Source organism: Arvicanthis niloticus, chromosome 29 (assembly GCF_011762505.2).
Source record: "Arvicanthis niloticus isolate mArvNil1 chromosome 29, mArvNil1.pat.X, whole genome shotgun sequence".
Taxonomy (NCBI): domain Eukaryota; kingdom Metazoa; phylum Chordata; class Mammalia; order Rodentia; family Muridae; genus Arvicanthis; species Arvicanthis niloticus.
Genome location: NC_133437.1, coordinates 17,984,152 through 18,272,509, shown reverse-complemented (window position 1 = coordinate 18,272,509; position 288,358 = coordinate 17,984,152). Strand labels below are relative to the sequence as shown.

Genomic DNA, 288,358 nt, shown 5'->3' with positions numbered 1-288,358 from the left:
CAGATGGAGCTGCTCATTATCTCAAGGGTCTGAGCCAAAGCAGGGGAGAGGGTGGGGAAAGTTAGCAATGGGACATCCTTCAAAGCCTGCAGAGGCTCAAAGCTTACAACCGGTTACCTCCAGAATGGCCCCTGCCCCCATCCCCGGAAGCACTTTGTAATCAGAGTCTATTCCTAAATGTTCCTAAAAGGCTTTGGAGAAGTGACTTCTAAGACTACTGATGGAGAGCTCTCTGGTTTGGTGCCATTAAAGTTATCAGCCTCTTCATAAGGACAAACGTGTCAAAAAGAGAAAAACAAAAAGCAGACCCACTAGGACAGAACAGCTCTTCACAACCTGGAGGGGAAAGCAGGTGAGGCTGGCCCAAACAAAGCCGGGCTAATAATCAAAGGGTCAGCCTGATTCTAAAGGCCTTTTAGAAGCTTTGTTTACAAAAGCTGCGGATTCTCGGGATCAAATCCAAAACTATAGGTCAGAAGGGGGGTGGAGATTGGGGGGGCCTGGGAATGCAAATAACTAGCCAGCACCCAACAGAGAGCCCAGCAAGTTTCAGAATAAAGTTCCAGAGAAACAATTGGCAACATTTTAAATGCTCTGTGAGCAGTAACCTCAAAGTTACAGGGTGTGTCGGAAAAAAACGCAGGTATAATTGTAGGAAGTTGGAGTCTTCTTTATCTGAAGTATACACAAACAGCATACAATGTGATGTATTTAGCCAGAACCAAGCCACCCCCAACGGCCATGTTGTACCACAAAGACCCCATTAACTCCCCTGCCCTACCTTAAGGACAATTCCCACACAGCTTTTCCCGGCAGCCCCCAGGGCCCCAAAGAAAAGCTTCCAGGCCCTCAATCCCATGCCCGTAAAAGCCAGCTTTAAGAGCAGGCAGTTTCCAGCCAGACTCCACAGGCTCCTGGCAGGCAAGGTTCAGCCTTCAAGGGCTTCAGCTTAGCCCCACCAGGTAAGCAACAGCAGCAGCAATCAAGAAAGCTTGCTAGAAATGCAGAGAATCTCAGGCCCCACTGTGCCTGCTGGGCCATGGTATATTTTAACAAGACTCAGTGACCCCAAGAAGAGCATCATGGGGAGGTTTATACCCCCAGTTTTCCCACCCTCGCCCCTGTGGAATCTCAGCCCATGCAGCCCTCCCAGTTCTTCCAGGCCTCTACTATTCCTCTGCTCTTCCTAAGGCTTGTCAATCCAGCTTTGTCTAGGGCCAAATCACCATCAGCAGGGCCCAAGGACAAGATGGCACTCCAGAGACTGTTAGGGAGTTAAAAAGAGTCAGGAAGTGCCACCCCTGTCATTCACACTCCAATCTGCCTCCCTGAGGAGGCAGGAATACAGGCCCATGTCCATAAATCTGCAGAGACAATCCAAAGTCAAACAATGCCATGGAACGCTGGGTCTCGGTTCCAGTACAGTGTTAATGAGGCTGGGGTCACGGGTATGATTGGCTTCCTCTGTATCTTGGCAGAGACTTCAGCCCTCTGCCCTCAGGCTGCCTGCTCGGGAAAGCTGATGTCCCCTGGGTCACTAAGAGGACTTCAGTGGAATGACAAGGACAGCTCAGCAGCACCAATGAAGGCCTCAAAAGACCTCAGTGACCAATGAGCAAGGCTCACTGAGGAAACACAACAGGCCTGAGGGAGGAAAGACTTGAAAGATGACCAGGTCAGACTAATTATCAGCACAGGCTGGGCAAGCCAGAACCGAGAGAACTCAAGATTTACGAGACGACGAAACGGAAAGTCTTGTGGCAAAGATTTTTAAAACTTCACTTTATTTTTTTGGTAACTTCATTCCACGAATGCAGTGCATTTAGATCATAAGTCACTGGCGGGTTTTTTTTTTTTTTTTTCTGGCGGGGCTTTTTTTTTTTTTTTTTTTTAAATAAAATATATGTATCTGAATTGAAAGGAAGCTAACTTGGTGACAATTCAAAATGTGTTTCTTAATGTTTTCATTCATAGAAACTCTGTTGATAATGGTGCCCGGTGACACCAGGCCAGTGTTTTCTTAGTCTGTGAATCTCCTTGCCAAAGCTGTCCTGCCACAGACAGTAGTGTAGCTCAGACAATCAGTTGTCCTAACCAGCCCTGGTCAGCCAGACACACAAGGTACACACAGAACCCTCACTGCTTCCCACCATCAACAGCACCTGCATTATTTTTTAATAACTGTGGCCTCTCTGCCCATATCGTCTGCAACAACAGTTCTTCTTGGTTACGTATCACAAATTAAGTATTCCACACACCCATTTTGTTTCTTCTGACAATGCTCTTCCTCCACCAACTGAGAGAAAAGGGATGGACCTATGGGTAAACTGGGGAAAACCACATGAACAGACCCTAGGCATACTCACCTAGCCAATAAGGTTCCGATGAAACCTGACTTACAGGCCCCTAAGTAAGTATGTCTGTTGTGCCCCACCACAGTGTGGATCCACATAGCCAGTGAATGAGGCTCTCCACTACAGGGAGGACGGTGAGGAAGGATGAAGTTATCAATGTCCACCGATGTGCCTCACTCGGTGGGATCATCTCCAAGGATGGACTATTGGCCGGTTCAATGAAAAGGACACGATTTGAAATTATTTTCAAAGTCAGGAGCCGTGTTTCTCCAGAGTGTGTGGTGGGTTTAGTATACAGACAACAGGCCTTTATAAATACAAAACATTGCTCTCCTATTCAATGGATTATTATTCGGTTCCTAAATCTTGATCACTATGGGACAGAGGGTGGGAAAAACCCAACTTCTTAAGAAGTTGTTTTGGCCGGCAGGGCAGTGGTGGCGCACGCCTTTAATCCCAGCACTTGGGAGGCATAGGCAGTTGGATTTCTGAGTTCGAGGCCAGCCTGTTCTACAGAGTGAGTTCCAGGACAGCCAGGGCTATACAGAGAAACCCTGTCTCAAACAAACAAACAAACCAAAAAAAAAAAAAAAAAAAAAAAAAAAAAAAAGAAGTTTTTTTGGCCACTTATCTGCAGATAAAGCAGGCTACTGTCAACACAGTCAGGGCCTTCCTCAACCACCTGCCTCGATGCTGCCTCTGCAGTGCTGGAAAACAATTGCATATCAGCCGAATGCAGCCTGCCCAAAAGAAAGGAAGCCTGAACTCCAGGTGCCCCTGACAGGCCAGCTCCGCAGGAAAGAAAGAAAACACTGAACAATACAATCAGCAGAGGAAAAGGAACCCCTCTGAACTTTCCAGGCATGTGGGAAGCTTGTTGCGAAAGCTATTTCAGAACCCTCTGCTGCTTCAGGTTCTGCTGAAAAAAGCAATTCCAACACCACCCCCAAATCCCTAACTTGCCCCAAAAGTACTTACAGCAGGGCTTTTTATCTATTAGACAGAAATACCAAGATAACCAGTTAAAACTCCAGCCTATATCCTTCCAACCCAGTGGAGCGAGGGAAGCGAGGTGCCAAACTGGTTACACAGACCCGACAATGATTCATCAGGCCCGCTGAACTTAGCTTAACTCCAGAGCACTGAGAGCAGCCGCAGTTGTGCGCAGGTCACACGGCATGCCTGCGATCCGGCAAGCAGTCACGGGGGTCAACTTGGCACACTTTCAACGATTCCACAAATGAATGAGATTTAAATTAACAGCAATAACCCCGCCCCCCAAGGCCAGAAAGCAACACTACCCTACTTGGGGGCGGGGCATGGGGGTGGGGTGTTGATACATGCGCTCCCCTCCACAGCATGAGATGTGAAGAACCCTGGCACTGCCAGCAAGGAAAGCAGAAAAGGTTAAGGAGAACAGGTGTACAGAGCAGGTGCAACAGGTGCCTGCACATCTGTAACAGGTGCCTGAGGCAATCCACAGCCATCCCACTGACAGAGGACTAGGACACGCGACTTCCTGTATTAGCCAATCCACAAAGCTGCAGCCTGGTTATGCCTAGCTGAAATTCTCCTTATGAGGAAAGTAGAAGAACTGTTATGTGCTGCTACTATTACCTCAATAATGCTGAATAGTAGTCCTCAGGAGTGATATAAAATACCCAATGCTCTTCATTTAAGGGTTATAACCATAACCCAGTACAAGTATAAACCACATGAAGCTTTTAAAAGTCTTATTAAACCTAATAAGGTCACCCCTAAATAAACAGCTCTGAAATCCTCTTTGTGTTTCACAGAAATATTTTATCAGTGTCAATAAAAACAACCTAATCAGTAAGATGTGGTATCAAATCAAAATCAGAACAAACCCATGTGAAGAATAGTAAAAATACACCAAGGGTCACCTTTCTGGCCAGCCAAACCTCAAAGCAGAACCTGGGTATTTCTCTTGACCCCATGGTTTAAGGTTAAACTAAGAAAACATGCAGATAACACACCTTTTAAATTATGTTCAGGGTAGTGCAGACGTGCACAAAAGTAACTCATCCTCTTAGCTAGTGAAGGTCAGTATGCACACTCACTCTGTGTGTGTGTGTGTGTGTGTGTGTGTAAGACTGTTCAGGCTGCTATTAACGAAATCTATAGACCAGGTGCTCTCACACTACTTCCTCATTGTGTCCTCAGAATAAAAGAGCCCAAGCTCTCATAAGGTTATTTACCAACCTCAGAATGGGGACCCCCCCACTCAGTACCTCAATGAAACCTATGCCCTTCTTCAAGGGTGTCTGGCTTCAACATCCGAATACAGGAAAACACAAACATCTACGACATGCGTGTGCAGGTTCAGCATCCATGTCATTAGCCATACATCCTCTCTCCCAAACATGCTCAAAACCATTCTGTGTAACACATGAATTCCAGTTCAAAGCAACAGACCCTACCAAGTCTGCCGGAAAGCATCTGTATGAGCTGGGCCGCTGAGGCCAAGGGTCAGGAGCTTAATTACTCCCACTTGGGCCTGTTGAAAGGAGACAAAATTTCAAAAGCTTCAGTCACAAGGACACAAATGACTCTCACCTGCAGCACTAAAACAATATTACCTGAAGGACAGGGTGGGTGGATGAATGAATGAATGAATGAATGAGTTGACATACTCCCAAAATTAGAAGGAGCAACACAGGGTATAGTCAACTGATGAAGAAATATTGTTTTGTTAAGAAAGTCTTTGCTTACTCTGCTCTAACTGTCCAGGCAAGGGAGGGAGGTTGCAGCCTGTAGCCATGTGACACTACTGTGTCACACTCTTTCAGCATCTCTTTAGAAATTCAACTTCTCTTCCCGTCTCTGCAGCCAAATACTAGGCTCTCTGGAAGGCCAAAATTCAATTTTTCATTCCAAGTGAACTCAAAACTCAAAAACTGCCTTTTGTCATCTGTCTTCAATTGGGGTCCTCACAAGTGCTCCCTCCCAGAGGGTCCCCAGTCCCCAAGGACTCTGTGTAGGGAAAACCCACCCAGGGAGATAAACAGGTAGCAGGACCATCATCTCCCAGCTTCTCTTCGCCCCTTTGCCCTGCTGCCAGGATTCTTGCACTATAGCACTGGCTGGTTGCCTTGTCCCCCTGCCTTCCCCGGGGGGCCATGGAACTCCTTAAAATCACAATGTGACTTCAGCACCTGTCCCACAGGAGAAGCTTTAAAGACATCTGCTGAATGACAGGATACATGAGTGGGCAGATGAGTAAGCTGGCATTGTCTCTCACACACACACACATACACACACACACACACAGAAGGAAGAACACACAGGCACAGTTCCCCTTTTTAAGAAATACTGTTTTACAGGTCACTTGTATCTTTCTAAGATTAGTGAGCTTTGACTATAACATTGATTTTTAGCATTCTTGAGCAGTGTTTATTAAGCCCACCACTAAAAGGTTTTAAAATTGTGTTTTCTTTCCAAATAGAATGTGGATATTTCTGTTGATGGGATACAGGACCTGAGGATCTGCTACTGCAAAGAATCTGGAAGGATGAGCCCACTTGGCTCCAGCTCTTGAAGATCCACACACACTGCCCTACAAACTCCCTAGAAGAGATGGCCCAGAAAAGGCTTACCACAAGAGGCCAAGGGGTGGGGGCGGAGGCCTGGCGACATGGCTCAGCAGTCAAGAACACCTACTGCTCTTCCAGAGGTTCTGAGTTCAATTCTCAGCAACCACAGGGTGGCTTACAACCATCTGTAATGAGATCTGATATCTGATGCCCTCTTCTGGTGTGTCTGAAGACAGCTACTATATATATATATATATATATATATATATATATATATATATATATATGAAATTTTTTTTAAAAAAAGTGAAATAAATTAAAAAGAGGCCAAAAGGATCTAGCCTGAAAGTTCTAGAAAAAGTGGGTGTTTCTAGATGTGAACTGTCACTCAGCCTGAAAATCGGGTACTCTTGCACCCCCTTTAACCCAGGGACTTAGGAGTGCTGACAAGCCTTAATGTTTTCTGAGCATTTCCCAAACCCGAACAAAAACACCAGTTAACCTTCCAGAGACACTCATGCGAACCCTCACAACCATTACCAATTTTTAAAAAAATATTTTATTATTATTAGCCTTTTAATTTTGTGTACAATTGTGCCAGTGTATGGGTTTGTGCTTATGAAAGTAGTGCCGGCCGAGGCCAGAAGAGGGTATCTGATCCGTAAGAGCCTGGGTTGTAGGCAATTACGATCTACCCAACACGGGTGGTGGCAATCAAACTCAGTCCCCTAGAAGAGAAGCAAGCACTACTGCAGAGCAACCTCTGAGATTTATTTTATTTGTGCGGTGTGCGTGTGTCTAAGTGTATGCACACATGCATGTGCAAGTGGCAGAGGAGGCCAGAAGAGGGCATGAAATCCCTCAGAGCTGGAGTTACAGGCATTTGTAAGCCATCTGATTCGAGTACTGGGCTTAGACCCCCAGTCCTCATGAGAGAGCAACACAAGCTCTTAACACCAGAGCCACGATCCCAGCCCCCACTACCATGAGACAGACACAGAGGCCAGAGCCGAGAACTAGAACAGAGCTTGCTAAATATTCACGTAGGTTATACACAATGGGGACTCAACAGACTCCATCTGAGTCTCCTGAAAACCTTTTTAAGATTTATTTTTAATCATGTCTAGTGTGTGCCGGCATCTGGGTATGTGCACAAGTGCAAGTGCCTGTGGAAGTCAGAGGCATTGGATCCCCAGGAGCCAGATAGAGTAGCAGACAGTTGGGAGCTGCTCTCAACTACTGAATTATCTTTCCAGCCCACATGACTCTCCTAAATTTTAATCCTCCTGGCAATTCTCTGCAGTAAAGATACAGAAAATGAACATTTTTGCAAACAAGCAGGTGCGCGCACACACACACAAAGTTTTCTATCCACTGTTTTGTAACTATCTCCTGCTGTAGGCTTTCCCTGCTCACAACCCTTGCTTGCAACAAAATCTGAGCCCATGTCTCTGGTGTTAGCAGGTGCTATCAATTCTGAGCCATGCACAGGGATAAACAGCTTTTTCCCCCAGAAGGCACTGCTTCCCTCTCATCCACAAAGATCCTTTCTTCCTTCAGACAAATAATTGGTTCATGTATCATGACTCAAATTATATTCACACATGTTCATTTGTAATCAATCATTCTTCCTAACAGGACTGGTTCAAGACAAATGAGCAGCCCCCTCCCCACTGTCTTCTCTTGAAGCTTACGCTGCACCACCTCCCGCCATAAAGTGCTACCCTGTCACAGACCACGAGCCACACTGCTCTGTGTGACCTCTTGGAGGCAACTCTATTATAAAATAAGATGTCTTGTATTGCTTTAAATCTTTCAAATATTATTTCATCAGAATCAGATTTTCCAATACAGGCTAACCCTATTAGCCTGATTGCAGAGAGAGATGTTCATCTTCCCTGTCTTTAAAATATTTAACCATGGCACACGTGTTCTCTATCTCTTAATTTGAAAGGGAGTTTTAAAAATGATTAGGAGAGCATCAGAAGGAGCAAGACAAATGATCCTCCATCCCATCCTCTCTTCAAGCTGGGCGGGAAGAGTGTTCAGAGAATGAAAGTCCCTTCGAAGGAACTCTGGTTTAGTTCCCCCACACCTTGCCGCCCGCCCTCTGGCTCCAACACACACTCGCCGGCAGTGGCTCCACTTTTCCATATGGGTCACCAGCTGTAATCTACAAGCACAAAAACAATCACGGCACAGAATACAGGAAACTGCCCGGGTGGGAGTGAGGTAGGGTGTGAGGATGAAAGTCTTTGCCCTTCACTCACTCCCCACGTACTTCCCGAACCTCCTGAAATAACAGAAAAGTTGAGCCGGCTTGGAGAAAATCTTTTCGCTTTTCTCAGTTCTGAGAGCACGAGACCGCGAAGAGACAGAGAGAGAAGAGCGGCCGGGTGGGGGTAGGGACTGCATACAAACCCATCTCCCCGAGTCCTTCATCCACCCCAGATGTGGTGTTTCCCCCACTCCCCGCCCACCTCCTCTCCAGCCCTCACCCCTCTGCACCGGCCACAAAAATGCAGCTCAGGTCTGAGATGCAGCTGAGCTCTGTGGCCGGTGAGACCCACGCGGCACGGACCGGAGCTGGCGGGGACCTCTACAGCTCCCCGGGAAAACGCGCTTCCAGGCTCAACTTCTTCCACGTCTACGGCCGGACCGCGCTGCAGCGGCTCCTTCCCGCCCCGGCACCCGCCGCCTGTCCCTCCGCGCCCCCCGTGCGCTGTCGGGGACCGGCCCCCTCCCGGTCTCCCCGCGCAGCGCCTACCTGGCCAGGGCAGCAGCCTTCCCTAGCCGGGCTCTCCGTGCCGCCTCCTCGCTGCAGCCTCGGTCTGGCCCCGGCGGACCCGCAGGGGCGAGGGCGGGAGCAGACGAGGGTCGGCGGCGCCGGGGCGGAGGCCGAGGGGCGGGCGCAGCGGGAGGAGGCGGCCGATCCTCGCAGCCCAAGCCGGCCGCTGCCACTCAGCATCCCCGCCTCCGGCCGCCGCGCGGGGAGGGGTCGGCGAAGCCCGGCCTCCGGGGGGGAGGGTCCTGCAGGACCCGGGAGGGTTTGGGCGACGCGAAGTCCCCGCGAAGGGGTCCCGCAGCCCAGCGGGGTCCCCTCCCCACGCACTTTGGAGGAGCTGTCTGAGTGCGGATCGTGGACCGGAGCCGGCGGGACGGGGAAGAACGTCGGTCCGCGGCCCAGGAGAACCGCAAGCTGGAGAGAGGCTGGAAGCACAAGTTTACAGGTCCTGCTGTCTACTTAAGAAACCTGCAAACTTTCACAGAGTATTCCCAGCTTGGATGCTTGGGTCCAGACACCCTCCTGGCACTCCGGATACACTTTCCAATCCATATCATGAATATCGAAGGCGTTTTAGCCCGTGTGAAAGGGATCCAGAGAGACGACCCACCAACTCCTCTCACCACCGCCCCCACGGGTAGGAGCAACGGACAGAGTCAAATAGCCAGGGGCTGAATTGTCTGAATTCATTGTGTTAGGACGGAACCCAGACAAGAACACCTCCCTTTGTCTCCAGCCTCTCCCTCCGGTCAAATTTGCTTCAGCCCCCAAACTCTCAGACATTTGTCTATCCACCGATGCACAGACCCAGTCAATCTGGGTTTCCTCTTCTCCCCCTGGCCCTCCCCCCCCCCCGCCCCCATCCTCACTCCCACCCTTGACATCAGTTTGCATGTGCTCTTTGCTCTTGAAGTCCTTGCACTTGACCTGTCAGCTTCAGTGCCCCCCCCCCTCCTGCTTTTGAAACATCTCTGGATGCTGGCACTGCAGCTATCTGCACAGCTTTACACGGTTGATGGCTCTAGAACACCACTCAGCAGGCCACTTCCTGTATGAGAAGGTATCTGAGGCATTTTACCAGGAATAATAATAATAATAATAATAATAAATCTTGAGTTCTTTGCAATTCCATCATTGAAAACCATATCCCCCAGCTGCCCCATGCACTGTGTTGTAGATAGCATAAGTTAAGTCATCTGCAACTGCAGATCTGTGGAGAAAGCATACAAATAAAATGGCAGTTGGGATGCTTCACCAGCTGCAAGCACAAATGCATCACGTTGCTGGTCCTCAGTCCAGATGGGATCCTACCCATGCCTATATCCACACTGGTTACTGATGCGGTTCCCAGGACATCTCCCACGGTTGAATACCAGTGGCAGGAAAAGCTTTCGGGAAGACGTTCTACAAGAGTGTTAAGTGTTCTTTCTATTTTGCTTAAATCACATGCTAGAATTAACAAGAGGGATTATGAGGTTAAGAATAAATTTAAAAATCTACATAGTATTGCAATCAGAGAATAAAAAAAAACAGCAAACATTCAAAAGAACATACTGAGTTTATAAACTGTGCTAAATTCCTAATAAATATTACAGTAAATACAAGACAATGGAGGTAATTATGGGAGAGTTGTTTGAGGTCAATCAGTTGAGAAGAAACCCAAAACAAATTGTAGAAACAGAAACCTTTGCCTTGAACCCTCTTCCTATGAACCCTCCCAGGTTATCACTCATGTCTGAACCAATCAAAGAACACAGAACAGATAAACACTATACTGTATATTCACAACACCTCCCCAGTCCCAACCCCCACCCTGCTCAGGCAGCTGTTGTCCATTGGTGGTACCAAATGTTCCAGGAACATTTGAATATGAAGCAGCACTGCTACCTCCCTTTTATTAGAAGCCTTCCCTATGTAGAAGCAGTCATGGATGAGGTCATTTGTTATGCTTTGCAGAGACATCCTTGTGAGTCCATGGCCCTATGTGTACAGAGTAGATAGCACTGTGCTCCACATGTCTGTTGAACTGTTATCTATGGCTTATGACAGAGGCTATTGCAAGCACGGAGACACATCAGTGAACGGGAATAAGTGCAAAAATGGATTCCCTTGTGAATTGTGGGTACTTGACGGACACATCGCTAGTTGTTTTGTGTCATTTGGAAGTATCATATGTATTTAGCTTGAGTTGTTGCCTCATCTATGTTTCAATTTCTTTGAAGTGCACAGTCTATAGCTTACAAACTCTTCCCTCACATCTCCTGCAGTGCTGGTGCATAAATACCCACTGGGATGTATAAATTAAGGTGTTTATGCCCAGTTGACTGGGCTATGGTTCAACTCAGAAGAACCACCTGGGAAATAAAATACTGTTTTGTTTTTGTTGTTGTTGTTGTTGTTTGTTTGCTTGCTTTCTCTCACACCCATGTGCTCAGCTCCTTGGGCTAACATCGAAGCCAGTATTTGCAGATAGAATAATATGGGTCTGAATGTCAGATAAAATTATACTTAATGGGAAATTAAGGGAGTGACCACACAATGCAGAGCAACACAAAGTACCCATTAAAGCCATCGGGAAGGACGCAGCAGAGAAAGACACCTGAGTGGAGGAGCCCTGGGATGTGTCAGTGCCGCTCCTGTCACATGCTTGGGTCAAATTAGGAAAAAAGAAAGGAAGGAAGGGAGAGAGAGAGAGAGAGAGAGAGAGAGAAAGAGAGAGAGAGAGAGACTGGAAGGCATGAGTGGGGATAAAATTAAAGAGTATCTACAAAGGCAAATGACAAGGAGGCCTTGCAGGAAGATTATTATGAGCCACTTGGATCGGTCATAAGGTAAATTACAGTGGTGCTGGCTAAAAAACATGATTGCAAACTGCCTTGCCTGTGCAGATGTCTCTACTCTGAACATCTGGACAGACACCCATTGGCAAAGCTGAGAGCCTTTCATGTGCGAACCCTCTTCATCGTTTTCTTTCAGGGGAATCGGGTGGTATCTAAAAGAACTCAATTATCTCGGGAAGGTGGTCTGGTTCCCTAATTATCAGTGTATTGGATATCGATTAACTTCAATTTCCCTGGTTACTGTAAAAACCAACTTCTTAAATGACCCCCCCCCCCACACACACACAACTTTGAAAGATTGATATTTCCCGAAATTATATAATTATAGAGGCACAAATTTGGAATCAATCCCTTTTGAAGATCTTGAACTGAGGAACTCAGTGGATTTAGGCTTCAAATCCCTTCCAAGAATCAGGCAAAGTTACAGGTCTGCTGGGCTCTGCAAGGAGCCAGGCTGAAAACTGATCATTCTGCTCTTTCGTCTCATGGATGTAATTATATAAATAAGCTATCTGAAATTTACACATCTATCATTTTCTTCTACCAATAAGCATTGAGAAAAGACAAGTTTGAACACCAAGACCTAAAGGGCTCTACTTAGGTTAAAAAAAAAAAAAAAAAAAGTCAGCACTTCCTGAGACAGAGGCCACCTTTGTGACCATGGAAAGAGCACATTCAAAGTCACAGAGAGACTAGGAAACACCACATCTGAACTTCAGCTCTGGTGAGGCAGGTTTTAAGACAATGATAAAAATTAATCGTATACATAGAAAAGGAACTTTTCTACTTTTCCAGAAATTGCATCATCAAGGTATACAGCTGCCAGCTAAAGAAAGCTGACAAAAATGTCTCCAGTAGGCAACAAACATCACAAGTGTGGATGGACACATCAAGGTCAGGAAAATAGGGGAACATAAGACAGGAAGGGCTATGGGCTCCTCAGGAAAAAAATTCTCAATGGAGACTGAAATCTGTGTGGCAGACTCCCTTATTCCTGATTGTGTTAAGGACACTGTCCACACTTCAGCCCAGCCAAAGAAAAACCCAAACTTTGGGCAATTGCACTCTTCCTGGAAGAAATGAGGGCTGGCAGGTAAGCTCGTTATGCAGCCACAGCCTCGACGATTTTTTTTTTTCTGAACACAAAATAACTCTCATTTGCTGCTTCACTCTTTCTAATAGGAGTCTGTGTTGCTGACCGCCAATTCCAAAGTGAGACTAAAGTCGACTGACAAAACTCAACCTGGAATGTCTCTATTGATTTCCTCCCAGTAAGTCACCACTGCATGAACACATCCACCTGGCCCTCACCCAGCTGAGGTAACCCTGGAAATACCCACGCTCCGCTCCTCCCCCTCCCCCCTCCCCCTCTGCAGTACTGTAGTATAACTTACATAAAAGCCTGTAGGATTCTTAACTGCTCAATAACATGTCACCAGCAAGCAATTAACCAACTCTTTAGTCAGTCCTAACCTTTACCTTCAGACATTTTCCTGGATTGCAAAACCTTTCTCAGAAGAGTACAAAAATACAAGAAGCCTGTGGGGATTCGCTGTCTAACAGTGCTCATGACAGGCACCCAACCGGTTACCCAGAGATGCAGGTTCTCACCGCTATGACCACACTGTGAGTGTCTGCTCTGTGACTTGTGTTTCCCAGTACATTATCTCAGCTATTATGAATCATGTGCTGCTTTCAAAACTTCTACAAGGGAAAGTTTTGCTCTTCCCCTCACAGGCACCTACAGTAAAATCTGGAAGCATACTACTTAGCATGAGTCAATAGCCAGGCTAAAAAGGAGACATGGGGGAAAACTAATGCTACTTAGTTTTGCAATGCAAAAAGGATATATGTCCTTAATTTGACCCAGGTTGAATATGAATATATATGTATATCTATCTATAATATATATATAATATATATATATGTACTCACATATACAAACAATGTGTGTGTGTGTTTGTGTGTGTCATCTTTTGTGAGAGCTAATAAGGATCACATGGTAACCACGTTAATTTCTTCAGAGGCCAATCTCTCCAGTGACTTGATAACTTTCTTACCAGGTACCATCGTCTCTCACAGTGCCACCCCGAGCTCCAAGCTCCCAACACACAAATCTTTAGGGTACATATTCAAGCCATTTCCAAATCAGAGCCCCAAAGGTACATTCACTTGTATGGTTCCTGTCTCTAGGGAAAAAAAAATGGAAAGGAGAGTAAAAGAAATGATCTCTGCAGATAAGATTTTCAAATTAGAGATTAGCCATATACACATGCATATATATATATATATATATATATATATATCATATATATAATGCATATATATATATATATATATATATATATATATATATATATACTATATGCTCTCTCTCTCTATTTGCTTGTATGCACTTTTCTTGTAAGAAATGATGGCTGGTGGGCACACTCATCATCCAGTCTCTACCATGTTACAAATGAGAAATCCACAAAGCATCTTTCTTCCTGCTCTGACTTCCTGCCTCAACAAGTTATCTGTCCTTCAATATTTTAGGACTGTGTTGCCATTTTCCAGGTGACCCATCCATGGGGACCTACCGCAGAGTGAGCAGAAGTCACATACCTTTCATTTCAGTCCTCTTGAGGCTATATGCCCAGGCTAGGCAACTGCTCTGCCTTTAAACTAATACCCCCAGGGCTATTTTTACTTTTTATTCTGAGACATTGCCCGAGACTAGCCTTGAAGTCATTCTATAGCCAGACAAGCCTTGACCTTGTGACCCCAGCCCTCAGTCTCCACAGTAGCGGGAATAAAGGCCTGTGCCCCAAGACCCAATGGCATCATGCTTTTGGAGTCCTAAACCTGTGAGCTGAATAAATATTTTTGAAAACATTTTATTGATTCTTTGTGACTTTCACATCGAATACCCCAAACCCATTCATCTTCATATCTGCCCTCCACCCTTGCAACCTCTGCCCTCCCCAAAAGAAAAAAAAATAAAAATAGAAAGAAAAAGAAGAAAGAAAAAGAAAAAAAAAAAAACTCATCTCCTCATGGAAGTTGCGGTGTGTCACAGTGTGTCACTTTTTGCAGAAACAGCTTTACTTTCAAATGTTTGTTTCAATGAGTCATTTAAAAAAGTATCCAGGAGTGGATGTTTTGTTATAGCAACAAAAGTAGACTGATATATCTGTAAAATAGGCTGATGCATTTGTAGCAATTACTGGTTTAAACATCTTAGTTTAGTTAGTGCTTACTAACTAAACTACTACATCAGTTAGTTAGATACTACTAACTAACTCACTAACTAACTAACTAACTATCAGAGTTAGGTACTACATCAGTTTCTGTTGATAAGAAGTATACTGAGTCTGGCAGATCGTTGCCTGCATTTTGCATGTTTTCAAATGGACCCAGGTAATCTCCCTTGTACTGGAAATAGCAGAAGAGTATAAGGGTCCTCCTGCCACTGTCCTGGTTTACATTAGATGTCGGGCTGGGTTTTTCAGAGTACAGTATACAATCAACAGGGTAGTTCTTGGGGTCCTGTGAACAGTGCTGACCCTTCCTCGGGTCAGACAAACTTTTCTTAGTGCTGCTTTCAAAAACACAGAGATGCAGAACCGTTAGTCAGGAAAAGCAACAGACTCTTCTTCCTAGAAGTGAAAGTAGAAATTAACCAGGATGACAGAATGGTCTAGACTGCCTTTCTGACCCAGCTGAAAAGGCTGAAGTTACATCATCTAAACTTAACTTCCATCCAGACTCTGGTATCCTCAGAGGAGATAACAGTAATGATGAATCAGCCTTGCGTTGTGCAATTATACAAAATGGTGCTATTCTTCATTTACTTCACAAATGAAGTTCAGGTTTAAATATACAGTTACTCCAGGAACTCAGTCACCAAGCTTGACCTATTCCGCTTCAGAACAGCCTTGGGAGGTGGTAATCAAAGCAAGAACTAAGGAGGAGCCTGGTCTAGTCTTTTGCCCAACAGAACAGAGAATTATACCAGATAGCATTCAGTCCTTTTTGAGGTCCACGGAATGAAACCATGGAATTAAGATCTAGGAGACCAGTGACAGTCTAACATCAAGAAAACAAAACTAAATTTATTGTTGGGATGTTTGCTTTAAATGTCACGTGAAATCTGTTTGGCCAACTCAAAAAAAAAAAAAAAAAGTTACAAATGCCTTCTTCATTTTCTAGAGTGTCATGAGTTAGAGTCACAGATGCTTTCTAGATGTGTTTTCTAGATGGACAGAAAGAAAACATCACTGATAAGAAAAAAAAGTATGGGCTTTGAAGTCTTGGGAATGAATATGAACAAATGTCACTTCTTCTATCAGTTACCAAATGATTTCAAGTTCACTAGTTAACCTATCCAAACCTCAGTTTCCTTAACTTTGATTTGTTTTCAGACAGAGTCTCACTATGTAGACCAAGCTGTCCTTGAATTCACAGAGACCTACCTGCCTCTGTCTCTGAATATTGGGATTAAAGGCATGTGCCGCCATGCCTAGCAGTTTCCTTGCTTTTAAATAAGAATAATGTTACTTTCTGCATGGTATTATTCTCTTGTTATTATTCCAATATGAATGTGCTTATTACAAAGCCTAACACACTTGAGATTTTCTCCCGTGGGAGATGTAATTAATGACTGCCCCTTCTATACAGTCCATCAAAGCTCACCCTGGGGAACCAAAGAGTTTATTAGGCTTACTTGTAGTGAATTAGTGAGGGAGTATAGACAGAAGTTGGGTGGCCCTTAAGCAGTCTCACTGGAGGGTCTATCCCTGGCATAGGTGACAGCTTCCTCAGGGCTGCACAGACCAGACAGAGCCTTTTTCGAGACAGGGTTTCTCTGTGTAGCCCTGGCTGTCCTGGCACTCACTCTGTACACCAGGCTGGCCTCGAACTCAGAAATCCGCCTGCCTCTGCCTCCCAAGTGCTAGGATTAAAGGCATGTGCCACCACCGCCCGGCCCCAGACAGAGCCTTAAATTCCAACCTTTCCAGGGACAGTCCCCATCCAATCATGCAAAGGCCTGGAAGGAGTGGATACTTAGGTAAGGGTCGTAGGACCCTCCCCCAACCCTTATGTCTGTGAGGGAATATCAAGAATCCGCAAGTGCAATGGCAGCTCCCTAGGAGGTGCAGTCAATCATGAAGAGGGGGCAGTTTCGTTTAGAGGGCAACTAGGGCAGCTGGCAGGTTTGTGCTCTCCCTCTGACGCCCCAACTCTCTCCCTACTCTGGGGTCATCCTTCCTGTCTGGCCAGTCCCATGACTTTATGATAGGACTCTTAAAGAAAATGATACTGAAGGAATAGATTCTGTGCCATAGATAATACTAAGGCATCTCCTGCACTCCAGACACTCCTTCTTACCTCCATGGTGGAGAGGCAATCCAATTTCCCCATGGTAACCTGGATCTATCACCCCTTCTAACACAGTTATTCCTCTCTTAGCCTGTTAGTTTAAGGACATTAGAAGCCCAAAGTGACCAGGAGGAAGTCTGAGCTTCCAGTTCAATGGAATGTTTGTTGTGGCTCCTGCTAGGAGCACTCCCCCTCTGGAACCAAAACTTCTAGGTCAGCAGAACCTAGAGTTGTGGGGACAGGAAGCAAAATCTTTCCTAGAGGGTCACTAGGAGTGATAGTGAGTGGAACCATTCCCTTTTCCACTTCTTGATTCCTGGACCCATGGATCCTGGCTATGGGAGAAATCGTACCATATATTGGACACTGATTCAAAGCATATACTGCCTTCTGAAGAACCCTGCCCCAGCCCTCCATGCTGCTGCCACCTAATTGGTGCTGTAATTGCGTCTTCAGAAGGCCATTCCATTTTTCTATCAGACCAGCTGTTTTAGGATGATAGGAAACATGGTAAGACCAGTAGATTCCATGACCATGGTCCCACTGTCACACTTCTCTGACTGTGAAATGAGTTTCTTGGTCAAAAGCAATACTGTGTGGAATACCATGCCATTCTGTAACTCATAAGGCACTCTGTAAGTCCATGGATGGTAGTTTGGGCAGAAGCATTACACGCAGGAAAGGCAAATCCATAACCAGAATAACTATCTACTTCAGTAAAAACAAAATGTTGTCCTTTCCACAGACGAAGTGGTTCAATGTAGTCAACCTGCCACCAGGTTGCTGGCTGGTCACCTTGAGAAATGGTGCCATATCTGGGGCTCAGTGTTGGTCTCTGCTGTTGGCAGATCTGGCATTCAGTAACAGCTGTAGCCAGGTCAGTCTTGGTAAGTGGAAGTCCATGTTTTTGAGCCCAACCATTACCCCCATCTCAGCCACTATGGCCACTTTGTTTATGTACCCATTGGGCAATGTCAGGGATGACTGGGGAAAGAGGCTGACTGTCCACAGAACGAGTCATCTTGTCCATGTGATTACTGAACCTCTCCTTAGCTGAAGTTACCTTTTGGTGAGCATTTATGTGGGACACAAATATCTTCACATTCTTTGCCCATTTGGAGAGATCTATCCACATACTTCTTCTCCAGATGTCTTTCTCACCAATTTTCCAATCACAATCTTTCCAAGTCTTTGACCATCCAGCTAATCCATTGGCTACAGTCAGTGAACAATCGTACATCTGCCCATTTCGTCTTCCAGACAAACTGTAATCCATGTTTACTGCCTGAGTTCTGGCCACTGTGAAGATTTTCCTTTACCTGTATCTTTCAGGGTTGTTCCGGAAAGGGGTTGTAATGTTGCAGCTGTCCACTTCTGGGTGGTGCCTGCATAATGTACAGAGCCATCAGTAAACCAGGTCTTAGTCTTTTCTTCTTCAGTCAGCCGGTTGACCACAGGGAACACCCCATGAGGCTATAGGTGCATGCTTGGCATTGGAACAGGAGTAGAAACCATAGGCATTTGAGTAACTTCTTCATGTAACTTGCTTGTGCCTTCAGGACCTGCTGGGGCCCCATCATGTATATACCACTTCCACATGATAATAGACTGCTACTATCCACATCCTACTTTATGACTTGGAGCATCTGATGACACCCAGCTCATGATGGGTGGTTCAGGTCACATGGTAACTTGGTGTCCTATTGTCAAACATTCAGTTTCCACTATGGCCCAATAGCAGGCCAAGAGCTGTTTTTCAAAGGGAGAATAGTTGTCTGCAGATGATGGTAGAATTTTGCTCCAGAATCCCAAAGGTCCCTTCTATGATTCACCTACCAGAGGCTCCAAATAGCATCTCTATCTGCCACCGACACCTCAAGTACCATTGGATCTGCTGGATCATATGGTCCAAGTGGTAGAGCAGCCTGCTCGGTAGGCTGGACCTGTTGAAGAGCCTTCTCCCAGGTGCCACACAAAACTAGCACCTTTCCAAGTCACTTGGTAAACGGGCCTGAGTAACACACCCAAGTGAAGAATACACTGTCTCTAGAATCCAAATAGACACACTAAACATTGTGCTTTCTTTCTTGGTGGTGGAGGGGCAGGTGCAATAACTTATTTTTCACCTTCGAAGAAATATCTCTGCATGCCCTACACCACTGGACTCCTAAGAATTTCACTGAGGTTGATAGTCCTTGAGTTTTGGTTGAATTTATTTTCCATCCTCTGATGTGTTACCAATGTGTTACCAATGAGTCTAAAGTGGTTGCTACTTCCTGCTCACTTGGTCCAGTCAGCATAATATCATCAATATAATTCACCAATTTGATATTTTGTGAAAGAGACAGGCGATAAAGATTCCTTCTAACTAAGTTATGACACAGGGCAGAAGAGTTCATGTATCCTTGAGGTAAAACTGTAAAGGTATACTGTTGGCCTTGCCAACTGAAAGCAAATTGCTTCTGGTGGTCCTAAGGGACAGGTACTGAGAAGAAGGCACCTGTTAGATCAATAGCTGCATACCAGGTACCAGGAGACATGTCAATCCGCTCAAGTAATGAAACTACATCTGGTACAGCAGCTGCAATCAAGTTACTATCTGATTTAATTTTTGATAGTCAACTGTTGTTCTCCATGATCCATCCATCCGTCTTCTGCACTGGCCAGATAGGAGAGTTAAAGGGAGATGTGGTGGGAACCACCACCACTCCTGCATCTTTCAAGTCCTTCATAGTGGCAGTAATTTCTGCAATTCCTATACGATACAGTTTTTGATTCACTATTTTCTTTGGCAGAGGCAACTCTAAAGGCCTCCATTCTGCCTTTCCAACCATAATAGCCCTCAGTCCACAGGTCAGGAAACCAATGTGAGAATTCTGCCAACTTCTAAGTATATTTATCCCAGTTATACATTTTGGAGCTGGGGAAATGACCACAGAATGTGTTCAGGGACCTACTGGGCCTACTGTGAGTCTGACATCAGCCAAAGCTCCATTAATCACCTCTCCTCCATGAGCCCCTACTTTAACCGGAGGGCCACAGTGTTTCTTGGGATCTCCTGGGATCAGCATCAATTCAGAACCAGTATCCAATAGACCCCAGAAAGTCTGATTATTTTGTTTCCCCCAGTGTATACTTACCCTTGTAAAAGGCTGTAGGTCCCTCTGGTCCTTCTGGTAGGTCTTTCTGGAGAAAGGCTAACAGCAAAACTTTTGGTGTCTGATTGAGATTCTTCCTCAGAGGAACCTGGCCACCCCTTCATTCAAGGGGTTCTGGGTCCGCAAACTGGCTCAGGTCTGGAAATTGATTCACTGGCCGAGATTGCCTTTTGCCACAATCCAGTGTAGCCTTTCTTTCATTTGTTTGAGAATTTTTCTGCTTATACAGATCAAACAAATATGCAATAGGCTTCTTATCCATTTCACTCTTGGAAACACCATGACATTAGCCAGTACCAAAGGTCCATACGAGTCCTGTTATTATAAATTTCACCTCTCCTGTACTGACCATTATGGGCTAAGTCATTGTAAACATTGTTTCGTCTACACTGCCCACTATAATAACTACGATCACCTTGTCTCTGGCTATTCAGTGCTGCTACCTGGCCCTTGCTACCTTGGGGCCCAATTAAACCCACTACATTTAATTCATCCAATTGAGCAGCAGCATCTCCAACCCTAAGGTCTGGCACAAGGAAAAGGGCAAGAACAAAACTCTTCAAATGTGCCGATGCCCCTCTCACTAGTTTATATCTTATAGGATTCATGAAAGGCATATCTTCTGGGCCTTCCCATTGTGGAGGATTAGGTTTTACACAAGGTATCCACTCTAGCATTGCAATTTCCCTGAGCCTTAAAATTCCTTCATTAACACTAAGCCAAGCAATGCCAAGCATCTCCAACTCCTTTTCACTAGGCCATCTTTTGATAAACACTTCAGCCAACCATTCAAACAAACTTCTGACACCTTTTTTTTTTTTTTTTAAACTGTGCAAGTTTCCATATGAAACCTAGAATCTCCACTCAGAGGGCCTATGTCAATAAACTCAGCTTGATCTAGTTTCATGTTCCTTCCACCATCATCCCACACCCTTAAAACCCATTCTCACACATATTCCCCAGACTTCTGCTTGAGTGAATTAGCAAACTCAATAAGCCCCTTAGGAGTGTAGTGCACTTCCTCATGGACCACACTTTCTAACTCCCCTCCAGGGGCCTGCTTTGCCTTGAGTCTGATTCTAGGTCTAGAAGAAACTATTGGGCCTTGAGGAACATCAGTATTGTCTTGCCTGGCATTTTCTTCAGAGAAAGTCACTGCTGGTTTATCAGACTCTGAGGGATTCATTTCCTCATATGAAAGAGGCATTATTTCAAGGGGTGGGGCTGAGGGTATGACTTCCTCAAGTGAGGTAAACCCTTGAGAATCTGAGGATTCAAAATTCTCGGCTTCAACAGGGTCCTCCCACACATCCCCGTCCCAAAATATAGGATCTCATTCTTTAACTACTGATACCCTCTGAGGCTGAGACTTGAATTTTCCCCGTAATTCAGCCAACCTTATAATGGGGGATTCAGTTGGATTTTCTGCGACTCAAGCTCTCTGGCTGCTGGGGAGAAGATCTTCAAGGGCACACTTGGAAACCTTCAGATTGTTTACTTGCATCTGAAGCCGTCAATTTTATCATACAGCTTGTTCTGTTCCTCCATCAATTTGTCCAGAGATATTAAGAACAAGCCAGCAAAATCATTTTCCTATTTTCCCGCCAAATTGTAGAAAATTTTGTATATCGGGTCACCTAATTCATTGCCAGTTACAATGGATGGATCAAGGTAATCAAAGGCATTAGCTTCTTTAAGTTTGAGATATAGTTTCCACCATGGGCATTCAATATTCTATGAGCTCCCAGGAGAGACAGCATCTGGAGAGGTTGCAGTAGTTGAAAGTGCTGGTGAATTAGAGGGTGCTGGTAAACTATTAAGTCAATTCCAGATTCTTAAAAACATTCATCTTTATACTTCTGCTCCTCTAGAACCACCCCACTCCTGGTACCAACTTCTTTATCAGTCAGGGTTCTCTAGAGTCACAGAACTTATGGAATGTCTCTGTATATTAAGGGAATTTATTGTGATTACTTACAGTCTGTAGTCCAACTAACCCAACAATGGGCAGCTATGGATGGGAAGTCCAAGAATCTAGTAGTTGCTCAGACCCACGAGGCTGGCTGTTTGGACTGGTATTCTGTAGAAGTAGGTTCCAACAGATTTGCTGGCAAGTAAGTGTAAGCAGGTGAAAAAGAGTCTTCCTACTTCCAATGTCCTTATGTAGGTCTCCAGCAGAAGGTGTGGCCCAGATTAAAGGTGTGTACCACCATGCCTGGATCTGGAACTTGCTTAGTCCCAGGCTGACCTTGAACTCAGAGATCTCCTTGCCTCAGCCTCCTGGGATTAAAGGTGTGTCCTACATTGCCTGGGCCTTCTCAAGGCCACTATGCTTCAAGATCTCCATGCCAAGATCCAGGATAGAAACTTGTGTCTTCCAGCCTTAAAATCTGGATCACGGGTGTGCCCTCCAATTCTGGATTGTAGTTCATTTCAGATATAGTCAAGTTGATAACCAGGAAAAAGAAAGAATATGAACCCCCACCTCCTACTCCATTCCCAGTTAACTCAAATGTATCTCAGCCCTGAAATGCAGGGGCTGAAACAACTACAAAAGTCACAGAAGAACATACAAAACAAATATTTGTGCCTTGGAGTAAGCCTCAATTTCTTAGATATTGAAGAATACATGCCCAAAGGGGGGAAGATACAGAAGCCTATACAAACCTATTGAAATTGAAAACTCAAAAGCCAAGTCTATTCAAAACTGAAAATTTTGTATAACACCATCAAGAAATTGAAAAGAACCCACTGGTTGAGTGTCAATATTTTTTTAATTATTTCTCTGGCAAAGGACTTGAAACCAGAATAGAGAAAATACTCTTACAAATTAACACTAAAAAGACAAGTCAGTTAAATATGCGTAAAGGATAGAAATAGATATTTCTGCAGGATATGGAAATGACCTACAAGAACATATAAAAATGAATCTCACTAATTGTCAAGGGAATGCAAACCAAGTCTAGAAAGAAACAACATCCTATCAGAACAGAGTGGTTAAATAAAGAAGACAGATAATAACAAGTGTTGGTGAGGCTGTGGACAACCAAAACCCAGGAGTACCACGAGGCTTAGTGGTAGTTTTGTTATTGTTGTTACTTTTCTTTCTTTTGGTTTTTGAGACAGGATTTTACTTCATAGCCCAGGCTGACCTAGAACTCATTTGGAAGAGTGCACTGGCTTCAAACTCACAGCAAGTCTTCAAGGATTCCAGGCAAGAGCTTGGAATCCTGGTTACAAGAAGACATTTGAAGGGAGATTCCATTTTGAGGAACAGCCAAAAGTGTTAAATCGTGGGACTTATTAGGAAGATAATCAGGACCCCGAGACCACCTTCTCAGCACAGAAGAGATTTATTTGCCCCAGAGGGACAGAGGACAGAGAATAAGAGACAAGGGTAGGAGATAGAGGATGAGGGAGAAGGGGAAGGGAACATGGGAGAGGGGAGAAAGTGGAGTAGGGAAAGGCTAAGCGGTATTTGTCCCAAAGAGGAGTGGGACAAAGACTGTTTCTGGATAGAGAGGAGATAGAAGTGAACTATAGGAAAATGGTGGTTTATAAAGAGAAAAGGAGAAACCCCATGTTAAGACAAAATACTTCATTTTAATTGGCATGTTAATTAGGTGAGCCAAAGTGGGCTTTTGATGGCTGAGCCTCGATACTTTGATAGCTGGGCCTTGGTAGTCAGCCTTAGAGAAGGAAGTAGCCAAATAATGGGTTAGACCTTGGTGGCTAGCTTTAGGAATGTAATCTAACAGTGTTTTAGCAAGGCAGAAGGAATGGGGGAGAAATACTCCTTACCCTAGTCTATCTGTTTCAACAGTCTTCAAATCTACTACAGACTGCTTTAGCAACTCCAGTGCCAGTCCCAGTTGTCTCCTTGAAATCTCCACCCTGATCCAGCCTCACAGACTACTCTTCCCTAGCCTCAGACAGTCCCACAGAACCCGGACATCAACTAACACAGCCTCTTCTTCCCAGCCTTGACTAACTAACCAGCTTTCTTGGGTTCCCTAATAACAACACCACGCTGTCAACAGTAATCAGTTAGAGAAAAAGACACCCATTTACCCAACACCCAGGGACCCACTAAGGAAACAAGAAGGTGGAAATGAAGGGATTCTGGCTAGCTCGAGGCCTTGCCCTTCTCCCTAGTTCCCTCTTGCCTTGCAAAAAAAAAAAAAAAAAAAAACCAAAAAAAAAAAAAAAAAAAAAATTAGATTACATTCCTAATACTAGCCCCCAAGGTCTGTTCCCTTATTCGGCCAATCCCTCCTCCTCCCGAGACTGATCACCAAGGTCCAACTATCAAAACATCAAGGCCCAGGAATCAAAATTCATTATTTTGACTAACCTAATTAAAATACCCAATCAGAATTTACCAACATGAACTAGCTCATTTTAACGCAGACCTCCCTCCAAATTAACATTTGCAGAGCTATCTACAGCCACCATCTCGCTGCCTTGAATAATAATGGCTCTCTTTGCATTTGGTGTGTGCTTTGAAATTGATGTCTGGGTGTGGTCTCTGCCTAATCTGGGTCCATCCCACTGTATGTGGTTTCCCCTTCAGGAATGAGTTGAGCTTATACTCTAGCTGCTATGAGAGAGACAGACGGGAGAGAAGACCAGGAATGGAGGCCTTTCTTCCTAAAGCGTGGGGTGAGGCCAAATTGACCAGTAGTGACTATACTATCTGGGTGAGTGTAATGAGGGAAATGTCCAGGGTGATAGCCTCAGGTTTTCAGAACAGGCAATGCATGCATGGCAGGCTGTGTCAGCTACGGGGACAGTAAACATGGACAATGACCCAATTCTTGTGGAGTCTTGACAATTGAGACCTAGTTGTCCCCTAAGTGGAACAGGTTATAGGTGAAACAGGTTATAGGCCCTGGAATATGCGGAACTGAATCTTTTGGAATCTGGCATCAGGTACCAGAGTGGAGAACTGGGCCCAGCTTTTTGCTTTCCTTGCTATCCATGCCAAGGACAAGCCTTCAGTACTAGAAGAAACCAATCACTACCTCAGCATTCCAGCCTGAAGTGATGTCATGTGGTACTGATGTATCTTACTGAATGCTTTACAGTCAAGTGAAGGATGTCAGGTAATCAAAAGAAGGGAAATGTTGTCTCAGGGGTCATCAAAATCCAGGCTCTGATAGAAGCTAGGAGACTTCAAAAATTATTCCAGGCTGGGCTGACTCAAGTTTCATGGCCAAGTGTTATGGAGACACAGATGCACAGGTGGGGTCTAAATCTGCCCTCCTGGTATACACCACCTTGGTCAGCTCTAGAACCAGTAACAGACAGGAAGGAAGGGAGGGAGGAAGGAAGGAAGGGAGGAAGGGAGGAAGGGAGGAAGGGAGGAAGGGAGGAAGGGAGGAAGGGAGGAAGGGAGGAAGGGAGGAAGGGAGGAAGGAAGGAGGGGGAGAGGGAGGGAAGAAGGAAGGGAAGGAGGAAGGAAGGAAGGAAGGAAGGAAGGAAGGAAGGAAGGAAGGAGGAAGCCCCACCCTCTTCCTTTTAAATGACTCTCTTTTTACAGATGTATTTATTGTGTGTACATCATTTGCCTGCATGTATGCAGGTGCCTGGGGAGTTCTGAGGCTGGCTTTGGTGTTCCTAGAACTGGAGTTACATATGATTGTGAGCTGCTATGTGGGTGCTGGAAATGAAACCCCAGTCTTCCGCTCTTACCATAGCTCCAGGCTCCTGAATGACTCTTGCTGTTCTTAGTTTTGAGACAGGGTCTCACTATGTAGCTTTGGCTCTCCTGGAATTTACTCACTGTGAAGAACAGGCTGGTCTCAAACTCACAGAGATCCACCTGCCTCCGCCTCCTGGGTGCTGGGATTAAAGGTGTGCATACACCACCATGCCTGCCTTGAACTAGTCTTTTAAAGATATGTAAAACATTACTTTAAATATTTATTTTACAATTATTTACTCATTTGTATGTGTACACATGGGCACTTGTATGGAGGGTATGTGTGTGTGTGTGTGTGTGTGTGTGTGTGTGTGCGCGCGCGCGCGCGCGCGTGGGTAGGAAGACAACTTAGGGGAGTTGGCTTTCTCCTTCCACCACCTGTGCTTGGGGTATGGAAGTCAGGTCACCAGGCTTGGCCATAAGTCCCTTTACCTGATGATCTCTCTCACTGGCCCCAACGTACTTTAGAAACCTTTGTAGATTTATAAATGAGAAAAGGCCATCAAACCCTATTAGAAGTACCGGTTTCCGTGCCAACTTAAAATTTTAATGCATTTATAGATTGCTGACGAGATAAAATTAAGATTAAAAAAGTAATCAATAAACATACCCTAAAAATAAAGTCACCTCAGAAACTATCTCCAACTTCTAGGGCAGAATTCTGAGTGTTCAGAGCTCCCTTAGAAACCTGAACTTTCTTTGACCTGATAGGCACTTCAGGGATGAGAAACAACATAAAAACAACATGATATGCTGGTCAAAAATAAACAGTTGTTGAAAGGGCCTTTCTACCCCAGAGACCTCACGAGAAAAGGCAGCTTGGAGTTTGCTGATAACACACGAGGAATTCAGGGGAAGTACTGCAAACGCGGAAAACAATTTGTTCAATTTTTTTTGTTCTTTGTTTGACTGTGGCAGTGACCCAGAAGTGTAGCTTCTTTCTCCCAGTCCAGAACACTTTCCAAAGCTCCCAGGCTCACAGAACAGCCAAAGGAGGAAGCTTGCCCGTGCTTTGTGGTACTAACAATGGCAGCTAACAATCTGGCTAACACTGTGAAGGAAGAGACGGTCTGTAAACTGGGCTGTATTTTTCAAGGAACAGGCTCATGAAGTGACTTGGGGAAAATGTATTACTTTCCTTCACTTCCATATAGAACACACTAGGAATCTATCTGTGCAATATCTGTGCACTATCTGTGCAATAGTGCTTGTGAATGCTAATGAATTCAGTGTTGTGCATATTCATGCATGCATATGAGATTAATTCACAATCTTTGCAAAACTAACATTTATATTTATATTTATTTATATTTATATATATTTATATGTTATATTTATATAATTTATATATTATATAAATATAATAAATATATTTATATATATTTATATTTATTTATAACATTTGGGAAAGTACAAGAAGGGGTTCTGCTATGACCTTGAGATTGTGAGACAGAGGGAGAAGCACAGACTTCTTACTTCACAGGCTATTGCTCCTGCTCTGACTTAACGGTAGGCCATCGTTCTAAGAAAGTACCTTTACCAAGTATTCCATGTGCCAAGTATACCAAGAAAGTGTTTCTACTGGGTTTGTTTTAAGACAGTAAGAAAATAGCTCAGTTGATAGCATACTGTCCTGCAAGCAGAAAGACCTGAATTTGAGCCCCAGAAGCTATAAAAATGAGCCAGAAGTGAGGAGACTTCCTTGTAACACTTGTGCTGGGAAGGAAGACACAAGTGGAGCTCCAGGACTTGCTGGCCAGCCAACCTAGCCAAGTGCTTCACCAATGAAAGACCTGCTCTCACAATACAAAGTGATGGTGCCTGAGGAACAAGACCCAAGTTTGATCTCTGGCCACTACATGCCTGAACACATACACATAAACACACACACACACACACACACACACACACACAGAGAGAGAGAGAGAAACAGAGAGAGAGAAACAGAGAGAGAAGAAAGACACAGAGACAGAGAGACAGAGATTCATTTGGTTTTCCCTATTTATAAATAAAGCTTTCTTTATTTATATCTTTAGAAAACATGATTATGAAATAGATTTGCTGAGTAAGAAGTTCCAGCAGAGACTAAGGGATCTGAACCAAGTATTGTTCAGTATCAACCTTGATATTGTTAGTCAATACCTCATAATTAAACTTTTAAAAGTCTCTAAAGATGAAGAGTAAGTTGGATCTGTATATGATACCATGTTAAAAAAAAAAAAATGAACTAAAGCCAGGTATGGTGGTGGATGCCTGTGTTCTGGAGGCAGAAGCAGGTGGCTCTCTGTGAGTTCAAGGCCATCCTAGACAATATAGCAAACTTCGGGAATGTCTGATATGGTGCCTTGAATGAGAATGGCCACTGTTGGCTTATATATTTGAATGTTTAGTCCCTAGTTGGTAGAACTGTTTTGGATTGGGAGGTGTGGCCTTGTTGGAGGAGGTGTCACTGGAGGTGGGCTTTGAGGTTGCAAAGGCTCAAAGCCCACTTTCGCTCTCTCTCTCTCTCTGTCTCTCTCTCTCTCTCTCTCTCTTCACCCCCCACCCCCGTCTCTCCTGTAGATCAGGATGTAAGTTCTCAGCTACTGTGCTGATACCATGGCTGCCTCCCTGTTGACACCAGTACCCTTACCACAATGATCATGGACTCTGACTCTCTGCAATATAGAACCCCAATAAGCTCTTTCTGTTACAACTTGCTTTGGTAATATTGTTTCCTCATAGTAACCGAAAAGCAACTGCAGAGCCAGCTACATGTAGCCCCGGCTGTATGAGGATTGTTTTGGTTTATTTTGTATTTTGAGACAGTATCTTGCTATATAGCCCTGGCTAGTATGAAACTTATGATGTAGCCCAGGCTGGCTTGAATTTGTGCTGTTCCTCCTGCCTCAATCTCCACAGTGCTGGGATTACAAGTGTACATGTCCATGCATGGCCTGTGTCAGTTTTATATGGCATGTCTAGAATGAGCAGTTCTATAGAGACAGAAAGCAAATTATTGGTTAGCAGGGCTGGGGCTGAATGGGTATGAGGTTTTTATTTGGATGCTAAAATAGTCTGAACTTAGATAGTGGTAATGATGACATAGCCCTGTGAATGTCCCAGAAGCCACAGAATTACAAACTAAAATATGGGTAGGCCAGGACTGGTGGTACAGGCCTATAATTCTACTATTAGGGAGGCTGAGACAGGAGGCTTGTAAATTCAAAGCCAGCCTAAACTAGAATGAGTTTATGGTTAGCCTGGGAGAATTAGCCAGAGCTTGTGTCTCAGAATAAAAAGCAAAGTAAATAACAAATACATCAGAAATTAGGAATGTAATTAAATGGCAGAGAACTTGCCTAACGCAAGCAAGGCTCTAGAGTCAACCTTTAGTCCCAAGAAATATAATAAATTAATCAATCACTTAAGATATGGTTAAATTGTGAATTTTATGTTGTGTGAATTTTAATCTCAAGAAAAAGCATTTTTTCAGACCTGGTTGTACAGGCTGTAATTTTGGCACCCTGAAGGCTGAGTAAGGAACATTCATTCATTATACAGTAAATTAGAGGTCAGTCTATGCTACAGAGTGACCCTGTCTTGTACTTACACACACACACACACACACACACACACACACACACACACAAAACTGGTATTCTGTTTTAGCTGTACCAGGATGGAAACTAGGACCTCACACATGATATTCTACCACTGAATTATATCCTCCATCCTGACATATCCCCCCTCATCTTCCCTACTCCCTCCCCCATGTGTATATGCAGGTGAGCTCAGCCATGTGTGCACATGTAAAGGTCAGAGGTCAATGTTGGTGGCTTCCTCTGTTGCTCTTCATCTTATTTGTCGAGGCAGAGTCTCTCTCATTTAGCATCGAGTTGACTGTTTTAGCTATGCTAGCTAGCCTGCAAGCCCTTCCCATCTGCCTACCCCATTCCCACGTCACCAGGCCTAGATGACTAAGTAGGTGGTAGGGCTCAAACCCCAGGTCCTCACACCTGTGTGCACCGTAAGCACTTCACTCACTGAGCTATGACTCAAGCCCCACCCTGACAGTCCTTTAAAAACATGTAAAATATGTAAACAAAAGAAATGTAGCAAAAAAAAAAAAAAAAAATCCTGGCACAGTGGTGCATACCTTTGATCCCAGCACTTGGGAGTCAGAGGCAGATCTCTGGGAGTTTGAGGCCAGCCTGATCTACAGAGAGAGTTCTAGGATAGCCAGGATTACACAGAGAAATCTTGTCTTGATTTAATAAATATATATGACCCAAAAATCATATGTGTGTGTGTTTGTATGTATGTATGTATGTATGTATAGACCCAAATGTGAGTACACAGAACTTCATCCACATAAGTTGGAGGAAAGAAAGTATCTTCAACAAATGGTGCTGGGAAAACTGAGTGTCCACATGCAGAAGAATGAAATTAGATCCTTGCACAAAGACTAATTTCAAATACACAAACCTGAAACCTGAAACAGTGAAACTGCTGGAAGAAACATAGCTTCCTACAGAAAAGGGCTTTTTGAATAGGACTCCACCTGCCCACGAATTAAGATTAACAAATGACAAGTTATTGATCCTCTTTCTTCTGGGTTTTGACCCCCATCACCTACTTAGCAAGCCAGGCATGGTGGCATGGGACAGGAACTTTGTAAAACTGAAATGCTTCTACACAACTTTGTAAACAAGCCTAGAGAATGGGAGGGAATCTTTTCTGACTACACACCGTCCTGGCTAGCTTTATATCAACTTGACACAAGCTAGAGACGTCGGAGAGGAGGGAGCTCTAACCGAGAAGATGCCTCCATAAGACCAGGCTGTAGGCTAGCCTCTGGAGCATTTTCTTTGTGATATCTGGGAAAAGGCCTAGCCCATCGTGAGTGAGGATACCCCTGAGCTTGTGGTCTTGAGTTCTATAAAAAGTCAGGCCTCACAACCATGAAGAACAAACCAATAAGCAGCAGTCCTTCATGGTCTCTGCATCAGCTCCTGCCGCCATGTTCCTGCCTTAACCACTTTTGATGATGACCTGTTACATAGAAGTATGATATAAACCCTTTCTTCCCTAATTTACTTTTGGTCATTGTATGTTGTCACAGCAGTAAAAACCCTAACTAAGACAACATTTGACAGAAGGTTAGTAGCCAGAGTATATAAAGAACTAGAAAACTAAAGAATAAACACACACACACACACACAAACACACACACATGCATACGCAGAGGCAATTCACTTAAAAAAATGGACCAAGGATCATTTTTTTTTTGAGGATTCCCAAAAGAAGAAAAACAAATGTCTAAGAACAACCAACTACAAATTCTGGAGGGGGTGTCAGAAAAAGGGAACCCTCATTCACTGTTGGTGGGATTATAAACGTTCTAGCCAATATGAAAACCATTGTAGAATGTTCTCAAAAAGCTTAAAATAAGTCTACCATGCAATCCAGCTATACAACTCCTTGGCATATATATGCCCAAAGGACTCAGCATCCTCCTCCACATTCCTACTCAGCCATGGTCATCGCTGCTCTGTAGCCAGGAAATAGAAACAACCTAATGATCTTCAACCAATGAATGTTTAACACAAACGTAGTACACATACACTACAGAGTATTCACATATAAAGAAATCATGAACTTTATAGGCAATTAGATGGAACAGAAAGGAGTTTGTTGAGTCAGGTAACCCAGACCCAGAAAGACAATGCCACATCAGAGGTTCCCCAGCTCCAGAAAGACAATGCCACATCAGAGGCCCCCAGCTCTGGATCTTCAGATGGAAGCACATATTTTGGAGTAACTGCAGAACAACAAAGTAAAAAGAGAGCATTGTTGGGGTGCAGGGATGGGGGAGCAATAGAGAGGGGAAGAGTGAGCTGATGGGGAAATGAGGAGGGGGTCCAGTTAGGGAAAGGAGGGGAAGACACATATAGAAAAGAGGAGGGTGAAATGACAGGAAGGATGTCTGGAAGAGTCATTACTCTTAACTACCTACCTGTCTTAGTCAGGGTTTCTATTCTTGCACACAACACCATGACCAAGAAGCAAGTTGGGGAGGAAAGGGTTTATTCAGCTTACACTTCCACACTGCTGTTCATCACCAAAGGAAGTCAGGACAGGAACTCACACAGGGCAGGAACATGGAGGCAGGAGCTGATGCAGAGGTCATGGAGGAAGGGTGCTGCTTACTGGCTTGCTTCCCTTGGCTTGCTCAGCTTGCTTTCTTATAGAACCCAGGACTACCAGCCCAGGGATGGCACCACCCACAATGGGTACTTGATCACTAATTGAGAAAATGCCTTACAGCTGGATCTCATGGAGGCATTTCCTCAGGGGAGGCTCCTTTATCTGTGATAACTCTAGTTGTCTCAAGTTGACACACAAAACCAGCCAGTATACTACCTAAAAAACCAAATATATATGTAAGTCTTGTATAAATATGCATTAAATAGTTTAAATAAGAATTCCTTGCCCAGGCTATCAGTTTTCCCTTCAAGAGCCAAAGATTATCAAACATAAACCTCCACACTAGGCATGAGAAGCTCTCTTTCCAGCTGTTGGATAAGGTTGTCCATGAAACTCCCAAAACATTACAGACTATTGCTATAACCTTGGTCCCTGAGAAGTGGAAAGGTACGTGCCTGTTGCTTAAGATACCCTGCACTTCAGACACAGGGCTTACAGGTGCCTTGAGCTGGAACTGACCTAGGTATCTCCCCCTTGAGGACTAGATCTTATGGCCCCAGAAGGTACCATGCACACTCCCAACTGATGGAAGCAATGAACAATCCTACCCAGCTATAATACCTATGAACCAAAACAATGACCAGTATGGCATGATAACCCTGAGGGTGAAGCAGTGGCACACGTACTTCTGCAGTAACCAACAGCTCTCTAATTGGGCTTAAGACCCACTGAATGAGTGGGAAATCATATGATGTACCTTCCCCCCACCATGAGCAAGCCTGAGAGACCTTGTTTACCACAACAAGGTCAAGTGACAGGATCTAGGTGGAGTTACCCACCTTGGCTGCCCAGAACACTGAAGCAGAACTGCCCCTGGGCTTGCCTTGAGACATCTCCCACCGTGACCTGGAACGGACTATGGATTATCCCACCCATCTGAAACCAGGAGGGGTTGTGGGTTGGGTCTTCCCCTTTAAATTGAGAGCTGAACATTAAAGCTTGGGGCCTTGATCAGAGAACTTTGTCTTGGCCTCATCTCTTCTCGCCCTCCTTCTCCCTTCAATTCCCAGCCCCCCCTTTCAGGTGAACCCAGTTGACTTGTGGCCGCAGGCGGCTACAATATGAGGTACTGGGAAGTTAGCCAGCCACCCAGGCCTACTGAAGTCATGAATCTCATAGGAGAGCCTACAACCACAACTTTACTAAACCAGCATAATCCTTAACCAAATTCTAAATATTTATCCTTATGCCCACAGGTAAGTGTCGTTCTCCCCCTTCATCAAGAAAATTTCTCTTTGCAACAGTTGGAGATCATTACAGAAAACCACAACCAGTTAAAATGCAGAGTTGTGGAACCCAGTCCCAGTGGGTACATCTACAACACAGCTTCTGCACCTAGGCTTGGGGAATGTTGGGGAAGAGGTGGCAGAAAGATTGTAAAAGCCAGAGGATCTGGGAGTTTGCTGGGAGAGCCTGTGGGCAGAAGTATACCTGCAAAGTCTCACGACCTGACTGCACAAACGTGAACGAGTGAGGAAGACAGCAGGGGACACATTAACGTGGAAGGAGAAAAGGTCACAAGGCCTGAAGCCTACACAAGGAGCTGCTGGCAACCAAGGAAGGCTGAGAGCAGGAAATAGTCTCCAGGGAAGAGCACACCTGTTGGTTATCCAAGAACAAATGCTCAGCCCTGAAAACATACACACCAATAACACTTACAGACTGAGCAGGTTATATTTAGGAATGTGTGTGTGTGTGTCTGTCTGTCTGTCTGTCTGTGTATGTTTATGTAACAATTAATGAAAAGAGGAGGCCACGAATTTGAAAGAGAGCAAGGAGGAGTATATGGGAGGGTTTAGAGAGAGAGAAAGAAAAAGGAGAAATGTGATCATTTATATTATAATATCAAAAAATAAAAGTAATGAAATAATAAAATTCTAAAAATTAAAAAATACATATGAGAAGAGTATATATATATATGTATACATATATATACATACATATATACATATGTGTGTGTGTGTGTGTGTGTATACCATACCCCCCCCCCACACACACATGAAACTCTTTGACTGACTGTGTGCCCCAGCTGGCCTCCCACTCTTCTGTCTTCCTGTCCTCTGTCTTCCTGTCCCAGCCTTCTGAGTGCTGGGACATGTCTGCGTTGCTGTAAAACTTTGTGAATTGCCTTCATGTATGACTTAGTAGTTGAGAGCAGTGAGCTCATGTTTGCTGTTTGAGTGCTGTCTGCTTGAAGTACGCCATGGAAACGTGCAGCACACAGTTTTCTACCTGGAGAGGGGAGTGAATTTAACATTTTCTCTAGATAAACACAGACACTGTACATGGTAGTTTTTAGAGGTTGGTTGCAGTGGAGACCAGGAAGCCAAGTCAATCATGAGACTGAGAGGTGACAAAGCTTTGTGTGTGCACACAGTGCTATACACAAAACATGGGAAAGGCCAGGCATCCCAGCATTAGTGCATGGGTAGCAATAGAATTGTTCAGCTTAAGGGGCATCCTGTGCTGAGTGGCACAGAGATTAATTTAGTCCACAAACACTAAGCTTCCTTACACACGATGGAATTTGGCCACGTGAAGGCATACGGTGCCACGAGGAGACCATAGGGGTGGACACAGCACAGACCTCAGCCTGCTTCAAGTGTTTGCCAGCTGGGGCTATGTTTGGGTGGCTTTTCCTGGACTGTGACTGTGGAAGACAGGCAACTTCACAGCAGCCACCAGCCGGATACAGACTTCTGAGGACAATGCTAGGACCATGATGTCACTGAATTCCCAGCATGGAAGATGCCTGAAAATTGTCTTTGGATGGTGAGAGTGTAGAATGTTGCTCAGTATGAGGCCCTTGGTGTGATCCCCCAGCATCCGGTAAAATGGGTGTGGTGGCCCACACCTGTAATCCCAGTATTTAGGAGGCAGAAGCAGGAGGATTGGAGGTTCAAGGTCATCCCGTGCTATAAAGAAGTTTTAAGCGACCTGATCTAAAGATTGTCTCAAAACAAAACCAGAATCAAACTTTGAACTATGCTACATTGGGAAAACACTGCATAAGTATGAGGAATTTTTTTTTCTCTGTTACCTGACTTAAGCCGTTGAAGAGGGGACTGTGGAGATGGCTCAGCCAGGAAAGTGCTGTTTCCCAAGCAGCAAGACCCGAGTTCAAGCTCAGAACCCACAGAAAAAAAAAGTGTGGCAGTGATGCACACTTGTAATTCCAGCACGAGGGAGGCAGAGACAGGGACACTGTTAAGAGCGCCCAGCTCAGCAGCTCTCAACCTCCCTGATGCTGTGACCTTTAATGACGTGGTGACCCTCAACCATAGAATTATTTCATGGCTACTTCACAACTGTAATTTGCTACTGTTATGAATCATGATATAAATATTCATGTTTTGTGATGGTCTTAGGTGACCCCTATAAGAGTCATTTGACCTCCAAGGGGTCATGACCCACAGGTTAAGAACTGCTGGTCTAGAGTCTTCAGTGGTCTCCAAGCCAGTGAGAGAGTCTCAAAATGACAAAACAAAACAAACAAAGGTAGACAGCTACTGAGAAACAACACCCACAATGGCCTCCACATGTAGGGGTACGGACATGCACACCCTACAGTATGTGAACACACACACACACACACACACACACACACACGTACACGTACACATGATAATGTTGAAAAAATTTAAAAGTCCTTTTTAAAGTCTACAATTTCATCTTTTCTTCATCCTTTTCTATCAGTGAGCTCATATGCAGATACAGATGCAAGCTTATTCCTTTAACCCTGACAGCAAAAGTCTTCCTGTTAGCAAAAGTCTGTCTGCTCCACAACCCACATCTTTACCTGGGAGTAAGCAACACAAGATGCAGTCCCCATGGAGATCCCTGCTGTCCGTGCATTTCAAAAGTCCAGTGATCCTGCAAGGATGTTAAAGTATTTCAGTTTGCATCTTGCCACGTGTCTCATCTTGCAATCAAGCACTTTCTCTGCCACCACCTGGGGAAAAGCAAGACACACTGAGTCGAGGGTAGAGAAGCCTGAGGATCAGTGACCCAGCTCCACGACCATCATGGAAGACAGAGCTTCACAACACTAAGGAGTGAGCTGGGCACCACCGCAAGTCAGATTCCAGAACAGTACATGTTCTGAATCACAGCGAAACTTCCACACACGAAGTTTCTGCTCTCATAGAAACATAATGGTTTAATTATGTTTCCTCAGCAGCTCTTTCCCTGTCATGGTTCCTTAGTATGGACCAAATTAGCGTAGCTATGGAGTGTACTGTGTTTGAATGCTGGATTTTTTTAAATTACTGTTTGAATTGCTGAACTGAGTTTCATGAAGAATCTTACAATGAATTTTGGCTTGGGATTAGGATAGAGTTTGCATCATTTTCCGAAACGGCCCTAAATATGCTTTTGTTGTTTTGTCCTGTATACTTCTGAGAAGTGGAATTGTCAAGGTTGACCTTTTTAAAGTCAAAATATCAGTCAAGTCTGAAAACTATCGAGGGTCTGGGAGGATGGCTCAGTCAGTAAAATGCTTGTGAGGAAAGCTCAGGGGCCTGAGTTCATCCCCAGAGTACACACGGAATAGCCAAGCTCGGCCACACACACCTATAATCCCTGCACCAGGGAGGGGCAGGCAGAGGAGCCATGGAGGTTTCTGGCTGGCCAGCCTAGCCCACCCAGTGAGCTCTGGGCCACTAGGTCTCAGGAAAAAACAGCCTGAGGAATGACACTTGATATTGACCTCTGGCTTCCAGAGACACATGCACACATGCATGTACACGCATGCACTCCTGGTTTCCAGTCCATCCATGTCACATTGCACTGTGATCTCAGAGAAAGTACTTCATTCCTTTACTTCCGTTTTCTCATCAGCAAATGCAGGAAACGAGCCACTAGTCTCACCCTGTAGGACGATTGTGGTGAATACATGCAGAGAGTCTCGAACAATGTTTGGCTCACAGGAAACGCTCAGCATCTGTTAGCTGTTATTGATTAAAATCAAACACCCCTGGATCGAAAGCCCTCGTTTTCTATTTGCCTCTGAGTGTTAGTGGGCGCCTCGCTTACTTTTCCTGCTTTGGTACACTCCACTTCAAATTGTCATGACATCTATCTCACAAGGTTGCTACAAGCATTGGCTTTTCTACTTTATCCTATGTTAAACTCAGGACGTGAGCATCCCAGGCTAGAGATTTACCACTGTGCCGTGTTCCCAGCTGAAATTTTAGTTTTGTATTTTGCTTTTTTTTTTTGGTTTTGTTTTGTCTTTGGTTTTTTGAGACAGGGTTTCTCTGTATAGCCGTAGCTGCCCTGGAACTCACTCTGTAGACCAGGCTGGCCTCGAACTCACAGATATCTGGCTGCATCTGCCTACCAAGTGCTGGGATTAAAAGTGTGCACCAACACCGATGGGCTCCTTGTTTTTGGTTTTGAGACAGTCTTGCTATGTAGCTCCAGCTAGGCTCAAATTTGTAATCCTCCTCCCAAGCTCCTCAAGTGCTGGGATTACTGTCACATGTCACCATGCCCAGCAAGGATTGTTTTTGAATGGGCTCTGAGCAGAGTAACTTTAGGGCTTACTTACAACTGGTACATAGGTGTTGCGTCTTAGAATCCTCTTATGGCCCCTAAGCTTGATCTCACAGAGTAACTGTTCAATTAATTGGAAGGAAAGAGCTGGAGGAGATTGAGGGTCTTCAGGGAAGGAAAGAGGGCCAGGTGTTGGGATATCTATGGCTTCTTTCTCAGGGTTCTGGATCCACTGAGTAGAGCGGCTTCCAGGACATACCTAGCACCCTAAGACCCAACAGGAAGAAAGGGACCACACCAGTCAGCAGGATGTTAGAATACTAAGTTTCTTCATTTGTTTCTAATCAAATGTTCTGCCTGGAGGATTCTCCCTGCTGCGGTAGGGTGGGAATGTTTCAGTGAATGTTGTGTCAGAGAGATCTGGTTCCTCTGTTTGCAAAATATTTATCACAGAAACCTGAGAGCTGCTGAGGGAACAGACACCCCAGGTGGCTCCTTTATGGAGTTTCCTTTAGTGAGTCCTGCCTGGTTAGCCCTAACTCAGCCCTGAAATTGTGGGACTTGGAGACCAGATGAGGCGCTGGCAATCAGCCCTACTCTTGTTCTTTTCCTTGCTCCTGAAGCACGGGACTTGACCCTTGTGAAGTGCCTAGTACCCTGGGAATTCAGTAAGGGACTAGAGGTAATTAATTAATATGCAAGCCTAGTATTCAGCTGACTCATGAGTGATTGAAAAATCATTCCAGACGTCCACTGGTCTCAGAGGCTGGCCTGTCTCCTTCCTCTCCATCCCCCTGATCGCTCATCCAACAGCATCGAAGACAGCGCCTTCTCTTTATTTTTGGCCACTTCTGGCACAGCATCTCTGCCTGGAGACTCTTCTTGAGTAATCTCAGTCCCTAGAGACTAGACTTACTGCCTGGACAAAGGGGCAACTTCTTCTGTGGTCAAAGCAATGCCATCAAAAACTTTCGCAGTGCAGTTGGGAGTTGTGGTCCCAGTAAGTGTGTAAGCATGGAGAGTTAGCCACTACTGTCAGTAAAAGGCTACTGCCAACACAAAATGACAAAGACTTCATGCTTTAAATACCAAAACCTTTCCATTTGCATAAGGCCAGGCATTAACCTGTTTTTGATGTTATTCAAGACTGAATACAATTTGGGTTTCAGAAGATGCAGATGAAAATAACCCATTTTTTTTAAAATCTACCGGCCCTAAGGAGTAGGTTTTCATATATATATAATAATATTTATTGAATATATGATCTACCCTAACCCCTGAAAAGTAAAAATCTTTTTTGAGTCATATATATATATAAATATATATGTCACATATAAAATATAAACATCACATATATAAATATATACGTCATATACATTTGTACACACACACACACACACACACACACACACACACACACACGCACACGCACACCATAATATTGCCAACTTGACAGGATGTAGACTTACCTAGGCCTCTGAGCGTGTTTGTGAGGCTCTTTCTAGATCGGGCTAGCTGGGTTGGGAAGACATTAACCTTTAACACTGGCCCTGCCCTCATGTAGCTCCCTTTGCTGGTGGGGCTAAAGGATCATAGAAATCACTGTTGCCCTCGGATCCTGCCTTGGACTACCAGTGGTTTTCTTTCATCAACCACACGCCTTGGGTCAGACTTGCCTCCCTAGCCATGATTATTGGGGGCAACTTGCCGCGGTGGTGAGCTAAGAATGGAGGGCTCGGAGTCTGGCTTCATCCTCCATGAGCGTCTGAGTTAGGGCAGAGCCATAGCAGGTTGTATCTACTGAGAGGATCAAACTGGCATCCAGGAAGGCTGTTCTGTACTGGCGTAGTCAGGCAAGCCTTCCCGGAAGAGATAGGGCTTGAATCAAACAGTAAGGGCAGGCCAGTAGCTAACAGTTCAGTTGGAAGAAATACATGCTACCTAGCCTAGGATGGAGAGTAGTTACAGAACGTTTTCTCCTCTTTTTTTTTTTTTTTTTTCCTTTCGCCTTTTTTTTAGGTATCGTGGGTGACTGAGTTGAGTTATATGATTAGACATTCTGGTCTGGGCGAGGCAGGGAGAACACACGAATTTCAAAAGGAGTAACAGCTACAACCATGGAAGAAAAGCCGGGAAGCAAAGAGCTTTCCTTTGAGGACAGCGAGGACACAGCATAGGTTTCTGTCCTGTATAGTCACACTTGAAAGGCAGCCCACAGCTTACTTGTGTACTTCCAGTGAGGAGCCACGGGTGTTGTTTTGAGGAGGGCAGAAGTTCTGTGAGACATAAAAGCTTTTCCATAGAAATACTAGCTGGCTCTCTTGGGGTTGGAGGAAGGGGCATTGCTTTCCTGTCTAAATTGCTGGTGAAACTCAAAGTTTCGATCACTTTTGAATCCTGTCCCAGAATGGCTGTCAGTGACCACCTCCAATGCTGACCCCCAAACCTCCAAGAGATATCACAGACTTAGTCTTGTATCTTCTATCTCAAGATTTCAACTACTTGATTGTATCAATGGAGAAGGACTTTTCGTGGGTTTGCTTATACTATTGTTGGAACAGAGAGAAGAGAGATAGAGCAAAGGAAAAAAAAAGTAGGAATTTTTGCTCACTTAGAAGGAGAAGCAAACAGCCAAGGAGTATGTAAGGAATCCTTAATTTTCCTATGCTTTATCATTTTAAAATTAACATTGGAACGATAGGCTTAACTATGGCACTTCATACACATACATTATTATACCTTGTTCTTATACACTCTCACGCTACCCCAGTCCTTGGGTTTTGATCTACAAATTGGTGGAACAGGTGCTTTCAGAGACCCAAAGGTCAAGGCATCAGGGTCAAGAATACCCATAATGGTATTCTTCCTCAGGAAGTGAGGGGACATGGGTATTCAGGCTGGTCACAGAGGTGGAGTCACAATATGAGAGGAGTCCCAGTAATCGGAGTTGAGCTTTGGCAATGAGTTATCACCAACCCAGAACACAATAGCAGCACCAGTCAGCATCGACACCTTTCATTTGTATAAGATCAGACAGTGACCTAATGTTGAGTTGCTCAAGACTGACCGTCTTCAACCTAGCCATCCCAATGTTTCCCCCAAATACATAAATGTCATGTGTACAGAGTATAATTTTTATTCACTGAAATATTGAATATTGGAAACTGAAAATCCCCCTTCAGGTCCATTCCATTGTTATTTCGGGTATATGCTGATGCTTCATTCAGTATGGAAGTCTCCTGGAGACGTTTAGTGGTATCCAGGAGACACACTAGGGCTCCTGAAGCATAAACCCTTTAGGGAATAAATGGCTTAATGGGAAAATAGAATAGCTCAACTGGATATCTGTCCACTAAGATACACGTAGAGTTCTCATCGGGGAAAATGCTAAGCAGAAGGCCCCCTTCGTTGCTGAGAGTAGGAGGAAACAATCTCACGTTTAACAAGAACGTCAGGAACCCCTGAGAAGATGTGTTGGGATGTTTTCTGTGTAAGTCTGAGGATAAGGTAAACCTCTTCTTGACAATTATGCCCAACTGGACTTATGCTATACATTAGTTATGTGTCCTGTGGCTCAGACAAACTACTTGACAAGAGTAACTTAAGGAAGGAAGGTTTTGTTTTTGGTTCAGAGTCAAGAGTTCAAGGATGTCATCCATCCTGGTGGGAAATCATGGCAGCAAAAGTTTGAGGCCACTGGCCACATTGTAGCTGTAGGAAGGGGCGGGGCTGGAGAGGCGAGAGAGGGAGAAACAAAGGGAGACCTAGAGAGAGCGGGGAGGAGGGGAAGAGGGAAGAGGGGATAGGTGGTTACATTGTATCTATAGTGGTAGGGGGAGGGGTAGGAGACGGAGGGAGGGACGGAGGGAGGGAGAGAGAGAGACAGAGAGAGAGAGAGACAGAGAGAGAGAGATGTGTCAAGGATCAGCTTCTGTTTGGGTTTCTACTGCTGTGAAGAGATACCATGACCATGGCAACTTTTATAAAGAAAAACATTTAATTGGGACTTGCTTACACTTTCAGAGGTTTAGTCTGTTATCATCATGGCAGGAAGCATGGTGGCGTGCAGGCAGGCATGGTGCTGGAGGAGCTGAGAGTTCTACATATTGATCCACAGGCAGCACAGAGGAGACTGAAAGTCACAATGGGCATAGCTTGAGGGTATGAGACCTTAAAACCCGCCTCCACAGAGACACACTTCCTCCAACAAGGCCACACCCACTCCAACAAGGCCACACCTCCTAATAGTTCCACTCCCTATGGGCTAAGCATTCAAACACGTGCGTCTATGGAGTCCATTCCTATTCTAACCACCACAGCTTCTTTTCACCTTTTGATTCTGTCCAGGACCCAAGCCAATGACTGGTATGGCCTACACTCACAATAGGTCTTCCCACTTATGCTTGATCTGGAAGATCTCTCAGAGGCATGTCTAGTGATTTGTCTCCATGGTGGTTTTTAATTCTGCTAAGTCAACAATCAAGTCAATCATCACACTCTACAATCTGTACACTGTTGTTTTGTTTGGAGACAGGGTCTCACTATATAGCTGTGGTTGATCTCAAATTTTCATTATCCTGCCTCTGTCTCCCAAGTCCTGGGATTATGGGTGCCACTGAGCCTGGCTAGTTAGTAGTTAGATGTCTTGAGGAGACATCTGCTAGACAGTTAGAACTCTGGTGGTGGTCATTATCGAATGTCTGGGATCAAGCCCAATGCCTGCTTTGTTGGAGGCATGCATCCAGCCTTTGATTAAAGGAAAGATAGATGGCTTCCATTACCCATTGCCTGAGAGTATTGCATAGTTGATATCTTATTTATGAAAGTGACGTTGCCAGAGAGAGAGAGAGAGACCACCAGCACTGCCAGGCTCCCCGCTCAGCAAACAGCTTGAAGAGTAAAGACTCTCAGATAACAATTAAGAGTTATGAGGACTGATCACTAGAAATCAAATATGGAGACTTGGAAATGAACCAGAAGTGTTCAGGCAGATCCTGAGCTCAGTCTGTAGAAGATTAGAGCCAGAAATTGAGTTTAGGTTCCAGGTCTCACTTAAATGAGTCACAAATGGGAATCTGCAATAAGTGGATTTTCAGATTCACGTAAACTCTGTATTTCCATAAGGAACTGTCTGCAAACGGCCTCAGGGCTACAGGGTCTTCAAGCTTCCAACACCTTCGCTCTAAGATATGATGGTTTGATATATTGTGATGGTGTGAGAAAACATATCAAAAGCAAGCCACGCAGATGCTGTGTGTATGTGTGTGTATGCATGCATACGTGTATGTATGTGTGTACATGTATGTATGTGCGCACGTGTGTGCGCGCGTATGTGTGTAGGTCAGAGGACAACTTTGCAGAATCAGTTCTCTCCTTCCACCTTTACATGTGTTCTGGGAAACCTGGAGACTCAAGTCTCCAGGTTTGCAAGGGAAGAGCTTTCTCCACTGAGCCATCCTCTGGCCCAGATGTTATGGATAATTAGAATAGCAGTTCTTGAGCTGTGGGTTGAGACCCACTTGGCAAACCTCTATCTGTGGGGAGCCGACAGAAGGCGGATATCATCCTTGCAGCCATCTTGAGCCATATACCCTGAAAAGAGACTTCATTACATCAGCCTACAACAGCTGAGCACACTCTGATAACATCTTGTTTTAGATACCCAGGATCTTCCCTTGGGTGTGTGAGACTTAAAGCTGTAATTTAAAGCTGAGATTTAAGAGTATGACTTAGAGATCAGATTTAGAGATAAGACCTAAGGGTGTGACTTAAGGGCATGAGTTAAGGGCGTGGCTTATAAGTGAGACATATAAAAGGCGAGAGGCAGACAGAAGAGTTCAGAACAACTTGGAGTTAGTTAGTAGGCATTAGGTTAGACGCTAGCAACAGATGATTATTAGACATTAGGCACTTGAACTTAAGAGTAGAAACTTGGAACTTGGAGGCACTAGGGACTAGGAACTAGAGACTAGGAACTCAAGACTTGGGACTTGGACTAGGAAGAGAGACTGAAGAATAAACGGGATTGAATCACACTCAGTCTGGTCTCCATTCTTCGCGTCCATCCTCACTCTCTCTCTTGCTGAACCCTGACTCGTGGACCAGAGCAGCCTGAGGCAGTGTGGGCTCTAATAGTTTAGCCCCCAAGGCTTTTGGCAGTGCACGTCCCAACACTGACAGAACGGTCCGAGACATTTTGGCCCCCAAACGTGGGGCAGCTCAGGCATCTATCCCCAAATATATTTACATTACAATTTATAACGGTAACAAAATCCCAGTTATGAAGTAGCAACAAAAGTAATTTTATGGTTGGGGGTCACCACAGCATGAGGAACTGTATTAAAGGGTCGGAGCAATTGAAGAGTGAGAACCACTGAATTAGAAGTATCTACTCCCTTCTTGAGCCAACAAGGTAACTGAGTGCAGGGTAAAAGCCTGGAATCTGTGCCTTGTCTGTCTGTCTCCTGTACCGTGGACCACCTGCTCACTTTAGCACATAGGCATGTTTGTTGTTCAGGAAGTTCCTGGCTAATCTACTTTTCCCCCATTCAGAGGCTGCAGGCACAGAGATAACTCCTGGTCTAAGACCCTGCAGTCCCCTTGGATTCCTGGAACAGCAGAACCGTGAAAACTAAGCCCCTCCCCACCACCAGATGAGGGCGAGGCTTCACCCTGGAGCAGAAGTAGTCATCCTCTGAGACTGATCCCCTCCCCTAATGGCACCGATCACTGCCCCTAGCAGAATGAGAAGCAAGATGTCTGACCAGACCGGATCATGACCAGGATGCTGAGTCACTCCAACCTTCTGCCATGGCCTAGTTCTTTCTCCTTGTAAACCTAAATCTTATCCATTATCCCAGGGCAGAACTGGGGTAACTGGGCTCCTCCATTTGTTCCCTTTCCCGGTATGACCTCATGGGATACATCTGTGCTTCTCACCATGTACTCATTTACTTAAACAGAATACGGGCAGGTGACAGGAAGGCGTTCTACCCTGAAGGGGCTCCTGGAGCCCAGACATTTGCTCTAAAATCTTCAGTAATAAAGGGATCTTTGAAGTCTCATTTTTGAAGCGTGTGTGTGTGTGTGTGTGTGTGTGTGTGTGTGTGTAGTGACTCACTCCTGTAATCACAACACTGGGAAGCAAAGGTAGGCAGGTCTCAGAGTCTGAAGCCAGACTGGTTGGTAAGTTCTAGGCAGAACTATACGGTGAGACTCTGTTTCAAACAAACAAACAAATGTAAAGCTCTCTCACACCCACATCTTAGAAGGACAGGGTGACATCCAGTTTATATTGTTACAAAGATCTGGCTTTCCTATGAGTCTTTCCTTCTTTGGGGAAATACTGTCTCCAATTGCTTATCCCTCACCTGTGCCAAAGAAAGCTGTGTGTAGGCGAACTGTTGGCCACAGCCAAGTGTGTCACCCGACTCCACTGAAACCCCATGGCTGTCACCTCCTCTATCTCATCTTACACATGGGTTTTTTCCACATTCTTTTTCTTTTCTTTTTTTTTTTTAAGACTTATTTATTTTTTATTTATATGAGTACACTGCAGCTATCTTCAGACACACTAGAAGAGGGCATCGGATCCCATTACAGATGGTTATGAGCCACCATGTGGTTGCTGGGAATTGAACTCAGTACCTCTGGCAGAGCAGTCAGTGCTCTTAACCACTGAGCCATCTCCCACCCCTTCCCATTCTTTTTCTACCACTTACATAACACTGAAATGTATCTTCAGTGACTTATTTTCACATGACCTTTTGAGAGATCCTAAGACATCTGCATCACCCACCTAAAGAACGGACACTGCCCAGAGAGTTTCTCCAGGGAACCAGAGGATGACAGCTGGTTCACTGCCCAAGGCCAGGCATTTGTTTAAGTACACATGGTTGTCTCTTCTACTTGGTTTTCCAGTGTTATCTAAATACAAGGGCACTAATTTCCAACAGTGTCTGTTCCTGTTATATTTCATCTACACTTCACATGAAGTACCCATCCTGAGAGTTGGTCATGGCCCACAGACAGAACCTGGTAACTTCATAGCCTCCTCCCTGAGTCCTTCAAGGGACTGAGGGTCTTCGCCTTGGACATGGGTTCTTGAGGCGTGGTTCAGTGTGGTCTCCTAGCCCAGGTTTCCAAGACCCTTCTCAGTGTCTGTCTAGATTTCTGACAATCCCATAGCCGGCGTGCCATCCATGCCTTTTCTTCTCTGAAGCCAGAAGCCTGAACCACAGTTTCCATCTTTGTCCACCCGGCTATGAGTAGATAGCTGGAAAGGAACATGAGGGTGGAGAGAAAGCAACTGGTCTTCTTCCTACAATTCCTCGGGAACCTCCTGTCTATAGGTACCTATACAGGTGATGGGCAGATTCCTGCTTCTTACTTTCTCAGATTCTAATCACAATAATTGTTAATTAATTAATTAATTAATATCTACCAAACTATTGAGTTTATCCTGTAAGCATTAGTGGCTAATTTTTCCAGACTCTAGTTGTTCATTCTATAAAATAACCTGCTCTGGGGACAGACCATAAGTCCTTTCTGGTTAACACAGAGCCCAGGATCTTGATATAAAGGCCACACTAAGTCCTTACAATCATGTTCACTGTGCAGTTCTCAGGTGACTCACAGAGCAAAACACAACAGGCCCTTTGAGGGCCCTGCCTGTACCCTCCCAGTGAGGCATCATGACTTTCACTCGCACACTGTATTAACAGCTTACCTGCATTTTGATATAAATGGACAAGGACCTCAAAGAAAGTCTTTTCCAGTTGAAATCACTGGGGCTTTTTCAACAAACAGTTATGAAGTTGGGACTAGGTGCCAGGGGCAAAGAAGCCACATTGGTGATCTGTCTTCATGAAGGAGTCCAGAAAACAAAGTATAAACAGCACAAGCTTTAAAGAGCTCATAAAAAGTCACTGGTGGCTGAGGGAGAGCTCTCTGCAGGAGGCGTTGTCTGAATTTTATAGGCTCAGCTTTGCAGATAGCAGGAACTACAGGAAAGACATTCTGACCTCCCAGCCAAGTTTTATTTGGAGTTTTTGTTTGTTTGTTTGTTTGTTTGTTGTTTCCTGCATCTTCTACCCCTGGATTGGGAAAGACAGAATCTAAGTTGTGATGGCTGGCTATTCTTGGTTGTCAATTTGACTATATCCAGATTGAACTAAAACTCAAATGGCTGGGTAGACCAGTTTTTTTCTTTATTAAATCATTTAACATGGGAAGACCCACTCTAATCCAAACCTTTTGAAGTGGGAAGATTCACATCATCTGCTGGCACCCTGTAGAAAGGACATGGGAGAAGGTCTCTTTGCCTGCTTGCCCTCACTCTGGACGGCAAACTTTCACTGGTGTTAGAGCCTACTCTGGGATTCTGGCATATACTGAAGATTGGCTGAGACATCCAGCCTCCTCATGGGCTGAACAACTACTGCATTCTTGGACCTTTTATTTGTAGATAACCATTGTCGGACTAGCTGAACCATAGCCTGCAATAAATTTTTTATGTATATACGTGTGTGTGTTCTCTAAGTTCTGTTCCTCTAGAGAACCCTGATTAGTGCACCAGAAATGCAAAGGCAGTTAATTACCCAGAGCAGTACACAGAGCTCCAGAATTTTCCCCGAGACTAGTTCAGTGTCTCCAAAGGTTTTCCGTTATTTTTGCCTTTGATTTCATTTGCTTTCAGTTGGACACAGTAGAAAATTTAAACTATTTTGCGGGAAGACACACATCACTTTTGTTCATGCACACAGCTTCTTCTAAAAAAACATCTGGGGAGCAAAATGGGTGAGATAAGTGTAAAATAAATTTGAGACTCTGTTCCTAGAAATAGAACAGAACTGCTTTCTTATGTGGACTGAGTGATGGCCAGGGGTCTGCAGGCCGCCCTGGATCTAGGCCTAGGAAGTGACTCAGTTGTGGCAAAGAAACCAGGCTGTGGAAGAACATCTCGGGGCTGGGTGTGGGAATGGGACATACTGGATGATATAAATTCTGCTCTTGTGCACATATTGTTTTGCAAAATCCATGCATGAGATCATTTGGCCTGGATGTTTTCTCTGAGGGTTTCTCACAGACGAACGCAGTTATCCCAATTGAGTTAGAGCAGGAGAAAGGCATTTGGGGGGGATTATCTGATTGTGCATGGGGACAGTTATGCACATCTCTGTTGGGCCAAATGGTTTTCTATTTGTTCCCTAGAGGCACAGCCATGAATATGTGATCATATCACTGTTTCCTGCCAAGTTCCAGAAAAGAGCTTGTGATTCTTTTTCCAAACAGTGGCCAGGAAGCTCAGTGGGTATTGCTTTCCTTTCAGGCTGGTGTTACCAGTTTTCATGATCAGTCACAGGTTTAAAACATGTTACGTCAATGGAAACGCCTCTTTCTAGAAGGGGTGGGCTTGGTGATGTCACGTTTAAAGTGTTTCTGATCACTTGCATGGAAATGTCCCCAGAAAAACCAATTCATTGTGGATATTTCAACCACACTCCTGTCAGCCTTGGTCTTTAGTCTGTGGTTAGGTCAGGAGTCTTGGGGTTTTCGGTGCCCACGACACTTTCCATCTGCAGAACTTTGGTCAGAGTTCTTTGTTCTGTTCCGCTGTCACTTGATTCTGCTTAAAGTTGTCTCCCTAACAGAAGGGTTCCCTACGCTGCAAGTGTCATACCTCAACAGAAAAGTAGGAGGAATTAATGGCTTCTCCAGGAGATAAGTTCTAGAAGGAACCTGGAGTCTACAGGGCATGGAGTCTCTCTTGAGGAGGAAGAGAGGGACAGAGAGAGGAGGGGGAAAGAGAGTGGAGATCCTCCCAACACAAGGCAGCCTGTGGGAGAGTGCAGGAGAACACAGTTGAGCCCTTCTCTCACCTTCAGGCTGTGGTAGGGTCAGTTCCTGCAATCCAAAGGCTGGCTGATGAGGACAGACTGTGACAGACCCAGAAACCAAACACCCTCAATTAAGGAGGATGCTGATATAAAATATTATGAAATCTGCAGGTATGGGAGGGTGAGGTATAGCCTACCGCTGGCATCCAGAAGGGCTGACATTTGAAAGATGTTTTAAGTAAAGGGAGAATGCATCAAGAACTGAATAGAATATCTAGTCACAAACTTAAAGGCCTTCTTATGAAGTCAAGACACTAAGAAACCTAAATATCACACATCCGTTTAGTCGTTGAGAAAGGTGGTGACATCTAGGACACATGACTCACTGGAGGTAGATTTCCTAGGGGGAGAATAGATTATTCCCGCCATTTTCCTGGAGTTCAGAGATCAAAATACACTACAATTGCCATGTCTAAATTCCTTGAGGTATATAGTTCTTGTATTATCGCTGGTGTTCCAAATATCAGTCCATTCTGATGGCTAAAGCACAGATAGGTCTTAGAATGTCACATGGCTGCTGGTTCTATTTTGATCGTTCATTCACATAAGAAACTCTATGACTGCTTGCTGCTTCCACTGATCAGCAACCCTGGGTTGCTGTAGGGCTTGAATTTCAATTCTTTTCCCCTTCTTTCATACATGTGAAAAACATTGATTGGATAAGGTATTTATCATTCTGGGATTTGGTTTCTTTACCCATCCATGTATACATGGATATATGTATACATGTTTATATACGTATATACACACACATATCATGTAGTATATATTTATCCATTATAGATATATTTACCCTATATATAATATATACAGGATGTGTATACATACCTATTTGGGCATATGTGTAAGAACTATATGTATATTTATGATATGTCATACACATCATATGTATATTTAAGATTAAATATGTACACATATACCTGTCATTACCAAGAGAAGGATGAATTATTCCCTTGAAGCTATTAAATTGTTGTAGTGGCTCCAGCCTCTTGATCTAGCACAGTGTGTGAAAAAAACTGTGTGTTTGATCTCTGTGTTGTTTTGTTGTGTGGTCCTGGTGACCTGTCCTAGCTTCTTGCTCTTTCTAGGCACAGGCTAGACTGAGATACAGCTCATTTCTAAGCAACATAACACTGGGTTACATGAGTACTGGGTTAGGAGGGTCTATGCTACAGCTTGATCTTCTTGATTCTACTTCTTTAAACTTCCGTTATTTTAATTACATTCTATATGCATCAATAATAATCTATAAACACATGCTTCTATATGGCAATGGAAGTGACATATAGCTGTGCTTGTGAAAGCGGACATCCTGGAGAAGCGCACCACAAATGTTCTGCACGGTGTCATCCTAGGCTGGATCCTGTTGAGATTTGAGCTCTGTCTGTGTTTCTATATGTGGTGACTTTAGATACACAGTAACTATCGGGATATCTATGCAAAAAAAAAAATGCATGGGGAAAATGGATGAGTACACAGATCCTTCATCAAATGAAACACACAGCCTGACCCCTTTATTTCTAGGTTTTAGAAACAATTTATAACAAATGCTTAGTCTCTGTCCAGTAGAAAAGTGGTTTCTTAGTTGAGGCATGCTAAGTATCTACTTGGAAATCTATATCAGTTGGGTAAGTTGGGAGACAGCTGTGTCAAAGGCTTCTTTCTTTCTTTCTTTCTTTCTTTCTTTCTTTCTTTCATTGTTTCTTTCTTCCTTTCATTGCTTCTTTCTTTCTTTCTTTCTTTCTTTCTTTCTTTCTTTCTTTCTTTCTTTCTTTCTTTCTTTCTTTCATTGTTTCTTTCTTCCTTTCATTGCTTCTTTCTTTCTTTCTTTCTTTCTTTCTTTCTTTTGTGTGTGTGTGTGTGTGTGTGTGTGTGTGTGTGTGTGTGTGCACGGTTCCTGGAGGTACAACAAGCTCCTATTCCAACTCTTAGTTCCAAAAATTCATTTAATATTCTGTTCTCAGATAGAGGATGTATCAGATATTAAACTGGTAAGAACAGATACTACACTTGATCTTAGCCAGAAGGCCAAGAAGGGACAAAGGTCCCTTTCTTGCCTCCTCTTTCCTTGGTGGATGAGGTAGACTAGAGCTGGACCAGATGCTGACATGCCAGGTCTCAAGAAGGGGGAGGAGACTTAGATGCTTAGGCTGACTGCCTGGCATTGCTCATACATTATAGATGGCACAATTAAGTCTTTTCCATTCGGAGTATACATACTCTCTCTGTTCCCAAATGTAACTTAGATTCCATATTTCCTTCTCCCACATGGCTCCGATGGAGGTTAAATAATTTACATTTCTATTAACATCTTCTTAAAATGCAATTATTAGGGTCTCAGAAAGGATTTCAAGGGTTGGGACAGTAGGTCTGTGGAGAGAGCCTACCTACTATGCTCAAGACTCTCGATTTGATTTCCAGCAGTCTGAAGGGAAGCAGGGTTAAGAGAAAGGAAGAGAGAAGAGGGGAGGGGAAAGAGAAGGGAGGGAAGGAGAGGAGAGAAGAGGAGAGGAGTTCCAACTGGTATGTTGAAACTGTGTCATCTAGACAACTAAACGCAGATGTTTGGATGTGTCTGCAGATGAGCCATTCTTCTGAGCCACTAAACTACTGTGTCAGACTCAGCATGTGAGGCTCTGTCACATGTGGAAGTGTCGTGTTCCCTTTGCACTGGCTTGAGATCCATGTGTATGTAGCTCAGCCTTCTTGGTGTCTGTCATCTGTTTCCTGTTGGAAATAACACCATAAGGTAGACTGGATAAATAGGAAAGGGTTGAGGCTTGTGGTTCTGCTCCCAGGTTAGAAGGCTGCACTCAACAATGGCCTTCCTGCTGCTGAGTCCTGAGGCAGAGCAGGGCATCATATGATGAGACTGGAAGTGTAGAAGAGACCTAGCCAAATTGGCTTTTGGGGTAGAGCCTCACTGAAGATAACCTATCAGCTCACGAGTTCATTAATCACAAGGATGGATCAGTCCACCAATGAGGTCAGAGCCCTAATCTCCTCTTACAAGTGTTTCTTCTCACTATCACATAATGGGTTGAGAGGAAACTTAATAGTTTAACCGTCCATTTTGGACAAGACAAACCACATGTAAGCAGGATCCATTTCTTACCGCTTTTATTTTCATAGAACAATTGCAACTTGCTCCTGCTATCAGATTAACTTTTTCCAGGGAGCAAGCTCTTATAATTTCTAATGAACTCATATGTAAGGAAAGACATTGTTCAAACTTTTTACTGGCAATAAGCATTTATATCGCATTGTGCGTTTATATCGCATTGTGCGTTTATGTGCTCATTCTGACCTCTGTGGGAGAGACAGGATGCAATTATTTGTTTTACAAGTTAGGATACAGGCCAGACAGTTTGGAGAGGATTTAAAGGCAACTTTATGCTTGTTCATTTAAATAACTACAGATACCTTCTTGCTATAAGTATCCTGTGGCATTCTAATCATTACCCTAACAAAGCAGAGTCCAGCCAGTGCGAGGGCATACATCTGTAATCCCAGCATTCAAGAAACAGAGGTAGGAGGATTGCTCTAAATTTGACACTGGCTTATTCTACAGAGCAAGTTCCAGGTGAGCTAGGGCCATCTTCTCTCAAGACTTAATCTTTGGAGATTTAGCTCAGCCATTCGGAGTGCTTGCTGCTCTGCAAGAGAACTGGAGGTTGGGTCCCTGCACCCAGGTGGTTCACAATCACCTGTAACTCCAGCACCAAAGGATCCATTGTCTTCTCCTGGCCTTTTTGGGTGTCTGTACTCATGTCATACATGTACACACACACACAGACTCACACACAGACACACACAGACACACACACACAGAAACTATACTTTAAAATGTAGAGTCCCTGGTTTATGTTCTTGTACAAACTCTGATGTTGCCAGGAACACTGTTCTAATGAAAGGAATTAGCAGAAGTGACTCACGCTGACCATCAGTTATGTACCAGGTGCTATTTCAAATGCTTCATGTGTTTGGTCTCCTTGGATCTCTGTGATAGCCCTGAAAAGAGAGGTTCTGTTATTACCTTTATTTTATATATGAGACAGGTGCAGATGGGCTTGGGAAAATATAACCTGTCCAAAGCTGTGGGAGAAAGTTTGCTGACTCTAGTGATGGGCTCAGTTCAACCTGCCTCCTGGTTCCAGACTTACTCTTTTTCTTTTCCCCCATTTCTCCCTCTCTTCTCCCCTCCTCATGCCATCTCTCTTGTAAGAAAGGGACCCTTTGTTCAGGGCAACGAAGACAGTCTTCATCTTGATTATCGGAGTGGCTTTGCAAGAATATACATTTACTGAAATGTACACATTTGATTTTCTCTATTAAAAATTCTTAAAAATATTTTAAAATCATGTGTATGAATGTGTTTATAAGTGGAGTGTATGTATGTATGTATGTATGTATGTATGACTCTGGTAACAGACGAAGGCATCAGACCCTCTGGAGCTGGAGTTACAGGGAGGTGCTGGGAACTGAACTCGGGTTCTCTGGGAGAGTAATATACACTACTCTGACCTGTTGAGCCAACTCTCTGACCCATACAGGTGACTTTAAAGGGTGAATGATCAGTCAGGTGCAGCGGCTCCTGACCATAATCAAAACCCTCAAGAGGCTGCAGAAGGATTGGCACAAACTTAAGAGCAGCCTGGGCCACAAGTGTGAGATCCTATCTCCAGAAACCAAAGACAAAACAGATCTACCCTGTGTAAATTATATCTTATAAACAGGTCCTGGGAGGCCCTACCTGCCTTAGATGGCTCACTAATGTAAATGTTGGTCTCATTCTATACACCCCACAGAAAGCCCCAGGATAGTCTTTGACTATGTATCTGAACAGCATGATCCATACAAACACAGCCACCGCGGTCCTCGCTAGACCCTCTTCATCTTCCCTTTCCTTAGGGGGTAGGAGGTTGGAGGGGTCGGAGTGTGCAGTGGTGGTGGTGATGGTGGTGGTATACACCTGTAAGTCCAGTACCAGAGGGGTAGAGAGAGCAGGAATAGGTAATCAAGGGGCAGCCTAAACTTCATCATAAGACCTTGTCAAAAAAAAACAAACAAACACACAAAAAAAACAAAACAAACAAACAAAAAAAAACCAAACCAAACCTCGAAAATTAACACCTGTTAGAGCCTAGAACTTCAGGCAAGGGGCTCCACAAGTGGAATTTGCCAAACAGGTGATTATGTGACTCTTGAGGCTCATGGAAGGCCTCTCTCTCTCTTTGGATATTCTGACTTAGTAGGAAAGGCCTTTATGGGGTCCAGGACTCTGTAGTTTACATGAACTTGTCTGAGAGTCAATCCAGGAAGATTTGAGCAACAGTATAGAAAAACACAGAGCTCCTTGTAATTGAGGAACTGGCTGTCTCTTTAAGATGTATGTGACATTGACTTTAAGTCAATCCATGATCTGAAGTTGCTTCAACAAGATCTATTTAAATCTCTTTTCCTTAGCTGGGGGCGGTGGTGTCCACCTGTAAGTCCAGCACAAGAGAGGTAGAGAGAAGAAGGCTGGGTGATCTAGAACCAGCCTGAGCTTCATAGTGAGACCTTGTCGGAAAAACAACAAAACAAAACAACAATCCTGAAAAACAATGTCTATCGGCAATTGCCGTGGCCTTGACATTCACCTAGGTCTCCTGCTGATAGAATCCCATTAGCAATGGGGCGACTTTGGTGAAGGTCAAAGAGGGGCAGTGTTGCTAGAGGGCAGGGTCACTGCAAATCCCCACTGCAGGTTCCTGCCTCAGCTTCCTGCATGCCTTCTAGAAGGTTGACTGAGCTTTGAATGGGAGGCGAGCTTAGAAACCAGAGGAAGTGTATACCCAATGCTCCCGAAGCAGATACCCATATTCAGTATTTTTCCCCCTCCAAGAAAGCGTTAGCCTAGGTCAGAATGAACATCAGATAAATATCTTGAAATAGTTGAAGAGTGATCATGTGGAAAAGATGTCTGACTTTTTCCTCCAAGTTCCCAAAGGCCAGAACTAGCCTTAATGGGTGGAGTCTATAGAAGGGGGTTGGGGTTGATGGAATGGCCAAGAGGGTAAACAAAGGGAAAGGAGGAGTCACACCCAGAGCAATATCTGCTGGCCCTGCACTCCACTGGCCAGAGGGCTTTGTCAAGGGATGGTGCTCGCTGAGCTCCCTCCACAGCAGATGAGTGCAAGGCTCCCAGGGCTGTTCTGAGGATGCTCACCATGGCTGTAAGGCTTTAGCAGAGAACTAACCATTGTCAGTGTTCAATAAGCTACAGGACAGGACAAGGTGAAGGTGGCTCTTGTTCCCAAGGGTGAGCAAGCACAACTCACCCTCTGTGAGGGATGGTGGGAGTGGGAGCTCTGAGTGCCCTTGGGATGGGTGGATGGACATTCGAGGTCCTTTCTTCCCGGGCATCTTGCTGGGCTTATAAAAGACTGTTCCTTTGTTCTCAATGAAAACACGTTCTCTCTCTAGGCAGCCAACACTCAGCCTCAGAGTGTAAAATCTTGAGAGCTTATGATCCGGCTTTCTGCTGGGAAGTTATGCTCACTATATTCTACTCTTAATATCAAAGTTTGGAGTATGAATCACAAAAGGAAGTTATGAAAAATGCATATAAAATGCAAAGAAAATAACCAAGCAGGTTTCACTAACATATTCATGCATAAAGAACACCCTGTTACACTGGGAACAGTTAAGAAAATACCACCAGAGCACCGTGGGACTCTGAGACTCGTTTTCCCTAGACATGTCACAAGAATGCCCAAGTAGTCACAAGAACTGGAATAAAGCCAAACAGAAAATGCTACTGTCTTCCTATAAGCCCATCAGAAGCTTGTAGCAGGGTTTCAACCAAACATTCCCCATTAAATACATGCATTTCTATCTTTTGTCTCTGAGAAGCCAGTGGAAAAAATGAAATAGAATAAACACACATAAACACAAGCACACAACCCCCTGATACTCATGCATGCCCCCACATGCATGCACACACATATATACACACATTAATGCACACACACTACACATACTCACAAAGTCACATGCACACTGACACACACAGACATATACATACATACTCATATACATATATACACACATACATATATATATACATGCACATACACACATGTACACACACACTCATAAACACACATATACACATGCACACACATATACATATCCATATATACACATGCGCACACACACATACAACATACACATATTCACAACATAGTTTGATCATAGTTTGTCACAGAAAAATTCATGTACTGGAAGCTTAGTAACAGATGGTCGGATCATCATGCAGTGGGGCCTAGTGTAAAGTGGTTAAATCAGAAGCCTAGCCTCAGACAGGACTAATTAGTGTTTTACAGGAATGGGTGAGGTCTCTCTCTACTCCCTCTGTTTTGATGTTCATGTATATGAGGGTACAGGTGCTTAGAGACCAGGGTTAGCCTTGAGTGCCCTTTGGGGCTATCAACCTTGGAACTGGGGCTCCCCAGGCTAGCCTGGCTATCTGGTAAACCCCAGCAATGCACCTGTCTCTGCCTGTACAATTCTAATTGCTGAAATTACAAGCAGTTGATACTATACATGCTTCATTCATGGGTGCTGGAAATCGAACTCTGGTCCCATGCTTGTGGAGCAAACACTTTATCAACAAACCTGTTTCCTCTGCCCCCTGGGTCACACCTCTTGCTAGCTTTCATACTTTGAGAATGGGATATTATAAAGTGAGTGTGACCTCCTTGGCTTCTCCATTGCTTCGTCCCTCTGTGTCACTCCTGTACACATCTCTGTAATTCTTCATATATTCTTGTCATGTAATCCACACGCAATGTGCCATGCTACTCTTACCAGAAATCAATGCTAGGACCATGCTCTTGGACTCCCAGAACTGTTTCAGCTACATAAATGTCATCTTATAAAGTCCTTTTGCTATGGGTATTTTGTTATAGCAACACAAACCAGACTAGAACACACAGTGGAGCATGATGTGCTTGGAGCAGGCCTACAGTTTAGTCACTTTGCATAGGCCCCACCTGAACAGTCACCACACTCTTAAACCTTGTCAGAAGGTTAAAGAAACACCAAGTGTCTAAAGGAAGCCTCCCACATGAGAGCAAGGGGACAGATCATACAAGGAAAAAAATCTTAAAGAACATGCAGAAATAGAGATAACTTAGAACAGGGGTAACAACAGCCCTTTAATGTCCTCAAAATGAGAAGCTGTAGGATGTCTAACAAATAGGAAGAGGATAACATGGAGGAATCATTAGAAACTAGAGAAATGACCATATTGGGCATGGTGGCCCATGCTTGTAATTTTAGCATTTAGAAGGTGGAAGTAGAAAGGTCAGAAGTTCATGGTCACCCTTGGCTACTTACTGAGGTTGAGGCTGACCTAAGTTACATAAGACTCTGCTTTTCCAAAAAAAAAAAAAAAAAAAAAAAAAAAATTAAGAAAATATACCCTTGAAAACATAAACTACTACGACAGCTCATAATTGTGTTTTATGACAGACACAAAATATAAACACTCAAATTAAAGAATCAAAGAGACAAAGATAGAATATCTCTTAGATTTGATGAAAAAGATAAGCAATGAGTAGATAAAAGATAAAAATTGTAAGACAGCAAATCTGGAAATTTCTATACCTGAATACGTTCAAGGATGGGAGCTCATAAAATCCTAAGTGAAGAAAATTATCAAACAAATAAGGTAGTTCTCAGTATATAATGGCATTGTCCATCAGAATGAGCAGAATCATCAAATAAAAGGGACTATCGTGTCACATCAATTCTATTACAGTGGTTGGCTCACCAGCAAGAAAGAGAGTAAGTTTTATGCTTCCAGAAAGAGAAGGGAAAGGACCAACAAAGAAGAAAATTGAGAATTCAAGGAGTGGGAATAGAATGGCCTCAGACTGACCAACGGCAGCGTCAGGATTTAGAAGAAGGCAAGGGCAGCAGCAACAAGACCATGACGGAGGAAGCTGGATTTCTATACCCAACTCAACTGTCCAGGAGGAAGCTGGAGTAAGGGCAGTTTGGGAGATTTAAGGCCTCAGGAATGTATACTCCACATGTCTTCTATGAGACTATGTGTCCCCAAAACGTGCATCTACAACAAAAACAAAGACATCCAGTTCAGAAACTCACATCCAATGATTTGAAATTAGAACACTGCTCAAGTTCCTTTAAATAACCATGGGCCAACTGAAAATCAGTGTCATCAACCGATTGCCTCAAGCTGGCCCTCCTTTGTAGTTGACCTCAGTGCTTCTTAGAGTGGCTCTAGTCAAACATTGATCAAGCTGTAGATCCTTTCTCCCCATCCTGGGTTCCCAAAGGGTTGATGTTTGTCCTGATATTCCCCACTGGGTCATCAGATTCTTTGTTGGGTTTGTAACACAGGGATAGCTCAAGTCTCCCAGCATAATCCCACTCTTCCCTCTGTATTTCATAAATACATAAGTCTTGAAACACTACTGCCTTAATTTTTCTCAAAGAATGCAACTGCCCAGGGTGTAACAGGGAAGACGGAAAGAAAAACTCTCAAATAAGGGCCGTTCAGCCCTAAGAGAAGTCAGAAGGCAGCATCCAGGCTTAAAAACAAAACCAAGGAGATAATCTGGTAGGCTCCAGCATGTGAGAAATGGTTCCAAGGTAAATTATACAGGGCTGGGGGAACCGTCTAGAAAAACACAGGGGTGAGTACAGACAAAGCTAAGAAAACAGGAGGGCAAATAATAACTGCAGACAAAACAGAAGGTTGTAAAATAATGGAAATATAATCATATTATACCTCTTGGCTGGCGTAATATAAAATTGTATAAATAAACATCAAATTAATTTCTTTTTTCAAAAGTTCCTGGATTTGGGAAGGTAGTGAAAGCTAAATTCCCACTCCATGGTAAGCTAGAAAGTCACAAGGGGATGTCCAAAATCAGTACATCTGTCAGAGAAGTAAAAGTTTAATGACTAGCAGAAACCTGAAGGGGCTCCATTCTTGTTTCTGAGGTGCATGATGGAAGTGTCAGGTGGAGAAACGTTGTCCCCAGCCACAGAGATACAGTTTACAGAGAGAAGAAAAACATGGAGGAAGTAAAACACCATCAGCAGATATTGGTTCCCAATAGGAAGAAATTCCATAGGCAGAATGGTGGGAGGGACAAGTGGTCAGACTCTGAAATGGTTTTAGTCCCACAGGTAGCATGCCCTAAGAGGATTCGGGGCTGTAAGCTTCCTCTACTTAGAAACCAGGATTCTGAATGTTCTGCTACTGGAGGCTGGGAAGTTCAATACTGAATGTTTTATCAAAATTGGGATTTCCTGGTCAGCTCAAGAAATGCTATTAGGCTCACCAAGACTGAACCACCAACCAAAGAGCATGCAGGGGCTGGACTTAGGCCCCCTACACATTTGTAGCAGATGTGCAGCTTGGTCTTCATGTGGATCCTCTAAGAACTGGAGCTGGAGCTGTGTCTGACGTGGTTGCCTCTCATTGGATGCCCTTCCCCTAGCTGGACTGCCTGGTTGGGCCTCAGTGGGAGAGGATGTGCCTAGTCCTACTGTGACTGGATGTTCCAGGGCAGGGTGGTACCCAAACGGGGACATCCCCTTCTCTGAGGAGAAGGGGAGGGAGTGATAAGCGAGGAATTTGTAAGGGTGGGACTTCTAGGAGAGGAGGTGAGGCTGCTACCAGGATGTAAAGTGAATAAATAATTAATAACTCTGCCCCCAAGAAATGGTATTGATTCTGGCTAGAATTCATTTATTGGAAAGAAAGAAAAGAAGAGAGTAGGGAAGGAAGTATGGGAGGGAAGGGGAGAGAGGAGGAGAGGGAGAGGAGACAGGAGGGGATTGGAGGTGAGGAGGGGAGAGGAGAGAGGAGGAGAGGGGAGAGAATGGGGGAGTAAAGGGAAGGGGAGGGGAAGAGAAAAGAGAGGGAAGAAAGAAGAGGAAAAGAGTGAATTCAAAACATAAATATAATAATAAAAGACAAAGAAGAAACACATCAAGTCCCAGTGGAAAGTCCTCTCCTCTCCTCTCCTCTCCTCTCCTCTCCTCTCCTCTCCTCTCCTCTCCTCTCCTCTCCTCTCCTCTCCTCTCCTCTCCTCTCCTCTCCTCCCCTCCCCTCCCCTCCCCTCCTCTCTTTTTCTCTCCTCCCTTCTCCTCTCCCCTTCCCTCTTCTCCTCTCCTGTCTCCCCCCCCCTCCTCTCTCTCCTGCCCTCTCCTCTTCTCTCCCCTTCCCTCCCACACCTCCTCTCCTGCCCAATGTTTCCCACACAGTATGTTGAATTGCTGCCCAGGGTTGGACTTGATAACAACAGGCAGCCTGGCAGGCTTGGACAGAGATTTAGATGCAAGACATAGAGGAAATTTCCAGCAGGTCACAAATCTGAGGAGAAGTAGGCTTCGCTCCTGTGTGGAGGAACAGACTGTGATAGAAAGATTAGATGCCAGACTCCCGGTAAGGCACAAAGAATGAGCCAGAAAGTTCCATGAACACAGCAGACTGGGAGGGAATTCCCAAGAAAAGGTGCAAGGCCTCTTGGGTGGAGATTCTCAGAAGAAACAAGTTCCTCATGTCAGGAAGGGGGATTCTGAGGGTGACACAGAACAGCCAGACCATGTGGATGTGACCCTATGTAACAAACATGGCAGGTCGGATTGAGGTGAGGGTGTTGAGTTGAGAAAACCAGCCCTAATTATCCATTTGGGCCCCAAGTAAAACTACAAGTGCCTTAGTAAAGTGAAATGGAGGGATATTTGACATGGAAGGAAGACAAGGGGACCACAGAGAGAGGAGGCCAAGAGGACCATAGAGGGAAGAGGCCAAGAAGATGCAAGAAATACAAGAAGTCTCCAGAAAAAGCACCACCATGATGTTCATCTGGTAAAAACTCATTTTTACCTGCTGGCTTCTCGAACTGAGAGAGAATGGTGACCTTTTGTTTCAATCTGACAGGTTTGTGATCATCTGTTGTAGGAGTCACACAGGAAACTGAGATAGACACAGCATTAAATACATATTATTAAAATATCTGTCTATCTAACTATCCATCTAACTATTTATCTATCTATCTATCTATCTATCTATCTATCTATCTATCTTGTTCATTTATTGGACTTAATCATTCCCAAATAATTAAACATGTGGATAGATTCTAGGATTGATCTTTTTCACTTAATGTATGTTTAAGGTTTTCTATTTTACTTCATGTAACTGTAGTTCATTTTTGTTGCTAAAATTTACTCTATTGTGGTTATCCATTCTCAGTAAGATTTTCATAGTTGCCCTTCATTAAATTAGAGAAGACTGGTTTTTTTCCTTACCCAAGGTTGCTCCCAGGATGCCACATTTCTGTGCTCTTTCACTAGAATAAGATGAGATAAAATCTCACAAATGCAATTCCAAACACCCCACCAAGAGTGACCATGAGTCACTCCCTCACAGGGAGACAGAGGGGATAGTGTCAGGGAGTATGATGCAGGCATCCTGGTGTATTCAATCTCAGCAGAGGGATCAGTCTTCAGCCTCCATCTCCCAGTCCAAAGGAGCGGAGCAGGAGGAGACAGGACCACAGCACCAGACAGTCTAGAGGGCTATCCCAGGACACAGTGACCCACAGTGTGAGCATAGCACAGGAGATAACAGTTAAATATAAGGTGACTTTAAAATGTTGATTGGTAGCTAAACAAAGGTAACCAGCCTCTCTCATATAGCCTGAAAAATATGAGCCCTGGATACCTTGACATTCACCCTGGATGATTTAGCCTGGCATAGAATGGGTGGGTGTCCATGAGACATTGTCCCCTCATCCCGGGAAGGCTTGTCCCCGGCAGTCTTGCCCAGTAGCAGGTGAGTCAGCTCACAGACCTGTGACTCATTACTCTGGCCCTCACCAGTTAGCCACTCACTTGATTACAGTAATCAATTTTGCCAAACACACCCTCGTTGAGTGCACAGATGCTTCTGGGGGAAGGTACGGAAGGGGTGTCATTGTGCTCCCCAAGTAAATGAAACCACATTTTCCATTTTCCACATGAATTCTCTCTCTGGTAACTGTTGAGTCAAAGGGCAGTCACTTCCTGTGTGTGTGTGTGTGTGTGTGTGTGTGTGTGTGTGTGTGTGTGTGTGTGTAATGTGTGTGCATGTGTGCAGACCAGAAGTCAGTATCAGGTTTCTTCCTTGGTCTCTCTCTATCTTATTTTTTGAGACTAGGTCTCGGGCTGGGGAGATGGCTCAGTGGTTAAGAACACTGACTGCTTTTCCAGAGGTCCCAAGTTCAATTCCCAGCAACCACATGGTGGCCCACAACCATCTGTAATAGGATCTGATGCCCTCTTCTGGTGTGTCTGAAAAGCACTTACAGTGTACTCATATAAATATAATAAATACATCTTAAAAGAGAGAGCAAGAGAGACTAGGTCTCTCACTGAACCTATAGCTCACTGACAGGGATTTGCCTACCCCCGCCTCCTGACTCCGAGCATCAGGTTACAAATGTATGTTGTCTTGCCTGAGATTTGAACTTAGCTCCTGATGCTTGCATGGAAGCCACTTTACTGAGTGACCTGCCTCCCCAGCCCACTTATATTTCTCAGTTTAGTGTATTTCCTTTACTGGGAACCCCAAGTGCTGTTACTCATAAGTTTGTGAGTGCTCCCCATGGAGGAACACCTCCTCCCTATTCCTCTGCAAGAATTGCTGCTGGAGACTGTGGGCTGAGAAAGGGAGACACCTGGCAGAACCCACAAACATGGAAGGCTCCAGGTGAGTCTTTAGCTAGCACCTGAGACACCTAGACAAAGGTTTCCCTGTGGTCCTCTTCATGACCTATCTGGGACTGAATCTGCCTAGCTCACTCTCCCCATGATGCTTTCTGTATATTCTTAGGAAACCTTCAACTGTTCAGTATCACCCAGTGGGTAGATGGCTTACATGTTTCCCATCATTCTTTTCTACTGTTTGTCCTTTGGCCACCTAATTTCTTGTAGGTCTACTCTGGGAGAAACCAGGGGATAACTGAGAAAGGCAGAGAGAGATAATCTTCACTGTCCACATTAGCCCTTGCCATTCAGGAACCACCTAGAATGGTCTGTGTTCTATCATTTCCTCTTCATGGCTTATTCATGTGTCTCTCCAGAGACTCAGGAGGAATTCTGCCCATCCATATTGAAGTGCATTTGGGCCTCCTGGCTAGCCCACAAGCTTCTCTTCCCACAACACCATACCCTAGTATTTGGTGACCATGAAGCCAAACACATGCTCTCAGTGGTTCGGTGGGACATTTGACAGGTCACTCCTGGCTCTTATTGTCATGAGTAGACAGATGACAACTCTGAAGGTCTTTGCCAGCAGTTGTCGGCAGTCTTTATTCTCACAGTTACAGACTGGTAGGGTAAACCTAGCTCATGGCTCTTTCATGCCTTCAGTAGCCACACTGAGATTGGGTCTGGGTCCAAATGCTCCCAACATTTCCAGATTGTTCTGAAACCAATGACTCTCTGCAAAGGGCAGAGGCAAACACCAGAGCCATCCAAAATCAATACAGAAGAGTGATAGATGGGGAAATAAGTCTGGGTAGCACAAAGCAAAAGAAATAACAGAGCCAAAGGTCATGGAGCAATTGCTTTCTAATTTGTCTTTATAAAAAGGAGAAGAAATCGAAGGAGAAATTGGCAAGTCCAAGTGAGACTGTCAGAAACACTTAACGGTCTGAGGCTGTGCCACTAACTGTCTTGCACAATGTCAGAGGAAGTGAAGTTGAAATTGAGAATATTTTCACAAGTCTGGGCCAGCCAGGAAGCCGGAGGAAAATACTCTTAAATTTAGGAAAATTACAGGCTTGCTATTTGACATTAGTTGGAGAAAAACACCAAACCTCAGATCTTATGTGAAGAACTTGAATGGAAGCAGGTATTTTAAACTCTGGTCTTAGCCCAGGAGGGTCAGAAACCCTTTAGTAGAAGCTACAGGAAGACACCAACCTGGGGAAATGAGGAAGGAGGCCTCGAATTTTGCTTACCTTGTTAACTGTTTAGGCAAGGGCTTAGAAAATCTGACCTGGAGGAATGGGCCTGGGGAGAAATCTTGAGCAACACTGGAGACCCTATTGTGGGGGCGGGGGGGGGGGAACTCTACCATTACACGGGAGTAAAAAACAACAAATATACCGAATGCTTTCAAAAACGAGAGAGATGGAGGAGCACGAAATCTCACATGATAAGATACATTACCAGAATCTACTGAGCCGTCACGGGGGCAGCTATAGAGTTTAAGGAAACAAACCCAAAGGCCTTTTAGTACAAACAAATTTGTCCTGAAATGTACACAAATAGAACCAGTGAGTATTTCAAAGCACTAGGGTACATGGCTCGTTTTAAAAACTGATATTATGACAATTGGATAGTCATCCAAACAAGGATAAATTCTAGATAGTTGAAGATCTGGAAAGAACTATATAGTCACTAGAAGATGGGAGATTTCAAGGGGAAATTTATTTTGTAGTAGTAGTATGAGTATTTTGTATAAGGCTCAAGACCTACAACCTTGATTGTAGGAAAGCACAGGAGCCCTTTGCAAAAGTAAAGTCGAAAAAAATATGTCACAGTAAAGGAGGGGAATAAGGGGCCAGCGCATACTTGATGCAGAAGAAGCAATCCTTAACGTATGAAGACCGAGTCTGTAGCTGTAGTAAGAGAAAGGCAATGTAAGTGAAAATAGTGTATTTGTCTTAGGACTCCAGGTTACAACCCTCTCTTTTGGGAAAACCAAGGCAGCACTGGATCAGCTAGTTATATTCTTTCCATAGTCAAGAGCAGAGAGTAAGGAATCAATGCGTGCGATACAGCTTCCCCTCCCCTTTCTGCAATTATTCAGTCCAGCTTCTCCCTGCATGTGAGTGGCACTCACAGCGGGTGGATCTCCCCACTAACTAAGATTATCTCCATAGATATGAACATAAACCCACTTAATCCAGACAATCAAGCTAGACTCCCTTCCCAGGTGATGCTTAGTTGTGTCAAGTTTACAATCAAAACCAACCAAAATGAAAGACCAGTAATTCATGACCGGCTTTATCCATGAGAACTATGATAAGAACTCTATTGCTTTCACCTAATAGATAGATCCTGGGATGGGCGGGGGAGGGAGAGGGTGGAGCCTCTGGGAAAATGGTGACTGTCCTGTTGGTTGGTGATGGTAGCTTGACTCCTTTAATTTTTCTGGAAAATGTCTTGGAAAAGTGTAGCGCACAGCCTCGCCGATAAGGAGAACGCCACACTCAGGATTCTTCTGACAGCATTTATTGAACAGCTCTTCAAGATGGAGAAAAGGGGAAGGACACCGAGCTCAGAAAGCCCGCTGCTTAAATAGAGCTTTGGAAGACATGCAGATCCCTCATTGGCTCAAATCTTTCATCCAATTGTCATACTCGGTTTTCGCGCCATGCGCAGGCACATTCTCAAGTAAAGCTTCCGTGAAGAACCAGGAAGCAGAAGCCAGGGCCATCTTATAATGGCGAATGCGGCTCCTCACATAGATCTAAAGATCTATTCGCATTTTAATCACATCATGAACACTTGGTCCAGGAAGCTCACTCTAGGGATGTGATGCACGGATCTTGTTGTGCAATTGTGAAGTGAGGTGTGGACGTGAGAAAGCTCTTTGTGTTCTTATTTATACCCGTAGATGTTTCTTTCAAATTCTTGAGACAAAAAAAGTGTTTTGTATTTCTGTCTCTTTAAAAAAATTTTTTTGGATGTTTGCATAGCTTTGATTAACTAAGCATTCCTAATCCAAGAACTGTCTGTCTGTCTGTCTGTTTGTTTATTATTTATTGCATGAAGTCACCACTTGAAAGGTCTCATCTGGGACTTTCAGGTTAATGATGCTCACTGTTCTTCAGGCTGAGGAAAGGACCAGTCATCGTCCAGTGTAGAGAGCAGAGGGAAATGTCTTGCAATCTATTAGATGACAGGCTAAGGATGTGGCACAGTGGCAAAGCACTTGCTTAGTGTGTGTGTGTGTGTGTGAGCCTGGGTTTGGTCCACAGTGCTACAAAGCAATCCACGAAGCAGAGAGCACTTTCATAGACTTCCTTCAAGACAGCGTTTTCAGTGCTAATTAATAAATGTAAGCATATCCAACCAAATTATTAAAACGTTTATTTTCTATGTAGAACAAGATTGAATGATTTTAAAAAGCTAAATAAGAAAGTAAATATGCAGATTAGATTTGCTCCCTTCCGTTTGAAAGATGACACACAAGATATTATAGTAGTTTTTAAAGGAGAAGAACAGACCTGAAAACCTCTAGGATGGTGGGCGCCCAGCTCCACCACTCATCCGCTGGAGATCTTGAGGGAAAACCTGAGCTCTCGGAGCCTGAAGCCAAATCAGGTTGAGCACCCTTAATCTGAAAAGTCTAAGAGACCCAGACCTTTTAAATGCTCCACTGATATCACAAGGGGAAAACACACCCCTGACCTCACGTGACCTTTGGCAGTTAAAACACAGAAGCAGAGGTGTGTTTTGTCTAATCACCTGCAGGCTCTGTGTGGTGGGGAAGGGTAAATAAAACACAACTGAATTAGCCTCTAGACTGAGGTCCCCTCCCAAGGCATTTTATGAAGAATATACAGATATTCCAACATTTAAAGCATCTGAAGACCAAAGCACTTTTGCTCTCCCATATTTTGAACAGAAGTTAACTTTTGCAGAACCTTAATGTGCATAGCTTTTCAAAAACACCGGTTTTACTTAATAATACGTTTAAGCTTCCCCCATGTCATTTTACGTTTGAAAACCTTATTTCTTACTGTGACATAGGAAATGTTCACCAGCTGAATATCACATTGGTCATTCCCAAGTTTTGGTCATTATCAATAAAGCTGCTATCAACATCTATGGCCTATTGTCTATACCATGGACTGTACACAGGACGATTTATAGGGACTAAGTTTCATTCCGTGCTAGTTTAGCCCCACAGCAGATCTGTGTAATCCCTACCACAGTCCAGGTAGATGGCTGCTCAGTCACCTCTGCAGGACTCCTGCCTTCTGCCTCTCTGCGGCTCTGCTCACTCCCACCCTCCCCTCTACCATTCCCCAACACACACACAGCATTCCTGTCCACTGCCAGCCACTAATCTAGTCTCTATCATATGGTTTGTTTTTCAAAACTGTTATATAATTGAGATGCAAGTTGAGATTACATTAAGTATTCTCGAGTAAGGCAGAAGCACTAGGATTGTATTGGCTCAGCATAGACAACATGGACGCTCAGATATGCAGGGGTGGTTGAGCAAACATCTTATCTAGGACAATAGGTGCCACCGGAGTGCTACACCCCTTGGCAGGCAGGGGGAAGTCCTCCGTACCAGGGAGACACTGACATCTCTAGAAGTTGGATGAGAGCTGCTCTTGCCAGAAGACAGTGTTATGGAAAAAGCTCCCCAGTGTCAACAGGAATGGTACAAACCCTCGAAAGTATATTTAGGAACACGTGGCAGTTAATGCCTCATAAGATGTGAGGACGTAGGGGACAATTATCTCCCAACACTGGACCCACAAAGCTAAACAAACAGAAACCAACTTGGGGCCCACATGCTTTTTTGTAAACACGCAACAGAGATCTTTCTGGTGACCTTTTATGGGGATGAAGATGTAGCTTGGTGGGTGGTAGGCCGTCACTATGCTACAGTTGTTGTCAGGGGTGCTTATCTGCTCATAGAGTGAGGGCAGCCAGCACTGGCTGGAGCCAGACGACAGTGGCTCTTGCATCCAGTAGTCTTGGCCACAGCACCCGCTCCTCTCATGAAGAAGAGGTCCACCTTCCTAAGCCTTGAATCTGGCCTTAGCCATGTAACTCCACTAGTGGAATGTTACCATAGCACCGGGATGGATCGAATGGTGTCTGGCATGATCTCACTCACTCTCTTCACTCTTATAAGAAACATGCCCAGGCAAGATGCAGGGTGCTGAGCCCAGTCATCCAGCCTGAGGCCAGCTGACTCAGCGGCCCAGTCCAGCTACTGACCCACAAGCCAACGGTCTGCGGTTGGTTCTGTGGTTATATATTATGTAGAACTCAAACTGTGATGTGAGGGGCAGGGATGTAAGGACGGGAGTGACCTAACAGCAGGAAGGCCTGCAAGGAGCTGAGTGTTCTTTTTGCTCCAGCAACTACCAGTTAGAATTAAGAAAAATATATCTTGGTGGTAATGTAACAAGAACATGGAAACCATAATATGAGCTGGTGTAAGTTGGCACACGTGTGAGCTCAACCCCTTGTGTAAAGCTCTGTATTAGTGACTGTTGTATCGCTGTGACCAAATACCTGAGAACCACACCTTAAAGGAGGGAGGATTCATTTTGGCTCACAGTTTTGGAGGGTTCAGCGCATGGTCTCTGGGTCCATGTGCTTAGACAGGCCATTTTGGAAGCAGGAGAGAGAGAGAGAGAGAGAGAGAGAGAGAGAGAGAGAGAGAGAGAGAGAGAGCAGGTGTTGAGAGAATTTCACTTTATGGTAGACAGGAACAGAGAAAGATAGAAAGTGGGGTCCAAGTAAAACCTTCAAAGGCATACCCCAAGTCTCTTAATGTTCCCTCGAACCTTCCCAAACCGTGCCATCAGCCAAGAACCAAGCATTCAAATGAGGGACACTCAAAATGAGAGACGTTCAAGTGAGGGACATTTCAGATTCAAAGCATGGCAAACACTTCTTAGGAATGGCTTCTAATATCTAGTACTTTAGCAGCCAGGAATCTACTACTGTCATGTAATCATGCAGTGTTAACTATTTGCAGTATTTCAATGACCTGGAGCTCACCAGTTAGGTTAGGTTAGGTTAGGTTAGGTCAGGTCCTGTCTCCGTCTCCCTGAGTTGGGATCACAAACATGCACCAAGTGTCTAGCATTCTTAGGTGAGTTCTGGGAATTGAACTCAGGCCATCCTGCTTTTGAGGTAAGCATGTTCCCAGCGGAGGTATCTTCTCTGAACTAACTCTAGAGCAGCACAGAGTGCTCCATAGGAGCAGTCCGGGGAGAGGCTCAGCACCACAGCAGCTGCCCATTGGGCCTCCTGTCTCCACAAGCTCCATTCCCCATCTTCCTTCCCTCTGTTAGAGAGGAAGGGCCGGGGCGGGAGTCTCAGATCAGTAAACATTTCATTAAGATCCATCATACTTGCTGCCCTGCTGAGGGAGGAGGAAACCTGCTTCAAAGGAAGACTGAGCAGAGTCCCTGCCCTAGCTGGCTCTACTTCCTGTCAGTTATACAAGTGTGGGTTCAGTGTTGACGATACACATCCCCAGGCTGCCAGTCACTAGCTATGAGCCTGTGGGAAAGTCCTGCCTCCAGCCCGTGCCTCAGTTTCCTCCTTTGTAAAGTAAGGGTGACAATGGCTGCCTCACACCTGTGGGATGTGTGAAAGGCATGCAAGACCTTGCAGGGGTCAGACAGGAATTCTGAGGTGGAGTTGGTGGTAGGGAGTCACAAAAGCCAGGCACTGACAAGTCCAGGGTAAGTTACCTGGCTCTGCAGTGGGGGAGAGGGGGTGGGTGGTCCCTGAGGATGTGGAATCCCAGAACAGGTAGGTGCACCTTTACACAAGCCTTGCTCAGCAGGGAAGGGGAGACCCAAGCCTGGAGGAGTCTGTCTGCCCTCACCGGAGCTGTATCCTCAGACTCTCACCGACTTCATTTTTTTGGCCTGCCTGAGCTCCGCCTCCTTGGCTACTCTGTTCTACTTCTGTTCGAAGACTCCACAGGCTTCCATTTCCTCCTTACCCATCAACACCACCCTCCATCACAAAGTCCAGTGTAGCATGCCCGAGACACGAATGCAGATTCACCCCTGGCTATGAGCTCTAGGATATCTTCTAAGGAGTGGGAGACCTCCTGGGATTTGAGTACTCTCCTAGAGCTCGGAGTCACCCATGGAGTCAGACCTCCACAGGAGCAGAAGAACATCAGTCGACGTGACCCAAACCAAACTTGGGGTCAACAGCTTTTTTATTTATGAGCCTTTGGGATGTTGCAAGAGCTGAAGTCTCACCTGTCACCTGAGAAATGGCTGTATGGATAGCGGGTGACTGGTGTGGAGCCCCATAATATCAGGAGCTAAATGATGAGGAGGGAGAACCTAGTCTGACAGTGAATACCCGGGATGGAAGGAATTGGCTTCTTTAAGAGTGGGTAAGCCTCCTGGGACAGGTGGTGGTGGTGGCGGTGGTGGTGGTGATGGTGATTTCTGGGCTGGTTGGAACCCCAGGCCTTCCTTCTTTCCTTGTGATGAGAAATACACTCTTTCCTTAGGCTTCCTCCTTCTGGTCACATGAGCAGGCCCCATCTGATTCTTTGTGAACTAGAAATTCCTCACCCTTGGGCCCTGTCCTGTGTCAGAGCCCCTGTAATGTCTGTTCTGGCCCCTCCAGGGCTCTTTGATTGCACACCCGTGAAGTGAGGAATTTAGGCTCAGTACCCTACCTCACTTTCAGCTGGGGAAGGAGATCCTTTGATTAGAGTTGGTCCTGGCTGCTGAGCAGGCAGATTCTGAGGCTGGCTCTACAGAGGAACCATGTGACGACAAGGGCCAGAGCAGGTGGGGGGAGGGGGAGGAGGCTGGAGTGGGGACGGGAACTGCCCAGGGCTAGAACTTTCTTGACCTTTGCAGACCTGTGATTGGAGTCAGTCTCTGGCACAATGAGACCACGACCCCTCCCAAGATCTTTGACTCAGGAAGAGATCCTGGACTGTCAAACTTCCTGTAAAAGACAAATCTATCTGGTTGTCTCAACAGGGACCCAATCATAGATGCTTTTTTAAAAAACATTCACTCAGACCCAGGCTTGTCTTTTCTCTTTCTAGCACAAGGGTACCTTCAGAGTCACAGTGGCTCTGCTGGGGTTACGACTGTGGTGTATGCTACAGGCTGGGCCACATCTGTCTCCGGGCGCAACTGAGTGTCTTCTCACAGAGCCAGAGCAAGTGAGCAGATAGCTGCTCTTAAATCCCCATGGCAGCTTCTCTTGGCCCCGCATTGAGCTCTCTCCATGAGCTGGTGCTGCTCTCTGGATACACAGGAACCTTAAAGCTCTGAGGCCCACCTTCTCACAGGACAGCTCTTAACAAGCCTGCAGTAAAACCCACGGAACCAGAAAAGTAAACGTCCACAGAGGCGGGGCTGCATTAATGGTGTTGCCTTGTCACTAGGACTCAGCCTCTAACTTGAGTGATTTGTTCAGAGGACCAGGCTTCTAAAGAGCTGCACCTGCCAGGTAGTGGTGGTACACGCCTTTAATCCCAGCACTTGGGAGGCAGAGGCAGGCGGATTTCTGAGTTCGAGGCCAGCCTGGTCTACAGAGTGAGTTCCAGGACAGCTGGGGCTACACAGAGAAACCCTGTCTCAAAAAACAAAACAAAACAAAACAAAATAGAGCTACACCAAGTCATTACTGAGCAGGGAAGGGAAAAGAATGGTGTGGAAATTCAAGGCGTTAGGAGAGAACACTACAGTTAAGAAGGTGTGCATGTGTGTTCATGTGTGTGTGCACGCTTGTAAATAACAAAAACAGACATTCATCTTCACAGGCAAGTGCTATCTCCATTCAGGAAGGCAAGGAAGCTATTATTAGAAGGGGATTTCCCGGGGCCCAGCCGACACCCAGCACTGCAGGAAAGGACCAGAGGCACTGGGCAGAGCTGGAAGGTGACACAGGCCATAAGAAACACCTTCTTTTCTCAAGCTGGCTTAACTGGAAACCTCACCTACGTTCCTTACTTTTATTGGCTTGGAAAAAAATCTGACACATTTTCTGCCTGACTCCCATGTGAAGCAAGCAGGAGATTGGAAGCAGCTCAGGAGTAGAGCACTTGCCTAGCGTGTATGAAGGCCTAGGTTGGATCCCTAGCAGTGACCCAGTCTCTCTCTCTCTCACACACACACACACACACACACACACACACACACACAGAGGCACATATTCACCACACAAGCACAACCAACCATCCCCCTATGCACACACATGTACACATAAACACATACACATGTACACACATGCCACTCCATTAAAATAGTTGAATCTGTCACATTTGAAAAAAATCACATTAAAAAAAAAGTCTGAAATGTGGAGTTTCAGTCATTCTTTCTTTTCTTTTTCTTTCTTCTCTTTTTTATATTTTGTAGTTATTTATTTATTTATTTATTTATTTTTGAGACAGGGTTTCTTCATGTAGCTCTGGCTACATGAAATTGCTCTGGCTGCTCTGGAAATTGCTCATAGACCAGACAGGCTGGTTGTGAACTCAAAGATCCACCTGCCTCTCTGCCCCTCTGCCCCTCTGCCCCTCTGCCCCTCTGCCCCTCTGCCCCTCTGCCCCTCTGCCCCTCTGCCCCTCTGCCCCTCTGCCCCTCTGCCCCTCTGCCCCTCTGCCCCTCTGCCCCTCTGCCCCTCTGCCCCTCTGCCCCTCTGCCCCTCTGCCCCTCTGCCCCTCTGCCCCTCTGCCCCTCTGCCCCTCTGCCCCTCTGCCCCTCTGCCCCTCTGCCCCTCTGCCCCTCTGCCCCTCTGCCCCTCTGCCCCTCAGCCCCTCTGCCCCTCTGCCCCTCTGCCCCTCTGCCCCTCTGCCCCTCTGCCCCTCTGCCTCTCCTCTCTGTCTCTCTGCCTCTGCAGTGCTGGCATTAAAGGCATGTGTCGAGCCGGGCGGTGGTGGCGCACGCCTTTAATCCCAGCACTTGGGAGGCAGAGGCAGGCGGATTTCTGAGTTCGAGGCCAGCCTGGTCTACAGAGTGAGTTCCAGGACAGCCGGGGCTACACAGAGAAACCCTGTCTTGAAAAACCAAAAAACAAAACAAAAAAACAACAACAACAACAAAAAAGGCATGTGTCCCCACTTTGTTTCTGATACTGGCTTTAATAGAAACCTTGCAGGGGGGTGGGGGTGCTTACTCTTTCAGGCCACAGTAATTGAAGTTGCACAAAGAGGCTTTTGGCTTTGCAGGATAGAACCCAGGCCCTCATGCCTGCCAGGACTAGCCCTTTGTACTAAGCCATGTTCCCAGCCCTAATAGGGGCTACTCTCATTTTCTTTAAACACTTTAAAGAACTGGACACCTAATTAATTTCTTTTTCTGAGACGTGATTTCATTTCATAATCTAAGCTAGCCTGGAACTTTTGACGCTCCTGCCTTAGCCTCTCAAGTGCTGGGATAACAGGCAAGGGCCACCCAGTTTGGGAAGGAACTCGTTCACGGCATCTGTAGTATGCCCAGCACTACCATGGCTTATGTTTTAACTCAGTTACACCAATTGTATATTGTAGCTGTTGTTGTTGTTGCTATTTCCTCTCTGGATGTGGAAAACCAAAGCGCACAGATGAAGTTCAAGGACACATAACTAGTGAGTGAGAAGGTTGGGATATGATCCGTGGGGTCTGTGTAGTCCAGACTTCCGAACAGTAAATTACACTGCTAACAAGAACACTTTGATCCAGAAGAAATTGTACCTATTGGTAGATAATCTGCTATTTTAAGACTTGGGTATCAGCTATTTTGTTGGAACTGTCAAGATGTTATTGTTGGGTTTCAAACCAGACAAGTGCCTGAGATGCCTGGCATCCAGTTCTCCCAGCATCCCTCAGTCTCTACCTGTTATAAGATGTGGGTGACACACCCTGCCCTCTGCCCTGAACTTTCCAGATCAGGGGTTGGGCTTCCCCTTTCCTAGAGGCGCTTCCCTATATAATCCAAACATTTTGAGCTCCCTACATGGTGATTTCACTGGCCTCCTTCCTTGGGACCAGTGACCCCACCCCAAAGCCCCCAAATAGACCTGCCCTTTTTCCTTTCAATTCACCTTGAATTGGCTCATTTTGTTGGTGGAGAAAATCTATTCGTTATCATTATAGAAAACTAAGTAAGAGTTTGGGATAGAAAAAGTCTGACTCCTAAAAATCGCAAATCACAGGCAGTAATCTTTGGGATCTTCTCCTCATTTTGGTTCTAAAAGATTCAAAGAGCATGTCCTAGACCAAAGGCAGTCTTGCTATGGGTCAAGTGAGCTCATGGCTTTGCCCCATGAACTTGTCAACACCTTCATCTCCTAAGAGATGCTCCCCCATCCAACAGCCCAACTGGAAGCATGAGTCTCAGACAACCACCTTAAAACCAATGTCATCTGATGTAGGAGGAGCTAAGGTGGGAGGAGTAAGGAGAGGAAGAGGAGAGGGAAGAGGAGGAGCTAGGAGATGAGGGAGAATGAGAGAGGGGGGCATGGAGGCAGATGTTTGCTTGTCTCTAGCAGTCAAAGGTAGTTGGTATATCTAGGTGGTTGGGTGCTGGGTTACACCTCTGATTGTATGGGCATCTCGTTATTGATCATTACCAAATTTATAAAGTCTTTGTATAATCTAAGCATTAGAGTCTCATTTGTGCTGAGCCCTCGTGGATGGCGGGATGCTCTGGGCAATGCCCAGCCTTGTGGAGACAGCGAGGAAGATTGGCAGAGCCATCTCCCATGCTGGTGTCTCGTGGGTGGCAGGGCTGGTGTTTCTGGCTGGTCATTTCTAGCTGCAGTGCCCAGATGGCCTCTGGCCACAAAACATGGTGGCTGAGCTAAGCAGAGACGCCACAGCTTAGATAGTCGGCTTGAGCAGCGTCCATTTTAAATAATTACTACAACAATCTGAACATCTCTATCTGATGATCAGAAAGCCAGCAGTGGAATCGGATGTTTGTATGATCTCCATCATGTTAGGAAGAAACAGTTTCTCATGACCGCCTTCTCCACAGAGTTATGGGAAACAGAATTTATAGTTTTCAAACCATCAAGATGCTTACTGGGAAATAACCATTGGTTCCAAATATAATTCAGACTTCTTATTTTCTTAAATCCTATAACTATAACCTGAGCTCTCTAGGTGGTAATTTTACGTTTGTGGGTGACTTTGATCAGTTCTCGAGGGCTCTCGAACACCTGAAAAGCGATCATAGTTGAATGTGATTATGTGTTAAGAAGCAGTCTTTAAGTTTCCAGGAGCTGCCATGCCCTGGGCTTGGGCTGTCCTGAGAGACCTTGCACAGTCCTGAGGGGAATAGGCCTCTGCTGTGGTTCCTTTCAGTTCTTTTAAACACCTCAGATGTTAATGACAGTTTGTGGATACTTGTTTTGTTGTTGTTGTTTTTTGTTTTGTTTTGTTTTAACCCAATAAATAATTTTAAAGTCTCGAGTGGGACAGTAGATGTTTTCTTTTTCGAGGAGCGCAGAAACTCCAACAAATATTGCAGAGAGCATTTCTTTACTGCATATTTGCCTAGCGTATTTTCTGATGTCATTTATTAGGTCAACTAAAGAACCTCTGTTCTGCAGGCGAAGTGGAGAAGCTGGTAAGCTGATCGTTGTGGGGTGCAGTTTCTAAGTGGTTGTTGTTGCTTTTAAATAAAGTTTTATTCTTTCACAATACCAGGAAGGTTCATTAAGAGAAAAAGCTGCTATCTGCTAGCCAAAAGAACGGAACCTGGCTCCAGGTGAGGACAAGGTGCTTGGTTGTCACTTAAGGGTTAATAGTCTAGTTAGGACAGCCAATCGGCTGTCCAAAGGACCGATCCTCAGGAAGGCAGGTTCACCTTAAGCTGTACTAAAGGCACAGGGGGGATAATTATCCCTTTAATCAGATAATATACTTTTCCTCCCAGAACCTCCAGTGGTACCTAGTATGGCCTACAAGCTTCCTTGAGTTTCTGTTGGGTCTGCTGCTTCTCTGAGGTCTAAAACAAGTATCACCCCCCCTCCCTTGTTCCCCCACCCCCGTCTTTTTCTTATGAATGCTGGCTGGAGACTAAGTCTGCTGCCTCTGGTTCTCTGGGCTTCTTTCATCTCTCTTTAAAGCCGTCTGCTTACATGCCATCTGACTGCCCTCCACGTTGGCTTAATGCTGACAGCACAGGCTTTTCCTCTTCTCCATCCCGTTGTCTTCCTCCTCTAGGCAGCTGCCAAAATTAACGGCTAACTTGCTCTGGGATTTTTCTTTTAAATTCCAACAGAAATGTTCTTCAAGCCTCCGTTTGAGTCAATTCTTAAAATTTTTTTACAAAAAAAGAATCCCTGGAAGCGACCCCGATTTCTCTAACAATTCTATTCGTGCATTCCTTGTCAAAAATACTCAAAATACAGAAACATTACAGTTTTCATAACCTTTCTCCCCAGGAAAGTACAAATATTGCCTCTCCCTATCCTATATACTATATACACAGGCCATGCTGTGTGACAGACTTCTGCTTCTCTGGAAAGCACGGACCTGTATTTTTCTCCAAGGATCAAGGCTAAACCCCCATCACACTGCCACCGCATTCTAACTCTTCCTTCTGGCTTTCGAGTTTGAATCTGAAATGTCTCTCCTGGATTTATGTAATTGAGGCATTACAATTGACAGGGTAGAGATGAGTGTATTCTAATGAGACACCTCTGTCTCTTAATCTGACTATCAGACTTTTAAACTATGAGAAGCTGGAATCCCCCTTCAGGAGCTCATGTTGGGAAAGAAAAGGCTGAAGCCTGGTGCCAGTCAGAGGGAAAATGTGCCTCCCAGAGAAGAGATTCCACAGGGTTCCAACAACTTGCCAGACCACCCTGCAGGGTAAGCCAGAAACCCAGAGGATGATGGATGAGTCAGTGGTAGGTGGGGCCACACCTTGACCAGGAATGCTCAGTTATGTCTGTCTCTGGCCCCTTGTTTAAACTTTAATGTCACTTCGGGAACCTGAGGATGGAGTGGAGGGAGTGACTGGATTTCTTGTTCCTCTCCCAATGTGGCCACATTGAAGAAGTCTCTCTCCGACCCTTACATATGCTCTTTGTTATTAGTCTCTCAGTTTGACTTCTCCAGAATAGGTAGCCAAACTTGGCTTCTCAGTGTATAGACTGTGATCCCAAGATTGATAAAAAGAGGCACTGTAGGGAGCTGACAGAAGGCGGCTATCATCCTTGCAGCCATCTTGAGCCATATACCCTGATAAGAGACGTGATTACAACAGCCTGCAACAGCTGAGCACACTCTGATAACATCTTGCTTTAGATACCCAGGATTTTTCCTTGGGTGTGTGAGACTTAAAGGTGTGTGACTTAAGGGTGTGACTTAGAGATCTGATTTAGAGACAAGGCCTAAGGGCATGACTTAAAGGCGTGACTTGGAGGCGTGGCTTAGAAGTGAGACATATAAAAGGTGAGAGGCAGACAGAAGAGTTCAGTACAACTTGCAGTTAGTTATTAGGCAACAGATTATTAGGCACTAGAGAGTACAACTTGCAGTACAACTTGGAGTAGGAATTAGGCATTGAGGAAGAAGACTTATTAGGTATTAGGCACTTGGCACTTGGAGGAAGAACTTGGAATTAGACATTAGGCACTTAGCACTTGGAAGAAGTAACTTGGAATTTGGAGGTACTAGGCACTAGGGACTAGGAACTAGGGACTTGGAGAGAAGAAGAGAGACTGAAGAATAAAAAGGATTGAATCACATTCTGTCTGGTCTCCATTCCTCGAGTCCATCCTCACACTCTCTCTTGCTGAATCCTGACCCGAAGACCAGAGCTGCTTGGGGCAGTTCGGGCTAACAAGTTAGTCCCTAAGGCTTTTGGCAGTGCGGGTTCCAACAATGACAGAACAGTCTGAGACATTTTGGCCCCCAAACATGGGGTAAAGCCGTTCTCAACATTTCTGGCCCCCAAGTGTGGGGCAGCTCAAGCCACAACATTTTTGGCGCCTAACGTAAGGCAGCTCAGGCCGCAACAAGGCACTATTTGGGGAACTAGTGAAAACTTTAGCTAGAGGGGCTTCCTGGGGGTTGAGGGGAGCAGGTTTTGGGAACTTGCCTTTGAAGGCTGTGCTCCATACTTCTTCTAGTCTCTCTGCTTCTTGTGAACCAGGAAATGAATTGTTTCCTTTGTCATACAGGCCAGCCACCAAGATAGTCTGTCCAGTCACATGGGGCCAAGCAAACCCTCTGAAACCATGAGCCAAACTTAATCTTTTATCCTATAAAGCTCTTTTCTCAAGGATCTGGATCCTAATGACACACAATAACTGGCTGAGTTCATATCTGCTCCTCACTGAATGTGCCAGCCCTCATTAAAAAGATTGATGAGCATGCCCCAGCCACCCCAGGACAGCCCAGGCATTTCTGAAGGTGCCCCTGGGCCATCCTTCCATGTCCCCACATTCCTGAGAAGAAATGTGACAGGAATACAGCAGAGGCTTTCTGGTGTTAGAAAAGTGATCATGAAGGGGAAGTGACATCATAGTCCTCGATAGCTCTAGGGACGAGGGTGGGAAGGGGAGGGTGTGGGGGGACACAGATGACAAAGCCTTTCATGAGAAGCTCTGACTTCTGATTAGTACTATTTTCTTTTCGGTTTTGGTTTTTGATTCTTTGAGACAGGGTTTCTCTGTGTAGCTCTGGCTGTCCTGAAACTTACTCTGTAGACCAGGCTGGCCTTGAACTCACAGAGATTTTCCTGCCTCTGCCTCTCTCTCTGCCTCTCTCTGCCTCTCTCTGCCTCTCTCTGCCTCTCTCTGCCTCTCTCTGCCTCTCTCTCTGCCTCTCTCTCTGCCTCTCTCTCTGCCTCTCTCTCTGCCTCTCTCTCTGCCTCTCTGCCTCTGCGTGCTGAGTAGCATGTGCTACTACTGCCTTGTTTGATACTATTTTCTTGTTAAGATCATTACAAGAGGGAGCACAGAGGGCCAGCCAGCAGAGTTGGTGCTGTATTTTCTCAGAGACTGTCCTCATGCTTCTTTGAATATTAGGTGTTGTGGTCTTTCTACTGATTCCACTTTCTACTCATTCCAGTCTTGATTGTAGCTGTAATCAAGGGCCCAGATCAATCAGTGCCAGGCACATAGTAGATGCTCAGTAGACATTTGTTAGGATAAGCAAACCTAGCTGCAGTGGTTGTCCCACTGTGGTAGCTCAGTATCTGAAGACTGTGGACCAGACAGCAAGCTGGAGGTTGATTCAGCTTTAGTGAGAAGTGCTGAGAACTACTGGCCTTTTAGCTTGGAGAATTATCTGGTTTCTGTTACTTTTGGGAGAGGTGGTGTGTAGAATGGACTGAAAGACGGATAGTTTGGGCTTTTTCTTCTACCAAACAAACCTAAACTTGTAATATTTGATTTGATGTACAGAACATTGCTTAAACAGTAGAATGAGAGCCCTGGCCTCCCTCAGCCTTTCTCTTGGCCTCTGTATGTGGGAGTGGGTGAGAGAGGAATGGAAGATTGAAGTAGGGAGATACTACTTCAATCAATTGAAGATACTACTTCAATCAATGAGAAAATTGGCAATTATTTTAAATAGAAGATACCCATCACATGACACATAAGACTTTGATGTTTATAGATCTAAAATCAAGTGTGCTGGGTTTTTTTGTTTGGTTTGGTTTGGTTTGGTTTTTTTGCTTTGCATTACTTGAAATTGAGTCCAACATCTACATGCAAGGCAAAAACCCTTCCACTAAGTCACATCCCTAGCCTGCTTGTATTTTATTTAAAGTTTTCTGAGATAGCGTTTATTAAGTTACTAGGTAGGCTTTGAACTGTTGATTTTCATGTCTCTTAGCCTCTTGAGTAGCTGGGATTGAAGGCCTGTGACATTTTGAAGGTTCATAAGGTGAAATTTTGGCTTGTTTTAATATGTGCAACTGCAGCTCCATAAATAGAAGGGGCCAAGGAACATTAAACTCCTACCTCAGAAGTGACTGAAACTCCAGAGGACCCAGAGGAACTTGACCACTTGTTCACAGACCATGTCTGCTCTTCAGGTAGAGTGACATTGTCGGACTTAATGATCCAAAACCAGGTGACGTGCTCCCCCAGAGACACTCACAGATGCGGAACTCGCTACAATAACATGAGGTTTATTAATAAATTAATAAATTGATAAAAAGAAAAACAAAACAGTTCACTGGGGTTCCCTTGTATGCCAGCAAGAAGAACCCTGAATTATAGCTGAGGGCAGCTTTTATACTATTTTTACAGGATTTATGAGGGTAGTTATACACTTACTTCTTAAACATTAACCATAAAGACCAAACTCTAACAGCTGTTCTCAGGCTTGGTCTCTGTTCTCAGGCCCGGTTGCTAAGTAACTCAGATTTGCACCTTATTTTTCTACAACAAAGAAGATCAGCTTAAGTAGCTTCTGTTTACCCAGGTTTACTGTCTTAAGGGCTAATATCTTGGGTCTTTCTTCCTGGAATGTTTGTTTGAGTCTTTGAAATGTGCTTCTCCCAGGATGTGTCCCTGGGGGAAGTTAATGTTTGAGTTTAAAAACTGAAATAGGAGCTTTTTATTAATTTTAAGTTTCTACATCTTCCCAAAGTCACTGCCTTTCCCCCTTTAAAAGTGTTTTTAGCACCTATCATCATCTCTTTTATGAAAAACATCTAAGCCCCAATTATCTGCCTCCTGTGTGTGTGTGTGTGTGTGTGTGTGTGTGTGTGTGTGTGTGTGTATTAATATTGGAATGTAACTACATAATTTTCCCCTCCTTTTTCTTTTCCCCAACCCCTCCCATGTACTTACCTTGCTCCTCTCTTATGGCCTTTAATTGGTGGTGGTGGTGGTGGTGGTATGTGTGTGTATGTGTGTGTGTCTGTGTTTGTATGTGTGTTTATGTCTCTGTGTGTGCCTGTGTGTGTCTGTGTGTGTGTTTGTAAATATATGAACATATCCTACTAAGTCCATATAATGTCACTTATATGCTTATGTTCTCAGGGTTGACCATCTGGTATCAGATATGTCTGTTTACCTCTCCTTCCCCTCCTTGTGAGATTTGTACCCTATGTGGTCCTGAGGTGCATGTGAAAACTTACTGTCATTTCTATGCCTTCTCTCCTAATTGATTTCCAATTTACTTCATCAGACTTAGCATGCAATGCTTAGGGGAAACTTGAACTTCTGGTGCTTAAGATTGAAAGTGTTTGGTGACAACGCCCAGGCCATCGTCATGGAGATGGCCATCCAACATGGAGGCACAAGGTTGCACATTTAGAAAGCCTTGCAGAAGGCTCAGCATTCCACTGTTGCCATCTTGAAATCCCTGTCAGTTTAGATGGTGTCTCCTGTTTTTATTTTTCACCAGACTCTATAATTATGAACCAGTTTGGCTTACATTTGATCATTGTAAAATACCTTTTGTGATAGTTAACTTTGAAAAGACTTCTAAATTCACATTTATTTATATTTATTTAGTATCTGTGTGCATGTGCCATAGCCTGCTGATGTCAGAAGACAACCTACAGGAGTTGGTTCCCTCCATGTGGATGTCAGGGATTGAACTCAGGCAGTTGAACTTGGTGGCTAGCACCTTTACTGGTTGAGCATTCTCAAAGGCCAAGTAGTTAATTTTGATTATCAGTGTGACAAGATCTGGAATCAACTGGTGGACACACCTCTGAGCTGGCCTGTGAAGGCATTTCTAGAAAAGATTAACTGAGGGGAAGGACCTTCCCTCTAGAATGGGTGGTACCTTGTACGGCACTCAGATATGAAGAAATCTGAAAGGAATGTAATACTGCTTGCATGCCTTTGCTTCTTGCTTGTGGATGTGCCTATATCTTGGCAGCTGCTATATTCTTACATCACACTCTAACTTTTTGGTCTTTAAATGTAGTCTGAAGACCAGAGATTCCCCCAAGATACTTCTAGGCCTCCGATAGCTGGTGGGGACTGTTGAAGTATCCATTCTCTGGGCTGAGCATCTAGATAGCCATTGTTGACCTACCCAGTCCAGATAGGCTTCAGGCCATTGTGGGAATTCTCCTCATATGATATAATTACATTTTTAATCAGACCCTGCCTCACACATCTTTCTTCCTCCAAATCCCGTTTCCATGGTTTCCCTTCCTCTGTAACTTTTAGTTTAGTCCGGCCCTGCTTGCTGGTGAGACTTTTGCTCCAACAAACTCACAGAACCCAGTGCTTCTGGGGGAGAGGTGGAGGAGGAAGTCCCAGAGGTTGGAGTGTGGAAGAACCCTTACAAAATCATCCTCCACTTAGGCCAATTCCAAAGATGCCACAGAGAGAATTCTGCCAGAAGCCCTTTTCTGCTACTTTAAAAATAAGAAGATTCCAAGCAGGGAAACACTCATATTATTGGTTTCTCTCATGCTGTGAACAAATTCATGAGCTGCTGTCGGATGATCAGCAGTAAAGGCCTTGGCACAGGAGGACATGTAAAGCAATGGGAGAAATACTTTGGGTCTTGAAGGAGAGAAGCTTCTGGAATAGTAGTTTGGGGTTGTTTTATATAATTTGTATATTTAACTTATATAATTAAACTGGAATTCATGAATAGGGCAGTTGGAATAGCAGGGAGCTGAGGCAGGGGGCTGCTGAGGAAGTGTTTCTTTGGCCTCACGGTTTCCTTGGACTCGGAGGACAAGAGCTGACTGCTTCTCTGTGGTAGGTTCCTATTCATTTCCTCTGATGACCATAGCAAATGACCACAAGCCGAGTGACCTTGGAACAATAGACCTTTGTCCTGACAACTCTGTAGTCTGGCCATCTGAAATATATACCATGTCACAGGCTTGATCTCTTCTGAAAGCCCCTAAGAAAGACACATTCTATGCCTGTCTTTATCTGGTGGTAGTTTTCTGGCAACTCTTAATGTCCCTTGGCCTGTAGACATGTCACTCAGTCTCTGCAGCTCTGGCATCTCTGTGAGTGATGTCTTCCTCTCCTTACACAGACCTGGTTCACTGGACTGATGGCTCACTCTAAGTGTGAGATGGTCTCAGCTCCAGAACCTACCTTAGTGACAACTGCGATGTTTGCTCTATATTGTTAACTTGAGGATGAGACATGCCTAGTGGGTAGGAAAGTACTTTGTATCTGGGAAGACTGGTATATGGGAAAGCAACAGAGGAACAAAACTCTGCCCTGAATGTGTATGGCACCAGTCAATTAGCTGAGGGCTCAAATGGAATAAAATTGGTGAGAGAGAAAGCCCACCGGCTGGGGAGATGGGTCAGACGGATGGCTTACAATCTTGCGGACCTGAGTTCTATCACCAGAGAAACCTTGCCTTGAAAAGTAAATGAGGTGAACAGTAATAAGGAAGGGCATCCCAGGTTGTCATCTGACCTACTGACCTACAAATGCAGGTACACACACACACACACACACACACACACACACACACACACTATCAGTTTAGTTCTTCCTGAGAAAATATATCTGCTGCTTCTGCTAAAGCAGAGACAGACTTCAGAGTCTCAGTCTTGCAGTGTAGACTCACATCAGGCATTTTCCAGGGAGCCTCTGGATTTTCAGCTTTGGGCTGGCATTACATCACCCGTCTTCCTTGTTCTGAGACCTCTAGCTTTTTGAACTAAGAAGTTACTGGGGTTCTCTGATTCTCTAGCATGTAATAAGCTATTGCTGAACTATATAACCTCCTATAGTATAACTCAATCCAATAAAACATACATGCAGACACTTACTTTAGTTCCTTCTGTTCTGTTCCTCTGGAGAACCCTGACTAATATAACAACCACAAAGACAAACAAGGTATTGGGGGCTGAAACCTAGAACATCATTTTGGGGTCACAGTTCAATCCATTCCAGGGTCTTCACATGTTCAACTATTGTTAGACTTTCAGTCTTGTTTACCTTGAGCTTTTGAGCTGTGGGTTTCCCCTTGATAGAACTCGTCAAGTTTTGAAGCTATTATTAAAGCATAATTGCGAATCCAAGGAATTCTACAAGTATGTACCACAGGAGGCGGTAGAACTGGTGAGCATCCCCAGAGAGTAAGAAAGGAAGAAAAGCAAATGCCTTTGATCCCTCAGCTACAAAGCTGCAAAGAGAACCAGGTCTTGTGCCCTCAGAATCCTTTGCCCCTTAGTCATAGCATAGAAATGTGCTCGCTGGCTGGAAACGGAAGTGGAATTGTAACAGAAATGTGGCGTTGGAAGCTTTGCATCAGATCCAATGGTTTGTTCAAAAATTTGAAAAAACATTTAACAATATTGATGATTAAAGTCTGTAATGAATGACTCTCATTCAACCTTCTCTGACTTTTTTGGGGGGGTGGGTATGAGTAGAGGCATGGCAAATTATATAGAAATAACACCATGGGTCGGGTCAAACAAGCAAATCAGACTCCTAATCACTAAAGAAGCTACCCTGGGATATTTGGCATTAGATTTTGTTTTCAGTGCTGGAGAAGGAACCAGGACCTTGCATGTTCTTCAAGTATCAGCGTGTTCTGGAATAGTCAGCAGACTGTGGTTGATATTTCTCTCCCAGTGGCAGGCTTCTTTTTAGGGTGCCAGTTCACCTCCCATTTTCTTCTTTTATGTTCAGAAAAATCCAAACAGCCCAGTGAAGCTCATTTACATTGGCTGCATCTCAGGACCCGTGTAACCACCATGCTATGAGTGTGAAGCTATATTCATGGACAAACATGGAAGAATAGCCACAAAATTATGAAAACATATAAGGGGAGTTCCCTAGCAGATGATTTGTCACAAGGCTACAGTTCTGTGCCACCCTCCCACAAAGAGCATGCAAATGTGTTGGATACAGACACCAACCCTGAGAATGTCATCTGATAAATGTCACATCTCTAATCATCCGGATGGCCATTGGAGAAGAGGACCCTTGAATCCCTCCCTACCTCACACTTTGGGATAAAAGTAATACTAAACATATTAAAGATAAACATTTTAAAGTCAAAGCAAACACACGTACATGCACACACCCATACTTAAAAAAAAATCATGAGAAAATTAATTAATTAATATCTGTCCCCAAATATTTTTTCATGAAGAAATTATCATTAATAAATTCAAAAGATAAATAATAAACTAGAAAAAAATGTAACTCACATTAAGGCAAAAAATTTTGCCCTCTCTGTCACACACACACACACACAGTTCTTATATAAAAGATGCTACAAACTAGTAGAAAAATAGGCAAAAGTTGTGGACACAACAAATCCCAGAGGAGTAGACACACAAGAGATGCTCACCCAATGCTCAGAGAAATGCAATCTTAAAAGCACAGTTCAATAATTCTCCTAAAAGAAGCTCATTTTTGAAAGCCAGTAAAGCATCATGCTTTACTCATGGAATTAGAGAGGTAAGAAAACTTGAGGGTACCATTTCTATTTCATATAGTAAGACTGACTGCAGAGGGAACCTCCTTTCCCTGCACCTCAGGATCATGTAACCTTCTTGATAGAGTGTGCACTGTGGTCCAGGGAGGCCCAAAGCCCAGACTTATTCTCAGTATCTCACAAGTGCAGGCCAGTGAGAAATGCACAGGACTTGCCTTTTATTCTGGTGTGCTGCCCTAAGGGCGGAAAGACCTCCCGAGGTCAAACAAAGGAACAATTCAAAATACTGGCATTGGCCTTGAGAAAGTAATCAACATTAAAGGTGGGGAAGTGAACCTTCTAAGTCTAATTAAAGCTTGCAGATATCATTCCCAAGCTTTGGCATGCAAAGTGAGAACAGGACTTACTGGGTTTTCAATGGACAGGTTAAAAATTATTTTTTGAAAATGTTGCTGGACTTGCTATCACAGCCCATGCCCCAACAAGGCAGGTGCAGTCACCGGTCCTCTATAAGCCAACTAAAAGAACAATTTAATAGTGGAAAGCATAAAAGTGTGACTTATTCAATGTGGCCACACTGAGGCTAAGAGACCCAGTGACACCCCCACAGCACCCCTAAGTTCATCTTCAGAGTCCTAACATGAGGGTAAGGTTTACATAGAAAACAAAACATACACATAGTTAAGCAATCTGGCCACAGTGTGGCCCGTCCACAACCTGTGAGTTGAGTTGTAAATGTTCTCCAACAAACAAGTTCACCCTCTAGCAGACAAGCTCCTCTTTCAGATGCCCCAGCATTTTAGACTTTCTTCTCTCAGTAGAGCCTTGATTTGGAGGGGATTTGTGAAGTCGGATGTCTCAGTAGTCTGTTAGCCAAAGAGAGGGCTCCAGATGCCATTTTAGACTGCGTTAATTCTTCCCAGACAAGCTAGTTACAATGGTAGATCCCTGAGACTGGTTTTTTGTTTTGTTTTTTTTTTTTTAAATGTGAAATAGTTTCTTAAGAAACTTCTTTCCATTTCTGCTTGCTTAATTCGTATTGCTGAGTATTGCCAACATTAAAACTAAGAGGGAATGAACTGGATGTGGTCAGCTGTAGAAAATGCCTCACCGTACGCGTTCTTCAAGGCGGAAGCAGATGTTCATCTTCCCAAGAGGCACATTCCTGAGAAATGTCACTGTTATGGTTAAATCTTTTTTTTTTTTTTAAATTCTACTTTTCATTAGTACGCATATGATCGTTTGCCTGCATATGTGTATGTGTATAAATCTGCATGGTTGTGTCCCTGAAGGCCAGAAGAGGGTGCCAGGCCCCCTGGTGGGGTTATAGATGTGAGCTGCCATGTGGGTACTGAGAACTGAACTGGGGTTCTGCAAGGGCAGTCAGTGCTCTTAACTGCAGCGTCTCACCTACCCTGACCTCCTTTTGTTTAATGATAACAGTTGGTCAAACCAATTGCGCTGACAACTCCATCTGAACTCTTTCTGTCATTGAGTTTTACAGTCACAAGAAATTCTGATTTGTTTACATACTTTTGTTACAAAGAATGACAAAGTGATTTAGAAATAAAAAAAGGTGTTCAAGCATTTGGATTTATTACACCAGACATAATATTCCTGTGGGGGAGGAATATTGTTACACACAACAAGTGTCAAGTCGCCTCGTGCTGGAGAATAACTTGTTGGTGCAGTATAAAGTGGGTAGTGGTGGATATAGAACAGCCGTTTGAGTACATTTTTGATGATGTAAGAAGAACATTAAAATGATGTGAGGAGCTTTAAAAATGTCTACTTATTACATGCTGGAAATGATACATTCCGTAGAAGTAACTTTTTATAGTTGCAAAGAGAAAGGGCTGATTTTCAGTTCTTTGGAGGACACAACAACTAAGTAACCTGAACTATTGCCCTCAGGGACAACTGACCAGAAATCTTAGCAGACGACAACCTCATCCATCAAGGTGTGAGTGAGCACTTAATCAACGCCAGGGAAAAATAGCAGCAAGCCCTATTCTGCCTTCTTGGTCTAGGTAGGCAGGTCCAATCTAGGCAGGCTGCCTGGAGGGAGTGAGTCACAGTGGACCTTGGCAGAAGCAGTGGACCAATAAAGAGCATAGCCCAGCCTCTCAGGAATGCAGGGAAAACCCTGAGCCACAAAACACTCCCTGCCACGTCCTCTTGGGTTGCGTGGCCTTCTCACATCTCCCTCCGTCTTTCCACCTTGAATCCCTCCCTGCAAATCTCCTGCTTTCAAATGATCACTCGACTGTCTCTTGAGAACTTGCCTAGTCCCTGCTGTCTGCGATGTCAGCTGAGTACTGCTCAGGATTGGTGCAGGAGCATGCCTCTGTGTAAAGGTCTAGCTGGTGTTTCCTTTGCCCTGACAGCTTTGGAGCCTTTTCTTCTTCCGTGTGCTACACCTGCTTCCTGGCTCTGTGGAGACGAATCCAGCTCCAGGTGGGCTTACTCTAAAACCTGTGTTCTCAATCAGCACACGTTTGAGCCTAAGGGATGTTAGTAGTAGTTACACCTGGCCAACCAGGACAACCAGTATTTTCCTGGCACTTAAGGTCATCCAAGTTACGAGCTTCCTATTAAGAAGGAAGGAAGACAAAGAAAATGACTCAAAATATTAGATATAGGAAGGGCCATGTCAGAGCAGCAATTAAACCCAAGAGATCTGGGCCCATTTGTTAGAATGCTTGTCTTGTATGCATGGAGCCCTGAGTGTAAGAATTCCCTAGCACTGCATAAACCGAGGATAGTGAATCACACCTATAATCCCTGTACTTGAAACTAGTGTGACAAGAGAACCAGAAGTTCCAGATTGTCCTCAGCTTCGCAAGCGAGTTCCAGGTCATCTTGGAATACATGAGACCATGTCTCCAAACCACCAGTCCTGGCCTAGAAATGACCCTTGTCACCATTGACCCAAATGAGAGGGAAGTGCACTGAGAATAGACGGCTGTTGTGTCGTTTTTGTCTGATACTATGGAGGCAGCAGACACTACTGTGGGTAGACAAGCAGCTACCAATCTAACATGGTTAGGGAGTACAGAAAAATCCAGGTGGATAGATAGGCTTGGTGGGGATAAAATATATCGGTCTTGCCGGGCGGTGGTGGCACACACCTTTAATCCCAGCACTTGGGAGGCAGAGGCAGGCGGATTTCTGAGTTCGAGGCCAACCTGGTCTACAGAGTGAGTTCCAGGACAGCCAGGGCTACACAGAGAAACCCTGTCTCGAAAAACTAAAAAAAATATATATATCGGTCTTTTTTTCTCTAAGTAAACAGAGAACACAGGCCACAGGACAGGTGCATTTGAAGAAAGGACCAGGGATAGCATAGGGAAAAAAATTCTAAGCACACAGTACTGAACCAAGTTTGCTGAGATGAGAGATCGATCCTTTGTGGGCCACCACTGGGAGGCCAGGCACTCTGTGTGGAACATCCCCATGTTCTCCCTTTCACGTTTCCCCAAGACCACATGGCATGATTTCCTGTGCTTCACTCAGTATGGAATGTCCTGATGGCTGGTTGTCTGTCTGAATTTTTTTTTTTTTTTTTTTTTTTTTTTAGGTTACAATTACACCGTTTCCTCCATCCCTTTGCTCCATATAAGCCTCCCCATATACCCTCTGAGCCCGGCTCTCTTTCAAATGTATGGCCTCCTTTCTCATTAGTTGAAATATCTTTAAAAGGATACTACAGGGCTAGGGATGCAGCCTAGTGGTAGAGCATGTGCTTACCATGAAAGAGGCCCTGGGTTCAGTCCTCAGTGCAGGAAGAAAAGAAGGGGTTGGAGGGAGGGAGAGTGGACCATTATAGGACATAGGCAAAACCAGAGATAAAAAGGGTAACTCTGCCCTCAACACAGTTCTTGTGTAGACAGGGCCTTTGCATCATTTCACTCATGTCTGCTCAAAGTCTGGCAAACGGACTGGGGTGCATGGTCCATTTTCCATAGACACGAGCCCCGTGCCCTGAGCATCCTGACTAGGCTACTGAAGTCTGTACAGTTTATAAAAGACCAATCTGACAATTTCTCTCAGTTCCACAGGGATAATTATTGGATTGTTCCAGTCACCTGTACCGGGAAAATATTCCATTCCAAGGGTTACTTATAATCTTTACCAAAGTCTCCAGTCTTCATGTCGCTAGAAACCCAATTCCATACACTTTCCCAGCCTCTTCTCCCATTCCTTCCTATTCTAGATACTAGTATGGCTTATTCTGTGTGTTTTTACATTTTATTACTAATATTCTATTAATATATTGTTCTATATTATAATGTATGCAATATAATAATATTCTACTAATATATTAATATAATGCTCAACCCTTTCCTATAAGTCCCTTTGATGGGACTTTCTTTTTTTTTAATTTATTTTTTTATTTTATATTTTATTTACATTTCAGATGCCATCCCTTTTCCCCATTTCCCCTCCCTAGAAAACCCCTATCCCATGCCCCCTTTTCTTTTTGCTTTTATACAATTATTTTTAAATGTTAGTCAAAGGCTTTATAAGTTTGGTAATGCTCAATCAGAAGTGTAACCCAATACCCAACCTAGATATATAAACTATCTTTGACTGGTGGAGACATATGAACATCTGCCTCCATGCCCCCCCCCTTTTCTCTCTCATCACCTAGCTTCTCCTCTCCTTCATCATCTCCTCTCCTTACTCCATCTCTTTCTCTCGGTACTCCTTCCCCCTTAGCTCCTCCTACATATCACCCTTTTGACAAGACTTTCTTTTCCTTGGATCATTGGCTTATTCTCATCTCTCAGGCCAAGAATAATGTCTGTGGGGACTCTGCTTAACTCCCCATGTAAAGTGGCCCTGTGTATTTCTCTATAGCACAGCATTCTGGGTTTTATTTCTTGGGTAACACAGCACAACCCATAATCATCTTGTTCATGGTATACTTTCATATACTTATATATAATTTTACATACTTACCGTACTTTTCACTCTATAATCATGCCTACATGCTATGATGTAACCCCAAGTACCAGCTCTACCTTTTCACTGTTCCTACCCGAATGTGTGGTGCATCAGAAGTACTCAACACATGTTGTTTAATGACCGCAATGGGTAAGGAACTCTTACTGGGAATGCTTGGTCTGTGACTGTGGCCAACTAGCTAGGGAAGACTAAAAATGGTTTTGCCACTGAAGAAGTCAATCTTCAATTCCTTTTTTATTCTATGCTTATAAAATTATTGTGCTGGCTGGTTTTATCTCAACATGACATAAGCTAGAATTATATAAAAGGAGGGATCCTTAATTGAGGAAGTGTCTCCATAGGATCCAGCTGTAAGACATTTTCTTAGTGATTGATGGGGGAGGGCCCAGCTGGTTGTGAGTGAGGCCACTCCTGGGCTGGTGGCTCTGGGTTCTAAAAGAAAGCAGACTGAGCAAGTTGTGAGGAGCAAGGCAGTAAGCAGCATCCTCCATGGCCTCTGCATCAGCTCCTGCCTCCGGGTTCCTGCCCTGTTGGAGTTCCTATCTTAACTTCCTTCAATGATGAATAGTGACCCAGAGTACTAGTAACCCTAATGAGGACAATTATTATGACTGATTCCAAGACTTTATTCTAGAAGTTGTACTTACCCAATCACTTACTTGCCTAGCGAGAGGTATTCTATATGAAATAAAGGACCACCATCCACTTGGAAAGAGTTTCTGATTCTTACCCTTAAGCTCATGGGGGAACATAGTTTGTAGTGGGTAAACTGCCCAGACCCACATCCTCCGAACTGTACCAAAAATGTGGTGCTTGATTTCCTCAAGAGAAAACCTCACATGCTTTAACCCAACTTTAATGGTGCAGTTGTGAAGTGTATATGATTATACACTTCACAGTGTATATGGTTACTTAATAAGAGAATATGTCAAGCAGAAAGCACTGTTAATCATGCTCTGGCAAGATGCTGAGTTCACCAACTGTTCAACCTCTAGAGACTTCAGAGACTCCAGTTAGTGCTAATCCCAGGGATGATCCACTTTTATCTCTGTCTTCTGACACAATGTTGGCCCCTTTAAAGTGAGAATTCCTGGGGGTTCTGCTACAAGATAGTGGTCAAAGGAAATGAGCAAAACCATGGGAAGATAGAGGAGACATCTTAGAGGCACAGAATAGAAAAGGAAGTTGAAATTTTCAACAGCAAAACTATTTTTGGTGTTTTCTCAAAGTGATAAAGGTCAATCCTCAAATTACTCAACTCTATGGCAATATATTTTTGTCCTGTAAGAGTATTTTTAAACTAAGGAAGGGAAAGAGGGGAGACAGTAAGGAAAGAAGGAAGGAAGATGTAGCATGCAGCTTTTACTACTCTAAGCTCAAGGTAGACTGTGCTATGAGCCTCCACCCAAATTCCCTTGGATCGGCGGATGAAAAACACAGACACACATACACACAATTGTCCAATTTCCACCTGCCTTATAGGCTCAATTGCTGTGCACTGCTAATCTCCCATGGCTAGCATGCCTTTCCCTATACTCTTAGCTCATCGCCTCTCAACCTGCCCTAGCTTCAGCTGCTCAGTTACCCTTAGTCCCAGCTCAAACCCCAACCTCCTGTCTGAAGAAGCAGCCTATCACCACTCCACCCCAGGTCTCACATGGCTGGTTAGCTTTTCTCCCTCTGAAGCATGGTGAAAAACTCCTTTCCTATTTTCCTGTGTCTCCTAGCTGGCCTGTGGGGACCCAGAAATCCCACCTATTCCACCTAGCAATTAGGCTGCTAGCATCTTTATTGATGGATCAACAACCAACTGAAGAACAGGACCTTAGCATCAGAACCACCCTACATCTCACCTTTTTTTGTCCAACTAAAAAAACAAAACAACAACAATAAAAACTCTTCTCCTAGACATAAATTGAACAAGACCATAACAATCATGTAAATTACCAAGTATTTAAAGTTATAAAAGATGGGGAAATCAAACTCGTACTGACCTGGAAGGACATTTATTTCTACTGGCTAGCTGGAAGGTTCTATGTGTATTTCTAGAGAAGAACAGTAATCATCAGTCTTCTACAGCTACAGATTATTGGAGTTGCAATAATCACTGGCCTGGCCAGGTATGCCAACTGTGCAGTGGTGGCATGAATGTTATGTGAATAACCAATGACTTTCTGATTGAATTAAGGGCCTCATGCCTGGTACTGTTCACTGGGTTAAGAATTCATGGCTGGGTGAGTCATAGGCCCTAGGGAACTTATTACTGTTATTCTTCTAAATTTCCCAGTGTTATGCTGACCCCTAAGTACTTATTTTTATATCTGTAAATTACTGCATCTCACAACCTTCACCTGAGATTTCTTTTTCTGCAATAGTGATTAATACAAAAACCCATAACTTCAGAGACCCCCCAATGTACAGAAAATAAGAGAGCGCAGAGTGTTAAACTCTAAATAATATGTCCATATCACACTCCCTTTCTCCATCAGAAGCAATGTAGATTGAATGGAATATTATCTCAACAGGACTAAAAGAATGACTGCAAGTGTATTATGAATGAATGAGACACGTATCTTTAAACAAAAGCTGGTAGAATTTGTCTCTGGTAAACTTAAATCACGGAGAATACTTTCCAATGGAGATGAGTGTGTATTTATTTATGGAATGGGGGTTAAACTTAGAACCATATTACATCAGCATTCTCTGACTGAACTCCATTCAGAATCCTTTCTTGTATTCATTGTTTTATGATGGAGTTTTGCTAAGTTGCACAGGTTGGCTTTGAACTTGCTAAATCTCCTACCCTAGCTTCTCAAATAGGTGGGATTATAGGCCTAGTCTCCAGGCCAGGATTAATTCACATTGATTGTATGAATGATCATATGTGACACAAATGTCTACAAATTTCTAAGCACTAAAGTTATAGAATCTATAGGCTCTTTAACTTTACCGCAGATACCGGGCGGTGGTGGCACACGCCTTTAATCCCAGCCCTTGGGAGGCAGAGGCAGGCGGATTTCTGAGTTCGAGGCCAGCCTGGTCTACAGAGTGAGTTCCAGGACAGCCAGGACTAACTACACAGAGAAACCCTGTCTCAAAAAACCAAAAAACAAACAAAAACAAAACAAAACAAAAAAAACTTTACCGCAGATAAAAAGAAATCAATAACAAAAAATATTACAATGACCCAATATAAATGACAATTAAGGACTATGCTCAAAATAGTTCCTGAATAAAAATGAGGATACACTAAAAGTTGGAAAAGTTTGGACAGTGTGGAATGTTGTAGTGCTCCATACCACAGAGAAATTATGACAGGGAAACGTCTCAGTTCTGAAGTGCTAGCTGCTACCTGTTAGCTTTCAGTGACACTAGAGCTAAGTGTGACTTGGCAAAGCCTTCCATCCCCCTGAACCACCAAAGAAACCAAATCCCTTCCCTTGTCTCCACTCCACATCTTACTAACCAGACCACACGGGTCAAGTGTGTTAGTTATGCTTTTCTGTCTATGTAGCTATTTCCTCAAAATGTAATGAGAATAGATTTTTCTTTTCTTCTCTCCAACATCATATTTTATTAATTATTTGGAATTGCATACAATGCACTCCTATCCCAGTGGCTTCCCATTCCTCCCAGGTCCACTCGCCCACTCTGTTCATTTGTTTTTAGAGACAGGGTTTCTCTGTGGAGCCCCTGCTGTTTTGGAACCCACTCTGTAGACCAGGCCAGCCTCACACTCAGACATCCACCTGCCTCTGCCTCCTGAGTACTGGATTAAGAATGTGTGCCACTACCTGCCCAACCACCCTCCCACCAAAAGAAATGAGAAAAACCACAAAGTCCAATTTGTGTTGCCTGTATGCTCACTGGAACATGGTCAAATTCCCAATGGCCTGCCCTGTAAAGAAAACTGAGTCCTTCCCACCCCATGGCCAGAAGCTCATCTTTACCATAGTTTTTAAGGGCTCTCTTCAATGGTTTCCTGTCTGGACTTTCTCTCTCTCTCTCTCTCTCTCTCTCTCTCTCTCTCTCTCTCTCTCTCTCTCTCTCTCTGGGGGTAAGGAGAAGAGGTTAGCACAGAAGCCTCCAGAGTGTCTCAGTCTCAGTTAATAAGTCTACAGTCATTAACTGCACTGCATAAAAAACCTCAGCAGCTGGTGGCAGTGTGGATCATGGACATCTATCTATGTGGTTTCCAGCATCACTGACCACCAAAGCCTTTGAGAGAGTTAATCTAGAAAATGAACCAGTCTTCGTCTCAGATATGCTGTGGCTCAGAGTCAGGGTGATCTTGCAGTTGGGCACTGTGCCCAGGGGCAGGACCAGTAAGAGATCAGCAGTTTCTGTACACCACCTTGTCCTCAGTTCTGGCTGTCATGCTGGCCTTCGGGCCAAGCTGTGACACAGACCTAGCAGGTGATGGCAGGGCAAAGGGGACTGGTGTCCTGAGGACCTGCCCTGCTCAGCAATAACATGTTCCTGTGAGACACAGTCTCTCAGCAAACTCCCCGATTCTCTAGCTCTCACATCCTTTCTGCCACCTCTTCCCCAACGTTCCCTGAGCCTTAGGTGTAGGACTGTTTTATAGACATGTCCATTAGGGTTGGGCTCCACACATGTGTATTTTAATTGGTTGTGGGTTTTTTGTAAGAGTCTCTGTCTGTTGTAGAGATGTTTGCTTGGTGATGGGTAAGGACTACACTTACCTGTGCATGTAAAAACAAATGCTTATAGGTTGCTGTTAGAGATAATGCTGGTTTAGTAAATTAGTGATTGTTGATTCTTTTCTAATAACTATGACCTTACTAGCTCTGGGTAGTTGGTAGGTTTCTAGTACCAGGCATAATTTTGCTTTTATTGAGTGTGTATTAAGTACAATAGAGAGCCATTGGTTACTGCTAAGCCATGTGTGCCACTACTGCACCCTTAGGGTCAGCTTGTGCCAAGCTCGACATTGTTGTAGTTTATAGGTGTCCAAACTGGGTAGGACTGTTGGCTGCCTCCCTCATTTGTAAGCTTGAATGGTGCCAACTAGAGCCATGATAGACAGTCTTCAGGGAGGGGGCATTCAGGTCATTTCCAGATCAGGGCTTTTTGAGATCTGTTTCAGAAATGCATGATGTCATCGGCAATAGGAACTTACCTCCTGTCTGGGTAACTGAGGGCAACAGCAATAACCTTTGTGTTGAGAGTCTCTTAGACAGCCTTGCTGTACAAAAACTTGTAACTGGCTTGATCTTCTGCTGGTCTTGTGCACACATCCACAGCTGCTATGTGTTCACATATGCAACAGCCAGGTTAGGCCCTGAAAACAGCATTATACAGCATCCCTCCCTAGTCCCTGGTTGTTATAATCTTTCCGTCCCTGTCTTCCTTAGTGTTCCCCAAGCCTTTGTGGGGGATGATTATATAGATGTCCCATTTATAGCCAAGCAGTCACAGTTGCTTATTCTCAGCTTATGAGGGTCTATCACTAGCTGAGGAGGGACACAGAGCCACTGCTCAGAGAATGTCACCCCCTTAGGATATAAGTGCTGTCCTTATGAATATGATTATATAATCCTTTCTGTTGTGGTCCTAGGAGACCCTTCTTTATTTCCTGAGTGCTGATGTGGTAGAAATGAAGATGGGAAGGGGAGGAGAGAGAAGAAGAGGAAGGGAAAAGAGTGGAAGGGAGAGGGAAGGAGACAAGATGGGAGGGGAGAGGAGGGGGAGGGAAGAAGAAAAGAGGAGAAAGAGTGGAAGAGAGAAGAGGGAGGAAGAGAGAGGAGGAGGGCAGAGGAGAGAAGAGGGGAGGAAAGGAAAGGCTTTGTCAGAGCCAAGAGCTGGGCGTGGGGGGCGCAGAGGCAACTGTCTTCATCAAAGACCATGAAGCAGATGACATGTTCTCTGAGTTCCCAACTGAAAACCAAATGTACTGTAGCACAAGACTACAAGACCAGTGTGAAGCTGGAAGTACTAGGAACTGACACATGCAGTATAAACCCTCAAATTAGAATGAGAGAAAAGAAAAACAAGAGGAGCATTTTGTCTCTCCTGTGGAAATCTTCGATTCCTATGCAAGAGCTGGACTCTTAAGCACCGCTCATTGCATTCATTCAGTAGATGTTTATAGAATACTCTCAAGTCCCAAGTCTGGTTTAAGGTTGGAAAGTTCTTTCAAGATGAACTTCTAGTCTTACACTAGAATATATAAAATATATATTTATATAAAATAAAATATACATAATATAAGAAAGCACCCACAATAGTGTAATCGTGCAAGACTACATTGGGTGTAATTTTGGGGCAGAGTATGCCAGGAGAGGCAGGCCTAAGAGCCAAGGGACTGGAAGTGTTGAGACAAACTTGTCATCTAAGGTGACACCTAAAATGTAAAGATTTGTGGTGTTGAAACTATCAGAAAATGTTGTGTGTCCTTAAGTTGGTCCTTACCAATTGAAGACTGCTTGTATGCTAGACCCCATCCCCTACCCCAGAAAACAGAGTTTTGTTTGTTTGAGGAAGATTAGCCTCGTTCTCTCTAAAGCCAAGGATGGTCTTGCATTTCCAATCCTGCTTCCTTTACTCCCTTGAGTGCTTTGATTACAGGTGTACGCCATCAGTCAGGCGCTAGGGATGGAATTCAGGGCTGTGTGCACGTTAGGCAAGCGTCCTACCAACTAGCGCTCTAGCCCCTGACAAAGCCTCCTCCCCACTGCCTTAAACCCAAAGTCTTTCCTGTTGCTTTGATTTTCAAATCATCCCTTCAAAGATCCCAGTCCATTGAGTTGCTTTGATCCACCCTCTGTAGCCCTTTATGTAGAACAGTTTCCAAACTTTGCTTGGGAATTCAAGGAGAATTCAGGGTCAGGAAAGTTGGGAACTTCTTTTTAGAACTTCTTCAAGTGCTAACTATAACTAGCCCAGTCCAGCTTTTGATTAAAATGTCATGATCTCACTGATATAAACCACTTTCCATTACAGATCTGTTTCTCAGGATCTCTCCAAAGAGCTTGGGGTTTCAGGCCAAAGTCAAAATGCTCAGGCCTTGTGTGTGTGTGTGTGTGTGTGTGTGTGTGTGTGGTGTGGTGTGTGTGTGTGTGTGTGTGTGTGTGTGTCTCCACAGACTGCAGGGACATCACTGACACAGCCTAGCTCAGCTTCACCCTGGCTCCCCTCCACAGCCTGAGGCAAGGCTGGCAGGTTATCTGTTTCCTCCAGTTTCCATGGATACCAAGGCAGTGTTTTAAACATTCCAGGGTAGGTTTCTTCTCTTTGGGTACGTCCCTTGGAAATCTGTGTCAGTGTTTGTCTGGCTTTTAGTTTGCAGACCCCGTGACATTTCTCAATTATCTTCCCTCCAGTATGGCCCAGATCTTCTTCTGTCATTGGGAGGGTGGCCTTGGGGTGGGCCAGACGGCTTGGATACTCTGGGAGCCAGGCTACTTGAACCTTGTTAGAGAAAAGGAATTTAATTGAGCTTCGTCTAAGTTGCCTGGGCAGTGAATCGAGGAAGGAAATTAGGAAGAAAATATCTAGGTTAGTTGATATGAGAACGAAATGAGTTAACAGCAAGCTTCAACTTTGTGCGTCTTTGAGTGAGACTCCCAGCCTGGGATCCTGGAACAGCCTCCATTTCACTTTGTGCAGGTCCAGCCATGCGAGTCCTCTCACACTTAAATTGGACACCCCTTTTCTGAGTACACTTTTGTAAGAAATGCTTCTGGGTCCCCTTCCCCCCCCCCCCCCCCCCAGTTTCTCTCATATTCCATATAGAGGTATATATATTCCTATTTCTTTTTCTTTCCCAGCAATTCTTGCTTTGGCCATGGCTGGAGACTCAACACGAGGGAGGAAGAAATCTTGTTCTACTTAAGATCTTATAGTGAATCAATTATTTCATGAAGATGCTTAGCTTAGAAGTTGTGAATGAGCCAAGATCAGGTGGGCTAGCCCTGGCAAGGGCTCGATTCCTTGAACTCATCTGGTCAGTCCAGAGGGGGGTGGGGTGGGTTAAGGAGCAATGAAGGGAATTCTGTTTCCTTGGCAACCCATCTGCTGAGGTCATGAGCAAGCCAGTTCTGGCTGCCCTGTGGGTGGTCTCTCAAGCTTGTTCCACCAGCCATATGAGTACTAAAACGCTAGGACTTATAATTAAAGACTTCATTTGTTTCTTGCTGCAAATTTCTGTGGCTAATGGGACTCAAGCCCTCGTTAAGCATTGGATGGCTTGTTATCCATCAATCTCAGCTACCCACCACACAGCCCCTCCCACCAGTCTGCCAGCAGGATAAGATGGATCAGTGCCAAGTTTGCAGGAATTCATAGCATGGCCAAAGCTACAGCAGGAGATGTAGGAAATTTGGTGCCCATCTACCCATCATCATTACCATCTTCTTTGAGACAGGGTCTCTATGTAACCTAGACTGACCTTGAACTTGCTAAGTAGCTGAGGATGACCTTGAACTTCTGATTCTCCTGCCTCTACCTCCTGAGTACTGGGATTTGAATCACCCACCACACCTGGCATATGTGGTGGTGTATGCAGAGCTTCATGTATGCTAGGTAAGCACCTTGAGGCTGAGCTACATCCCCAGCCAGGCTCAGAACTTCTTTTGTCTTCTATCCTCAGCTCATCCCACAGATGAAGAGAAACATTCATCAGAGATGAATCTGGCCTTTCTCCAGGGCTTGTCTCTCAAGACTGTCACTCTAGAGAATATTCTAGAAGTTTCTGGGTGCAGAGGAAAATGGGACTGAGAGATGTGCTTAGAGCTGTCACTGGAAACCAGCAGGTTGTGATCATGAGGTAGGTTTTGATAAGTTATTTCTCCACTGGTGAAATGAGCCAATTCAAGTCAGATTAGATTGTATTAAATGCAGGTTTATTGGGAAGCCACTCTCAGATGAGTTAACTAGCCCCAAGGACCAAGGCCAGGGAAGTCATCATGGGAAGGGAGAAGAGAGGGGAGGGGGAAGAGAAAGAAAGAGCATGTACAGAGAAAGAGGAGGGAGGGGAGGGAGAGGAAGAGGAAGAGGGAAGAGGGAAGAGGGAAGAGGAGACCAAAATGTCTAGGAAAAGCCTCTGGGGAAAAAGCAGCCCAGCCCCTAGGTTGGGGGCAGGATACACCAGGTGTGGACTGAGGGATGCTGGGAGAACCTGGAGGCCAGATCTGCTTTGATATGTAAAGTATGAAACCTGGTTCCTTATCCCTGGGTAGGAACCCAAACAGCTAACAGGCCCTTTTGTTTGTTTGTTTTCCCCAGAACGGGTCTTTTGTGGCCTGTTTTAAGGGAAAAAAAGAAAAAGAAAAAAGAAAAAAAAAGCTTTCTCAATTACTCTTGAATGAGAGAGTAACACGGAAACCATAAAATACTGAGTTCTGCTCTGTTTCAGGGACTAGTCTAAACCTGTGCTTGCATTATCACCCCCTATGCACTGCTCTATACCAAATGTCCAAGTGTCATACACTCTTTCCCCAAGAGGTATAGATGGGTCAGGGGCACTCTGGCTTGAACTTTCCATCTTCCCTTGAAGCTAGGGGAGATCATGTGAGCAGACCTGATAGGTGGTGGTTAATCCCAGGCCATCCCTTAAACCAAAGTCCTTAGGACAGATCTACTACTACCTCAGCTCTCTGTCCTCTTTTTTTTTTGTAGGTTGAGTTGGTGGAAACTGAAGGTCTAACCCACCCACCAGCCCAGAGTGCATGTCCCAGGCAGTTTCATGACAGCTAGCTAGCCCACAACTCCTCAGTTCACCCCATTCTAAGGACCTTCACTAGCAAGTTCACGCTGTTCTAGCGTGCTTCCAACGACCATCCAGGGTAAGCATTCTGAAGCTAAGAACGGCGTCATTTCTAGAGAACCATTGAGTTAATAGCAACACTGGAATTCTGATTCGGGTTTCTTCACCAATCTATGATGATAAAGGTTAAAGCTTGGCAGAGTAGATTGAGGGCCTACTGAGGGTAAAAGACCTTTTATTTTATTTTTCCTTTTTAAAGAGAACGTTGCTTGTACCTGATTAACACCCCCTCACACCTCCCCACACACTCACACACATCCACACACTCCCCATTTCTGACTCTCTGACTTGGCCAGTGGGCCTTTTCTGTGTGGCTGGAAGAAAATAGAGCCCAAATCAGTGCCAACTCAGAGCACTGGAGCTTGGTTCCCACAGAAAAGAGTTCTTGCCTACCTTTTAAGAATCATCTATTAGACATTGGAGAGACCTTGGGACCATTGTTGAAGCCCAGGGGATGGGCAAGGTGGTGTAACTGGTTGTTTCAACAGAACCACACAGAAGGGAGAGTGAGACCTGTCCATGGGAAGTGGCAGATGGAAGATGCTACGTCAGGATCAGGAAGGGGGTGCTGGATCAAGGAGGGGATTCAGCATGCAGATGCTGCATTGTGGAAAGGAGCCAGCATAGCACACAGGCTTCATTTTGAAAACACCAACTGTCATTCCAGTCTTAGCTCCTCTGTGCAGTGCTGTCTGTGCTCCTTTCTCTACTTCTTTATTCAAAACTCTTCAAGAAAGTCTCTCTTTCTATCTAGAGGCAGGTACAGCCTCTAGGGGGATCTGAGCCACGTTAGGTGCACAGCCTGGTCCCAGGGATATCTAAGTCACTGGTTTAAGGAAAGAAGGCATGGGACACTTACACACAGATATGAGGATCTGGGTGCTCTCCCTGTGTAGGAGTTACACATACATCTAGCTTTCTGTCTCCAAGTTTTCTCTATTCTGGAGACCAACACTCGTTTTCTTGACAATCGCTTTACAAGATGGGAAGACTAACAAAGCAAGCAAGCAAGCAAGCAAGCAAACAAACAAACAAAGAAAACTAGGTCTGCTGTTCTCTCAGCCCATCAGGGTGCAGAGGTGTTGGCTCTGTTTTCAGCACAGTCAGTGTACTTGGCAACCACATGAGCCTTTCTGCTGTGCCATAGGCATGAGATTCACAGTCTACAGATGCCAAGGAGGAAGACGGCCAGAACTGTTCATCCTGGAAGCATCTATCACCTGTTCCACTTGTGACTTCTCTAGGAACTTGTGACCCAGTGCTAAGACAGTGCTTGTGACCCAGTGCTAAGACAGTGCTTGTGACCCAGTGCTAAGAGAGTGCTTGTGACTCAGTGCTAAGACAGTGCTTGTGACTCAGTGCTAAGACAGTGCTTGTGACCCAGTGCTAAGACAGTGCTTGTGACCCAGTCCCAACTCATTTCTGTCTTTGCATTAATAATAGGGGCTTTCAACTTTGAAATAAAAATTAAACTCACAGTAAAAACACATATTTTACATTGACTTGGCACACAATAAAGGTGAAAGTGCCTCTTGAGAAATGCTTGTTAACTCGTCTCCTGTGTGCTGTGTGCTCCAAGATGCTCTGTTCAATTTTATTTCATTTTAAAAGACTGCTGGGTACATCCACTAATCATTTCACAGCATGGTACAAGCACATCCAAACATTCTATGCATTTCCCCCAGAGCATCTTCATCTTTGTGAGAGCACCTGAAAGCCCTTTGTATAAGGACATCATCATTCTAGTGAGGAGGAGTCTATAGATATACACACGACAGAGGGTTAGCATATAGGATCTATAAAGAACTCGGAAATTTTATAGTAAGAAAATAAACAACCCACTTTTTTAAATGGGCCAGGGAACTAAACAGAGAATTCTCAAAAGGTGGTAAAAAAAAATGGGCAAGAAATTATATATATATAATGGTCAACATCCTTAGTTATCAGAGAAATATAAATTAAAACTACTTTGATCTTACCACAGTCCAAATGATTCGGATCTAAAAAACAATTGACAATATATCCTGGCATGGATGTAGGAAAAGGGGAATTCTCACTCCCTGCTGCTGTGAGTGAACACTGGCGTAGCCACTACAGAAACCGGTGTGAAGTTTCCACAGAAAGCTTCAAATCTATAAGACCTAGATCTCTAAGACCCAGCTATACCAATACTAGACACGGACCCCAAGGACTCTGCATCCCGCTATGGTACCTGCTCAGCCGAGTTCACTGCTGCTCTTTCATAATAGCTAGAAGTTAGAAAGAACCTAGACGCTCATCTACGGATAGATAATGAAGACAAAGGACATCCCCACAATGGAATGCTATTCCAGCTGCTAAGGAAAATGAAATTATCGTATTCACGGATAAGTGGGTAAAGCTGTAGACACTCATTCTGAGTGACGTAACCAGACTTAGAAAGACAAACAGTTTGTGCTTTCTCTAAACTCTCACTCCTTTTACGGAACCAGACTGTGTAAGGAACAGAACCCCCGCCCTAACTATAACATGAAGTTCGCCTAGATTTCACCTAGGTTATAAAAGGAGGTTGTATTGTTTAACAGGCGTTGTCTTAGTCAGGGTTTCTATTGCTCCAATGAAATACCCTGACCAAAAAGTTAACTGGGGTGGGAAGGGTGTATTTGGCTAACACTTACATTGTAGTCCATGAGTGAAGGGAGTCGGGGCAGGAACCTGGAAGTAGGGGCTGATGCAGAGGCCATGGCGGGGTGCTGCTTACTGGCTTGCTCCTCATGGCTTGCTCAGCCTGCTTTCTTATAGCACTGAGGACTACCAGCCCAGGGCAGCACCGCCCACAATGGCCCTCACCCAATAATCGCTAATTTAAAAAATACCCTACAGGCTTGCATGTAGCTTAATTTCTATGGAGGCATTTTCGTAATGGGAGTTCCTTTCTCTCAGGTGACTTTAGTTTTGTGTCAAGTTGACATAAGACCAGACAGCACAGGTATGGAATCAGTTTGAGATGCTGAATACATTCTTTAGAGTAATGGAGACACTTGAACAATATTGTAAATGTGCTTAAATCCAGTGAAGTTAATGGTATATTTAAAGATGTTTAAAGTGACAAAATATATTTTGTAAGAGAAAATGGTTAGATTGGATATTCCCAGGTGTGTGTTTCTAAGTCCCCTGTGGTTCAGCCTGCTTTCAATTGTACCATCAGCTGGGGACCACACTTTTAACATAGAAGCCTTTTGTCAGGGTACAAGTTATATCTAAACCATAACGTATATAACATATACCATAACATATATAACATATAAGTAACTATAATTCCCATCTCCTTAAAAAGATCATTTCTTTCCAGGACAGAAAGATGTCAAGGTTGAATTGGATTTCATTCTTTCATTCTTTTTCTCTAAATTTGGGAGCAGTTTCTTCCCTTCCTTTTGAAAGGTAGAAAAAGAGAGAATTGGGTAACATAAGCCCCCAACAAACTGAATTTTGGGACAGGTTGCTTTCTGCTGTCACAAAGGTGTGCTGTACGTCCTGAGGCCCACCACTAACCTGGGGTTCCCAGTCAAGTATGATACATACCTGTGCCGACTGTTGGCTCTTCGGGGGCGCTGCAAAAGAGTACAAACCTTAAGCAGGAGGTATTTGGAATAAAATAATAGAGGTATTTTACTTATAATATTTTTTTTTCCTTTTCAGAAACTATGGGGGAACTAAAAAACTGTGTTAAGGAGCTGTTTAGAGGAGGTTCCAGAGAGCACCTGCCAGAGCAGACACATGGAATCCCAGGACAAGGGCCTCTTTGGTTTGAAGGTATCTGAGAATCGTGGGTCTGTGGCACAGGTAAACAGCTACACACCACTTAGTAAATAAGCCACAGAAGCCTTCTGTGAACAGGGCTTCTCAGTGACAGAGATCAGACTCCAGCGTGATAGACGGACAACAGAGAAAGCTCATGTATTGCAGTCTCAGAAAAGACCTGTCTCCTATATTTCAAGCCTGCTATGCCATTGCTGATGGCATACAAATGAGAACATGGTCTTTGTTATGGTTGTTGTTTCAAGACAGGGCTTCTCTGTGTAACCACAGCTGTCTTATAACTTGCTCTGTAGACCAGGCTGACTTGGAACTCAGAGTGCTAGGATTAAAGGTGTGCAGGACCACCACCCAGCAAGAATATGGTTTTAATCCAGTCACTACCATTTATGACTTCACATCCTATTACAAAACAAATCATTCATTCTTTCCTTCTCCCTCCCCCTTGCCCTTATGGTTCATAAACTCATGGGTGCATGTGGGCAAATGTACCACATTTAATGGCCCATGGTGTGTTTTTATCAATATCAGGAGATGGGATAAAGAAAGCCGCTGGCTTTGTGAAAATGCTGCTCTTCTACAGGGGCATGCTCATTTGGTCTTTGAAGCCCAGTAAATTATATCTTTCTTACTATTAAAAAAAAAAAAAAAGCAGCCATAAAAAAGCCCTTGCAGACCCCGTTTCACTGGAGAATTTTGATGTTTTACATTTATCATTGTGAAAGCAAGGGGCCATTTTATAGCTTTTACGTACCAGTTATATGGAGAAAAATTTGTCTTTGGGTAGGGACAAATCACTCTTGAAAAATATTACATAGCCTCTCCTTCATGCTGAAAAGTTACATACATAAATTTGTTTAAAACAAGAAAGAGAAGTGAGGTGAAACTCTCAGGTGGTCTGGATAACCACCCACAATTAAGACCAACTAAAGGGCTAGTTCTAGGTGAGACCCATTAAAGACAATGAAAAGTCCTTATGCAGCCCCACTTGGTACCCTCTCTACTTTCCCCCAACTGCAAGAGCCATGGCCAAGTCACGGCAAACACATTTGCTTCCCAAGTATGATGTGGGACTCATGGCCTTGGGTCCTAGAGTTGGTCAGTGCAGTTCAGATCCTGATTCTGACATTGACCCTGAGAACTGTCTTAAGCACTCTGTGTCTCAGTTTACTCTCTACAAAGCGAAGGTTCTGGGACCACGGCTGTGAGAACAAACGAGATAGCACGTCCCCAGCAGTTAGTGAGAATCTGGTAGACTTGCATTCTTACACTCTGCAGTGCTCCAAGTCTGAGCAAGCTGAGAGCCACTGACACTCCTCCACAGGCAAGCACATGGATTTCCTCCCAGGTATTTTATTATAAGAATTTCCAACATACAAAAAAGCCGAAAACTGTACATTTTGCTAGGCATGTTTTATTTTTGTATACTTATACTTCTGTCTTAGCTACCACCAATCCTTATATTTTTACTTTTTTGTTTAAAAATGGAATACATTGCTGGGTGGTGGTGGCGCACGCCTTTAATCCCAGCACTTGGGAGGCAGAGGCAGGCGGATTTCTGAGTTCGAGGCCACCCTGGTCTACAAAGTGAGTTCCAGGACAGCCAGGACTACACAGAGAAACCCTGTCTCGAAAAAAACAAAAACAAAAAACAAAAAACAAAAACAAACAAACAAACAAAAAACAGAACAAACAAACAAACAAAAAAAAGGAATACGTGTCACAAGTTGGCAGGCCCTTCTTGTGTTTATACCTGTGTTGTTGAAGTAACACTCATCCTTTTTTTTTTTTTTTTTAAATGTTTTAAATTGCAGATTGCAATGGTTTGTATATGCTCAGCCCAGGGAGTGGCATTATTAGATGGTGTGGCCTTGTTGGAGTAGGTGTGTCACTGTGGGTGTGGGCTTTAATACTCCAGTCCTAGCTGCCTGGAAGTGAGTATTCTGCTAGCAGCCTTCAGATGAAGATGTAGAACTCTAAGCTCTTCCTGCACCACGCCTGCCTGGATACAACCATGCTCCTTCCTTGATGATAATGGACTGAATCTCTGAACTTGTAAATGTATTTTTCATATTAATATCCTGATCTAGATCTTTTTTTTCATATTAATATCCTGATCTAGATCTGATTTAGATCCCCCCACCTTTTTGTTTTAGCCAAAAGCCAAAGAAGTAATATTATCTAGATTCTTTTCAAGGTAAAACTCACATTCAGGGAAATATAACAGCTTCAATCATATCATAGACACGTCCATCTTGGATCCTTATCTAAGTATGGTGGCCTCTACTGCCATGGAGACAGGTGTGCTATTGGCTGGGCTCTCCCAGGGAACAGGTACTAGGTGACAGTGGCTGGGAGCACAGAGGAGGCCTGGAGGCTGAAGCAGCCCTATGTGACAGCACCAAGCCACTCTCAGGCTGCTTGGTTTTCTGACAGCGGGATCTTTTTCCAGGTTTCCCAAGCACAGTTCCTCACCTGTGAGCAGGCTTCGGGCGACTTCAGCATGCTGCATCCTTCACTTGGAAGTTCTTTCTGATAATGAGCTCAAAGCCTCCCTCCCAAGCTCTTCTCACTGGAGATGGCCCCAGGGTCTCCATAGGAACGGCAAGCCTCGCTTTCCTTCGGTCCTCTACATTTTTCTCCATTTCTTCAGATTGTCCCCTTCTTCCTCACTTCCTGCCTCCAATTGTTCAATGACAGGCAGTGCCCTCCTTAATGAAGTTTTCTGTGACAAGGACCAGAGAAGGCATCCTAGGCTATCCTGAACGGTACTGCTTTTCTAAAGGTGTGTCAACTGTCTTGTGTGAAGAAAAGCAACATTCTGGGGGCTAGAGAGAAAGCAATGGATCTCCAAGCTGCTTTATCTTTCAAACACAGCCTGGACTGTATGTCACAGAAAGTGTATGCCTTACTCAGTGGATACTCTTTGTGCTGGGAACAGTTACAGAATAGAGCATTGGACCAAAGAGCTTTGATCACTTATGGTCACAAATAATGCAGTGTTCTGCTAACTAACTCTAGCTGATTCTTGTTGTTGAAGAAGGCTGTGTAATCATGACTGCATACTTTAGACTGTTAGTATGGAAAGTTTTGAGAAGAATACCTTGTTGTCCAGGAACTTCTCTGAAATATCAAGCCAGGTGCAACATCTGTCTAGGAGTCCAAGGCTAGGGGAGCCATATTTTAATTTGGGACAAATCTAGAGCTCTGTGGCATGAGGTTTCCTCCACTCTTCCATTCAAAGCCCCACTGTTTTCTACAGAGACCACTGGACTGGATGATAGCCTGGTTCTATCTGGGTCTTATCCCGTCTCCCTCCTCCCCACTGATCTAAAGGAAACTACCTTAGGGTTTCCATTGCTGTGCAGAGACACTATGACCAAGGCAACTCTTATAAAGAACATATAGTTGGGGCTGGCTTACAGGTTTAGAGGTTCAGTCCATTATCATCAAGGTGGGAACATGACAGCATCCAGGCAGGCAAGGAGCTGAAGAAGGAGCTGAGAGTTCTACATCTTGTTCTGAAGGGAACCAGGAGAAGATTGTCTTCTGGGCATCTAGAAAGAAGGTCTATGAACCCACTCCCAAAGTGACACATTTCCTCTAACAAGTCCACACCTACTTCAACAAGGCCACACCTCCTAATAGTGCCACTCCCTGGGCCAAGCATATTCAAACCACCACAGAAACCCAAGTTAAAGTGTTTCTAAGTAAACTTTGATACCATAAATGCTTGCATTTGGGCAGGCAAAGACCCTGCCAGCTCGGCTGCTTCACATTTTTTTTTTTCAGGTTGTGTTTATAGAAAGGAAAATGTCTGATCTAATTTTTACCAAGGCTACTTTTCTCTGCTTCCCTTGAGACCAAGAGTTAGACAGACGCCAAATAATCAGCCTGGCAAATTCACTGGATCTTCACCCTGCGCGTTTTGCTTTGCTTCTAAATTTTAGAGGTGGAAAAACCCAAGTGTATATTCATGTGTGGTTTTCATGAGGGAAAATGAGCTGCTGACACCATCCAGATGGGGATTGGGAGGCACTGGCTCCACCCGGGAGCAGGGAGTATTCTCAGGCAGCAGAAATAAGAACCTCTGTATCAAGTCACAGTGATTCTGGTTCACTGGAAGCTTAGGAAATATAAAATGTGCCTGTGCTGGTCATGAGACAAAGGCATGTCTCCAGTACACTGTGGCATTGAGAGGGACTCTGCTATTGTTTGAGATTGTAGCCCAAAGGTTTGTGGAATTCTGGACTCCAGAAAAGCAAAGTTGAATTGATCCAGCCTTTAAAAGGTAGAGCCTGGTGGAAAGAGGTGAGGTCATTGGGAATCTGAAGCCTTGGAAGGGATTAGTTTTGGCAGGTTGCTGGTTAGTTCCAGGGACACACAGATGTATAAAGAGCAAGAGTTCTTTCATCTGTTGATCTGGCTCCCAGCTTATCTGTAATCTCTCCTGGCAATAGACTCACCGGTGGTCTTCCATGTAGCCACGTAGCTCTCACATGAGGCAAGACAGAAGTAGATGCTGGAGGTTGGACTTTCTTCTTAAACAAATAAAATGACTCTGTGTGTGTGTGTGTGTGTGTGTATGCACACACATGCATATGTATGTCAGGAAGTGGAAAATCAGCCAGAGTCCATTCTTTTCTACCATGTAGGTTTCAGGGACTGAACTCCAGTCATCAGACTTGGCAACAAGTACCTTTACCTACATTTTACTATCCCTAATGTTGGTTTTTTTCTGAATTGTGAGCTAAGCAACACTTTTCTTTGTAAAGTACCTGGTCTCACGTATTTTGTTATAGCAACAGAAAATGTGCTACAACCGGCTTCTTCGGGAAGATGTCTTCTGGGAAGAAAGGAACAGATTAGCATCTCAACGTTATTGTAGAAAAGTGTTTGGTTTACTCCCTGCCACAGCTGATCCACTTGATCTACTGACTCTCAGGTCAACGCAGGAGTCCTGGATTGCCACACTTTCTGGTTGTTCTCTAGGAACGCTGACCTAGCCTGGTGTAAGGGCTGCGAAGTGCTTCCAGAAGCAGCCAAGAGCAAGAAGGCACGAGGCCATCTAACGTTAATACTCTGGGTGCACCAGGGGAAGACTGGGGAAGCCTAGCTCTAGATCCAGTCCTTCTATCATGAAACCAATGGCAAATAAAAATAATCTGCTGGGTTGAATGGTAAACTGAATGAAAGTGAAAGCAAGGATAGGAGAGAGAGAGAGAGAGAATTCAGGACAGTTTCCTGGATTAAACGTCCTGGTGCAGTCAGGACAGTTTCTCTGAGCATGAACAGTGTGCAGGTTTGCAGTTTATGGTTGCTTGATACACAGTGACTCTGACTTAAGTTAATATACTGTATCCAGACACACAGCAGCGTCATGTGCCTCAGCCACCTCTGGGCTCAAGAAGATCCAACGTTAAAAGAGAAGATTTAGTTGTTTTTTTTTTTTTAATTTATTTTTATGTGTGTGCATAAAAAAATTTTTGCTTACACAGACATGCATCACATGTGTTGGCTGCCTATAGAGGCCAGAAGAGGGTGGTGGATTCCCTGTGACTGGAGTTACAGATGATTACGAGCTGCTATGTGGGTGCTGGGACCAAATCCTAGTCCCTCGGAAGAGCAACCAATGCTCTTAAGCATTGATCAGCCCCTATTCACTTACTGATTTGTTAAAATATGGGATGCTTCAAATTTTTATAAGTCATCCTTGAGCAGGGGTCATGGTAATCTCTGCAATCACTCCATTTTAGTATGCACTATCAAGTTGGGATCACTTACTTTTTAATCATGTGTACCTGTACGTGTATGTACACGTGAGCGTAGTGCCCATGGAGGATAGAAGAGGCACTGGATCCTTTAGAGCTCAAGTTACAGGTGTCTGTGAGCTGCCCGGTGTGGGCACTGGGAACTGAATCAGGTCCTCTCCAAGAGAAGTTGGCACTCTTAACTGCTGAGCCATCTCTCTCTCCAGCTTCAAGATCTAGCTATTAGATGAAAATCAAACCTCTGTTTTGGCATTTTAAAACCTATGGCTTTTAACTAACATTTGTTGCTTCACATCGTAGCCCTCCCCCCCCGCCCCCCCATGTAGCGGTAAATCTCTTGCCCATAGGAAGTCCATAGAAGAAAAGACACGAGTCAATAAATATCAACTGAATGCTGCATGCCTAGATTGGGCAGATTTACCATTAAACTACACTATTCCCCGGCTATGAGAGCTCTTAACAACTTGCGGTTTCCTAGGTCATTGTTTTCTTCGTCCTCTCTCCTTCCACCAACTGCCAACCACTCACACACGCTCTTCTTGATTGTCGAGTTTAAACATGCTTAGTCCAAAGATCCCTATTCAGAGTTTAGTGTGTTTGATCATTTCATCTAGAAGTGGTTTATTTCTTATAAAGCCCCTCATGAAAGTCTGTATAGGTTATGGCCATAAAATGATAAACCTCCTTTTATTTCTTTTCGAGGCATGATTCCATGATGTAGTTTATGCTGGCTTTGAGCTCATGATCCTCTTGCTTCAGCCTCTTGAGTGTCGGGATTGCAGGGATACTTCCCATGCCCAGGAATAACAAACATTTAAATAGTCACATTAGAATACATATATAACCCAAGGAAATGTTGGTCTGGAGAGCATCTTTTATTCAAAGGGAGTCACTTTTATTCATGGTATTTTTAAAATCTTTCCAGAGTAGTCATTAAGATGACTTGAATACAAGCAGAAAAATGTCATCTGGCTTGATAGTCATGGCATGCTTTCTTGACCCAGTGAAATTTTCTGTCTTTATATAACATTGAACCCCAATGTTCTCTCTTTTACATCATGAACCCATGAGACCCCTTAGTTTATGTTAATGGTACTACCTCTTTCCCCCTGGAAAGTCCAGAAAACTTCCACCACCGAGCAACCATGGGATCACCCGCACAGAACCGGCAGAACTATGACTCTGGCCTCCCATCCCAGTTCCTTTGGGAGGTGAGTGAATATCTGAATATCAGAAATGTAAACAGATTTACAGTCAAGAGTCGTCATCATAAGTCATGACAAGTTGATCCCCATTAAGTTAGGGAATTGTAGTTGGATCTGTCCGAGAGCTGGCACCACGTACCTATAACATAGACCTGAATTTGGTCAACATCATTTTTGGCAGCAGCTCTGTGAATGATTGATAACTGAACATTGGCCAGCCAAATCGAAGCTGGCTATTGCTAATGGGCAGAGGATTTGAATTGCTCAGATAGAAAAGAACTGATTGATGTCTGAATTCCCAGAAGTCATCCAACTATGGTTTTGTCTCTTCTTGGTATAACAAAATATTGAAGCTTGAGCAAAATTATGAAGAAGAGATGTTTATATTTTTAGAGGGTGGAAGTCTAAGATTCCGGCAGGTGGGTCAGTGTCTGGTGAAGGCTGGGTCCTGCATCTAAGGAGATGCTGTCTCCTTGGGAGGGAACAAATGTCTTCACATGACCAAGGTATAGAAGGACAAACAGTTCTAACTTCTTCCTTTGGCTCTTTGACAAGGCGTGTCTCCTGGAAGCATGGAGCCTCCTAGAGTCCTGGCTCTTAATTCATTGCACATTTTGGGAGAACCGGATCATCCCAACCACGTAAAGAATATGAAAGACTTAGGGGTTGACTTGGGTTAATGGCTGGGGCACAATCTGCCACCCCACTTCCCAATCACCCCTTATCCTGCCTTCAGGTTTCATCTAGCCTCCCACTTCCAGAGACCCCTGAGATCCAGCTGCCAAATGGGGAGAACGGGGGAGCTTCACTTCTGTACCATCCCTGTCTAGGCCCACATGTTTGTACCTCCACAGTCTACTGCCTACAAAGCATGATGCCAGTTAGTCACTCCTTCCTGCTGGAGTCCCCAAGTACAGGGCTCTTAGGCCCTACCCTTTGGTTGCTTTGCGTGAGGGGATCCCCCCTTGCTTATAAAGAGGTGGTAAGCCGAGCGTGTTCCTTTTACATGCTTGCATTCCAGAGCTTCCTCTCATGTAGCCCTCGGCTCCCCACCCCTCCTTAGCCAGCAGGTGGGCTTCCTTCAGCTCTTCTCTTCAGAATACTCTCCGTGTGTCCACTTTGAAGCTGCCACAGGCCCCAAGACAACAGGATGAGTGTTCCCGTGCACTTCCCTTTGGCTGTTGCTATGGCCTAATGTTTTTCTTCTCCTTCCTTGGATCTGCCTTCAGTCTGGCATCCCTTCAACCCCCATCCATGGCCGCCTGAAATTCCAGTGAATCACAAGGAAACTTCCTCTTCAAACAGAGCTAGGAATCATAAAAAAATAATAATAATAATTTTTTATCTACTTTATAAAAGGTGGGTGTGAGATGCATAATGGTGTATTCATTCTTAGCCTTGAAAATGAGTCCATTTTTGTGGCATTGGCTGTTTGATGCTATTGTATGATACACAGTATGTCTTCCTTCTTTTTTATTCAAAGACAGGAAGATAAAGAGAAATATTTTTGCCAAGAAACATCTAAGTGTTTTATCAGTTTCCTGAGAGCCTTTCTTCTACCTTTGATATTCAAATCGCCTTCCTTTAAAGACTGCTTTGTGTCCTGTCAATTCGCTCTGTTTTGCTGGTGATTGCTCCAGTTTCTGCCAGATTCTTTTTAGTGAATGATTTTACTCAGACAGACAGACAGACAGACAGACAGACAGACAGACACACACACACACACACAGAGAGAAAAAGAGAGAGAGAGAGAGAGAGACCAGCTCTTGAACTTCACTGCCTGCTCTATCCAAGTACCTGGTTTTGCGTTATCTGTATTACTTACAGATTTGAAAATCAGCAGGACCAGAGGGAAGATGAGGTGGTGCCTAAGAAGGAACTGGTCTAATAAGGGCAGAGTATATATCTGTATAAGGATATCTTATAAAAATGAGGGGGGGGGGGGCAGAGTTCATCGGTCAACATGAAGTTATGACAACTTACCTTTCCAAGCAGTAACTTTGGAGCTTAGATATCAAACACCGGAAAAGGCAGGTTTGCTATCCCAAAGAAAGGAGATATGCCTTCTGTGTGTCGTGTGTCCCAGGCAAGATGGAGAAAAAGACTGACTGGAGCTCAGCAGTGGGGACTGTGCTCAATCACAGAGCTGAAAAACATTGGCAGGTTCTACAGGGGAGCCTGAGGGGTACGAACTGACACTGGTTTGACCAGGGACTGTCTGGGCCAGGCTCCATCCTGTGATAAGATAGTGATTCAGCCCTGAGTCTTCAAGGAACAACACACACAATAGCAAGAGGCAGATGAGCAAGAGAAAAGCAGAGCAAATCGGTTTAAATGCAGTTTCATGGGGTCTTCAGTAACAAGACCCCAAGGCTCACAGAAAGTTATTCATTCTTATGGTTAGGCTTCATGAAGGCTGGGCAGTGGCACAGAAATTCCGATTGGACAAAAGGAGTCAGATCATGAAGAGATGGAAGGCAGAAAGCCAGCAGAGAAAGAAAGGGGTCAGAGATGTGCTTTGTTCCCCTTCGCTTCAGCTCAAAGTAATCAGCGTGCCAAGGCACAATACTTCGGGGTACCATTTTTTTTTGAGCTCTGGTGAAGGCTCATCAGGGTACAGCTCCCAGCTTCAAGTCCTGTTTTGCAGAAGTGTTCCCCTCCAGCCCAGACTTCGGAAGTGACCTCTTTTTGACCCCCACTGCTGTCCTTCTGGCACTTTAGCATTGGCTTGGCTGCTTTAGAAGAAGTCTTTGCTCACACTGCCGAGTCTCTGTGGTTCTTCTAAAAGCAACATGCCCAGTTTCATGAAGTGGTACAATTGAAGGTCATTTTCTTAGTGACACAGTGAAAAGGTGGGAGCAGGGGCTTGTCCTTTCCATAGGTGTACCCTGATGGGACCAGTCCCCAGTCCCTAGTCCCCAAGTGAGTCCTCTGGATTTCTACCGTCTGATGCTCACACCTTTGAGGGATCCCAGCTTCTGAGAGTGTCCTGGATTCAGTGTCTGACTGCTAACAGATACCTATGATAAAGCAGGGGCCATGCACTAGCCAACTATTTCACTGCTCTGACAAGTGCCTGACAGAAACGGTTTAAAGGAAGGCAGATGTAATTTCAGAGGTTTTACTCCATGTCTTGTTGACTCCATTGTTTCTGGGCTTATGGTGAGACAGAAATTCATTGCAGCTGAATGTGAGGGTGCAGGTGGCTTGCCTCAAAGCAACTAGGAAGATGAGGTGTGGGGGGGAGGGAGATAAAGTGAGAGGGAGGGAGGGGGAAGGAGGGATATGCACACACTTGGGACAAGATGCCTCCCAAAGCCATATCCCCAGTAACTTACTTCCTAAAAACAGGTCCACTGCCTCCCCAAATGCCGACAAATTATGAATCTATCACTGAGTTAATCTAACGAATTATGAATCTATCACTGAGTTAATTTATCAGCTAGGAACCAAGGCATCAACACCTGAGACTTTTGGGGTAGATTTCATATTCAAACCATAACAGGATGTCATTACTAAGAAGTAAGATCTGAGTGCAGTTCCACTGTGGGTACCCACATTATCCTTAGGACAACATTCATCCAAGCCACCGAGTCAAACCATACCTCAATGCTTGGCTCGCAGAAACTGGGGAGACGATGTGCTTTTTGTTTCTCCGTGCATTATTGTGGTACATCATAACACATCAATAGATAATTTATATGGTAAAGTATTAATATGGGGCCGTGTTCTTGATATCCGAGGATAGCAGAGAAGAAAATTCCAGAATCTTCATGATCTTGACAAGCATATCAGTATATCATACTTTTCACCAAGATGTCTGCCTTTAGTTTCCCCCCAAAATCATCTTCCTTAAGGATGCTGCTTGTTTATCGCAGCTGTTTCTAGTCTCCCGAAACACCCGCAACCCCATGGCAGAAGAAACATCTCTGAGAATAGGGGTTGATGACTAAAAGACACTGGAAAGGCACTGCCCGATCTGCACAGCTTGTCCTTGACTTTGCAAGAATTGTCTTGACACTGGGTGTAAATTCTAAAGCCAGTTCTCTGGAGGGAAAGTCATACATGGAAAAGGCATTTGGAATACTCTGAGGGAAAGACTGGAAGAGGAAGAAGGAAAATCTAAATGAAACCAATCTGGAGACCATAAAAGGGTTTGAAGGCATGAGCTGACCTGCTGGAGGGGATCCCGGGATAAACTCTGGTCTGAGAGGCCTGGAGAGTGTAGAGGTTTGCCCTGCTCTGGAGGGCTCTGAGGTCCTTTCCATTCTGATGACAAGGCTTTCGCTGATAACCCTAGTTCCAGATCCGAAGTCCCTGGAGCAGGGAGTGGTGTGGAGCGACCACAGGGGCTGAGCAAAGAGCTTGCAGGTAGCAAGATCGTGGGGCAAGGGCCACACTAGAGCTAGGACTGAAATGTCTCTCTGAATTAGAAAGTAGCCAGGTCACAAACAATCAACAAATGGAACACTTTTACTGGAGTGTTTGAGGCCAACAAATATTTCATCAAATAAGCCAGACATGAGACACTCAGGCATTTAGGGTCTTACTGTGTAGCCTTGGTTAGCCTAACCTAGAACTCACAGAAGTCTGCCAGCCTCTGTTTCTTGGGTGCTAGGATTAAAGGCATGTACTACCGTGCCAGACAAGATCTCAGTGTTCTCTGATGGCTGAAGATGCCGAACACTTTTTAAAATATTCACTGGTTAGTTTGCGTGCCGTGTGTGTGCATGTGCACGCTCGTGTGTGTGCACGTGAGAAGTGTACGTACATGTCTGTGTGCATGTGTGCAGAATGCAGAAAATATCAGGTGTCCTGCTCCATCACTGACTCTCTGCCTTGCTTTCCTGAGACAGGATCTCTCACTGAGGATGAGGCTGGCAGCCAATGACACTGACAATCCTCCTGTCTCTACTTGCTACAGAACTGTGGTTGCAGAAAGACACAGCCACACCTGGCTTGTATGTGGAGACTTGAAATCAGGTGCTATTTTTTAAAAGCTTTTTTCACACTCTAGATATTAACCCCATATCAGGTAGTTGGTACAAGTCCCCTCTCCCTACTCTGTAGGCTGCCTCTGCACCTTGGTAATTGACTCTTAGTCCTCAGGCGGTGTTTACAGACTTGGCATTAGGAACACCAAGTCACTGGATGAAAGGTGATTCACACTTCAATTCTCCCTCCTTCCAGGCTCGGAAAAATTCTGAGCTAACATTTAAGAGTAATCTGTAGTCATTCTATTTCTACGATTACTTTCTCTTTCTTGTGATAATTTAAAAAAAGAACATTGAAAGTATTTTCTGGGTGAAGAACATGAATTTAGGAAGAAGTTGCATATTGTCTTCTAGCAGGGGGAGGGTCTGTGTGAATGGCAGGGGTGGGCTGGGCACCTTGAGAAGCTTCGAATCACTGGCTATGCTCAGGGTCAGGGTAACTGGACCTGTGGGTCTTGGTGATAGAGGACTTGTATAAGTGGACCCTTCTCCTTACCCTGCAGTCCTGGACAGGGGTGGCACATAGTCCCACCAGCTGCAGGTCAAAAATACAAAGGTATCCTTTTAATCCCTGTAACCTTTTCATATCAAACCAGCTGTCTCCATCTGTTGGGAGCCGCAGTGAGCATGTCAACATTCGCCATTACAAGATGGCGCGGGCATCCTGTCCTCCCACTAGTAAACAACTGACTGTGCAGGTGCAAAAGGCAAAAAGCGTGCCAAAGTCACTGCCCATCTCGGGGCGTAATATGGGGTGAGGAGTGAACAGCCAATCAGAAGTGAACACGCCACTCTAGGGTACATATAGCAGTGCCTTTCCCGGGCTTTGGGTCTTTCCGCTTCTGCTTATACAAGAAGTAAAGCCTCGCTGTAGTAACCACCTGAACACTGCCTCACGTGTCTTTTCTCGCGGGCGAAGGGGATACGGAGGGGCTCGGAATATCCATCACTGAGTTGAAGTGTAAGCTAATCAAAGTCTTTGTTTAAGCAGCAGTCCTTACAGAAAGAACTCATGCTCCCACCAAGGTGGAAAACAAAATAACCAAAGTTAAGATAAACTGGACTCCCTGTGTGGCCTGCAAGCAGCATTCACTAAATTAGTGACACCCAACATCCTCTTCTCTATCAGGCACCATTCTGGGACCTTCTCTTATTCTTGGGAACTGGGGTATCTGCCAATGCATTCTCTTACCCTGTTGGGGGCAGGCACCAACCTTGGTGACTAGATCTATCTTCTGTCCCAAAGTATGCCACAGCACAGACTTGCATGATTCTGCCACTAGGGACCTAAGATTTGATTCATTGACTATAAACTAAGAGTCAGGTTAGTCCTGTTTACCTGAGTGACATGTGCTTGTCTCCTTTGCCTGGCTTTTCAGAACTCCAGTGGAGAGACCACACCCTAGGCTTGCAGGCTTCGATGACAGAACACCAGCCTCTTGTAATCCAAGTCACTCTTGAAGCGCACGGTGGAGATCAGCAGAGGGTGCACAGATATTAAGTCATATTCCTTTGGAATAAATCGTTTCAGAATGCCTGTACTCCTTTAAGGAAACGAAAGATTACCTGATGTGGTAACATTTTACTTACCAACCATCTCTGCTGATGCACAGCTGGGGACAGTAGGCTCAGAAGACAAACCTGGAAAGTGGCCACTTGATTACTCTCTTAACAAGGTGTCAAAGAGGCTTCATCGGTTGTCTTTATGTATGTCTTCACCGGCTCTTGTATGGCTTGCTTGAGGTTGTTTTAGATGTCTGAAATTCACATAGCGGTACTGTATTAGCACCAGTGATAGAAATGTAAATAAGTTATTAGGTGTAGCCTCTGGAGTTCAGTGATTGATTTCTGAGTTAGGCTTACTATTGGAATGATGTAGCACCATGAAGAAAAGGACCTTTCAGAAGAAAGGGATTGGTGGGTTATACTTCCACATCACTGCTTATCACTAAAGTCAAGGCAGGAACTCAAGCAGGGCAGGAATCTGGAGGCAGGAGCTGAGGCAGAGGCCCTGGGTGTGTGCCTGAGGGTGTGGTATGTGCTGATTACTGGCTTTGCTCCTCATGACATGCTCAGCTTGCTTTCTTATAGCACCTAGGACCACCAGTCCAGAGTGGTCCCACCCATAGTGGGCTGGGCCCTCCCCTATCACTGATTTCAAAAAATGCCCTATAGGCTTGCCTACAGCTCCATCTTCTGCAGGGACTTTCTCAATTGAGGCTCCCTCCGCTCAGATGACTTTAGTCTGCATCATGTTGACATAAAAGCTAGTCAGCATAGTTCTTTTGGCAAATTACTTTGAGAATGGAAAACCCCTCTGACTTCCTGGTGGTCTCCATATCCTGAAACCAGGGGAGCTCAGTGTTCTTTCCTCCTGTGTTTGTGCCATCCTGGGGATGGCTGTCATGGCAACCGGGCAGCGGTGAAAATAACATGTTTGCTGCCACCTGGTTTCATAAAGCTCGTGTAGAGTCTCTACAAAGGGCAGCAGCTAGTTACCATACTTAGCCAACATATTGTCTGTGATATTGTTAAAAACAGTCAAACTAGAGGAAACACTGTAGCATAGTTAGAATGCCAGTCTCCCAGGGTCTGGTCATGGTGCTGGAGTCTTTTGTACGGTTCCTTGGTCTCTGTACCTAAAGGCACATGTCTAGCCCCTCACAAAGGGTGGTAAACTCTTCCGGTAACCTAGGCAGCAGCACCTCGGCGCGTAAAACATAAATCGATGTTTTATCTGTGTTTTAAAAGATGGAAGAAAAGAAAAAGAAAAGGTCTCTTCAAAGTGAATTTCAAGGCCAGCAAGAAGGCTTATTGCATAAAGGTGCTTGCCCCTAACTCTGACAACCTGAGCTCAACCTCTGAGTTCCCACGGGAGAAGGTGAGCACTGATTCTCGAAAGTTTCCTCCAATTTTCACACTCCCGTCACGGTGTGAATACCATGCACCCCGAAACCCTCAACGCAAAACAAAATTTGTTCATTTATTTTTAAAAGATTTATTTATTTTTATGTATATGAGTACACTGTAGCTGTCTTCAGTGTCTTCACCATTACAGATGGTTGTGAGCCACCATGGGAATTGAACTCATATGGTTGCTGGGAATTGAACTCAGAACCTCTGGAAGAGCAGTCAGGGCTCTTAACCACTGAGCCATCTCTCCAGCCCCATAAAATAAAATAAAATAAAATAAAATAAAATAAAATAAAATAAAAATGCTAGTTTCCTGGCTGCAAGGATGGTTAATAATGCCTGCTGCTCTACAAAGCTGAGTTAGGTTCCCAGCACCCACACTGAATTTGAATCTGCCTATTATTTACATTTTTTCTTCTTTTTTAAATACATTCATTTATTTAGTGTGTGTCAGGCTGGTGGTGCTGTGGCTGAAGAGACCAGTATAGGCTCAGGACCCCCAAGACCACATTCTTAGGACAAAGGAGGTTTATTTGCCCCAGAGGGTCAGAGGGCAGGGAATAAGAGACAAGGACAGGAAAGAGAGGATGAGGGAGAAGGGGAAGGGAACATGGGAGAGGGGGAAGGGTATATGGGAGAGAAGGAGGGGTATCTGCCCTGGAGTGGCAACAAAGTACTGCCTCCGGATAGAGGAGACCAACATGGCCCGTAGGAAACTGGTGGTTTATAAAGGGAAAAGGGAAACCCTGTGTTAGGATGAGCTGTTTAATTGACGTGTTAATTTGGTGAGCCAAGGGGGGCTTTTGATTGCTGAACTTCAATATTTTTGAGACCTTGGGAGTCAGCTTCAGGAGGAGGAAGTGGCCAAATAATGGAATAGACCTTGTGGGCTAGCCTTAGGAATGTAATCCAATGGCTTTTAGCAAGGCAGAGGGAATAGGGAGAAGGGCAGGGCCTGCCAGAGCCATGAGTCCCTTCAGTGGCACAGGGAGGACAGAGGACAAGTTGTGGGGGTCAGCTTTCTCCTCCCGCGAGGCAGGTCCTGAGGCCTGAATTTAGGTCACCAGCCTCAGCAGCAAGCACCTTTAGCTATTTATTAGCGCTGTATTTTCCTGTTCTTAATAATTCATGCCAGTGGGATTACGCAGTATTTGTCCTCTAGGCTCAATGTCTTCCACGTATCATAATGTTTTCAAAGTTGTGGTGGTTTGAATAGGAACAGCCCCCACAGACTCCTCTGTTTGAATGCCTGGCCACAGGAAGGGCCACTATTAGAAGGCGTGGCCTTGTTGGAGGAAGTGTGTCACTGTGGAGGCGGGCTTTGAAGTCTCAAAGCTCTATGCAGTGTGGCACAGTCTCCTTCTGCTCCCTGTGGATCAAGATGGAGAACTGTCAGTTCCTCCTCCAGCGCCATGTCTGCCCTCACGAGAGCAAGTTTCCTGCCATGAGGATACTGGATAAACCTCGGCACCTCTAAGCCAGCCCCAATTAAATGTTTTCCTTTATAATGGTTGTTGTCGTCATGGTGACTATTCGTAGCAATGAAACCCTAAGATAAAAGTTAATCCAGATTATGGGATGTATGAAAACTCTATTACTCTTTGTGACTAGGAAACACTGTTTTGTATACACGATGTTTTATTACCCACTTAGGTGTTGATGGGTATTTGAGCTAGTCCTCTAATGAATCTCATAAAAAAAAGACATAAAATGGGTGTAGGGAGATGGTGCAGCTCTTGAGAGCACTTACTCATCTTCCAGAGAACGCAGGTTCAGCTCCTACACCTCAAGCAGAAGACTCACAACTGTCCGGAACTCCAGTTCCAGGGGACCTCAGATCTTCCGGCTTCTCTGGCACTCATACGTATGCCCGTGTGTGCCTCACACTGTGTATGTGTGTATGACATGGGGGTGTTTATGACAGGGCACAAATATCAGAGGACACATCTCTGGAGTCAGTCCTCTCTTTCCACCCATCTGTGGGTTCTGCAGCCCGAGGTCAGGTGTCCATCTTGCAGGGTAAGCTGTCTATCCACTGAGTAATCTCAATGGCCCTGACATATTAAAAAAAAAAACTCTAATATTTTTTACTATATTTGTTTAACATATGTATTGAGATATATAATTCACTTAATATAAAACTAGCGAGTCAGAAAGAACGTGGCAGTGGTACTTCTATGACACAAACCTTGCCTTTTTTTTTTTTGTCTTAAAGCACATCAGTACATTGGGTACATTTGTGACATTCAACTACCACTGCTTCTGAACCCTCAGACATCACAAGGAGAGGCCCCATGTCCAAGGCTGACATAGTTTTAGAAAGATTTTATTTTATTTTGTCCCTCAAATAATAATCATGTCATAACAAAGGAACAAGTTCACAAGTTAAATAAAACCATCCTCAAGGTTAAACAAAATCAGAAAGAACTAACATTAATATTTCTAAAGATAGGTTATCGATCTTTTCTTTTTGTACAAAACGTGAACATCCAACGAGAAATAATCTGAAACATACTTATTTTTATTTGTTTTATCAGACAAACCCTCCAGTCATTTTTTTAAAAATCACATTTTGAAAGTTGTTTAAAACCCATTAGTATGTTAATGTTCCAAACACAGTTGAACTGAGGACAGCTGTTCTGAGAATGAGAAGGAAATATCAGATCGGTGTTATGAAGTAGGAACCTTCAGTCTCAGAATACTAAGGGCCACCTATAGCTACAGGAGAAGGGCATAGAGGAGTGTCCAGACCCATGTCTGGAGTAAGAAGTGGCCTGATGGCAGGCTACATGCCAGCCCCTGGGTAAAGGTTGGTAAAAGATGTCATTAACCGTAGCACCATTTTCTTATAATACTCTTACCATAATAAAATACAGAATATTCATGACCAGGAAGTGTTGTCACTGAGCTGAAGATGACTGTGCAGATGATATTGTTTGGTGGTTTTAATTTCTGGTGCTCAGTGAAGGATGGAAGTGGTTATCATTGGCAAAGGAGTCTTCCCAGGAAACAGAATTGTCTTTTGTCCACCCGCAGAGGACATTACAGACCTGCCATTCACTGACTGTCCAGATATACAGATCATTCTTCCACTGGTGCTGAGGTGGGAGGGGACAGCTTTAGGACAGAATAGTAAGGGCTGGAGGATATTTATACTGCCCTTACAGTCAGTACAGTCAGCTCACTGGACTAGTAAATTTCATGGTGACTCTTGTTTACTCTGTGCATTCATTCATTAAAAAAAAAAAGTACTGGCTATCTACTATGTGTCAGACATGTTTGCTGACGTTGGTGATAAACCAACCGTGAAGAAGACAGTGGTGCTGTACTCATCAGCACCTGTATCATCATTCACCCTGCGGTGAATCTGGATGAACTCATATCAGAAGGATGTAGGAGGGTCCGAGAAAGGGTTGAAGGTCAAATAGTGTATCCTCATTCTTCAACGGCAGAACCCAGAGCAAGGCAGTGAAACAGAGACTGGAAGGAACATGGATGGTGTCTCCTCTGCTTTACCAAGATCAACATTCCAGACACTGGCCACTTCATTCTCAGACTGCTCTATCCGTCATCTCAGGGCAAGGGGATGTTATCCTGGCCTTTCTCGCCACTACCTGAGTAAACAGCACAGACCATAGCATACTGGGAGACAGAGCCACAATCTTGACAGACTCCATGCAACTCTGGATAAACCTCCTTAGCAGAGGCCACAGGCCCACAACTCCCATTAGCATGGACATGGAATGACCAGTCCACCTTCCCTGGGCAGAGCTTAGGGCTGCGTTGAAGCTCAGAATGGGTGGAGCAGAGGGGGAAGAGACCTCAGGCACAGGACAGTGAAGTCCAAAGGCATGACAGGAATAGAGCCATATAAGCTGGGTAGCAGAAGCCTAGACAGAATGAACAGTCATGGGTTGGGGGTGAGGGAATAAAAACACATTTAGTTATCATGGAAACCAAAACCAAGGCACAGGCATGCCTCCATGCTGGCTTACTGCAATGGGCTATATGCTTCACAGGGAGATGAGTGACCAAGGGGCGAGCGGGTGAGTCATGGGTGCGGAAAGCCTGAACAAGATCTCAGACAGGGAGCCCTCACAGCCAACAGAACCACTAGCAAGCATCTGCTCCCTGCCTTTCTTACAAGAAATGTGTCTTGCCAATAAAACTGCTTATTAGCAGAGGGAATTCTAACAGCTGACTTGTGAAGCAAAAAGAGCCAGCTGCCCTGGCCTCCAGGACTCAGGGACGACTTCCTATGTCCAGTTCCCAGCGTCTGCAGCTTAGGAAGCAGAATGAATCCAGCCACACTGGCCCCAAGACACTAACTCCAGCCAACAGCAGGAACCTTCCAGATTTTACTGGCTTTCAAAATGTACTGTGGGTTGAAATTGGACTCCTTTGGTGGGTTCTGTAACAAGAGGGTCAGGTGACAGGGTGGGGAATGATAAAGAAGAGAAACCAGGAGAGTAGGGGCCTGAGGTCTAGCCTGAACAGAAATGTGCTCCAGCCCCTTCCTGCCCACCCCCAACTCTCAGAGCCCTACATCCAGGGGCTCCACACACCAGTACCCTTGGGATCACAGCGGGGGTCCAAAGGTGGGAAGTAAGAAGGCACAGAATGTTCATGGTAGTACTGTAGGCGGGAAAGAAGGTTCTGGACAATGTGGGGATGCTCCTGGGACACGTCGTGTCTTTCTTCAGGGTCCTGATTGATATCAAAGAGCCAGAGAGTCTTGGTTGATGGGTCCACCGAAGGTATCTCAGAGACGTTGGACTGAGATGGAGGCGGGAACCAGTAACCACAGCCTGGTAAGGAAATTAAACTTTAGTGGGGGGAAGAAACACTGTTGGTGGGTTCTAATCTCAGGAATCTAGGGACAAGGCTTCCCTGGCTTGTGGGTATGGTCATATATAAAGAAACAAACAAAAACCTTTTGATGTTGAACCTAGATTTGTCCCAGAATATGGTTTCCATGCTATAATGATACAGATCCTATAGCTTTACAAGAGGGACATTTAAAACTATGTATGGGGTGGTGGTAGGACAGGGGTCTTAGTTGTCACAATGGCTGGGGGGGCAGTGAGGATACTCCTGGTGTCAAGCAAACAGCACAACAGTTCTAAGATCTCTTGCAATATGCGGGACAAACCCAAACAATGAACTGTCATTGTAAACACCAAGAACACTCATAAGCTAAGCATTGCTAAACTGCATCAGAGCCTGTGTAAATATGTCATATTTACAAAACAGTGACGCTGTCCCATTTTAAGGAAGGGGGAAGGGAAGCAGACTCCTGCCCCAGCCAGAGCATTGGTGAGGATCTAAAGCCAGCTGGCTGTGCTATGTTTGACAGTCACACATACCTAAATATCCGTATATGTTTATGAAGCACCCAAGTGGGAGATCTCCTCTTGCCCCCACTACAGATAACAACATCCACTCAGAGGAGGGTCAGAATGAGCAGTTGAAGCCATTCCTCCACCCTGTAGCTTCAAAGATATACTGAGAGAGAGAGAGAGAGAGAGAGAGAGAGAGAGAGAGACAGAGAGAGAGAGAGAGCGCTCAGTTTGGTGAGCATTCTCTCACTTTTCTGTTTGGTGTGAAGTCTTTTTTCTACTTAGGCCGACAACAGAAGCTGTGTAATATGGACCAGAGGCTTAAAAGAAGGCCATGAAACCACAAGCAGATAGCTGTTTTCTTAAGATCTGTAGGGACTATAAAAGATATGAAGGACGAGTTGACATTTCATATATCTGAGCAAACTGAGGCATTGGCAGAGAGCCTTGAGGAGCCAGCTAGACAAGGAGGAGGAGGGCTTAGAGCACAGTGATAAGGACTTCCCTTTCCATGGAAATAGCCCAGGGAATGAAGTCCCAGAGGACAGATTGAGGACTCAGCCCTACTCTGGCAGACGCAGGAAGGGGCTAAGTATTCTACCTGGGTGGCCTGTGAGGAGTTTCCAGTTTTTGTATCTGATCCCAGCATGGATAGATGTGTTAAAGGCAGAATGTTCGAAAGGAAAAAAATCGTTCTTTGCTGGAGTCATGTTCTTGCCAGGACCTGGGAAGAAATAGTTTGGAAGAATTAGATTGCTTGTTATTGGCCTGTGTCATTATAAATCAACATTTTATACCCTTCTTGCAGAACAGTAGCCTTTGTTCAACACCAGAGTACAAATGTGTGTCTTGCCACAGAAACGAATCTTTTATTAAATACAAACAGAAAGTATAGTTACATTAGATGTCAGTCATAAACCACCACAAATATAAAGGAAATCCCAAGGAGATTAGAAGACTAATCCATCCTTAAAAAATCACTGCCTCCCGCCAACACGGAGAGACCATGTGCATAGCAGTATCTGTTACAGCAACTGAAGCTGGGCAGTGGTTGTGTGCACGACCACGAGCCGTGTGTGTGTGTGTGTGTGTGTGTGTGTGTGTGTGTGTGTGTACACGTGTGTACGCGCGCGCGCGCAAGAGAATGGTTGTACCTTTGAAGATAGTATATAAAATTATAAAATGCACATTTTATTGAAGTCTCCCTCAAAGTAGGAGAAGTTAAGTGCAGTACAAAAAACTACAGATACATTTTGTTTTTTGTTTTTTGTTTTTTTTTGAGACAGGGTTTCTCTGTGTAGTCCTGGCTGTCCTGGAACTCACTCTGTAGACCAGGCTGGCCTCGAACTCAGAAATCTGCCTGCCTCTGCCTCCCAAGTTCTGGGATTAAAGGCGTGCACCACCACCGCCCTGCCAGATACATTTTTTTAAACCACTCATGAAATTTAAACATTAGTGAGCAACGTTTTTAACTGTTCAACAGAATAACTATGAGTATACAGTTTGCATATGTAAAGTCATGGTGGCTTGAATAGGTTTGGCCCCCTTAAACACAGTGTTTGAATGCTTGGCCAACAGGGAGTGGCACTATTAGGAGGTGTGGCCTTGTTGGAGGAAGTGTGTCACTGTGGGAGTGGGCTTTGAGGTCTCCTAGAGCTCAGGTTTTCCCCAGAGTGGAATTAGAGAGCCTCTTCCTGGCTGCCTGAGGAAGACAGGCTCCTGCTGCTTTTGGATCAAGATGCAGAACTCTCGCTCCTCCTACACCATGCCTGCCTGCACACTGCCGTGCTTCCTGCCATGATGATAATGAACCGAACCCCTGAAACTGTAAGCCAGGCCCAGTGAAACGTTTTCCTTTATAAGAGTTGCCTGGTGTCTCTTCAAAGCAATGGAAACCCTAACTAAGACACATGGATTATATTAATTTATCATTTTAAGGTCTTAGAGCAGTTGGTCAAGTTTCTGAGGGAGCAGTTATTAATACCCATCAAGTTTAGAACCAATTAAGCGCCAGAGCCAGATAGACTGAGCTAAATTATCATCTTCGTACGGATGAAATCGCCTCTGGAGAACATGGCTTCTGGTCACAGTAGAAAGAACTGTGCTAGTAGCTGGCCCTTGGCTTTCACTTAGCCACAGTGACTGAGCTTATGGGCAGTCTCAGGGCTCCCTTAGAGCACGCGGTGAGGCTCGGACTGCTTGCAGACATCCAGGACACGTGCTGGCTCTCAACTTAGACCCAGGAAAGAGTCCCAGCTGAGCACACTCAGTCTGTTATTTTTGGCTTCTTCTCTCATCTGCACAGGTGAAGTCCCTTTAGCTGAGGGCATTGTTTGACCCAGGGTGGCAAGGGATGGGTGTACTCACGACCACGAGGACGGATTTACATATCTATAAGCTTCAACTTTTGGACCTCACCGAATACTATTTAGTCTGTTTTAAGTTCACATTTCTTTCTTAACTTTTCAAACACAGTCAAGGCAGTTGTCCTGGGGACACTTCAGAGGGTCCCCTTGTTTCACTGAACAAGTAGACAGCCTAGTAACTAAGTGCCACCTTGTTTGGCTATGCCTGTGAAAGTACAGGCTCAAAATGCAATGGAAACGGAACAGGGCTGGGGGCGGAGCTTACTTAAAGAGCCCTTGCCCAACACACTCAGGCTCCAGCACCTGCCAGAACACAAGCCAAAACAACAGAGTCCACACTCCACTAAGGAGATGAAAGGCAGGCAGGGGTTCAAGACCAGGCATCCAGCTCACATCGGCGCTTTCAGTCTCATTAGGCACCCACAAGGTAAACCTGGCTGATTTTTTGGTTTTTTGCTTGCAAATATTTTGGCTGTAACATAAATGGATGCTTCTAGCCATGGAGACAGGCAGGGATGTGCATCACAGGAAGGGGGGTCAGGGCACACAGGCTGTGCTAAAACCATGAATCCTCTCCTCTCCGTCATGAGTTTGTATAAAGGGCACATACCAATATCAAACATTTTGGGTATTAAATAAAACAAGCATGATTCTGTGAACATAAACAGAAGGACAGGAACTCAGCACCCCTTACATTTATATACATTTGTTTCTTAAAACAAACAGGAACAGAAGATACCTAAACAACAAGTCTACAGCTAAACGATGAGTGATTCTATTATCTCAACTTTATTTTTCTCTTTTTGAGTGACCGAACACAGAGAACTTGTCAAAGGATACTAACTCCCTAGCTCCGTTGCCGTGTGAACAGATGTTAATATTTTGCCACATTTCCTTCAGAAACTTCTATTACATTTTATTTATTTTACATGAATTTGTATGTGTGTGTGCGTGTGCACGAGTGTATGTGCTTGTATGCGTGTGCATGGGTGCATGGGTGCACAGGCGTGTGTGTGTGTGTGTGTGTGTGTGTGTGAGAGAGAGAGAGAGAGAGAGAGAGAGAGAGAGAGAGAGAGAGAGAGACTGTGGTATGTTGTAGAGGTCAGAGAACAACTTGAAAGAGTTATTTCTCTCCCTCCATCATGTGGATGGGGAGACTGAACTTAGGTTGTCTGGCTTGGCGGCCGGCGCCTTTACCCACTGAGCCACCCAGCCCCACATTTGCTTTTTTAACAGAAGAAACTGGACAACAAGGTCAAGTTGAGGTCTCCTTTGTCCTTGCTCAGTTCTCTATTCCACATGCGGCTGCTCCTAGGACCCCTAGGCATCCCCAGCCATTTCAAAGCACAGGCCCATGTGTGTGCCAAGGAGTACGCACGGCACCGTGTCATACCTTACACGTGTGTTATTATACACATGCTATAGGTAACTATCATTCCCTCTTTAGAGTTCTATAATTATATATGTGTGTGTATTCCTCCTCACTGTTTAAATTCACTGTACAAAATACCTAAGCATGGTAATCTATTTCTCTGCTGATGTTCTCAGCCCACTTCACTTAGTGTCTGGTATTGGTTACCCCGCAGTGAGTGCTGCTGCCTACATCTCACACAAGGGATGGAGCTTCCCTGGGCTCTGTGTCTACAATTGACCACTTGAAGGTCTTTGCTTTTCCATCATAGCAACTGGCTCTTCTATCAGAATACCCCCATTCCTCCGAGTCCTGTACCACCTAAAATTCCTGAAAGAACTTCATCTTTGTGAAGAATTTATTCAACAAGAACCGTTGGTTTTTTTTCAGTGTCAAAGAAAAGAGTTCTTATAAACATCTTCTACGGCTCTGCTGAGAAAATGGTGTAGGTCACAGGTGCACAGGAGGTTGGGCATCACTGGGGCGTCAGGACCCATGGCAGGGCTTCCAGATGTTCCCTCCTTGCTCCACAGGTATCTGTGACTTATCTCTGGACAGCAGAGATGCTTTCTGCCTGCTTTTGAACTCAATGTGAACGAGTATGCACTACGTCACTCTTACTTCTGGCTTCTTTTAATCCAAAAATGTCTAGTCTGACAAGACAGGCCCACAAAGCGGCTACCCTGAGATCGTGTGTAGCAGCGGGAGTCGGCCTGGCTTGGGTACTTCTCCACTGCCATCACTGGAGATAGTCAACTGGTGAAAAGCCAACACCTTTATTTTATGTTTGAGTTTGATTCATGATTTTAAAAATGATATCTATCAATCTATCTATCTATCTATCTATCTATCTATCTATCTATCTATCTAATTATCTATCTACCGATCATCTATCCAACTATTTAGTGTTGTGCACATGATGTGAGTGTGTGTGTGTGTGAACGCATGCCAGGAAGTGTTAGGACAATTTGAGAGCACTGGTTGGTTCTCTTAGGCCTTCCTACATATAGGTCTGATCATCAAAGTCAGGTCACCAGGATTGTTAACAAGAGGCTTAGCATTCTTGATGTTCAACATCATGACAGATTTGCTTCCCTGACCATTTGAGTGTCTTTTCTCCCCCTCCCCCATCTCATGTTTCCTTGCTTTGCCTAATTCTCCAAATAATGCTGATGCAAACAGAGAGAGCAGAATGCAGTCCTTGTGGCTCCTGATCTATGATGATAATTGCAGGGCTTTCAGAATAGACCTCTCATCCCTGTAAGACTCATACTGATAGCCTGAGTGCTCCTGTCAATAAAGGAGTGTTGCATTTTTGTCTCACAGCTTTTCTGGGTCTATTAGGTTATCTTTTTTTATGCCTTTGTTCTACTTACATGGCATGTTTCATTACTTGATTTTCAGACATTAAGCTGATCTTCATCCTACATGGCCACAGTATATAATCTTTCTTTATATATTTATTTATATTCTGTCTATTAGTATTTTATTGAGGATGTTTATGTCCCGATTTATAAGATAACGAATTATTAAAGTGGTGTTTTTTATAAGTTGACGTAGATGTATAGACTGTTGGGTTGTAAGACAGAGGTACAGATTTCTCAGAAAAACAAATGTCAAGGTTTATCTGTCAGAGTGGATGCCAATGAGGATGCAGGAAGGAGCCATCGGTGCAGCAGAGTCTCTCCACCCTCATGCTGTGCAGGAGGCATGGCTGGAGCCTGACTGCTTGGGTTCAAGTATCTATCAGCTCTTCTACTCACTGGTGTGTGATCTTGGTGCTAACTGACCTTCCTGGCCTCAGTACCCTCAGCTGTACAGTGTAGGTGCTAGAATTTACTTTGCAGTATGACTGTGTGGCCCAAGTATGACGATGCATTCAAAATGCATGATAGGAAGTCCATTCTGTGGGTGGTATACAATAAATGCCATTCAGTCTTGGGCAACTCTCTGAATTCCCTAAACTCAATTTACTGTGGGTAAAATTCGTTTAACTACAAGTGAGTTAAGACATATACAGTGCTTTGCACAACATGTGTATATTGCAAGACTATTGTCAACTCTAAAGACACTAAAAGCAGCTGATATGTGTTCTTACTATGTGCTTGGGAACATAAGACAGCATTTTAAGTGTTTCCTGTTTGTTAACCTACTTAATTTCTACAGCGGCAGCAATACTTGGTGATCGTGTCAATATTCATGTTATTTATTTATTTATTTATTTATTTATTTAATCTTCCTATACCAAGGCAGAGAAAAGTAGGAAAAGAAGTGAGCAAAGTGATTATTATCCCAGGAAAACAAAGCAGAAGTGTCCAAGGTTTCCCTTGATATGGGTCTGGAGAGAACCTGTGCTTGCTCCAACCTGGTCCAGAGACAAGACAGAGCTGAAAAAAAAATATTTATGAATAAAACGACAGTTTGGCACTTTGGGGTTTAGTCTCTCTTCTGTGCTACTGTCTGGCCTGTCGCCCACATCCATGAATCTCTTTGCTTTCAATTATTTTACAGTTTACAAAGAGCGGTTTCAAATTTCATTCTCCAACTGACCCACTTGCTTTATCGTTTTTGCCAGCTTGCTTTTTTTTCTTTTATGTTTTAGAGATACAGTCTTACTAGTATCCTGGAACTCGCTGTGTAGACCCAGCCTTGAACTCACAGAGATCCCTCTGCCTCCCGAGTACTGGAGCCATCTTCAATCCAAAGGATGTGTGCTCACTTACTAACCGTGCAATGGTCCCCTTGATTCTGCTTAGCAATGTTAGCTCTTTCAGAAATCTGGTTGTCCGAGTGTTTTCTAATTTAAAATTCTGTCAGGTCAGGAGGAGGCTGGTCACGAGTTATGTGGACCAAACATCTCCTTTTGAAAATCATTATTATTTTATGTATGTGAGTGTTTTGCCTGTGTGTATATCTGTACATGTGGGCTTAGAGTTAGAGACAGTTCTGAGCCTCCATGTAGGTGCTGGGAATTGAATCCAGGTCCTCAGGAAGAACAGTCAGTGTTCTTAACCCTTAAGCTAACTCTCTATCTCTTTAAATATCTCTTTAAATTTACACTAATGTTTAATGTATGTTAACCATTAGAGTGGCTGAATATGTCTTCCTGGTCAAAGTTTAAAGGACCCAAATTCTAAGTGAAGTTCAAGTCACAGGTCCTTCTTGTGCTGGCTGGTGAGAGGCCTCCAGCTGGGAGATGGGATCTCCCGCCAGACCTGACCCCACATAGGCTGCAGCTGGATAGAGACTCCCTGTACATGTGGATCAAATCTTCAGGATGCTCATGGTTCATGTCCCAGTCACTGTGGGCTTGGCGGAGCCTTACACATCCAGATGTGAGTGAGAACACTGTTGTCTTGTTCGCTTTAAAAAATCATTATAAGTCTAAACATAGAAGTTGTCTCCCTAAGAATAGTTCCTTAAATATTATGCTGGCTAGAATAGCCCCCACCCTCTACCCTGCCCTGCCCTGATACTTTGCTGGCCCACTCTGATGCATTGCTGGGGTACTCTGATGGAAAAAGCCACAGTGGCCTCTGCACTAGCTTCAAGGATGTGGAGATCTGTGAAGACTTTAGTGGAAGCAGGCCCCACACCACCACCCTGTAGTTCTAAAAGCAAACGCAGACACCGAGGTGTCTATCGGAGGTCTTGACAACAACTGCTTTTTGTTGCCATAGTAAGTCATTGCATTACTTTGTCTCTGTTTGTAAAACAAGTACAAAAAGACTGCCCAGCTAAGAGGATGAACGTGAGACAGAATCAGAGTTTAGGAGTGGTGAGCCTCGGGTACCATGAGTGTGAAGACCCAGCTTTTGAATCATCTTTCAGTTGCCATTGGACAAAAAACATGGACAGACCGATAAGCTAAAAGAAGTCGTCTTCATCTCTGTGGAACCTATGACCTGTGATTGGCACCCAATAGAGTCAAGGTGGCCTTGTACCACCTGTGTGGTCTGAACCAGTTGCCACGGGAACAAGGTGTTAGAAAGTTATATAGGGTCAGCACATGACCCCCATTTTATATTTGATATCACAGAGCAGGCTCCAAATAAAAACAGAGTGAAGCAGAGAAGTGATTTTTTTTTTTTTCATTCTTCATGTAGACTGGGACCAGCTGAGGCCTTCGGTCACCCTGACACCCAACTCTGGCTCTCTGAGCCCAGCTAACTCAGCCATAGCCAATCATCTGGCCCAATCTGGGCCAACCTAGGCTCCTGGCCCTCTTTCTGCCCCAGAGAACTGATGGTACCATTTCTATCATTCTATCTGCTGTACTGATGTTATATAGTTACTGCTGTAGGACAGTCCCACAGAGGACTTGGTGTTCAAGCAGCCTGTTCCTTGGATGTCCGGCTGCAGTACCGGCAACGTTCCTACAGGTGCCTCCTTTAATTTCCCAGCCCACTGTTTCCACCCTGCCTTCTGTGGGCACCTCGGAGACGCCTCTCCCCCATGCCTCAAAAACAAATCTCTTTTTACTATACTTATCACTGTTAGGAGAGACTGTCCTCAGAACCAACCAATCACCATCTTGGGGAGTTCTTTACTTTCTTGCAAAAGGATCATCCCAATTGGGCTTGTTAACGATTTGCCCATCCCCAAGGAGAAATGATTTCCTGATTGCTTAGGAATCAGAAAGGATAAAAAAAGAGAACAGAGAGAAGACAGCATAGAACTACATACAGCCATTGTCCCCTCAGGAACAGAGACTCATTTACTCAGTTGACCTGGGGGATTGGGGGAGGGAAGGGGGAGAGGAATAGAGATATAGATAGATAGATAGATAGATAGATAGATAGATAGATAGACAGACAGATAGATAGATAGATTGATTGATTGATTAGGGATGGTGCCTGGGGCTTTACATATGCTAAGTAAGTACCTACTGCATATGCAGCCCTCACAGAACTTCTGGAGCTTGTGCTGCCATTGGGCATAGCCAGGTAGAGAAAGATAATTGTGTGTAAGCAACAATGATGAGTATAGCCAGGAGTGTGGGCAGCAGGGGCTCTAGAAATACCAGAGTGGGGTGTTGGTCAGTGCAGGTGGGGAGAGAAGGCCTCCCCAAGAAACAGTGGCTAGCATGGAGTCGGGGGTGGGGGGGAACACTGCTGTTTACAGTGGGCTGAGGTGTGGGGTAGGAATGTGCTATGTGTGCTGAGCTGTGGCAGACCCGGTCAGATCTATACACACAGACATCAGAAATGGTTATTTTACAGTTTCCACTGAAACTTGAATGGCTTGATCAAGATTTTCTTTTAGGTATTTGAAATACCTAAACACATGGCTGGAATTGGTGTCACTGTGGAGGCTTGGTGCTCAGGCTCACTACAAGTCAGGGGCACAGCTGTGGACTCTCCGCTTGCTTACTGTTATTTCGTGTACTGGTTTTTTAAGCTTAGTCTTACAGACAGATTGTCCCAATAATACCAGGGACCGCCTCAGAAGGACAACTCTAATTCGTGTATAAATTTGGAGGAAAAAGTTGAATGGATTCAAGGATCTTCTTTGCATTGGCTTAAAGTCAAGTGAGAGGGTCAAGTGCTTAGTGAGGCCACACTATTTTGGAACTTGGGAGTCCCAATCTGTGAATGAAATTCAGACCTAGTCATTTGTCCTCAATGAGCCAATTAAAAGAACCAAATTAAAAGGAGGAATCCGAAGATTTGTCTGATGTCACCAGATTATGAAGAAGGACAAGGTATGGGGACAGCAACTCCTCAGGTCCTCTTACAGGTTCTGAAGTAAGATCAAGCTCAAATAGAGAGCCAATGATACCCACATCAAGGCAAGGTGTGGTCCCACCCACCGCTGACCATCAGTATCTGGGTTTAATCTCATCCTGTAAGGTGACCTCCGACAAGATGTTAAAACTGTGAAATCCCTTTCAGGGAGACAGGTCCCCAGTCCTTTCTGTCCCCTTTCCTCCTCCTAGCATGAGATTCCTAGGGAAATTCTCATCTCCTGGGGGCCTATTGTTTCAGTAGTCTGTCCCTTTAGAATATTATCTCTGCCACACCAGTTACCACCCAGTCAATGCCAAGGGAAGAGAACTTGGTGTGCACAGGCAGTGCGTGCATATGTGGCCTGTCCAGTGTTATGCTGGAAGGCAGAAGACTGGACTAGAAGAAAGAGTGGAGAGAGAACAGGAAAGGAGAGGTGTTGGTGCTGGGGAGACAAGAGGAGGGTGCCCGGAAAGGAGGAAGCAGTGGGAAAGACTGATGGACCCCCTGTGCAATCACAGAGGGTTTAACAATAGTTTTGCCTTTCCTTCCCTGCCCTTCCCCCATCTCCCCTCCTCCACTGCCCCCCACCCCTGTTCCATGTCAGTTTTCCCCTACAGGTGAGGACACAAGGAGAGAGTGAAGCTCAGGGTGTAGAACCCAAGCTCCAACTGTAAAAACACTTAGCAGGGGCGGCCTGTCTGCCATTAGAGTCTGGTCCTTCCTGGACTTTCACCGGATTAGTGCGAGTTTTGTGTTACACCCACACTACTGAGTTAGAATCCCGTCTGTCCTTGGCGAAATCCTTACAACCTGAAACAGGAGTGTCGGGGAAAAATAGGCCAGACATGAAGCTAATCAGAAAAAGGTGGAAAAGGAATTACAGATGTTATGTATTACCTATGGGGGAAATCAAAATGCTCATTATTTTTATATATGCACTCCACATGATGTGTTTCAAATGAATCTGAGTCCATAATTTTCAGTTTACAAAGTCAGCTTCTCTGACACCTACTCACTCAGTCCGTAGCTGATATTTTAAAAGTCCTCGTGAAAAGACAACTCTGATGTGGCTTGCTCAACCTAGACAGAGCTCCGTGTTAATCACTGCTGAATTGTGCATAGTGACTACTCGGAAAGGAGCCTGTTTATGGGACGGGGAACTTCAACAGTTGGGTAGTATCTGACACTAGCCAGGAGTGCCAACTGAACAATGTCAGGCAAGAAACAGAAAGCCAGCATCCCTGAACTGTCAGCTGGGGACCACACTGAAAAATGAAGCCGTACCATTGGTACCCGAAGTAGACTGCATGTTTAGTTTGTACTAAATCTTGAAGGATTTATTTGATACATTTATTTATCTATAAAGCAGATCCTATCTTGATCTCTGTAGCTGCTACATACCAAATCTTCAGACTAAAAGAAGCTAGAGTGTGACCAGTAATGAAAGGATGCCTTGGTTCAAATACCCCACATTGTAAATTATGCAATAAACACGTGTTTCCAGGGAGAGTCCAGAGGAGATATGGCTTCCCTGGGAGGGCTCACAGGCGGGCTGGGCTCTGGACAAGATGGATGTGGCTGGTTATGAAAACCTGAAGATCAGTCGTGATGGCACATGCCTGAAATCTCAGCACCTTGGATGTTGAGGCCAAAGAATCAAGAGTTTAAGCCTAGCCTGGGCTACATTGCAAGATCCTGTGGATGGGGGGTAAAGTCAGGCTGGGATCCTGGCAGAAAGACCATCTCTCCTTTTGCAAAGGTCTTGTCCCTTCAGAGTCTCCTTTTCCATCACAAGTGAGGAAGATGCTTACAAAGGCGGCGCTGCCGAGTCCTTCCAGTGCTCTCTACTCTCTCAGAACCTGGAGCCTACCATTCTGCTCAGCTAGCAGGAACCAGCCACATTGTTCTAGGAGTCTGTGTCCGGAGTGAGTGCTAGTATTTAGGCAGTGGCATGCCCAACCAGTTTTAACTTGTTACTGAAGATGGGGACCCTGGTCCTTACTCTGTGTAAGGGCTTTAATCCACTAAGCCATCTCCCCATGTGATGGTTGGAATCTGCTTGGCCCATGGAGTGGCACTATTTGGAGGTGTGGCCTTGTTAGAGTAGGTGTGTCATGGTGGGTGTGGGCTTCAAGACTCACCTCCTAACCATGTGGGAGCCAGTCTTTTCTTAGCAGCCTTCAGATGAAGATGTAGAACTCTCAGCTCCTCCTGCACCATGTCTGCCTGCATGCTGCCATGCTCAGGCCTTGATGATAATGGACTGAATCTCTGAACATGTAAGCCAGCTCCAATTAAATTCTGTCCTTGTAAGAGTTGCCTTGGTCATGGTGTCTGTTCACAGAAGTAAAACCCTAACTAAGACACCTGGATTCCTCTTTTTTTTCTAGCCTTCTCTGTTCATCTTTTAATTGTTTTCATTCTTCCTGATTAGAACTCAACATCCCACCAGGTATCTTAGACTTCATGATCTTACCACCTACTTACATTCCTCTCTCTGTGGAGTCCTTTACAGCTCTGACCCCAGTACTGACCCAGGTATCATGTGGCCAGCATCCGGCCAGGACCAACCCAGTACCACGTGGCCACCATCCAGCCCTCTTGCTTCACCCTCTCACTGCCCCTTCCATTCAATTCTGCATTTTCAGAAAAGGAATTTACCATTTATCTCTCAATTTTGACCTTGGCTATGAACTAAGCTTCAATCTTCAGCCCCTCCCGCTCTCTGCAGTTTATGGATTATCTGGCTCCGTAACCTTTATAGGTGCTCACATGCCACAGGTCTTTTGTTAGCATTGTGGCCCAAGGGAATTAGAAAGGTCAGAAAGATCCTTTGTATTGGACAGTGAGTTCATCAGGAAGCTCCCATGAGCATCCCCTTTCTGGTGCACTCGTGGAAGCACTCTGGTGTTCCAGACTCCTCATCCAGGTGTGTCAGCCTAACGTCCGCCTGCTGTAACTAAAGTGGAAGAATTATATCGGCTGGGCAGAGAATGGGGCAAAGCATGGGATGCTACAGAGAGCCAGTGCGGAACGATGCAGAGGATGAGAACTGGGAACTATGATGCTTGGGAGAGTGGTCACGGAGAGGATCCAGAAGGTAGAAAAGGAGACTCGGGATCTGGTTGGCAGGACAGCATGGAGACAGTGACTTCATTGGGCTTCTAGTTATTTTTTTTTCTTCCTAAAATTGAAAATGAGTTTTGTTCCAACATAATATATCCCCTTTACAGTTTCCCTTCCCTCGACTCCTCCAGTTCCCTTCTACTCCTCCAGTTCCCCTCTACTCCTCCAGTTCCCCCCTCTACTCCTCCAGTTTCCCCTCTACTACTCCAGTTTCCCTCCTCTACTCCTCCAGTTCCCCCTCTACTCCTCCAGTTTCCCCCTCTACTCCTCCAGTTCCCCCTCTACTCCTCCAGTTCCCCCTCTACTCCTCCAGTTCCCCCTCTACTCCTCCAGTTTCCCCCTCTACTCCTCCAGTTTCCCCCTCTACTCCTCCAGTTTCCCCGTCTACTCCTCCAGTTCCCCCCTCTACTCCTCCAGTTCCCCCCTCTACTCCTCCAGTTCCCCCTCTACTCCTCCAGTTCCCCCCTCTACTCCTCCAGTTTCCCCTCTACTCCTCCAGTTTCCCCCTCTACTCCTCCAGTTTCCCCATCTACTCCTCCAGTTCCCCCCTCTACTCCTCCAGTTTCCCCTCTACTCCTCCAGTTTCCCCCTCTACTCCTCCAGTTTCCCCCTCTACTCCTCCAGTTTCCCCTCTACTCCTCCAGTTTCCCCGTCTACTCCTCCAGTTCCCCCCTCTACTCCTCCAGTTTCCCCTCTACTCCTCCAGTTTCCCCCTCTACTCCTCCAGTTTCCCCGTCTACTCCTCCAGTTCCCCCCTCTACTCCTCCAGTTTCCCCTCTACTCCTCCAGTTCCCCCCTCTACTCCTCCAGTTTCCCCTCTACTCCTCCAGTTTCCCCTCTACTCCTCCAGTTCCCCCCTCTACTCCTCCAGTTTCCCCTCTACTCCTCCAGTTTCCCCCTCTACTCCTCCAGTTTCCCCTCTACTCCTCCAGTTCCCCGTCTACTCCTCCAGTTTCCCCCTCTACTCCTCCAGTTCCCCCTCTACTCCTCCAGTTTCCCCTCTACTCCTCCAGTTCCTCCCTCTACTCCTCCAGTTCCCCCCTCTACTCCTCCAGTTTCCCCTCTACTCCTCCAGTTTCCCCCTCTACTCCTCCAGTTTCCCCTCTACTCCTCCATTTTCCCCTCTACACCTCCAGTTCCCCCCTCTACTCCTCCAGTTCCCCCCTCTACTCCTCCAGTTCCCCCCTCTACTCCTCCAGTTTCCCCTCTACTCCTCCAGTTCCCCGTCTACTCCTCCAGTTTCCCCCTCTACTCTTCCAGTTTCCCCTCTACTCCTCCAGTTTCCCCCTCTACTCCTCCAGTTCCCCCCTCTACTCCTCCAGTTTCCCCTCTACTCCTCCAGTTTCCCCCTCTACTCCTCCAGTTTCCCCATCTACTCCTCCAGTTCCCCCCTCTACTCCTCCAGTTTCCCCTCTACTCCTCCAGTTTCCCCCTCTACTCCTCCAGTTTCCCCCTCTACTCCTCCAGTTTCCCCTCTACTCCTCCAGTTTCCCCTCTACTCCTCCAGTTCCCCCCTCTACTCCTCCAGTTTCCCCTCTACTCCTCCAGTTTCCCCCTCTACTCCTCCAGTTTCCCCTCCACTCCTCCAGTTCCCCGTCTACTCCTCCAGTTTCCCCTCTACTCCTCCAGTTCCCCCTCTACTCCTCCAGTTTCCCCTCTACTCCTCCAGTTCCCCCTCTACTCCTCCAGTTCCCCCTCTACTCCTCCAGTTTCCCCTCTACTCCTCCAGTTCCCCCTCTACTCCTCCAGTTTCCCCCTCTACTTCTCCAGTTCCCCGTCTACTCCTCCAGTTCCCCCTTTACTCCTCCAGTTTCCCCTCTACTCCTCCAGTTTCCCCCTCTACTCCTCCAGTTCCCCCTCTACTCCTCCAGTTTCCCCCTCTACTCCTCCAGTTTCCCCTCTACTCCTCCAGTTCCCCCTCTACTCCTCCAGTTTCCCCCCTCTACTCCTCCAGTTCCCCCTCTACTCCTCCAGTTTCCCCCCTCTACTCCTCCAGTTTCCCCCTCTACTCCTCCAGTTCCCCCTCTACTCCTCCAGTTTCCCCTCTACTCCTCTAGTTTCCCCTCTACTCCTCCAGTTCCCCCTCTACTCCTCCAGTTTCCCCCTCTACTCCTCCAGTTCCCCCCTCTATTCCTCCAGTTTCCCCCTCTACTCCTCCAGTTTCCCCCTCTACTCCTTCAGTTTCCCCCTCTACTCCTCCAGTTTCCCCCTCTACTCCTCCAGTTCCCCCCTCTATTCCTCCAGTTTCCCCCTCTACTCCTCCAGTTTCCCCTCTACTCCTCCAGTTTCCCCCTCTACTCCTCCAGTTTCCCCCTCTACTCCTCCAGTTCCCCCTCTACTCCTCCAGTTTCCCCTCTACTCCTTCAGTTGCCCCCTCTACTCCTCCAGTTCCCCCTCTACTCCTTCAGTTGCCCCCTCTACTCCTCCAGTTTCTCCTCCCATCTAGAGCCACTCCCTTTTTGCCTCTCATTAGAAAACAAACAATATTAAATAATAATAAAATATTATGAAATAAATTAATATTAAATAAAAAGCAATAATAGAATACGATACAAGATAAAACAAAAAATCTAATGCATTGGAATAGGACAAAACAAACAAACTGCAAAAAAAAAAAAAGATCTCAGAAAAAGCACAAGAAACAGAGATACAGAAGCCGACTCATTCCCACACTTGGGAATTCCACAGAAATACTAAACTGAAGTAATAATACATATGCAAAAGACCTGTATGGTAAAAATAGAATATATATATATATGAATGAACAAAATAAAAAATATGATAAAAAACAAAAGAAAGCCCTGACATGACATTATGAGACAAGGAGCTTCCTAAAATGCCTTGAGTTTATTTTCTCTTAGCATCTCCTGCTGAGCATGTGGCCCACCCTTAAGAGTAGTTTATTTGTGCAGTGAGACTCCCCTGGAGAAAATAAAATGTTCATTTGCAAGTGGTTATCAGTTGGAGATTGCTTCTGGGTTGGGATGGGGGGGGCGGTGTCCAATTCTCCTGGTGCAGACCCAAGAAGGCCCTGTGCACGCTGCTGCTGCTTTGGTCTTAAATTTCTCCATGCACAGATTCTGTTGCTTTAGAGAGCCTTATTTCTTAGTGTCCTCCATCCCTCCGGCTCCTCCACTCTTTCTACCTCCTCTTCCACCAAATTCCCTGAGGCCTGAGGGGATTTGATGGAGACATCCCATTTAGGGCTGAGTGTACCTAGGCCTCTCACTCTCTGTGCAATGCCTGGCTGTGGGTCTGTTTGTCCCCATCTGTTGCAGGAGGAAGCTTCTCTGATAGCTGAACAAGGCACGGTTACGCTCCCCGGCCCCAGTTTTTACTGGGTTCTTGCACAGAATGCCCTTAGAAACAGGAACTTGGGGCCAATGAGCTTACAGCAACAAAGCTGAGGCAGACGGAACAGAGAGTATGCATTTTGTCTTGTCTTCTTCTAGTTAAAGTGTTAGCAGATGGTCTGTCCTGGCCCAGCATCGGTGAGCCAACCACAGCCTGCACTCTGATCCTGCCGCATATAGGCCAATCTAACGCAGGGTGATGGCTACTCACCCAATTCACAATCTCAGCCTGTCTCTCTCTAAATATACGGTTTTCAAGTAATTGGTGGAGTCTAACAACAAATGGCTATAAATAGGCATTGTGTGTATAAAAAAGGGAAGCTAACCAAAAATATTCACCCTCAGCCTATGATTAAGATGATGAGCGTAGAACAGGCTGGGTCGTCTGTTTTTTGGCTTAGGATGAAAGAAGAAAAGGCTTCCCACCCCCCACTGTGGCATTTAGTGAAATCCTAACCACAGATCCTTACAGAGGACCCAAAGGCTTCTCTGAGAACCAAGCTTTTCTTGCGTGGCACAGTTTATAACCCAGCAAGCAGGAAAGACGTGTCTGGGCTCTGAGCACATTTTTGGACAAGGATGAAATGATACTAATTTAATAGTTAATTTGGAAAGAAGGCTTTGCTTGTGGTTCAGCCATGATGGGCTGTCAGGCAGACCTGGCCTCTCTGTGCTGCTGGAGATGGCATATCTATCGCCATCCCAGGAACCCATACTGCAGCAGTGACAATTACACAGCGTAGAAAACTCAAGCTGGGTGGCATTCCTCCAAGAACAGCCCCCACAGTATCGCTGTCCACTGCCCAAATCCCAGTGTTACCCAAACCCTATAATCATTGCAAGGAGGCCCTGGAGGTGCTGCTTGCCAAAGGTATCAATAGCAAGTTCTTGTCTCCCCTGGCTCTGGGCAATAGCCCAGTTGAAAGGAAGGAAGTTTTATATTCTGAGAAGCTATCAGGCTCTCGAATGAACCAAGATCCAGAACAGGATCTTTCCCCAAGGAAAGCCAGAAGCATGTTTGAGAGAGTAACCAAAGATTGCTACATTGCTCTACAGCTGATTCAGAGAGAACAAAATATTAAAGAATTGCCACCAAGTCTTCATGTCTGCTTTGGAAAGCCCAGTCTCCAGGACACCTGCCTGGAAGGTCCCTGAAGTGTAGGTCTGCTTTGACTTGTCACCTTTGACTATGAATTCCCAGATAGTTCTAAGGTTTCCAAAGACTTGGTTCTTTCCTGATAGCCTGAGCTGACTTGTTTCTACATACCCAATCATGAGTTACCTAACTATGAAGCACCTCACACATATTTGTGACAGGACTCACCAAAGGGCAGATTCTGAGACTGTGCTATAGTGTGTGTGTGTGTATGATCTTCCCTCCCTCTCTCTCTTGAATAATCACTTACTTTATCAAAGCAGGTAGGAGAGACTCGCCGCCACCACCACCTTCCCCTTATACCTGCATTCAGGGAGCATGTGTTCAGCAAACTCCTACTTCTGAACCTGCATTTGGAAAACCAACTAAGAGAGGAAGAGAACTAAATAAAACTGAGCTTTCCATCTGACAGAGTCAGGCAGATTTACAAACAGCATGGAGAGTCGAGTCATGTCATCCTGGGGACCCCTTTGTGTCAGAGGATGGTGCAAAGTCTCTGAGGAGCAAAAACCCACCAATATGATGGACTCTGAAATATGGGCTGTTGGTCTGATGGCCTCTCTTGGCTTTGGTGCAGCATTTCACACGACAGCCATAGGCTGGTGGCTATTGGTTACCAAAATACAACCAGATAAAGGGAGATGCCATAGAGATCAATTATGGTCTTTAGCAATCTACTCTATAATTGTAATGTCCAGAGACAGGTCTGAGGGTTCCCAACCCAGGCAAATGATAATGTTCACAAATATAGAAATGCGAACTGTCCTGATTTGACCATGATATATTATATATATTATCAAATTGTAATAGCCTACCTTATAAATATGGACAATTATGTCAATTAAAATCTCTTAAACAAGGCATGGTGATACATACATTTAATACCAGCGCTCAAGAGGCAGAGGCAAGTGAATCTCTCTGTGAGTTCAAGGTCTGCCTGGTCTACAGAGTTCCAAGACAGCCAGAGCTATATAGTGAGACTGTCTCAAGAAACAAAATCAAACAAACAAAATTTTAAACTGGGCATTGTGGCTCATGCCTATAATCCCCCCAAAAGATCTCATTTAAAAAACAACAATACCCCCAAACAAAGCAAATTAAATCTTGATAACAGAGACAATCCAAAAGGTAGATTCTCTGGGAAGCACTGAGATCTTGCAACTTCTTGCTTGCTAGAAAAAAAAGGATTGTGAATATGAAGGTCAGAATATTTATCACTGAACACTCCATGAAACCCTCAGAGTCACTTCCTGAATTGGCAAAAGCCCACAGACAGACAGGAAGCTGTGCATAGATTTCTGCTTCCCTCCCAACATGTTCAAAGCCTCCCTTTGGGGTTGAAAAGGCAATCCTCCCTGAACTGCCCAAGGCTGTGCATTTTACAAGGAATTGCATGCTAAAATAGCAAATAAAAATTTATTTTTAGTATCTATGTTGTTCAAGGGTAGGAATGACAGACAACCATTAATAATAATTCTCTGTCTCCTTCTCCCCCTCTTTCTTCTTTTTGGTCTGAGGTTGTGCTAGGTACACCAGGGAGACCATATATATTCAAGAAGCTTGGAGTGAATTGGAAGGATAGATGTCAAAGGACTGGTAATGTGCAGCTATTATCTATTAACTATAAAAGGGATTTATCATATTGGCATGATTTATAACGTCTGCATTATTTAAATCTTTGCATAATAACTCCTCCTAAACTCCTGCGACAGAAAGCTTATTTCTACCTAGTAAGGGAAAGCAAAGATTCCCAGAGAAGGTGAGACTTGGGTGAGGGCTCCCACTGAGGGGCCAGGGGTCTTTGAACAGTAGTTAGAAAGATTGTGGGGCGGTGGGCTGTGAGAGGCAGCTGGGTACCTGGTCAAGCACAGTCCTCAAACCCCGTACAATACCCTAATGGGATGGTAGGTGTTTGGCCTTGCTCCTGGGCCCTGGTTCCCTTCACTTATCCACAGCCCCTTCCAAAGAAAGGTTTGTGGCCTTAGGTCACATAGCACAGGTAGCATGGGTAGAGGGCGTGACTACAGGCCTCAGAGCCTCAAGAGATCTCCATATTAATGAGGTACCTAAGGCTAGAGGGTGTAGCCAATTACGCATTCCTTTCCAGACCCTCCTCCTTACAAATGGTATTTAACCTCAGACTGGCCCTGAGGACAGGGGGTATAGCTTCATCCACTTTCTGCCATGACAATAAACCTTTTAAAATCATAGACTTCCTTGTGTCTTTGGGGCCCTGCTGTGGAGAACCATGGAGGGGGCCTTCGATTACCAAGCCACCTCTAGTCTCCCATGGAGGACCTCTCTACATTCCAGCCATGGAGGCCTGCCAACTCAAGCAAGCTAGCTGAGCCAGCCTTGACCCAAGCGAGTCACAATGACCAAGAGTCTTCTCCCTCTCGTCCCTCTCAGCTGCAGGCCTCATCTCAGCTCTTCTGGGGACCCCAGAGGCATCTGGGAGCCCAAGGACAGAGACAACTGATCTCCTGGTCAGCTGCTTCAGCCCGGAGACCCCCAACCCAGGAGCTCTGCCCCGCAGGACTTCAGACTGAGATCTCCCCACACCTGGGCGGAATCCGGAGGCTTCTCATAGCCCAATGTTTGCCTGATGCCACGTGGAGTGTGGGGAGCCTACGGAAGGCGGATATCATCCTTGCAGCCATCTTGAGCTATATACTCTGATAAGAGATTTGATTACAATAGCCTGCAACAGCTGAGCACACTCTGATAACATCTTGTTTTAGATACCCAGGATCTTCCCTAGGGTGTGTGAGACTTAAAGGTGTGATTTAGAAGTGAGACATATAAAAGGTGAGAGGCAGACAGAAGAGAATAACTTGCAGTACAACTTGGAACTAGGAATTAGGTTAGAGTACAACTTGGAGTAGGAATTAGGCATTGAGGAAGAGGACACTTGGACTAGAGAACTCGGAAGAAGAATTATTAGGTATTAGGCACTTAGCACTTGGAGAAAGAACTTGGAACTTGGAGGCACTAGGGACTAGGAACTCAAGACTTGGGACTTGGAGAGAAGAAGAGAGACTGAAGAATAAACGGGATTGAATCACACTCTCTCTGGTCTTCATTCCTCGCATCCTCCTCACTCTTTCTTGCTGAACCCCGACCAGTGGACCAGAGCAGCTTGGGGCATCGCAGGCTCTAACAACTTAACCCCCAAGGCTTTTGGCAGTGCGGGTTCCAACATTGACAGAATGGACCCAGACATTTGGCCCCCAAATGTGGGGTAGTGCAGTTCTCGATATTTTTGTTTTCCAATGTGGCTGGCTGGGGAGGGACAGAACAAGAACAGCCTGGAAAGAACAGGCTGCTAGGTATGGTGATGCATGACTAATCTCAGTGCTCATGGGGTTTGAAGGAACATCAAGAGTTTTTGTGGTTAACTCAGGTGTGTAGAAAAATCTTGTCTCAGAAGAAAAGAAAGGGGCCAGGCATGGTGGCATGTCTTTAATCCTAGCACTCGGGATGCAGAGGCTGATAGATCTCTGAGTTCAAAGCTAGAGTGAGTTCCAGGACAGCCAGAACTATTACACAGAGAAATCCTGTCTCAAAAAAGGAAAGGAAAGGAAGGAAGGCAGGAAGGCAGACAGGAAGGAAGGAAGGAAGGAAGGAAGGAAGGAAGGAAGGAAAGAAGGAAGGAAGGAAGGAAGAGAAAACAGATGAGTTGGGTCAGTGTCAATTCTTACAATTAGAGAAGGAGAAACTGGAAGCCAGTAACTTTTTTTTTTTTTTTTTGGAGCAGGGATGAAAGGCAGGTTCAAAGACTCCTCTCTGTGTCCCTTGTTCATTGACTAAGCTGCAAAGATGACTTGATACTGTGACAATGTGGCCACAGCTGGCAGCCAGGACTTGGTGCCCCAGAAGGGATGGTTTATATCACAGCTGTATGAATGGTCATTCTGTATCAGCTCAGAGCCTTAGAGACAAGTGCTGAGGTGGCCTAGGCCTGAGTGGAAGAGTGGGACACAGGGCAATCCAGGTCACACTGTGGGGTTTTCTCAGTCTCACTAATAAAGAATTGAAGAACAGACTCAAATGGAAACAAGGACAATTTTATTAGAGTTTAAAAGAAAGACCTCAGGGGCAGGCAAGCCCCGAGCCTCAGCAGCTGCCTGGAGAGGGCAAATGAAGGGAGAAAGGGAAAGGCCACTGAACTTGTCATGGAGATCAAACACTGAGCTGGAAGAGAGGTCTTAGAAGACTGAGCTGTCAGAAACACTGGAAGGATGGGAGTGCCAGTGTTAGGAGAGCACACCTCGGAAAGAGACAGGAAGAAGAAAGGTACAGCCACACTAAGGAACTAGTCACCCTGTCTCTGTCTTTTTGGCATCATTTATGGTAAGTCCGTCTTCCCAGGAGGGGGTCCTCAGCCCAAATAATTGAGCCAGGCTGTCTTAGTCACTGTTCTATTGCTGTGAAGAGACACCATGACCGAGGCAACTCTTATAAAAAGAAAGCATTTAGTTGGGAGCTTGCTTACAGTTTCAGAGGCTTAGTCCACGATCATCATGGTGGGGAAGTGTGGTGGCATGCAGCCAGGCATTGTGCTGGAATAGAGCTAAGAGCTTTGCATCCTGATCTGTAGACAGCAGGCAGAGGAATAGACACTAGGCCTGGTGTGGGATTCTGAAACGTCAAAGTCCACCTCCAGCAACTCACCTCCTCCAACAAGGCCAAAAAACACCTCCTAATCCTTTCAAACAATCATCAGCTGGGGACCAAGCATGCTGATACACGAGGCTATGGGGGTATTCTTGTTTAAACAGTCCAGCTGGAAAGCTGTATTTTCACCCAGGCCAGTGATTCTATTCTGGTGGCCAGAAGCCTTTTCTGTTCTAACAGGAGGGCAGTGCAGATGGCCGACAGCCTGAACAGGAACTAAGGGGTCTGAAGCAGAGTGTGTGGGAACCTTGTGATGGGGGCCATGTTACCAGGTGGGTTCATCAATAATGGGTTTGCCACACATGCAGCCTCACTTGGTGTGCTATGAATGGAGCCAGGACTGTGACATGGCCCATCAGACCTGTGTCACCTGCTCCATCTCCTCAAAGGATCACACCAATAGCACCTCTGTTCTCTTCTGCATGCTGATGGAGTATAAAATAGCACCCCTGGGTCAGAATATGCTCTTGTGTCCTCCATATAGACAAGCACACAGCCTTGGTTACTTGTCAAATTGGCAGAGATGCATGGAGGAAAGAGCTGTGGTCTCTAAAACACTGCTTGGAAGAGGCCCCGTTTCACACTAAGACTGGGAAACAAATGTGCATCCGGTCTTAGCTCACACACACTGGGCCCTGTGCCGTCTGCAGCATTATCTTAGCCCATCCACTTGTCCTGGGTCATCTCATCTCATACTACTGCCTTTGCTGGGAACGCTTCAATTCTACCTAATGGTCTGGTTGGGAGTGTGAACCTGGGGGAGTAGAGCCTTAAAATGATCCTGTAATAGCCAACTTTATTCAGAGCATCAGACAGTTTATACTCTGAGGGTTGAGAGTCACATGAGTAAGGTGTTCAATCACAAGGACAAGCCACACATGGCAAAAATATGTTTCCATAGAGGTATATGAACAGCAACAGCAGAAGTAAACTCACTCTTATCTGCTAAACCTGGGAGGAATGCAGAAACATATTCCAACACATGTTTTGAAGAAACTGAGGCCACAGACTCTTGTTTTCTTGGAATTTTCTCACAAGCACTTGATTCTCACACTACTCCAGTCTTGGACTCTGTTTTGATACAACTGCACAGGTTTTTTTTTTTTTTTTAATTTTAATTAATTAATTAATTAATTTTAGTGCTTGACATACTCTGGCTGTTCCGAGCTCTGCTGGCCCAGCCTGGGCTTTCTCCAATGCTGGTGTCTTTACATTTTCCCATCTGTCCACCTAGGGAACTTCCTATATAACACTTTGCCCAGATAACTCCCTCTAGGCCTCTGATCAAATCACATTGGCACAGGTGCAGTTTTAGCCTTCCAAGTCAAGCTAGCCCCTGTTAATCTTTTATGACAAGCATTATGCTTTAACTACATGTATGTGTCTTTCTCTGAAAGATCTGACCACAGCTGGGTTCATGACTGTTTGCTCAGCCATGTGCTATATATTCTGCATGAAGCACTAAGGAGGGGAGAGAGGGAGAGGTCTACAAGGCCTTACACAAAGCTTTAGAAAATTCACATAGAAAAAGAAAACAAGTCTCCATTGCCTCCTTTGGCTGTTAGTTTTAGTGGATTAATTATCTGCCATGTCAAGAGATGCCTTTCCCCAGCTCTGGCTGTTTTAGAATTTCTTAGGTCAGACTAGTCAGGTTGGCAAAGGGGAAGGCTGGAGATTATACCTTCCCACCCACTGAGGCCGACTAAAATGAGCACCTTGGCAGGCCCAGAGATAACTCCAGTATCCAAACATGACTGAATCTTTACAACCCTAAAACACACACCTGTGGATGGGGATTGAAGATGCTAGTGAGACACACAATGCATGAAGTTGTATGAAGAACTATAGTAACAAACATGTGAAGAAAACTGTGATATGTAAGTGAGCCCCCTAAGTCTAAACTCCCCAAGGTAACAAAAGGTCAAAGGCCCTAAGTCTTGCCTTTGCACAGCAGGGCTCTTTTGAATTGCAGAATTCCTCCACCCCAGTCCCACCTCCCCCTTTCTCCCTTGGAAGTATCTTTCTTAATTCTCACACTTAATTTGCTGCTATCCACTGTGTCTAATTCTTTGCTCCAGGACTCGATGTTTTTGTAACATCGGAGGTACCCTTTGTCAGTCGATATTCATTTGATAAACATCACTAGATAGAAAGTGAGTGGGAGTTCTGAAGTCACAGTGGGATCTGACAGTGATGGAAACAGGGGCCGAGGCTGCGTGGGGAGAGCAGAGGGGTAGGCTGTTGCAGCCAGAGTCAGATGTAAAGGAAATAAGCTCAGGCTTCGGAAATAAGTCAGGGTTAGCACATAAGCTAAGGGTGGTTCTATGCAATCATGGGGACCTGAGTTCAAATCCCCAGCTCCCATGTTAAAAGCTGTTGTAGAGTGAAAAATTACAAAGACCATTTTATAAAATATATACAGGCTTTTTCTTTACCCCTAGACCTGAGCAAAAGAATGCAGGTTTCAGAAGGCAGAACTGAATGTAAGATTTCAGGTCTTCACTGCCCCGGGATACATTCTGGAAAGAGTTACATTATCCCTGAGTCAGAGGACACTTGCTAGATTAACATTCCTCAAGCCTCAGGGAAGAGAACCCACCTGTGGGTGGGGAAGGCCCAAAGCAGGAAGACACATTCCACAAAGAGAAATGCAAGCCATCTAGGTGAGACTGAGAAATAGTTGAGCTAGTGACAGGGCAAGACTACATTTTGAGAATACAGAGTGTTTTCCACATAACCCTGATTCACTTAGGTTGCATTCCTCTGGAATTCTCTGCTATTTTTATTGTTATATTTCTTTAGCAACCTTTTACCCCTCTTCACTCTCCAGGTTTGTGGTTTCCCCCTTTAAAAACCCTTCTCAGACTGACTGGCTTTGTCAAACTCTACTCTTGCGTGGGTGAGCAGTTTGACCGTTGGCTGCCAGCTCTCAACCCTAATAAACCTCTGCTGATTGCATCCAGGTATGGTGTCTTGTGATTTTTGGGTGGCCGTGATTTCCAGAGACTTGAGTAAGGGTCTCCCGAGTTTGGGGGTCTTCACTGTGCGTGGGAGCAGAGTCTCAGACAATGTGAGCACTATACAGACTGGAGCTTTCTCCCATGGAACACCAGGCTTTGTTCGTTATTCCAGACAATGTTTATTGAGTAACTACCCCGTGTCCAGTGCTGGGATAGGAACAGGGTTTCACTCAGATTATGTCTTCACAGGCTCTTGCAAAGTTAGCCAGGGATGCCAGGGGAAGAGGGGCTCTGAGGCTTAGCATCTCTTGCTGCAGAGAGCCCAGGCTTCACCCCAGCTCAGGGTGGATGAGAATCTCCAAAGGAACTGAGTTCCTTTCCTCACCACCCACCCTGTCGTGGAGGTTTGTCAGGGTTAGCACGTAAGCTTCTCTTGAGAAAGTAAGAATAAGCTGCAGGAGAAAGGGAGGCTGGAAACCGGCTCGCCTTCACACGGCACGGGAAGAAATGGAAACCACGGAACTAGTCTGACCCCCAAGAAATTCCCAGACATAGCTGGGAAAGAACATCTCAAAGGGATCAGGGGAAATCTCTTGACATGGCAGATAATTAATCCACTAAAACTAACAGCCAAAGGCAGCAATGGAGGCTGTAATTACCCAAATGCTTTCAAAGAGTGGATCCTGGAGAGGAGACAAACATGGGCTGGTCTTACTTTAATGGTGGCAGGCAGCTGGCTAGTAAGGACTGGCCCTTCTGCCTGCTCACCCACAACTGTCCTCCCAGCTTGCCCACAACTGTCTCTGCTTATGACAACAGCTCTTATAGCTGCACCCTCTTAGGGAATGAGTAGGTGCTGTTGGGGGTCCCATGTGTCTTCTGAGGGCCACTGATGAGGACAGCAGCTGTTTCAGGCAGGGTCCTTGCATAACTCAGCTCACGCCTTGCAAATATTTGCCAAGCAGAGACAGTTAGCATTGGCTTGGAGGGTCCTATGAGAACTCACCCAGTACTTCATAAAGGCGTGGAGATCCTCACAGGTTTTCTCAGAGGAATATAAGTTGTGTGCTCCTGTGAGGGTATGTGCCCACAGGCGTCCATCAGTATCAGTGCCCGAAAGAGACAGAATTACATCCCGGTTCTGTGTGAGGAGAGGGATAGCGACATAAAACCGCCCCCATTTTGTTTTAAAGAAGACTAATGTCGATTGTTCTCAGAACTGGACTTTTTCCCCCCTCCAAATTAAAACGTTTTTTTTTTCTTTTGGATTTAATGAATTTGATGAAGTATTGCTGGCTGAACCAGTTGACATGTGCGAGAGATGTCGGACTGATGAAAGACGTGCAGACTGATTTAAAACCAAACCCTGAACCCTTTTAAGGAACAATAAAATATGTTTTATGAAAGAGAGAGAGAGAGAGAGAGAGAGAGAGAGAGAGAGAGAGAGAGAGAACGTGCTAGGCAGAGCGAGCCCTAGGACAATGGTATAGCTTTAGAAAGCACGTCTCCACGAGGCTGTTGGAAACACCAGGGCCTTCTCTCACATTTGCTGAACGGCATAACAAGCAACGGGCCTAACCCGATAATCACATCAGGTTTATCTGATACTGACTCACTCTCCCATTTACCACTTATCTGTGGGGAGAATCATCGCGCCAGTTAGGCCCACAGGCAGCTCGAGGTGCTGTCTGGCCCCTGCATTGTGATTTGACGGCAGGCCTGTGGTAAAGGTTGAGTGAGCACAGGAAGAGAACACAGTGAGGCTGGGGGAAGACCATCTCTGCTGCTCTTGGTTACTCTGATTTCTAGTTCTTTCCCTCCCACCCATCTTCTGCCTCTCAAGGAAAAACATGTGTGGTGCGTGGTCTCTCCCCTTCCATGGCAGTAGGAGCAGCTGCTGAGGGAGGGCGGCGAGGGAAAGAGAGAGAGGGAGGGAGGGAGGAAGAGAGGAGAGAGGGGGAGAGAGAGAGAGAGAGAGAGAGAGAGAGAGAGAGAGAGAGAGATCGTTCATTTTTGTCAGAGCTGGATTTTTCTGTTCTCTCTGGCTGACGGGAAGAAGTCAAAAGAGGGGAGAATGATTGGTGTGGGGATCCACTCATGGTCAGCATGTCTGTCGTCTGATAAGGGAATTCCCTTGGTAAGCTGGGATGTCCACAGATAAAAAATCCCAAGCCTCCAGGAGCTGGCTGCCTCTGCAGGCCTGAGACAGTATCTGGACAGAGGCTGCAGAATCACCTCAGGAATGGAACACCCCAAGAAACCAGTTGTTATTGTTGTTTTGTTTTAGATTTTAACATTTTATGTGAGTGTTTTGTCTGTCTGTCTGTCTGTCTGTCTGTCTGTCTGTCTGTATGTATATATGTATATATGTATGTATGCATGCATGCATATATGTATGTGTGTATATATGTATGTATGTATGAGTACCATGCACATGCCTACTACACACAGAGATCCAAAGAGGGTCTAGAATGAACCACCATATGGTGCAAGGCAGTCAACTTGGGTCCTCTGCTCTTCCATACTGAACCATCTCTCCCTGCAGGACAGTAACACTGGGGCAGACCCTGTGAGCCTGGACTCACGGAGCCGCGGCTGACATACAACAGAGAGGAACTATGAGCTTTACCGTTATAGTCAAAAGTATTTCCTCTGGGCTGTTCTCCTCTTACCCCTGTCCTGTTGTTTAGCGGTGTTAAGCAGATTAGCGGGGATAAGGAAGGACAGAGCCAGTGTCCAGGGTCCCCTGATGGACATCACAGTCTTACACCTGGTTTGATTTCGTGAGTTTTTGTTGCTCTGTGATTTTAGTCAGGATTTTGCTCTACAGCAGAAGAAGCTAACATCTGACTCCGTGGGTAGCCCAGGCTGGCCTCAGTGACCCTCTGCTTTGACTTCCCAAGGACTGGGATTATGGTATGAGCTACCACGCTGAACCTCATGTTCACACCAACAGCTAGCACTGCCTGGGATGGAGTCCTCAGAAGCTTCCCAGGCACAGGACCCAGTGTCTGGATTAGGTCCCTCCCTGGGCCTGTTACAGCAGTGACACGGTTAGCCTTTTTTTTTTTTTCCTTCTAGATTTCAAGACCCTTCAGGCATGTCACACTCAAGCCTACTTCTCTGTCCCCAGCCACCCATTCTTACTCTAGTCTTTGTCTTCTACCTGCCCTGGTGCATCCCAGGTGACGTCTGCGGCTTGGTAGTCACATCAGCCTATACAGGAAGTCAGCAAAGATGGCTAGCTCAAATAGGTAGATGTCACTGAGAACTGCACCATCCGACTTGTGTCTTCTCCAGCTGGTACACTGTCGCCTTGCTTACGCTTCCACTCCAGTCTCTCTCTGCTCCCTCACAACCACAGCACAGTGTACAGGGCCAGGAAGGTGAGGATGGTGGAAGACAAAAGGGAAGGAAAGAGCATCCATCCGCACCATGCTGGGGTGTGCTGGTTGTTAAGGAGAGGGCTATTGAAACCTCACTCTGGAAAACGCTATGGTAATGGACTAGAGAGCCCCTGGTCTAGAGGGAGACACAATGGAAACGTTTGGGAGGTTAAATAACTCCGCTTATGGTCGCGGCTGGCCACAGGTCTCCTGACTCTATCAGAAAGCACATCTTCATAGCTTCTAACTAGCTTCACTTTACTGAAGTGTCTGTCTTTGCAAGTGCTCTCTTGCCGGTCCCCAGGGACCCAGGCCCATTGTGAAGGGCACACTTGTCTATCAGCTGCAGTCAGGGGACAGGTACTCCTCACAGGAGACAGGCAAGGGGTGAGCTTCAAAGGCTGTGGTTCTCAACCTTCCTAATGTGGCAACCCTTTAAAACAGCTCCTCATGCTGTGATGACCCCAACCATAAAATGGTTTTTGTTGCTACTTCAGAACTGTAATTTTCTACTTTTAAGGATCATAATGTAGGGGCTGGAGAGATGGCTCAGCAGTTAAGAGCAATGACTGCTCTTCCAGAGGTCCTGAGTTCAATTCCCAGTAACCACATAGTGGCTCACAACCATTTGTGATGAGAGATCTGATGCCCTCTTCTGGTGTGTCTGATGACAGCTACAGCGTACCCATATGAATCATAATGTAAGTATCTGTGCTTTCTGATGGTCTTAGGTGACCACTGTGCTGGGGTTGTTCAACTCCTCCCAAAGGGGTCATGGTCTACAGATGAAAAGCCACTGCTCAAAGGGGACAGCCCAGCCCACAGTTCAGACATAGTCCTCTGCCTAGATCTCCATACGGCTCTTTGCCCCCATGTGAAGAGAGGAAGGAACCAAATCTCAGAGTTTGAAATCTATTTGACAGAACCTAAGGAAAGGTCTTTCGATGGGAGCCAGTAATTTGGCCTCTCCTAACTAAGGGTCCTCACGAGTGACCTTGAACAAAGCAAAGAGACACAATAAGAGAAAATGTAAGACAGGAGAGCCCAAGAACAAAGTAGCCTTTCCGCTAAAACTACCTTATTATGAAAAATATCAGACATACTGAAAAACTAAGTATTATCCCAAGCCCAGCTCTAACAAACACCATCCGGTGGCCATGTTTTTCTCTTGACTTCTCAGTCTCTCCTTCCCAGATTATTTCAAACCCACTGTCAAACATCATTTCCTCTGTAACTGTTTCAGTGTGTGTCTAATTCTTTGTCTACAAGACAAAGAATTTTAAAACAAGCACACTTATAATCCCAGTAAGATTGTCACATTAAAATTGAGTTAATACACAAAGATGAGTAGACATGTCTCTGGCAGCTCTTACATACACAGTTGGTGTTTGAAAGTCTGACTCTGCCTAATTTTCTGTGAGAGAGAGATGGGGGGGGAGATAAAATGTGTGTGCTTATGTGTGTATGTATACAGGGCAGAGGTCAATATTGCTGCTTTTGGTGCTGTTGTTTTAATTCACTGGCTCTTCACTTCAGCTTTGTTTTGCTATAGTTTTGGTTTTATCCCAGCCTCTCACTGAACCTGCGATTCACCTCTGTAGCTAAGCTGGCTGACCAGTGAGCTCCAGGGATCCACCATTTCCACCTTTTCAGTTAAGGGACCAGACACATTGTGTAACACCCAACTTTTATATGACCGTGAGAGATCTGAGCCCAGGTCCTCACACTCACATGGCAAATACAGACTGAGCACCCCTCCCCCCAGACCCCCAGTCACTTTTCTGATAAAGTCTGTGACCTTAAGAGTGGCTGGTAGGCAAGTACCAGGCAGAACCCAGCGGGCTGGCAGGGGCATCCTGTACTGGGCGGAGTGAGATTCAATCTGTGCTCCATTTTGTACCTCTGGAACAGGGAACTTTCATCAAAGCAGTCCACTGACCTCTGGAGCCACAGGCACTTCCAAAAGCCAAATACTTTTGAAGGCCTCAAGGGATCAATTTCAGTGTGAGCCCTCAGTACAGAGGATCTTCCTGCCTCAGAATGGGCCTCTATGCTATGCTTCAAGGAACCAGGATGGCTTTTTTTTGCTGGGCCCGTAATGGGTGGGGAAGCCACCAATAAATGTCAACCGGATGTCCCACAGGACCTGCTTTTATTTCCTCAATTAATCAGAGCCAAAATGTTAATGAATCAAAGGCTTCCATCTTGGTATGAACTGGAAAAACAGATGCTTGTGAGAGATAAGCTTCATGCCCTGGAGTGGACTGTGAGAAACACCAAAAGGTATGAACAGGCCTCCAGGTCTCTGGGGACGAATAACCCTATTGTGATGAGCTAAATGCATATAAAATGCTGTGGTAAAATCAGTATTTAATTCTACCAAAAAAGGTAGTGTGGTGGTGGGCAGAAAGGCCCAACATAGAGGGTCCATCTGAAATGGGCTTCAAAGAGTGTGTGCAGTTTTACCACACAGAGATGCCGAAAAATATAGTACAGGTCAAAGATCAGCATGAAGACTGGCTGAAGCCGAGGGCACATGGCTCAGGGAGGGGATGGAGATGGTGCTAAGGAGAGCCCCCAACCTGCGTACAGGCTCTGTAGTGTAGTCTGGTGTCAGCTTTACCTTGGATCAACATCAAGGACTCGCTGAAGGGTTTTCCATAGGCATCATAACAAATATGGAGGAAAGGCCAGGCCTGGTTGGAGGTGGAGGTATGAGGTGACTGTCTTTCGACCAGTTCCCACCTTTTAAGGGGAGCTTGGAAAGGTACCCATCATGCTGAGGTTGCCAGAGTCAGGGCCTGGCCTAACACTAGAACGGAGTCTCAACTGTGTGGTTTGGGACACCTGGTCACACTTGGCATCTCACTCCAGGTCCTACTGTGACCACAGTTTCCTGGCTGTAAGCCCAGGGGACAGGATTTCCCTTACCTGCAGCCCTGGCATGGGCCCTCTATCTGTTGGTATACTTTTTTCCTAGCCCCATGATCCTGGCTGGCCTTAGGACTTCTGACAACAGACAGGACTCAGTGGCTGTTGGTGTGGCCAGAGGCTGGTGTGTTGACTATGTAAGCAGGACCCAGCTCAGTCCTTTCTATAAAACCTTGGTCATTTGTTTTCAGGGGACAGGTACTGAGCCTGCTATGCAGTGAGGCAGAGCAGTAGGGTGAGTAAGGGCAAGAGGGGTTTTATCTATATCCAGCATGGGCTTTTTGACCCTGTTAAGTCCCAGACCACTAGCTGGTTGGGAGATGGCAGCTAGGAACAACCCAGTGGGAAATCTGTGCACTGCATGGAAAACAGATCCAGTGCCCAGGACATATTTGTTTCTCATTTGCTTTGGAAAGAGGTCGTCTCGCGTTTGGAAATCCACATTCCATTTGGGAAAGCAGACCAGATTTCTGCTGACAGGGAGTTGGGCAGGGGGTGGATTTAGTCTGTTTTTGCCATGTAAGCTCATTTCCTGGGGACACACTACCCAGTTCTCATTCAAGATGCCATCCATCAAAGCTGTACCTTCAGCTACGAAACTTGAATTCTCACTGAACGGCTTTTGAGTTTTCGTTTTGTAGTCATTTTGAGAGAATATAATGCAAGGCCTTCCTTCTGCCAACAGTCAAAGTTGCCAGGGAACATGTGAGTTGAACATCTTTACTGGAATCCACTACAGTCAGCTTTCCTGTGCTTTTGGGGGTTCGGTGACTTTAGCCACAGAGTCCTGTGCTCAGTTGTATTACAACATGACTAGGGTTGGATTCTTCCCAAGCTCTCAAAAGTCTTGAATCTTTGACCTAGTGCTGTTAACATAGTTAAATTTTTTTCCTACACAGAAAATTTTTGTTTTTGTTTTTTGTTTTTTTTTTTTAAATAATCCAATATAACAATTAGCAATACAAGGAAAGTTAAGTTTCTCATAGAAAATACGGGACCTGAAGCATTAGGTTAAACTTCAGATTTGAGCAAAACATGGTTTAAGCTGTAGGCACACCAGGCTGGGGAGGCTTCTTGCTTTTGGAGGCAGGTGGAGGGCAAGAGGCCTGCCACTTCATATCCACCCACCTCATATCACCACCTCCGCGTTACCCGGGCTGCTTCATCTTCCAAAGCAGATGGTGATGTGTCGAGGTCCTTCCCCATGGAGTAGAATAACGATGCATTCCATTGAGAGTGTATAAACCAGCAGAGCAGACCAGGACATGGGCATTTACCAAGGACACCACCAAACAGTTAAGTCCGCTCCCATACAAGCCATGAGATGAGCGAATAAGGCTTATAGACAATGGGTTTATAACACAGTAAGGGGTTTGGGTTTCTTTTGTTGGTTTTCTTTCTTTTCTTTCTTTCTTCTTTCTTTCTTTCTTTCTTTCTTTCTTTTTTTTTTGGACGAAAGTGGTGACTGGGGACGTTTCAGATGAAAAAAAGGCCATGTTTTTAAACATTTGCATCTGTGAGTTGCAGAGGCTCAACATAAAGCAGATTTCCTATATCCACCAAAAGCCACTCTGGCATGAGAAAGTTCCCTTGCCTAAAGCAAACCAGATGTGTGAGTGGGACAAGCCAATTCTCCTAGGGGTGTATCAACATCAGAATTACAGAGGACCTCAGGAACTATATATTCCGTGAAGCAATGAGCATAGAATTCTGACCACATTTTATCCCTAAAAACAGTGAAAGCAGAAACGTAATATTGGAAAAAGGCAAATTATTAGTGTAGATGAAAACCCATTATCCATCCATGGTGTCAAAGACTCTCTGCCAAGTGAACTGACCCCATACTGGTTTCACTATTCCAAGATTTTGCCACGTGCTCTGTCAAAGATATATATTCATGTTGGGGGCCGACTTTTAGCAGAAAGCGGCTATCAGCTTTGCAGCCATCTTGAGCCATATACCCTGACATGTGACTTGGATTACAATAGCCTACAACAGCTGAGCACACTCCAATAATCTTGGTTTAGATACCTTGAGATTAAAGGTGCCTGAGATTAAAGGTGTGTGACTTAAGAGTATGACTTAGAAGTGTAGAGATCAGATTTAGAGACAAGACCTAAGGGCATGATTAAAGGTGTAACTTAGAGGTGTGGCTTAGAAGTAAGACATATAAAAGGCAGAGGCAGACAGTAGAGAATCAGACATTAGGGAGACACAGAAGAGAGAACCAGATACAGCAGAGAGAAATCAGGTAGCAGGCAGATGGGAGAGAACTCGGAAGAACTAGGTAGTAGACATTAGGCACTTAGCACTTGGAACTTGGAGGGACTAGGAGCTAGGGACTAGGCACTAGGAACTCAAGACTTCTGACCACATTTTATCCCTAAAAACAGTGAAAGCAGAAACGTAATATTGGAAAAAGGCAAAAGGACTTAGACTGAAGAATAAACAGGATTGAATTGCACTCTGTCTGGTCTGCATTCTTCGAGTCCGTCCTCACTCTCGCTCTTGCTGAACCCCCGACCCGCGGACCGGAGCGGCAGCTTGGGCCGGGATACAGTGGCTGCCCAAACGCGGGGCAGCCCAGGCCTCAACATTTTGCTCGGGCCGAGACATTTTTTGGCCGCCCCATCGTGGGGCTAATGTGGACCCCAACATATTCAGATCCATTTGACTGTTCAAGCAATTATAAAGCACCACATTGTTATACGTGCTTCTTATGAGGAAAGACTATGCCAGGGTCACCTACACATGTGATCCATAGGCAGGTCACCATGCACACAGCATGCACACAGGCAATTTCATCTGAAGTATGGGTCAGAGTTTATGCAACAATAGGCAGGTGCTTGAGCATCTGCAAGGCCCTGAGAATACATGCCAATGTACAGGGTACACAGGAAGGAGGGCAGGGCCAGCACCTGCCAGAAGAAGGATTCTTACAGTGAGGTGGACAGGAGGGAGAGGGGGTAGAATCTTCAGTGAGTGGCCATCTGAATCCAGCCTGGGGAAGATTTTAGACTCAACACTGTGTGAAATGGATATGCACAATAGATCAGGGACATCCACACGGCAATGAAGAGGGGTTTGCAAGAAATAAAACCTCAAATACTGGTCAAATTACAGAGAGTCACAGAGACAGCCTGTACACACACACACACACACACACACACACACAGAGAGAGAGAGAGAGAGAGAGAGAGAGAGAGAGAGAGAGAGAGAGAGAGAGAACAGAAAGACACACACACACAGTCATGGAAACACAAGCACACACAGACACACAGACACACACGCAGACACACACCCCATTAGATGCATAAAATATACATGGGAGAGTTTAATGCTTAAGTTTTCTGGACACACATGAGTATAATAATCACTGATGATAAAAAGTTTGTAGACTGATTATGCACAGACAGAATAAATACAGATATTTTCACTAACAGCCTTTCTACACAATGCAAATTCAACCCTGGGCTTTCTTTACCTGAAGCCAAACAGAACTCACCAAATAAAACCCACCCCACAGCAGTGATTCGTCTCTAAACAACAGAATCCTGTTTCACTATAAACTTTCTACTTCTTTGTCTTTATGATGAATATTAGCAAGAAAGGGGTCTCTCAATTTCTTCTAATAAGGCATACAATATTTTCAGGAATTTTATTCCAATATTCAAAATTGTTTGAGTGAGAATTCCGAGCGGAGGTGGTGTATCCATCAAGCACTCTTTAATAACGACAATTTAATGGCGCCCGTAAGAAGAAGGAGCCGTGACTATGGAGTGCGTGAACAGATAGGGGTGCCACACTGCAGAGGTTGACAAACTGTTCCTGCATTTTGTTTTGAGACTGTTTTCCTTGGTTTCACTGATTTGTGGTGAAGTCTTCACTGTCAAGGATGCCACTTCTGAAGGAAAATATGCGAGTGAACAGAACATGCTTTTAATGAGAGCGTTTGCCTTTGAACTTTATAATCCGATGCTGTTGGAGTCTCCAGACTTCCCAATAGAGCAGACACTTACGCAAATCAGGCTCATAGAACACACACTGCACTCCAAGTATTTCAAAGGTGAATAATCTTTTTTTTTTTTTCTTACATGTCCATGTGCAATACTTTATGAAATATTCTGGGAAGCAATCTAATAAGAGAAGAACGAGGCTGTAGTTCAAAGCCCATCACAGTAGTGAAGCCATCTTGACTCAGTCTGTCTGAGCCGCATTGAGCTGTGTGTGGTGTGTGTGTGTGTGTGTGTGTGGTGAGCAACACACTCAGGGGTCCCGAGCTATTTAGAGGGAGGCTCTAAGGAAGCTGCATTTTTAACATGTTGCCCTGAAGATTTTTATATATGGTAAAGACTGAGTACCACGGTACGTGGTATACCAGGACTACAGTACCATAGACACAAGGTAGTAAGAAGTATTTGTTGAACATAAAAAAGGCATAAAAACAAGAAAACAACAACAACAACAAAACAACCCCCCCACAAACAAACAAAAAAACCAACTTAAGCAAAATAATAAAATCCATCAATCGATGAAACAAAATAATTACAAAATTAAGAGCTGCGGTGATTTTGTTTTGTATCACAACCCAGTTGAGCTTTCAGGAGTTCTTCTGCATATAAAGTGGGATTTTAAAAGAATTTTTTTCTGGTCCCATTGCTAGTTGTTTTAAGAAAAAGTCCGACCGCAGCTCCGAACAGACCACTCCGGACCACGGGGTTCCAAGGGGGAGGTTTATTCAGGGGATAGGGCAAAGGTGGGGAGAGGAAGGTGGAAGAGATAAGAGAGCGAGTCAGGGGGGGTCCTGTCTGTTTTATATGGGCGGTGACGTAGTATCTCCCAGGTAAAGGTGAGGTAGCCGGGTGGATTCTGGGAGTGTGCGGCTGTTGCCTTGGCAACGATGTGGGGGTCGCCTAGATGTGACATCACTGGGTTTGGAGCCTGATACCAACACCCATGGCTGCTGAAAAGGTAAACTGTCTCCCCCAACCTTTCTCTTCATCCTTTTTTTAGTGATGGATTTGCATGCTAGGAAGTGCTTTCCAGACAAACTGAGCCCTAACACCCTCCCTAGACACCTCCTTTCCCTTCCCACCCCTCCTCCTCTTCCTCCTCTTCTTCCTCCTTCTCTTCCTTTTCTTCCTCCTCCCCCTCCTCCTCCTCCTCCTCTTCCTTTTCTTCCTTCTCCTTCTCTTCCTTTTCTTCCTCCTCCCCCTCCTCCTCCTCTTCCTCTTCCTCCTCCCCTTCTTCCTCCTCCTCTTCTCCCTCCCCATCCCCCTCCTCCCCCTCCTCCTCCCCCTCCTCCTCTTCTTCCTCCTCCTCCCCTTCTTCCTCCTCCTCTTCCCCCTCCCCCTCCCCCTCCTCCCCCTCCTCCTCCTCCTGCTCCTCCTCTTTCTCCTCCCCCTCCTCCTCCTCTTCCTTTTCTTCCTCCTCCTTCTCTTCCTTTTCTTCCTCCTCCCCCTCCTCCTCCTCTTCCTCCTCCTCCTCCCCTTCTTCCTCCTCCTCTTCCCCCTCCCCATCCCCCTCCTCCCCCTCCTCCTCCTCCTCCTCCTCCTCCTCCTCCTCCTCCCCCTCCTCCTCCTCCTCTTCCTTTTCTTCCTCCTCCTTCTCTTTCTTTTCTTCCTCCTCCCCCTCCTCCTCCTCTTCCTCCTCCTCCTCCCCTTCTTCCTCCTCCTCTTCCCCCTCCCCATCCCCCTCCTTCCCCTCCTCCTCCTCCTCTTCCTCCTCCTCCTCCTCTTCCTCTTCATTACTGAACTCCATCCCTGTTTGTTGTTTAGACTCTTTCCTAGTCTCCTCACAGTGAGGTCCAGGTCAGGAAGAGCAAGGACACTCAGCTTTCAGTCTTTGTTTAAAATAGAACCAGACACTGCTTTCTGCACCAGTGATGTGGAGGGCAGGCAGTGCTCAGCAGTTAGCTCAGCAGCCTGGGGCAGCCTGTGGAAAAGGTGGAGGGAAGTGCTTGCGCCCACTGACTCCCCTCCTGAACATTTCCCCAAAGACAGCTCTTGCAGAAGTTTCTGTTTTCGGCCCCTTGGCAGGTCCAGACCTGACAACAGGGCAACAAGGAAGCTCTCCAATGCCACTGATTGCTGTGAAGAAAGGCAAAAAGACCTCTGGGGAAATGCAGAAATGGGTGTGTCCTGAAAAGGGGAAGCCTTTGAGGAGCTGTTATCTCTGGGGAAGTTCTGAGGTGGGTGGGTGGGGAGGCCCGAGACCTGAGCCACACAGCCTCTGAGCCCTTCTTTCTAGCTGCAGTCCCTGATTCAGGCACTTGGGCCTCATGTAAAGTTATTTCCTAGAGATACGTACATTTCTCAGGCCAAACTGTATGAGGATAGCATTTCCAGTCAAGATGCCTCAGCATCTAGGAACAGCTAAAGAGGAAGGACACCGATGCTTCGATATTCTGTTCCACGGTAATGCTCACTAATGACAGGCTTTTTGTTCTCAGCTCAGTAATCTGATTCAGGCAGCAAAAGCTTTTCTCTGGTTCCCAGAGGCATCTCCTGTGTCTCTCCCATCCCATCTGCAGTCTCAGCTCTCTGGCCTTCAATCTCCAGGTATCATTTCAAGGTCAGACAAAGTCACATCTGGGACAGTGGGTGGCCAGATTCCAAGACAGTTCCCCTGGCATTTGCCTCTAGTGTTGCAGGGCCTACCCCATGACCTTAGTAGGGAGACCACCTGGAGGGCCTAACCCAATCCCAGGAGCCTGTGAGAACAGTGTTTTCTCTGGCTGCCCACAGTCAAGGAGGTGAGAAAGCCTGCTATGTGGGATTTCACAGCAGGGAGGTTTCCTAACACAGAGATGCAGCCAGCCTAGCGAGGACAGGAAGCAAGGTCTTCTCTGTCCCTGAGTAGAGGGTAGGACTTCAGCCCTACAGCCTCAGCCACTGCCTTTTGCCAGTGACCTTTATGGCTTCAGAAGCAGAGCCTCCACGTGAGCCCAGCCCGATTAGCAACTAGTTGTTGTTAGTTGGGGGAGACCCTGAGCTTACCCAGCCTGCTGCCCCGGGAGACCATGAGGTAGGTAGTAAGCTTCGTCTTAAGATGAATTCCCGGAAATACGCTGCATAGAAGTATGGCATGACTGCAGGGACCCTCTGGAACTTCTAGAACCACATTCTACCTGCCTTTCAGACTCTCGTTCAGTCAATTAGAATTCTACCTAGAGGGATGAAATATAATCATTTGGCCTGTGTGTGTGTATGTGTGTGTGTGTGTTGGTAGTATTCAGAGGTCAAGTCTTTGCCTAATATGTATAGGGCCCTAAGTTCTGCCTCTAACACAGGAAAAAAGAGACGAGGAGGTCACTAATAGAGCAAAAGTGAACAAGGAAAGAAAGCTTGTGACTAGCGTATTTATTCACCCACCTATTCTAGGCATCTGTTTCCTGTCTGTATCTGTGCCTTCCTCCAATCAATCTGCTTCCTCATCCAAGGAAGCTTTGGTCCTCTCTGGTAAAGGCCTCTGTGCTGAGCTACATGTTTTCTGGCCCCAGGACTCCATGAACATTAGAGAGATGAATGTGGATAGGTCTAGACAGAGACCTGAAGAACTTTGCAGTTAGACATTATGTCAAGGGCTGCGTCTATACGCTTCAATAGAAACAAGTCAATAAAATCTTTGATAGAAAACACAGGCTGCTTGGTCTCAGCAGTGGAGACTGAGCTGGGCTGGTACAACACTGGATGCCTTCCTAAGATCTGAGGTGGATATCCTATATGCGAGACGGGAACTCAGATGGTTAGCTCCCATTTCTACTCAGGCTAGCCAACCATGTGATGAAGCACTGACGAGCGACTCTTGAGAACCTAGATGTGTTCCTGTCTCATTTCTCCTTTCAGAAATCCCACTTTCTTCTTTGTGTTTAAACCGAAGAAAATCCATCACGTAAAGCCCCTCTTGTTTTTAGGTGGGAGTGGCTTTTGGGCGTGCTGCTGGGTCTCCTCCTCCTCCTACAGTCTCTCTGCTCAAGCCTCTTTTTAGTGCTAACTTCATTCTGCTTCCCATTCTATGTGGCCGTTTATATATGCTCCCATCCTGGGGAGCTCCGGCTTCTTGGGGGTGACATCCCACTCATCTTTCCATCTCCACACAACCCTGCACAGTGAACACTAAGTGCAAGCTGAAGGGGTTTATTGGATTAGATTTACAGATTTACTGAGATTTCCTTTGCTGTTGGTTTTTGGTAGATGCTTAAGGTTTCTTGATTCAAGGAGATGAAGGCTAGCCAGCACCTTTGTCTCAGTCCATTCCTGGAGACCCCTTGAAGGAGTGAGAGGCCACAGAAGGCCAAGGTACCACCATCCAGAGCAGCCTGAAAGGCAGGGCAGGGGAATAGCTATAGAAGGACTACCTGTCCCTCCCCTCAGCTGCCCACAAGCTGGACTGCTTCTTCAAAGGGAGCGCTCATTCTTGGCAGGGGCCAAGTATGTTTTCTGCACAGTGAGAGTGTGTCACAACACAGGGGCTGTAAGCAGAGAGAACGGAGCTTTCTTGTTGATTTATTGTTTGAAACATGTGTTTCGGGAGAAATAGTCACCAAGATAAAATGTGTAATAAATTCTGAACCATGAAGAAAAAGCATTCCTCACTGGCCTCTACAATCTGTAATACTATATCTCAGTCAGTCTGTCAGTCAGTCAGTCAGTCACTTAGCAAACCTGGCACAATCCCTGATGCTAGACCAGGACATCTCACAGTTCATCTCCATAGTAACAGCGTAGCATGGTTCTAGGAAGCCAGCCTGGTACCACAGAGGAGGAATGGACAGTTGGTGGCAAAGCCAAGGGAGGGATGAGTGCCCTGGTGACTAGCTTTAGGAGATGTACAAGGCGGTCAACTGAGAAGGAGCCAGGGCATTCAGAGACCTTGGTAGCTTGCAGGGGTTGCCGTGGTTAGATGCCATGGCCTTCTGAAACTTGACTCCAAGGTGCTGAGAGCTAGGGTCCCAAGGTGGAGTGATTTGGCGCCTCCACCATGAATAGGATGGACGGGTCAGTTAGTGCCCTCACAAAAGGGCCTGAGGAAGAGAGATTCTTCCCTTTTTCACCTTTGCCTTTCATTTAATTTTGAAATTAAATGAAAGGCAAAGGTTTCCCATTTGCCTTAAGAGGTCACAGCCACAGGGAACCTTCTTGAACTTGGAGATTAAGCCCTTTATAGACACCACATCTGCAGATTCCTTGATCTTGGGCTTCTTGGCCTCCACGACTGTGAACAATAAATGCCTGATATTTATGAGGTGTGTGACCCGGGGTGTTTGTTACAGCAGCAGGAATGGATTAAGAAAGAGGCATGCAGGGAAGAGGGCTGGTGTGGTGAAAAGGAACAGGCAGCCATGGTTAAGGATTCAGCTGAACGTACACTGTGCATGACTGGCTGAATGAACCACTGGCTACACTGTGGGCCAGAGGAGGAAGAGCCTAACAGGGGCTTTCTTGGCATTCTTGACACTTTGTGTAGATGATTCTCTGTTATGGTGCTGATGTGTACATTGTAATTGTCAGTGTCCTTGGTCTCTTCCCATTAGTGACTTCTCCAGAAGTCACCACGTCTCCCTCAGAGGCAAAACAGCGCCCATGGAAAGTCATCACATTAAACTGGTGAGCACTAAGGCATACGGCAAACAAAACTAAAGCAGACAAAACATTTTATATGAAACCAAGTGTATGAGAGGAAAAAGCAGCACACATGTATGCTAGACATGTGCCGTACCATGTGTGCATGCATGTATTGTAAACAATATAGACGTGCAATTCCACATATCTATATTGTTCAAATGAGTAACTGAAGGATCCCGAAAGGGCAAATTAAACCTGTTAGCAGTGGCACCCAGCTGGCCATGGGGACCTCTGGCTTTGTCTATACTGCTTGGCTCAAAAGAAAAAGGAAAGAGAGGAAGGAAGGAAAGAAAGAAGGAACGAGGAAATGTTCTTGAGGTTAAAATTAGTTTTCAGTGGAAGCTGAAGATATGGGGGGAGCATGTGTTCAGAGGTACAAATGATGCATAATTAAAAGAAGAAACTTTCAGGATGTGGAAAAACTCAACACTGCTAAATTCAGTCAAGTTCTGCATGTGCACTGTGAGAAGGGGCTGAGTCCCTTCCAGAATGCTTGTACTTACACGTTCACAGTTCCAGACAGTGTTAAACACTGGAGTTTCTCTTTCTGTTTTTCTGATGCATGATTTTTTAATTTGCAGTGCTGCGGTGTGTGGACAGCTTTCTGTGAGAACAGCGCTGACGCCATTGTGTCACTCTGCAGAGGTGGCAGGGACCTGAGGGTGAAAGCTTGACTTTGAGTGTATGTGGCCTAGCCTAGCTGGTCTGCTGCAGGAACGTATCTGTTTTTCATTAATTTGTTTGTCATTTTCCTCCACGATCTAGGGAACATTTATTTTCCCTGAAGCAAAAGGATCTGAAATGTCAGAGGTTTTTCTTGGTTCTGCTAGGGGACTGGGTTGTTGAGCAAAAGAGATTTGTCTTGTGGAAAGGAGGCATTTTGTGACCTTTTGCCATTGTGCGGTGATAATGAATTTTCTGACAAACCTGAAAACCTTGGGTTTCTTTGTTAAAATAATAAGCTTTGAGGAATAACTTTGACCTAGACCTTTGTAGAATTAATCAAATACAGATTTTGGAAAAATTGATGAGTTTGGTCTTTATCAAGACACCCTAATTTATTACTGTCAACCGAGGCGGTATACAGATCTATACCATGTAGAGAAACCGAACTATTAACTCTGGCCCCAAAGCACTGAGCAGAGTTCCCACACTTATGGGGGTTGGGGGAAGGGGAGGGCAGGGGAGTGGTGTCCAACATAAGCACAGTATTGCTTTGTTTCCCTTCTCCTTTGTTCTTTTTAAAAAAATTTAATTGTAAATGAAATACATACAGTGAGTTAGGTCAAAAGGATAATGAAAATTATCTATTCTTGCATTTCCCCACACTAAGGGACCTTATAATACTTCTGTATATTCTCTCTAATCCCATTTGATGCCTCTGTTATTTTTCATAAACTGACACTGAATAAAAAAAAAAACACCTTTACTTTTTATTGGAACAGAGTGTTTGCCACTAATCTTTGAGTAGAAAACACAGGGACAATAAATTTTCCCAGTTTCCCTCTGACTGTGGTTAAATGAGGAGACCTCATTTAACCATTCCAGGACATTCCAGGAAATTGCTTTTATGTTCAAGAGGTAAAGAGACAGACTCACTGGGCCCAGAGACAGGATGGGCTCTTATGATGGTGTTGGGTGAGGATGCTTTTTGTCTTCTGAGACACAGTGACAGAACAACAGGTGTCTCAGATACCATTCTGACAGCCACACAGATGCACAGGTGTCAAAGGATGGGCCAGAGTGACCTGTCTTCCCTTATACAGAGGCAAAGGCTGGGAAGCAGCCTCTTGGGCACACAGAGGCGGTACTTGCCTTTTCTATGAAATCTTTCTGGGAGATGATGAGAGCTTGTCTGCATCCAACCTCAACACTTCTATAAGATCACAGGAGTTTCTGTGTAGAAGTCAGACCCACAGTCCAAGCAAAGTCTCAGGGAGGCTCTGGGAAGAAGCCTACAACCACCTTACTATCAATTTTGGAACCTCTTCCATGTAGATACTCAGCTCACTGCCACTTATTGGGAGTCTAAGTTTTCTTTCTGAATGTTGGCATCATAGGACATTGTCTTAGTTAGAGTTTCTATTGCAGTGATAAAACACCATAACCAAAAAGCAAGTTGGAGAGGAAAGGGTTTGCTTGGTTTACATTCTCATATTGTTTATCATCGAAGGAAGTCAGGAGAACTCAAAAAGGGCAGAAACGTGGAGGCAGGAGCTGATGCAGAGGCCATAGAGGAATGCTGATTACTGGCTTGCTCAGCCTACTTTCTTATAGAACCCAGGAGCACATGCCCAGAGATGGCAAGAACTACAATGAAGTAGATCCTCCCCCATCAATCATTAATAAAGAATATTCCTTACAGCCGGATCTTGTGGAGGTATCTTCTCAATTAAAGTTCCCTCTTTTCTGATAACTCTGTTATATGTCAAATTGATATAAGACTAGCCAGCACAGACATCAGGAATATAGGACAAATAACTATGCATCTAAGTCAAACTTCAAAATCATCCTGCTAGCTGACCTGAATTGTGTTTTGGCCAGACACACCCAATTACACTAGTATTGAAAAACATTCTGGCATTGGATATTCAGAAAGACAATGTACATTGCTATAGAGCCAAATTAAGAATTTGGGGGAAGGGTTTATAAACCCTTCAAAAATCAGTTATAAGATTTAAGGTCTTGTGTGTGGTGCTAGGGGTTGAGCTTAGGGGTCCTGTACATGTTAGGCAAGTGCTCCACTACAGAGCCAGATCCTCAGCCAGCACTGAAATGTCAACTTTTATGTCTTAAATAGAATATGTATATAAATATATTAAATTATAAGGCTTAATCTTCAAATTAGGGATCATCAAATCTGGGATATAGCGCTACTCACATTGTGGTCAGAGAACTAGCCACTCAGGTGGGCACTACTTAGAAATTTATCAGAAATGCTGAATTGCAGGCTGGAGAGATGGCTCAGAAGTTATGGGTATGTTCTACTTGCCCTGAGGACCTGTTCCAGAGAACCCAAGTTCTATTCCCAGCACCCACATCAGGTTGCTTATACACACCTGAAATCTCCAACTTCATCAAGATCTGGTTGGTGTCTATGGCCTCCTTAGACTCATGCATTCTCTGCCGCACCCCGCACCCACATACATAATCTTTAAAGAAAAAGAAATGCTGAATTCTGATCCAAGGTTAATCAACCAAAGCAGGAAATTTGCATGTACATTCAAAAGTGAGCAGTATTGGTAGAAGAGCTGAGGGGTAGACCAGATGTCTGGAATGCAGGAATTACTACCTGATAGTCACAGGAAAGTTCTTGGAAGCTGCAAGTGCAGTTCACAGCTTGCTCTTTTCATTTTGAACAACAGCCTAATTTCTTACATGACCTTTGCACCATCACCTTACTGAGTCAGTGTCTGTCCACTACTGAAAGACACTATACCACAAATACTGTATGTGACTTTCCTGAGAAGGAACAACAGTACTAAGGTTATTATACTTATTGGGCTAAGTCAGTCTGGAAAGAGGATGGTTGGTGTGGATTCCTGAAGCACAATAATGTAATTTGATACATTTTGAACGACACTATTAGAACTTTAAGGAGTGTATGTTCCTTCACTTGCTCACTTCTATTTCTAGAAACAGAGAAAACCATGGGCAATATAAATTCTCAGGGGTGTTCAAAAGTAGGTCTAAGGCCAGGAATACATGATGCATGGCAGTTAAAGGAATTTAAACTCAAACCCCCATTGGTTTCTAATTCATCTCAATCATTAAAACTTGATGAAGTGCTGTTGAGTTATCTGAAGGAAAGCAGATAGTGCATAGTGAAAGAGCTGATGTCATCCTTGGACCTGTCAAGCCATGCACAGTTGGGAAAGTGATTTGTTTTCAAGAGAAGACGTACAATCATGAAAAGTACAGTTCTTAGATTTCCTTACACCCCCTCCCAAGAGTCTGGTGATTTATATGCATTGCTTTTCTTTCTTTTCTAATTTTGTGCTCATTGTCAATATTTTCATTTCAAAAGAATGTGCATTTATTTGAGCTCAAATGCAGGGCAGATGCTGTTCTTTATTATTTGTGGAGATTGGGGAAAAAATCACCTCATAAATTTGAAGATACGGTTGACATTAGATAAAGGGAAGAGTCTAGAATCATTTTCAATCTCTAACATTTTAAAACATAGTTATTCACAGAGTCAGTACTATATTCTAACTTGTCCAAGAAGCAACTCAGATGTAGTCCTCAATTTCTGAAAATGAAATATATTTGTATTATAAGTAAATCTTTATTCGGTCAGGAGATCATAAAGGAAGGCAGGGCTCGAGCTGGCTTTATTATTCATTTTTCTTTTGAGTACGAGGCCAGGTTTGATAAGTACTGAGTTATTTTTGGAAGTTTTTATAAAACAATATAAAGTCAAAGACTTGAGATGAATTTAAGTAGTCCGAGTAGTTGTAATCGCCTATTTAAATCATTCTAAGTTTGGTTAAGTATTAGTCTCAAATAAATGTATTATCAATAGAGTCCTACCCAAGCTTTCTTGTGTCTTACTTGATCAGTAATTGTTAGCTCTTTCAACCAAATACTTTTTAAGTACATACTTTTTACATGTATATTTGTGTGTCTTTGTGTAGAATATATATATGAACACAGGTACCCAAAGATGCCAGAACAGGGTGTCAAGGCTGGAATTACAGATTGTCGTGAGCTGCTGGGAACCTAACTAGGGTCCTTTGTAAGAGCTGTATGCACTTTTAATCACTGAGCCATCTCTCTCTCTCCCTCTCCCTCTCCTTCCTCCCCACTCTCTCTCCCTCATTTTAAAGGTCTACAACAGCTTTTTGTTGTGCCTAGATGCTTGGGTATATATGTGAGTATGAGAGATGAGAATGTCTGTCCTCAGGTAACATGGTTTAAAAGTCTGCAGGAACACACAGAGGACCATGAAATGAAGCCTTTGTGAGCTAAGATCTCTTTCTCTCTTCAAGTTGTTTATGGCAAGACCTCTATCACAGTGACAAAAAAGCCGACTGCTAAGGCAGTCCTCAAGTTTACAGAGATAAGGTATCCATACTATTCTTGAATAGTTGAATGGTAAAAAAACCATTCAACTATACTCACTGATTAGATAATACCAGGGAGCATACAGAAGTGTGCCAAAATATGAAAACACTCCTAACTGAAGGAAGATGAACATGCCATTTAGAGGCAGAGGACCAGCATAAGCAAGAGCTATTCATTGCAGAGGAGCGTAAGCAGACAGCATCAACTCTCCTGTGCTCTCTGGCTGGCTATGCACTTGCTGTATACCCCAGTCCAACCTCAAACTCTTAACAGCACAGCGTCAGTTTCCTGCTAGGAGAACAGGCATGTGGCACCGCACTTGGCTTCGTTTGCAAGTTTGAAAACACATTTCAAAAAAACTCACAGGTCTGACAAGAAATAAAAAGTATTTGAAATGAGAATAAAAATGCTGATGATTGAATTATAAAATACATGAATACCCTTCAGATAGTAGGTGTCCTACAGAGGAGAGGCAATAGCTTACTGTGATTCTGATTCGCATTTCCCTCGGGATTAGAGATGTCTAGTGGTTCTTAGCAGTGGCCATGTTCTTTCTGTGGCCATTTGTATACCTTTAAGAAGCAAATTCTGTTCAAGACCTTTGCTCATTTTTTTTTTAAGCCATGGTCATGTCTCGCTATGAAGGTGTAGGTGTTATTGAGCAATTTGGAGTGTAACCTCATCCCAGATTCTTGACTGACAAATATCTGCACCATTTTAAATGCTTTATATACAACTTGTATGTGTGTAAATACAAATCAGGAAGAAGGTTCTGAAGTCTGAGGTGTGTAAATACAAATCAGGAAGAAGGTTCTGAAGTCTGAGGTGCGGGGTAGGCTGTCTGCCAGGCACCTGAACAGTGCTGTCGTCTCTCCTACACTCTGGCTAGGCTCCACAGCCAGAACCTATGGCCGAGTGAGCTCCCATCTCTCTGCATCTCTGAGCCCTCCACTATCTCTTCTGTGGCTCCGGGGCCTCTGGTGGGACTGCAAGACTGGGCCTAGATGGTGGAAACAATTGTTTCCAGGCCTCTTCCAGAAACGTGAGCAGCCCCTCGTACTCTTTCACCTCTACTGTTTCTCCTCAGATAGGCAACCCTTCAGCAAGGCTTCAGCCTGTAGGGGACACAGCCGGCTCTGGAGCTCCTGCAGTGCTCTAGAACCTGCACTCATGGCCTAGTGGTTCAGTTCTCCAGGACCTTCCTAGCTGGTCTGTATCTTCCACATCTTCTCCAGCTCTGTTACATACTTCTGGGCCTGGAGGCTCCAGGTAGCCCTGTGCTCCGTGATGGAGTATGTTTTGTGGGTCAGGCAGTGGGGATATTTGGTACAGAATTGAAAGAAAGATGAGTCCAGGACTTTGTTTGCAGCTTCTTTTGGCTGGTGTGGAACCTCTTCCATACAGATATGCAACGCACATATCTTACGCCTAACCACACCTTGGACAACTGGTCTTGGGATTATTTGTATCCAAAGATGGCCTGGTTGAAATATATGAAAACTTTCTGTTATGTAGTCTCTTCCCACAAGCAGCGAAAGGCAGCTTGGTCTCAGTGCTCACCCAACACTTTAGGAAGCTTCTCGGCCCACCAAAGGTGCTGCCTTCTGGGAAGGAGACGGGCTACAGAGAGGCCAAATCATGAGTAGCAAACTCTTAATTGTGAGACAACTGCTCCTTAAACATTAGCATGTGGCCATGCTAATGTTCAACCCATGTGACATGTACCTTGTCCTTCTGAGGCAGCCGCCTTCCTGTGGTTGCCGTAGAGCCAGCCTAGCGCAGGCCAAGGGGATGGTTAACACAAAGAACGATATACAGATCAAGGGTCAGTGTCATGCTCTGGGAATAATGGCTTGGCATCGACCCTAATGTTCAGTGAGACAATTTTAACTCATCACTTGCTCCAAGACTGTAGGCAGATCCTTGGCTTTCTCTGAGTCCTGATAGTTTCCTTTGTAAAGAAAAGGAGCTGATAACTTGTTCTAGAGTTGCCACTGTGAGCTCTGCATCATGCCTCTGCTCCTCCTGATTGAGGGAGGCTCAGTGAGGGCACCCTCCTTGTTGAGCAACCGAAGAACTTCAGCCTTTGTCTCTGCATGCTTCTAGAGCACTTAAATGATTTGTGTTTGACTGGCTCACAAGCAAAGGGGCTGCCCAACTTCACCTAGTTCTGGGCACCAGCTGCAGATCAAGGTAGTCCGCCTCCAATGATGCAGACTGTAACTTCTACGTGTTTCTACGTTGCTGAGTTTTCAGTCAGATCAGAAGTGCGGAAGTAACTGCTTTACCTCTCACTGTGTGCTCAGTAGATTTCAATTTGTAGTGGAAGCAGTTCCATCATTAGGGTCTTCTCCACAGATGACAGCAACAGGACCCTCGGGGCAATCTTGCTTACTTCATCCTTGGTCTTCAAGTATTACTAGATAGACATAATTATCTGGAAGGATGGGCCATTGAGTCTGGGGTGGAGTATCTGCGTGTGTTTGGGTGGGGTGGGATACTTCCAGCAGTCACCTCCTAGTTAAGTCTCCTGCACTTAAGCCTGTAGGGAATCGATTACCTTGGCTGATGGCCTGTCTGCTTGGCACTGGATGCTCAAGTTAGCTCTGCTTCCAATGAGCAAGTGTCTTTGTGTCCTAGTGGTGAGCCACCTACTAACCATCAGAGTTTCCGTAAAACATCTTCACAAGGAAGTCATATTGTTAAAAAAAAAAAAAAAAAAAAAAAAGGACTGCAATCCTAGTAAATATGCCTTAATTTAGTCAGTGCACAAAAACTGAAAATAAGGTGATATGCACGTTTGTGGATATGGTGAGTGTGTGTGTGGGAGTCAGAGTGTGTATGTGGGTGTGTGTAAGTGACACACAAGAGGGGAAAAGCCATTTATAGAACAAGGAAAACTTCTTGCAAATCATATAGGTGGTAAACAGTTAACAGTTAAAGGAACTTCAAAAACTATAGAGTTAGAAACCCATATAATGGGCTGGAGAGATGGCTCAGTGGTTAAGAGTACAGGCTACTCTTCTAGAGGACCTGAGTTCAATCCCCAGCGTTTACATGGTAGCTGATGACTATCCAGAACTCCAGTTCCAGGTAATCTGATGCCCTCACAGACATACATTCAGGCAAAAACACAAATGTACATAAAATAAAAAGAAATAAATTAAAAAAGAAACCCATATAATTCACCAGAAAAAAACCATAACTCATTCATCGCATTAAAACATAGGTGAAAGACTTGAAAAGACATTTCTCCCAAGAATGGTGGTGGCTGTGGGCTAGCAGAGGGTAAGTATGCAGCTGTAGTGTGGCCCATCACACAGGGCAAACAGGTCCTGGGCAGCTGTAGCACCAGCAAAGCTTGAAAAGTTTCCTCTGAACAAACTAATGGAATAGGCCAGTCTTGAAGTATTACTCATGGGAAACAAACGTGCAAAGGAAACATAAAAGCAGGTGGTGGCAGTGGTGGCAGTGGCGGCGTTAGGGATGGCCTGTGTGATATCACTGTACCTGAGGGTTACTAAAGGTCGGAGCCAGCAGTTTCCCACAGCTTAGGACTTTAAATTTGTCATTTTTGAGTCACTTTCTTACCGAAACCAGGCAGTCCTCAAACTTGCGGTGTAGTTGAGGAAAGACCCTGAACTTTTTTTTTTTTTTTTTTTTTTTTTGAGACAGGGTTTCCCTGTGTAGCCCTGGCTGTCCTGGAACTCACTCTGTAGACCAGGCTGGCCTTGAACTCAGAAATCCGCCTGCCTCTGCCTCCCAAGTGCTGGGATTAAAGGCATGCGCCACCACTGCCCTGGTGACCCTGAACTTTTGATCCTTCTGCCTCCACCTCCAAAGTATTGTGATACTAGGTGTACCCCTCCACACCAGGCTTATGCTGTGCTGGAGATCAAGCCGAGAGCTTCATGTATGCTAGGCAAATCCTCTACCAAATGAACTGTATGCCCAGCCCTACGCTTTGAAAAAAATATTGAAAAAGATATTAGTTTTTAAAAGGTATTGTCATTGCTGTTGTTTTTGTTGTTGCTGTTGTGTTGTGTTGTTTTTAAGAGTGGGTCTTTACTATAGAACCCAGGACTGCTGGAAACTCACTCCCGTTGCCTCTACATGTTGGAGAGACAGGTATGTCTCACTATGCCTGGTTTATGTGGTGCTGTGATTTGAACTCAGGACTTCACAGAGAAACCCCATCTGGAAACAACAAAAGCCCACAACAAACTTCATATGTAATGGTGTAAAGTCTGCACATTTTCTCCCTGAGACTGGGACAGAGACATGCATACACGACATCACCATTATAATCACTGCTAACTATACACTGAGATGAAGGAAACACAGAGAAAGGCGTAAGGATGAAAGGACAGAAACAAATTACATCATAGAGACAGTTCTCTCACAGGCACACAGATGATCAAACTGGCTTAACCAGACACTGATTGGATATAAAACCAAGCGTCTGCTAAATGTCTAAAACTCAACGGCAGGGCTGGGTTAGGTCAGTGGTGCCCTGACTTGCAACATTAGCTACCCCTACCTCTAGAAAAAATAAAAATAAAAAACAAACTCAATGTGTACGTACCTCCAGCTAGCTAACAAAATTCAGAAATAAAAGGAAGTGCTGGCACCAGTAATAAAACACAAGGTACCTAAAAAATAATTAACACCATGATAACGCCTACACTTGGAGGCGGCCCTCAGGGAGGAATGGATGGAAAACTGCTTTGCTCATCCAGAGGACACTCGGCCACTGCTGGAAAGCCCCAGACTGGCTACTGCTGTTTTCTGTCGCAAATCTACTTTGATTTTATTCTCTATACCTAAGAGACAAGAGTAAATGATCAAACATTTATAAACACAGCCAAGTACAAATGATCAAACCGTTGTCAAACTAGAGTATTGGTGAATGCCTGAACGTCAAGTGAAGAATTCTACAAAATGAAAATTAAAAATTTTACATTTAAAATGCATCTTTTTTGTTTTGTTTTGCTTTTTGTTTTTGGGTTTTTTTGTTTTGTTTTGTTGTTTTTTGAGACAGGATTTCTCTGTATAGCTCTGGCTGTCCTGGAACTCACTCTGTAGACCAGGCTGGCCTCGAACTTGGAAATCCACCTGCCTCTGCCACCCAAGTGCTGGGATTAAAGGCGTGCACCACCACTGCCTGGCTAAAATGCATCTTTTTAAAAGCCATTTATTTATTTATTATTTAATAATAATAAATAATAATAAATAATAATTTTATAATAATAATGTGTGTGTGTGTGCGTGCACATGCTGTGCGATGCTGTGAGTGCTGTTCATAACCTGAGGGGTCAAGTACTTTCCCTCTGCTTTGAGGACCCCAGGGATCCCATGCATACAGCTGATAAATACAGATGCTCAGCTCACTTCCTTCTTTTCATTCAGTACAGGATTCCAGCCCATACGAATGCTACTCTCCACACCCGGTGGGCGGGGTGAGCCCAGGATTCTAGCCTATAAAAAATGCTACTCCTTACACTGGGGTGGGCGGGATAAGCCCTCCCTTCCAGATATGGGAAGAGACATGTCCCTTCAGTGTTTCTAGAGTCCAGTGTTTCAAGTTGACAAAGAGTGCGAATCATCCCGGTATCCATGACCATATTTTTGTGAGAAGATACCCTAAAAATGCAGGATTCGGGCCATGGAAGGAAAGCATTTTATTACGTTGAAGTGGTAGGCTCATTTCATATAATACAACCCCATGCAATCATTCATGAAATTGTTATAAAAGAATTTTTAAAATTAATGCCCATAGAGGCTTGTATTAAAAATTAACTTCAAATTTATGATCTGAATCCTATAAGAATGTGTTTATTGTATGTGTCTATTAATGAATAAAATCAAGAGGAAGAGAAAATTATAAAAGACAAGGTTTATTTTATGGTGGACGGAGAGTGTTCTAATAGAATTTTTGCTGCTAATTTCGATCGGACATCTCTGTTTTATCCCCCACGTCCATGTATATTTTGAGGAAGAGCAATCAGACAGCTCCGCTGCCTGCTGGACTAAGTCCCACCTGCTGAGGCTGGCACAACACTTGCTACAGGCTTTCTCTCTGCCCTGAGCAGGCTTGCTGTGTCTACACTTCCTGTGGTGATCCCTTCTCCCCCAACAACCTCCCCAGGTGAAGAGCATGCCACTCCCAGCAGGCAGCCTTTGGGAGCTGGCCCTCCTGCATTCACAGCAACACTGTCAGACTCCATGGAAACTGGCAATTAGTCACACATAGCTCATAATATCTCACCACAGTTGCCTTTGTCCATTATTTGAATTTATTTAAGTTTGTTGTACGTTTTTATTTCCTCCAGCTAGCTTCTAGGCTACTCTATGTTTTTCATCAATCCAGGGCAACAGAGTAAGTAACAGAATAATGTCTCCCATCCCCGGGGGAACCAGAGTTCCTTCTCCTAACTTCCCCAGCGCCTGTGAATATGTTTGCCTACAGGGCAAAGAGGAAATCAAGGTATAGATAAAATAGACTACTGAGCAACTAACTAGCCTTCAAATAGGGAGGCAGGCTGGCTCTCCAGGCAGGTCTCGTGATATCCCAAGAGTCATGACAAGAGGGACATGGCAGAGGAGGTCCGTGAGACCGGGAAGAGGGTTGGAAGCATGTAGCATGAGATGAGCTCAATCCCCAGAGGGAGACTGAGCGACACACCTGTTCTTGGACCACTGGGACAGAGGTTAAGCATTGTCAGAACACTTCTAAATTCTGTTTGACCACTTCCTGTTAATAAGAAGACACTCTAAGTGTCTCATCTGATGTTTCTTTTCCTGCTCTAGTTCCTGCTTTTGGAAGACTGTGCAGCGTGCTTCCTGACTGCAACGCCTTCCCGGTCATGATGGGCTTTATCCCCTCTGGAACTGTAAGCCATCATAAACCCTATCTTCCCTAACTCACCTTTCAACGGGGTGTTTTATCCTAGCCACAGAAAAAGCTTAAAGCCATGGTTTAAATGTCTTGTTATGCCAGAGTTAAAGAAAAGTAATCAAAGCAAAGAGTTGGAAATGGGAGAGGAGACCAACATTGTCACTCTGAGGTGGCGGAGCTGAGTGTACTGGCTGATTTGAGTGTGTTCCCAAGGGTTCATGTGCTTAAAGCTTGATTCTTAGTAAGATGAGGTTAGGAGGCCATGCAAGCATTAAGAGGTTGGTGGGACTTAGAGCAAGATCACTCAGCCATGGTTGGTCAGTGTTGCCCTCTTAACTGTCAGTAAAGACATGCTTGACCCTTCCCTCCTCTCTCTGGCTTCCACCTGATAGGTCCCTCACACATGCACTCCCAGATGCCACCCGCCACATGACACAGTCACTGGGGATCTCACCAGAGCTGAGCAGATGTCAGCGCCATGCTTAAGTCCCCACAACTATAAGCAAAGTGTTTGGATCTCCTTTAACCACAGCTATTCCCACTGCCCCAAACGCCCAGTTATTTTACTATATCAATGAAGTGCAATGGGGTCAAAGAAGAGTTATATTGTTGCTCAGAAGGGAATTTGGTGAAGTATCTGGCCCTTGGTCAAATGGCCTAACTCCCAGAGACAGGGCCCCAACCCTTCCATCAGCCTCTGTCCTCTGACACCAATTACCCTGATTTCTCCAAATGTAAAACTGGGGCCATGGGATTTGTTAGCCTTGTGCAGCCAAGATCCATGGTGAGGATTAATTAGCATTTTTTAAATGCTGTGGTTTTGGTTTGGTTTCTGTGTTTTCTTAGGAGGAAAGCCAGGTCATGATGGAGAGTTACCTACAGGTTTGATAGATGTCATCTGAGATGTGCTGTGTGGAAGAGGTGACACAGGATAAGCAGCTGTGGGGCTGCTCAAGGCATCAAGAAAGCCATGCTTTCAAACAAGCAGCAGAGATTCCCCAGAGTGTGGGGGAGGAAGCCTGTGCAAACCGCTGGACACTCAAGTGGAGAAAAAGAACACGGTCCTGGGTTCTGTGAGGGAAGGCACTGAGCAACACACAGCAAGAGAAGTGTGACAAACTGCAGATGATAAACACTGTGAGCATGCATCTTGTGAACATGAGAAGGAGCTGAGAAATAAGCCTCCTGCAGAAAGAATGAACTCAACTGAGGGTTGGTGGGTCTGCAGGTCTGCTGGCCTGAGGCTGACAACCAGGAAGCCTTAGTTATACAATGCCCAGAACAGTGACACAGCTTTGCAGATGGCATGATCTCCACAGAGCCTTGGGTAGCTTTCCAAACGCAACCTCAACACATTATTTTTGATATGCAAGTGACATGTGCTTGTCACTAGAGCACACAACTGTAGAGGGGCAGGTGAATTGGTTCAGGGGATAAGAGCACTGGCTGCTCTTCCAGAGGTTCTGAGTTCAATTCCTAACAAGCACATAGGAGCTCACGACTATCTATAAGGGCATCTGTTGTAGTCTTCTGGCATGCAGCAGAGCACACATACATTAAATAAATGAATGAATGAATGAATACATAAATACATGGAAACACTTTTTAAAACTGTAGAAATACATGCAGTAGACACTGCTACTTTCCTCCCATCCTAGCAGCCACAGTGTAACTAGTATTTATGACAGCAGCCGCAGTGTAACTGGTATTTACAACAGATGGATTTATGAACAGTGCTGCAACTGTCCTCAATTTATTGGTGACAAAACAGATGAGTGGAAGAACTCATCTCAGGCTCCAGGCTCTCGAGCATGAGTCAAAGTTGCTATTCAAACCCAAGTCCAAAGTTCTACACCTCGCACAAGCTGGTACTGCCCAGCCCAATGCTCTCCCTATTGTACCTTCAGTGTAATAGTGCAAGGCACGGGCAGCGTGTTCAGGGTCAGCACAGCAGTCAAAAGCCATCACCATCCAGAGTCAGATGACATGCACAGCCAGCAAGGCTGGTGTCACTATGAGAGCTGTTCTACCAGCTTCACTTAAACATACCATACTCCATATGTACATAAACACACCACATTCATTCTTACAGAAGCATAGTGCATCCCAACATGCTGTCATTGAGGTGAAGTGGGGTGAAATCATCCTGGCCTGTGCTAGGGTCGTTCTAATTGAAGTGAACTGATGGTAACACACTGACCTATCAGTGTGCCTCCCGTCACACACTTAGGCATTGAGCCAGCTATACAGGTGATGTCTGATCTACTTGGAGCATATGTCTCTGGATGGGAAGCAGGCCAGACTGATCAGGGCAACAAGTGGGCATGCTCTGATGCATTAAACATGACAAAAACCCGGTCTCCTCAGAAGCCCCACAGAAACTAACGGGTCTGAACTCTGGAGCTATCAGCAGGACACTGAATCTGAAATGTCCCTGACAGAATCTTATTAATCTTTGAGAAGCTTGTTCTAGCCATGAACAGCTCCTCAATCTGTCTCTGTCTTTTCGCTGATGGAAACCTGTTCAAAGTACATTTCCTTCCTTGAGTTGTTTCCAGCAGATGATATGATCACCATGACACAAAAATAACCAATACAGAAAACTTGCCATCAGAGAGAGAGAGAGAGAGAGAGAGAGAGAGAGAGAGAGAGCGCAAGAGAGAGAGTTGGAAGAGAGAGAGAGAGTCATCTATTGTTATGACAATGCAACACCTGACAGAAACAACTAAAGGTGAAAAGTTTATTTCTGTTCACAGGTTAAAAGATTTTTGGTTTGGTCCATAGTAGTTTGTCTGCCATGAGCCTGGCCTTAAGGTCTCAGAAGCAAGTGGGGGGAGGGGCTGATTAGACAGTGGCATGAAGAAAGCCAGAGAGGGAGGCTGGAGCCACCACAGGGTGGTTTATAACCTTCAAAGGCATGGCCATAGTGACCTTCTGTCAGTCAGGTAATTTTATATTCAAAATAGGACACATTTGAGACTGGGTGAATCTTGCACCTCCAAGCAGATGTGGCAGCTATACCAGAGCACATGCCCACGTGAGAGGGGAAAGCGAAATGAGCCCCGTTCCCACCGTTGTTGCTAACAGAAGTTACGTGTCATCATGATACCCAAAGACAGGAGGCCTTCTACGGGAGGTCAGTTGTAACAGCCCTATACGGAGCCACGCACAGAGTGGGCCTTCCATGGCACATACTGTGTTAACTTCCACTAGTGCCATTTATCTGTAATTGAGCTCCTGCCAGCATAACTCTGTGTGTGTGTGTGTGTAAGTACATATGCATATATCACACAACTGGATTATTCTGGAGTTCTGGTGATCACAACTGACATCCAAGATGAGGTGAAGGCTTAAGGGCACTAAACAGTCCAGATCAGTGGTTCTTCCTGATCTGAATGGTGCTGAGAAACATGGAGTCTGGCACAGGAGAGCCCTCGGATCCATGAAAGCTAAATTCAGATCCAGCATCATCGCTGTTCTGACACCTCCAGGCTTTCCCATAGCTCGTTCAAGAGTGCTGGCGCTTCCCCAAGTCTCTCACTGCTTACTTCTACTGACCACTCTTAGGGAAAGACAGAGTCTAGGTCACCCCACTAGAAAGATAGGCATAAAGGTGTGAGATGCTAGGCTTTGTATGTGGTCTGCCCTCCATGGGAATGTCCTTGGTCCCTGTCCTGAGCTGAGATACAGAAAGCAGGACACTTAACTGCTCCTTAGTGAGCACTCTGTCTGGAAGCTGTATGTGAGTGTGACTGGACTTCCAGGTAGACACTAATCCCTTCTGATGGACAGCTTTGGAATCAGACCTCTGGATGTGCATGTGGTCAAATTTATTCCCCAACTTCAGCCCACCTCCAAAATAATGAATGAGTATGGAATGTCAAGCAGGCAGAGATGAGTAACCTTGGTGACCACTAAGGATAGACCTCATTCTCATGGTTGGCTTCAGACCCCATCTGTTCTCCTGCTAACACTAGAAAGGAAAACATTATAACTGCCTCTCCTTAGGCCTTCTAGTCAAAAGGATGGAATTCCTTTGGTCTTGAGTAGAGACCTAACATTCTGATGCCCTCCAAAGATTAGAATATTTTGTACTATGTTGTCTCTTCCCTTAAGAGTTAATCCAGCCGGGCCTGTCAATCACATGGCTAGCATCTACTCCCCAGGAAAGCGTCTAATAACATACTAAAGGGATGGGAGGAATAATTACCCCTTAATGAGATGATATACTTACTTATACTTCCCCAGAGCCCCTCCCCTGATGCAGTTGCTTGCACATCCTCATTGCTAAGCTTCCCTGTTTTTTGAGTTCTAAACTCAAAAAGTGTAATTTTCCCTTCTTTTTCTGTGCCTTTTAAAAAGTCCAGGCATGTTTTCCCTGTCTAAGCAAGCTTTCCCTGGCATTCTGCTTTCTCACCCATTATCCAAGCCCGCACCCCACCCTTCTGTCATGCAGATGCTTGCCAACCTCTGTGTTTGAACACACCAGCCAGCTTTCGCAGACCCTAACTCAGAGGCCATGACTTTCTCTCTCTCTCTCTCTCTCTCTCTCTCTCTCTCTCTCTCTCTCTCTCTCTCTCTCTCTCTCTCTTTTTCTCCATCTACCTCCATTCGGGAGCTGCCAAAATTTACAGCTAAAGTATCCTGTTGTTTTTCTTTCAAATTCTAGTAAAACGGTCCCTGAGCTTCTGAGTCTGTTTTTATTAATGAGAATAAGAGCCTAAGGGGGAGGAACCCCAGTTTTTCTGGTACCAAAAGGGCCCTGGATGTTCTCTGTACTCTGAAGATGGAGTGGGAGGAGTAACTACTAAATCTAAGAGCCAGCTTCTGAGGGAATGTGAGGGTTCTTAGAAGGCAGGGCTCTAGGGGAAACACCCAGTGCCTGTTCATATCGTTCATGTGAGGTGACATTGGTAAAGGAAGAGGACATGCACGGGACAGGGCTCAGAGAGGCAAACAGGATGTAGCAAGAACAAAACTACCTATTAATACAAACTAGCCTGTTGTTTACAAAGCTTCTAAGGGTTTCATTTCTGTTCACTCACTCACGATTGTGCCTGTGGCAACATCACTGCCCATTACCCCATGTACTCCAGAAGGGTAAACTAGGCTAATCCTTGACTACTCTCCCCTAAGTCTGATGGTCAGTCTGGGAGATACTAGACTTGGGAGCCAACTGTGTTGGCTCTAAGTTAACATTTTCTTATAATTGGATTGACTTTTTCCCTACAGAAAACTGCATAGGAAAGAAAGTAGGTTTGTATTTTCATGGAAAAAAAAAAAAAGCAGGCCCTAAAGACAATATATTTTTTTCTTTTTCTGAGTTTTTGCCTCACAGCAGCCTGAAGTGACTCAGACTTAGCAGAAAAAAATCTGCAGTGTTGCTCTGTGTAGGAAGGAGGTGGGCATGAAGCTCCCTGTAAACACTCTGTTTGTAAGCTCTCTGTTGTCTATGTTTACAGAGAGCACGGCACTCATGTGAACCAGTGGGTTCTATGTTGTTACAAGGTCCCAGGTTGGTAGGTCCCAACATCAAGTAGGTTTCTCTATAGAAGGCACAAAGGACAACTGAGGACAAAAAGTGTCCCTGGATTAATGACCACCATGATAGGGCTTGGCATATCCACTAAATAATACACCATAAACATCCTTACAACTGAGGGGGTCAGGATGGTGAATTATCTGGGAAAAGGTTCTAGAACTTTCAGGTAACATAGGCAATGACATGAGACTGGCAGTGGGAAAAGGCCTTGGGGGTCTTGTGGGCTCCGCTACACACACCAGCAAATGGCAGAGCCAGAATTTACTAACGTCGCAGAATACCGATGCCACTATGAGATTACCAGAACGTGTATAAGGAAGAAACGTTTATCCTAACTGCAATTCTGGCTAGAGTTGCAGTATCTGCTAAAACAAGACCAAACAATTAACATGGCAGCAATGGCTGGGTACTCACATGGTAAGTCATCAAAAAAGTCCTGATCGATGTTATGCAGCAGCTCCACTCTTGGGGATGGGCTCCCTTCACTGGAAAATAATTTTTTGGAAGTGTTAATTTTGTTTCAAATGGATATACATTATTATATGACTTTCTTTCTTGGTGTCTATAGAAAATAACAAATCTGCCACTAATGGCCGGTAGATCTTCATCAGGTCATTTGTCTATGTTATAATAATCACTGAAAACTCCACATAAAAATGTGTCATCATCAGACATATGATGACACTGTGGCTATATTTCAATGCGACCATTCTTTAGGGAAGAGGTATAGGACTCAAGTCATTTGTAGTGATGTCATACTGACTATGTGGGAAGAAACAAAGAAAGAATGTCTTCCAGAAAGGTGACATCCAAAGTGGAGATGTGGTGGCCTCACCATCAGCTATGTCATGATCTTTACATCTTTCTAATAGCCAAAGGGATCACAGATCTATTTTTAAAATTAATTAATAAATTAATAAGTTCATTAAGTATATGTCTCCTGTGGCCCAGGCTGACTTGGAACTTGCTATACAGCAAAGGCTGGCCTCTAGCTCCTGATATTCCTGCAGAAGTTCTAGGGTGGTATGCTTGTGCCATCATGCCTGGATCACAGATTTAATAGAAATATGAGTTAAATACATGCCTTTAAAACTTTTTTGAAAGCACATACAGCCATAGCCACAACCTATATTGAACAAAGAACAAATTGATGTGATTTAGACAGGAGAAAAATTATATTACAAGTTACTGAAAGAATATTGGGCTGTGTAACTTTGAAAGTAGGGTTTTCTAAAAACGGGGAGCATAAAAACTCTGGACAGATTGTCTCAACCTTACAGAAACTGCGAATCAATGTTGACCACCAGAAGACAGCCGGGGATACTTGCTAATCTAGGACCCCTGCTATATATTGCTAGCAGCAATATGCTGTTATCATCACAGGACTTGTACACAGCATGAGTAAGTGATACAGCTCTTGAATAACTAAGAAGCCACATTTTCCAGATGGCCCAGTGTCTACACCCAAACACACAGCTAGTTGTTTATAATAGTTATTTTAGAGTTCGAGGACAGCAAAACTTCAAAAAGTGTGACCTGTCAATCTGCAACTTGGTATTTTTCAAGTAAGAAAATATTAAAATGTAATTAATAAATTTAAAACCAAACCAAAAGAACTCCAACTATCATTGGCATTGTTTCCTAAATAATGTTAATTTTACACACGCACACGCGCACACACACTCACCCAACAGGAGGGATACAACCCAGATATATTTAATGAGAGTATTTTACAAGTGTTCATTGCTCTTCTTTATTCCCATACGCAGCCCCACTGGAGAGCAGAAGGCGAATGACTCAGAGACACGCCCAGGCTGTAGGGACAGTACTCATGTAGACTAACCCTAGTCCTCAGTTCCTAGGGCCAGCACTGCAGATGGGTTGGTACTGAGAGCAAGGCATATCTCTTAGGACCCTACTCTTCCAGTTTTCTCCCCCAAACACTTAACTCCCTACCTATAGATTCTGGAGACTGACAGCTAGTCCTAGCCAGCTTTGGTCCCAGAGGCTCTGAATGCAAGGAAGGGAAGATGTGCAAAGAAAACATGCATGAACAGGGGCCTGGAGAGGAGGCCCAGCAACTATGAGCATGCACTGCTCCTCCAGAGAACCTGGGTTCAATTCCCAGCAACTGTGTCAGGTCTCTAGCTCCAAGGCAGAGTGTCTGTGAGCACCTACACTCATGTGTGCATACTTATACAATAGTAGTGGTAGTGGTAGTAATAAATCATCTTTGAAAACATGAACAGGATGATGGTGGTGGTGTCTTGGGCATAAAAACAAGCAAATTGAATGAAACTCCTGAATAACAATAGCAAGTAAGTCAGAACAAAAGCAGTACGTCTGCACTGGTTTCAGAAGAGGACTATTGGTTAAATTTAGATATAACTAAGTAAAATTTGTATGTTATAGTTTTAGGGAAAAAATACATGTGTTTTCCAGACTATAGGAAATGTGGACAGTTCATTCAATTATAAAGAAGTTAGGAATGATGAAATAATCCCTCTAAACTTCAGGCTCTCCATTCCTATGTGACTACCCATCCTTAAACCAGAGCTGCCCTGACTCTCCCAAAATACGAAGCACGAATAAATCAAGGATACTTTGATAATAATTCTGTAGTAGATAAATCTTAACATAATAAGATGATGTGACTTTCTGGATCCTGGAAGTTGTGAACGATCCTTGTTGACTATTCCTTGGGAAAAATTTTTCACAGGCAGAATTCTCATGATGCCAATAGGACCCCCAAATCCCCCACTGTCACAGTGTGTTATGATTCCACTTTTAAAATATGCTAATCAAGATATTTTACTGAGGATGTGGTTAAAAGACATAGCAAGAAAATACAATACGTGACAAGTCGTTAAAACAATGCCAAACATACTTAGGGATTCCAGATTATTTTTTTTTTAAATTGACATTTATGAGAATTGAATAAAATATAAATTTTGGGTTGCATCATCTTAAAACCATGTAAAATCTCAAGACATATAATATGTCATATATGTCCAACCATATAATAATTCAAATGGGGGCTAACTCTTTGGAAAGGGATAGATTTTAGAGACCTATAGATGATTATTTAAAAAATGTCCAGAAACATATCAACAATAGCTTAGAAAAGTATGCCCGATACCCCGGCATCCCATGGCTTCTTAACTCTGATACCAGCTAAATGGCGACTGCTTTGCCAGTAAGCAAGAATATGCTCTTCCATGGCCAGGAAGTGAGGCTACCACAGCAGACAGGTCCCAGAGGTACACAGAGAAGTGAAGTTTTAAAAGATGCACATGGGGTCAGGGGTGGGGTGGGATGTAGCTTGGTGGTAGAGTAGTTGTCAGACATGCACTGGGCCTTAGGTTCTGTCCCCAGCATCGCATAAAAACAATGATGCCATGCACAGGGAAGGAAGACAGTAATTGCAGAAATATGGAAAAATATACACCACACCGTTACCTGAGATGGAAGTTAAGTACAGTGAAACTATACTTAAACTGAGCAAATGCAAGCACAGTCGAGAGTAAGTACACTGGGCACTTGGGAGGCTGGGGAAGAGAAATAGCTGAGGTCAACCTGAGCTATATAATAACCTCCCACATCATCAACAGCAGCAGTAACAACAACCACGATAAATGTATTGTCTGTGGAAATGTCCACCGTGCGGAACAAGCACACTAGGGCTGGTCTAGGCTCTTGATTGTTTGGCAAAGTTTGGTTGGATACTAGAAACTAGCACCAATACGGACTTTAAAATACTTGCCCCGGGGGAGATTGCTTGGTCAGCAGTTAAGGGTGCTTGCTAATATTGCAGAGGATCCAAGTTTGGATTCTAGTACTCATACTGGGTAGTTCTCAACCACCTGTAATTCCAGTTACATGGTATTGAATGCCTTCTTCTGGCCTTTACATACATATGTGAATACATACATACATACATACATGCAATAATAATAAAATCAAATTTATAAATGTTTAAAATACTTGACATGGATTAATCTCATCTAATTCTCAATACCACAGAACTTTGGCTAGCGTGATTGGTTAGGGTACTGTGGTGGTTTGAATAGATATGGTCCCCATAGACTCATGTGTTTGAATGCTTGGCCCAGGGAAAGTAGCACTATTAGGAGGGGTGGCCTTGTTGGGGAGTAGGTGTGGCCTTGTTGGAGGAAGTGTGTCACTGTTGGGCAGGCTTTGAGATATCCTGTGTTCAAACTATGCCCAGTGTAGAATACTGCTGCCTGTGGATCCTGACATAGAACTCTCAGCAACTTAAACATTTTCTTTCATAAGAGTTGCCATGGTCATAGTGTCTCTTCACAGCAATGGAAACCTTAATTAAGACAGTTACTAACATGACCCCTGTCTGAGCAGGGGTTGGAACTGAGTTTGAAACTCAGGCTGATGGACTTCCTAATCTCTATTCCTAACCTCTATGCTGTATCCTCTCCGTAGTGGAATGTTTACCTATAGCTCCAGGATCTTTTGAATGTATTATGGCATATATTTAGCTTATTTTTCTGATTCCATAAACAAATACCCGTATGCAGGCTAGCTTTATGTCAACTCGACAGAAGCTAGAGTCATTTGGGATAAGGGAAGCTCAATGGAGAAAACACCCTTTCTGTAGAGGGCCTGAGAGGCATCGTCTTGATTAATGACTGATGTGGGCCCAGCTCACTGTGAGCGGTGCCACCCATAGGCTCTTGGTCCCGGGTGTTCTAAGAAAGCAGGCTGAGCAAGCCACGGAGAACAAGCCAGTGGGCAACAACCCTCCATGGCCTCTGCATCAGAGTTCTGCCTCCAGCTTCCTGCCTTGAGTTGCTACCCTAAACTCCTTCAGTAATGGGCAGGGATGAAGTGGAGGTACAAGAAGAAATAAATCCCTTTCTTCCCAACTTGCTTCTTTCTGGTCATGGTGGTTTTTTTTTTTTTTTTTTTTTTTGTTTTGTTTTGTTTTTTGTTTTGTTTTGTTTTGTTTTTTATCACAGTATCAGAAACCCTAACCTGTAACTACAAATTAACAAAAACATCAATTATTTTCTCCATCCATTTTTTCTCATACGACTGACAAAATAAAATGCTGCTGTCATTGGTTGACTTTTCAATATTTCATTTAAACTCATCTCATGTGAGTTTAATTAAAAAGTTCACGTTCTCTATATTAGTTTTATTTGGCACAAGGATGACGAGACACTGCCCACTGACCACCTGCCTTAATGCATAGAGGACTCCACAGTTTCAGACCTTGAGGTCACATCATTATCCATTTACAAAGTCCCCAGCTTTCGATGGCCATTATGCTCCACGTTGAAGGGTAAGACAGCGAACCCTTCCAACATTTAAAGGAGATGTGATTACGTGACTCCTCCTTTTATTGACAGATGCTTACCATCTGTCACAAAAGACACATCCCAGAAAAGGAAACAGCAATGGCAAAAACTTCTGAGGAGAAATTTTGAAGGAAACAACCAACCAAACCCAAACCAGTTGCTGCTAAAAGCATGAAGAGTCCTGCAGGGGTAATTCCATGTGTGTGTGAGCAGGGACACCTTCCTTACTGGCTCTACTTCCGTCCGCTAAGCTCTTCCCGAATCCAGGCCCCGTGCTGTGTTCTCATACATCCCTCTTAGATTCTCACATAAGTGCTAACAAGACGGAACCACTGTGCTCACATATTATTTTAGCTAACTGGATTTTTGCAGAGCTATGGATTGAACCCAGAGCCCTCCTCCTGCGTGCTAGGCAACTGCTCTACCACTGAGCTGAATTCCCAGACTGTGTCACATCTTGCACACGATGAAATTAAAGCCTGGAGATTTTAGTAAGCACATAAATAATAAACACAGGAGATGAGATTTGAACCAGAGCTGACCACAAAGTACACATGTGAAACCATTACTGGGAGGAAATCGCTAATAGGACTTATTTTATTCACTGCATGTGGGTGGGTGGGTGGGTAAGCTTTGGCTCTGTACAAGACCCATGTTCCTTGAAAATCCCTGTAACATGCAAACATTACCATGACAAAAGAGGTTAGGCATGGGAATTATAAAATTCAGACAAAATCTGGTAAGAAAATGTAAGTTGAATTTATTTGCTAGAGGACGAGGAGATATTTTTACATTTCTGTTTATTTTTATTAAGTAGCTTATTAAAATTTTAAAGTACAATACTCAAGAAAAAAAAGTAATTCTCAAAACATCATACTCTTAATACAATCTTTTCCTATTGATTACTAAAATGTAATGGGCCAGACTCTTGGGTTGGTAGCAGGACAAGCCATAGGAGATGAGAAGCCTTCCTCCAATTTCCATCTTAATTCTCATGAAGAATTTTCAGAAGATGAGGGCTGGCAGCAGTGTTGGCAAGTAGGCAAGAGACTCGCTGCCAGAGTCCTGAGGGGACGTTAGTAATGCCAATGCTGGCGAGACTAACAGAATAGTTTTGGATCTACAATAAGGATCAAAACCTGATCCAAAGAAAGTTTTTAAAAAAGGCATCCACTTTGTCTACCTCGAATCTCATCAAGTAGGGGCTACAGAAGACAAAAATGGGCAGTGGTCGCCCACAGATTGTTCTCGGAGATGGCAGCTCTGTGTCCATTCTTAGTGGCTCTCTTGTTTATATCCACACAGACAGCAAATGGCCAAAGAACAAGGAGAAGATGTTCTGTGTAGCTTCCTAGAATGCAATACAGACTACACTATGGGATAAGATCCTTAAAGTACAGCATACACAAGCATAGCCTGGGTAGCCTAGGGACATTTACCAGACACAGTACACAGAAGAGAATCAAAACAGTCAATGCTACTGATGTTCTGCGTCTCTGCCTCACCACTGGGATGGCAAAATGAGAGGGTGTTAGGCCTTGTTTCTTCCTAGCCACTATGGGCTGCCGATACTGCTCAGGGGAGGCAAAATACAGTCTAAGATAGAGTTCTTAGCCTGTGTTTCTCTGGGTGAGAAATGGCCGGGGCTGAGACAGAGGCCTTCGATGGGAGACTTAGGCATGGCTCTGTTTGACGAATGCCCCCCTCAACCTTGGTTTTTGATGAAAGAGACAGTCCTTACTTGGCCCAAAATGTTTTATTCATGGTGGATGAGGATAAATATGTCTTACTTTGGGTGAACCAGAGGATTAATACCTTTTATAGGAAGGGATGCCCAGGAAGGGACACTCAATGGCTAAGCACTCGGTGCCTACCTAGCTACCTCATTAACATGGAAATCTCTAGATTTTCATGGAACGTGACCGGCTGTCACGGTCCTCTTACTGTCATGATCATGTACTACAGGACAGGAACCTGGTTGGGAGCTAGTTTGAACTCCGGCTATTCTCAGTTATGACATTTACTGGGGTTCTGAACTACCTTACTTAGTAGTTCTTCTGTCTGGTGGCATGGTCCACTGCCCCCACACTCCTGCACCTAAGGCTCTAGGAAGACAATGGAAGAGAGGATGGACAGGGAAAATCTCACAGGCCTTGATCCTAGAAAAACAACAATAACAACAAACAAAACAAAACACACTATAAAGCAACCCACCTGCACCCCACCCTGGCAATGGGCAAAGAGACACCTTGTTGTTGTTGTTCTTATCAGTCAGGGGCAGAGCAGATGGCAGTGCTTTGTTCATCCTAGCTTGATGCCTGGCTTGGTGGCCAAAGCTGTCTTATGCCCAAGACTCATAAAAATCAAATCAAATAAAATCCAGGCAGTGCGGCCTGGGAGGAAGAAAACAGAGACCTGCATGCTGCCATGCCATCCAGTGCAAGCAGGGAAGACACCCACAAACCTGCCCTGTGCCACACCCCATGACTAGGCTGGGCCATAGACATGCAGAGTCCCACCTGACACCACACCCCAAAGCATGAGAGGAAGAAGACTGACAGGGACCCAGGGATTGCCATGCCATCCACAGACATGCCCACTGGTGCACAACACAGGCAGGGCCATAGACACATTGCTATCTGGAGGATGTCACCCAGTGACCCGCCAGCTGTGTGAACAGCCTGTACCTGGAGCCACCACAGTGTAGGGAGAGAACGAGAAGTGGAGCAGCTTGGGCATTATGAAGAGAGATGGAACTGGAGACTCAGGAGTGGAGAGGAGGAGCCCGTTGTAAGTGGCCAGCCCTGCCACCTGGGCCATGGTGAGGTCCCAGCCAGAGCTGCTACTGAGAGCCATGTCTGGGACCATGGCAGGGTCAATGTCGATGTCCATGGCTGAGAGAACACTGGAATATCCCTGGTTGGGACAGTCACCAGGAACCACATGGATGGTCAGGGGCTGTGCAGAACTGGTCCCATCCCTCACTGGCTGTGGCACTCTGGAGAGTTGGCCCCACCGCTCATGGGTGTTCGGGGGCGGGCAGGCAGTGGGTGTCAGCACTTGGGAGATACCCTGTGCCTCATCCAGACAACACAGTGGCGCTGGCCCTGGCAGCAGGGGTGTGGGTGAGCCTGTCCTGAGGGCATGAGTGTAGGAAAGACAGGCTAGGAAGATGACAGAATATAGGAAAAGGAAGAGCTCCAGATGAAAAAGAAAGTCACACTTCAAAGGACAAAATGCTAACTCAGATCTAACAGACTGTGGATCTGAGAGAGTCTGGATATTGGATATTGGGTAGTTGAAGAAAGTGTCTGGAGAGTGTAGGAAAATTTCTCCATGATGGACCAATGCCACCCAGAGAGGAGAGAGAAGGGGTATCTTTTGGAAGTGGGAAGTGCCCGGAGAACAGGTTCTGCCACGTCAGCCCATCAGCAGTTTAGGGGAGCGCAAACCATGGTGAGAGGGCAGCATCGTCACAGAAACCATCTGGCTCTGCCACAGTAATGCAATTTTCTTTTCTTTTTCTCCTTGAGTTTTCAAGTGGGCTCTCATTCTGCAGCTGAGGCTGTCCTAAAACTGTAACCCAGTTTGCCTTGGACTCGGCTATGATCTCCTGTCACAGTGCTGAGGTTACAGGCATGAGCCACCACACTTCACTCTGAGGTTTCTTTTGAACTGAGGAAGAAATTAAACCACTCAAATCCCACCCCAGGAGATGTCCTGCTATTGTAGGTCTAGAGAAAAAGCAAACACACATGAGCAGGGACAAGGCGACACAAGCCCCAAGTTTCCAGGGAAATTGAAAAAGATAGAGCCAACAAGAATTCAAAACTCCTGGCAAATAAAAACTACTTTCCTACTGTGGAAAGAAAGTCACAAGCAGGGGAAAACTGTCACATGATATTTCAGCATGAAGCAAATATAATTAACTCGGGAACTGTCAATATGAAAAAGCTATGGTATCGCTTTCTAACCTTCTGAGTAGAATTAAGCACAAAACCGCCAGGGATTGGAAATTCAAAGTCCCTAAGTACTGACCTTAGGTACTGACCTAAGGGAAGGAAAGGAAATGGAGAAATCAATTAGCAAGACCAGCAAGGTGGCTCATTCCTATAACCAGGTACTGAAGGTGTACTACTGCAGCCCGTTTGAGCCCAGCATCAACTACACAGTGGGTCCCAGGCCATCAGGACCACGGTGCATGCACTATCTAAAGAAAAGAGAAGGGGCTGGAGAGATGGCTCAGTGGTTAAGAGCACTAGATGCTCTTCCAGAGGTCCTGAGTTCAATTCCCAGAAACCACATGGATTTCCCATGTGGTCCTGAGTTCAATTCCCAGCAATCACAACCATCTGTAATGGGATCCAGTTTCTTTTTCTGGTGTGTCTGAAGACAGTGACAGTGTGCTCACACACATTAAATAAGTAAGTAAATAAATAAATAAATCTTTTAAAACATGTATCTAACTTTTTTTTAAAAAAAAGGAAGAGAGAAACAAAGAAAGAAAGAAAGAGAAGAAGGAGCAGCAGCAGCACAAGCAGAAGCAGAAAGAAAGACTCTTAGAAACTAGGGCCATGCCATATAACTAAAAGTATGAGACGGCAGAAAGAGAAAAGAAAGGAAAAGAGAAGATAATTTTTAAAAAGGTCAGAGAAAAACTGCCAGACCCAAATACCTACAGCCGGAGCTTCTGAGGAAGAAAATGAAACAGTGGAAGTCAGTGTTCAAACCCAACTGTAAATATCTTCAACAAAAGGTCTGGATGGGCTGGAGAGATGGCTCAGTGGTTAAGAGCACTGACTCCTCTCCCCAAGGTCCTGAGTTCAAGTCCCAGCAACCACATGGTGGCTCACAACTATCTGTAATGGGATTTGATGCCCTCTTCTGGTGTGTCTACGGAGAGCAATGGTGTACCCATACATAAAATAAATAAGTCTTTAAAAAAAAAAAAAAAAAAGGTCTAGATGGATAAGTGAAAGAACGTACTTTGCATCTGACCCAGAATGGGTCACCTCTGAGACATAACTAGCCAGTATTTGTCACGACAGTGACAATAACAATCTCCTGGGCCTATAAATGAAAGGACCTGTCACTTGCCAAGGAACTTAGATTGGGTGGGAATTAGAAACAAATGAAGACATGGGTAACAGTTTTACAATCCAAGGAGAGACAGTATGAGACAAAGGTTTGGGTTATTTTTTTTTTAATCATTTGAGATATTCTTCAATTATTAAGGTTATATAAAATGTTTCTGATAGGCATGTAAGAATCTGAAGAATCCTGAGAGATTTGTTCAAGGAAAGTTCTCTCAATGAAGAGACAGTTGTGGCGGACGCTTCAGACATGGTTGTCTGGTATTAAGTGTAGCATGGAAGGCCTAACTGTGGAACACAGAAGAACACAGCATCCCACATTACATGCTCTGGCAAAGTAGAAATAACAGGAAGAAGACCTAGGAAGTACAAAGGGAAAGCTGAACAAGCTAGTCGACTCCCCTATGGATAAGAGAACTCCTGAACGACAGAAGTGCATTGGTGAGAAACTGAAGAAAACATTCTAAATAGTAAAATTGCTGATCGCTATGACGTAAAAGTAGACCATTAAACAAAATGACAAAGCTAAGATTTGAAATGACAACTGTAACATACATATAAATAAAACTTACCCAATAAATCAAACATGCTCAGGTTTGATCATAAAGCAAAACATAGGCAATCAATTGCTACAGAACACACCATTTTCTCCAGGACATGTGGTGTGGTCTGGGGGCCAAGTCTTGAAAGGACTGAAATACCAAAAGCGTCTCCTTTGACTATGGGAGGGAGAAACTAGAACTCATGAAAATGGAAAATAAGGTGGATTCAATGAAAGCAAGGTCACAATCGATTTCTTATCAGTTATTTCTGCTCTCAGCTAAGACAGAGAAATGGGTAAATGGGATTTATTTACCATGACTCCTAAACAACTCAAAAACAAATGAACAAAAACCAGATAGAACGTATAAAGCGAAACATGAGACGGCTGTCAAAGGACAATGATGTCCGACGGTGGGAAAAGCTGAGCCGTGCAATTGCCCCAGCCTGAGGGGGTTCCTAAGTGCAAGTGGAAGAAAGGCAACTGAGGGCACCTGGCAGACTCCCCGAGTTAAAGACACAGAGCCGAAAACCCAAAGTGTTCGAGGAAGAGAGCTGCAGAGAAGAGAAGGCTATACAAGTAGAATCTGGGAGCTTTGCAGAGGATCCCTTAGAGTATTGCTAACTACTACTCAGCACCAGGGAGAAACCCATCTGAAAGGTTGAAAGGGACTGTGCACAGCATTCACACCAGGTGAGAACAGCTCGTGGTTCCCAGACTGGAAGTACTCATAACCCATCCAGAAATGGGCAAAGAAGTCTTTGACTCAGTGCTAGACAATAACCAGTCTGAGTAAGTACTGTATCAGACCTGCTTAATTAAGTCACAAAAACATTACTTAGCATTAGCTGCCAATCTCTGGACAAAGCAGCTTCTCTGACAGGGCTGAGAGCTGTAGTAATCTATGGACATGAAGATGACTACGCTCGTCTTAGGGTTTTACTGATGTGAACAGAAACCATGACCAAGGCAACTCAAGGCAGGAACATGGCAGCATCCAGACAGGCATAGTGCAGGAGGAACTGAGAGTTCTACATCATCATCTGAAGGATGCTAGCAGAATACTTGCTTCTAGGCAGCTAGGTTGAGGGTATTTAAGCCCATCCCCACAGTGACACACCTACTCCAACAAGACCACACCTCTTAATAGTGCCACTCCCTGGGCATATACAAGCCATCACAAGTATTAGAATGGAATTTGATACCATGACCATGTAGCAAAATGATAGTAGGAGATTTTCACATGGGGCTTGTGATCTTGCCAGCCATGGGTTCTTGGCCATTCTTACAGTACTAGGTATAAGTTCTGTCCTATGGATTAGCCCTGAAACCCAATCAGAAAGCAGTTGGTTACCTCCACAACATTCATGCCACTATTATACAATAGGCTTATCTCAAATGTCTATATTTCACCCTTCCCGTCAAAGCTCAGGGAACATCGTAGAAGAGAGGGCAGAAAGACTGGAAGAACAGAGATCAGGAAGGCCTGATCAGTGTTTTCTGGACATAACCAGTGTTGCTTTTATGAACTCATGTGTGGCTACCTGCCTAAGACATGGACAAAATCAAGCTAGTCAAAATTCCAGCATGGGTCAGGGAGAAACTCACAAGAACCCATTCCTAGCTGGGAAGCTTTTGGCAACTAATGAGTGTTAGGGGAGGAGGAGTCAGTTTCATCAGCCCCTGGTAGGTTGACCATGCTCCAATGTATGGCCCTGAACCCCTGAGCATATAGACAGAACTAACTGTATTTGATGGATTATATCACAGGAAGAACATAAAGTATTGAGAGATAGGATGTGGTGGTGGGGATCTGGAAGTTTGGAGGACTGAGGGGTAGACATGATCAAAATACATCGTGTACATGTATGAAATTCTCAAAGAGAAAATTTTAAAATATATTTTTCAGAAAAGCATCACTCAAATAAATACACTAACAACAGCATCTCTGACCAAAGCAAGAATATTCACAAGAAGACAGAAAAGCTGGCAGTCACCAAGGTAAATTTGTGATGCTTGACATTGAATCAAAGATTGGCTGGCATCGGAGGAAGAGCCATAAAGAGGATGACCATTTAGTCACAACCACCTGGATGAGACATGCATGTTGGGATTGCTTGTTAATGTACAGTTGCTGCACTACAGTAATGGCACTATATGTGTTCAAGGAATTAAAAAAAAGTTAAAAGACCAGAGTTTAACTTTTAGAGGTAAAAGCACCAAAGTGTGAGATGAAGAACATTCCAGTTGTACTTAACTGGTGATTGGACTTCGAGAGAAGATGATAAACTTGAAGGGTGTGATAATTAGTCTTGGCTGTGAACTTGATTGGATTTTAAAAACATGTCTAGAACATTAGGAACACACACGTCTCAGTGTGTCTTCTAAGGTATTCTCAGGAAAGATTAAATCATGAGGGTTTAATCCACTGACAGATCCGAAATCTGATGAAACCACTGGGAAGTGATGCATGCCTGGGGGGCGGGGCCTCGGCTGAAGACATGAGTCACTGAGAAAGTGCGTTTGAAACCTGTGTCTTGGCCGTGCCCTCTACTTGCTACTGGCTGCAATGAAGTGAACAGCTGCCTCTTTCACACACCCTTGCCATCATGGTATTCGGTCTCCTCTGCTTACCATGGCAGGTCCAGCTGATGAGTGCTCCTGGAAACAAGAGAAACTACCCTTTTGAAGACAACATCACTGTCCTACTTAGTTTAACTGTCAACCTGACACAGCCTAGAATCATCTGAGAGGAAAGCTGCCATTGCAGAATTCCTCCTGGCATATCTGCTATTGTCTCGATTAACAACTGATGCAGGAGGGCCAGGCCCACTGTGGGCAGCACCATCCCTAGGAAGGCGGTGCTGGGTTGTATAAGAAAGCTTGTGAAGCATGATCCAGAGAGCACCTAGTAAGCAACAAGCATGGTTTCAGCTTCACATTCCTGCCCTGAATTCCTGCAGTGATGGATTGTGATCTGAGAGTGTAAACCAAATAAATCCTTTCCTCCCCAAGGTCCTTTTGGTCATGGTGTTATATCACAGTAATAGAAAACAAACTAGGACAACCCTAGAACTCTGATATTTCTCTTAGCAGTTTAACATTTTGAAGCAAGATTAAGAAGAATTGCTGTCTACACACTGACAGGACCTCTGCTGCACCGGCCATTGCTGACTTCCACCCATTACTGTCATGCCCATTTCATGCGCCTCTGCTGAATGCTGAAAAATCTGACATCGTCTTAAAAAATGGTTTTTCCATTTCTGGAAAAAAAAAAATCTCCCATCCTCTGGGCATAGATCAAGTGTCTCTGACACTTGGCTGGCCACTTGTTTTTGCTGTGTTGGGAAGGCAGCTCCAACTCCAGTATGACTGGCCACTTTCTCAGTACCTGCTGCTGGGTGTATGATGCGGAAAAACTTGCATGGAGCCAGAAGCAGGTTTGTTTCTTTCTTTCTTTCTTTCTTTCTTTCTTTCTTTCTTTCTTTCTTTCTTTCTTTCTGGTTTTTTTTTTTCAGGAATGATAAAATTGAAAGTCTTTTTTCACTTATGGAATAAGAATTTGCTGGATTTTCAACAGAGTGAGCCTGGAAATGTTTGACTAAATTGTAGACACTAAACTGACTTTAAGAACAACAGAAAAGGAAGCCCACTTATGATACACCATACTTAGCCATATTTTTTGGTAACAGTCCGGAAGAACCCAGAGCTCCGACTCCCTTAGGAGTTGATCATCAAAAGAACATACTAGTGCTAAAGAAAGACAGCCACTTGGAGTTAATGGTGACCACATATTGTGCCAATTTCTCTGCACATAGAAACCAGACTCTTAAAGGTCACTCCTGATTGAGATAATCTTAATGAAATATGGGTTTACAACCCAAAATCTGGTAGATGAACATCAATGATATAGGCTGTGCCAAAAATAATAGCCATGGGTTAAGAACAAAGAAATTTTCTCAGAATGGCCAAAATGTACCACAGAACCAGTGTACATTTCTGCTACGAAACAAAACAAAAATAAAGACTGTCTGTGCTCCTAGCATGACACAGCTGCCACAGTGTGACCACATCAGAACCAAGCAGTTTTACCTTGTTTGTATTTCTTTACTTATTTTGCATGCATGTGTGGTGTGCATGAGTGTGTGTCCAGCATGAGTGTGTGTATGCTTATATTTGAATGTGTGAATGCACACATGTGCCCGTGTATGTGTAAGCCAAAGTTAACATTAGTCGTTCTCCTTCTGTCTTAGCTGGAGTTTTATTGCTGTGAAGAGACACCATGACCAAGGCAACTCACATAAAGGAAAACATTTAATTGGGCTGGCTTACAGGTTCAGTCCATTATCATTACAGAGGGAAGCATGGCAGTGTGCAGGCAGACATGGTGCTGGAGGAGCTGAGAGTTCTGCATCTTGTTCTGAGGGCAAACAGGAGAAGACAAGCAAGAAGGAGCATCCTCAAGAAGTTAGGAGGAACCTCTTTCTCAAAGCCCACCCCCACAGTGACACACTTTCTCCAACAAGGCCGCACCTCCTTATAGTGCCATTCCCTGGGCCAAGCATATTCAAACCACCACACCAGTGTAGACCCTGAATCAGGGTCTCCCACTGAATCCTTAGCCAGCTGATTCAGCTAATCTTCCTAGCCAGTTTGCTCCAGAGATGCCCTGTGTCACCACCTCAGATGTGCTAGGATTATAGGCAGACCACTGTGCACTCTGGCACATGCCCATGAGGGTCTGAACTCAGCTCATGTTTGGGCTACAAGGACTCTGCCTACTGAATCATCTAACTTTTTTTTTTTTTTGAGACAAGAGCTTACTCTGTAGCTCAGGCTAGCCTGAAATTTGCCATCCAGCTGCTTCAGGATCCTGTGTGAATCCAGCTTTTCTTCCTTCTTTGTCAACCTTCAGTGATTGTCACATTTAAAGTTGCTGACAGACATTAGCTGAAGTCAGTGTTGCTGTGCTTGGGTTTTTTTTTTTTTTTTTTTACTTTTTTTGAAGATTTATTTATCTATTTTATGTGTACAAGTACAATGTAGCTGTCTTCAGACATAGCAGAAAAGGGCATGGATCCCACTACTGATGGTTGTGAGCCACCATGTGGTTTCTGGGAATTAAATTCAGGACCTCTGGAAGGACAGTCAGTGCTCTTAACTGCAGAGCCATCTCTCCAGCCCTGTGCTTGTATGTTTTTATTTCCGTTTCATTATGAAATGTTATTTATTTATTTATTTATTTATTTATTTATTTATTTATTGCATTAGAGAAGCAAGCAAGGCATAGGCTTGTCCAGAATTTTTTTCATATTTTCCTCTGTGTTCTTGCATTAAATAATTTATTTGGACATTCTTACATGCGTATATCTCTCAGTGAAATCAGCTTTTCTCTCTCTCTCTCTCTCTCTCTCTCTCTCTCTCTCTCTTTCTCTCTCTCTCTCTCTTTTCAGAAAGCTAGATTTTCTTCTGCGTGTTGTAATTTGATTTTCTTCCATATAATTCCTGAATTGTGATGTGGTGGCTCAGCAGTTAAGAACACTTGAAGTTCTTGCAGAAGACCTGGTTTTAGTTTGTAGCACAAGATGTTGGTTCACAACCATCCATACTCCAGTTCCAGGGGATCTGAGCCCTCTTCTACACTCCATGTGAAGTCAGCATGTACATACATTCATGTGGGCATAATTCATATACATTCATAATTTTTTAGAAATGATTTTCTTAGACAAGTAAAAATATATACTTACAAAAGAAAGCTACAAATGAAAAAAACATTTAAGGGTTTTTTCAAAGACTTATATAAGAAAGACTATGATAAAAATGAAAATTTCTAATCATGAAGGAATAAGAGTATGATATTATCGCTCACCTAGAGAACAATATGGTTGCATATAGCCACAAATAAATAGTCATATCTATAAGTGGTCATTTTTAAACACAATTAATTTAAAACGATATCTCTATGTGATTATGTATATATGTACATACATACATACATACATACATACATACATACATGTCCTAAATGTAGGCAAAGATTTTATACAGGGTTAGTTCATTTCAGTGTTATTGGATAAAACATCAGGCTGGCTCTGGAAAAATAGCTCAGTGGTTAAGAGCACTTTCTGCTTTTGCAGGGTACCTGGGTTTGATTCTCAGCACCAACATGGTAGCTCACAATTATAACTCCAGTTTCAGGGGATTAGATGCCCTCTTCTGGTCTCTATGGATACTGCACATGTATGTGGAATTTATATGCATATATATTCATGAAATGAAAATTAATAAATCTTTTTTTGAAAGTTAAGGCAATGGTTTAGTATAACAAAGAGTCTTCATTAAATAGAATTTGCTAGAAGTAGTGGGACGGCATAATAAAAAGCCAATTTTATATATAGCAAATGATTGTAAAAATGATTATTTTTCTTTCACACAATTAATTTCATATATGTTAAATGAGGGGAAAAGATGCAGAAAACTAGTGAAAAGTATATTTGTGTGTGTGCATGTGTGTACATGTATGCCACTGAGGATTAGATCTGGGGCCTATGCATTCTAAACAATCACTTTACTACTGAGCTACATCACTACCCCTGAAATAAACCTTTTAGAGGACAAACATTGAGGTTTAAAAAAGAATTGTCAATATTTCTAGGCTCTACAGTTCACTTGCAAGTTTTTTCAAATTGTCACAAATTGGCAATGGCAATAAAATGTGTTCTCTTGTGGTTCTTTATGGCATTTAATATATAAAGCTCAAAATGTACTATTTGATTGCTAAGTCATTGGTAAGACTTCTGGTCAGCAGGAGCTATTTGTAAAGTCTCGGAGGAGCAGATGGTTATCTGTGGAGAAGAGACTGCAGAGAACCTGGGCAGCCTAGAGCCAGTGCCACCACAGCAATGACTAGAAGAGGCTCCATACCACTAGCCTTACCACGAATGAGCAAGGATGAGGAAAGGAATGGGGTGTGGCTTACAAAGCACTCTCTAAGTCTAGGACAAGTAATGCCAGCTCTACCTCAGCTGAAGAACCCCACGTACTACATACAGAGAGCTCATGTGCCAACCTCCCTATGCAAGCTAAAATGTTGGAGATTACAGCCACGTAAGCCAGTGCCACAGGATACACTGTCATGGCTGGGGATTACAGACCACAGAAAGTGCAGGCTTTCCGCTCCAGGCAGCCTAGAGAGATGAAGAAAAACCAGGGCAATGAACCCTGAGGTCAGTAACACAGCTCCCTGCAGCTTCCATCCCTGGTGCAAATGTGACAGACGGCTGTCGCACCAGCTGTGGGCTTGTCCCATTCCAAGGGTGGACAGAGCCAGACAGAGAAAAGAGCAACTTATTGACTCTACCATCATCTACTGAGAAGAAGATAATGTGTAACCCTATAATGAGGAATGAACAGGCTGCAGTGGCAGGCTTGCTTCCTGCCTGTTGGCAGATAGCCACCATTGCCTGTTTTGTGTGTGCCCTGTGGTATTATTATTATTATTATTATTATTATTATTATTATTATTGTTGTTGTTGTTTTTACTTAATGATGTTTCTTTTTGGACATAATACAACAAGGCCTTGTTTTTCTCAATATACCTTTGTATATTGTTTTAGAAATGGCCAAATTGAGATTTTTTAAGAAAATGAAATTAATTTTTAACTTATAATGAAAGTTTAGAACTTTTTTAACCCTGCTTTTTTTTTTTTTTAAATAAGAAGTTGAAACCGCAATTGTTAATCTGCTCTAAACTCCTATGCCGGTATGCGCACACCTCTCACCACCTGTCAGATGCTTTGGATTCCGGAATGAAAGACAGACAGACAGACAGACACACACACACACACACACACACACACACACACACACAGCCTTATTTTTAAGATGCCCCAAGCAGCTCAATGGGTGGGCCACTCCCTAACGCCATGTGGCTACCACACACTCCCTTCCGATATTCCTGAGTTAATGCTTACTAAATCTATATTTTATCTTTGCTGCCCTAGACCCTTCTGGACAGCCCTCCTGGGTCCACCTTCCTCCTGCACCTACATGTTAGCTGTCTCTCCCTTCTGCACCTTTCTGGCAGGGTCCACCTCCTACATCCTCTTCCTCTTTCCTCTGTCCCTTCCTGGGAATCCTAAAAGTCCCAGCCCTGTCTCCCTGCCCAGCCTGTGGCTGCCGGTAACTTTATTAACCAGTCAAAAACCCAACTGGGGGCAGGCTTCCTTTAGCCTGTGTGCAGGACACTGCAGACAGGTTTTTGGGTAACATAATTAGCATGAGAACACAAGCCGCTATAAGAAATTTTAAAATTAAATGTGAATTTCTGCCTGTGCAGGGGTGGCCTCAGATCCTGTGTTGTTCAAGGGTTATCTCTAGTTGGAAAAGTTGAAAAGTGGGCCAATCCTTTTTGTTTTGCTGTTTGAATAGTGATTTTTAAATTTTTATACACTCCCCAGGGAAAACCTGGAACTTGGAGAAGCAGAACCATTTAAACAAAGGCATTTAAATTGATAAGAAGAGGTCTCCCTTGGGTTTGAAGAACAGAGATCTCCCCTAGTGTTCTCTCCGAGATGAGATTCTGTTCTGGGAAGTGGGAGGGCTCAGTTGAGCAGATTTCCATCTTTCCAAAGCTTTAAACTTTAAATGGTTCATGGTTCACACATTAATGGTGGTCAAATGTTCTCTGCATGAAATAATGCAAAACCTGATTTTAAAATGAATTATATTGATCTATCTATTAATCTACTTAGTGTGGAGAGGTTTAGGACAGTACACATGCCATAGTGTAAGTGTGTACATGTATGTGTGTGTGTTTATGCATGTGTGCACTTGTGTGTGTATGTGTGTATGTATGCATGTGTGCACTTGTGTGTATGTGTGTATGTATGCATGTGTGCACTTGTGTGTGTGTATGTGTGTATGTATGCATGTGTGCACTTGTGTGTGTGTATGTGTGTATGTATGCATGTGTGCACGTGTGTGTGTATATGTGTGTATGTATGCATGTGTGCACTTGTGTGTATGTGTGTATGTATGCATGTGTGCACTTGTGTGTGTGTATGTGTGTATGTATGCATGTGTGCACTTGTGTGTGTATGTGTGTATGTATGCATGTGTGCACTTGTGTGTGTATGTGTGTGTATGTATGCATGTGTGCACTTGTGTGTGTGTATGTAAGTATGTGTGCACTTGTGTGTGTGTATGTATGCATGTGTGCACTTGTGTGTGTGTATGTAAGTATGTGTGCACTTTTGTGTGTATGTATGCATGTGTGCACTTGTGTGTGTGTGTGTGTGTGTAGGTCTGAGGACAGCTTATAGGAGTTGGTTTTCTCCATTTACCATATGGGTCTTGGGGATCAAACCCAGGTTGTCAGCAAGCACCTTTACCTAGGGAGATATCCCAGCGTCTCCCTATTTTTTAAACATTAAAATGATTAGAGAATAAAGTGAGAATATTAAGAAGAAAAGAAGCGATATGCCCAGCAGTTGGGGACTGGTTCACTTTGAGCATGTGCAGTGTTGGTACCATAACTCTGTGACCATGGGTTATGGGCTCGGAACACGGTAGGTGTCACCATGGAGTGCAGCAGGCCAGAGGGCAGCCAGGAGCCCTGAAGAAAGATGACTTGGAAGGGTCAGTACTTCATCTAAAGAAGACTGCCACTATCTGACTCTATTCACTGGTTAGTCTTATGGAAAAACGGGCCAAATATTGCCAGACCTTTCTATTTTAAAAAACACTTTATTTGGTAAATAATTTTAAAGTTAGAAAATGATATAGTACAAGACCATCTATGCCCCTTACCTATCTTCTCAGACTGCTAATACTAAAGTCTTGAATCCGCCCCCAGACACAAAGTACATATACACACAGCCTTTTTATGAACCACGTACATCCTGGCTCTCTACTTCTAAGTCCTCTGTTGTGGATTTCCTATGTATGGAAACCGGAAACTCTACTATTTTGAACTGGGGGGAAAAAACGGGGCAGTGAAGAGAGAAAAATATGGAAGTACACAAGGAGGATCACAAGGAGGACTGCCAACCAGCCACCCCCAAACAGAGCGCAGCACACCAAAGACGTTGAAAGGCACAACAGTAGTCATTTGCTGTTTCAGTAAACAGTGCTTCCAGTGTACGTGATTTTATGTATAAACTGGATCTAGGTACCAAACCACAGACATATATGACATCTATGTTATGCTAATTTCCCAGAACCTAGGTCAGAGCATCACATAGGAGGGACTCATAAAACACTCAGTAACGAGTGGAACTAAGCTTAGTTCTAGAGACTGCAGTGTCTCCAGGCTCCTACCCGAGTGAGCGCTTCCTTCTCTCTCCAGTCCTCCGTTTTCCTACCACTCACTGGACCAGGTGCCCTGGCCTCTTGAAGGAAGTTGGCAATACTCTGTCCTACACCAAGAAAAAAAATTCTCAGCTTTAAACACCTACAGGAGCATCTCACCCTTCCGGTAACACAGAACCAAAATCCCAAACGTAAGACTCAGAACATGTACTGATAATATCTGGAGGGCATTTTATTTCTTTTTAAGAAACCTCTTAGCTGGGCTGTCATCTTACAAAGGGAACTGATAGGTCTCCATCTATCACGCTAAGATGCTAGAGTTTCTGTCCTGGCAACGAATGGGACAAGACATGCAGATACCTGATTGTTTTCCACACGTTGAAGCCATCCAGCGGTTTGGTTCCATTGGTGCTTCCCCTGGCCAGATGCACCAGTGTTGGAAGCCAGTCGGTGATGTGCATGAGTTCCCGGCTCTTCACGCCTTTCTGTTTCAGCAAGGGGCTCGCCACGAAGCCTGCTCCTCGGATGCCCCCTTCCCACAGGGTCCCTTTCCTTCCTCGAAGTGGCCAGTTGTTGCCTCCAGACCTAGTCTGCCCACCATTGTCTGAAACACAGATAAGCCTGGGCATAAGTGGATGAAAGCTATCAAAATGGAACCACTTATGTCACATCATAACAGACAGGAATATAATGGGTGGAGCTAAGGTTATGAAAGAGTATACACATAGGCCACATGACGAGAACAAGCTTGGAGGACTTTACAGAACCACGACCTTGAGGAAGCAGGGTTGGAAGAGGTCATGTTACCTTATACAAGAATAATCCTGCCAGGACATCCATCCAATAATTGTCAACCTTGGCCTAGTGCTGTTCTTGCTTCTCATCTCTGAGGCCAAGGATTATTGCTTCAAAATAACTTAGCAAGCTTCCTCAGTTTTCATTAAAAAATATCCCATGTGCCAACCTCATTAAAAGTGCTCATGGCTACCAAGGGGAAACCATGTTCCCATTGCAATGCTCTCTGCTTTCATAGAAACTCATTATCTCTGAGACTCCATCTGTGAATTAAGGGGGAAACGACAATGTTATTGTCCTTTTAAAAACATTTTAAATTACATGTGTGTGTCTGTATGTGTGTATGGGCATTTGAATATAGGTACCTACGGAGATCAGAAGCTCCAGAACTGGGGTTGCAGGTGGTTGTGAGCACCTTTTGTGTAAAGGTAAGTAGGTCTCCTGCAAGAGCAGTACAAACTCTTTTTTTTTAAAAAAGAGATTATTTATTTTTATTTTATGTGCATTGGTGTTTTGCCTGTATGTCTGTGTGAGGGTGTTAGATTCCCTAGAACTGAAGTTGTAGACAGTTGTGAGCTGACATGTGGGTGCTGGGAATTGAACCCAGGTCCTCAGGAAGAACATTAAAAAATTTTAACCTCTGAGCCATCTCTCCAGCATGCCCTTCCCCCAGCTGCACGCATTCTTAAGGGCTGAGGTATCTCTCTGGATATTAACCCCTTTATTACTCCTGACCCTGTCTTGCCTCCCCATCTTTTCAAATGGTAGAAAGGGTTTCAAGGACTTTGCCTAAGAGTGGCCCAGACACTAAAAAGTGAGTCATGGTATATTTTCAGCTGTTACCTCTCAGAGTACATTCAAGGATATAAGGTCTCCACATAACTCTTGTTAAATGGTTCTCAGAGACTAGTGATGAAAATCTTCCCTGCCCCCTGCTCTCTACTCCTCTCTCACTGAACACTGTGCTCCAGTACCAGCAATAACCAGGCTTCAACATGGCACTTAACTGATTAAAGACTTTAATCCTCCATGAGTTCCAGTGTGGATAAGCCTGGGCAAAGCCACGGATGAAATTTACATGCACTGGACAACAATGTACACTGCAGGAGATGAGAGCTGGGGTTCACAGCTCAAAAAAAGAAAACTCAGGGGAGCTTCACTTGGTGACTCAATGCTGCTCCTTCAGAAGATGACAGCAGACCTTTCAAGATTTGTCTTAGAGCACTGGGCATGGTGACACATACCTTTAATCCCAGCACTCTGGAGACAGAAGCAGGTGGATCTTTGAGTTCTAAGTCAACCTGGTCTATCCAGTGAGTTCCAGGATAGCCCAGGGCTACACACAAAAAAACCCTCTGTCTCGAAAAACTAAACACACACACACACACACACACACACACACACACACACACAGCAGGGTTGGGGGCAGGACAGAGGTGGGGAGAAGGGAATTGTCCTGGAAGAAAACTTCTAGCACTGAAATTGGTATCTGAATTACCAAGCCATTCTCTTGAGACCTGAGTCTTTTCTTATATGGGAAAAGCAATGGTTTCTTTAAAGCCCACAAACAGTGCAGTTGGGAGGGGAAAGTGGGGCCAATCCCTCCCTTCTCTACAGGATGGAGAGATGAAGCTTCATTCACTCAGTACCAGGAAAGAGAAGGGTTTTGCTCTTCTTATGAGCCAGGCGAGGGATCAGGATGACCCTGGGTATCTTATGAGCCAGGTGAGGGCTCAGGAATAAGCATTGAGTTTGGACTATGGAAAAGAAGCAATGATATTTCTTATATACCAAAATTATAGAATCATATTTCTTTCCAAAGTACCCAGGTGCTAGGTATATATATATATACACATATATATGTGTGTGTGTATATATATATGCATGCATATTAGACTTAGGCATAACCACTACTGGTCAAATGAATCACAAGAGGGTGGTGGGACTGACTTGCTCCATAGAACATTCCACACAGAACTCTCTTGTCCTGAGGGTGGGGTGGCCTAAGACATCCAATGATACCTAAAACCCTGGTAACCACACTATTTTTTCCTATATATACACCTATAATGAAGTTCAATTTATTTTCCTTTAATTTTTATTTTTTTATGTGTATGGGTGTTTTGTCTGCATGTATGTCTGTGCAACTATGCATGCCTGGTGTGGATGCCCTGGTCCTGGAGTCATAGTCAGCTGTGAGCCACCATGTGAGTACTGGGAACTGAACTCAGTTTCTCTGGAAGCGTAGCCAGTGTTCTTAACTGCTAAGCCATCTCTCCTGCCCCATAGAGTACGGTTTCTAGGTTAGGCATAGTTGCTATCAACAAGAACAACAATGAAATAGAACAATTATAATATGCTGTTGTAAAGGTTATTTTAAAAGCGTTCAGTGGTACAGGCTGGTGTCCCAGTGGAGGAAGGAAGATGTTTCTCAGCCCAGGCATTTGAGACCAGCCTAGATGATACAGAAAGATCCAATCTCAAAACCAAAAGCCATGTGGCTGTGGTTTCTCTCGTCTGCTTTGCTACCACACTATATGTTGCATGATGGAACATTCCACGTACAGGTAGGACAGAAGACGACGTTGCACTAGGAGTCTACATGCAGAAGAAAGTACAGTTAAAAACGTGGAAGTCATTTGTATTTTTATAATTTTTCACTTACTATTTTCAGACCATACTGGACATAGCAGACTGAAACAGTAGAGCCCTAAGCAGTGAATACAGGGACCCTAGAATACAGTATGAGGTGTCTATGGGAAGCAATAACTCAAGACGTGTAAGTACTAACTCACCATCAGGTACCACTTGGATTTCACAAGATCTCAAAGCCTAAGATGGGACAGAGACATAATTGACAGCTAAGGGCAGCTGCTTACTAGCTGGGTGACCAGGGACAACATGTTACCTCAGTTTCCCCATCTTCCTTGTGAAGACTATAATTCCTTCCTCCTGTTTTAAAGTGAGAATGAAATTATACCACTTAGGATTGCTTTTGCCAAGGCTCCAAATGCCTGAGTGTTCAATAAATAGTAGTAACTGTTATTATACTTACAGCCGTTCCAAAAGTCTAGATTATAATGGTCTTGTGACTTGGAGAAGAAGAGGAGGAGAGAGAGGAGGAAGAGGAGGAGGAGGAGGAAGAGGAGGAGGAGGAGGAGGAGGAGGAGGAGGAGGAGGAGGACTGGAAACAGCTGAGAATGGAAAAGCTAGGCTTCTAGTGAGGTCAGTCTGAGCTCCAGGTCTCTGTCTTACATACAGTACCAGGGCCTGACATTCCTAGTGCAGTGGGGACTTATAAAACAGCTTCGTCTCCCTGAGCAAGCCTAGCTAAGAGCTAGTGTACTCCTCCCATGAGACAGAGGGAAGAGTCACTCCCAGGGCCTCTTTTATTGCTCGTAGGAAAGGTGTTCAGGCTCCACTGTCACAGAGGTTTCTCATGGAGTCTCTGACACATGTTCCTTTCTTTGCTTTTTCAGAGGGGAGTGCAGAAGGGCCTTGGGTTGGGCTAGATGAAGATAACACCTCTTCAGCATGTGCCTGGTGACAATGGATCTCGTAATTTGATATCAAAGATGTATACGACCTTTTCTTCAAACTCCATTGATCTCTTTTCTTTTTATATTTAAGACAATTGTGTATGTGTGTATCCTTCTGTGAGTTCATGTGCACATGTGTGCAGGTGCCCACAGAGGTCAGGAGATGGCACTGGACCTCCTGGAGCTGCAGTTACAAGCAGTAGTGAGCTGCTATGCGGATTCCTGAAACCAAATCCCAGTCCTCTATAGGGCTCTGACCACTTACCCACCTCTGTGCATCCCATATTGCATTTTCTCCCCACCCCAAACTCAAGGTTCAATCACTCATGCAAGTTTATAAAATACACATTCCTATCACCTTCAATACTCACAGAGTGTCAGACACTATAGCCAATATATCAACACTTCAAAGAAGGAACCCTATACGTGCTCAAAAATACACTGGAAGCTGAGGAATGCGAAGAGTTGGGGAAATGGTCCTGTTTATCGGAGAGGACACCAGTTGGTTATCCAATACCAAGTGATCATCCCCCAAAACATACATACAAATAACGCTATACAGACTGAGGTTGTATTTATATATTTAGGATTATATACATATATACATATATGCATATATCATAATAAAAAAGAGGCCTTGAATTTGAAAGAGGGCAAGGAGGGGCTATGGAAGGGTTTGGGATGAAGAAAGGAAGGAAAAGTGATGTACTTATACAATACGCTCAAAAAAGAAATGATTTTTATAAATGTGCCAGAAGGGGATACTTATAACCTGGTGCCATGAATGCCTGGGGAGGCACAGATCGTGTTTTCTTCCGCTGTCTACCTGCTGTAAACAGACGTGCCACAGCCACCATAGACGAGGTCGCTGTCTCTTTTGTAAAGCAGACACAGTTCTTTGAAATACTGGTTAACGTGTCTATCGGTTCCACATACTTGTGCTCAATGGAAAATACTGGATGGTGGTGGCGGTGGAGATCAGAGGTGGTGGGGACAAGGGCGGCTGTGTCTGGAATCTGATCCTAGTCTGAAGGAGTGAGTCAGAGAGGAAAACATTGTAAATCGAATCCGGTCACTGCCGCTACTGCAGGAACTGATCGCGGCTCCACATGCCAGTGGCCAGGGGCCAAGGCAGTGAGTGGGGCTGCTTCTGTGATTAGCTCGCCATCGCGTTTCTGCCATTAGCAATGATAAGCGTTGCTAGCTCCGGTTAGCAACATGGCCTCCTCTATCCGTTTTTTCAAGACTGCTCTAACCAGAAACTATTGTCAACTGCCACACCTGTGATTTCCATCTGATTCTTCCAGATGTGCAGAGAGAGGGGGTGTTCAGCGCCCCCTGGGGGTGGCACTTCTACACTGCAAGAATGCATATGCTCTCACAAAACACAGGAGATTCCTATATCAAACTAGATGAAGATTTTTTTTTTACAAGGACTATAGAAATAGCATATTTCAAGCATACGTCTTCTAATTCTTCCTCCTACATCTCTACATGGCTAGGGTTAATTTTCTCTTGTTAGAATTCATTTTCCTGTATTTTTTTCCTGTATTTTTTTTTTAAGAATTTATTTATTTATTTTATGTAAGTACACTGTAGCTGTCTTCAGACACCCATATGAGGGCATCAGATCTCATTATGGATGGTTGTGAGCCACCATGTGGTTGCTGAGATTTGAACTCATGACCTCTGGAAGAGCAGTCAGTGCTCTTAACCACTGAGCCATCTCACCAGCCCTAGAATTCATTTTCAAGAGAAAATTTGGTTTCATTTCCGGACTGACTTATGCAAAAGCTTCCAAATCAAAATAAGACGGTTCCAGCTTTACAGGCTGGAAACTATGAACCTTTTTTTTTTTTCCCCAGAGAATTTTTTTTTCCTTTCAGCAACATTTTGGCAGACACAAAACCTAATTATAAAAGCTTTGCTGTCTAGAAAAGAACTGTCAAAATAAAACAAATGCTGTCAGATGTGGACTGTAAATCTCACTTTATTATTCACTATCGAATAAAAATAACTGTCAGAAATCATGGAAAAGCATCGGTTAGTCAAAGATCTGAGCAAAAACATCAAGTCTACGAAACTGACACCTCATCTGTATCCAGCTGATAAAAATTAAAATGAAGCCATGACAACATTGATTCTTAGGACTCCTCCTCCCTCAGTCTAGTGGCTTTGCTGTGTGGCCCAGGCTCCTCCAAGACCTCTTCCTCCTGCTGATCCAAAAAGCTGAGTCCTTCCTCACCCTCTCTCCAGAGTCTAGGCTTCTCTACAGGGCAACCTTGTGGGTGCGGTGGGTAAATGTAGAGAAACAGCATTCTGCAAAGGTCGGAGGGGGGGGAGCCTCTTTGTCCCAGAGCTCTAACTGCTGGTTGAGAGTTGACTCTTTTGAATTCATTTTCTACATTACTAAATGCAAAACGGAGAATTAGTCTTTGTCTTAGTGTTGTCTACAGGTCTAGGGAAATTCAGTACTCTTGTGCTAAAACAGTCTGAGAAAGTAGCCATCAAACTGGATGCTCACCACATTCAGGCAACTCTGCACTCAACTCTGCCACTGATAAATTCAAACTTGTTCCAGTTCATCACCTACTGCCTGGGGTAAGGCTCACCCCTCTCCTGGGCTCTGGGGGTAAGCAGGTTTCATACAGCTGTTACCAGGAGTGTTTTTGTAAAGATCCAAACTCTTCAGGCCTCCTGTACATTTAAAGGCCCAGTTGGCTGCCCATCACAGGAAAGTTGAGACTTCAACCCTTTACACACACAGAATCCTTTACACACACGGCCTCAATCTGCTTTGTGGGAACCCATGCCTATGAGTGCTTACGCTTCAATCACGCACAAGTAATATTCTCCCACTATTAGAATACACCACGACCTCTCAGGCTAACTCACATAAACTGGTTTCCACACATAAGCACATTCTCCTTCATTTCCGATGGACTCAAACCTTAAGGCCTAAGGTTAAATGTCAGACCTTTTGTGAACCTGTTACTTAGTACTCCAAACCTCTCCCAGGCCACATCTTTTTCTCCATCGCTTCTTCGTTATTTATCTTTATTGGCTCTTTGTGGCTTTTTCTTTCCTATAACTCTTTCCTCGGGGCTAAGAATAAAGTGTGTTGTTTGTGTTTGCAAGATCTCACAGAGGACCAGCTCACAGAAAAAGAAGAAATACATGAAGAAAAGGCACCAGCTCCAAATATCGAATGAAACCACTGAGAATTAACCCCGGACACCCACAGGGCCCTCTAAGGCCCCGCCCAGCCGTTGCCTGACCTTGACCTTACAGAATGAGGATGCTACTTTAACAGACAAGGGACTAACAAGTGAGGTATCAGGGCCCCAGTGAAGGTGTAAGCAAGCATCAAACCTACAAATACAAAAATTGTTGGGCTGGAGAGATGGCTCAGCGGCTAAGAGCACTGCTTGTTCTTCCAGAGGTCCTGAGTTCAATTCCCAGCAACCACATGGTGGCTCACAACCATCTGTAATGGGATCTGGCGCCCTCTTCTGGTGTGTCTGAAGACAGCTACAGTATATTCATCATATATATAAAACAAATAAATAAAATATTTTTAAAAAGAAATTGCTTGCCCACCTGGTACCTGCTCAGTCATGCTGAGGGTTAAGGGGGCTGCAGAAGAATACTTTGTTAAACACTGGCTGGGAAGAGGCTCTCACACCTTAACAAACCCATGCTGAGTTCTGCCATGTGCCAGGGCCAGCATAGCTCTAGAACGTGGCAGTCTCTGTATGAGACATACAAACTCCTCTCCTGGTAGAAGTAAGAAAGAGAGACAAGATCCCTTCTTCCTTTGTAAGCAATAACCTGACCTGTCAAAAGAGACGAACTCAGACAGTTGGAGATACGGCTCAGTGATTACCAGCACTTGTTACTTCTGCAGGGGACCCAGGTTTGGTTTTCTGTATCCATGTAAGGCATCTCACAGCTGCCTGTAACCCCAGCTCCATGGATCTGACAGCCTCAAAATAAATCTTTTCTTTTCTTTTAAAGCGAAAACACTGAAGGGCAGTCACATGACCATTACAAAGCTGACAGCCCAGAACACAGGGAGCAAGCAATGCAAGGGCCTTCTTCAATTATATGGGTTCTTGACATGAAGGTCAAGATCTCTTTTAGTTAAAGACTAATCAGCTATCTTTTTTACTTTTCTTTTTTGTACGGGGGGAGGGGGAGGGGGAGGGGGAGGGGGAGGGGGAGGGGGAGGGGGGAGGGGGAGGGGGGAGGGGGGAGGGGGGGAGGGGGAGGGGGAGGGGGAGGGGGAGGGGGAGGGGGAGGGGGAGGGGGAGGGGGAGGGGGAGGGGGAGGGGGAGGGGGAGGAGTGTGTGGAAGTGAGAGTCTTGTACACGTGGGGCAAATGCTCTGTCACTGAACCCTGCCCTCGGCCCTCTGAATTATATTCATAAGAAATCAAGAGCCAATGACAGCTAAGTATGAATATGAGCAATCCATCTAGCTGTTTTATGACTGTAAGTCGCCTATTTGCACTTCCAATGATTTCACTGAAACACTTTCAAGGCAAGGGCTATGAATTCGAGCAGGAGATTCCAACCCTGAGCCTGGGAAGTGAAGATAACAAAACCCACCTTAATTCGGTGTCTGGCACAGAAGCAATATCCAGGCGTTAAGGACGGGGTAAACTTAGGTGTGGAAGCCACATTCTCAGGCACTGTGCTTAGAGCCCTGCTAGATTACACGCTACACTGAGAGCAACTTTTTGAAAGCAGAGGAGTGGAATGAATTATGGTGGAGTTTTGTTGTTATTAGGGAAAACTCAGGACTTTTTTTCTATTTCCACGGGTTTAAATGAAGTTCATCCGTTAACTGTGATTTAGTCATGACGGCCTGAGATTCAAATGAAGCATCAGAAACTGAAGATTTATCCAGATGCTCAGCTGAGTATCTCTAGGGGTTTGCGGTGGTTTCTTTACTCAGGCAAGATGAGTGCAGAGATGCTGGCCTCCCAGCACACACTCCTCGGCCCTTCCCATGCTGACAGAAGCGGGCTTGGGAGAGAGGGTCCTGCTGAGCAGCTCCAAAAGGATTCTGGGAAGGTGGGCGATTTGGCAGCCATTCAGTAAACAACTGACTTGGCCACCAGAGAGCTGAGATAAAGGAAGATGGATGTGAAGAAAGGCCAAAACCAGGACTGTGGGATGCAATGAAAGGATTGTAAGTGCTGAAATAAAGCAACACCCTCATTCTGAAGGCAGGAAAGCCATTGCGCAGACACTGAGATGTTTATCTCGTCTTTGAAATGTACCAAGGACAAAAAGACAGGAAAGTCTGTTGAAAGACTGAAAACACTTGCTCTCTGAAAGTCATGATGGGACTGGGAACTGGAAAAGTGTTCTAATTTACGACACTCTGGTCGCAGAAGACGGTTTTGTAATTTAAAGCAGGGGATCCACAGATTTGAGAACTCCTCAAATTTGTAAGATCAGCACAGAAGGTGGCAAGCAGCCTGCTCTTGAAAAGCAGAATAATGCGAGGTTTAATCTTTGTACTCTAGGTCCTGTGACAAGCAGTTCAGAAGGATCGCAGTGGCTATACTAATCAGAAGAACCAAGTGTGCGTTCTAGTAAAAAAAAAAAAAAAAAAAGAAAAGAAAAGTAAACTCTTCTGTCTTTCTTATAGTTTGATCTTACAGAAAATACTCAACTTTAAATTCTTTATTTTTTTAAATTTTATTTTTTTATTTATTTTTTATCCTTTTTACAAACTTCCAGGCAAACTACACTTGGGGTCCTCAGGAGTGTTAGTGCTTATTGACCAATCAGTTAACTCCTCTCCCAAACCCTCAGGAGTGTTAGTGTTTACCGACCAATCAGTTGCCTCCTTTCCCAAACCCTGTTAGTGTTGACTGACCAATCAGTTACCTCCTTTCCCAAACTCTGTTAGTGATGACTGACCAATCAGTTAACTCCTCTCCCAAACCCTGTTAGTGTTGACTGACCAATCAGTTAACTCCGATCCCCAAACCCTTGGGAGTGTTAGTGTTTACTGACCAATCATTATCTCCTCTCCCAAACCCTCAGGAGTGTTAGTGTTTACTGACCAGCTAACTCCTCTCCCAAACCTGAGACCCATTCTTGACGGCCAGGTCATTCTCCACTAGACCGCTGCTTAATCTTTCAGTAATACCAAATCGAGAAACAATAAGCCAATTACCGCAGAAGCACTTGAAGGTTTGGCAGGCTCAGGACAATGAGCAGCAAGACCCTGGAAATGCTATTAACAGACAGGAAAAGAGACTTGTGGTTCAAAATAATAGACATATTACCTACATACGTGGTAGGGAAAATGAACGGTGAGGCCAGTGAATCTCAGCGATTGCTAAATCAGAAAAAGCTAGGATATCCCACTTAGGCAAGCAATAGCTATTTTGCTTTTATATTTCCAAATAAGCAATATAAGTTATATGTGTCAAAACCTGCAGAGTTGCTGTTAACTAGCACTTCTTTTTTTTTTTTTTTTTTTTCTTTTCAAGACAGGGTTTCTCTGTGTAGCCTTGGCTGACCTGGAACTCACTCTGTAGACCAGGCTGGCCTCGAACTCAGAAATCCACCTGTCTCTGCCTCCCAAGTGCTGGGATTAAAGGCATGCGCCACCACCACCCGGTAACTAGCACTCTTAATATCAGAGTTTTACTGAATTTCTTTAGGGTTACTTAGAAAGGTCAATGAGAACCGAATTGAGTGGCCCGTGGGTTCCATTTCCCGGGCGGCTCCGTTTCCTCAGAGTACTTCTCTGAAGCTTTGCCAAATACTAAAGGACCCCACTGGTGGTTGGTGTTCAACATCAGGGCAGACAGACAAACATTACAAGAACTAGCCAGCACTTCTGTCTGAAGAACAGAGGAGGAAACACTCAATGGTAGACATAAAAATAACTCTATAAGCCCAAACATGAAGCAGACTGATTAAAAATTCCAGATACTGAGTACAAGAAAAAGATTGCCTTTAGATCTGCAGATGACCCTTGCTCCAAGGCAAAAAGGAAAAGAAAGCTCTCTGAGTCCTCAGAATACTAGACTTTCATGTGGCTAGAAGCAGCCCTCCGGCCAGCGCAGTGGGAGTGACAGTGAGATTTGGTGACACCGGAAATCCCAGGCATGCAAACCAGCCACTGTAGTGAGGATAGCTGGGAAAGAGGAGGTGAGAATCTGGCTGGACTCTGTGCCCAGCAAGAGCAGAGTGGGTAAACAAGGCAGGAAGCAAAGGCATGTGAACGGCCACAAACCAGGACGAAAGCGAGACCAAACAATTAGCTAAAGCAAAACAAATGTCTCTGAGTAGTCACAACAGGCTCACAGAGGCTCACAGAGTTCAGCCTATCAGAGATGAGCGCAGGGCCTGAAATGTCTCACACCCAATTCTACTGATAGGGTGGCGTTGGATCTCTGAGCAGGCTAAAATCTCCCCAGAAAGCAGGAGACTGTCTCCACTGAAGAATGGACGAGGAAAGACCTGAGTGTTAAAGATAAAACCGTGCACTGTGCCTGCCTTTCCAACACCAAATGGTCCCCTTTCCTGTATATTAAGGAGACTACTATATGAAACATGCCAGAGTGAAAATGTTAGAATAAAAATCCTCCATCATTACATAGTGAGAAGCTCAGGGCACAGTTAGGGACAGTTTAGACTTAAGGAAAAAAAAAATTTTTTTTTTTTTTTTTTTTTTTGGTTTTTTGAGACAGGGTTTCTTTGTATAGCCCTGGCTGTCCTGGAACTCACTCTATAGACCAGGCTAGCCTGGAACCCAGAAATCCGCCTGCCTCTGCCTCCCAAGTGCTGGGATTAAAGGCGTGCACCACCACCGCCCGGCAAGGAAAATATTTTATATTCCATATTCAAAACATTGTCTCTATCTGCATTGATATAAGATAAATCTTCCAAGATGTCGCTTCCAGAATCGTCTTCATCTGCACATGAAATCTATGCTGGAGTAAAGTGATGTTAGACTTGAATATCAGAAAAGACTACCCATAAACCGAGCAAGATGCCCTTGGTGACCTTTATCATCTCCACTGCAATGATGCTTCTAGATCGTAAAATTCTTCTCGTTCCTTGTTCTTGTCACCTCAACCCAGGAAGCAATTAGGGCAGTCAATGCTTATCCTCTGGAGTCAGAGTCAGCAGAAGACTGAGCTGACATCTGACTGGAGCAGTCACTCAGAGCTACTTAGAGGAGGAAAGGGGACAGCAGAAAAAGCAAGGGAATGCAGCTGCATCCCTAAGAAGATACTTTGGTCCGCCATGCCCATGCCTTGGAAATCCTACCCCAATGTAGAATGATGGTCATGGTAAGGGCTATCTCATGTCTAAGAGGAAACTGGGGGCAGAGGAGGAAACAGCAAGGCTCTGCATTTTCAGGTAGCAGGCCACACCGGAGCATGGGGGAAGCTCAGGTCCACTCCTGAATGTTCTATCTGTTGTTGAGAAGCACTCAAATGGGTGTGGTACAAAGAGTCTCTGCAACGGGGAGGGCCCAGGATGCTCTACGGTTGTCTATAAGAACTAGTAAGACTCATAACAGCTAACAGGAAGCAGGGTAGGTGATGTGACTTGAAAACCAGCCCGGGTGCATTAGCCTCTGTCCGGATGACAAGCCCACTTAGAGAAGACATTTCACAGGTAGCAAAGGTCTTCCTTAGTGTCACAGGAATGCACACAGCCTGCGTCATGGAAACCACCCATGCTTACTGCTCTGCCTTGCCTGGTTCAGAACACGTCAAGGATGAATCTTGAGGCACTGGGTGGACTCCTCTGAACAGGTATTTCAAACACCATCCTAACTATCAAACCCCCTAGGTTTCGGAACACGGCTAATTCTTCATGCTTCTGCCACATTGACTTGGCTCCTCAGAAATAAAGCACACATGCACGTGCATGTGCACAGAAGCTGTGTCCTAGAACCAGTGAGTCTCTCTTAACTTTACCAACCTTACTTTGATAACGCCATTTCTCAGTGGGGCCTTTTGGGGGCAAGCTGATCCTATAACACATGCATCAGGCACGGGAAACACGGGATTCAGTTTTGGAAAGCTTTCTGTACGTAGTCAGAGAGACGGCCACATTGTTTATTCCATTTTTGGCTTCCTGAAAGTTTAAATATGAATCAAGTGGAAAATGACTTCAAAATAGATAAGGGATTACACAAATCTTTCCTGTACTTCACACAGCCGGGGAAATATGTTAACTCTCTCAGGCATGAGATGGTGTGCTGATGGTTGCTTTTTTGGTTTTTTTAATTACAGGTGATTAAAAATCCAGTTGTCCTATGTGTATTTCCATGACTTTTGACAACCACAGAACAACGACCATATTCAAGAAACAGAGTACCCCAGGAGACCTCCTGTGTGACATCTCTATACTCAAGTTATATGTCCAACCCCAGTCCTTCATGCCACAGACATCTCTCCATCTCTAGAGTTTCGCTTCTGTGGGAATGTTGCATTAAAAATAAAATCATGGGCCGGGCGGTGGTGGCGCACGCCTTTAGTCCCAGCACTTGGGAGGCAGAGGCAGGCAGATTTCTGAGTTCGAGGCCAGCCTGGTCTACAGAGTGAGTTCCAGAACAGCCAGGGCTACACAGAGAAACCCTGTCTTGAAAAGCCAAAAAAAAAAAAAAAAAAAAAAAAAAAATCATGGGCATGGTGGTGCATGCCTTTGATCCCAGTGCTTGGGAGGCAGAGACAGGCGGATCTCTATGAGTTCAAGGCCTTCCTGGTCTACAAAGAGAGTTTCAGGATAGCTTAGGCTGTTACACAGAGAAACCCTGTCTTGAAAAAAAAAAACAGAAATAAATAACTAAATAAACAAACAGATTAATTTTTTGGTTTTTGTACTTCAAATCACAATAAACAAACAAACAAACAAACACACACACATGTGTGCACACACACACATACACATTGCATAATCTTAGCCTGGCCTTTTTTGCTCTGCATGATGTGTTAGCAATCCCCCCACACTGGTGTGTGTGGTTAAGTATTCCTTATACACTGTGGGAAGCCCCTAGTTAGTTACAGTTGTCCATCTGTTATCCGTGAAGTTGGACTTAGCATGTAGCTCGGTAGTAGAGCATTTACCTGGTACGTCTGAGGCCCTGGGCTCAACTCTAAGCACGGAATGAAAATGCTGTGAGCATAAAATGTAAAGTTTAAATTAAAAAAAAAGTCTTTTGAAACAAGGTTCATGTATCTTAGCTTTGACCCCCAAAGCATGCCGTGGAGGATGGCTTTGACCTTCTGTGACTCCTCGTCCACCTACGTTCCAACACTGCAGGCGCGCACCAGCCACAGCAGTGTGAGCAGTGCGGGGATCAAACTCAGGGTTTCATGCTGCTTGTGTAAGCTCAGGGCTTACAGTTTTTAAAAATATGATTGCTATCATTAAGATAGTTTTCTTCATTAGTTTTAGCAGTTTATGATTTGGGTGTTATTTTCTTATAGTTTGTTGAGTGGGCGTTCCTCCAACTTTCTTTAATCTAAACATGGACCTTTCACTAACATCACAGTACTTTCGGATATTTCTACTTCATAATATTTTCTGCATCAATATGTCTTTCCTCCTGGGAAGCTCAGGCCCTGCATCCTTCTTACCCCACATTAAAGCTCTGTGTTCCCATGAACCCATCCTGACCTCCACTGATTGTTTTCCACTGCCATCTCCTTTGGGCCACAAAACTATACTCTAGATTTCAATAATGCCGTTTTCGGTTAGATTCCATTGGTTGATTTAATTTGCTTGTGTGTTAGGTTGTAGCTCCATTTCTCTACTGAGAACTTAATGCTTTTCATTCAACTGCGTTGCTGACATCTCATGGAGAAGGGCTTCGGATAAACTGTCTGCCTCACAGAAACGGCTTCAGCCTGATTCGAAGACACCGCTCCCTACACCCAATAGTGGTGACTGCAGAGACTCAGGGCAGCCCAAGACGCAGAGAGTAAGTGTTGGATACGGGCCCAAACCTAAACAAGTCACTTCTACCACCTCCTCTAAGACTCTAGGGACATTGTGGAAGAGGAGGCAGGAAGTAAGTAAGAGCCAGAAGAAGATGGAGGAGGGATATAAAGGTGATGCCCTACACTAGGTTCAACTACTGTAACCATTAAGTCACACCAACTGTATTTACTATGCTAAGTCCTATCAATGCTCAGACGAGGAATGGGGAGGGGCTCACAGAGCTCCAATCTTTCTCTCTTATCTATTGGCTATTAATGGATTCTGTGAGAAGGGGGAGCCACTGTCTTTAGTTGTGTCTACTCTTTGCTGAACCCACTAGGCTGCACCGAGCAGCTTTAAGTTCATGCTCACACACATGGCTCTGGTTAATCTTGGTAGGTCACAAAACAAAACAGATAGATGTGAATGTGTGAGAAAGATTTGTGGGGAGGGATGGAAAGTAGACGTAGATGGGAGAGGGAGGGAGGGAGGGAGATGAGTGTGATTAGTATACAAAGCATGCATGTGTGAAATTAAAATAAAAAATGTTTATCTTTGAATTCCAGTATTTAAACCATCTCAAAGATGGCCATCTATGTGTAGATTTTTTTTTTTCGCTCTGAGTACAAGTTCTTTGTGAGATGAGTAATTCTGAATTATATCCTGAACACTTTAAATACTGTTTTCTTAGAACTCTCTCAAGGAGTGAGTTTGTTGTTTGTGCAGGCATTCAGTCAGTTAGAGATAGGACACAAACCTATTCCTCAGGAAGCAGGGCAGATTGCACAGAACACAGATCACAGAGCACAGAACACAGAGCACAGAACACAGAACACAGAGCACAGAACACAGAACACAGAACACAGAGCACAGAGCACAGAACACAGAACATAGGACACAGAGCACAGAACACAGAACACAGAGCACAGAACACAGAACACAGAGCACAGAGCACAGAGCACAGAACACAGAACATAGGACACAGAGCACAGAACACAGAACACAGAGCACAGAGTACAGAGCACAGAGCACAGAACACAGAACATAGGACACAGAGCACAGAACACAGAACACAGAGTACAGAGCACAGAACACAGAGCACAGAACACAGAGCACAGAGCACAGAACACAGAACACAGAGCACAGAGCACAGAACACAGAACACAGAGCACAGAACACAGAGCACAGAACACAGAGCACAGAGCACAGAACACAGAGCACAGAGCACAGAACACAGAACACAGAACATAGGACACAGAGCACAGAACACAGAACACAGAGTACAGAGCACAGAACACAGAACATAGGACACAGAGCACAGAGCACAGAACACAGAGCACAGAACACAGAGCACAGAGCACAGAACACAGAGCACAGAGCACAGAGCACAGAACACAGAACACAGAACACAGAACACAGAACATAGGACACAGAGCACAGAACACAGAACACAGAGTACAGAGCACAGAGCACAGAACACAGAACATAGGACACAGAGCACAGAGCACAGAACACAGAACACAGAACATAGGACACAGAGTACAGAACACAGAGTACAGAGCACAGAGCACAGAACACAGAACACAGAGTACAGAGCACAGAGCACAGAACATAGGACACAGAGCACAGAACACAGAACACAGAACACAGAGTACAGAGCACAGAGCACAGAACACAGAACACAGAGTACAGAGCACAGAGCACAGAACACAGAACACAGAGTACAGAGCACAGAGCACAGAACACAGAACACAGAACTCAGAGCACAGAACACAGAGCACAAAACACAGAGCACAGAACACAGAGCACAGAACACAGAGCTCAGAGCACAGAGCACAGAGCACAGAACACAGAACATAGGACACAGAGCACAGAACACAGAACACAGAACATAGGACACAGAGCACAGAACACAGAGCACAGAACTCAGAACATAGGACACAGAGCACAGAACACAGAACACAGAACACAGAGCACAGAGCACAGAACACAGAGCACAGAACACAGAGCACAGAGCACAGAACACAGAACACAGAACACAGAACACAGAACACAGAACACAGAACACAGAGCACAGAACACAGAGCACAGAACTCAGAACATAGGACACAGAGCACAGAACACAGAACACAGAACTCAGAGCACAGAACACAGAAAACAAAGCACAGAGCACAGAACACAGAGCAGACAAGAGAAAGGAGAGTTCCTCATGTTTTCCAGATCATTATTGATTTCTTCACTCCTATTAGAAGTAGAGATCTCTACAAAAGAATACTCTCAATGCCTGCTTCATGTTTCATGCACCAGATCGGAGAGACAGAAAGAAAACAATTACACAGAGCTCACTGCACTACAGGAATTAATAAAACCCAGAGTCCACTCCTCATTTACCATCTTCCCTATGGAGTCTCAGACAGTCTGCTCTCGGCTTCCCATTTTCAGCTGCCACAGTGAGGAAGCCTCGACTGGCTTACTCCATCTTACTAGCGGGGGCTGACTGAGAACAGGCCCAGGGTGTCTGCCTCTGTTTTAAAGCCTGGGTCGGAATGAAATCAAAAGTGGTGCATGGTGTAAGGTAAGAATCAAAGAGAAAACAATGGTTTGAAAGGCCATGATTAAAGGTGTCCTAGGTCACATGGCTGTCAGTATAGTGGCAAGAGAAGACAGGTTCTCTCTTCTTTCCAGGAACACAACTATGAGAAGCTGGCCCGGGGGCAAATGCACGGCTGCACACGGTCAAAAGCTAACCAGGCTACACAGCAAGAGGAGGAACGCTGAGAGCTAGGGTAACAAGCAGGCCAGGCAGCTCCATGCTGGACCTTCATGGAGACCAAAGGCGTATTCCACTGAAGCCAAGAGACCTTGACGGGGAAATTATTTTTCTCCAGTTGGTTTTGTCATTTTTAAAAATTATACAGTGGGATTATTTTCCTAAAAGGAAACTGAGAGGCAGTTCCTAGGGGCATTTTTTTTTTTTTTTAAATTACTCCCGACCCTGCTCTTGCCTCCCTGTCTTTTCACACGGTAGAAAAGGTTTCAAGGACTTTGGCTCAGGGTGGGGAGGAGTGGCCCAGCTCTGAAGTGAGTCGTGGTTTTCTTCACTAGGGAGTCTTGAGTTACCAGAGACATGCACTCGGTGGCCAGTGGAGCTCAGCGGGCTGCTGGCACTGCTTTAGCTGAGTTTAAGCATTTGGATGTTCAGTTCTTCTATCTGGTTTACTCCTACAGATCATGAAGTCCTCATCCTCGGAGAGAATCTGATGTTAAAAAACCACTTTTTGTTAAGCATTTTGGAAGGTCTCTGTGGAGAGGCCCTGCTAGAAGTTGGCCCCACAGGGGAGAGGCCACAGTTAAGCAGTTGCACAGATGGTCAGGGGGAGCAGAGGAGGCCAAGCCATTGTGAATTTTCACTGGCAGCTGTGTGGAGAGCAGTTATGACGGTGATTCAATTGCTGTGGGTTTCTAGCTTTAAATGCAGGCATGGGAGGCAAATGTTTTCCAATGCTGAACATACAGGGAGATTAAAGGGCCAGGGACAGGTTTAAACCCACAGAGCCTTTCATTGCAAGCGGGAGGGGTCTCTGCTGACAGGAACGTCAAGTGTGGTAGCTGGCATAGAAACCAACCTGACAGATCCAATGTAGTTTTCCCTATAATAGATATTTTTGCTTCTGTAAGGCTTTGTGCTAGGGTCCTGATTTTTCTTTTCTGCTGTTCAGATCCAAAGTTTATGCGTGCCCAGCCACTCTGGGTCACGTATGAATCGCAGGACTAGCGACTGTGTCACATTTGCGCCATTTTCAGAGTTTTGTCTGGAACTCTCCTTGTGCAGTAAAATATCTAGCGTTTCCTGACCCCCTCCACCACCCTGCCCCCAGTTCCACCCTCCATTTGGCCTGCTGCTGGAACTATAGTCTATCACTTATCTAACATAAAATAAACAGAACAATCTGGAGCTAATTTAAGTGGTTTACCATATCAGGATACAGCTGGGAAAGATTTTCAGAAAAGGCTGAAGAGGAACAATGGCTCTGTGAAGTGGAGCAGCGGGGAGAGCACAGGAAGGCAGTTTCAGACAGCCTGGCAGACAGCTGTCAGCCACTCCAATAACAATCCCCAAAGCCAATGAAAACGGGCAGGCTCTGTGCAGGCAGCTCACTGGCCGGAACGCCAACAAGGAAAACAAGGGATTAGAGAGCCTTCTGACTTAATGGTTAGGAGTGTCAGGGCCACCTGTCTCCCGGGAGCCCTTCACCAGGGCTCCTGGCCAGCGAGGCCTGAAGAGGAACTGCAGAGGAGACCTTCCATTTCTCTCCAATGCTGGCCAAGATTTTTTTTTTTTTTTAGATGCATGCATACATACTGGCTTTATCCTGACTTATGAGTTATCGGCAAGGCCCATAGCGGCACATCTGTTTTTGACATCAATTTCTTCTACTCTGCAGGACGGTTGAGGCTTTTTTTTTTTTTTTAACTCTTTGGGGGCCTCTGGCTAGACCTTAAATTTCCTGGTGCAACTTGACAGAGGTGAAAGGGCTTGAGGGAGCTAAACAAAGCTGTGTGTTGTTCCCGAAAGAACTTGTAAATGCTATATTAAATCAAGAGAAAAAGAAAAGAAACCACCTCAGACCAAGCTCTTGACAAAGATCCAACCAATTAACGATGCTCTGGAGGGTAAAGGCAGGGATAGAAGCACCAGAGACTGGCTCGCTACCAACTCTTGCCACTAGGCCAAGGCCCTGGGTCAGGTTCTGCACCTAAGGCCAGGTGACATTTCCCCCTCTCCATCATTTAAATTCTGACATAAGCTCATACTTTCTCCTTCCAGACAGTGTTCCATTTAATGAAGATTTCCCTCTGACAAGAGTAACTTTGGGGTCTATTATGGGGAAACCCCATCATAGGGATTGAAAGGGATTTTTAAAAGATGATATACATTTACTATCCTAAAGCAAACAGAATAGCATCTAGGAGGGTTAACAGAAAATGAACCAGCTCAGAAGAAGAAGCAAAGAAACAAGGGTTTTATCAGGGACCATCCCTGCATTTTACCTCATGCCTGCACATCATAGTGTATCCCTGAAATAACAGGTAAACATATCTCCATGGTAATACAAGATAAGCCTAGATGTTTGGTGTAGAAATATGTTTTTGAAACACAGAAAACAATGTGAAAACTTCTAGCAAGCAAAAGACTATGAAGGCTGGAAAATATTTCTTTAAAAAATATATATATATATATATATATATATATATATATATATATATATAACGTCCAGAGCTGGAGAGATGACTCTGCAGTGAAGAGTGCGTAATGTTCTTCCAGAGGGTCCACACTCAGTTCTCTGCACACGGGGCAGCTCACAGCCGCCTGTAATCCTAACTCTGGGAGAATCGACATCTTCTGGCACTGCAGACACTGTACTCATGTACACAGACCCAAACACAGAAGCGTACATTGTGCTGGCCAGCTTTATGTTAACTCACACAAGCTAGAGTCATCTGAAAGGAGGGAGCCTCAATTTTGAAAATGCCTCTTAAGATCCAACTGTCAGGTTTTTCCTCAGTGATTGATGGGGGAGGGTGCAGTGCATTGTGGGCGGGGCCATCTCTGTGCTGGTGGTCCTGGAGTCTGTAAGAAAGCAGGCTGAGCAAACCAGTAGGCAGCATCCCTCCATAGCCTCTGTATAAGCTCCTAACCCAAGTTCCTGCCCTGTTTGAGTTCCTGTACTGACTTCCTACGATAATGAACAGTGATGTGGAAGTATAAGTCAATTTGCCGTTGTACTTTATCATAGCAATAAGAATCCTAACTAGGGCCAGGCAGTGGTGACGCACACCTTTAATCCCAGCACTTGGGAGGCAGAGGCAGGTGGCGGATTTCTGAGTTCGAGGCCAGCCTGGTCTATAGAGTGAGTTCCAGGACAGCCAAGGCTATACAGAGAAACCCTGTCTCAAAACAAAACAAAACAAACAAACAAAACCAAAACAAACCAAAACAAAAAAATCCTAACTAGGATACAAATATACACATAATTAAAATATGTATTTTAAAAACGTGTAGTGTCCAGCTAAGCTTGATGGCACAGACTGTAATCTGAGTTCTTGGGAAACGGCAGGCAGGAAGATTATATGTTTAAAGGCATCCTAAACTACATAATGAGTTTAAGGCCAGCCTGGACCACAGGACAGAGAGAGACAGAGAGACAGGGGAGAGGGGGCAGACTATAGAAACAGACACAGACAGAGAGATAAAGAGAGAGAGGAGAAAAATCCCCCCAACCACATCAGTTCAATGATTATTTCAAAAATAATGTCATCACATTAAAAAGAAAAATAAAACCCAACTGTCTGAAAACCCAAATTTTTCTAGAAAAATGCTCAAACAGTAGCATGTAAAATTGTCTAGAAGGCTTTGGGAGTATAGGATGCCACTTCAAGGGCCTCTGGTGCAGGGGAGGACATGGAGGGCTCGTGTTTCTCACAAGGTCCAGGAGGTGGCGCTGTTGCGGCTCCTGGGACCTTCCTTGGAGAATCCTCCCTCCAGAGAGACCAAAGCCAATCTACCTCTTACACTCTCTGTGCCTTTCTGAGTTGATCAAGTGTGGCTGAAACAGATGGGCACTGAGTCGATGAAGACTATTCAGAAACAGCATACCAAGAGGAAACAGCTGCCCTCTAACTCTTATGGCTATAAAAATTATAAAAGTAGCTATGCCCTAACTGTATGGGAATGTACACCTGCAATCTCAAGAGGCTGGGGTAGGAGGGTATCAAGTTCAGAGACAGCCTAGACTGTTGTGCCTCTCTCTCTCTCTGTCTCTCTCTCTCTGTGTGTCTCTCTCTCTCTGTCTCTCTCTCTCTCTCTCCTCTCTCTCTCTCTCTCTCTCTCTCTCTCTCTTTAAAGAATGAAACGGTCCTGACTTCAGACCAAAAGGGAAGGTATAATAGTGAGACCCTCAGGGGACATGCTGTGGACCTGGTTTATTGCTTGTATTATGTTAATTGGGTTCCCAAATTACAAGAGAATTCACAGGTCTGTGTGTGAGACACTGACAGACAGTGCCTGCCCCCAGCTGGTTTTAATTGGTAACTAAAGTTGCTGGTGGCCAATGGCTGGACAGGGAGACAGAGGCAAGGGAGGAGAGAATCGCCACCACGCCAGGAAAGGCATGGGATACATGAGAGTGGAGGAAGGCTGAGAACCAGCCATGTGAGAATCGGGGAAGAGGAGGCCCAGAAGTCACTCCTCCATTGGGTCTGGGGTAGCAGAGGTGAAATATAGATTTTAGTAAGTAATACTTCAGAAATATTTAGTAAGCAATAATTCAGGAATATCGGAGGGGAGGTGTTAGCAAGGCGCAAGTTTGGGAGTGGCCCAGCCCTTGGCCTGCTTAGGGCATATTAAAAATAAGGTTGCATGTGTGTGTGTGTGTGTGTGTCATTCTGAATCCAAAACATTTGGGTGGGTAGGGAGGACCAGAGTGCATCCACCGGGGAGTTTAGAGCTGATTGACAAGTACCCTTCGGATGGCATTCAACGTGTCAGGCTTGTCCTCACTTCTAAAAATTAATTAGAGGTTATGAAATGGAAGACATGCACTGTGGCCTGAGATTAGGAGGTGGGGAGAACTGGTTTCTCAGCTGTGCCAAGCCAGCCACGTGGCTCCTCCCCAAGATGCACAGGTTCAGAACTAGAACAAAGGGCGCGCATAATTCTGGGATTCGTGGCATGAGCTGGGACACAATTAAGTCCACCAAGTCCACCCAGACGAAGCTGAGTGGCAGGGATCTTCTCAAAGGCTTCTGACTGCCTTAGAGAGTTTGAACTCTCTGAGAACCCTGCTGTGCAAACAGAAAGGCTACTCAGAAGGCAGAGAGAGGCAGACAGTAGAGGTTGATCTCCCTAAGACCAGATAAACAAAGGACAGAGAGGAATGAAATTTGATTAATTGTTTTTAAGAATAGGATGATGGTAATTGTTTTTATGTATACATGGAATAAAGAAATCCACGCTTTTGATCTAAATATAGGAAACAAAGACAGGAAGATAAAGAGAATAGAATGAATGAGAAAAAAATGCATTTAAAAAATTTAAAAAAAAAAATTTAAAAGAAATTTGAAGAAGTTTATGCCATGGCAGCACTCGGGTTTTTTTGAACATGGTCTACTCGGGACTTCTGGGATCGCTTAGCCTGGATGACAAATTACTAGCCTAAAATAGGCTCATACAAACACATAGAAGGGAATTTAATTAATGTTAAATACATAAGAAAAGACGTTAATTCAAGTTATATAAAGAGAAAGAGGACATATACCCACAGAGATATTAATCTCCATAGAAAGGAGAATTTAAGTATACTTGGATGAATTAATAAATTTAGGCCTTGATCTTACTACTAAAAATTAATCGTGTAAGAACAAGGCAGGAGATAGTAGTGGGGGAGCACTGTTTCAATGGATAATAATTTTTGTTTAGATTGCTTTAATTGCTTTGAACTGTTTTAATTATCAAAATGCATGTGGTTATAACTTTGGTAGTTATGATATTAAAAGTCCTCTGGGTCAAAATAGGTCAGGACTGAAGGAGGCTGCCAATTTCAATCAATCTATTCCTTTGATGATTTCAGGTTACTAGACCAAGGAAATGCTATTGTGGGAGTGGGGCTCTGTATTTGTGTTAATAGGAAAAAGGAAAAGGCTTTGGACTCCTTCCAGAGTGATATGGATCAGGGGAAGACCCCCTGAAGATCCTGGCTACAGAAAAGATTGAAAAAAATCAAACAGGACAGGTAACTTGATATGCTGAGTCCTGCACATGGTAACAACCCAGTAACTGGCGGAGACATAAAACTGTCTCTAGATAAAACTTCAGCTAAAATTAGACAATAAATCTTGTTGGTTGTGGAATCCTTAAGATTCATCATGGCATCCTTCACGCAGCATGATTGAAGATTTTTACAATTGGTTATTGATCAAATTAACTCATAGAGGGATAGCTGCTTTTTTACCTACTCAAACTAGGAGCAAAATTTCATGTTCAACTGACCTGTGCACCTTGCATCATCCATACAAATATCCTAGGAGTTCTAAAAATTTGGTTGTGAGATTCATATATCCCAGAATGTACAGCTCTTACAAAACTCATTCACAGGGATGCTGAAGTGACCAGTTGTCCCGGCTCCCTGCCTCCCAAAACATCAGGAATAGCTGCTGATTTCCGATGGACTCAGTTCATCCAGCCTTTCAGACAGAGCCAGTCAGAACTTCAGTCAAGTCCTAAGCCTTCTAAGCATACAGCGAATGCATAACAGATGCTAAAGCTAGCGTTCTTAAGTCTATCCATTTTTTTCTAATTTTCCTTCCCCTCCACATCCCTTTAAAAATTTTTTTTCTCACCCCTTTTCAGCAGGAAGAAGTTGTGGAGAGTCATCATCCCAGTTACTTGGGTTTGGGTGTCTGGTTATGGCTATTTTATAAATTATACATAGGTTATCATTTTAAGGGATAAGTTGGAAATGGCCATAGTTTTGAACAGGGAGGAAATAGATGGGATGGATTACTAAATTTATTCTTGAATAAAGCACTGTATTGCTATAATCATACATTGATAGAAATCATAATAGATGCAAAATCGAGGCTATAACTTTTATATTTTTACACTGGTACAGAATTTATGCATTGATACAGATTTAAAGTTTTATTGGTATAAATCTTTGTATATTGATACAAAATTTGAAATTGATATTGTTACTCTTAGTTAGGCATTAGCAGTTGTGCCTATGCAACTCATTTACGAATGCAAGACTTTGACCCAGTCCTTCTATAGCTGCTGTTAGAAACTGTTTAGGATGATTAAGGATGGCAAGTTAAGGACCAGAAAGTTAATTTATGGTTATATTAGATGCTGATTTAATTATAATAATAATTAAATATAATAATATTTATATATAATATTATATATATAATATAATAAATAAATATAATAATATTCAAATAGAAATAGCTAAGAGTAGTCAAGGTTTAACAGTTCAGATATACTTTCTATAGTCTTCAAAAACATCAGGAGTCCACAGAATATGGCATTTATAGTCATTTCATTATTATCAGATTTTTGACTAAGAGGCATGTCGGTTCCTGACAGTGTCCCCTTCATGGTTCAGAGAAGATATTGAGCATCATAACCTCCATATGGAGTTGCTCCAGTTGTGACAAGATAGCCACTGGGCAAGAATTACCCTAATTCATCTACAGACAAAAAAAAAAAAATACTGTCCAGGAAAGGACACATGATGCAGGATAGTCGACAGCTTAGCCCTGCCAAGACTCATAGTTCCTGCTTCACTTAAGGCCTGTCAGATGGTTCTGGACCAGAAGGCTGAAGACAGATGCTCCAACATTATATGACATTAAGGAACTATCCAGCAGCTAGTTCTCTCTCCAAATTGTATAATTTGGGAAGCTTTGTTTTTATGCTTCCTATATATTCAGGTAATATTTATTCTTTGATCTCTGATGGGGTTGAAGACTAGTTATAGTCTTATAATCAAACTTAAGTTGTCTAGCACTAAGGAAGAGGACGTAGATTTGATGGTTTTCAGATGGTAATGCAAGTTAAAAATCAAAACATAATTTAGGTATAGGATTGTAAACTTTTTAAGTTGGGATAGATGTCAGAGAAATGAACCTAAACTGACCACATTGATGGACTGAATATTATTAGTGTATATCATACTTTATAGTTTACGCAACTGTCAACTACGTTCAATGCATATCTGAGAGAAAAGGCCTTTTAATGGATGAAAAGGGTGAGACGCTATGGATTTTATTGCTTATTCTATGTTAATTGGGTTCCCAAATTACATGAGAATTCCCATGTAAGCCGCTGAGGGACTCTGTCCTCAGTTGGTTCTAATTGGTAAATAAAGTTGCTGGCGGCCAAAGGCTAGACAGAGGCAGGACTTGAGGCTCCCAGGCAAGGAACACGAGGGAGGAGAGAATTGCCATGCCAGGAAAGGAACAGGATGCAAACATGAGAGCTGCAGAAGGCAGAGAACCAGCCATGTGAGAATCAGGGAAGAGCAGACCCAGGGGTCACTCCCCACCGGGTCTGGGGTAGCAGAGGTGAAATATAAATTTTAATAATAATTCAGGAATATTGGAAGGAAGGTATTAGCACACAGAAGTTTGGGAGTGGCCCAGCCCTTGGCCTGCTTAGGGCATATTAAAAATAAGGTTTTGTGTGTGTGTGTGTGTGTGTGTGTGTGTGTGTGTGTGTGTGTATGTTTTCATTCTGAATCCAAAACATTTGGACAGGTAGTGGGCATGCACATGTGCGTTGTGTCGGCTGGGTTGTTTAGAACAGATTAACGTGCTACCACTTCAATTCTCATTCTGGCTACACCGCAGAATCATGTGGGCTGTCACTCCCTGGGAGGGGTTTCCACAGGATTTATGTTTTTGTTTTTTTTTTTTTTTTGTTTTTTTTCTGTTTTTTTTTTTTTTGTTTTTTTTTGTTTTGTTTTTTTTTGTTGTTGTTGTTGTTTTTTTTGTTTCCACAGGATTTTAAAGAGTCATCTTGCCTAGACAAATCTCTGTCCTGCAGAAAAGAGGAAGTGCTGGCTCATGGAGAGACAGCTTTGTGTGGGGCAGCTCAGAGCTTTGAATTCTTAACACTGGACCACAGATTCACAAAAAATTATCAAAGAGATCAACATAAAGATGACAAGGCTTAGTTAAATGACATAAGAGAAGTTATAGAGCTGTTAGCAGCCAAGCCACAATTAAACTGTGGTTCCTGAAGCCCATCCAAATCTCTATCATAATATTCAACTGTAATTACAGTCACAGTAAAATGAAAAGAAAAAAATATTTGGCGAAGTTCTAAAACAGAATTCTCAGCATGCAGCAGTAAGGTCAATTATCATTTTAGAGACCCCAAAGGTTTCATTCGAAATATCCATCTTAAGAATCTGAGGAATCATTCATTGTAGATTCTACTAATTTTAAAACCACCTCCCCAATGTCACCAGGTCTTCACGACCTGCAGCATATCTGGGTCTAGTGAGTGGTGACCTGCATGACCATAGTACCCAAAGACCGTGGCTGTGAAGAAGAAAACAGGAAGATGAATGTGAGGGGGATTTCTGGCAGCCTAGAGGCCCACAGTCCAGCTCCCTCTCCAGTGGGCTGTCTGTGACCCTGCAGTGACAGTATCACCACCTCACTGTGACAGGGGCTTGCCAGGAGAAAAGTGCTGTCATGGGGTCATCAGGAGAGGCCTGTAGTTTCGTACAGACTATGCGAGACTCCGTGCAAATGAAAACTACATTTTAAAGCTGTATCTTCCACCTGGTTCTCATTACAGGTTTTGGCTAGCAGGAAAAGGACCTGTTGGTTTTATCTACAGGAGGTAGAAAGAGACAGTATATTTCAGGGAAGATCAAATAAGCAGGTTTTGCTGCAATGGTTTCAGGTTTACCAGCACAGCAGGTGGGTCAAAAAGAACAACTCGGACTAGAGGAGGGAAAGGGTGGGAGTTCATGCAGCTGTACAACACAATGCCTCAGCTGGTGAGGAAGGCTGCTCTGAGCTCTCAGGACGGAGTACAGGACCTCTGGGAGACCTTGAGTCACTTGACCAAGGCATGGAACCTTGTCCTCTTGGGATGGATTCATAATAATACTGTCCATTTCTACTTGCTGGCCAGAAAACAGTCATGCAATCAGAAACGGCTTTTGCATGTGTACATGTGTATGCCGTGAGTGTATACATGTGTATGTGTTTGGGTGCGTTTGTGTGCATGCATGTGTATGTGCATGCAGACCTTGGGTCTTCCTCACAGAAAGGCCATAGTACTATGCTAGAATCCAAACTTAGTTCTCACACTTAAACCACCGAGCCATCTCCCAGCCCTTTGAAATTATTTTTAAGGCAGATTGCTGAAGAAATAACTTTAGGTATTAAAAAGATGAACAGGGGCAGGAAAGGCATCTTAGTAGTTAAGAGTACTTGCTGCTCTTACAGAGGACTTGAACTGGACCCTAGCACCCACATGGTAGCTCGCAAACACCTGTAACTCCAGTGCCAGGGAATCTGATAGCTTCTTCTAGACTCCTTGGGCACCAGAACATACATGATGTATATACATACACTCAGGCAATCAGCCATGCACATAATATAGTTTTAAATTTAAAAAGGAAGAAATGTATCATTATAATCACACAGACAGACAGACAAGCAGGCAGGCAGACAGATGGCTGGGTGAACAGACAGACACACACACACACACAGAGAGAGAGAGAGTGAGAGAGAGAGAGAGAGAGAGAGACAGAGACAGAGACAGAGACAGAGACAGAGACAGAGACAGAAACTAAAAACCTGCTTAGCTCTAGAAGATAAGGACTTGTTTTGAGTACCTCCTGGCCAGCCAGAGTGATGTCACTATCCCCATACTTGTCCTAGCCAGCCATAGGCTACAAATGAGCTTTGTTTGAAGAAAATATTGGACTTTTAAACAATTTTATGTGTATTAATTTATTCCATCACTGGTGAGGCAAATGTGTGTTGTGTGCCACAGGATACTTGTGAAGGGTAAAAGACAAGGAGTCAGTTTCCTCCACTATGTGGGGTCCTGGGCACAGAGCTCAGGTCCACGGAGCCCTCTACTGCACACATAGAATGCATTTAATTCACAGTCATTTTCAGAGTAAGGGTGAGTCACTAACCATCATAGACATCTAGGGTGGACTCAGTGCATTCTGTCCTGTTGTACAATGCAAACTGTACAAGCTTCTCCTCAAGCTTCTCCTACTATGATCGAACACATATGTGAGCTTTTGTGTTTGGTCATAATAAAAGTGTGATTTCCTGTTTTCTTGTGTTGCATTTTCAAAAATTAGGGGAGGAACACCACCTATGCACTCCAGTGTAAACAGGGAGGGAGAGGAGCCTGGGGGAGTCAGGCCCCTCCTCCCACCACGTGGGTTCTAGAGATCTGGCTCTGCAGGTTGATCCACCTTGCCATCTCACTGGGCCTTTTTCCATTTTTTTTTTTTTTTTTAAATCTTGGACTAGAGCCTATGGCCTTTCACATGCCAAGCAAGGACCCTACTATTATGGTACATCTCAGACCAAAACCCTTGTTTTTAAAGAACTGTTATTGTCAGAAGAAAATTTTCCACATGAGTTTAAATGTTCTTCTCAAGAATAACACAATTCATAATGTATACTTTTCTCTTTATCCTTTCAATAGTTTTTAACTCTCTTCACCAATCATGAGTTAGTTGGTTTTTAAATCAGAAATATGAGTAATCTGATGAGATTATTGATATGGTTTTTAAATGAAATTAATTAAGAGACAGTAAGGATTTCTTTTGACAGCTGACATTAAGTCTAAAATGGCTGTGATGGGGCTGGAGAGTTGGCTCAGTGATTAAGAGCACTTGTTACTTTTGCAGAAGACACAGATTCAATTCCCAGCACCCACACTGCAGCTCACAGCCAACTGTAACGTATTCCCAGGGGATTCAATGACCTCTTCTAACCTCCAAGGGCACCAAACACATTTGTAATACATATACGCAGGCAGAGCCGCATACACATAAAGTAATAAAATAACTCTAAAAATATAAAATAAATGTGGTTTGTTAAAAAGTCTAATCTAATGGTGTAAAAAAAAGTCAAAAGGAATTTTCATTGCTATTAATTTACAATGAAAGGAGAAATGAGTGAGTACATTTTCTTTTTTTCAAAAGAAAAAAAAAAGAGAGAGAATGAGGAAAAAACACGTTTTCAGAGCTATGCCATTAAACAACATCTTGATGGTGACCAAGACAGGCAAGGTCCCTCTTCCCAGTGAGCTTAATTCTGCTGAGAGAAATTGGTGTTAAACAAGGAGAGGAGAACAGGAATAGGCAAGAGCATTCCCGTGCTGGGTGTGGGATAAAAACCTAACGCAGCAGCGTGAGTTAGACTTACAGAACAGGGAGGAGACACATCATATAACACACATTCACCCTTGGCAAGGTCGGAGTGCAGAGAGTTCCAGACAGGAAGGAGCTCAAGCTGGTGGATCAGATAATACATATATTATATTGAAGTTTCTTTTAACTTGAAAATTGTAGTAATTATATTTCTAATTGTTTTCTGTTGTAAAAAAAAAAAACCACAAAAAACAAACAAACAAACAAAATCCATAACCTACCTCTAACTGGAGCTAAATGGCACCTCACAATAAAGCACAGGGGTACCGTGGGTTATACTGTGGTCACCACCCTTCTCTTCTGTATCTATACACACTTGCTTGATCTCACTGGAATTGGCTTGTTTATGTGATAGGACACACCTCCGGAAGCCCTGGCTATGGATGCAGCTGTATTTACAGGTTGCATATTAAACCATCAAGATAAGGTAAGCCAAAACTGGATAATCTTAAATCAAAGTATATGGAAACAAGCCAAAAGATACAACTCAAACTCTTCCCACACTTCTGCATGCTGGCCCGGCAGCACCAAGACACAGCCTCTTAACCCTGAATAGAATTAGTTCAAAGGTCTAAGCTCAGCTCAAGTGTAGAAACTGGATTTATTAGTAAGTAGAAGTAATATCTTCTATATCGCAATTAAACATTCTACATGTAACTAATACCACACAGTAATCAGTCCCTGTGGTGGTTGTTTTTTAAAAAAGGAAAGACTCTTAACTTCATTACACACACATACACACCACACCACATGCATGCATATTCACACATAAATACTTAATATGAAGAAATCTCAAGCCAGGAGTTTCCCCATAAAGCTGTATCGCTTATCATATCCTAAAAACTACACGCGCGTGTAAGGGAACAAAGAACAAGAAAAAGACTGAGTGTCTGGAGGCTGGTACCAAATTATGTAATATACTGATTATAACCTGAGGGAAGAAAATCTTTTTTTTTTTTTTTCTTCTTTTTTTCCTTTTGGAGAGCCTGTCTTATGTAGCCCAGGCTACCCTCAAACTCACTATGAATCCAAGGATGACCTTTAACTTCTGATCCTTATGTCTTTACCTCCTATTTGCTGGAAGTGGCCACCATATCTAGTTCATGCAATGTTGGGGATCAAACACTGTACTGACAGACTCACACCCCAGCTCCTTCCTTCCTTTTCTTTCCTATGTGTCCCCCCTCTCCGACAACCTTGTTTTTGAAACAGACTTCCTCTTAACAAAGGCTGGCCTGGTGTACCCAATCCTCCTACTTCAGCCTCCTGGGTGCTGGAATTTTAAGCAAACTCTTCAAGGCCTTTCTTTTTATGAATATTTATTTTGTATTTTTATTTGTGTGGTGTGTGTGTGGAGGGGGGGGGGGGAGGGGGAAGGGGAGAAGAGAAGGAGGGAGGGAGAGAAGCAAAACCATGAGCCACACGTGTGCAGGCCCCTCAGAGACCGGAAGAGGGCACTGGGTCACCTGAAGCTGGATTCCCTGTGGTTGTGAGTTGGATCTCTGGAAATTTAGCAGGCAGATTGGAGACCTTTCTAAGTGTTAGATTTTCCATGACATCAAAGCAGCAGTGATTTATTAAATTAAACAATTCTTCTTGAGACAATTTCAGACTCAAAGCAATTTTTTAAATCAAAAGGTCACTACCCAGTAATTATCTAATTAGTGAATACATTTTTCTCAACTTAAACAGTAATTAAAAATTACAGCCGTAAAAGAGTGCTAATTGGGTTTTCACGGGAGTGTGAAGCGCCTAAGCAGTTTTTGCGCTTCAGTCCCCTGTTGATGGTTATGCTAATTACTCTTTCTCTTCTACGTGATAGCACCAATAGAAGTTTTGGTTCAACAGAGGTAGTGAGGAGAATGAGCAGAATCCAGCAAGCTTCGGGATTCTCCACATATATGAAATCATCTCTTTCAGTTGGTGTAGGACCAATCTGGGACAGAAGCAACAAACCCTGTGCTCTAGTCTGGGAGAAAGAGATGGGGGTGAGGCAGGGAGGGCAGACCTCAAAATACCCTTGCAGGGATGCCTACTGCATTTTTATATAGCAGGTCAATGTGACACCATCACCACCCACTGTGTGCCAGTAACCTTGTGACATCCCTGACTGACAAGGATGCTGTAGGACTTCACAGTCCTTGTCCACTAGATGCCTGCCCAATCCCAGTGTCAGTGATTTGCAATGTATTGATGGGTCCCAGATATGGTGAGACTGCCACAGCTAACAGGTGGGGTGGACAGTACTTCAGAAAGTACATATAGGTGTCAGTCTGCAGGTGTCAGACTGGATTGTGTCCTCTGCAGGGTGGCTGCACAGATGCAATGCGTATCTGCTGATTAGTTGAAGGCATGGAGAGTTCCCTTACCCCTAAAAGAGTTCTGTGTATCTGTTGGAGCCCAGAAATCAAGGTTTTTCCAACAAGGTGACCACAAAATCTGCCTGCATCTTAATTCAGAGAGCTGGCTGATTCAATTGCTGCTGAGTGTCTATATTCTGTTTGGAAAGTCCAGTCCTAAGATGCTCGATTGCATTTTCCAAGTAGAAAGGCTAGCTCTGTCGCTTCCCAACTCTCAGGGGGTAGGAGGAGAGAAGAGGGCATAGATGCCATCTCTCCCAGATGAATAATGGAAACAGGTAACAGTCACTTACTCTGGGTTAAGACACTGGACAAGAAGGAAGTGAAGGGTAGAATTATGGGTAGAGGGAAATCAGGTCTCAGAGCCATGGGCAGGGCCTGGATGGGGCTGTGAGGAAACTCAGAAGACAGAGACCCATGAGGCCGAAGAGGCTGATCCCTCAGCCCTCAGCCCTCAGCCCTTCTTCCCTGCCCATCAGTGGTGAGCTGCACGCACATAAGCACTAGCCCTGCCCTGCTCCCCCCGCACTCCCCCCATCGCATCCTTCCTCTGTGCAGCCGCTCCTCACACTGCCACTGCAGAAGACCTTGCCCCCAGGACCCTCAGTGTTCCCATGTTCCAATGCTCATCTCTGCACATCCTCACCTTTCCCCACCCTCACGTCTCAGCAGCCTGGCAGCAGATCACCCCACTGACCAAGCTACTTCATTGTTGAGGTTTTACTTGCCTACAGAACTTTAACACTTGGCATCCCATGGCTTTCTTCATCTCTACTCCAGTCATGATCCTTAAATAGGAAACATACAGTTATGTGTGTAAGCACGCATTCACACGCATACAATCTGTGTGTATGCGTGTGCACATACCACGGCACAAGCGGTTTCAGGAGTTGAACTCGGGTCATCAGGTTTGGTGGCAAGTACCTTGATCTGCCAATCCATCCCGCCAGCCCTCACAATCCTGCAGATCAATATCAACACATCTCGTCAGTCCAAAGATGCGTTCAAAAAGCCTGGCTTCTCCTTGGGTGAGCTCATCTTCCACCCCGCCATAACGATCCACGCCAGTTAATTTTGAATTCTTCCCAAGCAGTTTCTAGCAACATTCCCGATGCCCACTGACCAGCTTTCCAGCTCACTTCCTGCACAATTAAACTCAACAAAATCCTGCCCATTGTCTGTGGCTACTGAATACTTGAAATGTGGTGAATTTAAACCGAAACATGCTGTCTGTCTAAAATGCATGTTTGTTTGTTTTAAAAAAAAAAAAATAGCAAAATTTTCCTTGATAGCTTCTCCTGCTCTTTCATGTTGGAGCAGTAAGTGATTTTTTTTTTTTTTGATATACTGATAAAAAAAAAATACATTGCTAAACTTAGTTTCACCTGGCTTTGTGGTTTTTTTTTTTAACGTGGCTATGTAAGATTGCATCTGTGGTTCACGTTACTGATTTTCATTGCATGCTCATTAGGCAGTAATGGTCCAGGACTTCAACTTAATAAGTCTTCAGCTACCTCAGGCAGGGCCAGTCCTTCAATCACACCATCTTTCCACTATACTTTAAGGTCCCTCACCAAATCCTAATTTCTTCCCAGCTCACACTCTCGAGCCAACCGTCACCGCATCTTCTGTGTCCCACCTTGGCTTCTTTCCTCTCATTCTGCAGAGCAACAACCTCAGTCAATCCATTTTCCATGGATATTGAAGAATGCAGAAGCAGGTATCATTAGCACTTCTTAGGGCAAATTTTGACATCACTGATTCTCCGTGTACTGACAGCCCAGCTTGACAGCCAGCATGTGGCCAGGTAATGATCCGCATGTTCAGAAGACAGACTACTAGCCAAAACGCCAGAATGGAATTCTGCTCCCACATCTGTCTCCATCAAGTTGTATGAACCTGGGGAAGTAACTTCACCTCTTTGGGGCTCAATTTCTTCATCTGTAAAATGAAGCCGTTAACTTCTTAAGTTCCCCAGGTTGGTGAAGACGAAGGAAGTTATTGTGAACATGGTTATGGGTAAACGCTTTGGGGCACCAGTTTTGCTTGGGTTGAAAGTGTGCAGGCAGGTGGAATACTTTGGAAGTGATGCCAGAGAGTAGGGGTGAGCAGCTGGGGACAAACAGGGGAAAAGGAAAAAGTAGCACACGGATGTGATGTCATCCTAGTTGGCCAATGTCACAGATGACTGCTGTGCAGTCTTACCATGACCCTTAGACCACTGACCAGCTTCCATCTCAGAACTCTCAGTGAAAGAAGCACGGACCAGCCAGTTGCCAATGAGTAAGGGGACTGGCTCCCTGCATGTCTAAGTGATGCATGAAAGTCCCTCAGTGTCAGAGGACATGAGGACTCAGGGCAAGGTCCTGGATGCTCAGGGGGAACAGGCAGAAGCAGCTGGAGCAAGAGGGGGACTTAAAGAACCCAGTGACACCCAGAGGCACCTGCCATGTTGGTGCCTCTGTGGTACTCAGAGCTACAAATGAAAGCCTGGAGCTGCTGGATGCAACTGCTTTGAACCATGTGCCACTGGGCCACCTGGAATAGTTAGTGATAGCAACATCTGGCTATGGAGTCATGATAACACTAGGTTTCTTGATACTCAACAGACAATGGGAAATTGAATGTTGTGAGGGCAAGTTTGTTCTGTGACTATAGAGAAACGTGAGGGGTTTGCTTTTGGTTGGATGTTGCCATCCCCCAAGGCCACTTTTTTTTTTCCATGTGAGAAATGGAGACCTATGACTTAACATTCTGAGAAAGGATTAAAGCCAGAAAGCTAGTGTTGAACAGTTTTAAGGATCTCTGTAATATTGTAATATAATGCTCGTAATCAGGCCTTCTGTCTGTCCAAGCCATGCACAGCTGCCGGGTCTGAGGCCTTCAGCTCTGAGTACCACAAGCACTCTTGTAGAGTCTACAATCTTCCCTTCTGTCTCTCTTACATACAGAAAATCAATCCTTCACCCTACTGCGGTGGGATGTTTGTTTCTAAGTAAGCTGTTCATTGACCTGAAAACAAGGTTCTGAAGCCTGGACAGCCCATATCAACCACTTCCCCCAGGGGTTGCTGGTCTCTGTCCATGGAACAGCTAGATTCCCTACTTCAATCTGGACCTTCAGAATGCACATGCAGTATTCTACACGAAGACGCCCTATCCAGAGGCTGCTACTGCAGTGTCCCTTCTGACGAGGCAAAAAGGCCAAAGCCCAGAAAGTGCAGACAACCATAACAACTACATTTGTGAAATTCCTACTTCTGCCAGGTTCTCTTCCAGGTGTTTTAGATAAATTCTTTCATTGGATTCTTACAGTAGTCCTGGTAAATCTGAGTTCCATTTTGAAGAAACTCAAGTTGAGAAAAGGAATGGCCATAGAGACACCAATTAGCAGACAGTAGGATGAGCATTTGAACTCATGTCTCTGTCTGTCCCTGCTGTCTCAGCCTTGTGTCCATGACTTCACTAGGACCTGGCTGCCCACCCTCTCTCTTCCCCAGCATGCCAAGGAGTTGCGTCTACTGTTAACAAGATTTTCCAGAGAATGTTATACTGTCTGGGCCTGGAATCTTTCAGGTACATTATCTTGTTCCACCATTCATTTGGCTTGGGCCATCTTCTTGGATTAAGATGTGATAGAATTTCCTTGTGTTAGGACAAAGTCTGGGTTTAGTACCATGTTCTCAGTGAAGAGCAATGTATACCCAAAGCCAAGAATAGAAAAAGAGGTGGAGAGGGGGCAGGGGTGGACAGGGCAGGGATCTGTTTCAGGGAATAAGACTGAACCTGGCTGAGCTGACACCATGGGACTCTAAAATAAGATGCTGTCCTCAATGCCAACATGTAAAAATCACGGTTCTTTTCTAAAATGTGTTTCTTACTCCTTACGTACTATATTCATGGCAATTATTTTACATGTGATAAATAACCCTCTCCAGGCTCCATCCATTTTTCAATCCCATGTACTTAAGGAATACCTTGGCAGTCTGGCTGATGTCTGCACGGAAAAGGTTGTTTATGTCTACTCCCTCCTGGATCTGCAGCCATGAGCAACTCATTCTCATGACCCATGCTTGCTGGTTTCCCATTTATAGTCCTCTGCAGGATCTCCAGCTGATGGTCACACAGCCTGTGTACCAATCCACAGGGGTGCAGTTCTGCTCTGGGTGTAACAAGTTATCTTGCTGAAGCCTTACAATCAATTAGTGTTCCAAGCCTTGCTAAAATATCAACAAAGGGATGGCTATTCGGGAGAAATGGAAGTACATTCCCTCAGAAAAAGTATATGTCATTGCGTTTCAATCATAGGCAGCGAGACAGGTGATTAAATTCCTCAAGCTTATGTGCTGACGGAGCGGTGAGAAGACAAGGAAAGTCACATGACTTCAGGGCTTAACCTGGGAAAGACAGGAGGATGACAAACTGGATTTTGTTTTGTTTTAACTGTTGGAGGTGGTAAGAAGGAAGGAGGAGGATGAGGAGGAATAGGGGGAAAGAAGGAAGAGGAGACAGAGAAGGAGAAGGAAGAAGAGAGGTGAATAGAAGGAAGGAAGGAAAGAATGGAAATCTGAGATTTTACATTTTTAAAAAAGTCTATGAAATTGCTTTCTCTTTCATGATGTACTCTTGTTTTAACAGTTTAAAAATATTTAATGCTACTAAACAGTTGACTTATTTACTTTTCCTCCTATGTATTCAAACAAGATGAATAACCCTGGAAGGTGTGTCCCATCTACACTGTGGAGTTGTGGGCTGCTGGGAGCAGGGACTGTCCCAGTCACCATGTCCAGAAACACTTTGCTTTCCTCTTCCTGTGACCGTGTGTGTGCACACATCCATGCCCCAGATGTCCTGCCCTCTTCCTGTGACCCTGTATGTGCACACTCCATGCCCCAGATGTCCTGCTCTCTTCCTGTGACCCAGTGTGTGCACACTCCATGCCCCAGATCTCCTGCCCTCTTCCTGTGACCCCGTGTGTGCACACTCCATGCCCCAGATGTCCTGCCCTCCTTTTCATTCGCCTCCTTCCATCTTAGTGATTGTGAATACAGCTTAGTTTAGATCCCACCTTCTCTCCGTAAGTCAGGATAATGGCCAGTCTCTTCCCCAACTTCATCATTCTCGACTGGAATTGATTCCACGTAAGTGTGAAGTGAAATTTCAAACATGTACATTCTATCTACTGCCCAACATTACTGAGTTCTTCAGGAAGCACCACGCTGGCAAAAGGGGCCAACATGGCTGTGTCCCTTCTTTCCTATTAACACCTCCTTAGATCTTTTTTGGAGAAAATCCATAGCCTCAGACATAGGGAAAGATTCCCATGGACAGAAGTGATGCTTGTACCCCAGACCAGCACTATGCTAGGTCCCTATCGGCAAAGAGACTCTATTTCATTGAATGACAAATTACAGAACTGGTTCCTTATATCAATTAAAATTACAGAGCCATGCCTGTTAACTACAAATTCTTATTACCAACAAAGAACAGGATGGGTGTTTAGGTAAGACAGTCTGAAGACAACCTCCACAGAAGCCAGGCAGGCCACGCCCTTCAAGGACACAGGGATGTGAGTTTAAATACTGTGCACACAAATCGCCCCACCACCCAGTCTGCTTGAGTTCAGCTGGACTTAGAGAGGACCTCTTAGCATAGAGTGACACCAGTGTAAAGTTTAGGTGACACCATGTGGCCTCCATTCTCAGACACGTGCTTCGTTCCCAGCCCCACCTCATTCATGATTTGATAAATTCATGTCTGATTATGTCATTAGGTCATAGGTTGAACCGCAACAGATACAGAGGGCACAGGTGTTTGACAGTTTGACTGATGTTACTTTTAAGACTTGTTAACTTTTGAAAAATAATTCTTTAAAAAAAAATCCTACACAAATGAGGTAGAAAGTGCTTCACGGGAAGGAAGGAAGGAAGGAAGGAAGGAAGGAAGGAAGGAAGGAAGGAAGGAAGGAAGGAAGGAAGGACGAAGAAGGAAGGAAAGGGAGAGAGGAAAGGAAAGAAGGAGGAAGAGAGGGAAGGAGGGAAGGAAGAAAATTGTGCTTTTAAAATTCTTAATTTTAAAATTGTTTTCGATTGATTTACTTTATATTCATGAATGTTTTGCCTACATGCAGTTCCGTGTATCACGTGTGTGCCTGGTGCCTGAGACAGTCAGAGGAGAACACTGGGTCTCTTGGAACCAGAGTTAATGGATGGATGGTCATGAGCCATCACATAGGTGCTGAGAACCAAACCTGGGTCCTCCGGGAGAGAGCAGCCATTACCTGCTGAGCCATCTCTCCACCCACCCCACTCTTGAGTTGTTGATTAGATGTGGTCTATCCTGAAACAAGGACAAATGCGGCCACAGAGACTGCAGCTGATTAAGAGTGAGTAACCACCAGAAAAGAATAAACCTGCAGCACCAATAATCCCTAAGCTATTTTCTCATTAAGAAAACATGAGGCAAGAGCCCGGCAAGGCTAAGGTTGCTCTGTAGGAGGGGAACAAAGCCTGGAAGGCAGCATTTTTGTGTCCAGAATTTTGTTGCTGCATGTACCCAACTGCCAAAGTCAGCAAGAAAAGCAACTGGGAATCCTTGCAAATACATTCCTTATTGTTTTAGTCCTGGAGGGGGATCTGATGCTTCTTAAAGCAGAGAATGAAGAGTAAAGAAAAAAAAAAAAAAAAAAAAAAACAAACCCAAGCACAGCAGGGCAGACCTCAGCTTCAGCACTGGTTCTCAGGCCCTCTTATCAGGAAAGAGCCTGCTGAAAATCTGTGGGAGGACGGGGACTTTGCTCAGCAGGCTCAAAGCATATTAGACAGCCACAGAGGAGAGGGATCTGGGACACACTGGCCATGAGCTAGCCCTGGAACGCTCTTGTCTTAGGAGCAAATGCTTTATGACACACACATATACAGCCCCCGCCACTGCCTGCAGGGAGAATCCCGCATGTACAGAGCCGAATGGGGAAGGACATAGCTGTTTGGATGCTTCAGTAGCTAAAATTTAGTCACTCTCAGTTTTCTCCCTTAAAAAAATACCACAAAACTAGAGTAAACAAATCTCCATTTTTATATTGAGGAAAAGATGAAACAATATGAAGACTTTTGTCATTTGAATGCCGGTTTGCTGCCCCCTTGAGACTTAAATGTGTTTCCTTTACCTACTAATGTCTCTGTTTAAAGATTCCCGACCGATGGCACCTTCCACCCATCCACTTTCTGCTGACTAATAAACTGCTGTCCCTGGTCCTTTCTTCCTCTGGCTGCCTACACCGGCCTGTATACCACTCACGTGCATTAGGAGGTGACAACTGGGGGGGGGGGGGGCAGGGAAAGTGGGAGAGAACACTCAGCTGTCCTGTTTTACCTCCGATTGGCAGGGAGAATGAAAGCCTAGGAAGTATATATAATGAGAATTTGCTGTTTTCAGGCAAACAGAAAATGCACATTTTGTTCTATACCAATCCTCACCCACTTCTTAAAGGTGCTACATACAGATTAAAAAGACACTTTGGCCAAAAGCTAAGCAGCCATCCCATGGCTCTTGTTTCAGCTGGAGGTCCGTTGCATTCTTTCAATGACCAGGGTGGGTTGGGAGGCCTCTAACCCCTCCCCAGCTCTATCTTCCGAGAACTCCATTCATCCAGACATGCCTTGCTTAGTTCCTATGACGTGACCGACCTGTGTCCTTCACATCACAGCCCACTGACCTAGAGGCTGTCAAACCGACCTGAGCTGGAGTCCACCTCACTTAGGAAGTCCTGAGCATGACTGCAGATTACAAAGGAATGCATGCAGCACCATGATTAGGGGACACGAGTAAAGTCCGTGACATTAGGGTGAGGTCACTCTTGTCATCCTTGCTGTCTCTATGAGACCTCCAGGGCAGACCCTTTCCTCTCCCTCTCCCTTTCAAATCTAGGCACGAACCAGTTCCCATCCTTCTGTGAATTAACCCCAGGTTAGTCCTACTTGTATCTTTCCTTCTCTGTGTAAAAGAAAAAGGTTTCTATAGTACATACTAACACTGTCAGTTTCATACATCGTAGAGCTTGGTTGGATAGCGTCTTATACTACAGGGACTTAAGGAATGGCTCAGTGGTTAAAACACTGGCTACATTCCCAGAGAATCCTGGCTCAGTTCCCAGCACACACATGACTCTCACAACTGTCTATAATTCTGGTTCCAGGAGATCAGATGCTCGAGTCTGACTCTGTAGGTACCATGCCTGGTGCAAGACACACGTGCCGGCAAAAGAGCCACACACAAAAAATAATTTTCTTAAATTAAGAAGTCATGTACTACCAGCAGGCTTGTTGGATGGCTTATCTTAAGCTCTTGAAGGCAGAACTCGAAACTTTTCTATGTGTAAATCAATCAGAGGTCAGCGTGTGACTCTTTCTATAGAGGACAGGGGCAGAATGTTAGAATTTAAAGGGACCTGGCTGATCAAGCTGACGAGGGACACAGTTGTGATGTTTCCATTCTCCATCTGACAGGATTCAGAATCACACCTCTGGGTAGTGTTGACCAGTATCCTTAGGAAAAGGTCTATCCAAGGAGGAAGGGCACTCTGAGCAGAGGCAACACCACCCATGGGCTGGGATCCCATACTGGTGGAAAGAAGAAGCACACTTAGCAGCAGCTGCTGTTCGCACTCATCTTCCTCGGAGCTGCGGTTCACCAGAACCTTCTTGAACCAGTTCCTAATTTTACTTGGTTCCTCCGAAGTAGAATTCTTGACACCATCACAGCCCTGCAGTCGTGTTTGGACAAGACTACCTTGTCCAAGTAACACATTCAATAACACTGCTCTGCAGAGTTGACAGGTATATGTTAATGATTAGCCTGTTCGACAGGAGTGATCTCTTGAAACACTTGCTGAGGCTGCTGCGGGAGGACACAGCAGCTATGAACAGACAAGAGGAACGTGAACGGGCAGGGCGCTGCGCATGCGCAGTGGCTTTACTTCCGTATACCAGCACTTTCTAGGTGCTCACTTCTCTCTCTAATCTACCATCATCCTCACTCAACCGCCTGCCCGTGGAGCTTGTGCAACCAAACGCCCCTCCTGCCTCAAAGGGAGGTTGAGCTCCAGGAATTTTTGAGACTAGTCAGAAACGGAGCCATCATAAACATGACCTTTAAAACGAAACACAAAGGGAAAGGAGAAAATAACTCTAAAAAAAATTAGAAAGCTTCCTGCAGTTTTAGTCAATAAATACGCTCAGTTCAATACGCTCTTCCATTAATAATGAGCTCAGAGAAAGGCCATGGCGCTAGCTACCCACAGAAGCGTGAGAATGTTCATTACTTCATGTTATACAAGGTAAAAATTCAAAATATCAACAATGCAATATTCTTGCATCTATTAAATAATACAATAAAACACCGACAATCTATAAATGTAAGAGTCGAGAGGCGTCCTTTCCTGAGACACAGATGGAGCATTCAGTGGGCTGTCACAGAGACACTAAAAGCAAGACTTGTCTAGAGCCCTTAAAGTGCATTGGCTATCATTTTCCCTCAGTGAAGTAAGCAGTAAGGAAACAACCCTTATGAGTAAAAATGTCACGTGACCCAACATGCTCTTTGTGCAGACACCAATATGCAACATCTCAAGAGTTAGCACGGGATCAATAGCTGCCTCAAGGACAGGTCGTTCCAGTCTCATAGGTTCAACCCACTTACTGATACTCTCTCTTTGACAGACGTTTGTTAGAAGTGTATGCCACAGCAAGGTGTGCAGTGGCGTGCAGCGTGACCTGGTTTATTCCGCTAAGAGTTCTCAGCTCTGTGAGACATTCACAGGTCTAGAACTAGCTAGCTAGCGGTCAGATGGCTTGTTCCTAGCACAGAGCTCTATGCTATTGTGTAACTCTGCCAACTGCACAGCAAACTTAAAGCCATGGAGCAGCACTCAGTTCTATTGCTAACTATGCATTCTGGAGGGAATCCTGGATAAATATGGAGAGGGGACTTGGGAAATACAGCTGTTACATATAATTCGTTTGAATTCTGTTGGAAATAATCAATTATGCATAATTTTTTGCGAATGCTGAAGTGATAAGTGTTAATTAAACCTTTACATTCTTCAGTTACTTTCTACGTCTCAGCATAAATCTGCTGCTGACCAGGCTCTGGTGTTCTAAGATGTCACTGACTTCATGGATAAGGCCCTTCTCCACTGTGCAGTGCTGGGCTGAGCACCTCGGAGCCTGCTCAGCTAATGGTAACTTCACTTTAGAGTCAGAGAGGCCCCCAGGCCCGTTTCACACATTCTAAATTCCTCAGGTTTAAAACCCACATGCACAATGAATCCATAGCCACCACGTGATTCTCCTATTTCTTAAATCTCTTCTTGTAGCTCAATCTCTCACCCTGCTTTATTGTCAGAGGCTCCTAGAAGCCCTGTTCTCTGTGTGGTTCCACACACCCTGAGGATCAGAAAGACCTGATCCTGCTAAACACCTGCTATTATTTCCCCAGTGCCAGAGGAGACCGAGTAAACCAACAAATGGCCATTTAAACAGACCGTGAAACTGAGCCAGAATAAACAAAGCTCATTAGTGGAAAAGTGGGACCCAAACTCTGATCACATTCTATCAAAGAAGGATAAAGGGGTCACTGTTGTATAAAAAGAACACAATGGTCTGTGTGTAATGGGACAAGCAATATTTGCTTACAGTAAAATTCATCTCATATTGTAGAAAGAATGGATAAGGTGGGGCTATAGCCAAGCAGTAAGTTGCCTACATGGTCTGTGAAACTCCTGATTTGAAACCTAGCACAGGAAAACAAATAAAGAAACAAATTAAATCCATACCAGGATGACGTTAATCAATCAATAATAATTTATATCAGTAGGGGCTTGAAGAACAGAATGATTAAATTCAAGCTTGTCTCCTTAGCTTTAATGACGAACCTAGAAATGAGCACTTTTTCTTTTTAAGAAAAGATTTATTTTTATCTTATGTGTATGGATTTTTGCCTGCATGCATGCATGTCTACACCATGTGAGTGCAGTGCCCATAGAAACCAGAAGAGGGCGTCAGATCCTTTGGAACTGTAGTTACAGACAGCTGTGAGCTGCCATGCGGGTGCTATGAATAGAACCCCAGTCTTCTGGACAAGGAGGCAGGCTCTTACCATTGAACCATCTCTCCAGCCCCTACTTTTTCTCCAACTGAAAGCTACCTGGGAGAAGATGGACTCTATGCTTGGTTAGTTTCTGGCAGATACATATATATACAAGGTAAATTCCCAGGATTTGAATGAGAGTTACCTCAGCTCAGAGGTCCTCAAATTTCTATGTATAAAGTAATTGTGTAGAATGTTATTACAAGTTCTGAGGCCCCCAATCCCAGGGTTTAGATTCAGTACATCTATGGGAAAGTACAAGAAACTGGTTGCACATTTAGGAACACTGAGAACCCCTGGTCTAGCTGATCAAGAACTGGCTGGCACCTGTGAGTAGCCCTGCACAGAATGGGATTTTGAACAGACTCCTTAAATTTTGGTGGCTGTTTCTAGCTGTGGCACACCCATGGCCTCTGGCAGCTTCCAACTGTGGAGCGATAGGCTTCAGGCCACAGATCATGGTGGCCTGAGCTAAGGAGAGCAACCACCGCTTAGATAGTCTGCCCAAACCTCAGCTTTTTAAAATATTATCAGTAACAATGCGCTAAAAAGGACAATTGATTAACAGTCAGATATTGACTCCAGGAGATCTGAGTTTGAATTCTGGCTCTCTGGAGTGTCTGACATGAGGCTAACCTCAGAGCTTCTTGAAGTTTGGGTTCCTTCTTTGATAAAATAGGGACTGGGAGTGAGCTCACAACATAACCTCAAGCTATTCCATGAGCAAGTACAGGGCAAGGGGAGGAAAAAACTAGAGGGGCACTGGGCGTGCAGTCGAACATTAACAGTGAAAGTTCACTCTACCATGAAATTCAGAGGCCAAGGAAGTACGGACTGCAGAGATATTAAAAACACAGGCACAATAACCTCCACCCGGGTCACTGAAGGACTGAATCAAAATGGCAAAACTCTCAGCTGGCGGTGCAGAGGAGTGGGGGAGATTGGGGAAAAGGACGGAAAGCCAGAAAGGGATAAGAAAAGAAGCCAATGAGCAATTCATCTGTTAAAGTTTGGGTTTCCCTCTGTGTCAAGCAGAATAAAGGCAACAAGCTAAAACGTGGACACCGAAAACTTACGGGGAAGAAGAATCATGTGGGGTGCAATCACAGGAGTCACCATATCTCAGGCTAATTCATTTTTAAAACATTGGGCGCCTCATATCAGACGTAAGTAAGAAGATTTAAACTATGGAGATAACTTTTAAAATGCCCCCAAAGAAGGTTCTAAGGACCGTCTACTAACTCAATATCTCTAATTTCCCGTCTCTAACCATAGAACGAGACAGGAAACTACCCAACTATTTTATCACATGAATTTAACGAAGACGACAGAGCCTGCTGGTGATAAGGGAAACCAGCTCCGTTCTCAGTTGTGGATTGATGGGAAAATCTTAACAAAAACTCCACTAAATCAAATTAGGGGCATTACAGAAGCACACAGTTATAATCAAGCTGCATTTAACCCCCAACAAAGCAAAGATGACCTGAGATTAGACATCGGAGCATCAGGACATGAGACAGCTCTAGTGTCAGGTAACCACCATGCTTTCAATGAGAAGCCTCAAATATTATTTTTGCCAAATTGAATAAAATGTTACAGATGTTTATAAAATGATTAGCTCTGTTTTAAAATATGCACACAAATCTGAGATCATGGAACAAAAGAAACACTGATCTTCAAATATTTTTTTCATTCTCACATATCATGAAAAAAATTTATCCCATCTCTTCCCAGACATTCTTGACACCAATGTCTCTATTCCTGTGAGAATCACTTTGAGATATTTAAGAGTTTCCAGAGTGAACATCTTCACTTCTGGCCCTTTTTAGGTCATGAGTAACATATTAATCCTTACTCAGAAAACCACTGTCCAGAAACTGTGTAATCATGACAAAGGCTTGGGTTTTTAAATTTAAAGTCTTCAATTTTTTGCGATTATGAGGGCATTTTCAAGAATAATTGCTAAATTGTTATTAAGTGTCCTGGCCTCCTTTTTGATCATTGTTTGTAGAGACTCTACAGGCCTTCAACACCATCGCTGATAAAAACACGATAGAGGGTTTTTTCCTTTTAATGAAGTAAACTGAGGCTGACTCCAAGATTATAAGAAACTCTGTAAAGAATTAATCTAAGATGTCTTTCTTTTTTTTTTTTTTTTTTTTTTTTTTTTTTTGGTTTGGGTTTTTTTTTTTTGTGAAAAAAAAAAATCATCTCACATTCAAGCCTCATCAATACAGGGGACACTTTGGAAATTATAGGTAGATGACAGTAAAGCAAGGGCATAAGCTGCTCACAGAGACACCACTGGCCCACTCTGCCTGGATCCTTAGTAGCTCATTACTGCAGCCATGGAAACAGCTCTGAGGTGTTGGGAGGTTGATGAGAACACAAACACCCTCTCACCAGGGAGGGGGTTGAACACAAAGGAGCCCAGCACTGCAGAGGCTGAGAGAGGAGGACTGAGAATTCAGATCAGCTTGGCTATAGGGTAACCAGACCCTGTCTCAAATAAACAAACAACTGCCATCATTGAGGCCAGAAAATGCCACGGAGGGGTCTGAAACACAAAACCAGACATGCCCAAATGTGGCTGTGTGACCCTGGGCTAAATGTTTCTTTGTGTCTAGCCCTCATATCTGCAAGATGAGGAAACAGTCCTCAGGGATGTATTACTCTGAGGGTTGGTAAACTTAACCATGTAAGGCTCCTGAAATTGTCTTGTATACAATAAGTGCTTAAACTCACTAGATTTGATAACTATACTCAACTAAAAACAAATCAAAACAAAAGGACAACAGAAGCAACCATGAGACCAGCAAGATGATTCCTCCTTGTGTGACCTCACCCCTACACTGTAACACTTCAGCGAAATTTGCTGAACGATAAACTCTAATGTCTTGGGTGGAATTGCCAATCAAAGATTTTGGTGTTAGCCAAGGTCACAAGGATTTGAAGAATTCACTCACCTGAAATACTGATTTAAACAAAAATACAAACATATTGGGGGGGAGGAGGGACTTGGATAATATTGTGAACATAGCGAACTTTAAAGATGTATATACATATATGTATCATACGCATATCAAGTACATTCACACCCATTAAAAAGCAAAATAAACTGTAGAAAGGGAGTTATCAGGAGCTAAGAAAGAGTTGGTGATTAACAACTTTGTGATTGAGAGAAATTCAACACAAACTTTAGGAAAGACTGATAAATAAATTTTCCAAGCAATAAAAGAATTGTAAAGAATACAGAACAAGAAGCTAAGAACGTTAGAAGACTTATCTTTGGTGGCCCGCCTCCATGAAGGTGGTCTCCAGCCATCTCTGGTGGCCCGCCTCCATGAAGGTGGTCTCCAGCCATCTCTGGTGGCCCGCCTCCATGAAGGTGGTCTCCAGCCATCTCTGGTGGCCCGCCTCCATGAAGGTGGTCTCCAGCCATCTCTGGTGGCCCGCCTCCATGAAGGTGGTCTCCAGCCATCTCTGGCCACAGAGGTTTTATTTTTCTTTCACCATTTTTTTGCACCTACTTTTTCTATTGAATGTGTAACTTTTATTGTCAGAAAACAATTTTAATGCAAAAATGTCTTACACCTGGAGACTCTAGACCAAGCTTCATTTGTTCCTTTTCTAATCTGGCTTTATCGTGCCTGTCTCTGCCAGGACACAGACCTTCGGTTAGCAGCAGTCATGCAGTCTTAGCAGAAGGCTGTGGTGACCAGCACTCTGGGGAGCTGCCATCCTGTTACCCTGTGGATATGCAGTCCCTGCTAATTCACTCAGTGAGTGAGTACTGGTCTTCAAGTACACTCCTGGTGCATTAAAGAAAAAGGAGGAAAGGTTTGTAATTCTCTTTCCTTGTTCACATTGCGACCAATGTGAATCAATGTGAACCAATCCACTACCGTGCTTGGCATTTATTTTCCTGTGGAAATGCTAACTTCTCCAGTCTGTCTTCATTCTACCTACTGAATGACACATCCTAGGGTTTGCCAAGAGATGGATTTCCAGAACTGCTGGACTGACCTGTGGAGAAGATGAAGACTGTGTTGTTCCAGAGCCCATGGCTTTTCAAGGCTTTGGTGACATTGCCCACTGCTTCATCCATGAGGGACACCATCCCTGCGAAAATACGTCTGTGCTTATCTTGGATGAAGCCATATGGCTCCATGTACTCCTCAGGGACCTGCAGGGGATCGTGGACAGACTGGAAAGCAAGATAGAGGAACAGTGGCTGCAAAGAGAATTTGTAAACCAAACATCAGTTGAAAGAAATGGAGGCTTTAAATACAAAACATGAGACAATCAAGATTTCTCAGTTCATATAATTTTAAGACAATCTACAGAGTGTACCAAAATATCTGTGAATCATATGTATGATAAGGAACTCACATCCAGAGTACATAAATAATTCAACAATAAAAGGTAATTTACTTAAGTACAGAGAATTTAAATAGGTATTTCTCCAAAGAAGATGTAACAAATGCTTATCACCAGGGGACTGCAGACAAGTACTGCAGTAAGATACCACTGCTTCATACTCATTAGGCTGCTTATAGAGTTTTAAATAGAAAGCAAAACTGCTGACAAAGCTATGGAGAAATTAGATAGTAGGAATGCAAAGCAATATATACACAGACACTGAAAAAGCAGCACGGAGCTCCTTAGTATTGCACACGGCTACCATACAACTCGGCAGTCTTGTTCCTAGAAAACCATGAAAGCACATGTCCATGTGAAATGCACACGGATGCTCTCATTGCAACATTGGTCATAATGGCCAAGAATTAGGAAGCCTCGACGTTCACAAATTGATGGATGTAAAAATAAGATTCAGAATATTTTTAATCACAGTGTATACCAACTAAATAAGCAGCGACAACACAGTTGGGCTTTTATGAAAAAAGAGCCAATCAGAGACTATATCTTGTATTACTGTATTGATTTAAATTTTCCAAAGAGGCAAGTCTATGGAGACAGAAAGTAGGTGAGAAGATGTCTGTGGCTATGGGGAATTCTGGGGAGAAGGAGGAGGAGGGACTACTAGGAGATAGAAATGTCTTTCAAGAGTGATGAGAGGTTTTAAAACTAGATCATGGTGGTGATCAAATGCCTCTTAAATTTCTTAGTTAATTGTATACTTTGAGCGAATTTTATGATATACAAATTATGTCTCAGTAAATACGTTCAAAAGATGACGAGACCCAGAACAAAATATGAAGGTCAAAGTCCTAGAATGGACAGAGGGCTCTGACCCAAATAAACAATAATCTCAACACATATTGAATGCTTTATATAGAAAACACTCTGATAATAATCTGGCTACTCTATCTCATTTAACACTCAAAACCATCCTGTTATTATATTCATATTACAAACGAGTTAACCAAGGCTTCAAAAGGTTAGATGTATGCCAGGTGTCATTATTTGATGAGGGCTCTCCTACTGGTAACCTCACTGTTACAATGTTGCCATGCACCAACAGATAAGTTAGCTAAAAATAAAGAGAAGTTTACAGAGTTTTGTTTAACACAGTTTTGAGGAAACAACTGGGTTTTGTTTGATTTTTGATATTGAACCAAATAAATGTGAGGCCAGTTTAATCACTGGAAAGAAGTATGATCCACAGGTTCTGTTTTTTCTCTATGCCAGCTCGGAACAGTCAGCATCTGTGATATACCAGGTCAGCCCTTTCTCCTTAGGGGGCCTCTCTGCAGATATCCCCTGCACCATACCTTATATAATTTTTCAATATGTTTAAAACCCTCAATGAAACAATCAATACTTTTGATCCAAGAATAAGCACATTTATGTGAGGCATTTAAATCATAAATGAATGAAGCAAAAAGGCAGATGGGAGAAACTCACTTCACTTTTTATTGTAAATTGTTCTAAATTATACAACCCTGGGATGGAATGACTGCCAATCAATCAGTGGACGGAGACCTATGATAAGAGGAAGGACTACCCATGCAGGGAGCGCCAATAGATACCCTTATGTTTATTTGGAGTTCACACATTTTGAATTAAATGTTAAAATTAAATGTGCACTTTTTCCATGAAAAAAAAAAAAAAAAGACTTCAAATTCCTACTCTTAAAGTCTATAGCAACACTCCTGACACGATTTTGCTCTGGCCCTGCTCGTCCACACACGCCTTCCACTCTGCCCAGACAGGGCATGCTGACACTCCGGGGTTCCTCTGGATAAAGGTGAAGCTGGCCAATCAGGTGACTGTCACATGTGAGAGCCTCACACTGCTTGCTGACTAGATCCTAATGTCATAATTTACAAGAAGAGATGCAAGTGTTCTTTGAACAATGACAACAGAAAGTTGTCCCTTCTTTCACTTCATCCTGAGCAGCCCGGGGCAGTTTGCTGTGGGGTGAACAACTCCATGTATTTGCATAGCTCTGCATTACCAGGAGCTGTGTGTGCACAGCCCATTTCACGGGGTTAGGACCACTGAGACACAGCTTATATACTCCTTGCTACCCACTTTGTTTTATTGTTTGAGACAGGGTCTCTCTATGTAGCCTGGCTGGCCTAGAACTCACTATATAGATCAGGCTAGCCTCAAACTCACAGAGATCCACTGCCTCTGCCTTCCCAGTGCTTGGGTTAAAGGTGTGTGCTGCCACACCCAGCCATCTTATATATTTATATCACCATTATAAATCATGTTTTCAGCACTCAGAAGGTGAACTTTATTCATAAACAGCCCAGCCTCCAACTTCACCAAGTGGAAGTATTACTATAGCATTTTTAATGTGTGTGTGTGTGTGTGTGTGTGTGTGTGTGTGTGTGTGTTTTGCCTGCATATATGTCTGTGCATCATGTGCATGCAGTACCCACAAAGGCCAAAAGAGGGCATTAGCTCCCCTGGAACTGGAGTTATAAACAGTTGTGAACCACCATGTGGGCGCTGGGAACTGAACCAGGTCCTCTGCAGGAGCAGCACGTGTTCTTAACCACTCAGCCATGTCCCCAGCCCCACTGTACTAAGTTTAAATTACGAGGGAGGGGAGAATGGTAGCCTTTGTACTGCATGGTAGTCTGATAAAAAGAATGACTATCTAAGGCTTGAAGGTTCTCCAACTTCAGGTTCATCGATTACATCTGGGGATTGTAAGTGTATCAATGAACCTGAGGTCCTCGGCCTTGGAGAGAGGCCCCTTCTCACTTCACTGACTCCTGATTGACAATGAAGTCCTGCCCCATATTAACCTCCACCAATTTCTGTTTCTTAGAACCTAGTATATCCTTGGTATTTTCTTGATTCCAAACTCTTATTCTGATCAGCTCAGTCATAGCTGCCAAACTTTACCCCAACCCTAATTGTGACCCTTTCAAGTATCCGAAGACTATAAAATGGAATCCTGGTTGGGAAAGCATAACTAGACATTTAAGTATCACATAAAACCCATACTTAACTAGCTGCATACTTGTGGGACCATGAAAGGTAGCCTGGTTCCCGGTTGAGCTAAGGCTTGAAATTCCGGAAACACTGAAGGAACGGTAGGTGCTTCGCCTGTTCCTGGGGACCAGGTCCCTGTCACTAGCCGCAGGCCTCCATAGATTTTCGTCCATCAGTCATGTAAGGGCAACACCCCCAAAAGGCCTAGAGGGCTTAGCCAATAAACTCTCTTTCCCAGACAATCCTCCCTGCAAAAGGTATTTAACCTCAGGCCCGTCCTGAGAAGTGGGGTGTGATTTTACTCATCCACTTTCCGCCATGACAATAAATGCCTTAAAACCACGGACTACCTCTTTTCATCTGGATCCGCTGTGGGGAGTCATGGAGAAAGCCTTCACCAACAGAGCGGCTGTCTAATCTCCCACAGACCTCTCTGCACCCCCAGCCGTGGCTGCCACGAAGTCCAAGCTCAAGCCTGCAGCCACCAAGCCAAAGACTCTCCCCGTGGGACTAGCCAGAGCTCCCCACTTTTCCCCTCTGGCCCCAGGGTAGATCCAGCCCATGGGCCCCCACTCTGTTCTCAGCTCGTCTGCAGCTCCCAGCTGTGCCTGGTTGTCCAAGAGCCTGAGAACCAGACGGCCCTGGTCTCATCACAGGCCAAGGGACCTCCCAAACCAGCTCCGGCTGTCCCGCACCTTAGACTGTGCTTCCCCACCCCCCAGAGCGGTGTTCCACAGCTTCTCTATGGCCCAGCACCTGCCTGGTGACAGCATGGGGTAAGCAAGGTCAACATTTCCCGTGTCCTGCCTCCGGAGCAGGCCGTGCCCTGTGGCAGAGCGGATGCCCGACCCATAACCCTACACATACTCATATAGGAGATGCCGATGGGTCTTTTCCCTTTCCTATTATGTTCCATGGCTCCTGAGATCTGTACTCTAAACATCCTCACTATGGAAAGAAATCACACATCACTAAGGAGGAAAGCCTTATTTTTACGTCTTTATACGTTTCCCTAATTCAAAGTATAAATGGGAAAAACATGAATACATTTTGAAACTACTATTCTATCTTTGACATCCAAATTAAGACATTTTTTCCCAGCTTGTACTCACACAAAGAAAGTCTTCCACTAGGAGTTATTGTTTTGCTTTCCTTAGGAAGCTTCTAGTAGATTAGATATAGAATTTGTTTTTTAATTCTTCAAAGTGCTGCTGTACTATTTTTAACAGAAAGTCATGTTATGAATATATTACTTTCTTTTTATAGTGCTATCACTATGAGAGTCACCCTGACATCAAGGAGAAAGGATGTCCCTTCCTGACACATGTAAAGACATGTTGGCTTGTGAACACTCCACGTGAATAACCTTTAATGACTTCCGTCATAGAACAAATGTCATGTTACAATCTATATACGGCACCTGATAGCCTAGCATAGAATTAGGTTAAATCCTGGGGAAAGATGTTGCAAAGATGCAGCTCCTGAAACCAGTGAGTGGCATCACCGTCTTGAGAACTGAAACTAGGAGCATCTGTGTGGAGAAGCAGCCTTGTGAAATGGCTGGGCTGCTACTTGACTATTCTTTCCTTCACTTATGACTGTGCTTGGGGACTCTAGGAATGATGAATAGTTCTTCAGAGCATCCCAGACACTGGCAGGAAACGATCTCCTATCTGGTGATTTCACAATGCTATCTACGAGTAGTGTCGTGTTAACAACACCCCTCCCATGGGATGTGAGCTCTTGAGGCCTGTGACTGTCCTCAGTTCCGGTGCCTTCTACACCAGCCCAGTTTAGCTGCCCACCCACAAGCAACCACTTCTCCACAGCTGCTTCCTCTTAGCTGCTTCATGCTGTGAGGGCACCAGGAGACAATACTGTTCTGTACACATTTCTATTTTTTTGTTTTGTTTTGTTTTGGTTTGGTTTTTCGAGACAGGGTTTCTCTGTGTAGCCCTGGCTGTCCTGGAACTCACTCTGTAGACCAGGCTGGCCTCAAACTCAGAAATCCACCTGCCTCTGCCTCCCAAGTGCTGGGATTAAAGGCGTGCGCCACCAACACATTTCTAAATATCTGAGAGATTGTTCCCCTTTCTTCATGTTTCATGGCAGACATAGCTTCCTAGAAATGTCAGCATTACACCCTTAAAAATCCAAAGTGTGGCAAAGCTGAGACCAGTCAGTCTCCAGGAAAGATCCCTCATACTGAGTAAGAGTGGCAAAGATGGAGCCTGGAAAGTTCTATAGCAGACAAGGCAACACTGGCAGGTCACTAAGTCTGAACAGGTAGATAAGCCAGCCTCTCATCAAGCCTTTTATTGCAGACAGATCTCTCTGTTGCATACAGTTGCATCATTAGATCAGATTGTGAGCCTGGAATAGAAAGCTGGCATCTGCTTGTCTCGGCACTTGTGAGTGTGTCAAGCTAACACTCACAGATCCGCCCTAAGTACACAGGGTCTCCATAGTGGCAGCGTGGAGAATCACTGAGATGAGATGATGAAATATTAATGCCTCTGTCCTGCCTGTGACCAATACCTCACAGTATCTGACATCAGCATTTCTTGCAAATGTCCCAGGAGGTTCTAATATGATGTCAAGACTGGGACCATGGAGCTGAATATGAACTGGGATTCGAAATCTCTGCACTCAGACACTTGCTGTGACTAGGGATGGTGCATACAGTAGATGCTCTGGAGTCAGAAGTGAGAGATCACGTTCTGACTCCGACTGTTTCAACAGCCCTGTGGCTTTGAACAGTCACTTCATTTCGCCAAGCCTGTTTGCTTAAGCAAACAGTATGCCTCCTTCAAAGGATAATAAACAGTTCCCTGAAAACCTTACTTTGGTTTTCTTGGTATTAGGCTATGTCCATAAAATGCTTCCCATACAACTAAGAGCTACAATTCAGCCAGAGAGGGGCACCCTTGCTAACAATACCTCCATGCTGTGCGAGCTCTTAGGACCTCCTGCTGTCCTTCAAGCCTTGCCCACCCCCACCCCCGTTTAGAACACTCACCCACAGAGAACCGTTCCACCCCAGATGCACATTCTCATCCATTCAATGTTACATGGAGCCACTCACCTAGCCCACCAACCATCTTGGTTTAAATCTAGACTTAAAATGTGCAGGTTTCTAAACATTTGCGAGAATGTTCCCCTTTCTTCATGTTTCATGGCAGTTTGCCTAGAGATGTCAGGTAACTATGTCGGCTTTTAAATACCTAAAGTTATGGCAAAACTGAGCACAGTCACCAGGGAAGATTTCTCATATAAGAGTATTCTTCGATAAGAGTATCAAAGACAGAGCCTGGAAGATTCTGTACCAGACAGTCATTAGCGGGTCTGAACAGGTCTGAACAGGTACACAAGCCAGAACCCTGCAGAGGGTCCAGACATTGTTAAAGAGAGAAAGTGCAGAAAATTGGAAGGAACTGGACACTTTCTCAAATTTTCCATGCCAGGTAGACTCCCACCGAAGGACAATTTTTTTAAGTGTGCTAATACAATTCTTCATAAAGACATGCTTTAAGCCTGGTGTCTCACAACAAAAATATCTGCTCTGTTTGCAAAGCACCTATGTGCTAAACCCAGACAATTTATATTTTAGGCTTCTCTTTTCTCTTCCTACCTGCAGCTAAGTTTGCATATGACACACCTGATAGCTTCCTTATGGCATCTGTGAAAACCAATATACATGCATATCAATTGTAAAAACCCAATATTACTAAGATGGCCATTTTCTGTTAAGTTGTTCAATGAATGCCAAATCAAACAGCCACCTTTTGTTTTCTTAGTAAAAATCGGTCAACCTATTCTAACCTTTTATTAACATGAGGATATAAAAGATTAAGAATAACCAAAATGATCCTAAAGAGAAAAATATAGAATGAAAGGACTTTCTCTAACCCCTGAGCTCCCAACACATCTCTCTAACCGAGCCCTGACTCACACACAGACACCTGTTTGGGATCCTGAAGCCTGGTTTTGCTAACTACTTACAGTGCACACACATAAAGCATCATATGAGTCAGCAGGGTTTCCAATGAAATCCTGAAGGACAGACAGCAGCCCAGGGTCCCTTCCTGTGAGAATCATTTCCTATATTCTGTACAGCTTTCTCCCAGACCTGGTCCATCAAATCTTTAGAGATCCAGATTCTTCACTTTTAACAACCTTCCCTTTCTGGCTAACTAGAAAATGCTCTAAAATTTATATATATATATATATATATATATATATATATATATATATATATATATTTCATTCCCTTGGAAGCAACATGATTTTGACAATAGTAAAGGAAGAAGCCTTACTTTCTCTGGTGGGTGGTTAGCTATGAGGGTTGTAGCCCTTTTGGTAAATATGTTTGTTGAGTAAACATTGTTATATTCTGTCGCAGGTTCTTCACCATCTCGGAAATCAAGTGCACAGCGGGTACCATTCAAAGACCCAACCGGTGCACAAGCCTCGTGGGTGTAATAGTCTTCACTGCCTAGGAGGTATCCTACAAGAAGAACGGGAGAAGAAACAGTCAGCATGGCATAAAGCTTGTTAGGCAAACGAATGTTCCAGCATTTAACTGCCTAATGCAATTGATTGCCCATGACGAGGCTAACCAAACGACAGGAGTAATCAGGGCTCATTTCTTAACATCTCCATATTTGTTAGTAGGCACCACTGAAATGGTACTGCAAGGAAATCCACGTCCCTCTCTCACTTGAGTCTTTTAGAGCATCTGTTAGTTCTTGTCAAGTCTTTATAAACGGTTGATGCATAGAAAGAGGTTTTTAGAAATCAGAGTTTAAGTTCAGGAAGCAACCAGATGCTAATCCTTTAAAACTATCTATGAAAAAAAAGATAACACACCACTAATGTGTTACAAGGTTTTACTTGTAAGATACTAAAAACAGGGTTCTGATCATTTGTTGCTTCTGAGGTTAGGAGAAGGATTTCTGTGGTTATTTACACAGGAGCCTTTGCAGGAGTTATATTTAGTCAAATGCTGACACCCACTGGTGGAAAGATACAAACCTTTCCGAATACAAGCTCTGTGTCCCAGCTGAGCGGCCCTCTGCCTGACTGTGCACCTGCAGCACCTCGCCCTGCTGTGTGGAGAGGCGCTGCTTACTGAGCTGAGTGGCCTGTCAGCCTGCCTGGTTCTGTAGCCCAGATTCCTCTCTCACAGCAGACACCGAAGCACAGGTGAAAAGGAAATTCCCAAGTCATCGTTCTTCTGCAAGTGTTCGTGTTTGGAAAGTGTGAAACTAAGCTGTGCTTCGTATTATGATTAAATTTATGGACTTGCTCAGAATAGGTCAATCAACACAGGGCAGAAAGTAGTTAGTGAGGGCCCAACTCATGGGATTTGGGTCCTTTTGTCACACACACACACACACACACACACACGCACACACACACACACTCCTACAATTGAATTGTGGTGATAATGGCACAATCTCTCAAATTGTTTAAAAATTACTAAATTAAATACATTAATGGGGTAAACTATATAGTATATGAATTATACCCTAATAAAGCTATTAAAAAGAAATAAACTTTGATGAGCTCTTAGCTATATTCTTAAATATATTCCCTTTAGTCTTAAAATGATGAAAAATGGGCCTAGCTTTTTCCTTTGTCATGAATTTTGTCTACAGTGACAAAAGCCTTCTTATACAGAGCCTTATACAGCTTATGTAATAATTCAGTTCACTTTATATTGACTATTTTTCATGATCAAATAAGTTCAAGGTCCTGAATATAATTAGTATATAACATTAACATAACTTATTTTGTGATTTTTTTAATCTGTATTTATAGGAAAGAAATCCAGCATATTTATTACTTCATATGAAATAGAAAAAATTGTATTCACAAAAAAATAATTTCAGGGCTGGTAAGATGGCTCAATAAAGAAAGGTGCTTGCTGCCAAACCTGACAACCTGAGTTTGATCCCTAAAATCTACACACAGTGGAAGGAGAAAACTAACCCCACAAGCTGTCCTCTCCTCCACGTGTGCACTCTCTCCCTCTCCCTCCCCCCCCCCCCCAACAAATAACTACTTCAACCTTGGTCCAGGGTGGATCTTAATTCTCATAAAAGAATATGATTTCTTTATGTGAAATTTTTAGCGTGTAGTGTGTGTGTGTGTGTGTGTGTGTGTGTGTGTGTACAACCCTGACATCATTGCCAGGAGCTATCCCCTTGTTTTTTGAGACATGTTCTCTACTGGTTTGGCAATTAGGTTAGGCTGCCTGGACAGTGAGCCCCAGGGAGCCACCCACTTCCATAGTCCTTGAGCCAAGACTAAAAGCTTAGATGACACCCAGCTTGCTTGCTTGCTTGCTTGTTTGCTTGCTTTTTTTTTTTTTTTAATTTAAACTTAGGTTCTAGGGATCAAATCAAGTTCATTGATGCAAACACTTTACTGAGTGAACTCTCCCCCCACTGTCCAACTACCTAGGATGTTAAGTATACAACTTGGATTTTAATAAAGATTCTAAATACCCAGTCTGCCAAAGGGCAGACATCAATTCATCCTGCATGGAAAAAAAAAAAAAAAAAAAAAAATCCCCAAGGCACAAGCCAGCCATTCCTCTAGAACTTCAAAGATGTTAATCAATGAAGGCGGATTTCTAACCACCATTCAAGGGAGCTGAAGACTTATTTAGACCTAGCTAGAAAGAGTGTCAGGGACATGCGTGCTCTCCTGGTGCTCTCCTGTCTGAGGTCTTTGCATCTTGACCTCAGCTTTAGAACCAAGTGCTTAGCCACATGGGTTCAGGGCAGACACGGATTTCTCCTTTTCACTGAATTCCTGCTTTGGCCTGACCTTGCTTGGAAGCAGATTCCAAAAAACAATCTACAAGAAAGCCATCACATTTCTATTAGAGTGAAGCCTGGCCCCCTTTACCTTCTCCCAAAGGGGAAGCTTCTCTGACTGCTGAGAGTTGGAAGAAGCTTCACTCTTCCCCAATACCAACTATCCCCTTGTGGTAACATACTACTGCAAGCTCTCCCTCCCTCCTCCCTCCCTCCTCCCTCCCTCCTCCCTTCCCCCTCCCCCTTTCCTCCTCCCCGAGAAGTCTCCCATGTTAGAAGTGGAGAGCATCTGTGTATGCATTTATTTCCTTTTTAGTCATCATTTTGCAAGTTGGAGCATGTAAATTATAACATGTCTTACTGGTCACTCCAATTTTGTGATTCTACTTAGATGCTTTATGTTACGTATGCATCCAGTCTGGAAGAAGCAGATGGAAGGAGGGAGGTTACCACCCAGCTGGGCTTGGATGGATAGCTCAATAGAAAAAGACCCTGACAGAAGGATGCACAGTTAGTGGCAAACAGGTTATTAATTAAACAGAGTTTACAACAGGCTTAAGGTGTCATGTTTTAAAACAAACTTCAGGTTTCGCATTTATTTCAGAGGGCTCTCTGGTTTCTAGTTAGTGATTAGTTCTTGTACCATTTTTTACTATCTCCTTTTATTGTTATTAATTTTTTAAGTCGATCTTCTCCAACCTAGTAATTTCAGAAACAGATCTCACATGCGGGAGAAGAAGCCCAGGCAAGGTGAGTTATTAATCTCCTACTGGAGAACACAGTCCATAAGGGGAAAATATGTGAACTTCAATGAAGAAAACATTCTTAAACACAAAGTCTGACTCTAATTCCATACAACTCTGCCCATCATCTTCAGGTAAGAAGATTCTAGAGCACATGGTGGTCTCTGAAATAAAAGTCCCTAACACTCTTTCTTAGCACTCTGGCTAAGGCCCCTGCCTTGTTGTGGGCGCATGCCCACCCCGTGCTCAGCACAGAGCTGGCTTACAGGGAGAACTGCACAAAGCAGCCCCCACTATGGTGCTGCCTGATTTACTGTGTTCAGGTTTCCGGTCATTTTGTTTGATGATACTTGGGTGTGTTTTATGAGCTGGCTGCAGTAGGTCTGTGTTATTAAATGTGTGCATTTCCATTACCGAAGTAGGTATCAAATCCTCGTCGGGTTGGCAGACATTCTTTCCGGTACATTCCCAAGTGCCATTTTCCGACCATATGGGTAGCATAGCCTGCTTCCTTTAAAAGCTGGGGCAGGAGTTTTTCATCTAGAGGAACACAGCTGGGCTGACAGGTCATGATGAGGTAATGTTGCAAGCCCAAATGGATCTTAAAGAGATAAACACAAAACTGGGGATTAATGCCCGTGAAACACCACAAAGGAATAGACATAGCAGATGCCTAAATCACAGGACATATCTGTGGGTCTGGATGCTCAGGCAGATTCCTCAGTGACACAATAAGGAAATGACACAAATAGGATCTGAATGTATGAATAAAACCATTTCAATAAACCAATATTTTTAGCAAATATTTATCAAAGCACTATATCAGGGACCAATAATTTAATCTATCAAGGGAAAGGATTCCAAATCCACTGCATGTTAAGAAGCTGAAGCCTGATTAGAAGGAACATCTCTATTCTTTGAGGACTTGGTAGTTTTTTTGGAAAGACTTATTTAACAGTATGATAAAACTGGCGGTTTGTGTTTCTTACTCAACTTTACCTAAACCAGAATCTGAAAAGACACTGATCTTCTCTACAAAGCGTTCCACTGACTGATGCTTGGAGTGACTCACCAAAGCATTTCTAGGACACAGGGTCCACACAGTGCCTGGCATTAAGAGACAAAGACTTGTTGAGTTCTAGAATAGTAAAATGTAATTTCTATAATTTTACAAGTTCCTTGAATTGTAATGGGAATAGACTCCTAATAAACCCCTCCACAAATTGAAATTATGATAAACTTTAAGATGCCACCATACCCATTTTATGAAGCAATCTTCCTTCCCCTGCAACAGGAGACTCTGATCTCCCTAGATCACTGGTTGTGCCACCCTTCTACTGCAACCCCTTAACACAGTCCATGTTGCAGTGAGTGACCACAACCATAAAAGGATTTTTCTTGCTACTTCCTGTCATTTTCCTACTGTTATGAAACATAATGTAAATATCTGATATGCAGGATGTCTGATATGCAACCCCTGTTTAAGGGTCTTTCGATTCCCGAAGGGGTCCCCACCCACAGGTTAAGAACTGCTCACTGCCAGGCAGTGGTGGCGCACGTTTTTAATCCCAGCACTTGGGAGGCAAAGGCAGGCGGATTTCTGAGTTCGAGGCCAGCCTCGTCTTCAGAGTGAGTTCCAGGACAGCCAGGGCTACACAGAGAAACCCTGCCTTGAAAAATCAAAAACCAAAACAAACCAAACCAAAACAACAACAACAAAAAAAAAAAACGCTCACTGCCTTGGACACACAGGACTCTGAGGACAGTGAAGGCTGCGGGTGGCAGTTCTCAACTCAGGCAGGACTCCAGCACCCACTCCACTGAGGGTGGGTGTCAAGCAACTTGCTGTTACTAATTCCTTCAATGTGCTGCATAACAAATGCAGGAACCCCATTCCACTGTCGCTCTGTTGCTTATACACTTCATGACCGTTAGACAGTAAGACAGCGGCTTCCGAGACTTACTTCGTCTTGATCTTTGTAAGGTTATCTTCATCTGTATTGACTTCCTCTGCTTTGCCCAGGGTTAGCAAACTGATATCGAATGTCAAACACATATTAAATGTTTAACAATGTGCACAGTGACAGCTGTGAGCAGCTATCGATGACACAGCTCCCCTCCTGTGCTAGTGCGCTTCTCTGATGATGTGATAAAACACGGACCAAACCAACATGTGGGAGAGAAGAGTTTGTTTTGCTCACAGACTGACTGTAGTCTGTCACAGAGTGTTGCTGAGGCAGAACTTGGAGGCAGGAACTGAAGCAGAGGCCACAGATGAACACCACTTACTGGCTGCTTCCTCAGGCTTGTTCAGCTACCTTTCTTACAGAATCTAGGGCTGCCTTCCCTAAGGATGGTACTGCCCACAGTAGGACAGCCAATGCTATATCCATTAGCAATCAAGAAAATGCCCCTACAGACACGCCCACAGGCCAATGCAGGCAATTAGTTGACTAAGGTTCTCTCCTCTCCAGTCTCAAGCCAGCCACCAAACTTAACCATCACACCTCCCGATGCTCTGCTTCCTCAAAGACCACAGCTTTCCAGAGATCTGTCACCCTCTTGAGCCACCTCCTGGCATGCCTTTTGCACATGACTATCAAATACAGTGCACACGGGAGCTTCAGATCTACAGCACCACTGGAAGTAAATCATTACAGTTAGCACTGGTTTTCTTGAGGTTAAATTGCTGACTACTCAAACCATAGAGATTCACAGACTGGCATTTGGTTCAGTTTTGTTTAATTTTCATTATTTTTGAATCATATCCACATGGGGAGGGGTGTACCCATGATGCAATGACTACAGAGGCCAGGAAAAAAAAAAAAAAAAAACCCTTGGACTGTCTTAAATGCTGAAGTATGATAAACTCACTACCATGGGTAGATTTAAACATCAAAGTGGACCAAGTCCCATGCTTAAAGTCTGTGCAGTTCATTACATGTTAGTCATGTCAATAAAGCTGTTTAAAATAAAAGTCCGTTTCTGTAGAGATTCCTGTCTCAGCACTAATGGGGCACACACAGTGGGAATGTTCCAGAGGTCTTCTAGGTGCTTTCCTACCAGTTCATGTTCAGTCTCTAGAAGCCAAAGCAAAAGTCCTGTTGACCTTCTAACTCTGGCATGAATTGAGCTCAGTCAGTGGGGAATCACTCACTAGAGAGAAGATAAACGGGAGAGAGTGAGCGGCTCTGAGGTTGAGTTGCTTCAGCCTGGCCAGCGATGTGTCTGTGTTGAAGGCCACTCTGAAGGCTGCATCCCCATATGCCTCTCCCTTCTAGGTCATGTCATCCCTTCCTTCCCTCCCTACTGGTCCAGGGGTGGTAAGAGCTCAGCTGTTCCTCTCCTCTATGCCTTCTGCCCCTGCTCACATTCATAGCTTCTAAAATACAGTCACTTTTGCAAATAAACCATCCCTAACGCACTCTAATTTGAAAATGCCATTTCTTTCTGACACACCCCTGGATAGTGGAGATTTTACCACAGACACACAGGCACATGCACAGAAGCATGTTCATACACACGAAGAAGAATTCTTTCCATTGCTAGTACTACAAGCTTACTAAACAGAAAATTGAAGTAAGGCTCAAACACTTCATAACATATACTAATATATAACTGAGCAGGACATAAAAGTAATATTTCATGGAACCCAAAGGCACCAGTGTCTATAAACATGCAAAGCTCGTGTGGGACGCTCATCTGTCACGTGTAGAGAATTATCTCCGATCGCTAGAAAGCACTGCCAAGAGATACTGTGCAATTTGGTTTTCCTGTGCCAGGGGCAGCAAGCCAGGGGGTCAGCTGAAACCTGTCTCCGCTCTCTCCGATCATACAAAACAGGGGACTTGTTCTTTTTAGTTCCTGAGAATTTATTTGACAGAACATTTTTATGGCATTTATCAGGATGCAGAAGCCAAACTCTGGATGGCAGCCAAAAATGTGTTTTGGGTCTGTTCAAACACTATTTGAAGCCAGGAAGCTATAATGTGTTGAGACCCAGTAAACAGGCAAATGCCAAGCTTGTTCTCCTCCAGCGCAGAACGCTGGGGACACCCCATAGTGTGTGGGGTGGGCTGTCATGGTGTACACATGCGAACCAAAGAAGGAAGGGCAGCTATCTAATCACAAGAAAATCTCTAAGTGCATCCAAAACTCATGGTCAACACCCAGAGAGACGGTGGAAATAAAAGAGGCAAAGCTGTGGACTAGGAAAGTGCATTAGGACCACCACTCAATCTGCTTTGTGTGGCCATCTCTTCTTCATTAAAACAAATCCTCTTGCAAAAAACACCCCCCTCCGAAGTTGACCATTGAGGATTTGCTCCTCTGAGGGCAAAGGTCTTCAAACCCCAAGGAGAGCCTTGCTTTCAATGAGATGAGTGACTGAGAAATCTTTAGTCTTTCCTCCAAAGACCTAGAAGATGGTTGCAAATATAGTCTCCTTAGTTAAAAAAAAAAAAAAAAAACCAAATCCAACCACCTCCTCCTGCGATAGGGAAGACGATGGCTCTGAGATCAGAGCTCTTCTCTTCCCCTCTCGCAGGCCCAGGCAGCATACTGATTAACTGTGTCTGTGCTGGCTAGTTTCATGTCAACTTGGCACAAGCTAAAGTAAGATTAAGAGGGAACCTCGACTGAGAAAATGCCTCCATAAGACGAGGCTGTAGACAAGCCTTTTAGGCATTTTCTTAATTAGTGATTGACAGGGGAAGGGCCCAGCCCACTGTGAGTGGTACCAACTCTGGGCTGGTTGTCCTGGGTTCTGTAAGAAAGCAGGCTGAGCAAGCCATGATCAGCAAGCAAGCCAGCAAGCGGTGCCCCTCCCTGACCTCTACATCAGCCCCTGCTTCCAGGTTCCTGTCCTGTTTGAGTTCCTGTCCTGACTCCATTCAACGATGTACGATGACGTGGACGTGTAACCCAAATAAACACCCCCCCCACCCCCCCAACTTGCATTTTGGTCATGATGTCTCACCACAGTGATAGAAATCCTGACTAAGACAGTATCTCAGGAGCTCAGGACACCACACTCCAGCCACTCTGAGAGGCTCCACCAGGGGCTTAATGAACCACATTCTCATACTTGGTAGTGGACGCCATTTCTCTCCCACCCTCAACAGTGGTGGGATAACGTGGCGGAGCAGGAGGGAAGTTCCATCTGGTCTACCAGCCCTATACAAGTTGAACACATAACCTCCATGCAACATGAACCCATGTTTGTGAAATATCACCTGCTACAGCAACGGCAAATTTAGAAAAGTAAACAAACCTGGCCCTGTACCTTACACACCAGGCAGGGAGCCTGAAGGGAAGTTTCCGGAACAGAACAGTCCCAGGATGCAACAGTGGCCAGCCAGGGGTTCAGAACTCCCAGCCTGTGTTTTTGCCAGGCTCCAGTAGGTTTCAGTCCTGGTCAGAAACCCTCGTACTGTCCTACAGTTTATTCCTGGAGATGCCCGCAGAACAAACAGAGAGTGGAAAATCTGCTCCCTCCCCCTTGAAGCTTTCTGACAAGCACTCAGCTGCCCATGCTGCTGCAGCCAAGAGCTACAGAACACACATTGTGGCTTAGGAGCCTGGCCTGGCCATCTGGCTTGGCCCCTCCGTGCCCAGGCTTCACAATTGGCCCGAACCACTGACAGTTTTAAGGGCCTATTTATTTTGGTGTTGATTAGTAAAGAGTGCGGGTCTCTGACTAACCCCACAAAGATATGTTGTTTGTAAAAAGAATAAACAAGGCAGAAACGGTTTCCATCCTCTATTTAAATTATGAACCAAACAGAGATCGATGAAGAAAAAAAAAATCAAGAAATCTGAAAATAAAATTTTTAGTAAAGTGATACGACTGAAGCAGCAGAATCGGTGATGATGACAATGATCAAAAAGCAAAAGTGTGTGCACAGATGTTTCCTCAGTTAGAAAGTGTTTATTACATGTGTGTGTGTGTCTGTGTGTGTGGTGTGTGTATTTGTATATTTGTGTGTATGGGTATGCATGTCTGTGTGGGGACGTGTGTGCACCACCTCACCTTGCAGAAGTTGGCACTCTCCTCCACCATGTGGAATCTAAGGACTGAGCTCAGGGGAGCAGGCTTGGTGGCAAGCACGTCTATCTGCACAGCCATTTCACCATCCTCAAAGTGATTATTCCAATAACAAACCACATCAGTTAACCAACCACAAAAATACCACAAGCCAACTGATCACATTCTATTTAACTCTGAACTTCCTTCCTTATTTTCTTGTTTCTGGTTTCTCGGGAGGTAAATTAAACACCTCCATCAGAGCAAGCCGCCCTGGGTGACTTGTGTTGTAGATGAGTGTTTGACTGCTGCCCCCTGCTGCTCTTCTACGCCTGATACATCCTGTGTCGCCACCTTAAGTGTATGAAATATCACAGACAACATGATGGCCTCCTGGCTGCATGCTGCTCTGAGCTCTGCCTCCTTGCACACTTGGGCCGGAAGACCCTGTGGCTCTTCCAACTAGCATGGCCTCACCGGTAGCTTTCCTCTCATCCCACTTTGTCCCAGCTCCTCCTCTGTTTAACCCAATTCAATGACTGGAATCCACCAAGGTTGCTGGGGACCAGGCTAGACCCTGAGGACAAGCGGGAACTGCAGCTAGTGAGTCCTTGTTTAGAAGTGTCACGCCCACAGGCCCTCTGCCTCGGCACACTTGAAGCACAAGTCGAGAATCCCCTGCCCTGAACTTCACAGTGGCCTTCCCCATATTTCCTGCTCAAGGTTCGGCCCCAGGGGTGAGTGAAAGGCCCTGAAAGTGTCTGGTCTATTTATCAATATGATTAAGAAAAATGTGGCTGAGGTCCCCTAGGAAGAAAAGCCAGTGTCATCTTTCATTGTCTGTCTTCTTGCCAAGGTTTATAGAATTCTGGTGTGGAGTGATCTCCTCAGTCCCCATGGGACGAGCAAGTTGAGGACTAAAAAGAGCTACTTATTATTTTCCCAAAGACCTACCATTTTTATTACCCTTTCATCTTTCTTCTGTCCTTTGTGGGTGTGAGAGTGTGTGTGTGTGCAGGTATGTATGAGATCTCCCTATGTAGGCCTATCTGTAGACTAGGCTAGCCTCAAACCCAAAAGATTAAAGGTGTGCACCACCACACCTGGCCTTTTCAAAAATTTACTTTAAAAAAACAAATAAGTACTCTACCGTGAGCTACATCTCAAGTCCTTGCTTGCTTGCTTGCTTGCTTGCTTGCTTGCTTGCGACAAGCCTTGTTTTGTGGCCAGGCTGGCCTTGTACTCTATGTACCTGAATCTAGCCTCAAACTCATGGTCCTTCTGCCTCAGCCTCTCAAGAGCTGGGGTTACCAGTGGTGTCCTCACACCCACCCAGGCAAAACATTTGTACACATAAAATAAAATGAATCGGCTTTTAAAAGTATAATTGTTTTATTAGAGCTTGGAGGAGTGGCTCAGTGGTTAAGAGCACTGGTTGCTTATCCAAAGAACCCAGGTTCAGCTCCCAGTACCCACATGGCAGCTCACAACCATCTGCAGCTACAGTTCCAGGGGACACAATGCCCTCTTCCACCTCCACGGGCATCAGGCATAAACATGGCACATAACATATTGGCAGGCAAAACTCCCATATATGTAAAAAACTAAAGTAAAATTTAAATTAAAAAATTTACCAGAAATGCAGGCATATAATGAATATTGTACAGCAAATCCAGTCAACTTGTTAGAATCTGAAAGTTTAGTATTTTCAAGTTATTTGCTTGAACTAAAACAATATAGAAATTCTATTAAGAAAGATGGAAAGTTTGAACCAAGGACAAATTAATATAAAATAATATCTCTCATGGCGTCACTAAGAAACAAAGAGGTGCTGCCTCTAACAGAAAAAAGTGAGGGACAAAAAAAAAAAACAGTCTTTACATTAGAAACTTCTGTATGCAGTTCCTAGACACAATTTTAAAAATATAAGAATACCAATCTGTGTATGGCAGTACAGCCTTTAATCCCAGCACTCTGGAGATGGAGGCCCCAGATCTCAGTGAGTTCAAGGCCAGCCAGAGATACATAATGAGTCCCGCCAAGGCTGCACAGTGAGACAAAGGACGCCACCTGGAGGTTGATTATATCGCCTTGAAATATACTTGTGTAAAAACAGTGTTAAACTGGACACATTCTTAGGATGTAATATCTTAAGTGTAACATTACTCTAGAAACAGCAACACCCAGAGTTGACGGCTTAACATTTTTATCTTGAAGAGGAAGCATTAGACCCAGGGAGATTTAGCCTTCCTCTGCGCTCCCAGCATGCTCCTGGCCCTTCATCCCCCTCAGTTCCCACTCATCACCACCTTCTCCTCAGCCTTAGGACAAGCTGAATCCAGCCTCGGGGCTAGTTTCTGTTGTTCCTCCCACAGCTTGTTAGATTCTGCAGGACCTTGACTGTGGCATTGAGGCGTCTGTCAGCCTTGCCTCCTTGGGGACACTCTCAGGGTCCCTACCACTTTACCCACTCTATTTCCAACTCTTATTCGCTCTCGCCCTTCTTTGCTTATGTGCACTGTTTACGTGTGCTATTTCATTCCCTGTCAGTCAGTCCTGCCCTCACCTAAGCCAGACTAAAGCACCTGGAGACGGTGACAGTCTAGTGCAGCACCTGGCTGACAGTGCTTCACAAACACTGGGTAAACAAAAGACTGAATACACATTGCATTTCATGGTGATGGACCACAAGCTTGAACAAGACAAGTGTCCAGTCAACATATACTAAAGGTTTTAGCCTGAGCAACGAGGAAAGGAAATACTACAAGCAAGAAAAGTGCTAATCCAGGAACCTTAAGATCACACCCACACACACATATGCACACACACACACACACACACACACAGCCATACACAGACACATCACATACAAACACACACAGAGAGATACAGAAACACACACACAAATACACACACCACTTACACACACAGAGACACACATGTGCACACTGACACACACACACCATATATACACATATACATACACACAAACACACACAGAGACACACACATACACACAAACATACAGAGACACATACATACACACAAACACACACACCACACACACAGAGACACATACATACACACAAACACACAGAGACACATACATACACACAAACACACACACTCAGAGACACATACATACACACACAAACCACATACACACACAGAGACACACATACATACACACACACAGAGACACACACATGTGCACACTGACACATATACACATACATACATACACACACATATACACAGACACACACACATACACACAGTTTCTCTCTCTCTCTCTCTCTCTCTCTCTCTCTCACACACACACACACACACAAGTCCCACGAGAACTGCCAATGTGCATATATCAGTTGTATTTCCATACAATAGCACTAAACATCTGAAAGTGAAATTAAGAAAGCAATTCCAATCACAATGGCATCAAAAATGAAATATGTAGAAATAAATTTTAACTAACAAACTACAAAATCTGTATCCCGAAAACCATGGACTGCAGTTGAAAGACATTAAAGAACACCCAAAATGTCAGGAAGTGGGCTCAGTCCCAGGGTTGGAAGATTCCGGTTGTTAAGGCTGGAATACTTTCAAGTGGTTCAGCACATCAGTGCAATCCCTGCCAAAAATCTATGTGTCTCTCCCTACCCCTGAAGTAGTCAAGTTGATCCTAAAATCCATATAGAAATTAAGGGGGCATGCAATCATTAAAATGATCTTTCAGGGAAAATAAGAGAGACAAAATTTATACTTCCTTATTTTGGAACCTAGTGTATAGCTGCGGCAATCGAGACCATGACATCCCAGCATCATGATAAATGCGTAGATTGATGGGAAGAAACTGAGAGGCCATGGTCAATGGATTGATGGTGACTGTGGGTGAAGAGATAAAGGAGAAACAAACACTCGTCTACAAGCAGTTAGACTGTCCACATGTCTCCACACTTTAGTGGTGTACACAAACTTCCTCAGAGTAAGTACAGAATTCAACATAAGGATAAAAGCTATAAAATTCCCAGAAGAAAATATAGAGACTAAGACATGTAATATTAGACACTAATTTTTATATGTTATACCAAAGCCATAAACTACCAAACAAATTAGTTATATTACATCAAAATCAAAAGCTTGTTATATATAAGAGAATACTATCAAGATAGTAACAAACAACCATCTGATTAAGGTTCACTATACAAAACACACAAGGAACAAGAACTAGCATTAAAAAGACAAATAATGTAATTAGAGTTAGGTAAAGGAGGCCAAGAGATGCCCCCTGTGGTTAAGAGCACAGGTTGCTCTTGCCAGACCTGTGTTTGGATCACAACACACACGTGGCAGCTCACAATTTGTAACTCCAGTTCCTGGGGATCTAGTGCCCTCTTCTGGCCTTCTCAGGCATTGCATGCATGTGCAGATAAGCATACATAGACACACATAACTAAAATGTGTTAAAAATAATTTTTAGATTTTGTATTAATGTTCAAATTTATAACAGTTATCAAAATTACAAATGGTAGCTACATTTAAACCCCCAAATTTGATTTTTGTTTTTTTGAGAAGCTGTTCTACAAATGTGTTTCAAATGAGCAAAAAAAAAAAAAAAAAAAAGTACAAGATACTGATTTCACCTTCTTTGATATAACAAAAGGTGCTATGTCTCTACTATATGTGATGCTGTGTAATGCTTAGCAAAATTAAACAGAAGTACAAACGTGTGAAGAGAGCGTTACCATTCAGATAAGAGTTATGGGATACCTACACATATTTGCATGTACAGACACAAGGTACCTCCGAAGCTGTGTCATTCACAGCTCAGCGCTTCTCTGTATACTTCCCCATAAACATAACAAAGGTCAGGGGGAGAACACTAGAATCCAGTGAGACTGAATTCTATCTAATTCTTGTATTTACCATTAACCAAGAGATGGGAGAGATGGCTCAGTGTTAAGAGTACTGACTGCTCTTCCAGAGTTCCTGAGTTCAATTCCCAGCAACCACATGGTGGCTCACAACCATCTGTAATGGGAACTGATGGCCTCAGCTACAGTGTATTAATATATATTAAATAAATAATTCTTTTTTAAAAAAAGAGAGAAACTCTGGGCAGTGGTGGTGCACGCCTTTAATCCCAGCACTTGGGAGGCAGAAGCAGGCAGATTTCTGAGTTCAAGGCCAGCCTGGTCTACAGAGTGAGTTCCAGGACAGCCAGGGCTACACAGAGAAACCCTGTCTTGAAAAACCAAGAGAGAGAGAGAGAGAGAGAGAGAGAGAGAGAAGCACAGAAGGAGGCAGATCTATAGGGGCAGTTAAGTTAGAGAGAGATAGGCTGAAGAGAGAACAAGCTAGACACAGGTAAAGACAGAACAAGTCAGAGAATGAGAAGGAGCCAGAAGATTAGAACAGATTGCCTGAGTTAGCTTGAGATCAAGCCCAGCAATAAGAGAAGCTGCGGGAAGCCAGAAGGGTGAACTGGTCAGTGTGAAGAGGAGTTTTGAACCAGAACAACTGAGTTGAATAAGGCATCTGGGATTCAGAAAGGACAAGAAAGGGTGAGCTTTTTCAGCAGTAACTCTGAGAGGCTGAAAACGTTCTAGGCTAGAACTAGAACTTCGAGGACTGTGTCTAGGTTAGCGGACAGAAGCAGAAAGCGTCTGAGACAACAGTTACTTCAGGCAACTATATGACTTTTACAGGGGTTCTCTAAACATTAGTGTGACCCACATCCTAGTTTTAATTCTATTGCTGTGATTACAAATGCTCTGATTTAAAGAAGTAACTTAGAGGAGAAAGGTTATTTTAGGCTGAAATTCCAAGTTACAGTCCATGGTAAGAGGGAAGTCAAGGCAGGCACTTAAGCCAACCAATCACATCACACTCACAATCGAGCACTGAAAGATAAACGCATGCTTACTATTGGGTCAGCTTCTCCATTTCCCTAGCCCGGGACCCAGACCCGGGGAACGTTGCCGGTGCGTGGATGCATTTGAGTAAACATAGAACAACTGCCCACAGGCCAATCTAATCTAGGCCTGTCTCCCAAGAGAGCGTCAAGTTGACAATTAGAACCAACTGCCTCAATTGCCAAGGTCACAGACAGGACTCAAATAGTTCTTATAAGTACCTAACTTTAAAATAGCTAACAAAATGTTCATTTTATTGTAACAAATGATTGTTTCAGAAATAAAATTTATTTCCCATTTTGCACTTAACACAGGCAATTTTTAATGCAAAAAAATATGATAGATTCACTTTTCAGATATGTTTAAGACTAACTTAAATGTTAAAAATAATAAGGATATTATTAAGTATGAAAGAGCACTTCTGATGTTTTTTTTTTTTTTAATACTTCTAAGGAGGAAACAGGATTTAGTTGCTATAAATACTGATTCTGAGCACACTGCCTGGTTCATAAGCAATTCTATCATTTCTTAGCCCTGTGGCCTTGGGTACATTTCTTCTGTGTGAATGGCGTGCGCCTGCGTGCGTGCGTGGGTGCGTGCGTGCCCGCGCAGGTATGTACATCCACAGCAGCCATTGTGGAGGCTAGAGGACAACCTAAGATGTCAGCCCTCGGGCACCTTTCACTTTTTAGTTTTGAGACAGGGTCTCTCATTGGTCTGAACCTCTGCCACATAGAGAGCAGTCTAGCTGGTCAATATGCTTCCAAGGATCCACCTCCTTTCTTGCCAGTGCTGGGATCAGAGACACATGGCACCAGCCTGACCTTCTCTGTGGGTTCTAGAGACCCGGAGTCAGGTCCTCAGGCTGGCGAGGCAAGTGCTTTGCCATCCAAGTCATTTCCCCCGGCATATCTTACCTTTTTCCAGCCTCAGCCTACAAGCCCTTGTTATAAAACAGTGCTAATATAGCATAGCTTTTAAAGCTGTAAAACCATTGCTCTTTGGTATAAATATAACCTCGTAACAGGAGAGTCAGGGGCTGGAGAGATGGCTCAGCGGTTAAGAGCACTGACTGCTACTCCAGAGGTCCTGAGTTCAATTCCCAGCAACCATATGGTAGCTCACAACCATCTGTAATGGGATCCAATACCTTCTGATATGTCTGTCTGAAGACAGCTACAGTGTACTCATATACAAAAAATAAATAATTAAAAAAAAAACCCCGTAGAAGTCAGTTTTAAAGAACAACACTGATATTACAGAGAAAAATATTGGAATGTTTCAGAACTATCTCCACTAAGTCACTATGTCTCCAGAAACTATAAAGATGTTGCTATGTGAGAAAAATAATTAATTATTTGGAAGATGCAGAATACGGTAGATTTGGTTTTTCAAGACGGGGTTTCTCTGTGTGTAACTTTGGCTGTCTTGGAACTCTGTAGACCAGGCTGGCCTTGAACTCGAACAGATCTGCTTGCCTCTGCCTCCCGAGTGCTACCACTGCCCTGCCCAAATATTTTCTTTTAGCTCTTACAATGATTCTAAAACTGGAAGTGTCGTCGGTTTTAGATTATTTAAGTATAAAAATCATTTTGTTCTAATTAGCTTTTGAAGCAGGTGAGAAAGATGCTGAGAATGTACCAACATAAAATATTTGAAAGCAATGATCCTGCCTAGACTCCAGTAAGAGGGAGTAATCTTTAATAGGGTCTCATGACACCTATGACAGAGTTTAATGTTTGAGTCAGCTCCTTTGAGACGAGACGCCTCAGATGGTGTTGAAGAACACAACTTCTCCTTTTCCTTTACTTATTAACCACAGATTGCTCCCAATACTCAAGTGTTTTCAAGCACTTGCTGGGTGTAGCACATTACGGGTATAAGCAATCAACCCTGTAATCGAGCCCTGAAGTGCAGTAATTGCCTTTTTTTCTCCATGTCTGTTAGGAGGATGTTGCATAAATGAACAGCCCCTCCATTGTTTTGCAACATGAGTTCAAGTCTTGATCTTCAGAGCAAATGCAGAACCATCTCACCCTACTTCTGGGGAGTAGTGCGCTGGGAGATACGCCCTCTGGCCTGGAGATTACTGATTAAAGTAAGCAGCCAGGTAGACTCCCTGGAATGCCCTTACTGCTGATGGGAAAGCAAACCAAGCTTTAGCTCCACAGTAAACTCTGGCTATAGATATTTCTGAGTCCCTCAGAAAAATATTATCTTCTCTCTTCAGTCTTTGAACCACTGTAGAAATCCTTATCTCAGTCCTAGACCCTGAGGTTTGATCTGAAAGGTAGAAGGTGGTAAGCTCGAAATGCTTGCTGAATAAACAGCAGGCTTATAACCCATTACACAGAAGGTCACACCACACTTGTGTTTACTGCTAGTCCATGTTTCCTTGAGTATCCGTTATCTGACATCTTTGGCCAACTTGTACTCAAGAGCCATACTAACACCATGTTGTCGAAATCTTTGCATGAAGAAAGGCCAGAAGATTGTATGACTGTGTGTGTGTGTGTGTGTGTGTGTGTGTGTAGAGATAGATGAGAGAGACAGACAGACAGACAGACAGACAGACAGACAGACACAAGAGAGAATACCAGTACCCAATAGTAACCACTAAAAATTATTAAACTTGGAATGAGGGAAGCCCAATTTCATAGGTCTGAGATGACTTAGTGCAGGAAACCAAGGATTACAGTTTAGAGCTGTGTGACTCCTCCCCTGACATTCAATTTAGGCATGCTATCTCCTCACCTGTAAAGGGCGTTCAAGATGACTACCTCATAGGGTGGTTTTTTTTTTTTTTTTTTTTAAGTTTTAATACAATAAAAACACTACCAACTACGCTCTTAACTGTTCCCAGACACTTAACATACACATACTCTGTGGGGAAACACGCTTTCTAAAGGGACAGTGACCATACTCGTGTGGAATAGATTCGCCCTCAAATGTGGAAGGAGTACCAGCCCCTCTATTTTCACTGTAGGGCTTTGGAGAACCTGGAAAAGACTCCCACTGCTGGCCGTGCATCGGGGAGGATGTGGAGGGTGGGTGCTGGAGATTTCACGTTGATGACATATCCATAGTTATAAGCAAGGGGGTGACTCATTCAAGGAAAGATATAGAAGCCTGGGGTGCACCTGTCTCACCTGTGGCTTGGCTCCCGGGCAGGGCAGGGACTGAGAGAAAGGTTAAGACCTTCCACATATCCCCCAGGCTCATCACTGGAGGCTTTTCTGGTGACGCGCCCCTTGTCAACAATCCCAAGTCTTTTTAGTGTTTAATCTCTGAAATTCCCATCTACAGTTTCCTATTTTCCTGGCTCAAGTGGGTCACTCCTGATCTACGACACATCAGTCACCAGGGTCCGTCCCAGTGTGGCCTCTCACTTTAATGCCCTTCTGGAGCTCCTTGGACCTCCCTTTTCTTCTCCATCCTTCCTCCTCATGACTTCATCTATCCTTCTCTTAAGAGGATTCACTGACACAGGCCTTCAAGTTCCCAGAAACCCTCTCTCCTCAGACCTAGAGAAAATGAAAGCCACTCCAGCACTCGGCCACCAGGAGGAAGCCAGGCATGCGCAGTGGCTGCCCTAGGCAGCAGCCCGGCGGTCCGGCCGAGCCCCTGGTGCCAGCTCGCGGGTTCGCGGGGTCACGCCGGGCAGGAGGCCGCCTAGTACCTGATAGCGGCCGGTGAGCAGCTGGCTCCGCGAGGGCGTGCACAGCGGCTGCACGTAGTAGTTGTCCAGGACCACGCCGCCGGCCGCCAGCGCATCCAGATGCGGCGTGCGGATGACCGAGCCGTGGAAACCCAAGTCGTTCCAGCCCAGGTCGTCCGCCAGCACGAAGACCACATGGGGCGGCTGGGCGGCCCCGGAGGCCCGGGCCGGTGACAGCAGCAGCAGCAGCAACGACAACAGTGGCAACTGCGGCCCGGGACCTCCAGCCCGGCTCCCGCCGGTGCATCCGCTCGGCTTGCCCATCCTTAGCAGCCTGCGGGAGCCCGAGCTGCCCGCACCCCCGGTGGAATCGGGAACTGGGCGGCCCGGCACCCCCGCAAGATTACATTCACCTGGGCGGGCCGCGGGCTGGGGAGGGCCGGCGTCCATCGCCTCCGCCTCCCGGAGGGGCCGTGGGAGGAGCCGCACAGAGCTCACGGGCAAACTCCGCTGCTGCTTCCAAGGCCCGGAGGCCCCTTGCTTTTCCTAACCATGAACTCGAGAGCCACAAGTTCCAAAGCCGTTTCACAACCCTTATCTGATGAAATCTAGCGGCAACCTCGGCAGCTAAGCACTATAATTATCGCCCCCTTTATCTCCAAAAGAAAGCATGTGATGGTTTGGACCATTACAGATGAGAGAATAGAGAAGCGAGTCGTGCAGATGGTGTTTCATATCACTTATGAGGTGTGTACCCATGAAGCCACTTCCTTCCCATCTTCAGTGGGCCAAACACATTCTGTCTGCACAGACATCGAAATGAAATGGTGGAAGTTTCATTGCAAGACGTTCAGGCTATGCCCACCTAAGCCCGTCTGTCTGCTTACTCAATGTCTAGTGATAAGTGATAACTGTTAGGTCGAGGAAAAAAATCTGCACTGCCTGGAGAACATGCCCTCTCTGGCTGAGGCCAAGTCCGTGGCCGTTACTTTACAGCTTTAGACGCTCTGGAGGAATGATAGCCTTGAAAAAGTAATGATTGCTGATGTACTCAACTGACTATGCAGTTGACTGAGGGGCGTTTGTGGTATTGTTCCTTACACCAGTTTTAATTTCTTATCGGTTTCTTCATTAATAAGTTAGATGAAGTCACTCGATGTGTTCATTTCTGCATTTGTGGGGAGAGTAAAAAGTGTTTTCCTTTAAAAAAAAATTATTCTTGAATATATGTTTCCCTCTTAACATACTTAAAGTTTTCCTTGAAGTAGATAACTACTTCTTATCTTTAGGAAAATATAGCCAGAAAGTTTTAAATTTTGGCATTTTAAAACCCAAAGACAATATCTTAGAAGAGCTGTTTGTTTCCCTTTGTGTGAGGATAGTGTAGGAGGGGATGGAATGCCCACTGTGCTCTCTGCATAGTCTCCTACCTCATAGTTGTTTCCTACATCCCTTTCCATAGTAAGCAGGTGCTTACTATGTAGCCCAGGATAGCCTCCTCCAGCTCTCTGTCCTCCTGCCTCTTCATCTACCACTGACAGAACTGGGATTACAGTCATAGGCCATTAGCCCAGTCTTTCCCTGCCCTTGATAAACACCTATAATTACTGCTCCTGGAACTAAGCCCACACCGAGACTTCCTGTGCTGTACATTTTCAACTGAGCAGGGCCGGTGGTGCCCTGGAAATTTGCGGGTGGAAGAGTCTGATTTTCATCTACGTACTGAACACCTATGGCATGCATACTGTGGATAGTTATTTTGTGTTTTTAATCTCTCTACTGGTGTTCATTTGATGTTTCTCTCAGATTTGACTCAGGCAACAGCTTCGTACCAGAGAACAGGAAAGTGATGTGGGTGCTTCCTGGTACCTCAGACAGAGAGGCACAGTGTTGATTTGCTCTCCTGTGGGACCCCTGTGTTACTGGCATCAGGTCTCCACTGCAAAGTTACCATTTCCCCCTTGGAATTACTAAGTAGGCCTCAAACTTTTGCTTATTGGCTTTCATTTCTTGCACGAATAGATTATAATTAGGGTGGCTACCAATAGTGACTTTGTAGTTTCCTTTCTATGAGTTTCCGAGTTTCTTATGTATTTAGTTCATTGTGAACTCTTGGATTCTTGTGTTGATCAATAAGCCATAGTCTTTTAGCATAATTGCACCCTCAACACACACACACACACACACACACACACACACACACACACAACTTCATCAGGTTGAGTGACACTGGTTTATTGGAACAAGGAGGGGGCCCTAGCTTTTCAAAGGGATGAAGACTGAGTGCATTCACTGGGGCAGGGAGACACACATGCACACACACACAGGCACAGAGCAACCAGGAAGTTATAGCTAGTTTTTGTGATTTGATTTGGAGCACATGGGTTGTTTTCAGCATCTGGGCATATTGTTTCTGCAGGTGGCTCTGGAATGGTCAGGAGGTGCTAAGCCACTCTTCATGACTTAGGACTATTGCCCAGTACAACGTGACTCAATTTCTCATGACACCAACATATCCCAAACCTAGAAGAGTAAAGAGAAAAAGAGGGGTGGCATCATAGTTTTAGGGAGGCTGCTTCCTGCTGAAAGGGAGCTACACTCCCAACATTGGGAGGGGCATGTCGAGGTAGCTTCCAGATGGGATAAGAGCTGGTAAGTTCTGTGCCATGAAGAATTCGGTGACCTTCCAGGATTCGAAAGTTTTAAGTCTTTGTTGGGGAGACTTGGTGAAACAGATGGAAGGCAGGGGCCAAACAGTAGGGTTAGCATGATCATAAAGATGGGGCCTGCCAAGGGGTCAATCCACAGCCCCCGAGCAGTAGGTATACATCCAGAAGGTATTGTCTGCCCTTTCTCTGTTCTTGATTCTTTCTAATAACTGTTTAGCATTTTCCTGTACAGGGATGCACTGGTTTACATGAAGCTTCCTTCCTCTAGGCAGGCCGCCATGCCTCTCTTTTCAGTGCCCATCAAGTCTAGTCATCTGTGGTTTTGGACGACCCTGCAGGCAAGGGATCTCTTTGGTTTTGTAGGGTGACTATGATTCGTTGATCTGACTGGTCAGCTGGCCGTGTTTGCCTATGAGAACCTCATCTCTGTTGCCTTAGAGGTTCTTGTACAGTGAGAGCCACTGGGGAGGCTTACATGGAATGTTTTGTTTGGTTATAGGGAGATGTTCAGTAAGACATTTAAAGGACAAGGTAAAAACATACATATTAGAAAAATAAGGAAGAAAGGAGTGATGGGGGAGCCAAAGTGGTGGGGTGATGGGGGAGCCAGAGTGGAGGGGTGATGGGGGAAGCCAGAGTGGAGGGGTGATGGGGAAAGCCAGAGTGGAGGGGTGATGGCGGAGCCAGAGTGGAGGGGTGATGGGGAAAGCCAGAGTGGAGGGGTGATGGCGGAGCCAGAGTGGAGGGGTGATGGGGGAAGCCAGAGTGGAGGGGTGATGGGGGAGCCAGAGTGGAGGGGGGATGGGGGAGCCAGAGTGGAGGGGTGATGAGGGGAGCCAGAGTGGTGGGGTGATGGGGGAGCCAGAGTGGAGGGGTGATGGGGTAGCCAGAGTGGAGGGGTGATGGGGGGAGCCAGAGTGGAGGGGTGATGGGGGAGCCAAAGTGGTGGGGTGATGGGGGAGCCAGAGTGGAGGGGTTGATGGGGGAGCCAGAGTAGAGGGGTGATGGGGGGCAGAGTGGAGGGGTGATGGGGAGCCAGAGTGTGGGGTGATGGGGGAGCCAGAGTGGAGGGGTTGATGGGGGAGCCAGAGTAGAGGGGTGATGGGGGGGCAGAGTGGAGGGGTGATGGGGGGAGCCAGAGTGGTGGGGTGATGGGGGAGAAGCCAGAGTGGAGGGGTGATGGGGGAGCCAGAGTGGAGGGGTGATGGGGGAAGCCAGAGTGGAGGGGTGATGGGGGAAGCCAGAGTGGAGGGGTGATGGGGGAGCCAGAGTGGAGGGGTGATGGGGGAGCCAGAGTGGAGGGGTGATGGGGGAGCCAGAGTGGAGGGGGGATGGGGGAGCCAGAGTGGAGGGGTGATGAGGGAGCCAGAGTGGTGGGGTGATGGGGGAGCCAGAGTGGAGGGGTGATGGGGGAGCCAGAGTGGAGGGGTGATGGGGGAGCCAGAGTGGGGGGGGTGATGGGGAGCCAAAGTGGTGGGGTGATGGGGGAGCCAGAGTGGAGGGGGTTGATGGGGGAGCCAGAGTAGAGGGGTGATGGGGGGGCAGAGTGGTGGGGTGATGGGGGAGCCAGAGTGGTGGGGGTGATGGGGGGAGCCAGAGTGGAGGGGTTGATGGGGGAGCCAGAGTAGAGGGGTGATGGGGGGGCAGAGTGGAGGGGTGATGGGGGAGCCAGAGTGGTGGGGTGATGGGGGAGAAGCCAGAGTGGAGGGGTGATGGGGGGAGCCAGAGTGGAGAGGTGATGGAGGGAGCCAGAGTGGTGGGGTGATGGGGGAGAAGCCAGAGTGGAGGGGTGATGGGGGAGCCAGAGTGGAGGGGTGATGGGGGAAGCCAGAGTGGAGGGGTGATGGGGGAAGCCAGAGTGGAGGGGTGATGGGGGAGCCAGAGTGGAGGGGGTGATGGGGGAGCCAGAGTGGAGGGGTGATGGGGGGAGCCAGAGTGGAGGGGGGATGGGGGGAGCCAGAGTGGAGGGGTGATGAGGGGAGCCAGAGTGGTGGGGTGATGGGGGAGCCAGAGTGGAGGGGTGATGGGGGAGCCAGAGTGGTGGGTGATGGGGGAGCCAGAGTGGAGGGGTTGATGGGGGAGCCAGAGTAAGAGGGGTGATGGGGGGACAGAGTGGAGGGGGTGATGGGGGAGCCAGAGTGGTGGCGTGATGGGGGGGCAGAGTGGAGGGGTGATGGGGGAGCCAGAGTGGTGGGGTGATGGGGGAGCCAGAGTGGAGGGGTTGATGGGGGAGCCAGAGTAGAGGGGTGATGGGGGGGCAGAGTGGAGGGGTGATGGGGGGAGCCAGAGTGGTGGGGTGATGGGGGAGAAGCCAGAGTGGAGGGGTGATGGGGGGAGCCAGAGTGGAGAGGTGATGGAGGGAGCCAGAGTGGTGGGGTGATGGGGGAGAAGCCAGAGTGGAGGGGTGATGGGGGAGCCAGAGTGGAGGGGTGATGGGGGAGAAGCCAGAGTGGAGGGGGTGATGGGGGGAGCCAGCGTGGTGGGGTGATGGGGGGAGCCAGAGTGGAGGGTTGATGGGGGAGCCAGATTAGAGGGGTGATGGGGGGGCAGAGTGGAGGGGTGATGGGGGGAGCCAGAGTGGAGGGGTGATGGGGGAGCCAAAGTGGTGGGGTGATGGGGGAGCCAGAGTGGAGGGGTTGATGGGGGAGCCAGAGTGGAGGGGTGATGGGGGGGAGCCAGAGTGGAGGGGTGATGGGGGGAGCCAGAGTGGAGGGGTGATGGGGGGGAGCCAGAGTGGAGGGGTGATGGGGGAGCCAGAGTGGAGGGGTGATGGGGGAGCCAGAGTGGAGGGGTGATGGGGGGAGCCAGAGTGGAGGGGTGATGGGGAAGCCAGAGTGGAGTGGTGATGTGGGAGCCAGAGTGGTGGGGTGATGGGGGGAGCCAGAGTGGTGGGGTGATGGGGGAAGCCAGAGTGGAGTGGTGATGGGGAAGCCAGAGTAGAGTGGTGATGGGGGGAGCCAGAGTGGTGGGGTGATGGGGGAGCCAGAGTGGAGGGGTGATGGGGAAGCCAGAGTGGAGTGGTGATGGGGGAGCCAGAGTGGTGGGGTGATGGGGGGAGCCAGAGTGGTGGGGTGATGGGGGGAGCCAGAGTGGAGGGGTGATGGGGGAGCCAGAGTGGAGGGGTTGATGGGGGAGCCAGAGTGGAGGGGTGATGGGGGAAGCCAGAGTGGAGGGGTGATGGGGAAGCCAGAGTGGAGGGGTTGATGGGGGAGCCAGAGTGGAGGGGTGATGGGGGAGCCAGAGTGGAGGGGTGATGGGGGGAGCCAGAGTGGAGGGGTGATGGGGAAGCCAGAGTGGAGGGGTGATGGGGGAAGCCAGAGTGGAGGGGTGATGGGGAAGCCAGAGTGGAGGGGTTGATGGGGGAGCCAGAGTGGAGGGGTGATGGGGAAGCCAGAGTGGAGGGGTTGATGGGGGAGCCAGAGTGGAGGGGTGATGGGGGAGCCAGAATGGAGGGGTGATGGGGGAGCCAGAGTGGAGTGGTGATGGGGAAGCCAGAGTAGAGTGGTGATGGGGGGAGCCAGAGTGGTGGGGTGATGGGGGGAGCCAGAGTGGAGGGGTGATGGGGGAGCCAGAGTGGAGTGGTGATGGGGGGAGCCAGAGTGGAGGGGTGATGGGGAAGCCAGAGTGGAGTGGTGATGGGGGAGCCAGAGTGGTGGGCTGATGTGGGGAGCCAGAGTGGTTGGGTGATGGGGGAAGCCAGAGTGGAGTGGTGATGGGGAAGCCAGAGTAGAGTGGTGATGGGGGGAGCCAGAGTGGTGGGGTGATGGGGGGAGCCAGAGTGGTGGGGTGATTGGGGAGCCAGAGTGGAGTGGTGATGGGGGGAGCCAGAGTGGAGGGGTGATGGTGAAGCCAGAGTGGAGTGGTGATGGGGGAGCCAGAGTGGTGGGGTGATGGGGGGAGCCAGAGTGGTGGGGTGATGGGGGAAGCCAGAGTGGAGTGGTGATGGGGAAGCCAGAGTAGAGTGGTGATGGGGGGAGCCAGAGTGGTGGGGTGATGGGGGGAGCCAGAGTGGAGGGGTGATGGGGAAGCCAGAGTGGAGTGGTGATGGGGGAGCCAGAGTGGTGGGGTGATGGGGGGAGCCAGAGTGGTGGGGTGATGGGGGGAGCCAGAGTGGAGGGGTGATGGGGGAGCCAGAGTGGAGGGGTTGATGGGGGAGCCAGAGTGGAGGGGTGATGGGGGAAGCCAGAGTGGAGGGGTGATGGGGAAGCCAGAGTGGAGGGGTTGATGGGGGAGCCAGAGTGGAGGGTGATGGGGGAGCCAGAATGGAGGGGTGATGGGGGGAGCCAGAGTGGAGGGGTGATGGGGAAGCCAGAGTGGAGGGGTTGATGGGGGAGCCAGAGTGGAGGGGTGATGGGGGAAGCCAGAGTGGAGGGGTGATGGGGAAGCCAGAGTGGAGGGGTTGATGGGGGAGCCAGAGTGGAGGGGTGATGGGGAAGCCAGAGTGGAGGGGTTGATGGGGGAGCCAGAGTGGAGGGGTGATGGGGGAGCCAGAATGGAGGGGTGATGGGGGAGCCAGAGTGGAGGGGTGATGGGGAAGCCAGAGTGGAGGGGTGATGGGGGAGCCAGAGTGGAGGGGTGATGGGGGAGCCAGAGTTGAGGGGTGATGTGGGAGCCAGAGTGGAGAGGTGATGGAGGGAAGCCAGAGTGGAGGGGTGATGGGGGGAGCCAGAGTGGAGGAGTGATGGGGGAAGCCAGAGTGGAGGGGTGATGGGGGAGAAGCCAGAGTGGAGGGGTGATGGGGGAAGCCAGAGTAGAGGGGTGATGGGGGGCAGAGTGGAGGGATGATGGGTGGGGTGGAGTTGAGGGTAGGGGTGGGGGGAGCCCGAGTGCAGGGAAACTGAAAATCCATGAGTGAGAGAAGGCTTGTGGTTATCTTCCTGTCTGATCTGTGTCTTTGGATCCCATCTCAAATAAGTTGGAACTTGGTAGAGAAACCAGGTCGTTCTCCAAGGATGGCAAACGGCAAAGATCCAGAACCTAAGTCAGGAGTTGCATGGTTATTTCTGTGCCTGACTTTTCCCCGATCTGGCCACAGAAGTCTCTGTGGTCTGGTTCTTGTGTCCTTTTGGTTTCTCCTTCATCTCTCACTCCATCATTTCTTTACTTTTGGCTCAGTGAGTTTCCTGAGCCCATTGTGTATTTCCCCTCTGCTTTGGAACTGGGTATTTCTCTAAGGAATTCTGACCTGTTGGGGTGGAAGTTGGCCTTCGGAAACCAAAACTGGGGCAGAGCGGTGCTTGTTGCTCTGTGTAGTCATTGCCTCTTGGGTCGTAGTTGCCAATAGCATTATGTGTATGTACATACACGCTGCCCTAAAGTTCTCTGAAGGAATCACATTCCCGCTGAAGCTCTTGCAACTAATTAATTAGAACTCTGTAGTTATGGAGAGAAGCCATGTGTATAGTCAAGAGCTAAAAAGGTAAATGGGCTACCTTCAGCTGCCCTGAAAACCATGTGTTACCAACCTCTGGCTCTAACACTTATTAACTTAGCAGACCACAGGTTCCACTAACCCTAACCTAAGCTAAGAATGCGACAGGACAACATGTGAAACCTCTGGAAGAGATTTCTCTGCTGGACTATAGTCCACCTACCTGATGTCCCCACGGAGATAATTGGCAAATGCCTTGGGTTATGGTTTTCTTTCATCCCATACATAACCTCTTCTCTAGTGGTACAAGTAGAATCTGTGTTCCTGAGCCATGGATAATCCCTACTTGGCTCTGGATAAACTAGCTTCTATTCACTTTAGAGTGAGAGTTGTGATCTACATCTAACATATACATAAAGTCTTCTTACACACACCCACATCCTTTGTCTGCATGTATCTATATGAAGCCATGGGTTCATTACTGCTACCACAACATCTGTTCTCCTCCCCATCCGTGTGTGTGTGTGTGTGTGTGTGTGTTAGCACTTTCATTATCACCACAAACTACTAAGTAGTATACTAAAGGCAGCTAGGCCTAGTCTTACAAAGGAGTTAAGAATGTAGGTCCACATTAACCCTGCACCCATGTTCATAGTGTTACTAAATGGGGTTGACTGTGTGCCATTTGAAAAGGCCAGTTATTCATGGACAAATTATTGAAGCAAGAATAAACATTGTTTTGGAAAGCCAGCAAACTAAGAAGATGGGAGGCTGTCTTTAACAAAGACTGGTCTTAGTCTGGGTTTCAAACTCCTTTATCCCTGGGTGAGGAGAGAGAAGGTGGCTTAGGCAGAATTGAGCAGAAACCTGACCCAAAGTGTAAATGGCTTAGATTCATGAGCACTAAAATTAGTGATTTAAAGTCAACTACGGCCAGGACTGTAGGCACAAACTGTAACCTCGGCACCTGGCAGGCTTTTGTGGGAGGAGCATGAGTTTGCAGCCAGGCAAATTGGGCTATAAAATGAGACCCTGACTCAAAAAGCAAGGTGATAAATGGTGATACTTCCAGATGACAAACTATTATTCAGCACATAAAAGAAGCCCATCTGTGCCACAAAGATGGAGGGAGGTACCACCTTTACCATAAACTTTATGTCCATAGACACTTGGGCCCAGGTCTAGATGTAATGTCCTTTCCCACCAGCCTCATTTACCCACGGTCTGCACTGTTTCTGTTGCAGACACATCCATACACTTTTCAATGAGCTATGATGGGGCATGAGCTCCCACCTTTTGTTTTTTTCCTAGCTATTCCTGTGGGTTGAGTTCCTGCGTGATCTTTCATATCAACATATCTAGTGTAGTGGGAGTTTTGGGGCTGGGCATGGTAGAACACACCATTAACCCCAGCCTTCCGGAGGCTGAGACAAACAGATGGTCAGTTCAGGGCCAGTATAGCAAGACTCTGTTTCAAAATAAGTAAAAAAGAATACATAAAAAAAATTTTTTTTTTTAAATGTTGGTTGGGCTTTCTTGGAACTGAATTAAGTTTCTAAGTCAATTTGCAGAAAGTGTGATACTCACTTGTATCAGAGACCTAAGAGGTACCTCTCCATTTCCCGAGGCCTGCTTTGGTAACCTTTGGAGTACATTAAGATTTTCCTTCTATACTTTTACATCTTTCTTACTGAATTAATTCCTAAGTATTTCATCTTCCCCGCTGCCACTGAAATGGAGTTGTCACTATTGTTTTGTCTTTCAGATTGCTGTTAGTTACATGCCTTGAAATTTTAATCATTTAAAAGGATAAGGTGGAGCAGTGTCCAGTACACCTTTTCTTAAAGTTTGAGAAAGTTACGGGTAGCTTGCTTTTATTTTCTAAAAGTATGTGTGTATATGAGACAAAGGGGACAGAGGGGAGGGAAGAGGAGAGAGAGAGAGAGAGAGAGAGAGAGAGAGAGAGAGAGAGAGAGAGAGAGAGAGAGAGAGAGAGAGAGACTGGTTGTTCCTAGTGAGACAGGTTGATCAGGCAGAGATAATTTTTAAACCATGTACCTCCCATACCTTCAATTTTGAAAAATCTCTTCATCTGAGTAGCAATTTCTTCTTGTCCCATCCCTATTAATGTTATTATTAGTGACAACACTATTATATGTAACGACATAATTTGCAAAGTGCCGTGAACACGGCACTTCTTCACCCTACACTAAGGAATCACACATAGCTGCTCACACCCACTGTTTCAGGCTGCTCTTGGCTTGTGCTGCACACCAGCAAACTAAGCTCAGAAGAAGCTCAGAGAAGCTCAGAAACACAGTTGTGTTTCACTGCGTCTCCCCAACAGTTGTTTGTTTCAACACCTTTAAGTACGCTAAGTACTGGCCACAAAGGCGGAGCAGCCTTGACACCTTCTCTGTGTAAAAGTGCAACCAACGGTTGGTGTGTATGAAGAAAAGTTACACAGCTTGGAGATAAGACTGGTAGGAGAGCTTTCTTCATTGAGATAACCGAACCTCATGCCCGTGTGTTAAGTTGTGGTTGGTATTACTTATTGCTCTGTTCCTGGCTGGCACAGTTTGGCCCCTGAGCATCAGAATGAGGATTGAAGTCCGTTGGTTTAGATACCATCTACTAAACTGTTTTCATGATGTACTTAGCTGTAGAAATAGACGTGGGAGGCATCTTCAACTAAGGAGAGAATCCCCAGGCCAAGAAAGGCCTAACGTGGGTGTCCAAGGGCTATCCTGAGGCCCCTTTTTCCATTTGTTAGGATTTACATGCACATGTTACAGTCTCTGGTACCACTGAAGCAGGAGGAACTCTTGAGCCTCCCTACAGCATAGTAAAAAGGTAATTCTTTCTAAGCAGCACCTTCGGCTTCTTGTTGGTTTTGTTCACTGTCTTAGTGTGTGCATGCATGTGCGTGTACAAAGGGAAAAGGTAAGAAGGGAAAAAAGGAAGAAAAGTAATTCCCTTTAGCAATAAGATTCTCCAAATTTATGAAATTGCTAAGTTTGAATAAGGGCTGAGGCTGATTCAAAATGAAACTTCCTTGACCCCCTTCGTGCTGACCACTGTTTATCATCTCCAACCTCAGAGCCACCAGAACACAGAGCAGAGCCCAGTTCT

The 288,358-nt window shown here is 44.7% G+C and overlaps 2 protein-coding genes, 2 non-coding genes and 1 pseudogene across 9 annotated transcripts in view; 1 reads left to right on the top strand and 4 right to left on the bottom strand.

Moving 5' to 3' along the window:
• The window catches only part of Lhfpl2 (LHFPL tetraspan subfamily member 2), a 142,355-nt gene extending 133,504 nt beyond the window's left edge, over window positions 1–8,851 (bottom strand). For all 3 annotated transcript variants that reach the window (XM_076927167.1, XM_076927166.1, XM_076927165.1), the window contains exon 1: window positions 8,676–8,851. The gene's annotated coding sequence lies outside the window, so the exon portion shown is untranslated. The remainder of the gene's footprint in view (window positions 1–8,675) is intronic.
• A 41,429-nt stretch (window positions 8,852–50,280) lies between these two features.
• LOC143440530 (U2 spliceosomal RNA) lies at window positions 50,281–50,439 on the bottom strand (annotated as a pseudogene).
• A 69,833-nt stretch (window positions 50,440–120,272) lies between these two features.
• Window positions 120,273–278,046, bottom strand: Arsb (arylsulfatase B). 4 transcript variants are annotated; one of them, XM_076927159.1, is made up of 8 exons: window positions 277,208–278,033; window positions 262,006–262,192; window positions 258,338–258,528; window positions 250,632–250,839; window positions 203,171–203,414; window positions 181,944–182,014; window positions 123,903–124,025; window positions 120,273–122,770 (listed from the first exon to the last, which is right to left on the bottom strand). In XM_076927159.1, the coding sequence occupies exons 1-8, from the start codon at window positions 277,634–277,636 to the stop codon at window positions 122,505–122,507; spliced, it is 1,719 nt and encodes a 572-aa protein (XP_076783274.1). In that variant the 5' UTR covers window positions 277,637–278,033; the 3' UTR covers window positions 120,273–122,504. The 4 variants fall into 4 exon arrangements, with proteins under 4 accessions (XP_076783274.1, XP_076783276.1, XP_076783275.1 ...); XM_076927161.1 differs by lacking the exons at window positions 120,273–122,770; window positions 123,903–124,025 and adding an exon at window positions 134,203–135,991 and having other exon boundaries at window positions 277,208–278,038; XM_076927160.1 differs by lacking the exons at window positions 120,273–122,770; window positions 123,903–124,025 and adding an exon at window positions 141,442–141,614 and having other exon boundaries at window positions 277,208–278,046.
• LOC143440509 (small nucleolar RNA SNORA24) lies at window positions 184,673–184,799 on the bottom strand. Its single transcript, XR_013108163.1, has one exon. It is a non-coding gene; the product is annotated as a small nucleolar RNA SNORA24 (small nucleolar RNA).
• Window positions 189,088–189,225, top strand: LOC143440516 (small nucleolar RNA SNORA48). The gene has a single exon (XR_013108167.1). It is a non-coding gene; the product is annotated as a small nucleolar RNA SNORA48 (small nucleolar RNA).
• Window positions 278,047–288,358: the final 10,312 nt, after the last annotated feature.

Coding starts and splice junctions, on each gene's coding strand:
- Arsb (XM_076927159.1), bottom strand. CDS start 277,636: ATGGACGCCGGCCCTCCCCAGCCCGCGGCCCGCCCAGGTGAATGTAAT. Junction 258,529..262,005: donor AGGATTTGATACCTACTTCG/GTAATGGAAATG, acceptor TTCTTCTTGTAG/GATACCTCCTAGGCAGTGAA. Junction 250,840..258,337: donor CTAACCACCCACCAGAGAAA/GTAAGGCTTCTT, acceptor TTCTCTTTGCAG/CCACTGTTCCTCTATCTTGC.